This window comes from Capricornis sumatraensis, chromosome 17 (assembly GCF_032405125.1).
Source record: "Capricornis sumatraensis isolate serow.1 chromosome 17, serow.2, whole genome shotgun sequence".
NCBI lineage: Eukaryota > Metazoa > Chordata > Mammalia > Artiodactyla > Bovidae > Capricornis > Capricornis sumatraensis.
This window is the reverse complement of record NC_091085.1, coordinates 76,450,133-76,695,966: the sequence shown is the minus strand read 5'-3', so window position 1 is coordinate 76,695,966 and position 245,834 is coordinate 76,450,133. Positions and strand designations below refer to the sequence as shown.

General features: G+C 52.7%; 8 protein-coding genes across 22 annotated transcripts; 4 read left to right on the top strand and 4 right to left on the bottom strand.

Moving 5' to 3' along the window:
- Positions 1 to 19,033: 19,033 nt before the first annotated feature.
- On the top strand, positions 19,034 to 35,316 carry PATZ1 (POZ/BTB and AT hook containing zinc finger 1). 4 transcript variants are annotated; one of them, XM_068989876.1, is made up of 5 exons: positions 19,034 to 20,304; positions 21,626 to 21,689; positions 27,470 to 27,641; positions 33,315 to 33,452; positions 34,865 to 35,316. In XM_068989876.1, the coding sequence occupies exons 1-5, from the start codon at positions 19,034 to 19,036 to the stop codon at positions 35,281 to 35,283; spliced, it is 2,064 nt and encodes a 687-aa protein (XP_068845977.1). In that variant the 3' UTR covers positions 35,284 to 35,316. The 4 variants fall into 4 exon arrangements, with proteins under 4 accessions (XP_068845977.1, XP_068845980.1, XP_068845978.1 ...); XM_068989879.1 differs by having other exon boundaries at positions 33,380 to 33,452; positions 34,865 to 34,898; XM_068989877.1 differs by lacking the exon at positions 33,315 to 33,452.
- A 21,383-nt stretch (positions 35,317 to 56,699) lies between these two features.
- Positions 56,700 to 67,287, top strand: PIK3IP1 (phosphoinositide-3-kinase interacting protein 1). The gene is made up of 6 exons (XM_068990005.1): positions 56,700 to 56,881; positions 57,810 to 57,926; positions 58,010 to 58,129; positions 58,995 to 59,189; positions 59,285 to 59,363; positions 65,778 to 67,287. The coding sequence occupies exons 1-6, from the start codon at positions 56,797 to 56,799 to the stop codon at positions 65,980 to 65,982; spliced, it is 801 nt and encodes a 266-aa protein (XP_068846106.1). The 5' UTR covers positions 56,700 to 56,796; the 3' UTR covers positions 65,983 to 67,287.
- Positions 67,288 to 68,539: 1,252 nt separating this feature from the next.
- Positions 68,540 to 120,623, bottom strand: LIMK2 (LIM domain kinase 2). 2 transcript variants are annotated; one of them, XM_068989567.1, is made up of 16 exons: positions 120,522 to 120,623; positions 107,609 to 107,708; positions 81,636 to 81,771; positions 80,857 to 80,966; positions 80,138 to 80,326; positions 78,915 to 79,020; positions 78,437 to 78,633; positions 77,198 to 77,384; positions 76,380 to 76,466; positions 75,636 to 75,767; positions 75,336 to 75,392; positions 73,871 to 73,936; positions 72,730 to 72,904; positions 71,993 to 72,048; positions 71,066 to 71,223; positions 68,540 to 69,880 (listed from the first exon to the last, which is right to left on the bottom strand). In XM_068989567.1, exons 1-16 carry the CDS (start codon positions 120,535 to 120,537, stop codon positions 69,736 to 69,738), a joined length of 1,917 nt encoding a protein of 638 aa, XP_068845668.1. In that variant the 5' UTR covers positions 120,538 to 120,623; the 3' UTR covers positions 68,540 to 69,735. The 2 variants fall into 2 exon arrangements, with proteins under 2 accessions (XP_068845668.1, XP_068845669.1); XM_068989568.1 differs by lacking the exons at positions 107,609 to 107,708; positions 120,522 to 120,623 and adding an exon at positions 90,034 to 90,143.
- A 4,057-nt stretch (positions 120,624 to 124,680) lies between these two features.
- Positions 124,681 to 154,755, bottom strand: RNF185 (ring finger protein 185). 3 transcript variants are annotated; one of them, XM_068989767.1, is made up of 7 exons: positions 154,674 to 154,755; positions 139,306 to 139,528; positions 136,588 to 136,606; positions 134,428 to 134,540; positions 132,937 to 132,991; positions 128,879 to 128,996; positions 124,681 to 126,996 (listed from the first exon to the last, which is right to left on the bottom strand). In XM_068989767.1, exons 2-7 carry the CDS (start codon positions 139,479 to 139,481, stop codon positions 126,899 to 126,901), a joined length of 579 nt encoding a protein of 192 aa, XP_068845868.1. In that variant the 5' UTR covers positions 139,482 to 139,528; positions 154,674 to 154,755; the 3' UTR covers positions 124,681 to 126,898. The 3 variants fall into 3 exon arrangements, with proteins under 3 accessions (XP_068845868.1, XP_068845867.1, XP_068845869.1); XM_068989766.1 differs by having other exon boundaries at positions 154,600 to 154,705; XM_068989768.1 differs by lacking the exon at positions 154,674 to 154,755 and adding an exon at positions 139,612 to 139,657.
- A 7,335-nt stretch (positions 154,756 to 162,090) lies between these two features.
- On the top strand, positions 162,091 to 166,547 carry PLA2G3 (phospholipase A2 group III). Its single transcript, XM_068990316.1, has 7 exons — positions 162,091 to 162,604; positions 163,654 to 163,786; positions 164,029 to 164,163; positions 164,464 to 164,759; positions 165,367 to 165,547; positions 165,657 to 165,773; positions 166,334 to 166,547. Exons 1-7 carry the CDS (start codon positions 162,091 to 162,093, stop codon positions 166,545 to 166,547), a joined length of 1,590 nt encoding a protein of 529 aa, XP_068846417.1.
- Positions 166,548 to 167,858: 1,311 nt separating this feature from the next.
- On the bottom strand, positions 167,859 to 177,681 carry INPP5J (inositol polyphosphate-5-phosphatase J). Of its 5 annotated transcripts, none has more exons than XM_068989819.1 (13): positions 177,577 to 177,681; positions 174,537 to 175,702; positions 174,086 to 174,202; positions 173,866 to 173,974; positions 173,538 to 173,654; positions 172,825 to 173,000; positions 171,959 to 172,070; positions 171,709 to 171,818; positions 171,380 to 171,563; positions 169,058 to 169,195; positions 168,823 to 168,900; positions 168,592 to 168,696; positions 167,859 to 168,368 (listed from the first exon to the last, which is right to left on the bottom strand). In XM_068989819.1, exons 1-13 carry the CDS (start codon positions 177,679 to 177,681, stop codon positions 167,859 to 167,861), a joined length of 3,027 nt encoding a protein of 1,008 aa, XP_068845920.1. The 5 variants fall into 5 exon arrangements, with proteins under 5 accessions (XP_068845920.1, XP_068845922.1, XP_068845921.1 ...); XM_068989821.1 differs by having other exon boundaries at positions 175,644 to 175,702; XM_068989820.1 differs by lacking the exon at positions 173,538 to 173,654.
- Positions 177,682 to 185,972: 8,291 nt separating this feature from the next.
- SELENOM (selenoprotein M) lies at positions 185,973 to 188,754 on the top strand. Its single transcript, XM_068990137.1, has 5 exons — positions 185,973 to 186,187; positions 187,665 to 187,700; positions 187,898 to 187,932; positions 188,292 to 188,370; positions 188,448 to 188,754. Exons 1-5 carry the CDS (start codon positions 186,068 to 186,070, stop codon positions 188,604 to 188,606), a joined length of 429 nt encoding a protein of 142 aa, XP_068846238.1. The 5' UTR covers positions 185,973 to 186,067; the 3' UTR covers positions 188,607 to 188,754.
- A 224-nt stretch (positions 188,755 to 188,978) lies between these two features.
- On the bottom strand, positions 188,979 to 211,586 carry SMTN (smoothelin). 5 transcript variants are annotated; one of them, XM_068989596.1, is made up of 21 exons: positions 211,463 to 211,586; positions 209,618 to 209,748; positions 204,848 to 204,996; positions 204,382 to 204,475; positions 204,212 to 204,290; positions 204,022 to 204,119; positions 202,603 to 202,926; positions 202,441 to 202,513; positions 201,799 to 201,870; positions 201,231 to 201,716; positions 200,854 to 201,026; positions 197,654 to 197,806; positions 197,492 to 197,567; positions 196,255 to 196,419; positions 196,095 to 196,157; positions 195,816 to 195,882; positions 194,715 to 194,888; positions 194,439 to 194,556; positions 193,554 to 193,705; positions 192,490 to 192,558; positions 188,979 to 189,275 (listed from the first exon to the last, which is right to left on the bottom strand). In XM_068989596.1, the coding sequence occupies exons 2-21, from the start codon at positions 209,666 to 209,668 to the stop codon at positions 189,125 to 189,127; spliced, it is 2,787 nt and encodes a 928-aa protein (XP_068845697.1). In that variant the 5' UTR covers positions 209,669 to 209,748; positions 211,463 to 211,586; the 3' UTR covers positions 188,979 to 189,124. The 5 variants fall into 5 exon arrangements, with proteins under 5 accessions (XP_068845697.1, XP_068845698.1, XP_068845700.1 ...); XM_068989598.1 differs by having other exon boundaries at positions 189,146 to 189,275; positions 192,395 to 192,558; XM_068989597.1 differs by lacking the exon at positions 192,490 to 192,558.
- Between the last annotated feature and the right edge of the window lie 34,248 nt (positions 211,587 to 245,834).

Below are 245,834 nucleotides of genomic sequence, written 5' to 3'. Positions count from 1 at the left end.
GATTATGATGTCAGCAATGGGAAGCTATCAATGTAGAATCAAAAAGTATAGGAGAGCTTCTGAAATAACAGGAGGGATAAAGAATATGATTAGGCAGCAAAGTAATGAGAAGAGAAAGAGGAAATAATAAAGTAGCTTAAATAATAAACATAAAATAGAATGAAAGGAATTACATCCAATACATCTATTCATACAATAAAAAGACTGAATTCCCCTCTCAAAAACAGAAATTTGGGTTTTTTAAAAAATCTAGCTGGATCTTAGTATTAAAAAACACCTAACAAAGAAAGATTAAAAATAAAAGAATGAAAATAGACAGACATGTAGACAGTTAAAGACGTGCCAGATAAATAAGAAGAAAAGAGCATTATTCATAATAGGTAAAAAGTCTGGAGAAGGAAATGGTAACCCACTCCAGTATTCCTTCCTGAAAAAGTCCATTGACAGAGGAGCCTGTTGGGCTGCAGTACATGGGGTTACATGACTGAGCTTGCATGCATGAAGGTGGAGGGAGATGGGTTGGTAGCAATAAACTGATAGAACTAAAAATAAAAAGTGAACCCACATATCTATCAACTGATGATGGATGAATAAAATGTGGTATATCCATAAAATGGAATATTGAGTGAGTGAGCTAAAGTCACTCAGTTGTGTCCAACTCTTAGCGACCCCATGGACTATATGTAGCCCACCAGGCTTCTCTGCCCATGGAATTCTCCAGGCCAGAATACTGGAGTGGGTAGCCATTCCCTTCTCCAGGGGATCTTCCTGACCTGAGGATTGAACCCAAGTCTCCTGCATTGCAGGTGGATTCTTTACCATCTGAGCCACCAGGGAAGACCAATGGAATATTATTCAGCAATAATAAGGAATGAAGTATTGATTCATGCTACAATAGGCAAAGCCTTAAAAACACTATAGTGAGTGAAAGAAGCCAGTCACAAAAGACAACTTATTGTAGGATTTATTTTATTGGAAATATCCAGAACAGGAAAATCTATGGAGACAGAAAGTAGATTAGTGGAGATTAGTGGCTGCCTAGGACTTGGGGGTGGGATGGGAATGGTGGGTTGATGACTGCTAATGAGTACGGGAGAAAAGTTATGAGCAACCTAGATAGTATATTCAAAACAGAGATATTACTTTGCCGACTAAGGTCCGTCTAGTCAAGGCTATGGTTTTTCCGGTAGTCATGTATGGATGTGAGAGTTGGACTGTGAAGAAAGCTGAGCACCGAAGAATTGATGCTTTTGAACTGTGGTGTTGGAGAAGACTCTTGAGAGTCCCTTGGACTGCAAGGAGATCCAACCAGTCCATTCTGAAGGAGATCAGCCCTGGGATTTCTTTGGAAGGAATGATGCTAAAGCTGAAACTCCAGTACTTTGGCCACCTCATTCGAAGAGTTGGCTCATTGGAAAAGACTCTGATGCTGGGAGGGATTGGGGGCAGGAGGAGAAGGGGACGACCGAGGATGAGATGGCTGGATGGCATCACGGACTCGATGGACGTGAGTCTGAGTGAACTCCGGGAGTTGGTGATGGACAGGGAGGCCTGGCGTGCTGCGATTCCTGGGGTCGCAAAGAGTCCGACACGACTGAGCGACTGAACTGAACTGAACTGAATGAGGAGGGGCTTCTTTTTGAGGCAATGAAAATGTAACAAACTTGACTGTGGACATATCAACACAATATTGTGAATATACTAAAAACCGCTGAATTGTATTTTTTAATCTAAATAACCGAGTAGTAGAGATTACATAGGCTGTGTTCTCTGAACAGAATCTAATTAAACTAAATATCAGCAACAAAGATATGAGGGAAATGCAATCACTTGGAAATTAAGAAACACTTCTAAATAAATTTTGAAAAGTGGAATTTCAGGGACAAGATAGAGGTGGAGGATCAAGAGAGATAAACTACTGTGTATAAAATAAGTATGCAACAAGAATATATTGTACAGCACAGGAAAATAGAGCCATTATTTTGTAATAAATTTAAATAGAGTATTGGGAATTCCCTGGCGGTTCAATGGTCAGGACTCTGAGATTTCACTGCCAGGGGCAGGGTTCAGTCCCAGATAGGGAAACTAAGATTCTGCAAGCCACACTGTGTAACCAAAAATAAAAATTTCAAATAAAATAAAGAAATAGAGTGTATACTCTATTAAAACATTGAATCACTATGTTGTACAGCTGAAACTAATATAGTATTATAAATCAACTATACTTAAATAAATAGTGAAATGTCAAATTATCTATAACCTTATGAATAAAACATGTCATACAAAACCATGGTAATACTACAAAAACTGTACTCAGGAAATTGTGTAGTCTTAAAGGTTGTAATTATTTTTAAAAAGATAAATGAGTTAAATATTCAATTTTAAAAATTAGTACAAGAACCATGTAAAGTAGAAAGAAAATTCTAAAAATAATTTAAATAGAAAATGAACAAAATAACAATTTGTCAAAATAGTTGAAAGGATCTGAAAGGCCCAATAAAAGAGAAAGGAAAAATATCCTGGCAAGTCTGATACATGGATAAAAGATAGAAAAATAATAAATAAACAGTAACTGCGAATCAGAAATGACATATAACCAATAATAAAAGCAATTAAAAATGATTACAAAAAGATATTCTGTATAACTCTACATCAAATAGTTAGAAAATCTATGGGAAATACCATCATTCCTTGCAAAAAATAAAATAAAATAAAATACTACAAGTTTCCCAGAAGAGAAGACTAGACCTAAATAGATTAGTATATTAACTGCTTAGAGTTTGTAAAAGTAAGTATCAATCATTTTTAGGAGGCACCAGATTCAGATGGTTTTAAGCCGCTGCTAAGTCACTTCAGTTGTGTCCAACTCTGTGCGACCCCATAGACGGCAGCCCATGAGGCTCCCCCGTCCCTGGGATTCTCCAGGCAACAACACTGGAGTGGGTTGCCATTTCCTTCTCCAGTGCATGAAAGTGAAAAGTGAAAGTGAAGTCGCTCAGTCGAGTCCGACTCTTAGCGACCCCATCGACTACGGCCCACCAGGCTCCTCCATCCATGGGATTTTCCAGGCAAGAGTGCTGGAGTGGGGTGCCATTGCCTTCTCCGGGTTTTAAGCTGAGATGTCTTCAATTCTAAAGAACAAAAAGAAACTTGGGGGTTATAGATATGTTCATTATCTTTATTTCTTTATTGTGATGATGGTTCCATGGGAATATACATAAATAAAAGCTCATCAGTTGTACATTCTAGGTTCTCCCCTGATGGTCCAGTGGCTAAGAATCCACCTTAAAATTTGGGGGTGCAAATTCGACCCCTGGTCAGTGAACTAAGATCCCACATGCAGCAACTAAGACCCAAGGTAGATGAATAAATAAATATTTTTAAAATCGTACACTTCGCAAAGGTACAACATATTATGTCAATTATACTTCTAAAAAGATGTTTACACAAAGACAGAGAAAGTAGGACTTCCACTTCCAATGATGATGAACTAATCCTTTGATCCTCCACAACAACTGTATAAGACTGGACAAAATCAGAGGCAATCGGTTTCATGCTTTGGAAAACAGGCAAGGCAGACTGTGATCCTTGAGAAAAGGGAAGTAGACAAGATGAGTCCCATGTTTGCTGGTTTTCTCCCTGGTGACAATTTCCCAACTGCAGGGGATCCCAAGCAAAGGAGTGACTTTTCCTGAGCTGAAAAGTCAGAAGGCAGTATTTGGGGCTGCAAGAATTTGCAGGTCAGGGTACAGGAGCTGCACAACAGGGGGTGGAAGGAGGCAGAAGCCTGTGTGGGAATTCCTCTTTGATTCTTCTGCTGAAGAAAGCTGGCCTATATACAGAATGAGACCCTGTGAGGCTCGGCAGAGACAACTGCTTGGGGCTGAGAGTTGAACACATGTAGCAAAGTTTGCTCAATATTGGGACATGGAGTTCAAACCTAATCAGAATATACATCCTCAATATTTGGGTTACTCAGTTGAGACTCCCAAAAGGCCATGCTTTAGGAGTAAGAACTAAGCCCTAGAGTAAAGGTCATGCCCAAGGACTAAAGACAAAACCAAAAAAGACTCTCCCAAACACAATTCAAAACCAAACCTGGTGGGACTTCCATTATGGGTCCAGTGGTTAAGAATCCGCCCTGCAGTACTGGGAACACAGGTTCAACCCCGGGTCAGGGAACACCGGGTATTTAACTGCCTACCAGACCAAAGCTCAACGCCCTCGAATGCGGCAAAATCCAGACTCCCTACAATGTATCACTCATACCTACCACACCATAAAGCCTGCAGGTGCAAGGACAAAGGAGACTGAGATACATACCCTAGAGTGGAAAAAAAAAAAAAACTATGGAAGAGGACCTAGATGTTGGAATGAGCAGGAAAGGATTTAACAAGACTATTAGAAACATATTCAAGGATTTAAAGCAAGAAGCAGACATGTGAGGAAACATTTTAGCAGAGACATAGGAGATGTTTTCAAATGGGATTTATAGAACAAGCAAGTACCACATCTGAAATGAAAATCTCACCTTACGAAGTCAACAAAAGATTTTTAAAGTGCAAAGAAAAGCTAAACCAAACTTGAAAAATCAATAGAAATTATCTAAATTGAAAAACGAAGATAAATAAATTGGGGGTGGGGGGGAATGAACAGAGTCTTAGTGTTCCACAGGACAACATCAGGAGCCCAGAAGGAGCGGTGAGATAATAGGGTAGAAAAACCATGCCAGGAAATAAGGGCCAAAATCTCCCAAGTCTGGCAGAAAACATAACCCCGTGGATCCAAGAAGCTCAACAAACCTCAAGTAGGATAAACACAAACACACACCTAGGAACACCATATCCAAAGTGCTGAAAACCGTGGCTGAAGAGAAAATCAAGCAGCGGCCAGAGGAAAAAAGACATACGGAGGAAAGCAGTACAGATGACAAGTCCCGTCTCATCAGAAACAGACGGAAGAGGACACCAGTGCAAGGCCCTCCACGTGTGTTCTCTGCAATAGAGAACAGAATATATCCAGTAAAAATATTCCAAGGAAGTGAGGGTGTCAGTGCCATGCGGCAGCCTACGCAAGAGCGGGGTTTGGGGGAGAATGGATACGAGTATATGTACCGCTGAGTCCCTTCCCTGTTCACCTGAAAGTACAACATTGTTAATCAGCTGAATCTGATTACAAAACAAAAAGTTTAAAGTTTAGGAAACAAAGAAACTGAGAGTGAAATAAAGACGGGCTCAGATAATTGAAAGTTAGGGCAAGTTCACTGCCAGCCACAAGAAATGCTCAAGGAAATTCTCCAGATGGAACTCTGATGAGCACAAGGACAAAGAGCGCCAGAAATGACAAATATGTAGATAAATTTTTTTAAGTTGTCTTTTAAATTACACATTAACTGTGTCTCAGTAAAACTGGAAAGTTTTGGTTTTCTGTTTTCTTAAAAAGACAACTGTTTGAAGCAAAATCAGTAATATTGTATCGTGAGTTTTGCACAGACACATGGAATATGACTATCAAAGCATAAAGGACAATATGGGGGTGTAAATGGAATTATATTATTGTAAGACTGTCATGTTTTACATGAAATGGCACAATATTAAATCTTTTCAAAATGACCCCAATCAAGAGAACCTGAAGAAAGCATTTATAAAAACTTGGGTGAATGGAGCCTCCTAAAATAAGACAAACCCGGGGGCCCTAAAGGAAATGACTGGCAAGTTTAACTACAAAATAACATATTTTTGGACTGCAGGAGACATCCACAACAAAGTCAAATATAAGTAGCCAACTGACAACACGTACTATATGAAAAAGCTTCTACAAATTGTGAGATAAAAGATGAGTGATCTAACAGGAGTGAGCAAAGGATATGAATAGGCATTTCCAAGAAGAGAAAACCCAAATGGTTCAGTAAATATGTGAAAAACAGCTTACCGGGTCTACTGACCAGGGGAATTCTAACTAAAGAAATGAGATAGCATTTTGTCCCCATTATATTGAGAAAAATAGAGAAAAGACATCCAGTACTAGTAAGAATGTAGAAAAAAGGAGCACTCTCCTTCCTTGTTACTTGAAAGGTGAGTTGTGATAATCCTTTTGGGAGATAAAATACAGTATTTACCAAAATTTAAAACATACATACCTTTTGACCCTGCATTCCACTTTGGGGAATCTATCTTATAATTTCTGAATAGGTACAAGAATGTTTATGGCAGTATTGTTTGCCGTTGCAAAAAAAGAGAAAAAAAGACTGCAACAATCCAATGCCCATCAGCAGAGGAACAGTAGAATCCATCCTGTACGTGAACAACACAGAATTAGGCATAGATACTAAAAGGGAGGGCTTCCCAGGTGACGCTGCCAGTGCAGGAGACATAAGGGACGTGGGTTTGATCCCTGGGTTGGGAAGATCCCCTGGAGGAGGGCATGGAAACTCACTCCAGTATTCTTGCCTGGAGAATCCCATGGACAGAGGAGCCTGGCAGGCTACCGTTCTCAGGGTTGCGGAGTCCGACACGACTGAAGCGACTTAGCGTGTACACACACATGCAGTTTACCCAAATTTTATGAAAAGAAAACAAAAAAAGCAAGTACAAGGTCAAAGGGTTCCTCTGAGGGTAAGTGGGGACAAGCCATGAGCGGCCATGTCTTCCATTTGAATTGAGATTTGCCTGAATGCAGAAAGAAGACACTAACATTTTAAGAAAGATGAATGACCAAAGAGCCCGGCTGTATTCTCTCTCACTCGCGTGCCTTTGTTTCAGCCAAGTACTTACGCTGAATATGACGACGGGAGAAAATTCAAAGACAGAGCAACCCAGAGCTTCCTTTCCTCCCAGTCTGCCCTGACTCATCAGTAAGCTGTTGCTGGAACGTGCGTGTCTTGAGAAGTGAAATAAAAACAGTGGAGTGTGTTTTGCGCAGTGCTTCCACTGCTGTGGCAAGCACAAAACACAAACCTGCGGACAAGTTATAAAATGCAAATTGTGTAACTTGGTAACTCTGGGGGTGAGTTAGACTCTCGTAGATTTCCGCATTTAAACACTGACATTGCACAATATCAAAGGGGAATGGTAAATTTCATACTACTAATTTAAATTTTTATTTTTTCTCTCCTTGGAATTATGTTAAATATGAAATGAAAAACACTGTAAGTTGAGACAGATAGATATTAATAGAAAGAGTGATCACAGAAGACAGGGAAAAGCTATTACATGCTATTACCTTCAACACCACTTTTCTTCCTGTCTTGCGTACAAGGGGGCCCTGAGTTTTCATTTTGCACTGGGCCCCGCAGATTAGCCCAGAGGAAAAAAACCTAGGATCTCTGCTTCCGCGTGAGGCCCACGAGATAAAAGAACAGGGAAAAACCCGGCTGAGACAGCAGCATGGTTTATTTAGCTTTAAAACAAAACGATGTTAGCAGCAACATGTACCTGGATGTGTTAAAAGATGATGCTCAACTTTTTCTTGGTTTTAAACTCGCCTTTGTACCTTCTATTCAGAGTCTTAAAGATGTGTCTTAAATATCGTAAGAGAAACACTAGCTCTGTGCAGTCAGTTCAGGCACTATCTAATGAAGCAGCAGGTGAACATTTCCTTTTGCTGCTCACTGGAATCCCCGGCTCCAAGGATTTAACAGCAGTGAGTCCCTGGCTCTGTGGAATACAACTGAAGAGGCAGCCAGTCCTTTTTTCTGGGGTTCAGAGAGGGGAGATGAACCATCCACGGTGACCCAGCTTGTAGATGGGAGGTTAGGTACTGGTACCTGGAGAATATTCATTGGAACGACTGATGCTGAAGCTCCATCATTTTGGCCACCTGATGCGAAGTGCCAACTCATTGGAAAAGGCTCTGATGCTGGGGAAGATTGAAGGCAGGAGAGGGGGGTTAGAGGACAAGATGGTTAGATAGCATCACAAAGTCAATGGACAGGAATCTGAGCAAATTCTGGGAGACAGTGGAGGAGAGAGGACCCTGGTGTTGCAGTCCATGGGGGGCAAATGGTCAGACACAACTTAGCGACTGGACAGCAGCAAAGCCCAGATGAATCTCTGTCCCGCCCTGAGTGTGCTCCCCTCCTGCTTTCAGCAGAAGCGTTAACAACACGACGAGCCAAGGCAGACGCTGGAGAGTATCACGAGGGTGTCTGGCCCAGATTCCGCTCCGTAATGACAGGGCTCTGCGGCTGCTTGGGAAATCCCAACCGGATATTAATTTCACCACCGTCAATGGCCTTCATAATATTTTTGTTTTAAAAAAAAAAGATGATTCAAAGTAAGGAGATCAAGTACATTATTAGTTCCTGTGATCTCAACTCTCAGATGAATTCATGCAATTTAGCGCCTTCTAATGCAGTCATATGGAAGTTGCAAGGCAGGCTGTGTCGGAAATAACAGATTTCTAAATGAGCTTGACTGATACAGACACAATATTGCGGGCGGGGACAGGATCTCCAGAGCTGAAACGATATCTGATCATCTCTGGATGGTCAGGACCCAGCAGGGAGCCTAGCTCATGGTGCTGGCCAGTTTGATTAGTCTGTGTGCACCAAGGTTTCTAGTCCTGAAGTCCTTAAAAGGGAAAGACTCCTCAGTTTCTCTAGTGTGTCAGTGGAACACAGATAAGCGTGCCCCTCCTTTGAGAAAACGTTTTCAAGCTTAGCACTTTAGCAGCTACGACGTGATGGAGTTGCATCAGGAAGAGCCCTCATCTTGTGAGGTATCTGACCAGTTCATAACAAACCACATTTTATGAGAACTGTCCTCTCCCCACGTGGGAGTCATCTCTTAGGACAGGACTCTTTCCTTTCTCCTGGCCACAGGCATGGTGAATAAGAGACTTGAACTGGATTTTTTTCTTTTCAAGGGACTCAGCATTGGAGTTCAGCAGTTCTAGTTGGTTAGTGTGCCTGGGATAAGGAACATGTCAAAGTTTGGGATCCATAATGTAGCCCTCTTCTGCCATGTGCTTCGGTAGATAGAGAAAGCCAATGTGATGGGGGAAGAAAGAGATGAGGGCTGGCTCCTGGCAGCCAAGTTTGCACCACGTGACCTTGCCTTTGACCACAGCTGACTGGACCCACGTGGCAGTGGATCCAAGTCTGGCCAGTTAGTCCTTCCCCCAGGAATTTCTCCATGGCTGGAACTATATATGCCCTCAGAGGGAATTGCAAGAGGCCTGACAGGGGTTTTGTAAGTGTGGACGGTGGACTGCAAGTTTCTGCAGGTGTCATCTCCCTGCAACCCTTCATCCCAGCCCTGGACTGAGGTGAGTGAATCACTACTAACCAGTCTGGATTGACACCCCAAATTTCTCAGCCAGAGTGGACCTGAGGCTCATTTACAGAAACTCCAGTAATTTACATGATAATTCTTATTTTAAAATCTGTTTTTCACTCTTGTTGTTGTAAGCCCCCTGCCCAAATTCTATTTATCTCTCACCTTCTCTCCCAGTGAAAAAAAAATGCCTTGAGAAAGCACCGCTGGCCCGACAAGCTGTCTTCCTCTATTTTCAGCCCAACGTACCAGATTAGATGATCATTTAGAAACTCACACTATGTGTGATGTGCAAAGATGCTCATCTCAGTGCTGACTCTAACAGCAAAGGAAAATACGAAGAACACAACCTAAAGGGCCAACATAGAAACCGAATAAAAATAAAAATACAACTATCCGTGCAGCAGGAAACTCTGCATCGAGTGAAGATGTTTGCTTATCTTATACTTAATGTTTATATAATGACTTGAAAAGTACTCACGACATTATGGAATCTTCATTGCTTTTCCAATTACAAAAGTAATCCCTTTTCATTACAAAAATAAAATGAAACACTCTAGAAATCCTCAAGGTAAAAGGTGAAGCTGCCACACAAACATACCTACCTCCAGCCCCAGTGGTAACAGGCAGGGTATTCATGACATATCGGTACATTTAAGAAGCAGGATAGTGACTTACCTGGTGGTCCCGTGGCTAAGGCTCCACGCTCCCAATGCAAGGGGCCTGGGTGCAATCCCTGATGAGGGAATTCGATCTCGGGTCACAGCTAAGAGCCTGCACGCCACTACTAAAAGAAGAAAAGGATGAAGAGTGACCATCTCATATGCGCCTCAGTGAGGACCTGCTGCAGCCAAACAAAGAAATTTCAAAAATAGAAGCAGCAGCAAGATTAAATTGTATATACTCACTAGTATCACTGTAACACTTGAAAAAAAAAGCTACAGGTTGGAATAAGGGAAAAAAGGCTATTTATACATCCATGTTCATAGCAGCATCATTTACAATAGCAAAATAAGGGAGTAACCTGTGTATCCATCAATGGATAAGGAAGACACGGTTCATACGTGCAGGGGAATATGAGTCAGCCTCAAAACGGAAGGAAATTCTGACATCATGGATGAACACCGAGGACATTATACTAAGTGAAATAAGACCAAAAAAGACAGATATAGTATGATTCCATTTATCTGAGGTACTTCCAGGAGTCAGAATCATCCAGAAAGCAGATTGGTGGTTGCCAGGGGCAGCAGAGGGGCGGGAATGAGGACTTACTGTTTGAAGAGTACAGAGTTTCAGCTCTGCAAGATGCAAAGAGCTACAGAGATGGATGGTGGTGATGGCTGGACCATTTGTCGTTGTTTTTTAGTTTCTAAGTTGTGCCCAACTCTTGTGACCCCATGGACTGTAGCCCGCCCAGGCTCCTCTGTCCATGGGATTTCCTAGACAAGAATACTGAACTGGGTTGCCATTTCCTTCTCCAGGAGATCTTCCTGACCCAGGGATCAAACCCACATCTCCTGCATTGCAAGCGGGTTCTTTACCGCTGAGCCGCCGAATGTATTCAAAATCACTGAATGGTACATTTAAAAACGGTTAGGATGGTGAATTTTGTGTTAGGTGTATTTTACCATGATTAAAATAAAACTGGGAGAAGAAAGGGCTAGGCAGAAATCGCATTTTAGTGCCCCTGTTTGGGTAATGGGACTGTGGGTCATTTTTTTTTTCCTTCTGCTTCTCATTTCCAAATAATCCATTTTGGAAAAATGAACAATAAAAATAAAAATGACCTAAGCCAGGCTGACCACCACCACAGCAAGCCATGATAACAAGAGCTAACTTTTTTGAGCCAACTTCTTGGTAAGGAAACTGAGGCTCAGAGGAGGGCAGCGGTCTAGGAAGCGCCCGAGATAGAGACCCAGCATGGACACCCATGGCAGGTTACCCTGTGATCTCTCCATTGAGGTCAGTTCACTTCAACAAACATGTTTTGTTTTGAGCTCCAAGGGTGCTCCGGGCTCTGTGTCCTGTGGCAAGGGAGGGGGAACAGGAGCATCCCAGGGACCATTCTGCCATACAGTCTGCCGTATAGTGCTGACGGAGTTTTCAAAGGAAGCTAGTGGTTGGGCCACACTTTACCATGGAATCTTCAGCTAAAAGCTTAAGTCAACCCAAACGCTGTCAGTTGTTTTGGTGCTCACGGCTGAGGGTTTCCAGTTGTCATTATTGGGAGCGGTGCTCCAGTGAACACTCTTGAACCCATATCTTAAGAGCACAGCTGTGCTTATTTCATCAGATTTCATCAAATGAAATTGCTAGGTCAGAGGGTAAATGTATTTCCTAGGCTTTTAGAACATCGCTTTCCGGAAAGTTGCAGAAGGCACCATCTCAGAGCATGAGAACACCAGGTCCTCCTGGGCCCTTGCAGCTACAATGACAGCTAACAGAACACTGGATAATTTGATTGCCCAAAACGGCCTTTTCCATCGGTTCATTCAACAAGTATTTATAAGTCACTGGCACTGTGCTGGGCAATGGAGATACTGTGGGGATGAGATAAGAGCATTCTCTGCATGGAGCCTCTGTCTAGCAGGGAAGAAGACGACCGAAGGGCTACTCATCACCTGAGGAACACTGGTGTCAGAGGTGTTGTGAAAATAAGAAAGGAGCAGCTTTGGGCACCACTGGAAACAGTGACAGTTAACTATTGGGTGGGTCAAAAAGTTTGTTCAGTTTTAAGTAAAACTGTAAGACATGTTAAATTTTCACCAAGGATGTGTCTTTTTCTTAAAACTGAACAAACTTTTTGGCCAACCCAATACTTAGGATGTCTGGGGAAGCCATATTTAAATGGAGGCAAACTAGTACACTGGAAATGGTATTTGGTTTTTATAGGATGTTTGCATTTCCTCTTTTTGTGAGTTGCCTGCTTGTGTCCTTTGCACATTTTTTCCTTTAGGATATTCTTTTTTAAATTAACGTCTTTGCATCAAGAAAGAGAAGAAAAGGAATATAAATTAGATTACTACCAATAAATGCTCTCCCACTTGTAACTGGGTTGTTGCTGGTTGGGATTATGGTTGTTTGTAAAACAATTTTATTTCCATATTTCTGTATTTTGTAGCAATCATTTACCTTTTGTATAATTAGGTCATGAAAAATGTTATGTAAAACTAAACCAACAAAGCCTACTAGATGGATGGAAAGGAAAAACAAAAAAATTTTTAATTGAAGTAAGATTCACATAATGTAAAAGGCAACATTTTACTGTGCATAATTCAGTGGCATTTAGTAAATTCACAATGCTGTGTGGTTCAGAGTTCTTTTTTTAGTTAATTCATTTATTTTGAAAAATTTCAAATTCACAAAATGCCTAAAACACAGTAAAGCAAATATCCTGATTTGAGGGATGTTTTTGTTTTAATTGATCTTGAAGAATTCTTTCTGTATTAAGGATATAGACTTTGTCTGGCATCTGGAGCCAGCTTTCTTCAGGTGGCCCCTTGTCTTTCATATGTGGGTGTGCATGTGTGCGCGCGTGCAAGGATACATACAACAGCTTATCACCTGCTGTGTTTCCTGCACCCGTGTCACCAGTGGCACCATAGCTCTTCTTCCACTAATTAGGAGCAAGAAGAAAAATTCTCATAGATTTGCACAGAGGAAAAAAATAAGATGATTACATAGAAAGCCTTTTTGCTTTTTTTGGTTGTTCCTGATTGACTGAAAGACAGAAAGTCCTGCTGGTGACAAAGCGGCAGGAAATATGGCTGATGATAAACCCCAGCCTGCAGGGTCCCTGTCAGGCCCCGGAGACCACAGCCCAGAGAGGCCGAGATAAGCTGGGTGGGGGTGGAGGCAGAAGCTCTGGGGCCTCTTGCAGGATCCTCTGTGAAGAGGCAAATGATTTGCATGCTCTTCCCAGGCACGAAGAAAACCCAGCTGCCAAGAAAGAAAAGAGGCCTAGGGCTCAGTGCTAAGAGACTGGCTGCTGAAGTCAGGAAGGCCAGCTCTCGACTTGGGCCCCATCCTCCATCAGCGCAGGCTTGGACGAGCCACCGCACTTCCCAGTAACCTCGCCTACAGGAAGAGGGCAATAATCGTTCCCTCAGAGGAGGGCTGGAGGCACTAAACAAAGTTCTGGCAAGCTCGCCCCAAACTGCACTGTCTATCTGGCTCCAGACCCCGTGTTCTGCTCCTGCGTAAGGTGCCGTCGTGGCCCAACGAATGACCCTGTGGACACGGCCCAGCACTGGGGAGCCAGCGGAGGAGGCGCATGGCTGTCACAGGCCTTCTAAGCAAGCCCGGAAAAGGTGTGAAGGGTGCTTTCTGGTTGCCTGGCAGAAGCCAAGGTGCCCCTCTGGCTTGCTCCTCTCCATCACCTCCTCCCGTTGGATCCCTGGCTCACAGCCAATTGCTCGACCAAAGCCTGGCAGTCTGGGTTTGTGGGGAAGGCCCCAGGAGCGGTCGGGGTCCAGGTGCCACCCTGCTTTATGCATACTCGGTGACCCTGGCGCCTTCCTCGTCTGGCCGTTCCCCAGTGCCCTCCTCTGCAAAATGAGAATCCCAGAGCATGCACCTCGTGGGGGAGTTTCGAGAATGACAGACGGTAAACCAAGTTAACGTCCTCAGTGCCATGCCTGGCAGTTACTGTTCAATAAATGTCCGCTGTTATTATCAACACCCTGTTCCCAGACAGGAACGCTGGAACACGCTGGGAGGAAAATACATTGCTATGAGACCAGAGTCTAAAGCAGCATGTAAAATAGAACCCAATTATGTTTACAAAACAGAAACGTTATACATACGCAGGAGAGACAGACCAGAAGGAAACGGCAGCGCTGAATTCTTGGTCATGAGATTATAGAGGATCTTCCTTTTTTTGTTATCTTTTCATGTATTTTCTACATTTTCCTGCAATGCACATATCACTTTTCCAATCCGGGGGGAAAAACGCTCTGTGAGAGATGAGAGGAGTTATTACTTGGATCTGGGCTTGTGGAGAGGATGTCCCAGAGGAAGTGGGATTTGAGCAGGGCCTGGAAGGATGGGAGAATTTGAAGAATGGGGGAGGAGAGACAAGAGAAGTCTTTGATGTTCTTTTTTTTTTTTGTCTGTCTCCTTCCCTAGGCTGTGGGCTCCTTGAGGGCACGGTTTGTGGTCTAACTTGCTCACTGCTGTATCCCTAGCATCTAAAACAATTTTTGAAAAACAAACAGACAAAAAAACTAGTGCTTAGTAGGTGCTCAGTAAATACGGATCTAGTGACCGAACAGCCTGGACAGCTCCTCTCAGCCTGGGAGACGAGGATGCTCTTGGTTAGCTGTCCAGCTGGTGCACTGCCAAGATGGAGGCGCGTGGTCTCCACAGAAACAGAAGGGGGCCCACCTAGCCAGCAGCAGGAGGCAGACACAGGGGTTATGAGCTCCACATCTTTTCAGGCTGTGATCTGGAAACTGGGAACATGGTGGTGGGGTCTTTGGACAGATGTTGAGAAAAGAGAAGGAGCTTCATACTATGGTTGATTTAGCTGTTCACTGGACAGGTCTGTCAAATCAGTCATTGGATGCTCAGGCAAATAGTTCAGGTCTTTGAAGGTGCATAGCAGACTCTTCATGGGTGGAAGGCTAGGGACTCAGGAAAATGTCATTCTAGTCTGAACCTTGCTGTGTGACCTTGGGCAAGTTACTTAACCTCTCTGAGCCCCAGCATGCTTATTCATAAAATGAGAGGTTTTATCAGCCTAAAATTGCTCATAAAAAGACGTGTGGTAGTAATGTATAATGGTGACGCCTCTGTGCAAAACAGTTAAACACAGAATTATCACAGATTATCATATGATACCAATTCTACTGATAGGTATACACCCAAACGAATTGAAAGCAGGTACTTAAGCAAACATTTGTAATTGGATGTTCATAGTGGTACTAATCCGGAGAAGGCAATGGCACCCCACTCCAGTGCTCTTGCCTGGAAAATCCCATGGACAGAGGAGCCTGGAAGGCTGCAGTCCTTGGGGTCGCTGAGGGTTGGACCTGAGCGACTTCACTTTCACTTTTCACGTTCATGCATTGGAGAAGGAAATGGCAACCCACTCCAGTACTCTTGCCTGGAGAATCCCAGGGACAGGGGAGCCTGGTGGGCTGCCGTCTATGGGGTCGCACAGAGTCGGACACGACTGAAGCGACTTAGCAGCAGCAGCAGCAGCAGCAGTGATACTAATCACTGCAGCCAAAAGACCACCAACCCGATGAACAGATGGATAAATATAAGGTAGTTTATCCAAATGGTGGAGCTCGGCCATAAAAAGGAATGATAGTGCTACAAGGTCGAAAACATTATGCTAAGTTTAAAAAGCCAGACTCAAAAGATCAAATATTGTGTGATTCCATTTATATTAAATATTTAGAACAAGGAAATCCATAGAAACAGAATGGAGACTGGTGGTTGCCAGGGCCTGGAGGAAGTGGGGAGTGGAGACAGAATTTTATTTTAGGGTAACAGAAATGTCTTGGAACTTGATAAGAGGTCTTGTTTGCACAACACTATGAAAGTAATAAGTGCTGCTGAATTACACACTTTAAAATGGATAATTTTATGTGAATTTCATCTCAATTATATCAAAAAAGAAAGAACCTAAGAGACAGGCAAGATGAAAAGTTCAGCCATAGATGAAAATGGGAGACCATCACAGGCCAACCACACAATTATTCTGCCCAGAGGATATGCAGAAAAAAGCTCCCAGTAGCTTTCAAGACTGGGATCTAGATCAGTCTCTGGCCACTTCCTCATAGTGGGATCATGGGCCACTCACTCAAGTTCCCTGAGCCTCAGGCTTCCTATCTGCAAAATGGGGCTGATGCATCTGCTGTTTTCCTGAGCACTGTGGAGCAGAGTTCTGAGAGCACTCTGTGAACCCATGTTCTCAAAGTGACCCCTCCAGGATGAATGTCTCAGCACTCTGTTTTTCTAAACACAGCGAACTGAGAACCAGTTCCTAGTTCATGTGGAGACACTGAGGGGGGTTCGGGAGCCACTGGCAAAGAAGGGGCACACCCAGGTAGATTCCTGGCTCCACCACCACCTGTGTGGTCTAGGGCAAGCCATTCGTTTTCTTCAACGGTAGAATGGGAGTAGCTCTATCTTGGAGAGAGGCTGTGTGTTACACCGTAAGCACTCAATAATCAGATCCCTTCCCTCTTTCTTTGTCGCTGCTCTCCAACACAAACATTGCCGGCTCCCAGAAGCCACCAAAAGATCTGCGCTGTGGCTCAGAGAGGTGGGGGCAGCAGCCTGAGGCGGCACAGCTATCTTGGGCTTAGAATACAGACGGCCTGGCTCCGGGTCCAGAGAACTTCCTTCAAGCCTCTAAGCGTCATCGCTTATTTTCTTCAGCAGGTGTTTCACACCTACTCTGCCTAGAAAGGCGGAGGTGTGTAAGTAGAAAGACCCGACCCAGAATTACGTGCTGTGCAGACTTCGAGACAGGTGTTGCTGTCCTCGGTGTACCTATTAGGAAACTGAATGTGTTTAACTAAGGTTCAGAGAGACCGAGTGACCGGCAGTGGGACACACAACCACCAAGGCGAGGTCTCGAATTCGAACTCGAGTCCTCCCGCGGTGCCACGCCCGGAAGCCCCCGGGCACCCGTGGCTCCGCGCAACTAGGGCGCGCGGCGGTGTGAATCCCGAAAGGAGCTGGAAGCCGGGCCCGTTCATTTGCATGCTAATACCCAGAATGCTTTCCACCCCCCCGCCCCCCCCGCACACCGCTTCTCTTAATGGAAGCGCTCAGTTTGGAACCGTGGAAAGTTTGGAACACATACTTCGTTCCCTCTTTACAACTGTGGGAACTTCCCGCCCGCACACGCTGTGCCTGCAGCCCAGGGCTCCAAGTCGGGCTCCCTGGCGGCGGTAGCCGGTTCTTCCCGAGCAGACGAACCTCTGTGTCCAACCCGTGCGCGGCAGCATCTCCCGGACAGCCGGGGACAAAGCGTCCAGGCCCGCCCGCCGGGCTCAGGGCCCGAGCGCTCGGCGACTTGCTGGGCTGCGGGCGCTGGGGATGCTCCCGACCTCAGGAAGGCTCGCTGGAGCCTCCTGTACCCCTATTTTCCTGGGGAACGCGGGGATGCCAGCTCCCGCCCACCGCCCTTGCCTCTGTTGTCGCCTCCCAAAGCTGGTGACTTTCCACTCCCTAGGGCACAAAGCTTGGCGTGTGGAGGTTTTGGGGAGAGGATGGACGATGGCCTCGTATCCCCAGCTTTCTCGGGTTCGAAGCCCCTTCGGCTCAGTCTGTGCGCGGGGTCCAGAAGGAGCTCCGGCGGTTTGGCCTGCCCCCACCGAGGACCCTGGCCCTCTCTGGGTTTGGGAATGGGGGAGGCGGTCGCAGGCGACTTCTGGGGATTTCGCGGATCAAAGGGGGGTGCCGAAGCGTAGCCGACGCCCGCTCGACTTACTGGTGCACACCGCAGGCTGGGGGCCCCGGATCTGCACCCCCTCGGTCTCCCCCCTCCCCTGGCCCTGTCCGCTAGCCGCCACTCTTGGCGGGGAGGGAGGGGCAGTGGGAGCTGGTTTGCTGGCTAGGCGCTTCGTTTGCATTGGTCCGGGGGGGCTGAGACTGCAGCCCCCGGCCCCGTGGGCGGGGTGGGGAGGCGGGGGCCGGACGGGGGCTCAGTCTGCGCTAGCATTGGCGGAGCAGGGGACTGGGGAGGGGGGGCAGGAAGCGGGGGGGAGCGGAGCTGCGAGGGGGGGGGTGTATAAATAGGGAAGGGGGGACGTGCATCCTCGGCTGAGTGAGGGGGGGGCGCTCGGCACAAAGAAAGTGGAAAGTTTGCAGCGCGGGGCGGTCCGGGCCAGGGATCCGGGTGCGCACGTGCGGGGCCGGGGGCACCGGGGGCCCCCCACGCCGAGCTCGCCGTTTCTTTTTTTTTCTGCAAGCGGGGGGGGGGTGTTGTTGGTATCGCCCCCTCCTTCTCCTCCCCCCAGGGGTGAAAGTGCAAGAGGAAGTGCAGCCGCTGCCATCTTTCCTCCGCTCCGAACACACGGAGCCCGGGGCCGCAACGCAGTCGCTCCGCCGCCGTCTTCGCTCAGCCCGGGAAAGGGCCCGCCCTGCCGCCGCCGCTGCCCGCCCGCTCCAGCCTTCGCTGCCGACTCCGCCCGCCAGACTCCGGGATCCGGCCCGCGCTGCCGCCCTGGTGCGCGCCCCGGCGCCGCCGCCGCCTTAGCCTTTTGTTTCCTCCGCTCCGGCGCCCCCGCCCCGGCTCGCGCTTTGCAGGGGACGCAGCGCGCGCCCCCAGCGGGCCCGGGAAAAACCGCGGCGCGCGCGCGCGCGCCTGCGCAACAGACCCCCCTCCTCCTCCCCGCGCGCGCGCGCCCTCTTGGCTGCGCGCCGGCGCCGCCTGGCGGGCGGGAGGGGAGGTGGCAGGCGTGCTTGCGGGAGGGGCGCACCTCTTTGCTCGCGTACCCCCCCGGAGGTAGAAAGAGAAGGGGAGGCGGGCGGGCGGGCGGGCGGAGACGAGAGAAGAGTGCACGATCTGGCAGGGGTGGGGGCAGCTATGTGGGCGGTGGTGCGTCCTGCCGTCTAGACAGTCCGATCCGGGCAGGGGGCGTGTGCGCTCGGCGCACCTGCGAGATTACAGAGCCCCGGGCCGGCACGTGTGGGGAGTATAGACACGTTCGCTGCGCCCCGCTTCTCGCTGCCTAGGGGAAGGGAGTGGGGCGGGTAAGTGCCGCGGCCCGGCTTGTGGGGAGGGGGCGGCGGCCATGGAGCGAGTGAACGACGCTTCCTGCGGCCCGTCGGGCTGCTACACCTACCAGGTGAGCAGACACAGCACGGAGATGCTGCACAACCTGAACCAGCAGCGCAAAAACGGCGGGCGCTTCTGCGACGTGCTCCTGCGGGTAGGCGACGAGAGCTTCCCAGCGCACCGCGCGGTGCTGGCCGCCTGCAGCGAGTACTTTGAGTCGGTGTTCAGCGCCCAGTTGGGCGACGGCGGAGCTGCGGACGGGGGCCCCACTGACGTGGGGGGCGCGGCGGCGGCCCCGGGCGGCGGGGCTGGGGGCAGCCGGGAGCTGGAGATGCACACCATCAGCTCCAAGGTGTTTGGGGACATACTGGACTTCGCCTACACCTCCCGCATCGTGGTTCGCCTGGAGAGCTTCCCTGAGCTTATGACCGCCGCCAAGTTTCTGCTGATGAGGTCGGTCATTGAGATCTGCCAGGAAGTCATCAAACAGTCCAATGTGCAGATCCTGGTGCCCCCTGCCCGGGCCGACATCATGCTCTTTCGTCCCCCCGGGACCTCGGACTTGGGTTTCCCTTTGGACATGACCAACGGGGCAGCCTTATCCGCCAACAGCAATGGCATCGCAGGCAGCATGCAGCCCGAGGAGGAGGCGGCGCGGGCAGCTGGTGCAGCCATTGCGAGCCAGGCCTCCCTGCCTGTGTTACCTGGGGTGGACCGCTTGCCCATGGTGGCCGGACCCCTGTCCCCCCAGCTACTGACCTCACCCTTCCCCAATGTGGCATCCAGTGCTCCTCCCCTGACTGGCAAGCGAGGCCGGGGCCGCCCAAGGAAGGCCAACCTGCTGGACTCAATGTTCGGGTCCCCGGGGGGCCTAAGGGAGGCAGGCATCCTTCCGTGCGGCCTGTGTGGGAAGGTGTTCACTGATGCCAACCGGCTCCGGCAGCACGAGGCCCAGCATGGTGTCACCAGCCTCCAGCTGGGCTACATCGACCTTCCTCCTCCGAGGCTGGGTGAGAACGGGCTGCCCATCTCTGAGGACCCCGACGGCCCTCGAAAGAGGAGCCGGACCAGGAAGCAGGTGGCATGTGAGATCTGCGGCAAGATCTTCCGTGACGTGTACCATCTCAACCGGCACAAGCTTTCCCACTCGGGGGAGAAGCCCTACTCCTGCCCCGTGTGCGGGCTGCGGTTCAAGAGGAAGGACCGCATGTCCTACCACGTGCGCTCCCACGACGGGTCCGTGGGCAAGCCGTACACCTGCCAGAGCTGCGGGAAAGGCTTCTCCAGGTGAGGAGCGGCGCCCCGACCCCGTGACCTGCCCCAGCCCAGCTCCTGGAGCAGCCAGCTCCTCGCCAGCGTCTGGGGAGTCACTCGCCCTTGTGGGGCCGCGTCAGGTTTGGGCAGAGGGTTTTAACGACAATGATTTTTGAGGTGGTGTGGCCACGACCAGCTTTCTCTTGCCTCGGGGGACGTTCGCTGGCTCTAGGCGGGCCCTGCTGCCTCTTCTCGGGGCCTTGTGGGAAGGGGCCGGATTCCTCCGGCTGCAGCCACAGCCACCGGGCCTCACCATTCTTCTCCCTGGGCTCCCTTTGTGTTTCCGGCACCAGGCGAGGGGCCCCCTCTGGGGGCGGGAGGCCGGGCTCCTCCAGCGACTTTCCCCGCTTGAATGGCTGCCGGGGGAGGGACTGAAACAAGTGCCTCTGGGACTGCGTAGGCTCCCACGCCGCTGCCGGGCCCCCGCCCCCACCACTGGCGGTCCTGGGCCAAGAGACCCCAGAATTACCGGGCACGGAGCTGGGCACCCAGAGTCTTCTGAACAACGAGATCTTTGATATGCTCTGACCTCGTGGTTCCAGAGCCTACCTGAACCCACAGATCCCCTTTATGAGGGGGAAGAACGGCAGGACGTCTTTTTAGATCGACTTTTTAGTGAGACTGATGAGGAACTTGCAGACTTGTTTGCCAGCAGAGGGTTGTTTTTCCTCTTAAGAGGATATTCAGAATAAAAGGCTGGTTTCAGCTTGCTTGGGCTCTGAGGGCCTTGTGTGTCTGAACACCGCGATGCAGAGAACTCCCTCAGAGGGGCCCCAGGCAGGAACCAGTCATACCGGTCAGGCAGCCTCTGCCCACCTGCTCTGTCGGGCATCTGGTTTACCAGCCCAGCTGGGGACTTAGGGCTCCATCCCTTGGCCTCTGGGGACTGAATTCCATCCGGGTGGCATTCATTGGCTGCTGTGGCGGGAGAGGCTGGGGGAGGGGAACACAGAGTTTCTAAGGGGCTTTAGTCCGGACAATGAAGCAGACATAGCCCCTCCCGGAAAGGCTGCAGCAAGGCAGCCCGGTCTCATTCTAAAGCCCTCTCCTCGGGACCTAGAAATCACGGAGTGTCTGGGGGAGGGGGCGGGCAGACAAGGTCAGAGACAAACACTCAGCTCATTCCCTTCCCCCTCTAGAGAAAACCGGGCCACAGAGGCCTGGGCCTCAGGAGCCAGGGCTGCGAGCTGACTTTCCTTTGTCGTGCAGGGGTGAGGGGGAGGTCTGGCCAAGCTTGCAGCCCCTGTTCTCTGGAGGTCTTGTTCTGAAGTCTCTCTTGGTCTCTCTTTTCCAGGCCTGATCACTTGAACGGACATATCAAGCAGGTGCACACTTCTGAGCGGCCTCACAAGTGTCAGGTAGGGGCCGGGGCAGAGAGGGAACGCGAGCCCGCTGGCGTCTGAGCGGGCGGCCGGCTGACCGCCGCTGTGCACACCTCCCCCTGCCCCCTCCCCCTCGTCCGCTCTCCTTTGTTCTCCCCCGCCCCCTCCCCCCGCCGCTGATGTCCCCTCCCTTCTGGTTGCTGGGTCCTGGCTCCCACCCGTCTCTGTCTTTGCTCTGCTGCTTGGCTGTCCTCTCCTGGGGTCTGCCAGCTCCTTGGATGGTGGGCCGCAGGCCACACGTGTCGTCCTGGGGTACTGGCAGCCTGCCGCGTCCGACTTTGGTTCCCGGCGGTTCGCAGGGGCCACCATGGGCAGAAGTGGTTTCAGAAGGGCTCCTGCTGGCCCAGCCCGCACCGCTTCCTCTGTGCGCCTGGCAGCCTGACCCGGCTTGGCGCTCCGTCTGGGTCCCCCGGCAGGGGTAGGGGTGAGGAGGCAGGGCGCTGGTGCCCTCATCTCTGTCCCGAGCCACGTGTGCGCGCAGCCAAGGGCTTCTGAGAACTGGAGAGTGAGGTGGCTTCCTGTCCTGGAGAGCTCTTTGTGTAGCAGTAGGTAGGGGAGACTGAGCCAGATTCTCACCCTTGGTGTGTCTGCCTGAATGGTATCTGGGTGCCCAGAAAACCAAGCTTCCTCTCCTGGCCATTGAGCAGTCTGTGTGGGTGGAAACCATGCCTCTCTCTTCTCCTTGGTCATCTTCCCTTTCCTGGGCCGAGTTCTCACCGTCTCAGGCGGGAGACAGTTGTGGGGTGACCCGCTTCTCTTTATCCTGTTGGTGGCAAGGAGGGAGTGCTCCGGGGAGACCGACAGGGAGGGCTGGACATGCTGCAGGAGGGACGGGGAGCCCCCGGGGGCCAGACGTGGCGGCACTCCCGCAGGCCTCCTCTCTCTCTGACTCTCCGCCACGGAGCACGTTCTGACACCCAGGTAGTGTGCTGAGCAGCCCGGCAGAGCAGGAGGCGCCCAACGGGCAGTGGGGGCGTGCCCGGTGGCCTGGGGGGGTAACCTGCACTCTCTGCCCTTTTTCCAGGTGTGGGTTGGGAGCAGCAGCGGCCTGCCGCCCCTGGAATCTCTTCCTAGCGACCTGCCATCATGGGACTTTGCCCAGCCTGCTTTGTGGAGGTCGTCCCATTCGGTTCCTGACACCGCCTTTTCCCTTTCTCTAAAAAAATCCTTCCCAGCCCTCGAAAACCTGGGCCCGGCACCCTCCAGCAACGCTCTCTTCTGCCCAGCCCCCCCGGGATATCTGAGGCAGGGCTGGACGGCCTCTGAGGGTGGCCGGGCCTTTACCCAGTGGCCTGTAGGCTAGCCGGGCCTCCCGAGAGGGTCTTCTGTGGTGGGGGCGGCAGTGGCAGCGGGCCGGACCTTCTGCTCCTGGGAAAGACCTACCTACCGTGCCCAGCTCCTCCTGGGTACTTGGGCTCTTCCCCAGCTCAGGGACCCCCATGTGGGGGCTGCAGGGAGCTCCTTCCTGGGCCCGCCGCGGTCTCCGTGTTTCTTTCAGGGCCCTTGGCCCTTGTTTCCCCCCTTTAGCTGACGGTACCCTGGGTGTCTGCCCCTGCCTGGAGGCTAGTGCCTCCCCTCCCGATAGCACCTCCCTGAAGCCTGCGGTTTCTGAAGAGGGCCTGGCCTCCTCTCTTCCTACCCTGGGAGTGAGTCCTCCTCCGGCTGGCCAGCCCGAGCTCCCTGCTTCCCTTCCACTCACACAGGTCCCGCTTTCCTTTCTGGCTCGTGAACTAGACGGTTGTGGTTTGGAGTGCCATTCAGTAGCAGCTCTGCTCAGGAACTAGACTAACCAGTAGCTTTACTTTGGGTCATCCTGATACATGGCTTTGGGGGGCTGATAAAGCAGTTGTAGACCCTCCCCCTTGGATCCCAGTGGTGTGTCCTGTAGCCCCCTTGGGCTCTGTGGGAATAATAGGAGTGATGATAAAAGTTTTCATTCTAACATTTGAGGCTTTGTGTGTTTTGTCTTTGGTCTGTGTCGTAACGCTGACACCACGGTCTCTTGGTGTACGTGCCTGCCCTGCCCTGCCCTCCGACACACACACGCTCACAGGGCCGTGGTCCCGCCTCCAGCCCTGCAGCCAGAACCCCCCTGATGGTGACCTGGCAGGTGAAGACGTGCTGCCCCTTAGGCTTGGGCTGGCCAGCCAGGTGTGCCGGGGCTGGGTTAAACAGGGCAGGGGAGTCTGTTTTGCATGGTGTGTGTGCTGAAAGCATCGGAGGTGAAGAGACAGCTTGCTGGGAGTTGGTTCCTGGGGCCCCTGGCAGGGCTGGGCACGGCCATACCTCTCGGCCCTCCTGGTGCCAGAGAGGCATTGGTTACCGGGACTGGTGCCTCAGGCTGAGGGCAAAGGCCCTCCGAATGCGGGGACATGGAGGCTCAGCCTGGCTCTCCCTGGGGTTTCGTGATGCCCCGCGCTGCTCATCTGCACGTGCTGTGGGCTGGACCGTCCCGCCGCAGGGAGTTCAGCCTGACCCCGAGAGGCTGGAACGGCTCAGACCTCTCCCGCTGCTCCCTGGGGCCTCACTTCTCTGGGGCCGGTCGGGGGTGGTTTGGGCTGGAGGGATAACTTATTAGGAACTGAGGTGGGAATAAAGGAACCGACACCCTCCAGAAGGGGGCCTGCTGGGCCCCCACGTGTTGCCCTTAAGACTCTTCTACCCTGAGGCTGCCAGACTCAAAGGCCACCGGCGTAGGGTGTGCCCCGGTGTCCCTGCTACCACTTGGGCCCCATTCCTTGGGAGTCTGGGACTTTGGGGAGTCTGGGATGGGGAGAAATTGGCAGGGCGGGGAGGGAGCCTGGTTGGGGCTCCGGGTTGAGTGGTGACGACCAGAGGGGACTCAGCTGGGGGGCCCTACCGGTGTACCACTGGCAACAGCAGGCTGCCTTCACAAGGGGCTGGGGCCAGGCGGCTGCCCCAGCACCACCGGACCGGGGTGCTGATCCTGGCACAGTGCCCCTGCCTCCTGCCCCCAGGATAGGGGCTGCCTCTGTCTTGAGTGGCCCCAGCCTGGAAGTTCTGGGCACCCCTTCTTTGAGATCCGTCTCTCTCAGCCTTTCTGCTTCTTGAGTCAAGTAGCCAGGCCCTTTATGCTCGCTGTTGTCTGAACTTCTGGCAGGCCTGGACTTGGGCACTTTCTCAGTTCCTCCAGAAAACCTCTGGTTCTCCGGTCAGAGGGTCAGTGCTGGCGTAGAGAAGCCAACCGCCATTCCAGTGTGGCTTTGTAACACACGGAAAGCTTTCCTATCTTTTTTCTAAGTAGCAGATTTACATTCCTAATGATGTTTGCTCAGGCTCAAGTTAGCTTTCATTCCTTGAGAGATAATCAGTGGAGGACAGGGTGGGAAACCTCAGCCTGGTCTGCGATTTCAGTTTTGCTTAGCAAATCCCCCAGACGGATAATCCACTTGCGAATAATTGAGGTTTGGTTGTCCATTATCTTTTGTTAGCAAAGTGTGACAGGCAGTGCTTATAAGGACACGTCCCAAAAGAAAGTTGGCAACGAGGTTTCTCTCTCACCTCCCTCTAGCAGCACCCTCTCCAGAGAGCATGGAAGGTGGAATCCTCAGTGTGCGTTTTCTTACACCTGGTCCGTGGTTGCTTCCTTTTTTGAGTTGTGTTGTGTGGTGTAGACTACACTGCCCCTCGTCACGGGATGGGTGGTCCTCGGTCACTTGTCTAGCAAAGCCAGCTCTCGTCTCCTCTCCCTGAGGTGTCCACAGCACCCCTTATCCTGATTTATAGTCTGGTGGGCTGGGTGAGGGAAGAATTCCCTTTTCCCCCCTACTGAGGCCATGAGATCAGACACCCATGATGCTTTCTGAGTCATGTGAGTGCTCAAGTTTCCCTGCACAAATCCTGTCACCGCTATCAGGACAGCCTGGCCCCCAAGGGCGCCTTTCACCAGAAGACACCTCTGCTGAGGCTGGAGGTGGTCGGAGCACCGGCTCGGGCCGGCTCTCAGTCCAGCTGCCCCAGGTCCTCTCGGGACCTCTGCCTGCCTGCCAGTCGGTCGCAGCGGGTGGGAACACCGCAGGGTGGCCGCGGAGGGGAGGGCCCTGGCCCCCCAGCAGCAGGGGGTCTCTTTCTTCAGTAGTTGAGCCCTCAGCTTTGTGCAGGTCACTCTCAGAACTTAGCTCCCTCATTTGTCACATGAATAAACTCACCATATGAAGGAGGTGAAAGCAGTACAGTTGGCCCTGGAACAACGTGAAGGTTAGGAGCACTGACTCTCTGGACGCTCAGATACACACGCACAACTTAACAGTCGGCCTTCTGTTTACGCGAGTCTTTCTCATCCAGGCTCCTCTTCCTTGGGTTTGGCCGATCATAGGTGCTGTACCACCTATCCCAGTATTTACTAGCGAAAAAAACCCGCGTATAAATGGACCCTTGCAGTTCAAACCATTGAAAACTGTTCAAGGGTAAGCTGTATTTTATTAACATAACTTGTTCTATTCGCATCTGTGACATTTGTTCAAGAGATAATGAACGCCCAAGAAGAACAGAGGCGGTCCTGACACACACATCTGGGGCTGGGGTGGCCACCTCGGCGTCTTCTGTCTCCACAGCATCTCGCACGTTTGTTTCTTGCTTTGATTGTACAGTGAAGCAACAGATAGACGCTGTACGCGGAGACAGTGTTCAGATGCTTACCATAAGGCCTTGGGGTCTCAGGATCTGTTTCTGTTCAACGGAGACTGTGGGAGCACCTCCATTCTAGCCAGTTGATGGGGTGGCTGGTCTTCAGTAAGTTAACGTTCCATCTGTGATGACCTTAAAGGTGAATGTTGCTTTCTCTTATGGTTCTAAAACAGTAAACACACACGTATGGAGAAAAGAAATGAAGTCAACCTTGACTCAAAGCTGAGACACGTGCATGGAACCAAAATAGTTTGAAGGTCATCAGGTGGAACCCTCCTCGGGCTTTCCCGATGTTCCGTGACCCCTAGGGCTCTGTGCAGGCCCCCACTTGGGCGGGGCGAGGGCACAGCCAGGCTCGAGGGCCACTGTGAGGTACTGCCTGCCACCAGTACCTATGAAGGCGGAGCCTGGGCCTGCCTGGCACCAGGGGCACTTGGCCGGTGCAGGCGGTGCTGTCCTGGCTGGCACCAGCCCTGGGAATTCTCCAGATGCCCCCAGGAGCCTCTGGCTCTTGGTCTCTGCTAATTTTCATATTCGCGCAGTTGACGCTGTCCTTTCATGGGCTGCTTTTTCAGTGCAAATGCACAAGAATGTTATCAAGAGAAATCTCTGCTCTGTCCTGCCTTTCCTTCCCATTTCCCCGTGGCCACAACTAATGTCACTTTTGAATAAATAGTGAGTAAATGGAATTCTTTGTGTGAGGCAACCAGGGGAAACCCAGGGTGGAGAAGGTGAAGACTGTTCTATTTACATGCCAGCAGCTCTTTTGTAAATTCACTTACAGCCAGTGCAAAGAAAGTCAGTTCTTAAATGTTTAAGAATGAAAAGTGCCTCGCTCTTCATTTTGCAGAACTCAGCCTGCCATGAAATGGGCGTGTTGGGGGCCAGTGGGAACCAGTGATCCCAGCTCAGGGGTCCCGTGGGGAAGACCATGGGGAGCAGGAGCGGCTTGCTCAGCATCTGGGCAGGAAGCTGGGCTGCCTGCCGAATTCTCTTTGTACGGGGAGTTTCTATGTTGGTCGGAAGTGCTTTGTGGCATGGTGTGCTCAACGGGGAGTCAGGTGTGGGTGCCAGCTTCTACCTCACCCCGTTCTCCTCTCTGCCCTCAGACCTGCAATGCTTCTTTCGCCACCCGAGACCGCCTGCGCTCCCACCTGGCCTGTCATGAAGACAAGGTGCCCTGCCAGGTATGCGGGAAGTACTTGCGGGCGGCGTACATGGCAGACCACCTGAAGAAGCACAGCGAGGGGCCCAGCAACTTCTGCAGTATCTGTAACCGAGGTAATCGCTCACTATTTCCTCACGTCGGGGGGCGGGCCTGCGCCCCGCCTCAGGCCCCACTCTGCACGGCCACCCCTCCCGCCCACCCCACTGAGCGGTGAGCACCTCACCCTCAGCTAGCTGTGTGTCGCCCTTTCCTTTCCCATCAACTTGGGGAGCTTGGAGTGGGAGCTCCCAGGAGGTCAGCAGGCAGGGACAGAAGGAGAGAGGTGTTTCCCAGGCTTGGGGCCCATGACGCACCTGCTGCCCCGAGGGCAGGATGGATGCGCTGAACTACTGAAGTCGGTGGGAATCGTGAGACCCCCGAGAGATAGGAGAGAGAGAGACCGACCCGAGAGCCGTGCCGGCTGAGTCACAGGCATACGAGTGAAAGTCAGCAGCCAGGTAAAGAGGTCAAGTCCATAGGTGAACAAGGGCCGGAACTTTCTAGCATATGTGGTCAAAGGAATCCAGACCCGGGTAGACTGTGGCCTTGACGAGGGCAGAACATGGCAGGTGCTCTGAGCAGGGCAGCGTGCTCGCGGCCGAGGTCAGCCTGGCTGGCGTCTGACTGTAGTGTTGGGGGAAGTCGCCTCTGCCTGGCCCCCCGGCTGCCGGAAGGGCTGAGGCTCGTGTTGTCAGAGGAGGAGGCTGTGCCGTGTCTGCTGACGGAGTCAGCGCGGCTGTCTGGCGTGCGTGAGGCGGCTTCTGCATGGTGCGCTTGGCTTGGCTGGGAGCGGGGGACAGGGCTGTGAGTCCTGTCTCCTGGGACGCGCTGGTTCCAGTGCTCCTGGAAGTCCTGTGTGTGGCTTTGCGGACGGACCACTGAGCCAGGAGGCGGGGGACCCTGGGTTTCGCCGGCCCCTCCCACCTCACCTTCCTGTGCGACCTTGAACTCTCCCTTCCCCTGTGTCTAAGGCTCAGTCTCTTCATCTCTACAAGGGGTTGGAAACACCCCTTTGCCCACGTCACAGGGCTCTTGTGAGGATCCCGGGAGACGGGGCGGGTGACTGTCCTCTGGGCCCTGCAAGCCACAGCACACTCGGGAGGCCCTCCTTTGTTGCCATGTTGGGAGAGACACAGCTCGCTGACACTCTGGTCTGGACCAGGCACAGGACCCCTGCAGTCCTTGGCCGGGGTCTCTGAATCCTGTGGAGGGTGCCTGCAGAGTAGCCAGGTATTCCTGCTGCCCTGGGTTGGGTCCGCCCCCCACCAGGACTGTGCACTCAGGGTTGCCTTGAAGGCTGCCGGATGCCGATGTGTTTACCACCAGAAAGTGCTGTGGAAGCGGGCAGGTCGGGAGGTGGTCAGAAAAGCTGCGGAGGCATCCATCCTATTTTCTGCATGTCCGTAGAGGGCAGTGGGGCTGCCCGGCTCCAGGAGGAGACAGTTCCTTGTCTGACTTCCTCCTCACGCCCCTGACGGCTTCAGGCCCACCGCACCGTGCTGCCAGCAGGCGCTCTGTCAGGGTTTCAGGGTTGACGTTCTCAGCCTGAGTCGGCACCAGAGACCAGAGGTGGGAAACCGGTGTGCGTGGAGGAGGATGCCAGCGAGGAGACTGAGATGAAGCCTGGATTACAGAGGCAGGGAGATGGGGTCCCCATAGCCCCTGGGGACCCTGCTCAGGAGGAAAGAAGAGCTGAGAGCAGCAGGGAGCAGCAGGGAACGCTGACCCAGTCAGGAGACAGCTGGTGTGGCAGAGCCAGCAACTGCTGAAAGTCAGGCTGTGTTTGCCCTGTGCTGGTGAAGAGGACTGGGCAGCTGCCACAGGCCACGTGGCCCTGGTGGGTGGGGGTGCCGGTAGAATAGAACCAGAGCCCCCCTTCCCTCAGAAGAGCTCCTGGATCTGGACTGTAAGCAAAGCAGCTTCGGGTCCCAGTGTCAGAGCAGAAGTCCTATTCCTCCAAGAAGAGAGAAGAGGGCTCTAGTCCAAACCACCCTGGGTCCTCAGAAGGAAGACAGTCTTGGTCTTCGTCAGAAGAGAAGAAGCAGGGTTCTACCTTGGACTCATTCCTTGGGCAGAAATTCCTTTCCCTCCACGAAGAGGAAGACAGTTTTTCCAGGAAGAGGATGGGCCACTGGGACACGAAGACCCTGGAATCAGATCACAGGGAGCTCTGGGCTGACCTATCAAGGCTGTGATGCAGGTGCTGCCACAGGAATTAGGTGGGTGTCCTTCTGTCTGCGAGGGTCCAAGCAGAGGGTCAGCCCGCCGATCAGCAGGTGAGGCTGGATCAGGTCGGTTTCCAGGTGTCTTCTGACAGCCTGCAGTCCCAGCAGTCCTTGAGCAGTCAGCTCAACCACTTACCCGTCTGCCTGCTTGCAGCCACATAGAAGACTCTTGCCCATGAAGAATGGGAGAGAGCAGATCCCACACTGGAGACAGATGATCTTGTCTTTGAGCTGGAGACACATCGGGACATGGGCTGTCCCATCTTAGAGGAGATGAGTCCCAGCAGGGGAGTCGGATGGCTGCAGAAGCCGGCTCCCTCACGTTCGAGTTGAGGCAGTCAGCCGAGCTGAACGGTGGGGATGACCTGGTGTGATAATCGCTTCGGTTTCCCTTCTTCTGAAGTTTCTGTGGCAGGCCGTGTACACGTGCGTGTATCCTGGGATGAGGGAGAGCACGTTGGGAGTCTCCCTTTGACTGAGACAACATTTGCACCCACGCGTCATTGCTCCACGGGTAGAGAACACCGTCTCTCCAGCCAGAGGCGAGCACACACATTGTCACCAACGCCAGTCATGCCGTCTCCTGGGCCGTGCGGACACAGACCTGCTCAGCGCCCCCTCCAGCACGGCTCAGTTGGGCGCGGCCCCACCAAGGTGTGGACCAGGAGAAAGCAGCCTCTGACCCCTGCACAGATGTGGAAGCTGTGTGCAGAGGGTTTGCCTCCAGAATGGGAATTGCACACACCAGCCAAGGACATGCTGCAGAGGCCCAGTGGCCACGTGGCGGTAAACTCTCTGCCTCTGGAGCGCGGGAGGGTAGCCCGTCGGCGACGGGGGTGTCACGGGTGTGCTCGAGCCCCATCACCCCAAACCTTGTATCACGCGGCCTCTTTGGTTCTTGGTTAGTCAGTCATGGACAAGCAGGTGAGTTTAGAATTCCAGCCAAATGTGTCTGGCTTCAAAGATGTGTTTGCGGAAAACTCAGCTTTCAACCCAGAACTTGGCTGCTGAGCTGCCGTGTGTTTAAATTCTGGGCTCTAGGTGGCAGCTGTGGATGCCGCCTACCACCCACCACGTGGCTTTGCTATAGATAGTAAGCAGTCAGCAGCTGGGGCAGCGTCAAGGGGACCCAGCCACGTGGTCCCCAGACTGTTTTCCAGGAAAACGCAGTGAGCTTTCATTGAGCATCTGCTGTGTCCCCAGCACAGCTCTTCCCACGAGGAGTAGATACAATAGCTCCTGTGGCTCCTTCCCACCTCTTATCTCCCTCTTGGCTGCCATGGCCCTGTCCTGGTGTGCCAGGAGAGTGGTTCCCTCCACTTCAGAGGCCCCACAGGGATGAAGAGACAACGACTGCCTGCTGAAGCGGTGTCATCATGTCAGCAGGATAGTCGGGTATTTCTGCTGCCTGCCAGGGTGCAGGGCTGAGGGCCTCCATCCTGTGGGCCTCCCCTGCTCCTTCTGGCCACAGCCTCCCTCGAGGGAGTTTTCCTGTGGGACCCTCGGAAGCCAGTCTGGTCCCATGCTTGGCTGCAGGCAGACCATCCAGTCATAGCGCGGGACGGCGTGCTCCTGCAGGCAGGGTGGGACAGTAGCATCCTGTCCCGGAGGGTTTTCGCCAGGAGAGGAAGCCCAGTTCACCATGTCCCCCATTTCCCTCCAGAACCACAACTGCTACCGTCAGGAGCACGTTTGTTAAATGAGATTCTAAAAAAACCTGCCTGCCAGTGCAGGAGACCTGGGTTTGATCCTTGGGTTGGGAAAATCCCCTGGGGGAGGACATGGCAAGTATTCCAGTATTCTTGCCTGGAGAATCCCACGGACAGAGGAGCCTGGTGGGCTACCAGTCCATGGGGGTCACAGAGTCAGACACAACTGAAGCGAGTTAGCATGCACACGTGGCGGAGAAGTGCAGGAATTTAAGTGGCGGTAACTTGAGCCTGTTGCACAAAGCCCGGGGATGTTTCTGGGTCCAGGACCAAGACGCAGGGACCGTTAGAGAGTCTGCCTAGCGGTGAAGGACTGTGTGATGCATGTGGTCCTTGGACTGGGTCCAGGCTCTGCCATTTAGCAGCCGTACCTGTGGCTGGGAAGCACAGCACGATACACGCAGTATGCAGGGCCTGGCATGCCTCTGTCCCTTGCTGAAGGTGACCTTTACTGAATAATAGTTCCAGCAGCATTTGAAAGCCAGGCCAATCCAAACATTTTAAAAACTAGTCTCAGGGACTTCCCTGGGGCTAGAACTTCATGCTCCCAATGCAGGGGGCGGGCCCTGGGCTGGATCCCTGGTTGGGGAACTAGATCCCATGTGCTGCAACTAAAGATCTCGCAAGCCGCAATGAAGACAGAATAAATAAACATTAAAAAAAAAAACACCAAGTCTTGTGCACACATTCACTGTACTCTCCAGCCACTGGCCCATTGGTTGTGGGCCCACTGCTACCCTGTGGCTGTAATTTAAGGAGAAAATGGAAGCACCCAAGGATGTGTCAGCTGTTTCTGGACTGAAGGGATACCATTGGGGCACAAGGGCTGCACGGGGGCCTTTTGCAACGTTTTGGTTCCTGCTGAGGGCACTTCCGGATCCATGGCTGTAGGGGGACTTGATGTCACAGCTCCTTCACGTGAAACCCCAAGTAGAGTTCCTTTGGTCCAGCTGGTTCCATCTCCCAGGACTCGTCGCTGCTGTGGAAGCTGATCCAAGATCCACTCTTCGCAGCCTGAGGCGTCTCAAGGCCCAAAATGACCTCTGAGCATCTGAGTGGGGCAGCTCCCAGATGGCGGGGTTGCCTCTCCCCCACGATAAAGACAAGGACTGTCCCTCTTCCTTAAGTGAACCTGATGGATCCTCCAAAACCTAACCAAGAAGACCGCTGTGAATGAGAGATGACTGCAACCCTCCTTTTAAGACAACTTCCCATTTTCACTGTTCCTCAGAAGGTCTGAACAGTCACTAAATCCAGTCACTCTGCAGGTGAGAACGTGAGCAGAATAGAGCTGGTCCTGACCATCAGGAGAAGGGGGACTCTGGAGGCGCTTCTCTGGAACTTCATTTTGCCTCCGACCGGTCTCTTGTGCAGACGGTTTGCCTTCGTGGGTGTTAGGCAGCTGGAGTCCCGCGGCTGCCGTGGAGTCCCTTGTGTTTTCCTGACTGTGTTTCTGGTCAGGTCCCCACAGCTGGTGTGGGTCTGTGAACCATCCGCTCAGACCACTGGCCCCCTTGAGGCACCGAGCGGTCTGGAGGCAGCTGGCCTTTGGCCCGGGCAGGAGTGGGATCTCAGGCCCTCCCTCCAGGCGGACTCCACCGCAGCCTTGCGGGGCGGGCTCTGCAGAGACGCCGGCTCAGGACAGTGCCGCCGCCCTCCTGAGCCTGGTGGAGGCTCCAGTGGCTGCAGCATTCTTGAGCCAAGGAGGGCCCCTGTTACCAGTGCTAGCGCACGCGGCCAGAGAGGCGAGGGGGAAGCAGAGAGAGGTGTCTGTGTGCCGGCCGCGGATCTCATCTCCTTTTGTCTTGTTTAGGTTTCTCCTCTGCCTCCTACTTAAAGGTCCATGTTAAAACCCACCACGGTGTTCCCCTTCCCCAGGTCTCCAGGCACCAGGAGCCCATCCCGAATGGGGGAGCAGCGTTCCACTGCGCCAGGACCTATGGCAACAAAGGCAAGCGACCCCTTGCTCTGCACTTTGCTTCTCTGCGCAGACTGTGTTGTGGGGGCGCTGGGCCGGGCGTGGGGAGGCGGGAAGGCGGCCGACTTGCTGGCCGCCTCGAGGAGGCTCGAGATCCGAGTGGCAGTGGCCTCCAGGACAGAAGTCACAGTGGGGGTCTCACTGCAGGGCACTGCCGAGATCCAGCCCCCGCCTCCTCTTCCCCAGCCCTCCCCCCTCGCTCCTGGCCAGTCCCCACACCTAGAGCCCCGAGGGACGCCCTGGGCCCAGGCAGGAAGAGGAGCCCTGCATGATGAGCCTCTGGGCCTGTCCGTTGCCTGTGGCCCTTCCAGGAGGGCGTGGTGCTGCGGCTGAACGCTTTCTTCTCCTTTGAGCCTGTGGGCAGGGGGAGCCAAGGGCTGGCTTCCCCCTCGGCAGGGGCCGTTGGCTGCTGTGGGCAGCCCTTTCCGTAAGCCTCTGGCCGCGTTTGTGAGATGCATGGCGCTGACTCCGACTCGGTTTGCGTAGAGCTCCCTAGGCCCCACCTCCACTGGTTGATTCCGGTTGTTCCGCGGTATTTCAAGTTGTTGTTGCCTCGTGGGTGATGCCCGGGCTTGGCAGATGGCAGAGCTGGCATGCTCCACACTCCCATCACAGAACTCCCTTCCCGGCATGGCGCTCTGAACCCAGGCAGGAAGCTGCTCTTGGTGGAGGATGCCCGTGTGGGCCGGGCAGAGCAGATGAGCGAGGGCTGTCCGAAGGCCCGGCTTGTCCCGGGCCCTGCGTATGGACAGCAGCCGATGGAGTTGTTCAGTTCCTTCTAAGCTGTTGTGCTTTGACCAGTTGGCCCGGAAGGCTTCTGGCAGGCGGAGGCGCGGAGGGCAGGGCGTGTGTTCGCAGCGTCGGGAGAAGGACCGGCTCAGCCTCAGCGGTCGATGGGGTCTGCCTGGGTCGAGGAGCCCACGGCTCTGGTTCTGCCTTGCTAGGGCGCAGCCAGTTTGGTGCCGAGGTGAGGTCACCGACATACCTGTTCAGCATCATTACCACAGCTGTTTTACCCGCAGAGGCACCTGAGAGGGCGCCTAGGAGTTGGGCTCTTGAGTTGTCTGGGTGGAGGCAGTGGAGGCCCCCTCTCCATACCCTTCCTCGAAGCAGGCTAAGATGGCGGTGAGCAGTACCCGGGCGCCTGCGTGGAGAGAGTCCGCGGCGACGGAGGTCAGCGGCCCCAGGCCCTGCTGCCTCACCCCCCCGTAGGCACGCCAGGCTCCCCGACTGACCCGCTGCACTTCCGTGGGTTCTGCAGGGCGGTGGCTGGCCATCAGCTGCCCTCCACGAGTCCGTGAACTGCTGGCCCCTGGCGACCCCCTCCAAGGGGGCATCCCCAGAGCCTGGCCTCACCCGCCCCTCTGTGTTCTGTTTCCTCCTAGAAGGCCAGAAATGCTCGCATCAGGATCCGATTGAGAGCTCCGACTCCTACGGCGACCTCTCCGACGCCAGCGACCTGAAGACGCCCGAGAAGCAGAGCACCAACGGCTCCTTCTCCTGCGACATGGCGGTCCCCAAAAACAAAATGGAGTCTGACGGCGAGAAGAAGTACCCCTGCCCCGAGTGCGGGAGCTTCTTCCGCTCCAAGTCCTACTTGAACAAACACATCCAGAAGGTGCACGTCCGCGCCCTCGGGGGCCCCCTGGGGGACCTGGGCCCCGCCCTCGGCTCGCCTTTCTCTCCCCAGCAGAACATGTCTCTCCTCGAGTCCTTCGGGTTTCAGATCGTTCAGTCTGCGTTCGCCTCGTCTCTGGTCGACCCCGAGGTCGACCCGCAGCCCCTGGGGCCCGAGGGCAAGTGAGGCAGACAGACGCTGCGTCCCTGCGGAGACAGCCGCTGGGGACGGCTGAGAAACGCTGTGAATGCGGAGGGAAGTGGTGTCTTTGAGTTCTGTAGCTGAGAAGATTTTTATTCGTTTTTAACTAGCCCCGCTCCAGCCCTGTCACCCCCACCCCCCACCCCACCCCACAATGGTCTTTAGAAATAGATTCTCATCTGATCCTCGGCAGAAATAACCTATAAGACCCGGAATGGGATGAGGGCAGAAAACACTACACGCGGGCCTCCTGGGCGAGGCCAGGGCTGGTTTCTCCACCGGGCGGAAGCTGGAGCCCGTGGTGCTCGTCAGTTCTCAGTGGCCCCAGTCCCACACCCACACCTGGGACCTCGGGGAGTCCGGTCCCCTGCCCCCTTTCTCATATCCCTCCACAGAAGCCACAGTAGGGACTCTACCCAGTTACACAGGGCTGACGCCCAACTGTTTTTAAGGAAGCTGGAAGCCCACAGCAGCGTCCCGTGGACCGTGGGGGCAGTGCCCTCTGAGAGCCCCCCTGAGCTTGACCTGTGACCTGGAGGGCTCCCACCCTTTCTCTGAGCCCTACCTGAAGGCTAGCATTCTGCTACTAGGACAAGCTTAGCAATTGAGGACACTCCAACCCCAAATTCCAGGTCTTCTGTGATTTTTTTAACCATTCAACTTGCTGTTGGGTTTTAATTCTCTAATTATTATATTATTATTATTATTTTTTAGGACCAGTCGTAGTGAATTGCTACTGAAAGCTATCCCAGGTGATACAGAGCTCTTTGTAAACCGCAGTCACACGTTAGGGTTAGGATTAAAACTTTGTTTAGGTGTACCATAATTAACTTGGCTAGTTGATTGTTTGAAGTCTATGGAAGAAATAGTTTTATGCAAAATTTTAAAAATGCCAGTCTGGTCAGGGCGGGCGGGGCTCTCTGTGCTGTTGGAGGGAGGGGGAACCAGCGAGGGTGGGCATCACACACTGGTTGTATCGCACGGGAGCAAGCCCAGGTCGACCCTGTGACACGAATTGACCTGATCAGACTGTATTAAAAACATTAGTATGTTACTCTGCCTGCTGTCCTGAGTCTGTTTTTTTCAGCTAGGAGGGTCTCTGGGCCCAGGGGATGGGCAGCCTGTGCCCTTGCACCTGTGTGCAGTGCCGGGAGGCCTTTCTTCGTCATCCACTGGGACCTACAGGTGGGTGCTTCCCTGCAGACTGGGCTGCCAGCGTCCACCCACCGCCTCCCCTTTGTCTTCACTGCTCCGTGTCCCAGACCCTGAGGGCACAGTGGTGCCCAGGATACACTCATGGAGCTTGAAGGGAGAGAGTCAGGTAACCAGTAAGCAGACTTAACCACAGAGTCCAGATAAACATCCAAGGTAGTAGTGACAGCAGCGGAGCAGGTGCGCGCTCCAGGCCCATGAGAGGTGGATTCCGCGTGCTGGGGAGCAGCTGAGCCCGCGCGCCGCAGCCATTCATCCTGAGCCATGAGCTGCAGTCACCAAGGCCGTGCCCTAGCGCCGGGCGCCACAGGAGGAGCCACTGCGATGAGAAGCCTGTGCGCTGCAACTAGAGGGCAGCCCCCGCTCCCCACAGCTAGAGAAAGCCTGTGCAGCAACGAAGGCCCAGCGTGGCCAAAAGTAAAGAACGAGTTAAAAAGGCAGAGCACAAAGGGGCAGGTAGACAGATGGAACCCCGGACATCCTAAGGAACCCCAGGGAAGAGGGAAGTCCCTGAACTCACAGAAACAGCATCTCACCTCCAAGCAGGTGGAAAGGAAAAGCGTAACGATGGCAGGGAAATAGACACAGACCAGAAGTAAACGAGGCGCAAAGTGATTTAGACCCACATTAATATCGGTAATTACATTGTTCTGGCTTAAAGGTAAAGACTGATCTGGATTTTTTTTCCTTTTTTTTTTTTAAATGGAAATAAGAGTTGACATGCGTGATGAGAGTTTTGGGTGTACTGCATAGCAATCTGTATATCATGAAATGATCACCAGCATAAGTGCAGTAACCACCTGTCCCCATACAAAGTTGTAATATTATTGACTGTGTTCTTTACGGTGTATATTACATTCTTTGTGGCTTGTTTTACACCTAGAGGTTTGTACCTCTTAATCCCCTTCATCTAGTTTGCCCCCATGTCCCATAGCTGGATTTTCTTTAAAAGCCTGAAGCATCTACATGAAATTTGGGATAAGTTGCTGGGCTCTGTGGAGTGTGTGATGCAGGCTTTGGGCCCTTTGGGGTGAGTGTCAGAGGAAGGACAAAGCTGGGAGGGAGCCTGAGCTGAACCCTGGGCCTAATTCTCAGCACAGCCTGTGAGGTGGGGTCCATTACTCCGCCTCCTGCAGGTGAGCAGATGGGCTGAGAGGTGGAGGCACCGCTGCCCTGCCCCCAGCATGCCCTCGCCCCATCATGTGGGAAGGGGCACCGCCAGGATTCACACTCTGTTCTGTCCTCGGACTCCAGGGCCTCTGGCCCCAGCTCCAGTGGCAGTGCCTCTGCACACGGCCATATCTGGCACAGAGCCGCCTCCCTTCCCCACCAGGCTCCCACAACAAGGGCCTACACCGGAAAAAAGCTGCAGAGGAAGTCAGGGTCAGCCCCAGCAGTGCCCGAGACAGTGAGGGCACTCTTCGTCTTGAGACTGACCCCCCTCAGCTCCTGGCCCCCTTGTTGGTTAGTCACAGGCCATGTCCTGCTCTTTTGGGACCCCATGGACTGCAGCCCGCCAGGCTCCTCTGTCCATGGGGTTTCCCAGGCAAGAATGCTGGAGTAGGTTGCCATTTCCTTCTCCAGGGGATCTTTCCCACTCAGGGATCCAACTTGCGTCTCCTGCTTGGTGGGCAGATTCTTTACGGCTGAGCCACCCGGGAAGCCTGGGTCCCTCTGAATGAAGATGCTCGCGCACCCCCAGCAGTCTGGTGGACTGACTCTGGGCAGACCTGTCACACCAGGGAGCCTGTCCAGCCACTCACTGCCTGGTGGTCTGGGCTAGGACAGGGGCACTGGCCTCGCCTCCCCACGGTGGTGATAACCCACAGGGGGCCCTGTGGCACCAAGGAACCCAGCACATATGGCCACCAAGAAAGGTGACCACCGACAGCTGGGAGTGGGGGTGCCTGAGGCAAGTCTCAGGAGGTGCTTCCGAGATCCTTCCACAGCCGTGGCGATGCTCCACGCCTTGGCCTCTTGACTGTGAAGGGGGGACACAGCACTCACCTGGGAGGTTGTATCGAGGCTGAATCACACACATCGGGCGCATCCCTGGGCGTGAGTGGGCCCCAGGCCTTCCCTGGCCCCCTCTGTTGCTACTCTCTGCCCTTTTCTCTCCAGAGCCTTATGGGGTCTCTAGAACTATTAATAACTTTCCACATCAGCCCGATTCCTCCAGACTCCCCGCTCGAATCCTACACTCTCTACAGGGGCTGCCCGGAGCACAAGCCCCTACTGGTGCGGACCTGCAGTCTCAGCCCAAACTTAACAAGAGTAAGTGTGATACCCGCCACACCGAGTGCCAGGTGCCCTTCTGAACACTTTACACTTATACACCCATTTGCCCTCACAACCTCCCAAAGAGGCAAGGCTGTTCTTACACCTAAACAACGTGCCCGAACACACAGCCTTACGGGGCCTTACGTGGTGTGGGGCGGGGGCTGGGACTGGCCCTGTACTGGGGCGTATCCTGGCTAGCAGGCTCCACGCTCCCCCACCCCTTCTCAGCACCTCCCACCTGGCCCAGCCCTGAGCCTATTCCCTGAAACACCCCCCACCTGGAAGGCTTTTCCTCCACAGCCCTGCGCACCTGAGTCTTAGCGTCTCCGTGGCCGCCTTCACCTCTGCCCTCCCCTGACCTTTCGCGGTGCCGCACCGGCCCACTTCCCTGGACTGTCACCAGGGGCCCTGGCTCTCGGTGGGCTCTGAGACCGCCAACGGGGCAAGGGTCCCAGTACCACCTCTTTCTAACCCGGTGGCCTCTGGCAGGTGCAGCTCTTACTCTCGAGGCCGCTGTGAAGATTACAGAGGCTGGCACCTGTGAAGCGCGTCAGGAGACATTCAGAAGGCTCCCTCCTAGTTCACCTGCATCGTCCCCTCCACCAGGCCATACCCACATAAAAGCACAAGAGCGGGACCAGCAAATGTTTTCTGTGAAGCAGGAGGGCGCACACCTTCAGCTCTGAGAGCCGTGTGGCCGCTGTAAGGAGCAGCCAGGCACAGACACGGCGGGGTTCCCACAAGCCTGCATCGACAGACACTGAGGTTCGAACATCATATGCTTTTCATGCGCCACAAAATATTCTTCTTTGGGTTTTTTTTCCAACCAAATTAAAAATGTAAAGATCATTCTTAGCTCATCCGTCTTACAAAACCTGGTGCATGCTGGCTCCCATATAGCCCGAGTCGGCTAACCGCCACTTGAGGCCAGCCTCTCTTCCTGTTCCTCTGGCCTGCCCTGGCTTCAGAGCTCAGACTTCTCTCAGACTCGGGGCCAGCCAACTGCGGGCTCACAGTTTAAGTGAGTAAAATGGATCGGACACCCAGAGCTTATGATTTCTTGGTCTGCTGATCAATCCATTGATCCCCGCAGAGCGCGATGCCATGTCCCCCAAACAAGGTCATTCAGAGAACTCCAGGCCCCACACAAAGGAGCACCTACTGCGCCCAGAGCCAGACCTGCCTGCCCAGTCCTCTGGCCACCTCGTTTTCATTTACGTCTCCTCCGGGGGAAGGGGAGGGGCAGAGGAGGCAGGTCAGAGGGAAGACGGTGGGTGGGGAGCCCGAGAAGTAGGGAGTGAGGCCAGCTCTGGGCCCATCTGCCCCAGCTTTCTCCCTGGCTTCCCCAGAGGCTTGTGCTCACCGGCACCAGGGATGAAGGGCCAGGTCTGGCCGCAAGCTCAGTTTCAGTGCTCTCCAGTATCCCTGCAGGAGGAAATTCCACAGTCCCGCCTCCTCTTGTGCTGGGTGCCCACGTCAGACTCACCCTAACGCTATCCCCAGGGCCCCGCCAATTCCCGCCAGTTTTCACATCCGAGCCCGGCCACCCAGCACCTGTCAGCAGGCCTCCAGAACTGCCGTCTTCACACACCCTGCCTCTGCCCCGCTCTCCGTGGCCAGGGCCTGACTCTCCCGGGCCCCGCCTCGAGGTGCCTGCTGGACCCTGGGAGGTGGTCCTCACTGGAGCGGTTCACGGGACAGGATGTCTGTCTGGATCTGCATCTCCCACTAAACGGTGTGAAAGGAAACGCCAAACATTCACCTAAGAGACGAATCTGTCCTGACCAAACAGGCTCCTGGAGGATAAGGCCACTGAAGGGAGCCACCACAGGAGGACCACACACCCCTGCTGCAGGGAAAGCCTGCTGCTTGCATTCTGTCCAGCGCCCCACACGGGGCCAGGCCACACGGGCAGGGGCCAGGCCTGCAGCGCTGAGGGCAGGCCTGCGGGACCGTCCACACCTCCGTCCTGCTAGCGCGTTCCTTCTCCTCTGCCTCTCTCCTCTCCCAGGTCAGAACCCATGCCCTGAGCCTGCCCCCATCCCATGACGCTGCTCCAGGCACGCTTCAGCCAGAATGGATGCCGCCTGGTTCTTCCAGAGGATTCTGGCCTCCATCACTCTCGGTAGTCTTCACGTGGCATTCTCCATTCTTGGAAGCCTTTGCTTCCGTTCACATCCATTTGAGTGAGTAATCTTTCAGATTGCAGCTAAAAAACTGCCCGGTGTCCACGCTGAGGACCACAGATTCCACGCGCGGCAGGGCCTGTTTACTTCTTTTTGAGCTTTTCTTTGGATGATGATAAACTAGTTGCCTTTTCGTGTCATTTCCATCTCCTGTCTCCCTGAGGAGCTCCATTTTTTTAAAGAAAATAATTCTATTTATTTATCCGGCTGTGCTGCCTCTTCACTGCTGCCCGGGCTTTTCTCTAATTTCTGCGAGCGGGGGCTTCTCAGTGCAGCCACTTCTCTTGCGGAGCACAGGCTCCAGTAGCCGCAGCACGTGGGCTCAGCAGGTGCGGCTCCTGGGCCCTAGGGCACAGGTTCGGTAGCGGTGGTGCACGGGCTGAGTTGCTCCACAGCACGTGGGATCACCCCAGACCAGGAATTGAACCTGCATTAGCAGGTGGGGTCTTTATCACTTGAGCCCCCAGAGAAGGCCATGAGGAATGCTTACTTACCTTATTCAGCTCAGGTGGCCCCTTGCCTGTACAGCTTCCCCCGCCCTCTCCAGGAGGGAGGCGGCTTCGTCCTCACATCACTGTTCTGCGCCACACACCGTGCCAGGGGCCTCAGGTACCTCCACAGCCCCGTGGGGTAGGTTCTGTTTAATCTCACAGAGGCCGAGAGAGGTCAAGCAATTGCCAATGTTCACACAGCTGCGCAGGGGCAGAGTCAAGGCCTGAATCCTGAACTGTCTGACCGCGGATCCCAGGGCCCCATCCCTGAGTGCCATCTCCCTGTTCTGCATAATTTCTACTTTTACATCATCCTTTTCTGGATCCATCTCCCCACATGGGGCCAGGCTTCATTGCAGATGGGGTTCGTGCAAAGATAATTCATCTCTGTGTTCCCAACACCTAGAATAGTGCTTGGCACTCAGCGACGGCTGATTCGTTTGACAGATGTCCTGAGAAGGTGACATGCCAGGAAGGGCTGAACTGCTCTCACGGCGCTCGGCTGCACAGAATAGGACAGGACGTGGGACACATCCGAACCTCTGGAGAGGACGTGACAGCAGAGGGGAAGGGGAGATGAAGGCTCTGCTGGTTTGGAGGAGGTCTGAGAAGGTGGCGGCCCTGCAGCAGGAGCCTGAAGCAGGCTTCAGACTCAGAGACATAGGGGTGGGGTGGTGGGGAACGGGGCCGGGGCTCAGAAAAGGGAGGACCTGGGCAAACACATGCTTGATGTCCAAATATCAGCTGACAATCACAGTGACAAATGCTTTCCTATCACTGAGGGAGAAAAGGGCCATTTCTGACTGTGTAGGGGCTGCTGGGGAAAGTCAGCCAGCAATCAGACAGTGAAGAACTGGCTGCGGCAGACCATGCTCTGTTGTCTGAACAAAGACATTTTCCTAAGAGGAATTCAGCTACGTTTAAATAGCAAGTCTTCCCTCCCTAAAATAATAACTCCCTCATTCATTAAGCACACGGTTCTTCTGAGTCTCATGACTGTGACTTGTGCAGTCTCACCCAGTACTCATTTCACAGATGAGAAAATCGAGGCTCGGGACTTCTCTGGAGGTCCTACAGCCAAGAGTCCGCCTTGCAATGCAGGGAATTGGGTTTGGTCCCAGGTCGGGAACTAAAATCCCACATGCCACGGGGCAGCTGAGCCCAAGCACCACTACTACTGAACCCTCTCATTCTAGAGCCCATGTGCCTCAACTAGAGAGTCCACATGATGCAACAAAGATCCCACGTGCCACAGTGAAGACCTGATGCAGCCACCGAATTAATTAGGGCTTCCCAGGTGGCTCAGTGGGTAAAGAATCGGCCTGCAATGCAGGAGATGCCAGAGACCTGGGTTCGATCCCTCAGTCGGGAAGATCCCCTGGAGGAGGGATGGCAATCCACTCCAGTATTCTTGCCTGGAGAATCCCATGGACAGAGGACCCTGGCAGGCTACGGTCCATGGGGCCGCAAAGATTCAGACATGAATGAAGCAACTGAGTACACACACAGCACCTGGGAAGCCCTAAATGTCATTCAGTTCAGTTCAGTCGCTCAGTCGTGTCCGACTCTTTGCGACCCCAGGAATCGCAGCACGCCAGGCCTCCCTGTCCATCACCAACTCCCGGAGTTCACTCAGACTCATGTCCATTGAGTCCGTGATGGCATCCGGCCATCTCATCCTCAGTCGTCCCCTTCTCCTCCTGCCCCCAATCTCTCCCAGCATCAAAGTCTTTTCTAATGAGTCAACTCTTCGCATGAGGTGGCAAAAGTATTGGAGTTTCAGCTTTAGCATCAGTCCTTCCAAAGAAATCCCAGGTCTGATCTCCTTTAGAATGGACTGGTTGGATCTCCTTGCAGTCCAAAGGACTCTCAAGAGTCTTCTCCAACACCACAGTTCAAAAGCGTCAGTTCTTTGGTGCTCAGCTTTCTTCACAGTCCAACTCTCACATCCATACATGACCACTGGAAAAACCAAAGCCTTGACTAGACGGACCTTTGTTGGCAAAGTAATGTCTCTGCTTTTCAATATGCCATCTAGGTTGGTCATAACTTTCCTTTCAAGGAGTAAGCGTCTTAATTTCATGACTGCAGTCACCATCTGCAGTGATTTTGGAGCCCCCAAAAATGAAGTCTGACACTGTTTCCACTGTTTCCCCATCTATTTCCCAAGAAGTAATGGGACCAGATGCCATGATCTTAGTTTTCTGAATGTTGAGCTTTAAGCCAACTTTTTCGCTCTCCTCTTTCACTTTCATCAAGAGGCTTTTTAGTTCCTCTTCACTTTCTGCCATAAGGGTGGTGTCATCTGCATATCTGAGGTTATTGATATTTCTCCCAGCAATCTTGATTCCAGCTTGTGCTTCTTCCAGCCCAGCGTTTCTCATGATGAAATGTCATTAGCCATCATTATTATTCCTTTGAGGAGCCAATTCTCTGAAATGTCTACTGTCACTTGAAGAGGACCCCTTCACTTGCAGAACTGTTGAATCTTTCCTCAGACCTGCTGTTCTACAGCCCCCGCCCCATCTCAGTGAAGGGCGGCCTGTTCTTCCAGGCCAGGCCCTGGAGGCAGCCCGAGCTTCTCCTCTCACACCAGCGTTCACTCTGCCCGCACGCCCTGCTGGCTGTACCTGCAGCCCCATCTGCAAGCGGAGCGCTCCTTGGCTCCTGCTGCTGCCCGGCCTGGCCACCTTGTCTCTCCACCCCGTCATCGGGCTGGTCCCCCTGCCCACACTGCCCTCCCTACCATCAGTCTCTGCAGCCAGGGTGAGTCTTTTTAAACGTCAGTGGGCTCATGTTAGTGGGGGTTCCAAACACTCTGATGGGCTTTTCGTCTCACTCAAAGCAAAGCCGAATCCCTCCACGAGGTGTACAAGGCCCCTCAGGACCTGGTCTCCTGTTCCCTCTCTGACCCTCCCGCCCTCACCCGGCTCTGGCCACACGGGTCTCCATGATGTTCCTCTCACAAGCTAGCATGCTCCTACACTCCTACCTCGGGGCCTTCGCACACGCTGTGCCCTGTTTGGAACATGTTTTTCTTAAGTTGTTCATTTACACTTTATCTATTTATTTCGGCCTAGTGGCATGCAGGATCTTAATTCCCCAGGGAGCGAACCTTCACACCCCCCCCCACCCCCCGCAGTGGAAGCTCAGAGTCTTAAATCATTGGACCGCCCGGGGAGCCCTGGGAATATTCTTTCTCCAGGCACTCATAGGGCAGAGCCGTTCTCTCTAAGCACCTAATGTAAAGCAACACACCCTCCCCTCTCTGTTTCCCCAGATTCTTCTTAAACCTTAGCACACAGCACACCTGATGTGTTAATATTATATACTTATACTTTGTAAGTATCTCCTTTCTCCCATCAGACAGCAGGTCACGGGCCACTGTTCCTTCCCCACCACCCTGCACAGAAATTAACTCCTTCCAGACATTTCATTGTAGGGACTGTCTCACAGTTACACCTGCCCAAGTCCAATGGCAACGTTCATGCCCTGGGGCTCTTCTGGATTGGGTTCCCTTCCTTACGTATTGGGGAAACTCTACACCCTGAAAGAGAACAAAAGCCCATTTTCCATGTTCAGCTCAGGGTGGAATTACCCTGGCGCTTGGCCTTAGGGGTTGGAGGGAAGAAGAGGGGCCCTGCTCTCAGGCTTGGACCACCTCCCACCCTCTTTCTGACGCCTGCGGCTGGCTGGAGTCTGATGAGATGTGTCCTGCCACAGCCCATTTCCAGGGAAGTCGTGCTGTGGAAAAGAAAAATGTGTGCAGATAACCAAGAAATGTGATCAAAGGGGTGGGGAGGTGTGGAAAGTTTACCGAAATTATGGAGGGTGGAGGGAGGGCCCCCCCATGCAGAAACATGCGCCCAGAGCTCTGCAGAGTTGCCACTCGTCCAAAGAGCTGGGAACTGGGGGGATGCTCCCACCTACATTCACCACCCTCCTGGCCTCGACCTCCATGGAGGCCAAGGTAGAAGAACTCTGCAGCCCCCTGCCTGCCCAGTGACTGTGTCTGACCCCGGGCTGCTGTCTTAAGGGCAGAAGAAGCCCAACTCTATTATCAGTACTGGCCTGATCCCCACACAATGATCCACTCATTCACGGGCCCACGTGGTGTTCTGGGGCTGAGGCCCCAGCTCCGCCCTCCTGACCGAGGTGGGCAGTGGGCCACCTTCCCTGTCCCTTCCCCGGAAAGCTGCCCGGGAAAGCAGCCCTTCCCAGAGCTGTTTTCCATGAGCTGCTCTCCTATTCCTCAGACCTGCCTGGACTGGCCCGGCCCCCTCAGGACAGTGTTTGACTTTCCCTTTGGCAGAGCTGGGCTCTGGCATCAACCTGTACGCAGCTGTGTGGGAGTGGCCAGCAGGGGGAGCCAGGAAAAGCTGGACTCTGCAGCTGGACAGAAGGGGTCGTGAGGCTCAGGTGACTTCCTCCCCATTTAAGACACACAGAACCAGGTGCACAGCTGAGGGTGAGGTTGGGGTGAGGGGAAGGCCAAATGGAATTCATCCAGTCGGGCAACAACAACTTGGTATTAAGCCCCTTCTCTGAGCCAGCCTAGATCCTTGTGAGGAGTAACCCCCAGCCCCTACCGTCAGAAGAGATGAGCCGGGAGAGCTCATGAGTGGAGGTCTAGCGCCGGGATCACAGGGAAGACACATGACAGGCTCCCGGGACACTGACTGTTGAGGCCAGAAAATTCGTGTGCTTCTGCCAATACCAAAAACTGCCAGAGAGAGAATGCCGGGCACAATAAAGCTGCTAAGAGCAACCTAAATGACAGCTAACATTCCCGCACCTGAGGGAGACAGCTTCAAGAACAAGTAGAAACTGAAAACTTGATCAATATACTAATTTTCTTTCAAATAACGTGGTGGGGAGAGGGAGTGATGCGGGGAGGGGTGGAACAGGGTTGGCCTTGTGTTGACAGCGCCATAAGCTGGGTGACAGGTACCTGCTAACTCCTGAGTCTACTTTTGCGTCTGTCTGAAAATTCCCACAGGGGAAGTTTACGTACCTCAACCAGCTGGTTGATGACTGCTACAGCCAAGTTTCACAGGAGACACGCTGTTTGTTATGGGAGAAAACTGGGTGTCTCTGCTGACCCCAAATCTGCATGAGCTCAGGACAGACACCCGGAAGCTGTGGACTTGGTCGGCTATCCCTCCTTCCTCCGGTCTGCTCTGGGAGCCATGAGCCTGACACTTTAAAGAGCTGCAGAGCACGTGCGTGTCCTTTCTCTGGGGCCCCTCGCCTGGTTATTCACTAGAGCGGGGAAGAAGGAACTTGACTTCTCTCGGGGGGACGACTGAGATGTAAATTCTGTCTTTGGTGGCCCAGTAGGAAAGCTGAGTTTGGTGAGGATGATGGCGGGCGTGAGGGGTGAATTCTGCTCCCAGGACACGTGCAGGCACTGTACAAGCTGAAAAAGCCCCGTCATCGGGGAGCACCTCCTGGCTAAGGATGGGGACACGTTACATACACAGACAGCGCCTGTAGGGGCTTGTTTTGGCAATACGGGAGAAGTTCAAAAGATAAGTTTTTTTTTTCCCCATGTGTTTCCTCATATGGCTTCTCCAGGACAGTAATTTACAAAAAAGCATACAGCAGATTGTGAGGCTGTAACTCCTGATCTCTGGAGAGCTCTGGTTCCACTAAGAGGTTTCTGGACTTCCCTGATGGTATGGTGGATAAGAATCCACCCGCTGGGTGCAGGGGGCATGGGTCCGATCCCTAGACAGGGAAGGTTCCGCGTGCTGCAGAGCACCTAAGCCGTGCACTGCAACTACCATGCCTACGTGCTCTAGAGCCCGTGCTCCGCAATAAGAGAGGCCACTGCAACGAGAAGCCTGCGGACCGCAGGGAAGCGCAGCCTTCCATCTGTGCAACTAGAGAAAGCCCATGTGCAGCAACGCAGACCCAGTACAACCAAAAACAAACACAAAATTTAAACAGTTAAAAAAGAAAGAAAGAGGCTTTCTTAGCAGTCCTTTACCCCAGACATTCAATTCACAACTGGCAGGTCTGGGCTGAGGCAGGTGGGAGTGGTCCGAGTTTCTGGGAGGATGAACTGAAAAATACAGCCAGCATTCTCTGATGTCTGAGGGTGGGACCTGAGAGCTAGAGAGTCTGGCTCCAGAAGAGGCAGTGCAAACAAGGCTGTCTAAACAGTAAATACTAACTCAGAAAGCAGGATGACAAAAGAGCTTGATAAACCCAAGCACAGCACGGTAGGACAAAAAAAAAAAAGGACACTGCATAATTATTTTAATGAGAAGGGTGTGTGTGTGTGCTCAGTTGCTCAGATATGTCTGACTCTGTGAGCCTATGGACTGTAGTCCACCAGGCTCCTCTGTCCATGGGATTTTCCAAGCTAGAATACTGGAGTGGGTTGCCATTTCTTACTCCAGGGCATCTTCCCGACCCAGGGATCGAACCAGAGTCTCCAGCATCTCTTGCATTGGCAGGCGGAATCTTTACCATTGAGCCAATGGGTAAATGGTGCTGGAACGGCTAAACAAACACATGTAAAATATAACACCCAAAGCACAACCAACCAAAGAAAAAAACAGACCAATTAGACTTCCTCAAAATTAAAAAAACTTTTGTGCATCAAAGGACTCGCAAGGGACTTCCTTGGTGGCCACAAAATGGAGAGGAAACTGAGTATTCTCTACCCCGTTTCTAGATCATGTGGATTTTCATAACCATCAGCATAACAAGGGCAAAATCGGAGGCTCAGCTGGGCTTCAGCTGCTCATCTGGGATGGTGGCAGTAACAACAATCATATCAATGGTGATAGCTCTCCATGCATGTGAGCCGCTCTTTTAAAGCTTTACGCGTGTTAGCACTGCCGTGTTCACTGGGACAGGTTTTACTCTCTCACGGCCAAGAGAGCACAAGCAGCAAGCAGTGAGACGGCTGACAGCAGAGCCACCCGAGGGGCGGGGAGCCTCTCCACGAATCTGACTGACTCATGAAGGCGACAAAAGGCCCCTCGGCACTGGGAGGGACAAGGTCCTGGAAGGTGGAAGTGCCTCTCCACCACCTGGGCAGCGACCGCCTGGCTGCGACTGGGCGGAATTTCTATTTCTAATATCAGGACAATAAGGAAGCGGCTGCCAATACTGCATAAAGCTCGAGAACACTAGGCGGCGATGGCTGCGTTCCAGCTGAGCCATTAAGGTAGACGTAGAAGAAAGTTCCAGGTAGAAATGCCACTGGGAACTCACAGGACACACTGAGAGTCTGAAGCTGATACCTAACCTCCTATCACTGAAGGCAGGGTCTTGCCAGGCTGGGGCCAAACTGCGTCCACTTACGACTCCCCTGTGACACGCTCAGTTCTCTTATCCGGGCTTCGCAGTAATGAGACGTTCATTTCCCTCATCCTTGCACCTCCTCCAGCCATAGTCACTCTATGATCCTGTTTGGAATTTATTTTTTTCTTCTCTCTTCATTTTACTGTAACAGAGTCTGGAGATTATATATTACAATGCTTATTAATATTTTCTTAAACTATATATATATATATTTTTTTTTTGCGGGGAGGGCCGCTCTGGGTCTTACCCGAGGCACATGGGGTCTTAACTGTAACCAGGTGGGATCTTTAGCTGTGGCATAAGAACTCTTAGTTGTGGCATGCAGGATCTAGTTCCCTGACCAGGGATTGAACCCAGGCCCCCTGCATTGGGAGTGTGGGGTCTTTGAGCCACTGGACCACCAGGGAAGTCCCTAAAGGATGTCTCTGAAGAGGAGATGGGATGAAGCTAAGTGTGGGAAAAGGTGGGTGACGAGAACGATGCATGTGACAGTGCAGAGCAGGAGCGGGAGAAGAGGAGAGCGACATGGGAACGGAGATTCAGCCCAGACACAGCTGCTACTGAGAGCATCACCAGGATTCAGCGGAGGAGGATTTCAGGATTCAAAAGGTGGTACAGAGATATTTCCCCAGCTACATGCTAATTCCTGCATCCAGGACAGATTTAACAGATAAACACCCAATTTACATACTGTTCATGTAAATATAGTGAAGTGAAGTCGCTCAGTCGTGTCCAACTCTTTGCGACCCCTCGGACAGTAGCCAACCAGGCTCCTCCATCCATGGGATTTTCCAGGCAAGAGTAGTGGAGTGGATTGCCGTTTCCCTCTCATGTAAATATAAATGCTATTAATAACTACAGCCATGTAGGACAAATTAAAATAATTCACGGCAAACACCACGATCATGCTAGGCACACCTGAAATAACGCGGATGAGCGTTTTTACATTTTGAAGACACAGAAAACGTTACGGCAGAAGTGCTGCCTCCCTAAAGTCAGCCTGCAGAGTCCATCACGTCATGTGACTGCCCACACCAGACCTAGCAACTGGCCAAGGGCAATGAGTCCAGCTCCAGATCCAAGCTGCTCCTTTCCTGCTTCCTCTCCCTGACTGTCTACAGCTCCTAGACCCCACACTCCTGACCTCCCCAGTTTATGGCAAAAAAATTTTTTTTTTTTTTACTTTATTTGGCCGCCCCGGGGGTCCTAGTTGCAGCCTGTGAACTCTTAGGTGCAGTAGGAGGAATCTAGTTCCCTGACCCAGGGGTCAAACTTGGAGCCCCCTGCATCAGAAGCATGCGGGCTTAGCCTCTGGACTGCCAGGGAAGTCAGCTTTTCCTTGACGCTCCTGGCAGCATTTGGCAATGCTGACCCCTCCCTCCCTCCCGAGACAGCTTCTCTAACTTTAGACACTCTCCTGGCTGCCAGCCACACACCTTTGGCCACATTTTCTCAGCCTTTCCGCAGTCTGCTCTTCGTCTGGCTCCTGCTTTCAGCGAGTGGCTCTGTGGGTCCCCCGGCTTGCTCCGAACACCCCCTCAGCCAGAGTCCTGTTCATTCTTCCTCTCACACGCTGCATCTCCTCAGCCGCACTGCCTATGTCTGTGAGACTGAGTCGGACAGGTGTGTTCCGGGTGCTTTAATCCTCCCAACAAGCCTCTGAGGTAAATTTTATTACCATTTTCAATTTCCAGATTAGGAAACAGAGACACAGGAGCGTTAAGTAACTTGCCTGAGGTCACACAGCTATTAGGTGGTAGCTCAGCTCAGTCGCTCAATCGTGTCTGACTCTTTGCAACCCCAGGAACTGGAGCACGCCAGTCTTCCCTGTCCATCACTGACTCCCAGAACTTCCTCAAACTCCTGTCCATCGTGGGAGAGCTGCATTCACACCCAGGGGGCCTCAGCCCCAGGACAGGCCCACTATTCTCTCACCTAGGCCACTGCAGCGGCCTCCTCTAGGCCTTCCGACTCTGCCTCGGCTTCCTCTAATTCTGCACGCTGCAGCCCGAGTCAGCTCACTACAACACAAGCTCTATACTGGATCAGCCTCGTCTTCAGGATAACGCCCACACTCGGGAACCTCCATAACCTGGTCAGTGTTTCCCTCTTCGACTTCACTTGTTGGCTTCTCAGCCTCACTTTAATCACCTCCGTGAAGGCTCCACCAGCCACGGCAACAGCCCCCAGCCACGGCGACAGCCCCCTGCCAGGCTTCTGTACGTCCTCCGACCTGCCGAGAATATGGATCTTTCCCTTTCAGATTTTACTTTTTCTGATAAGCCTTTTCTGACCTCTTAAAACTAGACCACTCACCTCTCCTTTGAGTCCCAGTAGCAGAAATCTTTAGAGTACTGGTGACATGTCTGCATTTTTTTTAAAAAAACATTCACTTGGCTTTGCTGGGTCTTAGCTGCAGTACACTGGATCTTCAATCTTCTTTGTAGCGTGAGGGATCTTCAGTTGTGGCATGCAGACTCTTTGGCTGAGGCATGTGGGATCTAGTTCCCTGACCAGGGATCACACCCAGGCCCCCTGCATTGGACGCATGGACTCTCTCTCACTGGAGCATCAGGGGAGTCCCTCTCTGCACTGCTCTGCCTGTCCACTGACGCCTGACCTCTCACAAGGTTGAGAACTTCTCTAGAATAAGGACCTGGTGGGGTCCCTGTTGCAACTTCAGCGCTCAGCTTAGTGCCCGCCTATGAACAGCATTTGATAAATAATCACTGAGCTGATAAACCTTTATCGTCTGTGTCAGACTTTGTGGTTGCTGCTGTTAGTCTCAAAGACGTGTCTCATTCTTTGCAACTCCATGGACTGCAGCACGCCAGGCTCCTCTGTCCTCCACTATCTCCTGGAGTTTGCTCAAGCTCATGTCCGCTGAGTCGGTGATGCCATCCAACCATCTCATCCTCGGTTGCCTCCTTTTCCTCCTGTCACGCTCTTCAACACCTACTTATGAATGCCCCTACATTTCTTTTATTTTCAAACGTTGTTAGTCTGATCTTTATAACCAGATTGTAGTTTTCTGAAAAACAGCAAATGTACTCAGTACTTCTAAGTCGAGGTTAGCGACACAAAAAGGACACGTTTATTAAAAACTGACAATTATTCAAGGCGTCATGAATGTCAACAACTCAGTGATGCTGCTGCTGCTGCTGCTGCTAAGTCACTTCAGTCGTGTCCGACTCTGTGTGACCCCACAGACGGTAGCCCACCAGGCTCCCCGGTCCCTGGGATTCTCCAGGCAAGAACACTGGAGTGGGTGGCCATTTCCTTCTCCAATGCATGAAAGTGAAAAGTGAAAGTGAAGTCGCTCAGTCATGTCCGACTCTTCGCAACCCCATGGACTGCAGCCCACCAGGCTCCTCCGCCCATGGGATTCCCAGGCAGGAGTCCTGGAGTGGGGTGCCATTGCCTTCTCCTACTCAGTGATGCAGGCACTGTTTTTTTCTCTCTCTCCCATATAAGGAAACTGAGTCAGGGAGTTTAGTAGCTTCCCTACTAGCAGCTAGTGATAGAGCTGGGACTTGAATCCTGACATTTGTGTTTGTATTCTCTACTCTACAGTGAGAGGCTAAGGATACGTGGGATTACATATGCTAAGTAATTTGTTTTTTAGTCGCTCGGTTGTGTCCGACTCTTTGCAACCCAATAGTCCTTGAGGCTCCTCCGTCCATGGGGTTTTCCAGGCAAGAATACTGGAGTGAGTTGCCATTTCCTACTGGAGGGGATCTTCCCAACCCAAGGACTGAACCCACATCTCCTGCATTGGCCAGGTGAGTTCTTTACCAAGGGAAGGCCTTGGATGTTTTATTGCTTACCCTTAAAAAATTACTACTCTCTGTGGGCTTATTAGACTCTTTCCTTCACATATTTTGCTTTTCCCCTTTGTATCAAATGTTTGTTGAACACTTCATCATGTACCAAAATGTACATAACCTAACTCACTGAAGGCCAAACTTTAGAAACGCCCTTGGAGTTTAGCTCTTTTGACTGGACTATTATTTCCTAACAAGCTTCATAAAATCACCCCCCTGCTCAGTTTGTGATTGTACACCCAAACACCTCTCAGCAAAATCTCAGTGGTCACTTTTTCCCTTTCTGGCCGTGCTGCAAGGCATACAGGATCTTAGTTCCCCAACCAGGGATCAATATCAAACCCGTGTCCCCTGTAGCAGAATCCTGGAGTCGTAACCACTGGGTCTCCAGGGAAGTACTTACGGCCCCTTTGATAGCACATCATATGGAGAGAATATCTGCAGTCAACTCATTAGATCTCATCACAGATTTTTTTAAACCAACACCTTGGCCCTTTCACTGACAAAAAGGATTCTCAAGCCTTTTGACAGATTGAAGGCTTTCTTAGAGCTAAGTTCAAAGCAAACTGCCCATCCTTCTTGGGAAATGCTCTAGAGGCTTCTTTCTGAAGTAATTCGATAGCCTTGTCTCTCTGGATTCAGTTCAGTTCAGTTCAGTCACTCAGTCGTGTCCCACTCTTTGCGACCCCATGAATCGAAGCATGACAGGCATCCCTGTCCATCACCAAGTCCCAGAGTCCACCCAAACCCATGTCCATCGAGTCGGTGATGCCATCCAGCCATCTCACCCTCTGTCGTCCCCTTCTCCTGCCCTCAATCCTTCCCAGCATTAGGGTCTTTTCCAATGAGTCAACTCTTCTCATCAAGTGGCCAAAGTATTGGAGTTTCAGCTTCAACATCAATCCTTCCAATGAGGACCAGGGACTGATCTCCTTTAGGATGGACTGGTTGGATCTCCTTGCAGTCCAAGGGACTCTCAAGAGTCTTCTCCAACACCACAGTTCAAACGCATCAGTTCTTCTGCGCTCAGCCTTCTACACAGTCCAACTCTCACATCCATACACGACTACTGGAAAAACCATACCCTTGACTAGACGGACCTTTGTTGGCAAAGTAATGTCTCTGCTTTTGAATATGCTATCTAGGTTGGTCATAACTTTTCTTCCAAGCAGTAAGCGTCTTGTAATTTCATGGCTGCAATCACCATCTGCAGTGATTTTGGAGCCCCCCAAAATAAAGTCTGACACTGTTTCCACTGTTTCCCCATCTATTTCCCATGAAGTGATGGGACCAGATGCCATGATCTTCGTTTTCTGAATGTTGAGCTTTAAGCCAACTTTTTCACTCTTCTCTTTCACTTTCATCAAGAGGCTTTTTAGTTCTTCTCTGGATTAGCAATGATTTAACATGAAACCAATAGTTAAACATCCCTGGAATAGTTAGTAAAATAGGAATATTATATTTCACGTTATCTTCAGGAAATAAACAATCCAAAGGGACTATTTTGGGTAGCACTGTATCACATTATTATTGTAGTAATATTTCCAGAAGAAATCTGAAGTTTCGAATAACTATAGGTCACAAAAAATGACCAATATTGCGCCAATACATGAAGCAAAATTCAAATTTGGATCCTAAGGGAAAAAACAAGACATCATCAGTGATGATGACAGGCACATCTCTGAACTCAATCTGATTTCCCTGAAGAAGGGAGGCACTGAGCCTATTATAATAGAGTATGCCTTTGAAGGACTGAGACACGAGTCCCTCAGTCTCAAAAAAAAGCAAACCACTCTGATACACGTCTTAGTTACAAGGGAGAAAAAGCAGAGATGACTAAGCTGAAAGAAATCTCTTCTGGCCTGTTTTTTATCTCTTTCAGGCAGTACTTTTCCAGATAAGTTGCACAGCACAGAACATGGTTTTGCTGTATATCAAAGTGTGTAAGTTAGGGTAGACAACAGTTCTTTAAAAGGAGAAATTAGATGATAAGAGCAACAGGTAAAGCAGCTTTGGGCTCCTGAGGAGAAAGTCCTGGCACTCCTATATGGGCACAGTGGATAATCTGAAAATGGTTCAAGTGCCGGCCTGAGCACAGCTGTCTCTGCTGTAATCAGGAGGAAAAGTATTATGATCCAGCAGAAGCAGCCCTTCAGAGTCTAAGGAGGAGCATCTCATCAGATAATAACTGAGTGCTCACTGCTTACAAAAGCAACAGATTAGATGCTGAGGGATCGATCCAAAAGAATCTCCTGCTACTCTGAAATCAGAACTGCATCCTCATTTTCCCAAGCTGATATAGTTTATGTAATGAAATAAAATGTGTATTATACATCTCTTGCAGTGGTGTAAGAGTACTTAGGACTCACAAGGAAAACTGCGCAAAGAACTTCCCCTTCAGTCTTTTCCCTGTAAAAATATCCTCCTTGAAAACAGTGTAAGCTTTCTTTAGCAAGTGAGGTACCACCTCCTTACTCTCCCCCTCTTATCCAGTTTCACTTTTTTTCATAACACTTGAGACCACCTGACATTTTTACAGATTTGTCATTTCTCTTTTTAATCTAGAATATAAGCTCCATGAAGGTAGATATTTCAAATATTTTGTTCACAGATATCTTCTCAGTATTTCAGTATACAGAACTTTATCTAACATGTACTTATAGGAGGTTCTTAAAATTTTTGTAAAATTAAAAGTGTTTAAAAAAGACCCCTGAATATGTTAGAATTATTAAAGTATAAAAATTTGGCATATCTGTGTATTTATGTCTGTTATTCCCAGTGGACACCAAGTCAGGAGTCAGAGGACCAGAAGCTTGTGTAGAGATGGGAGAGCAATTGCAAAAACAAAGCAATGTGTCTTATTTGATGGATGGACGGAACCCACTGTCACCAAACTTCTACAAACAGTCAATTCATTTCATCTCTCTTTCAATTCAACTCATCTCTCTGCCCTTTCCGCTTCTGAATCTGAGTGTAGTGAATTCAAATTCACTTCACATTAGTTGGCTTAGCATTAGCTTCTTTCCCTGAGAAAACTTTTGAAGCTTATGTAGTGAAGTTTTTTGTTCCCCTCCTCCCTAAATTACTGCCTGCAAGATGCAAGCCCTCAGATGGCAACCGTCTCCCATTTCTATTTTGAGACTCGCCTGAGTCACAAGGTAGTCTTGGCGAATCCCTCTGCTCCATCCCTCAGTTTATTGAGGCTGCCTGGGAACAGGCGCTGCCAGCCAGACAGGAAGAGGGCCATGTTGCCTAACTCCAAAAGGTCTCAGGCGTATGGATGTGGTGAGGTTTAATAATGCATATAAATCGCTGCAGATGGATTTCCCACAGGGTGGGGGTGGGGAAAGGGCAACCACTTTCCTTAACTTCCTCTATATGAATTCATGGCTGGTAGAAAGGCCAGGCTACTAAACACAGCTGAGCAAATGTCCCAATGTCTTCAGGACATGTGTTTCCAACTAAAGAGACCCCTAGTGGGCTCCTGCTATATATGTCGCTCCCAAGCCCCAAAGAGAAGCAAAGGAATGTGACTGATATGACTGGCAAAGTTACATTGTTTTTTAAAAAAGAGAGAATCAGTGTTTATAAACATGTATAAACCACAAGGCCCTTTTCTTTTTTTCAAGAATGGGTTTAAAGAGCTGCTCCCACCTGGATTCTCTTATCTGTGTCCCATCCAGTCTCGAGTTCCTCCAAGCTGTGTAGCTAACATGTTCTCCCTAAGTGGTTCTGCCTTACTTACTGACTGTAATTCCAAACTCCCTGAGCCCCCAACCCCCAGAGATGCCTCTTGACAAAATTATTCTTTATGTACTCACACAAATGTAAACAGAAGAGATGAAAGGCCCCGGGATGCAGGCGGTGCGCGTCTCAAGCTGAACCACTGCTAAGCACAGCCTGAACTTTTCTGCCTCTCTCCGCTTGGCTGAGTTCCTCTCTTGACTCAGGGCAGAGTGATGAGCATGGCATAGGAGGCTTAGGACCCAGGGGGCGCCTTTCAGCCGGAAAAATAAAAAAAACCACCTCGCTGCAGCAAGCTTGCTGGAAGCTCCCAGTTCTAAAGAGAGGCTGTTTACCAGAAGCACATAACAAGAGCAGTCTGACTGCAAGGCTGGGAACGGGAGGCAGAGCCGCCGCCTAGGGGGACCCCGGCTGGACTCCGGTTGGTCAGTCACCTGCAGGATGAAGGAGGTGAGGATGCTGTTGGCCTGGGTGCGAACAATCCTCGTCAGCAACATGCTCCTGGCAGAAGCCTATGGATCTGGAGGTGAGATTACAATCTTTCCTTTCTGCAGCGACTTAATGAAGCAGAAAGGGTGATGCTTCCTATCTTCCAAGCAGGACGAAGACAGGAAACGGAGCTTGAGGCAGCTTCCTGTTGTCCCGTGAAAGCTTTGTTGGTTTTGTTTTTTTCTTTCTCCTTTCCCTGCCTGGAGCTTGCAGCTCCATCTTTGCCATTAAGAACAAAGGCAAATAACCGCTTTCTCTTTTCTTTTTCTTGCCGGTGGCTCATGAGTGGATGGAACTTGGGAGTTCACCTCCCCCACTCCTAAGTCCTGTTCTTTTCGGGGGGCTTTATCGGGTGTCTCTAGAGCTCTTGCTCTCCTTACCCAGCCCCTTCCTGAGGCCCTCCTGCTGACGGGAGTGGGAATTTGGAGTCATATCCAGGCAGCAGTTAGGCAGGTTCCCTCCATTTGAGGCTCTCTTTTGCCTGACTGGACATAAAGGCCTTTGTAGGATTCTCTTGGGAGGGAATGCTGCCTGTGAAAGTTCCACATCCACGGAGACAAGAACCCCAGAGTTTACATAACACAGAATGACAACACAGGGATGGATTTGGGGTCCTGCCACCCCCTGATCCAAAATTCCCACCGTCTCCACAGATGGTCCTGAACCCAGGGCTCCCCTGCACCTTCCTCCAAAGTGGTCACAAGCTCCCGAGCAACAACCCCTTGCACTTGTGCAGTGCTTTCCGGCTTAAAAAAAGAAAAGAAAAAAGCCAACACTGAGCAGAGGGGGCCCGACACTGGCTGGGGGCTCTTCACTCGCCCGCCCTCCCTTCTCTTTCCGGCCTCACAACAGCCCAGCGAGGCAGGCGGGGTTTTCCACCTGAGGGCAGGGTCTCCCAGCAGGGGTGGGCCCGGGCTCCCCTGCCAGCCACTCAGTGTCCTGTCGGGGGCTCCTCTTCCTCATAGGCTGTTTCTGGGATAACGGCCACCTGTACCGGGCGGATCAGCCCTCCCCCGCGCCGGGCCACCGCTGCCTCAACTGGCTGGACGCGCAGAGCGGCCTGGCATTTGCCCCAGAGTCGGGTGAGTGCCCGTCCCGGGCGGCGGGAGAGCGGGCGGAGGCAGTGTCCCAACCCCGGCCTATGGTGCCTTCTCTCCCGTCTCAGGCGCCGGCAACCACAGCTACTGCCGGAACCCGGACCAGGACCCGCGCGGGCCCTGGTGCTACGTCAGCGGCGAGGCTGGAGCTCCCGAGAAGCGACCTTGCGAGGACCTGCGCTGCCCAGGTACCCGCCCCAGACCCCGCGCCCAGGGCTTCCCAGGAGCTGTCGCAGCACCCGCCGCGCACGTGCGGCCGCGCGACGCCGGCCGGCCCCTCCCCGCCCCGCGCTGTCCGATTGGCCAGGGCTGTCTCCAGGCCGCGAAACCCGAAGCTCATTGGCCGGCGCCGCCGCCCGGAATGAGCTCATTCTCCGCGAGCGCCTAGTAAACAACCGTGGGCAGCTAGGCCCCGCCCCTCGGCCGAGCTCGGCGCCAGGAATGCCGCTGGGGGAGCCCCGGAAAAGTGTGTCGTTGGTCCACGCCCTTAGCTAGCCCCTCGGTTTAGGAGCCGGTTTGTGTCGTGTCTGCTGTGTGCTAGGCACTCTTTCACAGCCCCCCTCCACCCAGTTTGCGGGATCTAAGATTAAAGAGAAGTTCAGCGACTTACCAAAGGCAGTGGCAGGGTCCAGATTTGAATCCAAGTTTCTTAGACACCAGAGTGGCTCCCAGGGCAGCCAGGACGATTCTCTAGGTTTAAATGGGATATGTAAGCATGTAACATAGGGATTGGCATAAAGTGTGGGCTCAGCAATTGCGAGCTGTTTAGAGGAGTCACGCATTGCCTCTTGGCATAGAGGTTACCCCTGGAGGGGAGCTGAGCTGGGCCCTGGAAGACGGCAAGAATTTGAGAATATGAAGACATGGGAGGCAGGTGAGACCCTTTCTCACAGCCTTCTTTGTCTTGTTCCAGCTGTGGTGCAGCCTTTAGGCCAGATCTTGCCCCTGGGTCTTGATTTCAGTGTGTACAGTGCATTCTAAGATGGGCCCACTCAGCTTCCCCCAAACTCAGGCCACTCTCTGATGAGAGCTGTTTTCCCACTTCACCTCCAGATACCACTTCCCAGGGCCTGCCAACCTCCATGACAGAAACTGAGGCAGCTGCTGAAGTGCCAGGAGGAGATGAGGTGTTTGCTCCTGCCAACGCCCTGCCTGCCCGGAGCGAGGCTGCAGCTGTGCAGCCAGTGATTGGGATCAGTCAACGGGTGCGGGTGAACTCCAAGGAGAAGAAGGACCTGGGAACCCTGGGTATGACTGCCTGCCTCTGTCCTTGTGGAATTCAAGGAGAAATATCTGATTATCTGGGGTGGAGCTAATGGGACCTTGTGTCCTGTCCTTGGCAGGCTACGTGCTGGGCATCACCATGATGGTGATCATCATCATCATTGGAGCTGGAATCGTCCTTGGCTACACCTACAAGAGGTCAGTAGCTTCTTTTCTGGGCTCGGTGAGAGAGGAGAGAAAGGTATACAAAGTCAAACCAGACTCCTTTGTGGCATTCTTACCTATAAAGGAAGTGAGGTCTTGGATGCAGAGACTTGGTTCTAGTTTTCACCAGGTGGCCTTGGACAAACCCTCTTCTTTGGTGCCTTTACTCATCACCCAGAAAGCCTGATGAGGTAGGGATTCTTATTCCCCGTTGTACAGGTGAGGAGGCCTTCATCAGAAGGGTGAAGTAACCCGCTCAAGGTTATACTGTCCGGGAGTGGCTGAAGTCACATCCAGCTCTCTTGACACTGACATTCCCTGCTGTCTGGTGTGGAAGCATGTCTGCTGTGGAAGCGGGTGGCCTTTCAGAAATGAGGCTGGGCTCTCATCGTGGGGACAGGGAGATTGAATTCTTTCTGTGAGTTATAAAATTCTGCTCCTAGAAAAGGTTCCCAGCCACTGCTCTTGCAGTTGGGGCTTGAATATCCTGAGCTGTGAGCAGTGGGATCTCTTCTAGGACAGGAGGAAAGAAGCGAGTTGAAGTGCGTGATGATAATCGAGTTGTGCCCATTTTTCCAGCACTGGTTGACTCTGGGAAGATTATTTGCAAAATGCTGGGCAAAAATCAGGGGATTTGACTTCCATTCCTGAGTATCTGCGATGTTTCTTTTCTGTGGTCTGGGAAGGCTTCCTATAAGGGAAGTGATGTGGTGGCCTGCATTTTCCAGTGGTGAGGACCACAGCCCCAGCGGGTTATCCAGTATTAAATAAAATCGAGTTGTCTCTAGAGTGATGCAGTCAGCCTTGTTTTACAGATGGAAAAGGGGACATATTGGTAAGAATAATAACAGTAATAGTAGCAGTATTTCTGAAGGCCAGGTACTGCTTCAAATGATACGTGTACTTTAACTCAGTCCTCACAATCACCCCCGATAAAGCCAATGATATTTACAGATAAGGAAACTGAGACTTCTTTGAGGTCACACACCTAGCCTTCGGTGGAGCTAAGGCTCAGTCCTGCCACTGACTAGCAATCTGCGTGACTTTGGGCAGGGTGGTTCTGTTTTCTACCCCAGGGCACGGCTGTTGCTGAGACACTTGACTGCCTGGCCCAAAGAAAGCGGTCAGTAAACCATAGCTGTTTCTCTTTTCTGTAAAATGTAGGCACACTGCACTTGTGCTCTCCAGGCTCCATCGCTTCTCTGATCTTCTGTGATTCAGGAAGCACAGGTTCAGAGGGGGGAAGTGCTGACCTGAGAGGGTCTCCTGTCCCCTAGCATAAGGTCGCTGCCCTCAGCACGACAGTGGATGGGGCAGGTTCAGGAGCACCTGTTTGTCATTTCAGAGAGTTAGGGGGAATGCTGGGGAGGCCCTGGTTACAGTTCGCAGCTCAGACCCAAACCGTGTTGGCTGAGTCTAGATGTTGAAATATTTCCTCCTCAGCCACTGGATAGCACTGGGCTTGCCTTCAGCCTTGTGACAGTGTCCAGGCCTCCAGGTGCTTGAACTGACTGCTAAAGGTCCTTAACCGCGAGCTCAGTTCTCAGGCCGGAGGAGGAAGCCACGCCTTTTGCCTCTAGATCTGCTCCTCTAGGCTGTCAAGGGAGCGCCCCAGAGCCTATATTTACTTTCCTGTAATCTCAGGGCGAGGCACCGAGTCACCAGACTCCTAACCACCGGACCACCCCTTTCCTCAGCAAAAACGCCCCGAGCACAGCCTGCGCAACAGGAAACGGCTTGTGGGCTGGAGGCAAGCGCTCAGCCCCACTCTCTCCCCAGAGTCACAGGACAGTGTCCTGGAAGTGCCGTGGAGCGCAGGTCCTTCCACTTCTCTGCACCTCCTGTCTTACCTGTTCCATAGAGCTGTGTCCCCTCTCCATGCACACCCATGTCCACCCCAGGTTACCCTGGACTAACACCAGTCAGGTTAAATAACCACCACAGCCACCTAGACTTTCTTAATAAGACCCACTTGAGTGTCCTTCCCTGACGATAGCACCAAAGCCACAGGACCACACTAGAAGGACCACTTTTACACCATTTCACAGTGAGGAGCTGAGACCGAGAGGAGTTCAGCGGTGTGTCCAAGCTACACGGCCAGTAAGGATTGCCAGTGTCTCCCTAAAGTCCAGCAAGGCTCAGGAGCTTCGTGCCAATTTGCTTTGGATTGCATAAGACAGTACGGGCTTCCCCGGTGGCTCAGTGGTAAAGAATCCTCCTGCCAATGCAAGAGATCCAAGTTCAATCTCTGGGTTGGGAAGATCCCCTGGAGGAGGAAATGGCAAAGTATTCTTGCCTGGGAAATCCCATGGACTGAGGAGCCTGGCAGGCTGTAGTCTATGGGACTGCAATAGAGTTAGTCCCGACTGAGTGAACATGCCCAGAACCTTTCAAAATAAAACAGAAACTTTCAAAGTATAACAGCTGGGCTTAGAAGTCAAAAGAGCCAGGTTCTGGAACTGTGAGCAGTTCTGAGTGTGGCATTGGACAAGTCATTTGCCTTCTCTACTTCCCTCAGGTGTAAAATAGCATGGGGGCAGGTCAGCGATGATCCGCCCAGCTCTAATGCTTCCTAAAGACAGGCAGTACTAGGTTCAGATCCCAAATCCACCCTCTGCGTGAATAAATGATGGAGCCTCTCCACTTCTGCTGTCCTGTCCCTGAAACAGAGATCCTAGTAGATGCTGCATAGGTTTGCTGTGACGATCAAATGAGTGTGGTCTGGGCAGACAGCTGGCGTTCCTGACCTTGGCTGCCGTGAGGAACTTGTCCTGAGCAGCAGTGTGGCACAGTGCCACTTCTGACGGGGACGAGAGCAGTGCTCAGAGTTACGTAATAATTTGAGGCAGCCTGTGTTGCCTGAAGGAGGTCCTGGGTGCCTCTATCACCCAGCAAGAGGATGTCAGATAGAGACAGCAGCTCCGTGCACTCCTGCTTTCTGGCCGGCCCGGCCACCAGGCCTGACCCTGGAGCAGTCAGGATAGAATTCCTGAAAGCTCCGAATCTGAACCCTTCCAAGGGCCAGGAGGATAACGGGAGGGAGTTTTCCCCTGGCCAGGAGGGGTGGGCAGGCACCAGGCTTCCTCTCGGGAGGAAGGGAGGCAGGTGGGAGCCGGCAAGGGCTCAGCCTGGTGGGCCCCTGTCCTGGTTGTCTGGTTCAGGTGGCCAGCCTGCAGCTCCCTGCCCCGAGCGCAGTGTCTGTGCTCTGGCTCTGATAAAACGGCAAGGGGAAAACTGTCCGTCAACATCGCCTCCGCCCGCCCAGGAGAGGAACTGAGTTAGTGAATGAGTCTTTTGTTCTTTCTTGGCTGTCAGACAACAGCCTGGATGTCCTTATAGGTGGTGAGAAGGGGCTGAGCTGCCTGACGGTCAGTGCAGCCATGCTGGTGGCCTCTCTGAGACCCCAGAAGGAGCTGGGGGCTGCCGTGGCACCTCTCGGACTCACAGGCGCCATTAGCAGGAGGCATGCGGGGCTGAGTGTGTTTTGAGGCTTCTAAATGGAAGAGGCTGCCATCCGGACTTGTCCCGGCACTTGCTCCTTGCATTTACCCTTGGCTGACCTTCAAGCCCAGCTCTGCCCCATTATCCACATTGATTTTTAACCCCCCCTCAAGACTTGTGTGTGACGCAGCCTCACCATTATCAACAGCCTGGCTGACCACAGCCAGATGCTTGGAAAAGGAGGCAGCTGAGGAAAGCCTCAGCTTCTTCGGCTATAAAATGTGGATGACACGCAGTGCTGGGTGGAAATGAGACAAAGATGACGCATGTGTAAAGGGTGTGGCATCCAGCCGGTGCACAGGTGGCCCTTCTCAGGGTGGAAGGTGGGAAGGCCACTTCCTGGCACCTTAGTGGGTCCTTGGGAAGCAGGAGTCCCTGCTTTGCTTCTTCCTTCAGCCCCTTAAGTTTTGAAATTCAGGCCTTGGCTCAAGGCTCTGGGCACGTACTCTGCTGCTTTTGTAGATGGCCTTTGGTTCTCTGCTGGCTTTGTTTGTTCTCTGCTCCCTTTGCTGTTCAGTCGCTTAGTTGTGTGTCTTTGCGACCCCGTGGACTGCAGCACGCCAGGCCTCCCTGTCCTTCACTATCTCCCGGAGCTTGCTCAAACTCATGTCCATTGAGTCAGTGATGCCATCCAACCATCTCATCTTCTGTCGCCCCCTTCTCGTCCTGCCCTCAATCTTTCCCAGCGTTGGGCTTTCCCAACAAGTCGGCTCTTCGCATCAGGTGGCCACAGTATTGGGGCTTCAGCATCAGTCCTTCCAATGAATATTCAGGGTTGATTTCCTTTATGATTGACTGTTTTGATCTCCTTGCAGTCCAAGGGACTCTTCCTTAATAGAATTAAATCCAGGCTTTCCAAGTTTCTCCTGACATGGGCAGACTATAGTTTTCTGTTGTATGCCAGAGGCAGAGGTGTTCTCTTCTAGGTGGCAGTAGCTGTGACCGAGAAGTGACCAGGGGCAGAGCAAATCTTGGGCCGTGAGTGAGGGTGCACTTGCTCCAGGGAGCCGTGTCCCCATGGCCCTCCTCAGCCCTCCGGGGGCTCGGGGAGCTCCTCTGCTGTGGCTCGGGGTGTCCAGTGCAGAGCCCGATGAGGACGGGCAGGAGCTGCAGGCTTACACGCAGAGACTTGGCCAGCCAGGGCGAGTCGGGGGCATGAGTGCACAGGTGTGCCACCTGTGACCCAACAGTGAGGAGCAGGGGTGCGCGGGGCACACGTCATGCTCAGGATCTCACAGGATGTTAGGGGTCCTGAAGGTTCTCAAGTCTGGCTCCCTGTTTTACAGGATGATGAAGCTTAAGGCCTAGAGCGGAGGGCAGGGGTCGGGGTCACATAAACAACACTCACCCTGGCTGTCCAGTAGGAGAGTTCCCGTGGGAACCCAGATTAAGATAACGTTGCCTGGTGAGTCACATCACCTTCAGGGCAAATCGCAACAGCCCTCTGTGAGCTTTATAGCAGTCCCATGGTTTTTGAAATGCTTTCCCATCCAGTAGTCTTGCCTGGAAAATCCAATGGACGGAGGAGTCTGGTAGGCTACAGTCCATGGGGTCGCAAAGATTCAGACAGAACTGAGTGACTCCATTTTCATCATCATATTTGGAGTTCAGGTATCATTCCCATTTCAGAGATGATGAAACCAAGGCTCCCCAAGGCCGAGTGTCACACAGCCCAGGATGGGCTGGTCCGGGGCGGAGAACTGGTTGATTTAAAGGCAATTAGGAGGCACCTGCTCTTTCCTCTCCAGTGCCCGTGTCCTCAGCGTTCGTGACTCTGGAAATCTTTGTCCTTGCACTTCCCTGGGTGATTGCTGTGTCATCTGTCTGCTCTCGGCTGTCTCCCTGGGGACTCTGAGGCAGGCCTGTTTGCCGCACGAGGTCATCCATCAGCTGCTTGCTTCACGGCCTCTTCGGGATGGGCTCCTTCCGGGAAGATTTCCTCTGACGGCTGAGCCATGTCTGATTGCTGTGTTAAGAGGATGCTGACCTGGGTTCTGGCGTGCAGTGTGCCATGCGCACACCACACCCTTTGGCTTGCAGTGGGTGTGGCTGGTCCAGTGGAGCGGACGGGACATGCAGCCGGAAGACTGGGTGGGTGAGGCCCTGCCCTATCCTTTTTGTTGGGGGATGACCCTGATGAGGTTAGAACTTCTCTTGAGCATCAGCCAGAGTCCAACAGACTTGGGCTCGAGCCCACCGTGCCATTTGGAGAGTTCAGCTTCTTTGGACTTACTTCCTCATCTACAAAATGAACGATAACACCTAATTGTTAGGATTCAGAATGAAGTGAGGTGCACGTCAAGCCCTCAGCATGGAGCACTTCATGTCAATAAAATGGGGTAACACCTCAGCTTGATTGGGTCACGGAGTACCAGAAGGCCTGTGAACACTCAGGGGTCCCATGGTTGTTGTGTCCTCGTTTCCCGTCGACCCGAGCAGCCCGCAGAGGCTCCTTGCCCACTGCACTCGGAGGGGATGGTCCCTCTTTGTAGCCAGGGCTCACACCTTCCGGGGCGGGGATGGTCCTCATTTCCAGCCAGAGCTCACACCTTCTGAGACTTTTGGATGAGGCGTCTCAGAACAGGATGGTCAGGTCAGTTTTCTGGACAGCTTTATGGGTGAGGGCTGAGGGTTTTTCTGGGTGGGTCCTGTGGTGCCTCATTTTGCTTTAAGGGTCTCTTTCGTCCCCACCATCCTCAGGGAGCCCCACTGCAGCTGAGGGAGGGTCGTGCTCCTGTCACCCCCATCTCACAGACAAGGTTTAGGAGCTCCTTGCTGAGTTAAGGCAGTCTGGCAGAACAGCCCTGCCTGGCTGTGACTGCGGCCAGCCCCTCCGGGCTTCAGGGTGCTGCCTACGAGCAGGCTGTGCGGGAGGCACAGCCCAACTCTTCCCTCTTCTCCTGCCAGGGGCAAGGACCTGAAAGCCCAGCACAAGCAGAAAGCGTGCGAGCGGGAGCTGCAGCGGGCTACCCTGCCCTTGTCTGCCTTCACCAACCCCACCTGCGAGATCATGGATGAAAAGGCCGTCGTGGTCCACGCCAACCAGACTCCAGTCGACCTTCAGGAGGGCAGTGCCCCCCTCATGGGCCAGGCAGGCACTCCAGGCGCCTGAGCCCCCCCACGATGGGCAGGAGCCCATTGCAGAGACTGGTGCGGGACCACCTACCCCCGCCCCTACAGCTGGGAGGAGCTACACTTTCTATTGTGGTTGAAACCCCCCCCTTTTTCTGTTTGAACCCGAAGACAGGAACAGGTAGCACTGTGGGCTGAGAGCGAGGCTGGGTAGTGTCCTGCAAGGCTCGCTCTCCATACCGTGGAGCAGGGTTTTTCCCACGGATGGGGACAGCAGCAGCCCCCGCAGCAGCGCTGTGACAGGGGCTTCCTGTGCCCCGGAACCAAACCAGGGACGGACAGGGGGCTCCCCCAGCTCCCCCGTGCTTCATTGTCCAAGGTGGCCTCAGCCTCAGCCTCCCCACGTGCTCGCTGTGGGTCTGAGTGGCGCGCGCTGTTATTCACAGTTCTGGTCACGTAGGTCAAGAGGCAGCGTTTAAAAAATGTATTTAGTTTTTCCAGTATGTAGGACGCAGTCCCCTCCTGACCATTCCTGGGAAATGGAAACGAGTCTGTATGAAAGTCAGCACTGTGGGTTGAGCATAGGATCTAGGCAGAGGCTGCTGGCAGTGATGTGCCTTGAGGACTGCGGGCCGGGCCCAGGGCCCCAGGGCCCCTCCTGTTCTGAAAGGAGAGGAAGGGAAGAATGGCACTGAACATTCCACTGAGGAGCAGGGTGAGGGATTCGCAGCTGCCTCAGCCCCCAGGGCCTGAGTGGGCCCGGGGCACCCCCGACGGCCTCCTCTCAGGGTGCACAGTGGCCTCTCTGCATCCCCAGGGCTGAGACAGCAGCCAGCTGACCTACAGGAACAGCGCTGTAGGCGGGGCCTTGTGACCTGCTGCTCAGAGGTTAACCCGGAGACCCACCGGGAGGCAGGTGACGGAAGGCCTCAGGGCCAGCACCTTCCTGTGGTGAAGCAGGGTGAGGGTCACGACCCCTAACTTGTGAAACACTCCCTATTGGAAGGGATCTTAGGGCTCCTGACACCTTTTGGACAGAAGGGGTCCGAAGAGAGTGACGCTCAGGTTCGAAGAGGAAGCTCCCAGCACGGTCAGCCTCGAGGCTCTGATGGCACACTCAGGGGTCTCAGCAGGGCTAACCTGGCCACAGAGCTTCCTTCCCAAAGCCCTGCCACCACCGTTCACAGAGGCTGGGTTTGTGGGGCTGTCTGTCTCCAGCAGGCTATTCCCAGAAGTCACCTGCTGAGGGGACCTAGGCCTTGGGGGGTCTCTTGTTGGTCATGATGCAGAAGACATGACCGGTTTCTACTTTTCTATGAAAGCATTTCTGTGTACATGTTTTTATATACCTCATTCTGACACCTGCGAATAAAAGTGCAGGAAATGGCTCTGCATTTGACTCAACATAAAAAAAAAAAATTCATACTGCCAAGTTCTTGTGGGGTGTCAGGACACTCCTCCTCAAAAGCTGGGAAGTGTTTGATTACCTTGTCAACACATGCAGGGTGAGCTCTGCTGTCTGTCCTTCCCTTTGGTCCACACCAGGAGCAGCGGCCAGGTGGTTGGTAACTGGAGCGTCGTCACCAGGAAAGCCTCTCGGGTCAAAGCTGCAGGAAAGAGGCTGTGCAGCATGGCAGAGGGTAGCCAGTCACTGCAGACCCTCTCCCCCTCAGCATTCTTTAGAGGTTAGGGATGGGCTGGAGACAGGGTTGGGGGAAGGGGCTGCTGCAGCAGCTGGAGCAGGGATGGGTGTGCAGGGGTTGATGGGCTCCCAGGAGCTGCTCTGGGCCGAGGGAGGTCCCCGCAGGGTGACTCCTAGGGCTCCAGCAGAAGCTGCCAATGGCAGTTTTTTGGGGGCTTTTTAGCAAGGATTTCACAACAGGTTCTCAGCCTCTAGGAACACCCAGGGTGACCTCTGCCTGTATCCAGTCACCACTCTATACTGCTGCCAGCAAGGGGCACCCTAGCGTGTGTTTTTCCAGGAACTAGATCTTGGCCCTGACTCCAGCTAGCTTCAGGAGAAACCACCTTTGGGTCTGTGGACGCGTGCTGTGCCCAGGATCCCACGAGCCAGATCGCATCACCTGGCCCAGCCGGCACCCCACAGGCCCTGTGCGCAGACACAAGAAACAGGTCTCCCCTTGAGCTCTTGGAAGGAGACACCAGGGGCAGGGGTGATGAGCACACACTTCCTCCTCCGTTAAGGTGGCACCCAGCCCTGCAGTGAGGACTCCAGGACAGCCGGGCAAGTGGGAGTGCGCGGACATCGGAGGGCGGGCCTGGGTGGCCCTGAGGGGATGGCATGGCTGGGAGGCGGTGGGTCACCTGCCCTGAGGCCTGGCTGCCTCCGGTGGGCTACACACGTCCCCTAGAGCAGGCGGGTGTTCTGTGTAAGAGGTAGGGTCAGAGCACGCGAACCTCTGCTGTGGGGTCACATGGCCGGGGCCTCAAAGTGGCTAGTGCACCCTCCACGTGCGTCTCCCTGAACCAGGCCGCAAGGCGCGTTCTCACTCTCTGCACCATCAGTTACATTAACTGCTTAATTTATTTGGTCTGCTCCACGGCCCGGTTTGGGCCCACCACTCCCACTCCTGCGGGGACCACCGAGGCAGCACCAGCCGCACGATGCCGGCCTCCCTGCTGCCAGGAGCCCAGGGCGAGGGCCCGCACACTCCACACCTGAGCACAGCCGTGACAGCAAGGACTCTGGCCAGAGGCAACACCTAGTCCCACAGCTCATCAGGTCTATGTACAGCGTTTCACGTATCACCCCCACAGGTATAACACCAAGACAGTCTCAACAGCAACCGCCTTCTCCAGCATCACCCAGCCGCCCCCACCCCCAGCACAACCACTCACACCGCAGTAAGGTCCCAAACCCACTCCTCACTTAGCAGATATGGTGCAGGGTCAGCCCACACCCCACATGCTGGGCCTGCCACCAGCCAGTGTCCTCCAGAGCCCGCCCCACACAGGCCCGGGCTCCTGGATGAAGCACACGTGAGCGTGCAAATGACAGCAGCCAGGACACCAGGGCTTTCGAGGGCGGGGCCTCTGCCTTCAGCCTGGGTGACTGCTTGTCGCCGGCAGGAAGGACGCGCCCACGAGTTCCCCGCCAGTCCAGAGCTCAGCGTGAGAACACAAGTGGAGGCTCCCCCTCGAGCCGATGGGGCCCTGGGGCCCAGGAGGCGAACAGAAACCAGCCCTGCTCCTGACTCCTGGCCGGACCCACCACAAACCGACCAGGAGACGCTTTACAGCCCACTCCCTCAATGCTGCCCAGGGGAGGGCGGGATGCGCCAGGGCCAGGGAGCACTGCGGTAGCTTCCCGTCCTCGGACAGCCGCACTCTCTGCCACACTCCACAAGAAGTCCTCCTGCACCGGCCGAACCAGAGGCGTCAGGGTCCGCCAGCGGTGCACCCGGGAGCCTGCCCAGCAGGTCCAGGGTGCGCTGGTTAGTGTTAGCAAGGGCCTCTGGGAATCCACTGCCAAGGCGCTCCCGAGTGGTCACAAGTAACAGACTCCTCCTGGCTCAGGGACCAGGCTTTGTTTTTCTTCACAGCTTCCAGGCGAGTGTTGGATTTACGGACAGTAACCGGGCTCCAGGACCTGTGGGGACATTTCCCTGGTGCTGTGCCCGCTTGCCTCCGGGGACGTAGGAGGATGGCCAGTCCTGCTTCCGAATGAGCTGCCGATCCCCGGGAGGCATGGCCAGCCCTGCCTGCAGCAGGGATGGGCGCGGAGGGGGCAGTGCTGGCTGGGGGAGGCCCTTGGAAGGGGGTTGGGCCAGGGCTAGGGAGGTGAGTCCCGGATCAGGCCGTACTGCACGCTCACGGTGTGGTCCAGCTCCTCCAGCTCTGCAGGCAGTGGGATGCCCAGCTCCCCCAGATACAGGGACAGCGCCTCAAAGCAGTCCTCCAGTTTGGAGAATGCCGGTCTAGAAAGGGAGAAGAAGACAGGTGAGTTATGGGGGTGGGGGTGGGCAGTGAGGTGGCAAGGAAGGCACCCAGGCCTGTGGCTCCACCACTTCCTGGGTGTCTGACCTTGGGCAAGCCCTTAACCTTGGTGTGCCTCAGTGGGAAGCAGGGTCATATGGCTGCACAGGCTGCTGCAAAGATGAGCGGCGATAACACAGGGGGAGGTGGGTCTGGCTCGAAGGGGCGGCTTGAAAATCAAGTCCAGGAGAAGAAAAGCCGCTTCCAGGTCTCAGAGAAAATGCAATCATCACAGGTGGGTTTGGACTAAGTGCCCTTTCAAAGATCCTTTCAGTCTTGAGACTGAAAGTCGTTTCCATATCGATGGGATCTGCCCCGGGTGGGGCTTCCCACAGTCTTGGCAGCTCACCCCAAGGAAAAAGAGAACGCCTGGCTCCTACTGCCCTGGAGACAGCTCAGGTCCATTCCCCCATCTCCTCCTCGATTTTGCTTAAACATCTTGTCACCTTCTTGGCAAGACCTACTCTGACCACCATCTTAAAGATGGTAACTTGCACCCTGAACAACCCTTTTTGGTTGGCTTGAGTCCTTTTTCCATAGTATCTGTCGCTTTCTCACATATTAAATACATGTTCTCATATACTAAAGATAATTTTAAAAATGTTTCTTTAAAGGAAAAAATTGGCTAATGCATAAAGATGCTCATTGTAATGCCTACTGTAAGCAGGAACTGGAAAACCCTGAACATCTGCACATGTATGTTCCTACAGTCTCCTAGTGAATTTCACAGTCAACAGAAATGATCATCTGGAATACTGTGTAGTGACAAAAATGCAAAGCAAAACGTCAGACTTTCCTCTATTTAAGATAACTGTGTAAAAAAATGTGTTTGGACATGGACATAGGAACATGGAAACTTGAAGACAGTGTTAGCATGGTATATAGGTTTGGGTGAATTTCCTGCTGTTAAAGTTTAACACTGTCTCTGGGTCACTTGCTACAACACCCCGGTCTCTCTCCCTGCCTACTGACACGTCAGGGTCGTCAGGTGGCTTCAGTGGTTGATGGCTACATCCATGAGCTCAAAGCTTTGACCACCCTGCACCTGGCAAAAGCTTGGCAATGGCTGAGGACTGGGGCGAGCATCCCAGGACCATGCGGGCTGGGCGAGGGGCGTGGACTCTAACCTGCTTTCAGGCTCCAGTCTGCAGCAGATGGCGGCCAGGGGGAAGAAGGCTGGGGGGCAGTCTGTGGGGACAAACTTCTCCCAGAAGAGTTTCACGTTGAGGCCGAAGTCCAGTGTTCGGGGCAGGCAGTCAGGATCTGCATACACCTGCCCAATTATCTGCAGGTGGAAGGACAGTGGTCAGGGACGGTGCAGCCACGTGGTGGGGGAGGGGGTGCTGGTGCAGGGACAGGACAGGAGGGATGGTCAGAAGTGGGAGGCAGGGGCTTCCCTCGTGCTCCAGTGGTTAAGAATCCGTCTGGCAATGCAGGGACACAGGTTCAATTCTGGTCAGGGAACTAAGATCCCATATGCTGCGGGGCAACCAAGCCTGTGCGCTGCAGCCACTGAGTCCGCGCGCTGCACCTCGAGGGAAGCCTGCGCGCTGTAACTAAGGCCAGACGCAGTCAAATAAACAGAAGAGGAAGGAGGTAAAAACCCAGCTGAGAGGGCTGCCCCATCCCATCTCTCCGTATCTTGCTAATGCAGGCCTGTCTCCTGACTAGAGAATCTGGAGGAGCCTCAGTGCAGAAGCACGACGCCCCTGACCGGCCTCTGGAGGGGCGGCTTCCACAAAGCCCCGCCCTGCCCTGTGCTGGAGTTCGGGCCCTGAGAAGGGAGGCACTGGATCTGATTCATGTCTGAAGCCCTCTGGTGCCAGCCCAGGGCTCTGCATAGAGTAGATGCTCAACTGATTTCTGTTAGACTGAACGATATTTTTAAAGCAGTGAGACTCGAATATGTCCACAGACCCGTGATACCCAACACGGCCCTCTGCTCCTGCTGACTTTGCGGCACTATGTATCCTAGGAGGAGGAGCACCCAGCCCAACTGGGGGGCCGGGCTGCCATGCCTGCTGCCTCAGGCCTGGCCTCCGTGCTGGGCTCACCTCACAGAGGACGATCCCAAAAGAGAAGACATCCACCGTCTCATCGTAGCTCTTTCCTTCGGAAACACAGGAGAGCAGGCGGTCAGGTTTGGTCCCATCTCTGCTCTGCACTGCGTCTGGAGCCAGGTCAGGCCAGAGCCAAGAGCCAGGGCTAGGAGAGGTTCTGTGGGGGTGCCTCTAAGGCTGTGGGGACAGGCCCTGTCTGAAAACCACCGCTCCTCAGTCAGCCTCAGAGAGGTCTCATGAAACAACACTGCCTAGGGTGAAGCCGCACGGGACAGTGAACGAGAACTGGGCCAGGCTGTGCCTGGACTCTGGCACTGCCTCCTGTGCACTCTCTGACTAAAGACCTCAGAAATGGCCTCAGTGGGCCACTTATGCAGTCTCACGGCCCTGTCTGACTCAGGAGGCCCGGCCAGCATCTGCAGCTGGTCTGCGCCTCAGCCACGAGGGGGCAGCACACCTCCGTTCTCAGCACGGAGCGAGAACAGGCAGTAAAGCGCCTGAGCGCTCAGCTACCCCTTGGGGCACAGGAGCCGCGGTCAGACCTCAGCGTGGGCCCAGGACGGGGTGCCAGCCAGCCTGCAGGGCTGATCTCAGGGAGGGAGGCGTCTTCGAGGTCCAGTCTGGCACGGGATGAAAACCATGCACCCCCGGCTCCGGGTACCTGGTCTACACACCCTGGGGCTCTGCTGCGAGACGCGGCCCCGCCTGCCCTCCGGGGTGTCAGGACTGACCGTTGAGCATCTCCGGGGCCATCCAGTAGGGGTTCCCCACCACCGTGTAGCGCTTCTTTCGGTCATTCTTGCGTAAGGTGCGCTTCTTGGTGGTGGCCTTTTCCATGGGGGGCTTCTTTCTCTCCTCGACGATGAGCCGTGACAGCCCAAAGTCAGCCACTACCACGGTCTTGTCCTGAGAGGACAAGGGTCAGGTCAGCCCTGGGGGGCAGGGGACAACGGGACGGAGACCGGACAGTCCCAAGAGAAGGAGAGAAGAGGCGTATGACCAAGGGGTGTCTGGTGTTTGTTTTCTCAGTCTGCGCTTTCTGCATGGCTGCTGCTGCTAAGTCGTTTCAGTCGTGTACGAGGACCCCATGGACTGCAGCCCACCAGGCTCCTCCGTCCATGGGATTTTCCAGGCAAGAGTACTGGAGTAGGGTGCCATTGCCTTCCCCAGACCTAGAGGGTGTTCTTAGCAGAGGCCCTGGGACCTGGAGAGTGGAACTCAGAGGCAGGAAAGAGGATTTCTTTTGTTTTGCTTTTTTTCTCATCCTGCCTTGTTCTCAGAAAGATTTAAAGCTAGAACCAGGATAAGACAGAGAAAGACAAGATACAGGCCTTCCGTGGGGGTGGGGGGCGAAGGGGAGATAAGCTCTTCAAATAGCTACAAGGCAGTCATGTGGAAAAGGGATTAAGACTGTTTGGTGTGAGTCCAGAGGGCATGGCCAGGGCCAATGAGTGGACACCCAGGAAGCCACACTGCAAGTCAACAGGAGTAACACTGTAGCGAGCCGAGCTGACTGGCAGGGGAGAGGGAGGCTGGCCCCAAACCCGTCCCTGTGAATTTAGTAGCTCTGGGGCCTCGGGCTGAGGATTCAGGTGCCACAGCTGCAAAATGGGGTCCTTGGGGAGCTGCTTGCCCCAACAAGGGGCAAAACCAGGAGAAGTGAAAGGCTCTACAAACAGCTGAAGAACTTCAAGTCCCTTCAAACCAGAGGATTTCACAGGCTGCTACTGGGAGGAGGTGGGGTTTGTCTGCATGTGCGGGGATCCCCCAGAAGACAGGAGCCCGAGGCGATACCTCTGATCTAAAGCCAGAGGGGCCAGGCAGTCTCGCTGGCAACAAGGGAGCCAGGAGGGCTGCCCTGGGGGCACGTACCAGCTTGATGAGGCAGTTGTGCGAGTTCAGATCCCGGTGGATGATACACATGGAATGCAAATAGGCCTGGAACCAGAGGTAGGAGCTGAGGCCCACGGCCAGTCGATCGGCTAGACACTGACTCTGAGACTCAGGGGCCCCAAAACCCGTTCTTCCCCCAGAACCCCCCCCCACCCCCCACGCCAGTTTCAGAACCCAACCTGGACTCTAGGGCCCTCCTGCCGTCACTCCTCATCCCGGTGTCAGCAGAAGGCCGAGGGCTTCCCCTCTCCCTGCTGCCGTCTCCTGCCCAGCAGCCTCTGTTCGCCGATCCCAACCCAGGCGCTGCTCTGTCCTGAAGTTCCCAACCCTCCGGGCCCAGTGAGCGCCCCCCAACCTATTTTACTCAGAGTTAGGCTACCCCCACCCAGTCTCTGGGTTTAGCCACCCTGGGTCCTTCCTGCTGTGAGAGGGGAAGTGGCCACCTCCTGGCCCAGCTGATCTGTGCTCCCAACACACACTTCCCTCTCTGTCCACACTTTCCCTGTGGTCTAGTGGTTAGCATTCAGCGCTCTCACTTAGAAAAAAAAAAAACTTATTGGACTGTAGTTGATCTATAATGCTGTGTTAAGTTTCAGGCGCATTGCAGAGTGAATCAGTTACACATATACATATATCCACTCTTTTTCAGATTCTTTTCCCATACAGGTCATTACAAGGTACTGAGAAGACTTCCCTGTCCTATTCAGTACGTTCTTAATAGTGACCCATCTTATATATAGTAGTGTATATATGTCGATTTCAACCTTCCAATCCATCCCTCCCCACTGGACAGCCATGAGTTTGTTTTCTACACCTGTGACTCTACTTCCCTTTTGTGAATAGGCTCATTTGTACCGTTGTTTTAGATTCCACACATAAGCGGTATCGTGATATTTGTCTCTCTGTGTCTGACTGACTTCGCTCAGTGTGACAATCTCTAGGTCCGTCCATAGCGGAGAATGGCCTCATTTAATCCTTTTCGTGGCTGAGTCACATGCCACTGTGTGGATGTACCACTTCTTATCTCAGCGCTCTGACTTTAACCTTTCCCTCTTCCTACCCTCATGTGTCCAGACTAGTCTATATTTGCTATTTCCCATTCCAGGCCTCCGCCTCTGGCTCTTGAGCCACCCTCCCACGCAGAACCACCCCCCGGCCCCTGCCACAACACCGGTTCCCTCCCTTGGGCTCCTGGAGCTGCTCACACGCCCATGGAACTCTTTCCAACCTGCCTGCCGCCCCTCCTCAGGGGGTGCCCACCCCTCTCCTGTACCACCTGCCCCCATGACGGTGCGTGCCTGCCTTTTCCTTCTGGCCTCCTCGATGTCAGCCCTTCTCTCATCACTGCTAACCCCTACTAAGCACCCACACGCCAGCCTCAGCAGATGCCTGTCCAAGCTCCTCCCAGACCCACTCTGCTGGCAGGGATGTCGGCAGGACTCACCATTCCAGAGGCGATGCCTTTGGCAAACCTGACCTTCTGCTGCCAGGGGAACGGGTCCTGCAGGATGGAGGAAGGCCCGTCAGAGGCCACTGGGCCTTGTTCTACTGGTGGTCCAGGCCCCGTGGGTCAATGTGATCCGCAGTAAACCCTCCCTGCCTGTGCCCAGTCCCACCCACCATGGCCCTTTGCAGGTAAGGCAGAGGGTCTCTCTGATCATTGTGGTTCCAGAGCAGTGGTGACATAGGGGCCCCACTGATGACCCCTCAAGGCTCTCAGGGACTCTGGGGGTACTGTGCTCACCACGCTGCGCAGGAAGTCCTTCAGCGTGCCCCCCTCGATATACTCCGTCAGCAGGTTAAGCTTCTTGTCCTTGTATAGTACGCCGATGAACTTGAGCACGTTGGGGTGGTCCAGGCTGCGCATCACCTTCACCTGCAGGGCAGGGAGGCCGCAAGGGCGGGGCCCGGTTTGTTCCTCACCCCCTCCCTCGGGGAGTCAGCGTGACACACGTGCCCTGCGTCTCCCCCTCCTGTCTCGGGTGCTGGGGAAGAAACCCCCAAGTGGATGGGGACAGCCTCCCAGGCCTCGCACTTGGGACCCTGCCTTTCTAAGAGCTATATCTGGGGAACTGGAGAGGCAGGGCCCCAGAGTGAGGTGGAAAACCAGGAGGGTGGCACCCTGTGGGGCAGCAGGGAAGGACACTAAGGTGCCAGGCTGGCCCGGCGGGGTGTCCAGTGTCGAGCTGCGCCAAAGCGTCTATGCTCACCCCACACTCCACAAGCTCCGTGAAGCACAGCTCACTGTACCAGGTCGTGCTGTCCTCAGTGTTTTTTGTACAAATAATGTGCCGTCATTTACAGGGGGGGCAGGGACATTCCTCTAATGGTCTGTTCTGCCTTAAGAAACCAATGACTCCAAACTAAGCTCCCTCTTCACATCTTTTTTTTTTTTTGGTGCTGAAAGCTGGGATTAAAGTCATTCTTTAGTATCAATTTTCCTCTTTCAACAGTGACACAAACTCCTAGCCCCCACCCCGCTTCTTACCTCAGTTAGGAAAGTCTTCTGTGTCTCCTCATCACACCGGATCAGCTCCTTCATGACCATCACTTTGCCTGTGGCTTTGTGTGTCACCTAAAAGGAGGGTGACTGTCACTGGTGCAGAGAACAGAGGCCCTTCTGGGGAACTACGCGCAAATCTGTCGCTGGCCATCCCATGCCCTGGAGGACACGCTGACGTCATCGGCCGGATCAGACTGACAGTTCAAGTGCGGAACACAGCACGGGCCTTAGAAGGGAGCACACCTTCCTCCCCGGAGAGCTGGGCATGCACGGAGGAGAGGCGAGAACCCACAAAAGGGGCGTGTTGGGGGGAGACGGGGGGAGGGGTGCTGCCAAGCCAAGCGGGGGTTCTGGTCATCTGACCCAGAAGCGTGTCTCTCAGGGAACAGGAGTCTGGGGGGCAAGAGGGTCAGTGCCACAGACATGCACCAGGGAGCTGAGGGGGTTGTGAGGAAGCTCTCCAGCCCCATGGCCCCGAAGGCTGAGACACACGGCTTACCTGACCCCCCCTCCCAGCTCTCAGCAGAGGAGGAGGAGGAGAGAGAGAGAGAGAGGTTAGTCCCTGAGACTGTTCAGCAGGGAGGCAGGAGCCACTCCCACACCGAGGCCTCTGGGCACCTAAGAAACACTCACTGACCAGAGATGGGGGGGCCACAGGCGACCTTGTCCCACCCGGGGCTCCAGGTCCCCCAAGCTCACACCAGCAGCAACGCTGCCTTCAGGTGGCCTGGGAGGGCAAGTGATGAAAATCCCCAGAGGAGGGTGCGAGGGCTCAGGGGCAGAGGGGCGGAGCTGGCGCTCACCTTGATGGCCTGCCCGAAGAAGCCCTTCCCCAGGACCTCGCCATGGATCAGGTCACAGGGCCGGAAGATCTGTTGCGAGCAGCTGCTGGAGCAGCGCAGGGACTCTGAGCGGCTGATGTCACGGCTGAGCAGGAGCGGCTCCTTGGGGGAGCTGGGGCCGGGGGACTTGGAGATGCTGTTACTGCGTCTGCGGAGGAGGAGGAGGGGGACGAGGGATGAGGGTGGGGACAGGGCAGCCCTCAGAGACCCAGCGTGGAAGCCTGGAGGCAGGACCCTCAGGGCCACCCTGGTCTTTCCAACGTCTGCAGGCAGGGTGCTGGGACGGGGGAGGGGGACTCTGACATCGGACAGAGGTGTCGTCTGGGGGCGGCAGACATCCGGAGTCTATGTAAGCATGCGAAAATCACCCATAAGGTGGGAACCCTGAGCACCTCTCACCCGGAGGGACTAGACTCCACCAGCTGGCAGCGGTGTCGACGGATTGATGGGAATCCACCACCTTCCACGTCTGCCTGATTTACGGCTCCGACTGGCTTAGAGCAACAGCCCACTACCACCCAAAACACGAGCAAAGGGGACACCTCTGTAGTACCTGCCTGTATTTCCTGAACTTTAATAAGTGCGTATGATTTTTAGGGCAAAAGAGCCACTATGTTTATGACATTTTTAAAGAGCAGCCAATGGTTGGTGACTGTCACTCTGACTTTCTAAAGAAGGGACTTCTGGTCCCCCCTCGCGCATTCTGGTTTTCAACATCCTTATCTATGCGTATCTGTGCCCCTTGTCCAGTCTCGGCACCCCACGCTTCCCCCCACAGGCCTTGCCACCCTTTGGGATCCAGCACCGCTGCCTCCTGCCCAGCTCAGAGTTCAGTGGACAAAGCCTGACCCTCTGGCTTCTCCTGGAGAAGGAAATGGCCACCTACTTCAGTATTCTTGCCTGGAAAATCCCACGGACAGGGAAGCCTGGCAGGGAATAGTCCATGAGGTCACAAAGAGTCGGACATGACTTAGCAACTACACTCTGGTTTCTAGGGAAAGCTGGCAGACAGCTGGGTCAGATCACACATGGGCCCTGGCTATGAACTGTTATCCTTGGGGGGCGCTGGGTCAGCACAATCCTCCTTGCCTGCCCCTGGCCAGCTGGCTCCCTTCCTAACTCTGCTGGCCTCAGAGAGCCAGCTCCACTTGTCTGAGAGCTGGGCGTGGGGCAGCACAGAGCCAGGGCGGGATGGGGTACCTCAGGGAGCGTCTCCTCAGCGTCCCCTCCAGGTTCTCCTTGGTGTCCAGGGGGCTGAGGGTGTGCGCGTGTCTGTCATTCTGCGTGCAGGGCGAGAGCCGTGCATCCAGCCGCAGCTGGTCCAGGCGCTGGGAGACGGGGTCGTGTTCGATCAGGAGCTGCAGCGTCTGGCTCGTCTGGCTAATGGCGTCCTCCACCTGCGGCCGAGAGCGGTGTGAGGCGGGGCCTGCAGGGCGTCCCATCGTGGGCCACCCACCGTCAGGCCAGAGGACCAGAGCCTGCTGTGGCCTCCGGCGGCCGCTGGCCACACCGTGCCCTCTGCCCACAGCCTGGTACTCCCCAACATGGCCAGCCATCCCTGCTGCCCTGGGAACAAGCCAGGCTGACAGAGGGGGTCACCGGTGCTCACAGGCTCAGTGGCCAGACAAAGAGGGTCTGTTAACGGTCCGCCCCCTCCCCACCACAGGACACCCAGTACCTCCTCCACGCGCAGCGTGCGCACGGGGGCCCCGTTGATCTCCAGGATGCGGTCCCCGGGGTGGATGGCATTGCGGTTGTCAGGACTGATGTGCATCCGGTTGACCCTGGGCCGGACAAGAGAGGAGGCGGGGCAGAGGCCTCTTTAAAGACAGCCTGGCCCATTTCACTCGTGCAGGGAGGGCTCACCAGGCCCTGGGCCTCAACTGGCCCCCAAGGCCCAGGCCACTCAGGGAGAGGTCCCACCCCATCACCCAGAGGCCTAAGCCAGAAAGCTAGACGGCACTCCCTGCTTCGGGAGTTTCCTCGCAGCCCCCCAATCCTCACGTCCTGAAGAAGGCTCCATCATCATGGTTACCAACACCCGTCTCTTGCTCCATGCATCAGCCTCCTAACTGGTCTCTGCACCTCTAGGCCTGCCCCTCTCCCGTCCCACTTCCACAGCAGCGATGCTTCTAAAACGCTGACCTGGTCATGTCACCTTGCTGCTTAAATCCCTCAAGACCCATTGGATCCTCATGATCTAGGCTCTCTGTGACTTAACAGGCCCCTTCTGGCTACTCCCAACCACCCAGTCTATACCAGACACAGCCACAGACCCCCACTTCTGTCCTGAACACAGCTCCAGGCTTAGAGCAGACCTCACCTCCCTCTGACTTCCCAGCCCCAGGATCCCCCTCTGCTGTGAGCACCCAGCACCCGGCACACAGTAAGCACATGATCACCGTCTAAAGGGCTGGGAGCCACAGTGCCTCACGACTGGTATTAGATGGACAGACCCTTTCCCCATCCGGTCGCCGGCCTGGACACAGCATGGAGTCTCTACCTCTTTCTCCTCCTTCCTCCATTCACTCACTCAACCAATGGAACAACAATCCTTGTGCACCCACTGTGTGCCAGGCACTGCTCCAGGCCCTGGGTGTGCAGCAACGAACCGGACTAAGCTCCACAGGGAACCCGTGAGTGGACAGGTGATAAACAGACATAACCAAGCCAGATAATTTCAAAGAGCAAACATGATGTGAAACTCGACCCGTGAAAGGTGAGCGGTTCTGGTGTTAGTATCTGGCGGAAAGCGGCCGCGGTGGCGGGTGAGGGCAGTCAGTGCCAGGGCCCAGGCATGGCGACAGCACACTGAACCCAGGAGAAGAGACGTGATGTGAATGCGGGGGCTCCGAGGCCTGCTGTGTGCTCCGCTCCAGAATCCCCACCCCAGGCACTCACTCTCTCACTTGCACAGTGGTGGCGTAATTGGAGCAGGCACTCTCCACAGACACGGAGAAGCCCCGCCTGCCTTCGGTGGTGGCCGGCATGGAGATGTGTGTGACAGAGTAGGGCAGCTGGTCCTGGACGGATTCCGTGGACAGCCTCTCAAACATGGGTGCCAGTACCACCTCGTTGTGGCACTTCCCACTGCGGGGAGGAGCAGAAAGGGGGCTTAGATCCTGGAGCCCCACCTTGAAGCCCCCAGCAACGAGGAGCCTTCCAGCGGTGGAGCGCATGGCCCCATGTTCACTGCCCTGCCTGATCCCAGCTGGTCGCTCACAATGAGCAGCCTGGGTTCTCTGCCTCTGACTCAAGGTAAGAACTGGGCCTCAGCCTGACTTTTTTTGTCGACCGAGGCAGCTGGGCTGAGTGAGTTCTAAGGGGCCTTTGCCTTTAACATCCTGGGCTCCCCCTCCGAGAGTCCCCTCCCAGCCATCGTCTCCCTCTGGGAGGCCTGCAGGGCAGTATGCTTACTCTCCCAGTAGGTACGGACAGAGGGCAGAGACGTTCATTATCTTGCTCACAGCTTTCAGAGCTGGTCAAGAGCCACCGCTGTGACAGCAATATAATCAGTGCACTGAGACCCCAGCAGTCCTCCTGCCCGATCCACACTGACGCTTCCCCTTCCCGTTCAGCCACCCTTGTCGGGAAGGAGGGACACGGGGCCACCATCTTACCAGTAGAGGGTGGCGTGCTGCACCAGGGCGTATGCATCCCCATCCTCGATGATCACCTTGCAGCTCATACAGGCAAAGCACTCTGGGTGGTACTTGTACTCCCCGGCCACCTGTGGGCAGGTGGCGAGAAGGGTGGGCAGATGCGGGGAGGAAATGAGTTGTTGCTGTTGCCGGAGTGGAGGGTGGCGTGGGTGAGGGGCCTCCCATCAGGGATCTACAGACCATCCCTGCCCAGTCATCGCTGACCTTTGCCCTCCCCGTCCCAGAGCTTCCAGAGAAAGGGCTGGATTGGTGCCTCTCTGTCATTTCTTTTTGTCAACACTGTGTGACCTGCAGAATCTTAGTTCTCCAACTAGGGACAGAATCCAAGCCCTTGGCAGTGAGAGCGATGAGTCCTGACCACTGGACCAGCAGGGAAGTCCCTCCCTGTCATTTCCGAGATTGTAAGAAAAAAACTCTTGGTCTCAGCCATGGGCACAGGCCCCCAGAAGTCATCATCCCCAGGAGGGAGGCTCACGCTCCCCTTTAGGGCCCCATCCCATCTCACCGTCTCCCCTCCTTGCCTGCCCAGCCCTCCCAACACTGGACTGTTAAGTCTCTGAGAGATGGATCATATCTGGCACCTAATAGGTCCTAAAAATTATCTGTTAAGTGACTAAATAAATAAAGGCAGAGGCCTCAGCTGACGGGAAGACAGAAGGTGGATGGCTACAGGGAACTGGAGGCACTGCCAATGAACTCTGACGACGGAGGGGGCAGAGATGGAGCGATGCACTCACCATGACGGGCCCCGTCATCAGCAGAGAGCATCCGTGGCAGAACTCCCCAAACTTCCCCCAGTAGTCCTTGTGGCAGTACAGCTTCCCATCTTTCTCATAGTACCAGTTGGTGAGGGAATCCTGGCATTCAGAACACCTGAAAAGCAAGGCAAGAACAAAAACCTAAACCTTTCTGGGTCTTGAAGTCCTTGGAGAATTTGATAATTTGATAAGAGCCAAGAAACCTCTTGGCTTTTGAATTGTGATGCTGGGGAAGACTCTTCAGAGTCCCTTGGACTGCAGAGAGATCAAACTGGTCAATCCTAAAGGAAATCAACCTTGAATATTCACTAGAAGGACTCATCCTGAAGCTGAAGCTCCAATACTTTGGCCACCTGATGCAAAGAGCCAACTCACTGGAAAAGACTTTCATGCTGGGGAAGATTGAGGGCAGGAGGAGAAGGGGGTGACAGAGAGGATGAGATGGTTGGATGGCATCACATATTCAATGAGCAAACTCTGGGAGATAGTGGAAGGCAGGGAAGCCTGGTGTGCTGCACTCCATGGGGTTGCAAAGAGCTGGACATGACTTAGTGACTGAGTAAGAAGCCTCTCCCCCAAAAATACACATATGAGGAAAATGTGCATATAATTTAGGTACGGGGTACATGTCATAGGACTGAAGCCCATTCATGCACCAGTTAAGAACTTCTAGTCAAGACCGATACCTCAATGAACCAAAGAAGCTCAGTGACCTCCACTCTTCATAACCTACCCATCTCCGACAGCATTACCTATGAGTATCCTTGAGAAAAACAGATCAAGTATATAGAAACAACCAGGCAAATCCAGAAAGCGGAGGTCATTCTATAAGACAACTGGTCTTTTCTCTTTTAAAAAGTTAAGGCACAGGGATTAGAAAAGCCCAGAGACACAGAAACCCCCAAATACCACACCTAAACCTTGGATTTGATTCTGGATTGAAAATGACAACAGACAAGACTGACATTTTTGGAACTGAGGAAATCTGAATTTCGCCTATACATTAGATTATAATGCAAAATTACTGTTAATTTTTTAGATGCGATAATGATGCTTTGCCTATATAGAAGAGTTTATAGAAGAAAAATAGTAAACTAATAAGGAGAGTCAATTCAGTTCAGTCACTCAGTCGTGTCTGACTCTTTGCGACCCCATGAATCGCATCATGCCAGGCCTCCCTGTCCATCACCAACTCCCAGAGTCCACCCAAACTCATGTCCATTGAGTCAGTGATGCCATCCAACTATCTCATCCTCTGTTGTCCCCTTCTCCTCCTGCCCTCAATCCCAGCATCAGGGTCTTTTCAAATAAGTCAGCTCTTCGCATCAGGTGGCCAAAGTATTGGAGTTTCAGCTTCAACATGAGTCCTTCCAATGAACACCCAGGACTGATTTCCTTTTACTTGCAATTTACTTGTAAATAAGTAAAAAATAAAACTCTGTGTATGTGTGTATACAGACATATAAAGTGGCTTAAATGTAACAAGTGACGAATCTTAGGTGAAGGATATATGAGTGTTCTTTCAACTAGTCTTTCAACTCTTCTATAGATCTGAAATTTTTCAAAATAAAATAATGAGGGAAAGAGAACCTCCATCAGCACCGTGTAACATGTGTGTGAGCCCAGAGCTCCTTTCTCCCCCAGTCACTGGGCTGTGAAGCTCCACACTTGCTCAGGCTGGGGGTGTTCTGGGGTCATGCCTACACACGCGATCATCCTCACGTCTGACCCTGGCACTCAGAGCTAAGAGCCCCTCGGCCGGGTGAGCCCGTCCCACCTCCCTCTGCCTAGTTAGCAGACTCTGCTCTTGTCATCGAGGCCTCGCAGCACCCACACTCTCCTTGCTTTCTGAGAGGAAGGGTGGAACTGTTCTTGGTTTAAATCCTGACCTGCCGCTTACTAGTTATGTCATCTTGGGCAAGTTATTTCACTTCTCTGACCCAGCTTCCTTATCTGTAAGATAGACTACTGTGAAAATAAAATAATACGTTTTAAACTAGACAGTTTGGGACCTCCCTGGCAGTGCAGTGGCTGGGGCTCTGTGCTTCCACTGTATGGGGCAAAGGTTCAATCTCTGCTTGGGGAACTAGGGTCCCACAAGCTGTGTGGCAGAGCCAAAAATATTTTTTAAAATAAGACAGCTTATATAAAAGGCTTAGCACGCTAAGAATGCTGTAGTGTCCACTGCTATCGAGTGATGATGATAATGGAAGCTCCTGTTATTGGCCACTTACTGCCATTAGCTGGGTGGTTTTTGGACAACTTCTCTTACTAGCTTTTTCTCACTGACAGAATGTGACCCATAGCATCTACTACAAAGAGCCACTATGAACAAGTTAATAAAGAGCAAAGTCTTCTGTAAACTGTGAAGGGCAAAGCAAGTGTGTTCTTACAGTAACTTGGTAGGTGCTGCAGATAGAAAAGATAGATTATACAGGGTCCCCTCCTCCACTTCCAAGAGCTTATAACGAGTGGAGGAAGAGAAAATCTAAACAAAACTTAATTAACATGGCAGGGGGAGAGGCCGAGATGGAGCGTCCGCCATCAGCCACCCACCCTTAGCATTTCTCATTTGTCCTTTGGCTGTTGAATTTCAGGTAGATGAGTATGGATGTGAAGTACCCAGGACGGCTCAGTGCAGACCACAAGTTACAGGAGGTGGAGGGGAAGACCCCCGTTCTGGGCACGCAACTCCAGCTCCTCTCAGCGTAAAAGGCACACTTTTACATGCGCTCTGAGCTGGGAGGAGACACCAGGTTCAGGTTCTTAGGAACCATATGTCTCTGGACAAGCCCCTCTCCCTCTCTGGGCTCAGTGCCCCCACCTGTAGACTGAGGGGATTAGACTTTCCCCTGGATGCTCCAAGGCTCCAATCTCAGCACCACGCACCTCCCCCCGCCCCGCTCCTGGGTGATCTCAGGCCAGCTGCTCGGCTCCTCATTTCTGCAGTGGCAACATCACCTATTTTCAGGCAGGCAGTGAGGACAGAACTCAGTTCTGGGCGGTGGTGACATGCCCGGTACAGGGGCCGGCACCAGGGGCAGGCCTTCATTCTCCCACCTTCTGATGTAAAGCATCTGGGTACCTGGCTTCTTCCTTCACTGAGGAGAGGAACAGCGTCCCACTCACCCCTGCGAGACTCAGCACTGTGCAAAGGGCCTTCGGAGTAAGCCCTCAGCAAACATTTCCAGAGTGAACACTGTGGGCGTGGCGAGCACCAGCGGTCCAGGTGGGAGCACTAGGGTTCCGTGGCTCCCAGTAGCTGGGCCCCGCCTGCCCCTCTCCTGTCTGAGGTGGAGGAGAGCTGCTGCAGACGAACCTGCACCAACTGCTGGCCGGGGCCCTGTTACACCCCTGCCATGGTATGCGCGCTGCAGGGCATGGGAGCACCAAACACATCCTCCTCTCCACTGCCAATATCTTGCAAGTAGCCCAGGCCAGGCCCGGGAGGGGGCTGGGGAGAGGGGCGAGTGCAGGCATGCAGGAGCCAGACGTGCCGGCCTCCCGGGAAGAAGACCTGGCCGGAGCGTGACACCACCATGCACACATCTGTGTCAAGGAATGCCTCTACAGGGCACAGCCGGCTGCTCAGGCAGGGCCGGCCACCACAGGCGTCTCTGAAGAGCAGGAAGCTGAACGCCTGACAGGAGGCCGGGCTGTGGGCCCCCAGGCTGCTTTACACAGGACACAAGAGGTTCTGGGCCTCCGGGGACATTGCTGGGGCAGACTCGCTTAAATGTTCACAGCAGCCACGGTGACCTGTTTCGAGGAGACACCTAACTTACATGAGCTCTAACCCTGACCGCACCCTGCAGGGTGATAGGATTAGCCCTGTTTCACAGACTAGGAGACTGAAAAGCAGAGTCAAGTCACTTCTGCGAAGTCGCCCGGAACAGACATGATGGAGCCGGAATCTGCACCGACGTGGGCCCGTGCCTCATGGCGCGGCACATCCACTAAGCTGGGCCTTGGGGCTCGCGTCTGTGAAGACACAGAGGCTGGAGCCCTGGTAGCGCGTGTCCCTTTGAGTGTCAACACCTGCTGGTGCTTCTACTGAAGCCCAAGGACCCAACGTTAAGTGGCACAATGAGTCTCCTCCTCCGCTGAGTCCATGGGAGGCTGGCCCCCGGCAGACTCTGCCCCTACTAAGAGGGTCCAAAACGCACTCTGGGAATGTAAGGTGTGACTGAGCAGAATCCCACCTCGGTCCTCAGGGGCCATGGCCACAATACCTTCTCCCCAAAGCCTTTCCCAGCCTTCAGTTTTCTGAAGTTTCAAGTGAAAGTTAGCATGTGCCCTGGCTACAGGCCCAGGGCATTGAGCTTGGAGGTGGTGGGGCTGGCGGTGGAGCCAGACCCCAGGGCCAAGGCATCAGCCAACACACTCTCCAGAGCAGTGAATGGAGCAGAGACTCTCCAGCCACGGGCTTTAACAACCTCCAGAACTTTCCCGGAGCACTATGGAGAGCCTGGGCAGCTAGAGTGGACCAAACCCTGATGGTCGGTTCAGTGGGAGGCTCAGATCCAACCAAAAGCCTTTGGAGTTAGCAAGGAACATACTGGTTAAAAAATAATGATCAAATTAAAGTTTCATAAATAACTTAAGACCTGGGTCCACATTCCGTCTTTGCCAGTCACTATCTGAGTCACCTGAAGCCGGTTACTTCATGACCCTGAGCCTCAGTGTCCTCATTCGCATACTGGTGATGATGAGAGTTAAACCACGTACAGACACCCAGCGTGAGCCTGGCCCAGAAAGTGCTCATCTCCCCGCCTCCCTCTCCAATTGGAGAACACCAGGGTCAAAGGAGACAGAGCCCTCCCTCCCCGGGCCCGAGCAACAGGGACCTTTTTCTTGGCCCACAACCAAACAGATTTCTGGAAACAGGGAAGGTCCCCAAATGAATTATTTATCTAGCCAGTTAGAAATCAATTGATTATAATCAATTCTGACCAATTAGGAAACAGTTACTGTTCATGGAGGGTGTGCAAGATGGAACAAGCAAGGTGCTGAGAGAAGCCAAGTGAGATAAGACAGAGGCCCAGCCCTCAGTCACATGAAAATTCTTCAGACCGAATGTTTACAGGTAAATTTTCCACCTGAGGTGGTGAGAGCGCCAGAACAGCCATTGTTACCGCGGATTTACACAGGTTAAAGAACAAGCCCTCCCACGTCCTGCTTGAGGGCCTGGTCGGCTGCTCGTCCTTAGCCTCTGACTGAGCAGAAAGCAGAGTGGGAGAAGCTTCTTCCAGCCTCTGCCTCTGAGCACTGACTGGGGTGGACGGGGCACTTGGCAGATCTCTCTGCTCTGGCCTGAGTGTCACGACTGGGGCTGCCACACCTCCTCTGGGCCCGAAGGGATTGGGGGCAGATAGAGCAGGGGCCCAGAGACTCTGGTCCGTCAGAGCTCAGACTTCTTCCACCTCAGACCCCTTATCACCCCTCCTTCCTGTAGACTCCGCAGACTGAAACAGGCTGTCAATTAAGCTGTAATTATTATGGAATAAATAGGTTGTTATCCTGTTTGAAAAAATTAACCAAACACATAATAAGCCTCTGATCAGCAAGAAATAAGTGTTGCCAGAGTGTGCTGACTCGGTTCCAACCAGAAGCCAGAAAGCCTGTGGTTTCAAGTAATCTGTGCCGTGCTGCTGCAGCTAATGGAAGAGGGCTTGTGTGTCTGAGGAGCCACGTGGGTTGCAGAGCTGGGAACCATTCACCTGATCTGAGTCCTTCATTTTTCAGAGGAGAGAGAGAGTCCCAGGGGACCTAAGGCAGCTGCCAAATATGACTGTGAAGGTGGGCAGGGTTAAGAAGAGTTTCTCCCTTTGAACAAGGGTTGCATTAGAATACAAAGATGCACTTGTTTTCTTCAAGAGACAATGTGTAAACCAAACTCACTAAATTGATGTCAGGCATTAAGGGGAAAGCTGTAAAAAGAAAAATCCTTTAATGATGTCAGACAAAGTCCCACCTTAATTTTCCTCTTCTGTAAATTCCGACTGGAGGGGTTTTCTTACTCGCGAGGACGCTCATGACTCTGTCTCAGCCCCCAAGCTTGGTGCACGGGCAGAGGGAGACGATGCCTGCCTGCCTGCCTGCCGGGCAAGGGCGCCTGGGGCACAGAAATCGCATTCTTCATCCCCGGCTCCCACTTCCCTCCCCGGCGATCTGTCACGCCTGATCATGTCCCCATGGAATCTGGTTGCGTCACTCTCCTTGAAGCTGCAGACCCAGAACTCTGTGCTCAAGGCCTGGGGTCAAGGACTTAATTTCTTCCACAGAATCTGGCAAGGGTCGTGTTGAGGAGCCCAGGAAATCCAGTCCCTATGCTCCGCGGGGGAGGAAACTGAGCCCCAGGGTGGGGTCAGGCACCTGGTCAGAGGGCAGCCCTTGAGGACATCCTGCAGTAAAGGAGGGGGCGAGGGCAGAAGCAACTTTCTGGCCGGGCAGTGACACTGGTGGCTGACTGGACTGCCACCTGGGAGAGGAGAGGGTCTGGGTGGTCCCTGGGTGGGGAGGCGGGGCACAGAGCCCCATGCTGGCTAGCTTTTCAGAAGTGGCTTCAGGAATGTGGCCTCCCATTTAGGGGGAGGGGAGAGGGTCTGTGGCCGGCCAGTCAGTCCCCCCTGACTCCAGCTGGGCAAACAGAGCTGAGGGGAGGGCTGTCAGGTTGCCCGGAGGGGCTGGAGCAGAGCAAGACAAAGCACGGGCAGACCTGGGTGGCGCGGTGGCCGGGTCCTCACGGGTCCATGCTGACTGTCCATTATCTGCTTGAGCTCCTGAGAGGCTGTCTCATACCCCCAGAGATTAAAACGGGCACACATTCCTGGCTTCTAAGGGAGCCACCCCACCCCCAGGCTGCCGATCCAGGATTAAGAGTAAGAGGGATTAATGAGGCCCTGGCTTAAACTAGTGGCTGGTTCAAACACTTGGCATCTTGATTCCACATGGTACAACTCAAGATCAATCCCCATCCCCAATGGCCCTGCAGAGGAGGTTCTCTGCTGTCCCCGCCATGTGCCAGGAAAATTATGGGGAAGCCTTTCCCTGCTTGCTCGCTCTCTCCTCTGCTAGAGGAAAGCAAACCCGAGAATGGTCCTGGGGGAGATACATGCAGGGGGAGGTGCAGCCTCCTGAGGACGAGAAAACAAACCGATGCAGACAGATGAGGCTGGCCAGAGAGACCCCGCAAGTTAACTCTGCTGAAAGCAACTACCATATCTGTAAAATGGGGACACCAAAGGTCTTGAGGCTGTTAAGAGACTGCAGGATGAAGTGCCAGGCAGGAAGTCTGGAAGAGGCAGCCCTGAGGACCAGTTTTATCCCGCCCCCTCAGACCCTGGAGTTTCCCACCACTCGGCCAGGGTCCGGTGATTCTGAGAAGCCACGTGGTGCTCTGCTTTTCTGCCCAGGGCATGGCCACCCGACTCTGAGACTCTGATCCCCGCAGCGCAGTCTGGGCAAGGGGCCGGGCTGGGGACGCCAGAAGGAGAAGCTGACCAGGACCACTGGTGAGGGGGAGGCAGACCTCAGAACAGGCTGCTCCCAAAGAATGAAAACAAGCTCCACCCCAGCCAGGAATGGCTCCAGCCAGGAGGGACCCAGAGGCCAGAACCCCCTGGGGAGTTTCTGTTGGGAGGTGGGGTGGGGCAGACAGCAGAGAAAGGCAGGTCGGAGGTAGACCGGAAGTTTCCACATCTCCCTCTGAGAAGCCCTGCAGAAGCTCGGGCCTGGGGACCTGGCAGGCATGGGGGCTGGCCCCCCAGCTCCGGACCCTCCAAAGCCAGCTGCCCCAGGTCTCACGTGCCCGGGCCTTTGCCAGGCAACCCTACTCACAGGGAGCGCAGGAGCCCTTAGAGGCCAGAGGCCAAGGCGCCTGCTATTAAGAGAACAAACGTGTGTAATGAGAGAGCTTACTGTGTACCGGGCTGCCCACACCCAGCCTCGCCGGCTTCCACGCTGTTTGGCAAAACCTGCCCATCCTGCTTGTTGGGACAAATTCCCGGGCAGGCGGCACAGCCCACAGGTGAGACGTGGAGAGCCGGAAGAACAGCCCCTCCTGCGCTCCCCTCGGAAGAAGCAGCACGGGGAGCAGGCCAGCTCGGTAGCACCTTGCACCTCTCGGAGGCTCGTCCAGGTGCGTCTGGGAAGCCCCGGGAGGCCGAGCTCCCTGGCGGCTGCGGCCCGACCGCCCCTCCCCTCCCTTCCCAGCACCTGGGGTGGGGGGACCTGGTTCTGTGGGGAAGTGGCTTCCACTGGCTTCTGCCTGACAGACGCACGATGAGGACAAGAAAAACCCGAGAGGCAGAGGAGAGCGGCCTCGGTGCTCCCCTCAGGACCGGGGCCCAAAGAGGAGATGGGAAGAGCGACTCACCGGAAGGGGTCTCTGGAGGTGAAGTAAGCCTGGACGGACAAGTAACTCCCCATCTTCTTCCCACGCCAGACACACAAGACACAAGCTCAGCTGCAAACCCGTCGGGGAGGGCCTCCGGCCTGCGGGCGGCCACCATGACAGGCCTGGGGCTCCGGCAGCACTGGCTGCCCAGCTCACCTCTCCCTCCGGGGCGGCCGGAGGGGCGTGAGCGCGCTGAGCCCCTTGCCCCCCAGCGAAGTCCCGCAGGGGCTCATGGCTGGGACGCTGCTCCCCGGTTCTCCGAGGCTGGGCGGCCCCTCGGGACTCAGGAGAAGCACCTCTCTGCAGAGGCTACACGCACTCAGGCATTCTCAGGCAGGGGCCGGTGACTCGCCAAGAAAGAGGCGCTGCTGTCAAGTTAGCCTTCCGCGGCAGCCCCACCCCTGCCGGGGGAGGGAGGGAGGAAGGGGAGGGGCTCCGCGCGGAACGAGGTGTGTGGTTGGAGCAGCTATTAGGAAACAGACCTTGCAGGCAAGGGGTGGAGCCGAGCGGGAGAGAGGCTGCAGGCTGGCGCCGCAGACAATAACCAGGACTGGCTGGGTGTCCATCCCTGAGCCTCAGGAAGGGCAGCGCAGGAGACGGGGTGGGCACAGCTGCCCCAAGTGTCCCCGGCCTTAAGAGCTGCCCAAAGGATGGGAACTCTGCTCGAAGGTGAAAAGCCCAGGAGACCAGCTCCAGGCCAAGCCACACCCCCTAATGGGGGGGCCCTCGGCCGCAGAGGCCCATCCAGAGACCCAGGGCCTGGGAGCTGCCCTCTGGGCTCTCGGCTCCGGGCTGGCATCTACTCGGTGCTGGCACGAGGATCCCCATTCATTCCTTCCCTCTGCCTGGCCTGGGCACTCCACTTCTGGGCAGAGCTGCACCGCAGATGAGGAAACAAGGCCCAGAGCGTTATGTTGCCTGCCGTGTCTCCTGTGACAAGCGCCGTGTGATACTGTTTTATTTCTCTGACATGGGAGCTATCTCCTCAGTGGAAACAAGGGAAGCGAGGTACAGAGATTAGGTCACTTACCCATGGCCAAATAACTAGTCGGCAGCAGGGCTGGTATTTAAATGCAGGCTCATGTGACTCTAGAGCTGGAGGTCTTAGCCGCCGAGCTTCATTCTGCCTCTTCAAAGTAAAACATCTCCCGCAAAACCCTTCTGCACACAGGAGGAGCACAGGACTGGAGTCCAGGTCACTTGTGCCCTGTCACTCATTCATTCATTCCCGGAATGCCACCCATCGGCCTCAGCAGGCAGTGGTGCTTCTTCCCCGGTGTCCACGGAAACCAGGCTTCTCACACTGAAAACCAGGGCACGATGGAGGGCAAGGCCCAGGGTGCCTGTGGGGACGATGAGCCAGGTGTCTGGAGAGGGGACTGGCTAAACCAGGGCCCACCATCGAGAGTCCCTCACCCTCTGCCTGAGGAAAATGGGGGCACGTCCAGACCCCACTGCTGGACTTGAGGGAGCGACGCCTGCTTTCTCCCACGCTCCTCTCCATGTAAGTCACCCTGTCCCAGCAACAGGAAAGCCCGTGGCGAAGGTGGAGGCTGGGAGCTCGGGGGGCCGCTTCCCATTCCTCTACTGATGGGGCACGGGGATAAGGACACAAGTGATAAGACAGGGTGTCTGCACCCTGTTATAAGCTACCACTTACGGAGCACTTAGGATGTTCCAGGCCCTGCATTATCACTTATCTGTCATACTTAAATGGCCAATACGTGGGGTAGATGTTATCACCCCCATTTAACAGATGATGAAACCGAGGTTCCTAAGCGTTGTGTCACTAGCCTGAAGACAAACAGCTGCTGAGTGAGGGAGCTGGGTTTCAAATGCAGTAAGAGCCGGAGTTGGGACACTTTTCTGTAAAGGGCCAGAGAGCAAACATTTTAAGCTGTGGAGGCCTAAAATGAATGCGGATTTTGTCACTGCAGCACGACAGTGGCCTATATATATAAAACAAACGAAGAGATGTTGCTATGTTCCCATAATGCTTTACTTATGGATACGGAAGTTTGAATTTTGTGCTGTTTTCACATGCCACAAAATACTCTTTTGCTTTCCTCTGTTTAAGAATGTGAAGGGACTGCCCCGGTGGTCCAGTGGTTAAGAATCTGCCTTCCAATGCCAAGGACATGGGTTTGCTCCCTGGCCAGGGGACTAAGAACCCACATGTCGCAGGGCAACCACAACTAGAGAAAGCCCGCATGCTGCAAGAAGACCCGACGCAGTCGAATAAATAAATATATTTTTGGAAAAAAAAAAGATAAAAAATGAAAATCAAAAGGCTGTACAAAAAGAGGCAGTGGGCTCGTCTGCTGGCTTCTGCCCCGCAGGCAGCTCCCTCAACCACACTGTGCCTGTCTCTAATACTGAAGACCACTTCCTGCATTCGTGCAGACAGCAGCCACGCCTGTGTCCTACCACACGGGCCCCACGCTCCAGCCCCCGAGGCGGCCGCGGGCAGTGAGCACTGGACCAGCGCGCACCCTGCCCAAGCCCTGCGCAGCGCCTTACACACATGAATGGACTTAAACCATGCCAGCTGACAGTCCTGTGACTCCCCGCTTTTCATGGTGGAAGGAACCGAGGTACACAGAGTATAGACCCCGTGCCTGAGGTCAACCAGCTGCACGTGTGAGAGGTGCAGGCGGGATTCGAACCTGGGCTGTCGATCCTGGGCTCTACCGTTGCTATGCTGGAGCCTGGCCTGGGACTGCAGCCAGACTGTCTGGGTTTGAATGCGACAAGGCCCTGCACGTAAGCCCTTGGCACAGAGTCTGGAACACATTAAGGGTTGATAAATGTTAGCTGCTAATATCATTAAGACCATTGTTACTACCGCTACAGGCTCGCTCTGTGGCCTTCAGCAAGTTGCTGCCTCTGTCTCGGTCTCGGTGATGTCTGTAAAAAAGGGCCAGCTTCCGTGTTTTTCAGCCCTGTGAAGTTGCAGAGGGCTCCCCGTTTCCCCTGGGTCTCAATTTGAGTTTAGACCTCTTGAGCTGTCCCTGGGAGGATCAGGATTCCAGCCTAGGGGCCACACAAGAGCCAGAGAGGAGGGGGGCGCACAGAACAGAGGGGGGACGGCACGCGGGATACCGAAAGGCCCGCCCAGCTGGAGAGCGGGGAGCTCTCTTTCTTCCAGCCAACCACTTCTCACCAAAAATCTATTATGTTCCCCTGTAATTCGATCAGGCAAGGAGGGGGCCCCAAATTAAGTCTGGAACTAGCAAATTATCTTCTAATTGCACCTTCCGATTTCCATCTGATTAACAGAGTGCGGGTGGCAGAAAATGCGAGCCACAGCGAGACAGGGCCAGGGAGCCCGCGAGCATAACTCCTCTTGACATTTCACACAGCTCTGCTGTTCCAGCGGCGCGGGCGCAGTGAGTCGGTGTCTAGGAATGCGAGCGAGGCTGCAGGCTCTCTCCATCCCCCTGCTCCCTCACAAAGGAGTCGGTGGGTGGGTGGGTGTGCGGGGAACTGATGTGAGGACCTCCCCCAGGAAGAGGTGCAGCCGCCTCCTAGGCCCCTCCCAGGTAGAGTCCGCTTGACACCCATAAATCCAGACCTCCAGAGAAACCACGAAAGATGGGGGACCACCAGATGTGAGGAGCCGCTGGCCGCTCAGACCCAAGTGTGGCTCCTCGGGGCCAACTTCGAAGGGCCCGAACTCCTCAGAACAGGAGGTGAAAGGTCACAGTGGAGGCGGTACTTCCATGCCCTGCCCCTGGATATTGGTTCTGAGTGAGAAGCCACTCTTCTAGGTACCAGAGTGGCTGGCACAAGACACAGATGCTGCCAGAGGCAGTGCCGGGATCCCTGGGCTGGCGTGGCGGCAGGGGAAGGTGGCAGGAGAGGCATTAATCTGCACGTTTCACAAGCTGGAAGCCTGGCAGGGAGCCCAGCCGAGGAGCCGGGCTTCAAGGTGGCTGGTGAGAGGCTGGAGGGGACAGCCCTCCAGGCCGGCGGCCCCAAGTAACACTGTGAATGAATGAATCACCCCAGCCTCTTCTCCAAGGCAGCTCTGGTCAGACAGCCTGACGCCTGAGGACTCTGTCCCTGTGGGGCCCTCTACTGGCCGGGAGGACTCTGACCAGGGACGGGTACTCAGGGACCTTAGCCGGGGAGCGGCGTCACCCCATCTGCTGGCCGTTCTCCCTGCCTCTGCTCCCCTTCTACTCCAGCTCATTTTCCACACTACAGCGGCAGTCAGCTCTCAGGAAGGTGAGTCCCAGCAACTCTACTGCTAGAAGTTTTGCCCAGAGAAATATTCCTACAGATGTGCCGAGACACGTGTTCACAGCATGGTTTAATACTAAAAGATGAGGAACAATCCATGTGTCTGTCAGCAGGACTGGGCTAAATCCAATCGCACATCCATGTGACAGAAGACTATGCAGCCGTTAAAAATAAGGAGGGAGACCTTAGGTCCTGAAACAGAAACTGTCCCGGATGAGGCGTCATATGGAAAATCCAGGCGTCGCAGAGAATGTGCAGAGTGATCCCACTGTTTCAAAAGTCTGCGTGCACAATCCTTAGCGATCGTGCTGGATTCTACCGCATGGCTAATCGGTTTCTCTCTAGGGTAATGGAACAAGCAGCACAGATGAAACAGCGTTCATTCTCTACCTTTTTGATACTGCTTACATTTTTTTCTTACATTTAAGTGCTGCGCATATATGTATATATATATATATATTATTTATTTATTTTTTTTGGTCTGCTCCAGGTCTTACTTGCAGCATGAGGGCTCTAGTTCCCTCACTAGGGATCAAACCCGGGCCCCCTGCATTGGGAGAGAACAGTCTTAGCCACTGGGCCACCAGGGAAATCCCTAAGTGCTGCTTTTTTGGGCTGTGCTGGGTCCTTGCTGCTGTGCACGGGTTTTCTCTAGTTGTCACTAGCAGGACCACCCTCTGGTTGTGGTGCGCCGCCTTCTCTTGTTGCAGAGCATGGGCTCTAGGGCACATGCGCTCAGTAACTGTGGTGCACAGGCTTAGTTGCCATGTGGCATGTACAATCTTCCCAGACCAGGGATGGAAACGGTGTCCCCTGCATTACAAGGCAAATTCTTAACCACTGGACCACCAGGGAAGCTCCTAAGTGCTGGTTTTTAAAATGATAAATGGACAAAAACAAAAAGAAGTCCCACAGTTAAGAGCAAACACTTCACACACTTTTCCTAGCGCTCCTGTCCAAAGCTAAGCCTGCCTGGGCGCCCTGCAAGGGGGATCCCCAGGCTGTCTCTGCAGCTTCGCTCCTGGGGTCACGGCTCTGGCCACCTCCTCCCCTCCACTTTCTGACCCAGCCATGCAGGCTCTCCCTGGGTAGTCCCCAAGCCCTTGTTCCCTTAGCTGTTTCTGCAGCCTCCTCTACCCCCAGCCGGCAGCTGTCTCCTTCCTTTTCCAGGCCCACCTCCCACAAAGCACTCATACCTTCTCGGGAAGGGGATTCCCTGATGCGTCCTCAAGCACATCACATACAAGAGGGATTCGGAGCCTGTATCTACCTACCTCCAGATCGAATATGTGAGGTCCACACCTGATGTTCACAGATACCTAGTAAATGGTTCAGGAACCCTGTTATGAGCAACTTCTAGACTGGTGATGAAAACTAAGGTTTATAAAGTGTTCTCCATTTACAGAGAGCTTTCAAGCTCATCATCCAAGTCAGTCCCTGCAACAACCTCTAAAGGAGTATGTACAGCACAGATAAGGCAAGGGAAACCAACAGATGTTAGCAACCCATCCGAGTTACTGTGGTAAGCTCAGGGCTGAGATTAAAAGCCGGGTCTGCCGACCTCCAGTCCTAAGGCCTTTCCTCAACAGGAGCCCAAGTGAAGTATTCAGGAATCCGGCCTCTGCAACAATACAGGGCCCCAAAGTGCTGGGTACCCTGAACTTCTGCCTCCGATTTCTCCAGGTTTCCTGCCCACATTCGCACTGTTAGGATGTCACAAAAGATTTTATCCAATGCCTTGTAGAATTCAAGAGGACCCAACGAGAACATGAAGTCAGGTCTAACGAGTCACGATGGATCCACAGCTGCTGAAGCCCCTGTCCTAAGTGTTCACTGCCCACCTATTCCATCATCTGCAAAATTCCACGGAACCCCAGTGGAATTTGTCCACAAAATCCCATCAGGCCTCTGTGAAGGAATCAAGTCAAAAAGATTATGAGTACTTTTTCCAGGATCTCTATTTTTCTTCATTTTTGAAAACCAGGCCAGTTAGCCATCTCCATTCTTATTCATGATTAGATCCCCAATGCCTGGAACACAGCAGGTATTAACAATTATACAGTAACAAGCAATCACACCCGGGGGGATTACCCCATTCTGCACAGTTTCTCAAAAGTTACTAACAGCGGTTTTGTTCCTACACCCATAAGGTCCCCCCACCCCTGCCTTTCTTTCTTCAGTGTATTGAGGAATAATTTTTCCATCTAAACACATTTCACGTGACTGGGTACCCTTGTATACCTTGGGCTTTCCATCCTCCCTTCCGAGTTTCAAGGGGCTGGACTCTACATCTAAGGCTCTATTCAGATTTCTGTGCCATCTGATTAAGCTCAGTGCCAAGGACTGTCTTTCACCCTATGTTTGTTAACACGACACCACGTTCCAGAAGTAGCGGACACTTGGCTCCCTTTCTGTAAAACACTGACCGAATTCCATGAGCCCTTTACTGAGGTTGCCTTGCTCACATAACATTTTAATTCTCATAATCCTGTGAGGTTGGGGTGTAACAGCTCCATTTTATAGACAAAATACTGAAATTCAAAGAGAAGGTCATTCAAGGTCACAGGTCTGAGAATAGGGAGAGCTGGGATTTAACCTAAGACTTTGGATTCCAGGAGAAAGAGTATCGTCTCCTTTGTACTTATGAAGAACAAGCTCAAAGAGAAGGTCATTCAAGGTCACGGGTTTAGGAATGGGCAGAGCTGGGATTTAACCCAAGACTTTGGATTCCAGGTCCAAGGCACTAAAGTTGCCTCGAATAACTATTTTATACTTGTTCTTTGATTTATAGCGGTGTTTCTGAAACCGTGGTTAAAAGAACAGCAGCATGAGATGCCCCTGGGCAGCTTGTTAAAAATGAAGCTTCCTGAGCCCACCCCAGGCCGATGTAGTAAGAACTGCTGGGAGCCAGCCCGAGAACTGCATTCTGCGTAAGCCCCAGTGTTTCCGACGCAGACTGAAGGCTGAAAGCACAGCTTTCCTCTCTCCTGTGCGCTCTTCCCTGTGATTCCATCCTATCCTCACACAAAACCCGAGAGGCAGGCAGGACAGATCACTAGCATCCCCTGCTACAAAGGAGGAAACAGCTACAGGCAGTCTGGTCATCCTCTTATTCTGGACAAGTAAAGGAAGGCTTGGAGGCTGACACCCTGCGAAGTCTCGGCTCACTGGGGACGCGCCTCTCCTGGCACTGTTCTTACTCATCTGGAACCCACAGTAGCTGCCTCTCTCTTGTCCTCAGTGACACCGCAGTGTTGCTCAAGGTACAGTGGGGAAAGGTGACTCCAGAATAGAGGGTCATCTCATGAAAAGGCCTCCTCTGGAACTGAAACAAGTTAACAAAGCAAAGCACAAGGGCTGACAAAAACAAAAACAGGGACTTCCCTGGTGGGCCAGCGGCTAAGACTCCATGCTCCCAATGCAGGGGGCCCGGGTTTGATCCCTGGTCAGGGAACTAGATCCCACATGCTGCAATTCAAGAGCCCACATGCCCCAACTAAGACCTGGCTCAGTCAAATAAATAAATATTTAAAAAACCAAAAACAGCCGGTGCTGCTTAAAGAGTCAGTGCTACTGATGGGGGCAGAGTGGGGGCCCCCGATCTAACCAGGATCACTGCTGGGTAAGGCAGGACCAAAAGGTGACTGACATGTAGAAAACCACTCGGATAATCCGGCCTGAGGTACTGGGAGGTTCTTCCTGGTCATGGGGGGGAGGGTGGAGAAAGACAGCCTGTTAGTACTCTTCCAGCATTGCCCAAGGGAGGAGAGGTTCTAGCACCATGGGCTGGGCTGTGCAGAAGGCATGCCATCCCTCAAGGCTGCAGCACTGTTGGCTTCAGACTCTAGAATGGCAGTTACAGATGGAGGTCTTATTCCATGCCCCCATGTCAGAAGAAGTGCTCTCGCCTGGGAGAACACTGCAAAGCGAAGAGACAGTGATGACGTGTACTGGGCGGGCTTTATCCAAGAGTCGAAAGAGAAAGGTGGTCACTGGACAAAAACACGGCTCACCAGACAAACCCCAAGTGCCCGCTGTGTTCTTGGCACTCTGCCGAGCTCTGGGACACAAAGATGACCTACATGCAGCTTCAGACTGAGAGAATTTCATGCTCGGGGAGTGAGGACAGACATGTAACAAATCCTGACGGAGCCACGCCTGAGGCTATGCACGGAGACTAACAGAAGGAGAGTCTCCTCTGATTGGTGCGGAGGAGAGCGGGTGCATTTGGGGAGGCCCCTCCATGAGGGATTGGCTGCATCTAACAGGCTGATCGCCAGGCAGACAAGAGGCATTCCAGCTGAAGGAACAACATGTGCAAAAGCACTGAGGCGGAACAGAGGAAGGCCCATCTGCTGCAGCACCGGGCACATGTGAGCGAGCGAGCAGCGGGAGGCTGGGATGGTGAGGGAGGGCAGGGCAGACCACCATGAGCCAGGTCGCCCACGGGCAAGAGGAGTCATCAGGGGCATTAAGCAAGCAGAGGCTCTCAACCAAGAGAACAGCAAGACTGAAATACAAAGGGAGTGCTGGTCCTGAGCGGCCAGTTCCTCTCCCATTACTGGCATTTGTCTCAAGTCCACGGCTGGCTGCGTGTACATCCACTGAAGCCTGCTGGCCAGCTAGTGTTCACTAACAGCAGAGCACAGCTTCATCCTCAGGCCAGGTCTCCATCGAGGTGGTCCTTTCATTTATTTTTTTTAAAGTCAGTTTAGGGACTCCCCTCATGGTCCCATGGTAAGATACAGCACTTTCACTGCAAGGGTGAGGGTTCGATTCTTGGTCAGGGAACTAGTATTCCACATGCCGTGTGGCCAAAAAAAAGAAAAAAAAAGAAGAACCCAGGAAGCTGAATTAGGCATCAGAAAGCTGCAATGTGAGCATGACCCTAAGATAAAGGGAAATGAAGGGTCATGGAGAGAAATGTCACTCTGGGAGCTGTGAGCTAAGCAAACCAGCCCTGCCTGCAACCAAGAAGGCCCTTCTGGTGACTACACCCAGACTCGGTATCTCTGTGTGGACACACGCCTAGTTTTGCCTGACTTTTCACTTTCTGTGTCACTGCTGGACATTATTCTGCTGACTCTTCTCTTTAAACATCACTTATTCTGGTTGTGCTAGGGCTTTGCTGCTCTGCAGGCTTTCCTCTCGTTACAGAGAGTCGAGGCTACTCTCTAGGGGTGGTGCAAGGCTTCTCATCACGGTGACCTCCCTCGTGGAGCAGCGGCACTGGGGAGTGCAGGCTCCAGCAGTTGCAGCTCACGGGCTCTGAAGCACAGAATCAACAGTTGCGGTGCACGGGCTGAGCTGGTCCATGCCGCGTGGGATCTTCCTGGACCAGGGATCGAATGCATGTCTTCTACATTGGCAGGTGGATTATTTATCACTGAGCCACCACGGAAGACTTCTATTAATTTTTAAACTAATTTTAATTGAAAAAAAATCATTACTTCTTTAGGTATGTTCAGTTCTGTCAGTCACTCAGTCGTGTGCGACATTTGCGACCCCATGGACTGCAGCATGCCAGGCCTCCTTGTCCATCACCAGCTCCTGGAGCCTAGTCAAACTCATGTCCATTGAGCTGCTGATGCCATCCAACCATCTCATTCTCTGTCGTCCCCCTCTCCTCCTGCCTTCAATCTTTCCCAGCATCAGGGTCTTTTCAAATGAGTCAGCTCTTTGCATCAGAGTATTGGAGTTTCAGCTTTAGCATCAGTCCTTCCAATGAACACCCAGGACTGATTTCCTTCAGGATGGACTGGTTGGATTTCCTTGCAATCCAAGGGACTCTCAAGAGTCTTCTCCAACACCACAGTTCAAAAGCATCAATTCTTCAGCGCTCAGCTTTCTTTATAGGCCAACTCTCACATCCATATATGACCGCTGGAAAAACCATAGCCTTGACCAGACGGACCTTTGTTGGCAAAGTCATGTCTCTGCTTTTTAATATGCTGTCTAGATTGGTCATAGCTTTTCTTCCAAGGAGCAAGCGTCACCAATTTATATACTGATTCCAGCCCTGGGAGACATCTGGCTCCCTGGCAGCTACCAACAAGCAGATGACAGTGACAAGCGCTTGCTCTGCCAGCCCTGGTCCCACCAGGGCCACACACAGCTTCACTCACTCACCCCCATAGCCATACCAGGAGGCAGGTGGTAGGCAACTTGCTCCATTTCACAGATGAAGAAACAAAGCACAGAGAGGGTGAGTAACCTGCTCAAGGTGCCCAGCTAGTAGATGGCAGGACCAGGTTTTGCCTCCACGCAATCTGGTTCTAGAGTCTTTCTTAACTACCACACAAGACTGCTCCCTTTCCACATGGACAGCCCAGGTGTCCTTCACCTCCTGTCATCCGCATGTCCAACATGAGCTCAGTGGTGACACACGACAGGTAAAAAGCCCTGTGGTCCCCAACCAAGTTAAGCTAGCAGAGTACAGATCTGAGGATGTCATTGAGGAGATGATCGAGTGAATAAATGCGAGCTTGAACCCACAAAAAAGGCTTCAAAGGGAAAGGCCTGTGAAACAGGGGCCATGACCGATTCTGCAGCAACTTCCCTGAGACATCCATTCTTCATCCAGGTAGAGATCGAAGGAGGAGCAGGTGTTAATTAGACCAAAAGAGGGTGAGGAGGCATTCCAGGCAGAGCGAACAGCAGGAACAAAGTCCGTTCAGTAGAAAGAAGAGCAAGTTTTGGACCTGTGAGCAGCAAGGCTGAAGCAGAGGGAACAGAGGCTGTGGGGCGAGGCCAGGTCACAGGGGGCTCTACAAGCACCCGAAAGGACTGATCTAAGAACGCTAGAAAGTTGCTGAAGTGTATAAGGCAGAGAGATGACAGAATGTGATGTGGTCACACTGGTTTGTTGGCTTTTTTCCCCCCACAGATCACCCACTCTGGCTTCTCTGTGGAGAATGGACTAGGGGTGCAGAATGGCTATGGAAAGTTAGATGTCTGCTGCAGTCATCGGGTGAGGGATGGTGGTAACCCAGAACACAGTGGTGATAGGAGCAATGGAAAGAAGTGGAGGCATTCAAAGCTATTATATTACTCTTCAAAGAGATAATAATAAAACTGGCAGGCTTGGATATGCGGATGACAAGAGGTGAAGGACACCTGGGCTGTCGCTTGGGCAGTGGGCGGATGGCGGCACCATTCAATGGGACAGGTAACAATGGAACAGAAGTCAGTTTGGAGGGGAAGACTGAAGGTCCAGTGGGGTCTGAGATGTCCACGAGACATCCAAGGGGACATGTGAGGTTGACAGAAGGACAGCTAGTCTAGAACTCGGTGGAAAGGTCTGGACTGGTCCTAGTTTCATCAGCGTGTGGAGTATACGGTCACTAGTGAGTGCAGGACAACAGGAGCCGCGGGGGTGGGTGAGGCCCAGGGAGGAAACAGTACCCGGAGGGGCGGCAGCGTTTCAGAGCTGGGTAGAAAGGGGTGAACAAGCCAGAATGACCAGAGAGATCGGGGGAACTCGGGGAAGCCAAGGGGAGGGGCCGCTTTCAGAGTGACTGAGACACCAACAGCCAGCGCTAACACCCGTTGAGTCCTGATGACGGCCAGGCAGTGCTGAGTGCTCTGAGTACATGGCCAGATTCAGTCTGCACAATGAATGACCTTCTGAGATGGAACCAAGTCACTCCTTTATAGAGGAGGAAACTAGCGAAGAAAGATGAAGGCAGCAACTCAAGAGGTGCTGGGATGGAAACTCAAGCAGCCTGACTGCGAACTCTGGTTCACGTTACCACCTCCAGCGCAGCTCAGGAGGCCAGACAAGATGGACTCAAGACTGGCCAGCAGACAGACTGGTGGGGCTGTCCTCTGGACCAACAAGGGAACGTTCCAGGGGAGAGACACAGTGGAAGCCAGACTAGAACCCACTGTTAAGAATGCTCCAAGCTAGGAGACCAGGCCAAGAAGTTAAGTCTGTGTCCCCAGCAGCAGCCAACTGCATGCTTTAATATAGTAGGTGATGCTCCAAGTGAAGTCCGAATGGCTAACTAAGGACCAGAGTTGCCCCTGCAGCCGCTGACCCTGCGTTGCCCCATCCTAACGCTCTCAGAGCTCTCTGATCCGCTACGTCTGTGATGCTCACAGTGACTTCATGAGGTGGCTAACTTTCACCACGTCTTAGAGATAAGATAATGATGCTCCTCTTAGCTAAGGAACTGGGGCCACAGTTACACAGCTGGCCTGGCTCAGTTAAAGCTCAAATCCAGGTCTATTGTTCCTTTGTGGAAATCACAGTGAAAACAAGACCCCCCACCACCACCCCAAGCCAGAGAGACCTGATTTCAAATGTCAGCTCTGTGTGACCCTAAGCAAGTCACCTATCCATTCTGGGCCTTTCTGTTTTAGGACAACATGGGGTTGCAGGATTACTGTAAGACAATCTAAGTGAAACCGATTCAATCAGACAATCTAAGTAAAACTCCCAATATAATGCTTAGTAAATATCAGTTGTCCATCCCTGGCTCCCCACAACCCCTCTCCATCTCTGTCCCAATAGCTACTGCGGGGCTTCTATGGGGTCTTAGTTTTCTCTTTCCAGAGAACAGAGCAGGATTAAGGCGCACAGCTCTGCTGCATACAGTCCCACCTTGTCCACGATGGAGTCCCCTGTGGGGGCAGAAGGCGGCCCAGGTGTTTGCCCTTTCCCTTCCTGGTGTGGCAGGCCGCAGGCCCCTGACCGCCCGCCTTAATGCCCTGCTGCTGACGGTTTCCTTAGAGATAAACTGGACAAACGGGTCTACGGGCATCAAGGGCTTGAGTGGCAGCAGCACCAACAGCAGGGGGCAGAGCTGCTCCACTGACTCCCATGCCCAGAGCCCTCTAACAGCACTTTCTGTTTCCACTAGAGCTCTCGAAGCCTTTGAACAGAGGTCCTTCAATGTTATCTGATACCATCAGCGGTTTCTTTTCACCTTGACTTTACAGAAGAGGAAATCTAGCCTCAGGGAGGTTAAATGACAGCCCCAGTCAGGAATGCAAAGACTCTGGTAAGGAGGAGGCAGGACACCTCGGTTCAGATCCCAGCTATGCCAGCTACTAGCTCTGTGACTGTGGGCAAGTAAGCTCCACTTCCCTATATTTGTAAAACACGTTAAGACCAGCACCATCATTATTAGGGTGCTGTGGAAATTAAATGAGATAATGTACATGAAGTGCTTAGGACAGTGTCTGGTACAGAGTGAGCACTCGATAAATGGTACCTGTTGCTCTAATTATCAAGCTACTGTGCTTCTGTGGATGGGGGTGTGGGTGCTCTCAGCACCGCAGAAAACCCTCTGTCGTCAGCTAGCCCATTACACCACAGTCGGTGGCTACGTCTGTGATTTCTTCACCAGCCTTTCCTGGAGTCACAAATTTAGAGGAAATGGTCTGCAGCTTGACGAAGTGACGACAGCTTTCTATCTGCGGCATCCCTTTTCCAGAGCTCTGCCTTTAGCAAACACTTCTCGAAAGAGAAAGCTCTTCATGGCCCTGAGGAAGAAGGCCCTGAGAGTGAGCAGGAGCCCTATGGGGGGAGGGGGCACGGTGTTTCCCTCTGAAGATGACGTCAGAGTAGGTCAGACAGAAGAGTCCTAGGTCGGGGCCACGAAGACCAGCAGAGGCAGCTTTTCCCTCCTCCTTGGCCAAACGTCTCTGACAAGGGTGAAAAGCGCAACAACCTTCAGAAAACCCGTCACCTGCTTTGCAAACATGCCAAGAGGCCAGGTCACCACTCACAGCTTCTTGTTTTAACCTCAGCTATAATGAGTGCCAAAAAACGGACGCTTTCGAATTGTGCTGGAGAAGACTCTTGAGAGTCCCTTGGACAGCAAGGACATCAAACCAGTCAATCCTGAAAGAAATCAACCCTGAGCATTCATTGGAAGGACTGATACTGAAGCTGAAGCTCCAATACACTGGCCACCTGATGGGAAGAGCTGACTCAGTGGAGAAGACCCTGATGCTGGGAAAGATTGAGGGCGGGAGGAGAAAGGGGCGAGAGAGGGTGAGATGGTTGGATGGCATCACCGACTCAATGGACATGAGTTTGAACAATCCCTGGGAGACAGTGGAGGACAGGAAAACTTGGCTTGCTATAGTCCACGGGGTCACAAAGTCAGACCCAGCATATCGACTAAACGACAACAAACGGTGTGTGGCCCAGCTGCTTTCCTCCCCAGCAAGAGGGGGCCAGTTTTCCAGAGAGCTTCAGAGAGAAGGGCCCAGCTCTAGAACCAACAGCACTACTCATGGAGAAGGAAGGTCGGAGGAGCTTAAGAGTCCAAATGGGCCCACTGCAAAGGCTGAAGAGAGGAAGCGGGAGGGGCGGTCACCAAGCGTCCAGAGACCAGGGGGATCCTGGCCAGGCGCCCGCTGGCACCAGCACAATTCCGGACTTCCAGGAGGTTTGTCACCTGGCCCCCACTGTACAGCCGCGGTTCCCAGCCTTAAGTGATTTCCTGTTGTCCGGGGAACCTGAGAATCTGGCGGAAGGCCCTATCGGAGGCAAGACTGCGGATGTGGCTGCAGACAGGGGATGGGCTGGTGTAAGAAGGCGAGGGGAGGAGTTGGGCCAAACTCCAGCAATTTCTCCTTTCAATATCCAGCCCCACCCTGTGACTAGGAAAACAAAGGTGTGGGGGGAGGGGAGAAGAAAAGTCATTTCCTTTATTGTAACTGGAGCCCAGCTGGGTAAAAGCGGGGCTGGGAGTCACAAAGAATGGATCTGCTTTGGGTAGCTGCTTCTGGCAGACTTGAACCCAGACACTCTGAACCCACACTCTGAAATCAGATGAGCTGGGGTGGAAGAGACCTTTTAAGACCGTTCAGGCTGAGGCCTTGTGCTCCTCGTAACCAAAGTCACTTCTAGAGTCAGAGAGAAAATGCAGTCCTTCTAAGCCCTGAAAATATTCCTCCAATTTGGGGCAACGTCAAATTAGCAAGATCGAAGCAATCAATCCTAAAGGAAATCAACCCTGAATATTCACTGGAAGGACTGATGCTGAAGCTCCAATATTTTGGCCACCTGATGCAAAGAGCCGACTCATTGGAAAAGACCCTGATGCAGGGAAAGATTGGAGGCGGGAGGAGAAGGAGGCGACAGAGGATGAGATGGTTGGATGGCATCACCGACTCAACAGACATGAGTTTGCGCCTACTCCAGAAGCTAGTGGAGGACAGGGAAGGCTGGCGTGCTGCAGTCCGTGGGGTCACAAACAGTCGGACAGGACTGAGGGACTGAACAACTACAACAAATCGGCTCCAGGGCAGCCAGTCTCCCTAGGGCAAACCGCCAGGCTCTGTCCAAGGGTTCCACGCCATCCACTTCATGGGAAAGCTCAGGAGTCAGGAGACGTGCCCCATCAGTAGAGCGAGATCAGAAGGATTCTCTCCTTGAGGCAAAGCTGCAAACAGGAGACTGAACTGAAATACTCTGCTTCCCCCACAGGCATGACAGTGGTTTAATTGCCAGGGTGGTTCAAAGTTAAAATACACATGTGCATATAGGGGAATACAGACACACTCAACATAACACTTAATGACAACTACTGATTATTTATGGTTTTCTATGTGTCAGGTGCTATGCCAGGGACTTTTTACAGGTCACTACATTTAATCCTCTTGAACAACCTTGTGAGACGAGAACTATTCTTTTCCCCATTTTACAGATGAGGTACCTGAAGCTCAGGGAAGTCACTGACGGCCAGTTAATAAACTGCAAAGCCAGGGTTTGAAAACAGTTCTCTTTCATAGCCTGCACTCTTTGCCACCAGGATAACGTACCTCACTTCTTTGTGAGCGTGTACTTGTGTCTGTCTCATACACACACACACAGTGCACTCTAACAAGCTAGCATCTCACCAGACCTACTAGTGACCCAAGACTTCACTTCTAGAGCCAGCTCATTTCATGTAATTTTTGTCTTTCTCGTTTCAGGCCTCGAGTCTGTGACATGAAGGGGCTGCATCATTCAGAAAGCGGTGCTTCTAGTTACAGGAGAATCCAGCGATTCTCCTTAGCTTGTTCTACCCATTCTTGCTTATTTTGGATAGAACATATCCATACAAGTAGGAAAATGGCAGGAACAAACGCGACCGTGTCGGCTGAAGGCCGAGGAGAGTTCCAGCCTGGGAACTCACAGGGCTCTGATGCTGGTTTGGCTCAGCTGTAAAATGGAAGGGCAGCCAGAGGCCCCTGCAGCTCTGACACTCTGCTCCTATCTTACCAAAGAAGCAAAACGGAAGTAGAATCAACTTCCCTGGGGATGAGAGAAGTAACCAAGGCAGTCAGATGCACAGCCAAAACTGGCGAGCTCTGAGTTAGAGCTGAAAGGGCAGGAAAGTGCTCCAACCCCTCCAGAGGCCAGAGCCCTCCAGGCCAAGCCCCCGCGTTGTTCTCCGGGCGGAGGCAAGTGCTCAAAGGTCAATTCAGGAACTTGCTATCAGCCCAGGGGATGCTTTGCTGTGTGTGGGAGCTGGAATTCACAGCACGTGGTGCCTGTCTGCATTCTATCATTCTCCGTCGTGAGCACTGCATTCTATCTCATTCTCCGTCGTGAGCACAGCCCTGCCACTTCAGACCACAAATGCCCACCCAGCCTCCTGGTGAAGAATGACTGCAGGCCAGGCGCTGGGTTACACTCTGTATTATACAAAGACAAGCTCCTACTCTCGAGGATTCTAGCCATTCAGTAGGTACCTACCATATTTGACTTCATTAGATCTCAACAAGTCTGTGAGAGAGATGATTAACATCTGTATTTTCCTGATGAGGAAACTGAGTCTCAGAGAGCAGGAACAGATCTGACATTAAAGGCTGCGCTGTTTTCAAGAAACCAAGCTTTCTCCAAACAATCATCTAAGAGCCACTGATATAACAGAGTTAATAACAAAAAGCAGGAAGCTAGGGAGGCATCTGGAGTGAAGAAGAGCTGGCTGTGCCAACAGCCCTCAAGGCACCCGTGTAATCAGAAGTGCAGGTGTAGGACAGCCACGCGTTCTCATCCTCAGTCTCCTCATCTGGCCAGATGAGGGTGCTGGGACACCCTGAAAAGGGCTCCCCCCATCCCCAAACCTCCCACCTCTAGCCGTACCTGGCCCATGTGCCGTTCTTCCAGTTCCATCTGGCGTCGGGGGGGCCACACCTGACCTCTGCTAACATGCACTTCCTGGGCACCTCCCTCTGCCCCCTGAACACCACCCCTCGAAATGGAATCTCTCAAGTCAGAAGCTTGTTCTGTATCTTCCAGAGGATGAAGGCCAGTGCCTAGCCCGCAGGGCACTGGTGAAGACAGGCACATGGACTCACTTACCGGAAGCAGGAGGTATGCCAGGCTTCGCTGACGGTCCTGTACAACCGCTGGTTGGGAGCAACGTGGTCTCCACAGCCCTGACACCTCCAGGCATCTTCACCTGCACACAGAAGCAAGGGGTTCAGAGGCTGAAGAAGCAGGGAGTGCGGGGGCAGGATCCCCACCTTGTAGAAGATGGCATTAACAGACTCTGGTGCTGGAAGGGCTGAGTAATGCTCTGCTCCACGCACGGTTCCCTCCTCCACAAGATCCCCGCCGAGCAATCATCCAGCTGCTCATCTCCCCAGGGACAGTGACTCCGTGGCCTCACAAGCAGTGGCGTTCCACTTTTTAAAAAATGGTCCTGGCACTTCCTTGGTGGTACAGTGCGTAGGAATGCGCCTGCCAACGCAGGGGGCCTGGGTTCGATCTCTGGTCCAGGAAGTCTCCAACTAAGCCCATGTGCCACAACTACTGCGCCCCCGTGCTCTGACTACTGTGCACCTAGAGCCTGTGCCCGCTCACCGCGACCAGAGGAGGTCTAAGTGCGGCAACAAAAGGCCTGAAGCAGCCAGTAAATTAATAGATGAATATTTTAAAAGCCGGTTCTGGTTGGTCCTATTTTTTTTACTGAAACAAAACCTGCCTTTTCCTTCCTTCCAGCCCATGCTCACAGTCCTGAGTACATGGAATGAACAAGTCTCTTTCTTTTCGGGTCAGCCTTTCCTACAACTGTCCCTAGCCAGCACCCAGAAAGGTCTGTTCTCTAGATTACACAAGGTGCAGCCTTGTCCTTCTCCTCAAAAGCCCTAGTTGTGCTAATTTCCCATCACTTCGTCCAGGAGCTCATTCATTCAATCAGCATCATGGGTCTTTTCACTGGACCCGTTGGTCTAAGCTCTACACTGGAGGCTGTTGGATAAGTCACCTTGCTCCTGAAAGAGGAAATGCACTGGAAAGGAAACAATTCTTCCATATTGGTTTTTTTTGTTTTTTTTTTTTTACTGAGATGTTATTTCACATCAAAGTACTTAGTTCAGAGAAAGAAATTACCAGTACAGTAGGAAAAGAACAAACATTTCATGAACGCCTCCTACTTGCCAAGAACTGTGCAAGGTTCTTTCACAGACCCAATCTCAATTCTCAAAACATACCATGAGACAGATATTATTATATTCATTTAATGGGTGAGGGAACAGAAACTTAGGGCTGGGGGTGAAGCTCAAGCAGCAGCATTAGCACCCCAACTCAGGTCTGGCTCACTTTAAAGCCTGTGCTCTTTCTAGTTCCTGCTCATCCTGCTCAGGGGAGCCAGGAAAGTGTCTGCAGGGGAAGTTGAGCCTTGAAAGATGGGGAAAGTTTACTAAAGCCTGAAAAAGGATGGGGAAGGGCTGTGTGGGCTCAGAGAAGTACGGGCAGTAGCACAGAGCCCGTCCATGTCCCTCTGAAAGGGACAGAACACGATGCTCCTGGTGTGATTCAGGTGCTAACTTCATGAAATAAAGCAGGCTGCTGAGATCAGGTTGTGGTACCTGACTCGGCCCTAGGAAAAGGGACAGGGTTGTTAAAAGACTGTTGTGCGCCCGTGTGTGCAGCTTTGTTCTCTCTGGGTAACTCCAGACTGCCACAGGCACAGTGACAGGCACCGGACCCTGGTCTACAGGCACAGGGGCCATGAATAGACAATGCACGGCTCTGCACACTTTAAGACTGCCTGGCGGCCTTCTGGGGCAGCCAGGGCACAGGCAGCTGTCCTCGCAGCACAGGGAAGTGTTGAACAAGCTGGCAGAAGGTTTTAAAGCCTCAGCTCACCCGCTCTCTCCATGCATCACCTCCTGGATCTAAACTTCTTAGACTTTCAAGGGGGAGAAGCCTTTGTGTTTTGAGGGTGGTACTGCTCACACAGTGCACCAAAAACCTCACAAACTCCGAGGCAGAAAAGTCTGAGACACTCCCTCCAACTGGGTTATAGGTGAAACAGTGGTTTAGTGAGAGGGTTTTTAGTGAACACAGACATCAAAATGAATCTTCCCAGTTCTGGAGGTACTGGCATGAAATGTTTTGGGAACTCTTACATGAAAGGCCTGCTAAGACTGCCACATCTCACCCCCAGCAAGTCTCATTATTTTAAGCCACGCCTGCTTCTTGTTTTTACTTTTTAATCCACAAGGAACAGTCTCTGAACTGACCACCCACTTACTCAACAATTTGTCTTGGCTCTGAGTGACCTCTGGCTGTTTCCAAAATTCAAGAAGAATCAGGATTTCCACTATGAAGATATTCAAGCTAACTTGTTATGTCCATACCCTCCAGAGCCTGCACTCGTCTTGAGAAACTCAAAGCCATTAAACGCACACTTAACACGTGCTCTGCACTAGACACTGCTGCTGCTGCTAAGTCACTTCAGTCGTGTCCGACCCTGTGCGACCCCATAGACGGCAGCCCACTAGGTTCCTCTGTCTCTGGGATTCTCCAGGCAAGAATACTGGAGTGGGTTGCCATTTCCTTTTCCAATGCATGAGAGTGAAAAGTGAAAGTGAAGTCGCTCAGCCGTGCCTGACTCTTCGAGACCCCATTGACTGCAGCCTACCAGGCTCCTCCGTCCATGGTATTTTCCAGGCAAGAGTACTGGAGTGGGTTGCCATTTCCTTCTCCAGTACTAGACACTAGGGCACAAAAATCAAGATCCCTGCCTCAACTTCCTCCTCTCACATCCACCTGGTTCCACCTTTGGAAAGTCTCCGTGTCCTTTGGCACGGCCACCCCCCCAGCCCGAGGCCAGGCCCTTGGCTTTTCCTAGTGTACTGCAGTCTCGGCTGACTCGCCCAGACTCCCCAGTGTCTACAGAACTCAACTGTTGAGCACTGTGCTCTGATCTGGACTCCACCTCATCACACCTTTCAGAAGACAGTCTCCACCACCACTCCCTTTTCCACTGGCTCCTTCCAACTGCCATTTAAATAAGTTCAAGTCTTTCTCATTAAAAACAAATCTGGAGCCCGCTTTCTCCTCTAGCTACCACCCTTGGTTCTCCACTTCGTAGCCACATGTATTAAAAGCTGTCTAACAGAAGATAAACTTATGGGACTTCGCTGGTGGTGCAGTGGGTAAGACTCACCTGCCAACGCAGAGAACGAGAATTCGGTCCCTGGTCCAGGAAGATCCTACCTGCCGTGAAGCAACTAAGCCCATGAGCCACAACTGAAGCCTGAGTGCCTAGAGCGTGAGCTCTGCAGCACAAGAAGCCACTGCAACGAGAAGCCCACGCACCACAGCGGGGAGCAGCCCTCACTCGCCACAGCCAGAGAAAGCCTGCACTACCGTGAATAAATAAGTAGGGGTCAAGAACAAGTTGATGCATCATTAAAAAAAAAAAAAGGGCTTCCCTGGTGGCTCAGCTGGTAAAGAATCCGCCTGCAATGCAAGAGACCTGGGTTCAATCCCGGGCTTGGGAAGATCCCCTGGAGAAGGGAACGGTTACCCACTCCCGTACTCTGGCCTGGAGAATGCCATGGACTGTATCGTCCAAGGGGTCGCAAAGAGTCGGACACAACTGAGCGACTTTCACGTCACCTTCCCTTTCCCTGGTATTCCAGGGGTTAAGACTCTGCCTTCCAGTGCGCAGGGTGTGGGAATGCACCGGGTGTGGGTTTGATCCCCGGTCAGGAGCTATGATCCCACATGCCTCGGGACCGAAAAAACAAAACAGAACACAAGCAATACTGTAACAAATTCAAGAAAGACTTAAAAAAAAGAGAGAAAGAAAACACATTTATAATTACCAAAGGGGAAAGGGCAGGGAGGGATAAATTAGGAGTTTGGGATTAGCAGATATAATCTACTATATACAAAATATATAAACAACAAGGTCCTACTGTCAAACATGGGGAAACATATTCAATATCCGGTAAAACCCAAAAACCAATACAACATTGTAAGTCAACTATATTTCAACTTAAAAAGAAGCTGTCTACACATACTACACTGCCTTCATTTCCACACTTCCTATTTACCACACAATCCACTGCAATTTGACTTCCACCCCCACCATTTCTCTGAAACTGTCTTACCAAGATCAACAGTGACTGTTTATTGCTAAATTCAATGGTCATGCTTCAATCATTCTTTCAGCAAATATTTACTGCATGCCAACTATGTATCTAACTATGCTCGGTTAGAAAAGAGCAGCACACAGGAGACAGATTAAACATAGAGCATATATTAAACAATAACATAATTATTTTCACTATAATTGTGGCAAGTTGTAGGAAGGAGATATCAAGTCCTTATAATGGAGCAAATGGTGTTGGGTAGGGCACACAAGAACATATTCCTTAAGGAAGTAATTTCCAAGTTGAGCTCTAAAGGATGAAGAGAAATTAAGCAGGCAAAGAGGCGGAGCAAAGGATAACTGGGGAAACTGGGATGGCGGGCAGATCTGTGCAAAACTCCTAAGGCAGGAAAACAAGCTCCTCACACACACGAAAGCTGCCTATTGTCAGCTCCCTGGCCTACTACAATCCCTCAACTAACATTTATTGAAAGGAGGGCTTCCCTAGTGGTCCGGTGATTAAGAAACTGCCTGCCAATGCAGGCAACATGGGTTTGATTCCTGGTCTGGGAAGATACCACATCCTGTGGGGCAACTAAGTCCATGCACCACAATTACTGAAGCCTGTGCGCTCTAGAGCCCATATTCCACAACATGAGAAGCCTCCGCAATGAGAAGCCAGAACACTGCAATAAAGAGCAGTCTCTGCTCACAGTAATGAAGATTCAGCCACAGCCAAAAATAAAGAAGAAAAAGGAAGGAATGGCCCTCTACAAGGTGGCCCTAAAGAACCTGTATCTTTTAACACCCCTTACAAAGGAATGTTCTAGTTACATCTTGATCTATTTTTTATTCCTGTCACACACATTCATATTCTTGTATCCTAACGCTCACACCTCGAGCTACTCTGGGTGTTTAGGCTACTGTTTACCCACCTTTTCTGCCCTTCATCAGACGTCCATCTTCCCTTCATGGTCCTCTAAAGGCAGGAAGTGTTTGTTTCACTTTGTCAAATACCTGCTTAATACCATTTGTTCTATAATTACAGTTCGTTATGTTTCTGCCTCCTCAGTGCCTCCCTCTCTGCAACACTGCCCCCAACTCTAGGGGCAAAGAGTGTATCTTGATCATCTTCAGATCTCCAGGGCCTAGCCTAAAGGTGGGTGCCAAATGGATACTCTATGTGGCAAATCGAACTGAAAAACTTTACCCAGCTGCCAGCTACAGAGGTAATTTTCAAAGATAAGCTTCAACAGTCAGCAGCGATGAGTCACCTGGAATATGTCCTTGGGACTACCTCCAGGTAAAGTCACATGAAGATGTCCTGATCTGTCACACTGTACCTGGCCTAGGCAATTCCCTCGGAACCTTCAGCCTCCCAAGCCTGGATTTTCTTCAGAAAAATACTCTTGGCCTTTTCCACATGCTTACAGTCTTAAAAGTCAATGATTCTCTCTTACAACCTTCATTCTAGGAAAAGGAAGAGAAATATAGTAATACAAAGTCTTGGAGATCTTGGTGAGGCCCAGTGGAAGACCAATCTAGAATGCTGTCTGCCTGGGAAAGTCATTCTCTAAGAAAAGACGTCACTGTGCCAGGCTGTTCACCTCTCCCTTGACTGTGGTTACCGATCCTGTCTGCAGACTTAACAGTGACTGCTGATAGTCAAGAGTCTGACAAAGGGAGCCTGACTACATAAATGCCCTCAGCAGCTTTGAACAATACAGAGCCCTTGTTAGGTGTTTAACAGTCAAAAACCTATGCCTTCACAGATTAAGACTGAAGGCAGGAGGAGAAGGGGACGACAGAGGAGGAGATGATTGGATGGTATCACCAACTCAATGGACATGTGTTTGAGCAAGTTCTGGGAGTTGGTGATGGACAGGGAAGCCTGGCATGCTGCAGTCCATGGGGTCGCAGAGTCGGACATGACTGAGCAGCTGAACTGAACTGACTGATGCCTTCATGGTTATTACTGGGATTTGTTGCTTTTAAGAAGTGCTAAGTGTGCGATGCAGACAAGGTGATAATTGCAATAAATGGTTCGCTAGGAAGTTTCTCACTTTCAGGATCTTTGGAAAAACAGTATAAAATATATTCCGCTTATACATGCTTCTCTCTTCCAACTTAATAATTGGTGATGTGACCCTCAAACAACCTGTGACTTTACTGGGGCAGGCACAAGGGTACCAGGATGGTAAGGTTAAAAATCATCTATTCAAACCTAACCCTTTCGTTTTTCTGAAACATAAATGGGATCAGAGGATAACTGAGTTGTCAAATCATGAGAAAGTCTCAAACCTAAGTTCTGAGACCACCAGACCTGTTACATTTTCACAACCCTGCTGCTGATGCTAAGTCACTTCAGTCGTGTCCAACTCTGTGAGACCCCATAGATGGCAGCCCACCTGGCACCCTCGTCCCTGATTCTCCAGGCAAGAACACTGCAATGGGTTGCCATTTCCTTCTCCAATGCATGAAAGTGAAAAGTGAAAGTGAAGTTGCTCAGTTGTGTCCGACTCTTAGCGACCCCATGGACTGCAGCCTACCAGGCTCCTCTGTCCATGGGATTTTCCAGGCAAGAGCACTGGAGTGGGGTGCCATTGCCTTCTCCGTTTCACTACCCCAGGCAGCCTCAAACAAGCTGAGACTTGCTCAAGACTACAGTTACTCTGTGGAAGGCTCAGCCTGCCACCCCAACTCAGAGCCAGTGCATTTCCCATAAGACACTAACATTCACCTTAATCTTGAGCTAAGAGTTGGGTTTCTGCAAACTAGTCCTTTTCTGACTTCAAAGTGGTGAGAAATTCCAAGCGCTGAGAGCTCATGAAACCATAAAGCCTGACCTGAACTAACATGTACAGATTCTATCCTTTAACTTGAGAAAAAAAATCTATGGTGCTTCTCATGTTCCACTAGACAATGAGAACCAGGAACAAAACCCAGCCAATTCAGTGCAGCACAAAACAAGTATGGTGACTGCTGTGCCCCCTGGGAGTTGACAGGTCAGGTATAGAAATCTGATTTTTTCAGGGATAAAGCAGGAAGCCAATGGGCAGGGCAGCAACTGGTAGGAAACAGCCAAGAGAAAAAATATCACATTTTAATGAAGTGACTACCAACAAGACTAACAATAATGATTTATGTTCCAGCAGATACTCTTCTCTGCATACCAAAGGATTTTCCTCCTCACTAGCTTCCCAAATATACCAAAGGGAGTGTCTATAAGGAAGAAAGACTAGATGATTTTTAAAGATGCTTATGGACTTTTCTGGACCTTAGATTCTTCATAAAGGGAGGGGTCAGATTATTCTTACTAATTCTGAGAGTCTATAACATCAAACCAGGGGCCTCTCATTTTTCAGGTCAAGGCACAGACACAGGAATCTCAGAAGGTTTTGTTCTTGCTGTTGTTCCCTTCTGCCCTTCTTTAGTTTATTGGGAAACATTTGTAAGGGTTAAGCAGAAGAACTGGAATTAGACCTGGGTTTGAAACTTGACTCTGTGTCCTTGTGCAAATTATTTAACCTCTCAGATCCTGTGTCTTAAACTTTTTTTCTTAAGAAAGTAAACAAGTAACTTTCTCCCCCAGTTCCTATCAGTTAAGATTTTAAATTGAAATATAGTTCACATACATTATGTTAGTTTCGGGTGTACTGTATAGTGATTTGATGTCTGTGTACATTATGAAATGATCACCACACTAACACTAACTTCAGTAACCACCTGTTTCTGTACAAAGTTACTACAATGTTATTGACCATATTCCTTATTCTGTATATTACATCCCTATGGCTTATTTTATAACTAGAGGTTTGTACCTCTTAATTCTCTTCACCTATTTCACCTCCCCTGTCTCTTAATCTTTAAAAAGACGATAATGTCATCCACCTTACAGCATTACCAAGAGAATTAAGAGAAATACATTACATGAAAATACCTCCCACAGTGCCTGGCACTTAGTTGGCAACTGAATTGTGAGTAGCTTTCCTTCTTTCTTTCCTGTATACCTAGGGAGTTGGCTGGGGGAAAAGTTGAACTATTAGATACACTAGCCTCAGGATTTCCCTGGCGGTCCAGTGGTTAAGACTCCGCATTTCCACTGCAGGGGACACAGGTTCAATTCCTGGTGGGAGAACTAAGATCCTGTATGCCATGCAGTCAAAAAAAAAAAAACCAAACATACAGAAAAACCCACTGGCCTCTAAAATCTGAAGGGGAGGTTTCCAAAACAAATCCAGCAAATGTTTTCTATGTGCCCATATGCAAGACACAAAGTACGCCACCAATTTCTGGGGCCCTTCATGAGTATAAGGGGCGAGGATATGTACAAAAATAACATACCTCAAAGAGCGACAAACCAGGTGCTGGGGGCAGGGCAAGCTTGGTAGAGGAGTAAGATATTTGGTAGAGACACAAACAAGACAGGTGGTTCTTGTAGCTTTGAGGCACTCAGGTTCTTACTTCCAACAAGTTTACTTAGCTGTGAATGAGTGGGCATTTTCTTATCTGGGGGAAGGGCTACAAACTGGTGAACCTGGTTAACCAAATCGTACACTCTTGGATGGACATTCTCAACCCACTGTCAACGGCAGGGAAGAACTACTTCGAGTCCTTATTATGCGTCAGGCAGTGTCCTAGCATTATGCAAGCATGAACTCAATGAACATGGTTGGAAAAATCCCCCGGAGGAAGAAATGGCAGCCCACGCCAGTATTCTTGCCTGGAGAATTCCATGGACAGAGCAGTCTGGCGGGATACAGTCCATGGGGTCTCAAAGAGTTGGACAGGACTTGAGTGACTAAAAACTAAAAATCAAAAATAAGGATTCCATTAAATAAGGACTAGTATTGTTTCCATTTTACTGAAAATGAAATGGACATGGTCCATTAGTAAGTGTTAGAGCTGGAATTAGACCACAGGGTCTGCTAACTCCAAAGTCTATGTCTTTAACTACATTCTAGACTTTCTTTCCTGGAAAAATAAATCATGGCCAGAAAGATCTAACCAAACAGAATCCCAGGATGGATGTTCAAGGTTTACTTTAATGGAATCAAGCAATGGTTTCATGTTTAGCTACTGCTGGATGTGAATGAAACGGTAAGAGAGTCTAATTCTTGTTACTGTATAAAGCAAGGCCAAAAGTGGGAAAGAACAGACTTGTAAGAGACTTGTACAGTTCCCTGTCCTCTCACTGAAACGCCCAAGTGATATCTGGGGGTGGACCCCACCCCTCCCTAGTATGCCTGATCCTGAGCTCCCTACCTCAGTTTGCACTGATCAGAAGCCAGCCCTGGGCTAAAACCAGCCTAGCGTCCAGAAAAGGCAGACAACACACCAGGAATGTGGAAAGTCTAACAGTTGGGTTCCTATTCTACGATGGGTTTCTATTCAGCTTTAAAACCTTGTGGTCTTCTTGGACCCTACCTTGCTCCCTCCATCCCATATCCAGGGCCATTCGTGTCACCCTGCCCTGACCACAACAAAAGGCATTTCCTCTGGCTGGTGCCTTCTTCCCCATTCCTATCACTAACAAGCTCAGCTCTGGGCCCAAAGTACCCTACTCCAGACTGGTGCTCTTCCTCACCCTTGTCCAATTCATTGTGCCCACCAAAAATAGACTGATAGTCTAAACATAAAATACACACATCGTGCCACTCAACCTATGGTCTCTACTGCATACCACAAAATTCTACAAGCCTGGCATTAAATCCTCCACAGTCCGGCTTCGCGCACCTTCTCAGCCTTATATTCCACTTCCTACGACTCCCACACCTTCCAATCTTTGTCTCCACCGTACATATCAAGTCACCACCCCTTGTGAAGATCTTGAAACTCACCAGCCTTTGCAATTGTACCCTCAGTTTCTCCCTTACCAGGATATCAACCTGCTAAATCCCATCCCCCTTTCTTTAACCTACCTAAGATTTCTCAAATCTTACCCTCAAGTATGACTCGAACAAATGTGATAGCCACTCTGGACACCATGCTGTTCTTCAAACATGCCAAGCACACTCCTGGCTCAGGGTCTTTGCTCATTTTCTTGTATTCCTTGTCCAAAATCTTCTTCCCCCAGATACGTTTCATTTCTCTGCTTAGATGGCATTAACCACAGAGGTTCCCATGATATCCCACTGCACCCACGCCCTTATCATACTTCATTTCTCTTCCGAGCAGTTACCCCTGACATATGATATTCATATATTTACTTACTCTCTATCTCTCACCACCAGAACATACACTTCATGAGGGAAAGGATTTGATCTATCTTGCCCTGTGCTGAATCCCCCAGGCCTAGACGTGTTGGTATACAGTAGGAACTTAATATATATTTGTGGGATGAATGTATGAATAAAGTTCTCCTTCACCTTTGAAATTCCCTAGTGTTATCACCTGAAAGCTTCCCTGGTGGCTCAGATAATAAAAGAATCTGCCTCCAATGTAGGAGATGCAGGTTCCATCTCTGGATCAGAAAGATCCCTTGGAGAAAGGAATGGCTACTCATTCCAGTAATCTTGCTGGTAAATCCCATGGACAGAGGTGCCTAACAGGCTACAGTCCATGGGGTCACAGAGTTGGACATGATTGAGCGACTAATACACACACATAAAATGTTGTCACCTACAGGACTCATAATAGCTTGTTTATTTTTTCCTTAATTACTCTAAATAGTGACTATGTCAAAGGCACAAACCACATATTATTCATTTCCACAAATATTTACTAACGGCCTACTGTGTGCCAGATCCTGTACACCTCAAGGACTTTGGACTACTGGAAAGAGCACTGGACAGGTCAAAGGTTAGTCCTGGCTCTACCACTAGTTGAGTGACCCTAGACAAATCCATCTTCCTCCCTGGGCCTCAGTTTCTTTACATGTAAAATGAGGAGAGTTACATTATCTCTAGCATTTGTAACACTTGGACCCAGCCCAGTGCCTTAGACACCACAGGTACTCAGCAAATATTTGATTTCTTTGTTGTTGATACTCCTGTTACACAGGAACCTGAGTTGTCTTGGAACACAGTTCAGACATAACAAGTAAAAGTTTAAGTCCCACTTCCTTCTCTGACTCCATGGGCAACTTCATTCTAGTGTTTATGATATAGAGAGGATGATGCACCAAATTTGAAACTGGAAAATATTAATTCTGACCACCGCCATTTACTTGGCTTTGGAACCTTGAACAAGCAATTTCTGAACCTTAGTCTCCTCTCCCATAAAACAGCCATAGTGACCTTCTCCTAGCTCTTCAAAGGCACCACATACCTTCCTGCCTCGGGACCTTTTTATGTTCCCTCTGCCTGGAAAGTTCTTTGCCCTTTCTTAGCTGGACTAACTTCTACTTATTTTCAGGGCTTAGTATAAACTTGCTTTTTAAAGGAATGTATTCCCTATCCACTCCACTTGCCCCTGATGCAATCTTATTGTAATTATCTCATTTGCTCACCTCATTTATTTACCGTTCATCTCTAGGAGTGTAAGCACCATAAAGGTAAGAACTGTGTCTGTTTTGTTTATATTTCTCAGCGCTTGGCTAAGCGCATGGTCCAGAAGTATCCAATAAATATTTTTATGGAAGAATGTACAAACTAATGCATCCAGAGGCACTAATACCTCCAGACAGCTTTTCGGTTCCTTCAGAGCAAGAGCCAATAAACATTACTGCACTCTAAGATCTTTCACAAGTTTCTGAGAATCAAAGTTCAAGACAGGGAACCGACATTACCTAGAGGTTAGGGAAAAAAAAAAATTAGAAATCATTTGAGATTAAAAAAAACTCTGGAAGCTAAAAAAAAAACAACCAGTAAAACAGGAAGAGACAGGCAGTATGTCTACCCCTAGCCCTCTTTCTCCAGAAGCCTATTATCAAGAATAAGGAGAAAATGCCATGCTCCCATGGTGAGGAAGTGACCCACTGGTGGCCTGCTCCTTGTATTCAGGATGGAGGAAGTGACTGTCCACAGGCTGAAAGCCAGGAAGCAGGGGCAGATATCCCGGACAGCCTCCCTCTTCCACTATTCCCTCCTGCCAGCTCTAGAAAGCTTCTGGATGCTGACCCTGGTGGACCTAAAGGCTGGGCCACCCACACAGGTGGCTGGGAAACAGTAAGGTCCTGGTGCTGCGGGACAGACAAGGAGGGCAGGAAGCTGCAGGGTGGTGTGAGGTGATGGGGAGGGGACTGCAGGCCCAGCCAACCTAACCCTGAAGCTACCCTCCTCCCTTAGACACTTCCTTTTAGGAGGTGTTGGCCCACCTTCCTCTCTGCTCTCAGAGGGGCCCTCAGGGGGCGGGGGCCTACTTGCCCCAGAAAGATGCACTCTCTCCCTACGCTCCGTCGCTTCCTAAACCCCCAAGGAGCCCACACTGCTTACTTCCTGCAAAGAATCCCAACGCCCAGGAGACCGACCGCAACATACCCGCCAGAAGCCTTGGATCCCATGGGGAAAGCCATACTCTCCGCAGTTTTCCACAGAAAACCCATTACCCGGGGTAACTGCATTCCCTCAGAACTGCCCCAAACTGAGGTTCCCGTACTCTCCATGTGCCCTCAAACCCCTCACTCCAAGGAAACCCGGGCTCCTCAGCTTCCAGTTTTAATTTGAGGACCTGCAGCCGCCAGGGCCACAGAAAAAGATGCTCCCCGGCATTCCTCCCCTCAGGGACCTCAGCTCGCGGGAAACCGACCCACTCCGCTAGCCGCCCCCTCTCGCGAGCCCTCTTCCCCGCCCCCACCGCCTCCGCGTCTCCGGGGAGCGCTGCGCTCCTTCGCCCAGTTATCCCTCTGAGGAGCGGGGACCACACAGACAGACACTCCCGAGAGGTCGCCAGCTCCCCTCAGGCGCCCCGGGCCCAGGACAGGGCGGCGCGGCCCTTTCTTACCCGCCTGCGCCGCCATGGTCCCGGAGGCGCGGAAATGAGGAGGAAGAGACCGCTGCCACACCACCTCCGCGAAGCTCCCGCCGCCGCCTCAGGCGCGGGAGGACCTCAGCCCCGGGCGCGAGCGGGTTGCACCGCCTACGGCGCCCGGGGAGGACCAAACCCGCACCTGGCACGGGGGCCCGCCCGCCGACGCCCCGCCCAGCCGAGGCCAGGCCCCGCCCCCTTGACGCGGGCTCTGTGGCGGCCCTAGCGCCCCCTAGCGCTGGAGGCGCCCGCCTTGGGTGCCCGAACTGGTGAGGGCGATTCAGAGCAGGCCTGAGATCTAACTCAGAGGCCTCTCTACCCATAAGGATTAAGAAAACAGAAGCTAGCGGGTCAGGTTTGACTGCCTCAAAATGAGCTGAGCTGGAATGGGAACACAGGCTCTTAATCTCCAGTTCAGAGCTCTTTTCAGCAGAGTATTTGGAATCAAGAGTATGAAGCTGGAGAAACCAGGTTTACCCCCCAAACAGCTTTGGGGAGGGTGGTGGGGGGTGAGCTTTTCTCAGAAGCTTCTGGCTCAGAGAAGCCACTTGTCTAGAAGCAAGCTCACACTCGGTGGCAGATCCTTAACAGGCCAAGTACGTACATAAATGACTCCAGAACACCAGATCTTCCAGTGGAAATATACCTGTGGTCTGGATTCACCCTTTTCGGACTCCTCTTTGTAGAGAAGAGCCCTGGACCAGGATTTAGGACAGCAGACTGGTTTCTGGCAGCCACTACCTGGCTGATGGCCTTGAGAACCACTTCCCTCACTGGATTTGGTTCCCTGTGTGATGAAGGTTGACCACATCAGCTGGTCCCTGAGGTCTTGTGCTGGGTCTTTCCTTAGATCAGATTTAGGTCATGAGAAAGTGTACAAATGACCAGGAAGGGGGCCCAAGGAAATGAATCAGGACACTCCCACCAAGGATGAAATTCCACCCAGCCGACTCCAGTCCAAGCAAAGGTGAGCACAGTTCTCTTCCCTTGTGCCCTGACCATGTAGTCCAAACCAGATGCAGGTCAGATGGGCCGCTGATGTCCTGACTGTGAAGAAAGTGCTGTGGGGCAGTGGGGGAGATGTGCCTGACTTCTGTTAGTTCCTGGGAACCCTCTTCTGCAGCTGGCTTTAGTGTCTGAAGAAATCTCTCCTCTGATAAAGTAAAGACGAAACTGTGTGTTGAGTTAAAGTGATGGGGATCCAGGGAACTCTCCTGACAAGCCACCTCAGGGCTAGACAAGGGGCGCGGGACTTTTATTTGTCCCGCACATGGAAGAGGTTACACTGTATCTTCCCAGACGCTGGCAGCCTTGGAATCAAGACCCCCGGGAGGCTTTCCCTCTCCCTCTGCCCCACAGCAAGGTACCCAGGTCTGTTTCATCTCCTTCTTCACTCTCTCTCCTTTCTTTCCCATCTCCAGCCTCATGGTCTTCACCCACTGGGAGTGAGGGGATAACTCCCTGAAGTTGCCCCCTGGGAAGCTGAGGGAACTCTGAGAAATGCAAGTTAAAATGTAAAGGAAGAGAACAGCAGTCTATAGAAATGATATAACCCAGAAAAAGCTTTTCAACATGGACACAAAGAACATTTCAAAAGCACTGATGAACTCAAAGGGAGTTCTGGAGGGCAGAAAAGACCTGTGTGTGCAGGGAGAAGGCCCGCTGCATTTCTGGCACCAAGTCAACTGTCCAGTTTGACTACATGACCATGGCTTGGTCAGTCCTTGAGGCCAGGCTGACTGACTCAGTCAACTCTCTGGGCCGACAGAAATGGAAACCTGGGCCCTAACACCAGCTTAAGGTTCAAGCTCTGCTATCCTGAGGGAACTGGTCTACTGGTCAACAGCCAGACACTCCCAGTGTCGCTTCCATGTGCTTCAAACCAAATCAGTCTAGGGTCTCTAATCTCCTCTCCCTGAATCGTCCTGCCTAACATGGACTGAGGAATCATCCAAAGTTATGCTTCTGTCACCTCTCTGCTCAAAAACCTGTAATAGCTCTCCACTGCCGACAAAATAACAGCCAAACCAGGCCCTCACGAGCTAACCACATCTCACCCTATAGCCTTCTCTTCCTACTCCCGTCACTCCAGGACTCTGCTTCTTCCTGAATGCATTCTGCCCGAGTACCATTCTGCCATGCCTACAGCCACCAGCTGTGCCCACTGACCCCCCTGCTCCCCAAGTTCTCTGTAGTTTTGTTGGCCCGTTCTGCCAGAAGTGCAGTCATTTCTAAACTCTTAACACATTATTTTCAATTGTATCATTTTGCAACCCCTGTGAACTAATCTGAATCTGCACTGTCCAGTGAGGTAGCCACTAGCCATATGTGACTATTTAAATTGAGATTGAAAAATTCAGTTCTTCAGGCCACTAGCCACACTTCAGGAGCCTGACAGCCACTTGTGGCTAGCGATTAGTGTTGCACAGCACAGACAGAGAACATCTCCACAACTGTCAAAATTTTATTCCATGGTGCTGTTCTAGACAGTGATCAGGAAAGGCTGCTAACATCACAGAGAGAGACTACCAGACATTATGTGTCTCCTGATATGATGCAGCGGGTATATACTACCACTTATGACACAGTCTTACAAAACAAACAAAAAATAAAACCTGAATCTGGCCAAGTCTCCAGACTTAACAACCAACTTACAGGAAATGCAAGCGTAAGTAGACTTGATTAATACCAAGTGAAGCTACAGCAAAAGTGAAGCTACAGCAAAAGTGAAGCTACAGCAAACTCAACAGGACAAATGAACTGGTTTCCTTAACAGATAAACCCCAAGGGAAAGAAGAGATGGAAAAGGACCATATAGATATAACAGAAACTTAGACATCCAATACCAATGTATGGGTCTATTTTGGATCTCAACACAGACTGTACGAAAAGTTATGAGACAACTAGGAAGATCTGAACAATGATGGGACACATGATATTAAGGAAGTAGCATTAATTTTTAAAGGTACATGCAAAGTATTTTGGCTAGTTTTAAGAATCATTATTGAGATGCACACTGAAATACTTAAGATGGGCTATGACTAGAATTTGCTTCCAAACAGTGTTCCAGCAGGACAAATGAATTGGAGAGGAGCAGTGCGAGAGTGGGGATAAGTTACGACTGGACCTGTGTTGGCAGCTACTGGGGCTGGGAAACTGGCCCGCAGAGGCTTTCCTGCCCCGCTCTCCTGTGCCTGGTTTCCTCTTCTTACTGGGTTTATCAACTCCTAGAGCTCCCTTCAGCACTCTTGCCTGGAGAATCCCAGCGACGGAGAAGCCTGGTGGGCTGTAGTCAGACACGACCCGCTGAGGGTCGGACCCCACTGAGCAACTTCACTTTCACTTTTCACTTTCATGCACTGGAGAAGGAAATGGCAGCCCACTCCAGCGTTCTTGCCTGGAGAATCCCAGGGACGGGGGAGCCTGGTGGGCTGCCGTCTATGGGGTCGCACAGAGTCGGACACGACTGAAGCGACTTAGCAGCAGCAGAGCTCCCTTATCTTTGCATTTTCTACTACATCTTGACACTATTCAACTTGATAACTCTGAGGTCAAAGTTTAAGGTGGAGAGCTCCTCTCAGAGGGATGACCTGTAGCTCTGATGTGCTGGGGAGCCTGAGGCTGGGCCAAGTTTGTAATCCCACCATCTCCCAAGGAGCTTTACCGGGCAGCACGGCCCCTGCTCAAGGTGGAGGGCGCAGCTGGAGGACTAGACAGCCTGCCTTGTCAAGGAACACGGAGAGACATGCTGACGCTCAACAACCCGATTTCCTCAAGGCTCTTTCGGGCCACAAGCTAGGCTCCATGGTGGCAGCCTGCAAGCTTCAGATTTCCATACACTTATCAGAACTGGGTCTGCCTGCCAGACAGGTCACAACTTGGGTGGGGCTGTCTCTGAAACCAGGCCTCCAACCTAAGCTTCTCATTTCTAAGTATCCACGGGTGTTTGAAGACTTTCATCCTCAGTTTAACATTCCTGAGGACACAAAGGTGCTTTGAAGAGGCCAGACCAGTGTGACGAGTCCCCAACCCATACCCCCACTCCTCTGACACAGAAACTCCACAGCTCAGTTATGTAAAACCGTTTGTTTAATTCTAAATCAAATCGCTTTCACAACAGTGAAAATTAGTGACTGGGCAAGGTGTGCCACTGTACACGGTGTTGTTTCCTGACAGGTGGCAGGAGGGGCTGGGGCCCAGAACACAGAAACACATACACAAGAGAGGAAAACTGCCTCGGCAGAGAGGCTATGTGGTGAGCCTGCAGGGGGCTCAGAAGGGGGCTCCCTGTCGGGGCTGGGCCAGCAGTCCCAAGTCGGCTCTTCTGCCCCAGCTCCTGGCAGAGGGCGAGTGGGGACCTGCAAGGTTCAAGATCAGCACTGGGCCAACCTGGCTGTTCTAACAGTTTCCTGGGATGCCTTTGCTGGTGGAGCTCGCCTGGGCCCACTCCACTTCGTTGAAGGGTCCAAATTATTTGTCTTCCTACCTGCAACCCTTCCTTCTTTAACCTTTCTTCTGCAGAGCCATTTCTGTTGGATCCATCCAACTGAAGTCCTCTTGCCCATCACTAGGTGGGGCCATCGCACTGAGAAACTTCAGGGGCCCTCACCAGAGGTGAGAAAAAGAGCACTTTTCTCCTGTGGGCGCCCAGGGAATGTTTAAAATCCATCAGGCACACTGTAAAGGAGGTGGCTTATTCCTACCAAATGGGTTCGGTAAACGAACCACCTATTCAATACTTGTGTTTTGTCGGTTTGAACACTGAGCTCTGGCACTGAAAGCTACGGGGCTGGGGAAGGGGGCTGCAGTGGGGGGGGCAGAGGGCCTCCCTCATCTTCCTCCAGGTCTCTGTCTCCACAGGCTGTGCAGAGCTGTATCTGGAACACACACTAGGGGGGCTCTCTACTGGGGTAAGCCCAGGAGCAGTGTGGACCGGTGACGGGACAGCACCCCAGAGTAAACCCGCCTCCCCCGACCCTGAGGATCTCTCTGGTAAGAGACTCGATTTCTAGGAAGAGGCCAGACTGTCAGAGCGAGAACCTTCCCACCCGGTGAGCTGGCCTGCTGCCGGCACCACACTTCTTCAACCAGATTCAGAGGAAGAAGCTTTTGAGATTGAAAATCAGATCAAGGGCTGGGGAGGAATGGCTTCCCTGGACGTTTCCAGAGGAAGGTTTCCACGGGAAGACCGCATCCTCTTATCATGCTGAGGCTCCTGGTCTCTGTGCCCGGCTCTACAAAACACCAGGGGCTGCCGGCTCTGGAGGCGCATGCTCCCCTGGTTTTAGCACACACATAGAAGGTCTTGGAGCCACACCAAAATCAGAGTCACACGCTGGTCTCCCCGTCCCTGCCTCTTCATTAAGGACAATCTGGCTTCTGAGGAGAGTGGTCTTCAACATGCTGCTGGGATGACTCAATACAGCCCCCCAGTTTCCTCTGGGGGGTCTGGGAGAGGATGCACCCAGAGCTTCTGCGGCCTTGGGATAGCTGCTCATTCAGTCCTTTCTGCATCCGAGCTCGGAACTCCACCTGAGTCCCACAGCAGGTCTCTCCTAAGATGCAGTTGGTCCCGGGCTCGGCAATCACCTGGGATGGTGCCCCTGGGCAGGAGGCAGATATGCACAGTTCTGGAGGGTGAGGTGATGGGCAACCACATGTCTCTGTGGGTAATATACGTCAGGAAATCGAGGTCATTCAGGCCACTCTGGAGCCAAAGACACTGAACAAGGCCCAGAGGCAATCAATCTTTGGGTCTCTGGTGAGTTCATGAATCAACCCCAGCTCCAGCTGCTGCAATAAGGATCTTAACAGAACAGCCATTTCATGCACGTCTGCTGAGGAGGAAGAGGAGGAAACAGGACAGAACAGCACTGGGATGCGACAGGGGAACCTCTCTGCTCGAGGAGTCCCACTGACCTCAGAGGCCACTCACCAAGGGGTATTTTTATAAAGAGATGGAATAAAGTTTCCATACTGGGTTCATCCCTTTGTCTTTGTAATGTTAACTTCGGGTGAAACTGGACAGTTCCTCTTCTCCTGCTTCTCCCCTGTGTGGAGTCAGGACCTGCTGAGCTGGCTGGACAGGATTTCATGGTGTAACCAGTGAGAGACTGACTCGATGCCAAGGCCTGAGGTTACAGCAGGGTGTTTACAGCAGTGGCCAGACTCCAGGGTCCTCAACGGCTGGTCTTGAGTTCCAAAGCTCTGATGGAGAAGCAAGACTCCTTGATGTGTCGCTAACCCCACCGATTCCAGGGGTCAGGATTAGCCAGGAAGTCAAACATCAAGAGTGGGGGTGGCGTATCACTGGTCCAGCGGCCCTGCCGTGGATGTGGGCCGGGAGCCCAGCATTAGGCAATCAATAGCCAGAACATGATCACCAGGGCCACAAACAGGAAGAGGCGTGAGAGGAACTGTTCGTCCACGTATTGGGGCGTTCCCGGGACAGCTGGAGGGACACAAGGGAGGGGAGAGGCTGTGAGAATGCAGCAGCCGTGCTCATTGGCCGCTGGGTCAGAAGTCCAGAGCATCAAGCTTCGTCTCTTTACAACAGAATCCTGCTACACTGAAAATATTTCCAACCCCAAATAATATCAGACAAAACAAAATCAGAATTATTTTAAAAATGTGGAATCATGTAACAACAAGGATAAAAGTCTCCAGTTTATCCTAAGAGGGTTTTTGCCTGCAGATGCACATAAAACAGGAAAGTCTTGGAGGAAAAGAAGAAAAGCTACTCTCTGTTAAGTGTCTTATGTGTGCTGTTTAGTATACACATTACGGCCTGGTAGGTATTTTTATCCCATTTTGTGTAACAAGGACTGAAGCACAGGTATGAGGGAACCTTCCCAACATCTCGAGGTCCATGAGCTGGTGGAGACCCCGCAGCTGTGCTCTCAGCCTCTGCACACCGTCTCTGGGTTCCGGCACTGGTGAGTCAGGAGGGGTTTCAGGGAGCCCCATGTGGGGTGTCTTCCTTTTTCAGAGGCAAGAACGAGCGCCCAGACAGACAAGAAGACCTGTCTCCCTTAGTGCATAGCAGGCTCGGGGCAGAAGTAGGCTGAGAGCCTGGGTCTCCACTCCTCTCTGCTCTGAGAAAAGCTACTGTGCAGAGCAACTCCTCCTGCCTGTGGGGCAAGGAGTTAGGAGAACCTCCATCCCAGATGGGCAAACTGTACCCATCACGACAGGGAAAACCGCCTGTGACTGGGGCAGGGGGGTGCAGTGGCCCGCGGTCAGCCTGGCTGTGAACTCCATGCGCCTGGGAAGCCCCAGGCGAGGCGGGGCCAGGATGGATGGAACCGTGCTGCCAGGCAGGCGCCTGCTCCTCCCAGCGCCCTGAGTGGCTGCTTCGGAGCAGAGCACACCCGGCACTGGGGGACCTCTCTCCTCTGGTGAAACAGCAGATGGGCAGGGGAGAGACTTCTGGGGCAGAGGAAGGCAGGAAGGCCAGTCCCCAGATTGCATGGGGCTGTGTTCCTCCCCAGTGAGGCGCTCTGGTGGAGCCAGGGAGGCTGGCAGGCAACAAAGACTCATGGATTGTCTGCCATGTGCCAAGCGCCAGGGTGGAGGCACGAGAAGAATGGACAGCTCAGGAGAGGCTCCTGTCCTGAGAGCATGAGCTCCTGCTCCGGAACCATGCACCATGCCCTGCACACCAGAGGCGCCAGTGAGCACAGGCAGCGCTCAGTGGCCTCGGCAGCTCCAGGGTCAGGATCCAGGCCCGGGCATCAGACTGTAACAGAGCCCAGGGCATCTACCTTGCCACCCTGCCCTACACTGAATGAGCTGGCACTCAAGCTGGCTGAAGGGAGAAAGGCAGAAGCAGGTGGCAGACCCAGGCAGAGTTCCCAGAGGGCTGGGACTTAGGACCAGCCCCATGTGCATCCTGGGGGAAACTGGCCAGAGATGCTAGAGAACCGAGAGGTCCTGACTCCACGCAGTCTCCCTGCCCTCCTCACCTGCAATGGTCAAAGGTGAGGGGTACGTGCCCAGGATGATGCTTCTACTCAGCTGGTATAGTTTATCCCTTTTCATTTTAGGGGCATGGGAAATATCTTGGGAACCACTACTGAGCGTTTTCTGATTTGTAAAATGGAGCTGACTGCACCCCCATCCCACGGGCTCATTGTGAGGACCCCGAGTTTATGATGGAAAGCACTCTGAACATGCCTAATGCTTGGTAAGTGTGCAGTGTTATGACCAGAACTACCAGTAATCTGGAAAGAGTTCAGCGCATTTTGAAAAGCCTGATTATCCATGTAGTAACATACATACTGTGCAATTCCAAGGAGTCCGCAAGCAAAATTACCGAGAGAACAGGGTCTTACCTGGAGGAGGCCGCCCATCATTTATGTTAAATGCTGTGGCAAATATACCAAAGGGAAAGGCCCCAATTCCAAAAGACATCTGGAAGCCACCATCTCCGAATCCAAACCCTTGGAATCCCTGTGTGGAAGAGACTCACTTCAGAACCAGCAGGTTTCTCCCGTACCTGTCACATGTCACCTTACATACGTGTGGCACCTCCCACCCTCTTTTCCTCCCATCTCAACCCCAAGGCAGAGGAGCTCTGCTCTTCTGCCCTTCCAGGCGGCCCAGCTAAGGAGCTGTGAATGCCAGAAAGGGCTGGCTCTGGCCCAAAGTAGAACTCTCTGCTGATGCATGTGAGGGTTCTCAGAGCCCCAGGGGTTCTTTCCCAGAGTCCCACACTAGCCAGAACACTTTTCATGCTTTGTAACAGCCGGAGTGGCAATAACCCCTATGCCCAATTACAAAGGAACACAGAGCAAGCTACACACTACCTGTAACAGCAATAGAAAGTGGAACCATAATTAGCCAACAATGGAGACCGTGATCAAAATTTCCATACATCCTCCCAAAGAACACTATGCTGACTATTCAGGAACATAGAAAGACTCTTGTGACAAGTTATCAGATAAAACTGTTTGAACACCATGATCACAAGTACAAGACAATATGCACACAGGTGGAAAAGATATGGGTAAGTATTCTCCCTCAAGTTTTTCTTTTAATATTGTCACAGAGAATTTTAAAACTTCAAAACACTTTTTTCTCCTGATTATAAAAGTAATATATGCTTGCTATGAGAAATTCACATATTATAAGAATAAATGACATAGAAAGTCAGAGGTCTCCTGTTCACCCTCCACTTCTAGCTCCTGCCTGCAGTGGTCACTGTCAGCAGTCTGGTATCGGTCCTCAGCTTTTTTCTCTATAGTGTGTTCTACACGGCATCATCTTTCACATGGAAAGATTCAGCAAGAACTGCAATACTGTAAATAGGTTAACTCCTATTTTCTAAGGGCCAGCTTTGTGCTGGGCACCAAGTGAAGTACTGGGACACTCAAATCACATTTAATTCTTACATCAGCATCACCCACATTCACAGATAACCAAACCAAGGCTCAGAAGTGAAATAACTTGACCAAGGTCACACAGCTGGTAAGGGGTAGAGTTTAGATCTGAAACTAGATCAATACGGTCTGAAAATCCATGCTTTTTTCTAATATTTATGTGGCTACACCAGGTCTGCGCTAGTTGTGGCACGTGGGATCCAGTTCCCTGACTAGGGATGGAACCTGGGCCCCCCGCCTTGGGAGCTCAGAGTTTTAGCCACTGAACCACCAGCGAAGTCCCAAAGCATACTGTTTTTATTTTTTTGGCAGCACTGAGCAGCATTCAGGATCTTAGTTTCCTGACCAGGGATAGATCCTGAGCCCCCTGTAATGGAAGTGCAGAGTCTTAACCACATGGACCCCCCCTTCCCCCGCCATGTTCTTAATTATTGTGCACATGTTAAAAAAACTCTCCTCCTCTGCATCCGTGGGAAGATCCTTAGAAAAAATGATTTTAAAATAATTTTAATAAGAAAAATTGTTGGGCTAACTGCTCTCCACAAAGAGCTGACCGGCTGCACTTGTGAGTCTTTCGAAGATCATGGAGGTGGCCGCCCCCATCCCTACTGAGTGCAGCCTGGCACCAGCCCTGAACTTCCTGCTGGGCCGCACTACCTATAAAGCCTAACAGCCGATTTTGATAAGATGAACAGGGAAGGAAAACAACTGGTTTCCATCTCCTTGGTACAGAAAAGCCTCCAACTCAAAACCAGCCTGGTGGAGTCTAACGGGTCCTGGGATCAGGGTTGCCTTACCTAGAAAGGTGCAACTGTTTCATCAGGAACCACCACCTCATTCAGGGCCAGCCCAAGGACTGACCCTCCAGCCCCACTTCCAGCAACACCTGTGTAACCCCACAAGGCCTCACATGTGGTGGGCTTCTGCTCCTGGGGCAGAGCAAGCAAAGCCTGCCTGGCGGTTGCGAGTGGGCGCTGGTCGACGTCAATGGTGCATCGCAGTTTTCACAGCCAGGGCCTCTGCCTTCCTGGGGCCTCGGATTACTGTGTTAGGAGCAATGCTCTGCTGGGAACCAAAGCCTGGGATGGTTAACGTGAGGTGATCTGGTAGTCAAGAGGCAGGACTTCAATACAAGCCTGGTCTAGGTTTCAGCTTTGTTTGTGTGGCCCTGGACAAGTCACTATACAAACCTCAGTCTCCTCTTTTGTTCAGTGGGTTGATGTAAGGTTTAAATAAGATCATATGTATAAAGCCTTAACATATAGTTCTGTGCATATAATAATCATTCATCAAGCATTCATTGCTGTTATTAAGATCCTCAATCTGAAAGCAACTAAAAGGTCCTTCAATGAAAAAAAAATTATAATGCATCAAAATTCAATGAAATAAGTATTTATTATTATTATTAAAACTAATAAAGAGGACACAAAGAACCTCATGGAAAATATTGTCAAAATTAAATTTTAGCATTGATCAGCTATACCCCAATACAAAATAAAAAATTTAAAATAAAATAAAATTTCCTTGAAAAAGAAAGCAGAATGCTAATGGCTACATAAAAATATACATACACAAGCACACAGACAAAGAGAAGATGGAGAAATGAAATATACTTGTTTTGTGCAAATTTAAATGTGCAAATTTTTAATCCAGTTAACTCTACTTCTAAGAATTTATCCCAGTAATCGTGAACCTGCAAAAAATTTATAAATTCATCAGAGGGGGAATTCTCTGGTGGCCCAGTAGTTCGGACTCAGGGCTTTCACTGCCGAGGGACTGGGTTCAATCCCTGATTGGGGAACTAAGATCCTGTAAGCTGGCTGTGCAGTGTGGCCAAAAAAAGAAATTCATCAGAGTATTTTTTAAATATAAAGAAGAAAAGGAAGCAGTTAGATATCCATTCAATCCAAAGGATTAAATAAATTAAATAAATTACATTAAGTCCATCTGAACACTTAAATGGCCATTAAGTAAAATAGTACTGATGCAAAATCTCAAGATACATCATTACAAACCCCTCCCTCTCTGAGGATATTTCTCATTGTACTGTGCTTCACAGACGCTGTGTTTTTTACAAATGGAAGGTTATGGCAACCCTGCATTAAGAAAGTCTACAGGCATCATTTTTCTAACATCATTTGTTTGATTTATCATATTTTGCTAATTGCAGTATTCCAGACTTGTTCATTATTATGTTTGTTACAGTGATCTATGATCAGTGATCTCTGGTGTTACTACTAAGACTTGCTGAAGGTTCAGATGATAGCATTTTTTAGCAATAAAGTATTTCTTAATTGAAGTATATACTTTTTTTGGCCATAATTTAATTTACTGTCTAAAAATTATGTCTACCTATTACACGTTTAATAGACTACAGTGTAAACATAACTTTTATACGCACTGGGAACACCAAAACAATTGTGTGGCTTGCTCTACTGTGATACTCACTTTACTGTGGCAGTCTGGACCTGAGCCTGAAATATCTCCTGGGGCTGCCTATGAGCGCCACAGATGCAGAGATCTTTAGAATGTTCACTATGTACATCATCAGTGCCTGGACTGATGCCCAGCATACAGAAGGCATTAAATAAAATTTTAAATAGAAATATTTGTTAAAATAAACTTTTTAATTTAAAAAGAAAGAATAAAAATTTAAAAGGTGGTTACAAAACAGGGGCCAAATGCCGTAAAAATAAAAATATATCAAACAGATACAAACAGATGTATCTATACAAACAGATCTATCTGTAAAAGATAAACACACAAATAAATCTGTAAAGTCTGTGTACACAGATAATTATAGAAAAATAGAAAAGTAAACAGACCAAAATGTTTCCAGTGGTTATCTCCGAATGGTGTGATTATAAGTTATTTTCTCCCCTCTTTTCCTTTCTGTATTTTGCGAATTTTCCTTTACTTTTGTAATCAAGGAGAAAAAGTGTAGGGCCAAGAGGGAAACTTCTAAAGCCAGGGGCTCATTTCAAGAAGGTTTGTTCTAGAATTTTCCTTACCCCTCTGTTCTCTGGCTCTGGCCTCTGTCCTTGAGGACGGGGAGGGGTCTTCTCTCTGAAACAGAAATGGTGTAAAGTCAGTCCATTAGGAAATGCTTTGATCTGTTTCCTGAGTGGGAGAGCCCTTCACCAAAAAGGTCAAGGCCAGGGCCCCTTTTCGTGCCCGGCACATGAACCAATGCCCAGCCAGATCAACTACCAACTCTGTGCTACCTGCAGTTGCCTTTCCCTAGTGTGTAGAAAACCCACTTGCTACAAGATGCTCATCAGATTGCTCTTGGCTTACTCCTCTAATAGAGAGCTGGACCCAGACTGGTTATGACTGCCAGTGGGGCACTGTGTCAAAAAACCCAAAACCCAAACTGAAACAGAAGACGGCCTGTCAGCAGAGAGGGCTGAGATTCAGGGTCTCTCTGTCCCGCCCCATCACCTTCAGCTTTACCTCCCACCACCCTTGGGCAAGTACTTTGCACTATTCTTTTGCCTCTGGACTGAGGGCTCGTTACCCACCAGGCAGCAAGCTATGACAGATGCCGCTTCTGAAGTGCTTGTGGATGAAAGGGGGCTGCAGCCTATCACACTACCGTGCAGAAGGCACTTCTTTAATGGAGGTGCCAACTGAATGGAGCAGGGTGCAAGCGACTAACGTGGGGAGGAAAGGGGGCTTCAAGGAGGAGGTGACTTTAGGTTGCTCATTAAAGACGGAGAATTTAGAGGAGGAGCAGGGAGTTGAGCAGGACCAACAGGGTAGAAAGGGCAAAGGGACAATAAATACAAAGGCTCATGAAGGTAAAAGGGTAAGTGTGTCCCTTAAGGGAAGGCCAATGTGTCTGGGTACAGGGTATGCTGGAGTGGGGCAGAAGGGTAAGAGACGCTGCAGGAGTTTGGGGAGGCAGAGAGAGAGAGTCTGTGTGTGTGTGCCTCTGTGTGTGTCTACGTGTGTGCCTCTGAGTGTGTGTGTGATGCAGGAAGAGAGTGTGTGTGGGGGGGGGAGGAGCTGCAGGCAGAGTGTGTTTGTGTGTGTGCACACGTGCATGCACACCATGCAGGCTCTCAGTACTTGTGTCTACAGAATGTCAGACCTGCTCATGCCTCCATCTCCAGAAATCTCAGGCCCCAGGAAGTCTCCCAATCCCGTCTCCTGCTCCGACTCTACATCACAACTACGGCCACTGCCCTCCCTGCAGAGCCCCCCACTGGACACCCTGCTTCCCAGGCTCCCTCACAGCATGCTGCACACCTGCGGTGGTGGAGTCCAGCATGCTGCCCAGCACATGACCTGCTCGCGAGCAGGTGCTCAGAGAACGTATGTGTTACAGCCCAGCAAGTGGCAACCTGGCTCCGCTCCCCTCCTGGCTGACTCCCACCTGGATCCCAAGCCTCTGGAGACTGAGGGTCTCTAAGCACCTACTAAAGGGTGGGGGTGAGGGGTACTGAATGGGAATGAGTCTGTGTCCACGGGGAGCAGTAAGAGGGGCCCCATGGACTCACCTGGGGTCCTGCTGCCCAGTGCTGCCCCTGCCATAGAGTGGGATGACCTTGTCGCGGCTGATGCCAGCTTTGCAAACTGGACACACCTGTCTGTTAGGTCTCGTCTCCAACCACTGCAAGCAGGAGAGAAAAGTGCATGAAGGGTGCAAGCCCACCAGGGTGGGCCATCAGAGCCAGCAGGGGACCAGAGGCCTCACACTGGAAACATGAGCACCAGCAAGGAACATCTCAAGGAACCCAAGTCTCTCATCCTGCACCTGGCACTTGATAAATATTTACTAGTGGTGCAATCAAAATTGCCTTTAAATGCCATCATAATTAAACAGGCTTTTTAATGCTTCGTTCTCTCACAGGGCTTCCCAGCAGGAAGAAACTGCAGGCCTGGAGCTGTGTCAAGAGGTCGGACAGACCCAGTCTCAGGTTAGGCTGCAGATGTAACAAGGGCTTCCCAGGTGTCATAGTGGTAAAGAATCCACCTGCCAAGCAGGAGATGTAGGTTTGATCCCTGGGTGGGGAAGATCCTCCAAGAAGAAAATGGCAACCCACGCCAGTATTCTTGCCTGGAAAATTCCACAGACAGAGGAGCCTGGCGGGCTACAGTCCATGGAGTTGCGAAGAATCAGACACAACTGAGCACGCACACTTAAGTATAACAAACTTTATTTTTCTTTTTTTCGTGTGTTATGCAGGATCTCAGTGTCCCAACCAGGGGTTGAATCCCCACCCCCTGCATTGGGCGCACAGAGTTTTAACCATCGGACTCCAGGGAAGTCCCAATATAACACACTTTAAATCTCCACCTCCCCTAACAGATCAATTGTATGATCCTGACAGTCATATTTTTCTGTTTCTTGTTTTTACAGCATTTCCTCAACAACTATGTACCTTAGTCATCAGTATCTAGACATAAATTGACCATTTTCTGGTTATTTACTATGTGCTAAGAATAGGTTTTTATTATCTAAATTTCCTTAGTGTTTTTTTTATGCACTTTCATTAATTTTTGCATTCAACTACTTCTTTCAAAATTAAAAACAATCCCGTTTTGAGTTTTCTAGGTCCTTTCCCTGGTTGTATTAAAATAATTTTAATTTTCTCAAAAACAAAATTAAAATAAAAATACATTACGTTAGTGTCTTTGCAGACATTAGATATTAATTTATAATCTCTCTCTCTATATATATATATATACACACACACACATACACACACACTCAATGTTTATCTTAAAGCATAAATTGTACCTTTAGACACAGTGACATGTCGTTTATCACACAAATGTGAATCTAGAACTTCAGGGCAAGGAGAACGCAGCATCTGACAATTTTATATCCTACTGCCTTTATTTTACTGTCAAAAGAGTGAAAATGTGCTACGTGCTCTCTATTGATTTAGAACAGATGTGCTCTACCAGGATCCACTGGGGTCGGAATGCACAGCCCGGAAACACAGTGGAAAGCCCTCTAGCCTCCTCTGCTTCTCCCATTCAGATTCTGAGGCTCCAGCGGTCTGGAACTTCTAACCTCCCCCTACATTCCCAAGCCACCTACGAGTACAGGGCTTGACTGCCAACAACCGTGGAGACTGTCAGCCAGCAGCGATTATTCACAGCCAGCTGTCAGTGCCAGGCCCCGCTCTGTCCCACCAAGCAGGCGCCTGGGTCTTGGAGAAGACTTACTAACTGGTTCTCATAATAATCAAATGCTGGGAAAACAGACTTTTTCCCTCTCATAAAAGCTCTCCATTGAGACCAAAAGAGTTCTCCTCTTCCTAGTATTTTCAAGGCCTCTAAGGCTACAAAGATTGCTGATATGATAGGAGGTACTTTTTATAGAAGCACAATCTCAACAATAAAATCTAACACGCTATCACATCCAACCTGATTCACACATGAGGGCATGAGGCCCAGAGAGGAGCAGCTCGCCGAAGCCACAACGGCCCCTGGCAGCAGTCAGGAGCGTCCCACCTGAGGCGCCACTGACCTCTTGTTTCATCAAGTGGCTGTCAGCAGGCAGGTGAATACACAGGGTTGGGGGGAACGCAGGCAAATAAGCCCACAGGCAGGGGAGACTGCAGCTGCTGACAGCAGTCTCCGGAGACCAGGGGTGTCTTGTGCAACCACAGCTGATGAAAGAAAAAGTAAAATGAAATGCATCTTACCTGATGTAAACACGGCCAACTGCAGGAGTCCCCAGGGCAACCATTCATCAAGGAGAAAGAGAAAGGTAAAGAAAATGATTTCATTAACAGAAACACTGGGTAAGGTGGGAGCAGAAAAAGGGGCAACAGGATTGAACTGTGGAGCACTGCAACCCGCTGAGAGCCTGTGGGGATTGCTGGTATCAGAAACTGGGAAAGACTAAACTAAAGCCACAGAGAAAGGGAAGCAATGGAGACAAGACCCGAGTCTCTACCCTTGGAGTCCCACTATTTATGAAGATCCCCAGGCTCCAGACCATACCCAAACCAGCTTCTCGCAAATCGACCTTTGGGGGGGTTACGACCTCTGAAGGAAACCAACAAAAGCTAAGGATCGTCTGGGCAGGGAAATTCACGGGGGCATCCTCACATGAACATGCACACATGGCCTACTTCAGACTCAGTTTCACTGGGTTCACAGCCTCCTCAGGCTCACGAGGAAGGTGGGATCTAGACCCAGTTTTACAAAATCTTCAGGCTGTTCTCAGCCCTGAGAGCTCTTCAGTCAGGAAGCAGCTTAAAAGTTCAAGGGCACTATAAAGACATCGTGAAATAATGGAAAGAAGGGGACGCTGCTTGGCAGAAAGGTCTACCTTCAGCTTAGGGAGAGGCTGCTGCCTGAATTCTCATTTTACAAACGAAGAAACCAAACTCTGAAACATGAAACCACTTGCCTGTGGCACCAGGACTAAAACAGAAGTCCGGGCTTCCCTGGCACAGTGGTGAAGAATCCTCCTGCCAATGCAGGAGACACGGGCTCAATCCCTGATCCGGGAAGATCCCACGTGCCACGGAGCAGCTAAGCTCATGCACCACAACTCCTGAAGCCTGAGCAGCCTGCAGCCTGCCCTCCACAACAAGAGAAGCCACTGCAACGAGAGGCCCACAGCTGCAACGAGAGAAAAACCTGCTCAGCAGCGGAGGCTCGGCACAGTCAAAAACAAACAAAACACAAGTCTTCTGGCTTCCAGTTTCCTGTCCCTCTGCTGCCCGGCACTGGTGCAAAAGACATTTACAGAATCGAAGGAACAGCTACTCTGCCTCCAGATTTACTCTTTCTCTCTTCATTCACTCGTCCACTCAGCTAGCAAATACTTACTGCAAGCCTGCCAAGTGCCAGGACAGGGGAAAACGCAGGCTCAGACGCTAATTCCTTTCCCAAATACTGACCAACACTTTACCCTCAGAACCCACAACACACACCCTCCCTGGACCTAACAGACACCGGACTCCAACATTAACCCTGCAACCCCATTCCCAACAGAGCAGAGGGCACCCCAAATTGTGGCAGCTCTCCAGTGGCAACTTCCCTCACAGGCTGCAGGGGAGAAGACAGGGTGCCTCTCCAGGAAAAATTCTGGATTCTAACGATGATGGTCACTCCCAGGCATTAAACCACCACTGTGTGCCGGGCTGTGGCTGAATGACTCTTCCTGTATCAGTGTCACTCAAGTCGTCACACTAACCTTCAAGGCACTGCAACCGTCTCCATTTCACATACAAGGAAGCTGGGGTTCAGACCAAGGACAGCAGATCAGCAGATGTGCTTGGGGACAAACCACTTGGGTTGGAAGCATCTGTTTCATTTTTGAATCTGTTCTTTCCAACAGTACCCTGACTGATTTCTTAATGTTTTCAAATCTTGGTTTTATGATACCTCAGTTACGAAACTAGAGTATCTTCAATTTCTAAGAGACGGCTGATGACAAACAGTTTTGCATAAAACTTAATAATCAGAGCAAGAACTGCCAAAAAAAAAAATCACTAATAAATTTATCCTTTTCCCTGTTGCCAATTTAAACTTACTGACACATTATTTAAATGACCCTTTCTTCACACCACTCCTGTGCTCAAAAATATTCAAAAGCTCCATGTTCTGCTCAATCAAATCTAGGTGTGACAATCTGGCCCAATCCTCCTCTAACCATCTTGCTTCTAATACTTCCCTGCCCATACAGCAGCTTCAGGTCTCGCATGAACCCGACCATGCAAACTGCCTGCCTCAGGCGGCACGCTCTGCACCTTACTTGGGTGGCACTCTCATCCCTCTAGTTCCCCCAATGTGCCCCTCAGGGTCCAGCTCAAAGCAAGGGGAAAAAAATAAATCAATAAAATCTTGACATCCACCCAGATTCTCAGAGCCAGGAGGGGCTTCTGTAAGCACCAAGGCTGAAATGGACACTGACTCTGGGACTTCATTTTGATAGACGTAAAATATGGTAGCAAACATCAGGATCACGGCTAGAACGTAACATTTACTACATGCTCTTCCAAGCCACCGAATGCTCCCAACAACCCTACAGAATGAAGCGCTGTGTGCGGACGCACCTTGCCCACGGCCACACGGGAGGAAAGTGGCGGAGCCAGGACTCGGGGCAAGGTCCTTGCTCAGGGCCACTGTGCTGCAACTGCCTCTCGGCTCAGGGCAGCGAGTGGGCACGGAGCAGTGCTCACTAAATGGTGGGCACCGTCACTTCAGCGATGGGGACAGGGAGCCCAGGGTGAGGACGGGACCTGTCCAAGGTCACTCAGTTTAACAGCAGCACAGCGGGGATGAGGACCCAGGTCTCCTGCCTTAGGGCCTGAGTGTATCAGGACCCAAATGCTCCAGAACTGTCCAGGGCCACAAGCTTTTTAAACTGGGCACGTGTCCCCCAGAAGAATGGAAGGGGTACTGACCAGAAGAGGTGGCCGCACAGGCTGATGACGGCGTCCTTGGCTGTGTCCAGGCAGATGTTGCACTCAAACGTGCTGTCCTGGCCCCCGCTCTCACCGGCACCGTTGCTGCTGCCGCTGGGCCCCCCTGCACTGGAGTTGTCAGGGGACGCAGAGGCTGAGGGCCCCTTGCTTGCCATCCTTGGCTGCCAGCAAGCTCGGGATGAAGATTCTCCCCAGGGAAATCCTGAAAGGCAGAGACATGATTGCCCATTTCTGCAGCCCACTCCCTGTGCCCCCCTCCACACCAACACCCCCATCTTCTCTCACGTCTGGAAATTCAGATTATGACTGAACCCCTGAGACTTCCTAGAAGCGGCAGAGGGTGGCAGTCGTGGGGTGTTAGCCAGAGAAAAATGACTCAGAAACTTTCCGTGAATGTAGCCCAGAATGGACCACGTAAATAACACAGGGCGCAAATAGAAGACAGCCTCCACTGGAACCAGGACCCCGTCTCAGTGTATTTCCATTCTCCTGGGTTACTGCCCAAGTGATAAATACATGCTCAATCAGACTGAAAGTTCACAGGCAGTCCTCTTAACTCTGGACGGCCTCTATGTTGGCGGTGAGTCTGCTCAAGCCAGAGGATTGTGACCAGCACACACCAGAATACAAAGAAAACCCTGGAACCGTGAAAGGTCAGGAAGCTGGCAAGGACCAAAAGAGTCATCTGGTCCAACATTTTCCACACTGCCATCTTTTGCATTTTCCCTTCTGCTAGGCTGGAATCCTATCTACCTTATTTTGTCTAAATCTACCAACTTTAAATAAAGAGAAGGCTCTACCCATGCTGAAAACAGAAAATCAGTATCACCTACCGTAAGTAAAAAATAAATATAAACCTAATGAAGGAAAAGCTTTTATCCCTCAGGAAACTGCAGCATGAGACCCCTTGGCTGACTAATGGATGCGGAGCTGAGGCTGGGACTCCTGACACAGTCTGTATTCACACCACCTCTGCACCACCACAGACCAAGCCAGGCACCACCCGCCGGGAGAAACAGACCACCGTTCACGACCACCTCCAGTTCAAAGATCCACCAGGAGCTGAACAAGAACAAGCACAAGACCACCAGCAAAGGACACCCAGAAATTCTAGGTGCAGAGGAAGAATCGGTCACCTCAGAAATTCCAAGGGGGAAATGCTAGCTGGCTACCAGTCAGAGAATCAGAGGCTTGGATGCTGGTCACAGTTGAGCCTCCAACTTGCTTACAGTGGTTCCAAGACCACTTGCTAGGTGGTCTTGAAACCCTCCCCTTTCCTCTCTGGGCCACGGTTTCCTCATCTGTAAACTGAGGCACTGGACTCCATGGTCTCCAAGTGCCCCCTCCTGCTCTGAGGCTGCTGCAGCAGGCCATCCCACTCACTCTCTCCAGCGCAGGTAGGCCCACCACAAGTCTGGGACTCACCCCTCGAGCGACAGAAGACTTCCCTGATTTCAGCTTCCAGGGTACCAGGAGATGAGGACCAAAAGGCCACAGTCCTTTCAGGCCTAGGGCCGCCCTACACACCACGGACTTGGAACTCGTCGTCCACGAGCACCCCTCACCACGACAGCAGCTCAGCAACTTCAGCAGGGAGAGGCAGCCGGCTCAGAACCACTTTTTCACTCAGTTACATCATTTTACATAATGTCCCAGAAGAGCAGCTGGCTGCCAGCAGCACAGCGCCGTGCTGGCCTCCGCTCCAGGGCCTTCCCCGCAGTCCCGGGCTTCCTCCTTTCCACAAGTCTGCTCTCTTCTTCACAGCATGGAGCTTGTCTGCGAGGGCCCCATTATGGCCTTTCTTTGTCATTCCAACTCAAGCACCCCGACACGTGCTTCTTTTAAAAATGTATATATTTATAAAGACTATGTGTACAGATGTGGAAAGACAACCGTCAGTCAGGTCCACCGATGGATCTTAATGACAGTCGCCTGACGTGATGCAACAGGAAGCACACAGCACCACCAGCAAAGTGCCCTCACCCTCACCCTCAGCCTCACCCTAAACCAGGCTCTCATCGAGGAAGCACACAGCACCAGCAGCGAGTGCCCTCACCCTAGACCCTCACTCTCACCCTAAGCCTCACCCTAAACCAGGCTCTCATCGAGGAAGCACACAGCACCAGCAGCGAGTGCCCTCACCCTAGACCCTCACCCTCACCCCAGACCCTCACCTTAACCCTCACGCTAACCCTAACCCTAACCCCAGACCCTCACCCTAACCCTAACCCTCACCCTAGACCTCACCCTAGACCCTCACCCTAACCCTCACCTTAACCCTCACCCTAAGCCTCACCCTAACCCTCACCCTAGACCCTCACCCCAGACCCTCACCCCAGACCCTCACCCCAGACCCTCACCTTAACCCTCACCCTAAGCCCTCACCCTAAACCAGGCTCTCATCGAGGAAGCACACAGCACCAGCAGCGAGTGCCCTCACCCTAGACCCTCACCCTAAACCCTCACCCTAGAACAGACACTCATCAGGTCTGTAAAACAAACGACCATTTTCAGAAAACATGGGGCACAGATGCACGTGTCAAACAACTCCAGGGAGCTGCAATCAGCAAATTCAGAATGTGGGAGTTTCTACAGGACAAGTAACCAAAGTTCTCCAGAAAATACACAGCGCGGAGTTATAAACTGAGACTTGAGACACACCAGCCACTGGCAGCACGCGGGTCTCGCTGGAACCAAATTCACACCAACCACCTGCACAAAGACGTTTGTGAGACGGGTGACAAAAACCGACTCAGCCTGGGCATTAGTTTATACTAAAGAATTATTGTTACTTTTATTGGTTGTGATAATGGCATATTTAAAATTTTTTCACCTGCTAGATATGTACAATTAAGTCTTTATGAAGAAATGATAAAATGTTTGGGACCTGCTTTAAAGTACTCGAGAGGGAAAAGTGAAAGTGGAGAAAAAAGATGAAACAAGAACGAGGAAGTTGATGATGTTGGAGCTGGATGATGAATGCATATTTATCGCATTATTTATGTGTGCTTGAAAATTTTCCATAATGAAAGGTACTTTCCAAAGAGGTCAGGCTGCAAAGAGTATGTGTTTGAGTTTATTTAGATGAGAAGAAATAAATTATGTAGCTGAGCGTACATCCACACATTCACAAAGGAAACGTCTACGCGGCACACACTATGAACTGCCAGCAGCCGTCTCCGGGATTAGGGGGGCTGGGGGACTTTGCAGGTGGGGGTCAGAGAGCCTCCCTGTTTAAAATACTGACATTTTCACCTGTATTCGAAAGTCAGACAATAACAATGCCCTTAAAAAACTTTTTCCCTGATGTTTCACTTCCCAAACCTGAGAGTTCTGAGATGAAGTCCTGGCTCCACACTGACCAGCCGTGTAGCTCTGAGTAAAGGCCTTGATGGCTTGAATGTCTTATCTCACCAGAAAAATGAAAACGTCACACCTCCTACAGGCTGCTAAGGTGGCGTGTGAGATAACACAGTGACCTGGAGGAGCCACCAACGGAGAAGGGGGCTGCTGCTATGGCGAGATGCACATGCATCCACTGACCCCAGCTCACTGCCCTCTCCACTCGCTGGCCCCACAAGGCTCCACACAGCACATTTCCTACAGAGGCCTACAAGGGACAGTCGGGGTCATGGCAGGTGGCAGGGTAGGAATGGCCAGGGGACAGTGACAGGTCACCTCAGAGTTTGCAGGGAAAAGCAGTCCTGCAGCAGGCCAGGCACTGGGACAGGCCGGCATGTCCCAAATCTAGGTAGACTAAATCACTCTCATTCTAATTCTTGGCAGACTGATTACGTGGTCCCTACCTAAGCTATAGAGCTTCATCCCAGTAGGCACTCAAATATTTGCTGAGTGAGTGGGTGCAGACACGCATGACTGGTTCCAGTCAACTCCCAGGCCGGCCACACACATAAGCTCTCTCCGCAATGTACCCTGGGCCCCATCCCCAGAGCCTCCTCTCTCCACCTCTGCCTTCCCTCAGGCACAGGAGCCTCACCACACCAGGCCCTTCGCCGGGGCCGTTCACTGAGCACCTGCAGAACACGATGTGGACAGAGCCTCTGGGACACTGGTCTAGAGAACAGAGGGCCCTGCTGGCTCAGGAACCAGAGAGAGTGGAGAGGAAGGAGACCCCGGGTGTATGTGCGCTGCCATCCTGCTGAAAGCTGGCCTGGTCCCTGGAGGGCCTCGATCTGGACCTGACCACAGATGAGCCCTGCAGTAGTCGGTTGTGTGCCCTTGTCCCTGCCCCTACCGTTCACTCCTGATCTGAATGCGCTTTCCAGTTTTCAAAGCACATTCATATCTACTACCACTTCTGACTCTCACTCCACTTTACAGAGGACATCAGGCCAGAGACGTCAGAGGACCTGCCCAATGTCAGGCCACTGCACATGTAATAATTCTGTGCCCAATTCAGACTTGCCAACACATCAGCACTCTTTCCACTCTTACCTGTTGCCCCTTTAACATGCAGCAATACAAAATTAAACATCTGGTCTTTGCTTTTCCTCCAATGGATTCCTCTAACTTTTTTGTTCTTTGCAGTGATTGCAAAGCAAACTCACCCTTCATCCATCTATGCCTGAGACCAAAGGATCTCTCCTCCAACTACGACGGAGGCCCGGTGCTACCACCTGGGGTGACGGAGTCATAAAGAAGAGCAAGACCATGCTGAGCCCCTGCAGTCTAGAAAAGGAGCTAATTGTAAGAATCCTTAACAAGGAGCTCCATCAAACTTGCCTGTTTTTCCTAAACAAGGCACCCTCCCAGAGATCTGGTTCTTAGACTCCCTTGATTTAAACAAGACCTAGAACTGGATGGTGGGATCTTTGATCTTCATTGTAGGATCTTTAGTTGCAGCATGTGGGATCTAATTCCCTGACCAGGGACTGAACCTGGGTCCCCTGCATTGGGAGCAAGAAGTCTTAGCCACTAGACAACAGGTAAGTCCTAAGAACGTGTATTTTAAATAAGTGTCCCCACAGTCCACTCCAGATGATTCTGATGAAGAATTTTGGAAAATCAGCTCTCAAATAGGAGAACTCTACCAGAATGCAGTTTGGAAAGACAATAACCTCAAGGCTTGTCCTTCAGAATGCCCAACCCTAGCTACAGCCCACAGGGGCCACGGAGAGATCAGGTCAACTCAGGGGGTTGGGGGAGGCGGGGACAAGTCTGCTTCAGACCAGGCAGCACCTGGACCATCCGTGACAAAGCTGATCATTTAAAGAACAAGTTCACACCTTGCTCTGAAAAAGAGCTCTAAGTCTGAGATGTCCAAGGCACCACACATAGTGCTGGGACTAAGGCAGGTTTGTAATACTCCATGATCCCTTAGGAACGCCAAGCCTGGCAGCTGGAGTGGACACATTGGGCATCCTCACTCCTACGACCTTCCCAGAGCTGGCCTGGCTTACCTCACAGGAACGAAGCAGAAGAGAGAAAGCGAGAGTTGCATATCCCCGAAGGAACCACCAGGGAACGTGAGCTCGTGAAGAAATCTCTTTGCAGTACTCTTGCGTTCAGCTCTCAGGTCCTAGAGAAAACTGCAGGAATGCATAATCTTCCTTCTCTGCCCCTTTAACTCTAAGAAGTCCTTGACCAGAGTGTACAGAGGCATCTGGAAAGGTCGGTTCTAACTATGAAGGTTACAGATTTGGATGATAAATAACTAGCATGATGTGAGAGGTGATCCAGCAGAGGTCTTGTTTCTATGGGCAGACACGTGTTCACACAGAAGTCTTCTGTCAGGAACAGTGGCGAGCCCCAGCCTGTCTTCACGGCTCATCAGGCTGCTGCTGGACACACAGGCAGAGAGGGGACCCACATTCTAAGAACGCCAACATCACACTCACAGAAGGTTAGAGTGGGAGGAAATCTGAGTAAGATGATTGAACTCGGAACACACAGAAACCAGGCCCTAAAATTTTGGCATCTAAGTAAAGTTTTGGTCACAGTTAGCTCACAAAGGCCCAGCCCTCAAATACAGGACCAAGGGCGTGAGTGGACTTTCAGGTCCAGAAGGACAGAGGAGGCTAAGCAATTGGCCTCTTTTCCTTAGGGCTGCACTGGTCCTTCTCTTGGGTATCTCTAATCTATCTGTCCACCCAATTCCAAAGCAACCATCAGAGATTTATTAATGATTCTATTTGCCAGGCATTCAAGGCATAAATAAAAAAGGGTTTCAGCCTAAAGGGAGATACAGGCAAGTGAACCAACAGGCACGCAGTGTGCTGACAGTGGTGTGTACAGAGTGCCCGAGGGGACACAGGACAAATGGACAACTCAATCTGCCAAGTTCAGCGTGGCTGGAGCCCAGAGCTCATACAGGGGTAGCAGGGTAGCAAGGTCTGCAACCAAAGCAGGAAGTAAAGCCTGGACATCCTTGTCCCCTTCAGTCCTCACCTGTCAGGCTGACATGCCCAGCTGAGCCACCTAATCCAGACCCACCTCACCTTCCAAAGGCTTCCATGATCCCAATGTCTCTTCCTTTCTCCACCCAGCTCCCATCCCCTGGCTAAACTAAACTGGTACATTCACAAGACAAATTATAAGACCACTAAAAATTACACTTCTATGAGGATTTTGGTTGTGTGGGAATTTTTCTATATAACATAACGTTAAGGAAAAAAAAGGAAAATAGAAAATTATATACCAAACTGAACATACTGTATAATATTAACAGGTTAAAAGATACAGAAAAAAATTGGAAGGGGCCCAAATATTATCTGTAGTGGTCTCTGGATAATGGAACCATGGGCAAATTTTTAAAGCTGCTTTTACACTTAACTGTACTTCCCACTTTTTCCATAGTAAGTACTACATTATTAAGACGCAGAAAAATACGGGAAAATGTTAAATGTCCCAGAATTTCAGATCTTAGTACAGGACAAAAAGGAAAGCAATCTGATTAAAGAAATCTATACTAACATGTAATGATCCTTAGCATCATAATTATTTCAGACATTTCACATTTTAAAATTTTATTGATTTATATTTTTAATGAGTAACATTCATGTGGCTGAATTCAAAAGGCGCAAAAGGATCAGACTGAAAAGTCTCTCTCATCCATGCAACCTAGTCACTCTGTTCTTGGCCTTGGAGAGCAATGGTTCTAGACTACATCTTTCGGACATATTCCAGCGCAGAACTGCTAGGTCAAAGGGTATCTAAAATTTCTAATTTTGTACCAATGCCTTTGAAAAAGCATGTGCCAATTTTTACTCCCATGAAAAATACAGAAGAGTGCTTGTTACTCCCATCTTTGCCAACAGTATACATGTTTTCAAAAGAGAACGCATCCTAAGTCTCGTGGGGAAAATAGGGTAATTTTGGCAGTTTGGGAAGATATTTTAAATTCACTAATTCATCTGCTACTTAACTATTAAAACCCATTATATCCCATGCACTGGACTAGGCCTTACAGATGACAATTTCCAAACATAACACATATTTCAGTGGAAATTCTAGGCTCAGCTGTTTCAACTTTCTTACACTGTCTTCAATTATTTGTTTTTCGGTGGGGTTTTCTTTTTTTCCAGTTATTGTTATTGGGTTTTTCTTTCTTTTTCCTTTTTGTGTTTGTGGCTGTGCTGCGTGGCATGCAAGACTTTAGTTTCTCGACCAGGGATCACACCAACGCTTCCTGCAGTGGAAGCACAGAATCTCAGCCAGGGGACTACCAGGAAAGTCCTATCTTCCATCATTTCTAAATCAAAAGTGTTTTAACTTGTTTGGCATCAAGCGTCAATGATTTTTCTTAAAGCTTACCAGGTTTCATAGGCAAGGATAACCCAGCACAAACTTTCAAGGACCAAAAGGCTGCCTTCTGTCATTCCTTATACCACTGTCTTAAAATGTTAACTTTTTATGGGCTTTTGTCCTTAAAAAAAGGATAACCCAGCACAAACTTTCAAGGACCAAAAGGCTGCCTTCTGTCATTCCTTATACCACTGTCTTAAAATGTTAACTTTTTATGGGCTTTTGTCCTTAAAAATCATCATGGCACAGAATATGATGGCTCTGGGTTCAGATCTCAGCTCCACCACTTTATGACCTCAGTGATTTTCTTCTCAGGCCTTTTTTACCCATCTGTTAAAATGGGGCAATTACCTTCCTCACAGGGTAGTTGGAGGGATTAAAGAGAGAAAACAATGAGGGCTGGCACAGAGTTAATCCCCCTCCACCGTGAGGTTTCACAGAGCACACTGAAGGTGTAACTGCTTCTTCACACTCCCCACGGAGCTATGCAGTCAGCAGGTATTTATTTGATTAATTTGCTGAATGAATGAGTCAAAACTTCCCTTCCTGAATGAGCATCATTCTTTGAAGGCATTGTAGGTGAGACAGCAGAACTGTGTATGAACAAATCCAGAATAGGACACGATTTTTGGCCTGGGCAAACTCAGATTTCCCCCAACAGTGTTACAACCAGGAGGGAACTGTTGTATCTATTATCACTACGAGTAACATCGGCTGACACTGTGCTCAGCCCTTTACACGAACTGTCTCATTTAATCTTCACAACCTGCCTTCTAGGTAAACACTCCCTGCCATATATAGCACCCCCTGCGATGTTAGATTGAGGTACAGAGTAGTTAGGTCATTTGCCCACAGTCACAGCACCAGTCACAGGCAAAGCTTTCAACTCCCAAGCCACTGTGCTCAATTAAGTACCTCAGTGATTCATTTGTGTGTCCTCTCAAGTCCAGACCCAGACTCTAAGTCCCTTACTCAGCACAGGGCTAGACACCTCAAGAGCACCTCATAACTGTGTGTGGGTTGATGGATCTGATGCCCAGGAGTACTTTGAACTGTACAACTCAAGATGAGTCACTGTAGCCAACTAAAGCTGTAGAAAATCAGTGTCCTAAAAGCACAAGACATTCTTCAGGGATGTTTTTCAGAACTGGAAATGTTACATAACTATTTTAGAGTAATTTTTTTCTTAAGCATTGTCCAAAACTCAACAAATGAAAGAAAAAAAAAGATTACAGATATGGGACCATAAGAAGTTCAGGTTTCCCTAGATTAGTGCCGATCTGTGTTAGAGACAAGACTACTCACACAAAGGATCAATTATTCACTGAACTGCCTTGCTTACTCCAGTCAAAACACCTCCTAGAGTCACATGCACAGTACCTGACACACAGTATATATTCAATAAATATATGTCAATAAACAAAGGGCATTTGACAATTTCAGTTCAAACCAACATAACTGGATAAAACATTGTATCAAAAAAAGATCTTCAGAGTGGACAGGTCCTAGTCAAGCATGGGCAATTTCTAGGATAATACAGTGAGAGGAACAATCTAGAGCTGGAGGGCCTAGTCTGATGCTGTCAGCTGGACCTCTCAACTAGGCCAGGGTCCTCACCTGCAAATGGGGTGATTGTGTTTGTCCTTGCTTTGTCATCCAAAAACTTTTCAAAGTGAGAGTTCTGCTTTTGTTTTCACGTGGCCAGTGAATTCTTATTCAATTCAGATTCTGCAAAATCTCATTAATTCAAATTTTATCTGAAGCTGAGGACCTCTGAAAAACTCTAAAGATAGAATATCAAGAAAATGAATAAGGTCGACAAGATTTAATTAGTTAACAACAAACCTAAGAGTTTTAATAACATCAGCATATACTTGACAAAAACAATGATCCCACTTCTCCTAAGGAGGACCATCAGAAGAGCATGTATAAGACAGATCAGGGGAGTTCCCTGTCTAGCAGTTAGCACTTTCACTGCTGTGGCCTGGGTTCAATCTCTGGCCAAGGAACTGAGATCCCACAAGCCACAGGCCAAAGAGGGGGAAAAAAAAGACGCTATCAACAGAGTAAGAAAGCAACTTACAGAGTGGGAGAAAATATCTGCCAGTCATGTATCTGAGGGATCAATACACTGAATATACAGAGAACTCCTAAAACTCAACAGCAAAAAAACAAACAATCTAATCCAAAAATGGGCAGAGGACTTCAAAAGACACCTCCCCAAAGAACATATACGAATGGCCGATAACAACATGAAAAGATGCTCAACATCACTAATTATGTGGGAAATGCAAATCAAAACTGTGACATGCTATCTCATACCCATTAGGATGGCTACTATCAAAAAAAAAAACAAAAAACCGGAAGATCACAAGAGCTGGTGTGAGGAGGTGGAAAAATTGGAACCCTTGTACACTTTTGTTGGAATGTAAAATGGTTCAGCTGCTGCAGAAAACTGTCTGGCAGTTTCTGTATTCTGCAAAACGTTTAGTATGAGCACAAATTACTTTCACAATTAGAATTACTGGTGTGGGGACTTCCCTGGTGGTCCAGACATTAGACTAAGACTCCACCTTCCAATGCAGGGGGTGCAGGCTTGATCCCTGGTTGGGGAGCTAAGATACCACATGCCTTTGACCAAAAAATTTAAAAGACGCAAAACATAAAAACAGAAGCAATACTGTAACAAATTTTCAGTACAGACTTAAAAAATGGACATTAAAAAAATTTTTTTAATTAAAAAAAAAAAGAAGAATTACTGGGGTGTGTGTGTTTTCCAGACTGTCTAGTGAGAGCCGAATGCTCTGGAGTCAAGAGATCTATGAGGGCACTGGTAGCTCTGCCAACTTAGGCAGCGGCCCAAGGCCACCACCAGTCCCGACTTTGCCAACTACCTCTGACTCCTCGAGTCCTGCCTGTGATCAGACAAACACAAGAGTAGCTCCCGAATGACAGCATCTCCTAGTGTTCTTATCACGTCTGGGGTGAGGCTGCAGTACCCCTTTCACTAGACGCGGCCATCCCAGCTCTGCACAGTCAGCAGTGGTTGGGGCTGAACCAAGCTCTGAGTGGTCAGCAGTTTCAAACGGCAACTTACTCTGAACTTCATGCTCACTCAGTTGTGTCCAGCTCTTTGGTGACCCCATGAACTGTCGCCCATCAGGCTACTCTGTCCATGGGATTTTTCAGGCAAGAATACTGAAGTGGGTTGTCATTTTCTCCTCCAGGAGATCTTCCCAACCCAGGGATGGAACCCGTGTCTGCTGCACTGGCAGGAGAATTCTTCACCGCTAAGCCATTGGGAAGCCCCTTCAACATGTCCAAATCCAACTGCATTCAGATCAGGGAGTTACTGGCATTGCCTCAGACTGTGCAGTTCCGCTCACACTGAATTACTTCAAGGGGATTCAAGGGATCTGCAAACTCTGAATATTTACATGCAAAATTGTACACAACAAGTAACTCAATTACAAAAGGGCTAAGGGTCTGAATAGACATTTCTCCAAAGAAGATACAAGGATGTCCAATATGCATGTGAAAAGTTATTCAACATCGTCAAGTCTCAGGGAAATGGGAAATGCAAATACTACTACAATGAGATGCCACATCACACCCACTAGGGTGGAAAAAATAATAAAGGACAGTAACAAGTGTTGAACAGGGCGTGGACAAAATGGAATTCTCATATATTGCTAATGAAAATATAAAATGGTGAGGTGCTGTGGAAAGCAGTTAGGCAGGTCCTCAAAAAGTTAAAAAACAGAGCTGCCATATGACCTAGCAATTCCACTCCTAGTTATACACATCTAAAATAATTCAAAATATGTTCAAACAAAACTTTGCAAATGAATGTTCAGAGCAGCACATCATAACAACTAAAAGGCAGAAACAACTTAAATGTCAATCAACTGACAACTAACAAAACACAGTACATCCACGCAGTGTAAAATTACTCAGCCGTGCAAAGGGATGCAGCACTGACACACGCTATGACACAGATGAAGCCTAAAACATTACGCTTAATCAAAGAAGCCAGAAACAAAAGGCCACAGACTATGGGATTCCAGATTAGTGGCTGTCAGGGGGTGGGAAGAGGGAAGAACAGGGAGAAACTGCTAACATGTACAGGGATTCTTCTTGGGATGATGAAAATACTCTGGAATTCAAACAGTGGTGAAGGCTGCATAACTTTGTGAACATTCACACATTAAAATGATGAATTTAATAATATGTGAATTTTATCCCACCCCCCACCCCCACCAAAAAAATTGAGCGACATCTACAAAATAATTCGCCAGTTCTCTTCAAAAATTTACAGTCGGGCTTCCCTGGTGCCTCAGTGGTAAAGAATGTACTTGCCAATGCAGGAGGCACCGCACTGATCCAGGAAGAGCACAAATGCCAAGAAGTGCTTACACCTGTGCACCACAGCTATTGAGCCTGTGCTCTAGAGTCTGCAAGCTGCAACTACTGAACCCACTTGCCCCAACTACTCCAGCCCGAATGCCTAGAGCCAGTGCTTTGCAACAAGAGAAGCCACCACAGTGAGAAGCCCGAACACCACAACTGGAGAGTAGCCCCCACTCTCGGCAACTAGAAAAAAGTCCACATGGCAATGACCCAGAACAGCCAAAAATAAATGAATAAATAAATAAAGTTATCTTTTTAAAAAAAGTTTACATTCATGAAAGCCAAAAAAGACTGAGTAACTGTCTCAGATTGAAGAGACTAAGAAGGCTTAATACTAAATGCAATGTGGGAAACTAACTGGACTGGATCCTGGTACAGAGAAAGGATATTTGTGAAACAAATGCCAAAACTTGAATAAAGCCTATAGATTAGTTAGTAGTACTGTATTTATGCTAAATTTATTAGATAATTTTATTATGGTTATGTAAATGTTAACTTAGGGACAGTTGGGTTAAGAGTACGCTTGAAGTTTATGTATTATTTTTGGAAGTCTAAAATCATTTCAAAATAAAAAGAAAAACAAGTATATGGAGCAGGTCAGCGATTGGCAAATTTTTTTCTGAAAAGCACTGTATAGTAAATACTTTAGATTTAGCAGATCAATGGTTTTTGTGGCAATTAACTCAACTTTGCTGCCAAAAACAGTATGTAAATTAACAGATGTGGCTGTGTTCCAATAAAGCTTTATTTATAGAAACAGATTCGATTTTCTTATGATTTTCACATATCACAAAATATTCTTCCTCTTTGGATGTAATCTACACCATTAAAAAATGTAAAAACCATCCCCAGCTCACAGGCCACACAAAAACAGGTAGTGGGGTCAGATTTGGGCCACAGGCCAAAGACTGCAGACTCCTGCTCTAGGTCAGAATTTGCCAGTGTGCTTCAATTACTCAAAAAAAAAGTGCTTCACATCAATTTTGGCAACACTAGATTAAACAAGGTTAGGCACATTTCTTATCAACGTCTCAGTGCCTTTGACAAGATACTACACACTGAGAAGCTCTAAGAAGGGATACTCATACATAGCTTTTTCCAAACTTACTTTAACCACAGAATACTTTTTTCAGAGGCTTCTCTTCAGACTATCTGCCTGAAGAACACACTATGGAAATGCTGATTAAGGTACTTTTTTAAAAGGAAAACTTCAGATTGAAAAGTTTTAAAGATACCACCAAATTAAAACCATTTTACTCAGCACCTAGATAACATCTGAATAAGCACTTCACAACTTAAAAATTCTAGCAAACACAAAAACGGGAGGAAGAATAAACACAAGCAGGAAGTCTTGGCTCAAATCCAACCTTTTTTTGGCAAAGGCATGTCAGCAGGATTGGGTCATAACATGGAACCTCTGTTCCACTGGGCAACCAAAGCATTCTAACTGGTTTTTAAAAAGGGATCTGCTTGAAGTTTTGAAAATCACAAAATAAGGAGCTCTGACGTTTAATTAGAAAACTAAAGACATGCTAGAAGCATTATCTGCAGATCACTGGTGAGGATGAACTGGCAAGTCAAGTCCATCAAAGGATTGGTTTTAATGCTGAAGTTAGCCAACAGATTGCAAAAATTCTCTCAGTAGACACATCATCTATAACAACACACTGCTAGAGAGAGGAAGAGGAATTTATGTCCTAGGGCTGGGGGGAGGCTGGCCTGAACAACCTCAAGGGGGTCATTCAGACACAGGCTCCTCAACTCTGAGTCCAAAGAGTTTACTGGCTTTTCCTCATCAATCACAAAGTCTTCAGATTCATTTCCAAGTTGTTCTAGGAAAATAAGCTCCAAATCGAGGGGGTGGGGACCCTGCTTAGTTATTCATTCAACAAACATTAATGGCCCTGATCAGATGGGCCATTCCAAAGTCCTTGAAAAGGATGGTACATAGAACAAGGAAGAGATTACATAAATTCAAACCCACTAGCCTCACTTTTAGGAGATGTAGGCTGGGGGGAGGTAGATGTTAAGAAAAGAGGGCAGAAAAAAAGAAGTCAGCACCAGAGAAGACACAAAATAACGACTTAGAATTAGCCACTTTAAAGTTGAAAAGGACTTTCATCTGAAAACTTCTTCGACAGGAAGTACACCACCTCTGGAGGCAATCCATTCCATTGCTGGTCGCCTGTGACCAGCCTTAAGTTCTTTTATTAAAATCTTGTCTTCCTGTAGAATCCACCTATTGGTCCTAGTTTCTGCCTCTTTCAACAGCAAAGATGAAGTGGAAGCTCTCTTCACCATAACAATGTTTTTGATGACAGTTCCCTTCCATTGCTCTTTTCTGAGCTAAACACCACCCCACCCTCTTCCAAAGATACAGAAGGAGTTCCAGCTGCTTAAAGCAAAGAATGGATTTCTAGAACCCACAGCAAGCACTTACCATCAGTGGGCTTCAAACATGGGTATGCAGAGGACCCCCGAGGAGTATATTCAAAACGCAGTTTCCCCGGTTCCGACCCAGATTCTAAATTAGAGCTCTTATTTGAGTCCTGAACTGTGAAGTATGCACCCCATGGCATTTCAAAGCACAGGCTGTGAGAACCGTATTTAGAGAAACACTGCCCTGTTTTACAAGTGAGGAAACTGAGGCCTGGTACGGGGAAAGGACTTGGCACGGAAAGCACGACTGGCTGTTGGCGGCGAAGTTTCCAACTCTGGTCTCTCACTCCCAAGCCCAACTCTATTCAGCCCGCTTCCCGGCCTCGGCCTCTCCACTGGGGGCAAACTCATTAAAAGCACCCCCTACGTGAGAAGCGGCCTCGACTGGGAGTCTGAGTGAGTTCCTGACTGGAGGGGAGAGTTAGTGGGAGCCTTCTCTCTACTTAGCCCTCAGTTTCCCCAAACTGTAATCACTGGAAAAAAGACCACAACATAATCCTGAACTCCCTCCTGGGACAGAGGGCCTGCGCCAGAGTCGGGCTTGAAGTCTCTGCGCTCCTGGGCTCAAGTGTCGAAGTCCGTAGGCCCGGTGAGGGCGGAAACTGGTCCCCGTCCCTCAACCTGGGCGGCCCCGAGCTGACCCCCCAACCCCTTATGTACCTGCCTCTGCTCAGTTAACGCCGCCAAGGCCGCTCCAGCCTGTCAGCCCGTCGGTCGCTCAGCCAGTCTCTTACCTGGGTCAGTCTCTCCGGCCGGACCTCACAGCCCCCCCTACGCGGACTCTGGTCAGCTGACGCAAAGCCGCCGCTTTCCGAGGAACTTCCGGCCCAAACCGGAAGAGGTTGGTCAACTGCGCTGTGCTCCGGGCCAGATCCTGGGCTCTAAGGTTCCGCCTGCCGGGAGGAAGGAAAAAAACACAAGGACTGTCTGGAAGCCTTTGAGAAAGCCGAGGTGTGACCATGGAAAGCGTCAGACAAGCTTGGAACATTTTGGAACGGAATGTGTAACGATGATGGGAATCAGCCTGACGAGAATATGTCAAAGGATACATGAGCTAACTTGAAGATCCCACTGGCCAAATTGGGGGAATTTGAGCAAAATCCATGATAACAGTAACAGAGTATAACTGATTGACTAAAATGGTAACCCAATGAGTCTTTACTGATATAAATAAAGAAGTGATTAAATAAACGGGGGAGGAGGAAAACTTCTTCCTTTTAGTAGACTGTGTGTGTGTGTGTAAGAGAGAGAGAGAGAGAGACCCGTGTTGGACTTTGTGACCCCATGAACCAGGCTCCTCTGTCCCTGGAATTTTTCAAGGCATGAATACTGGAGCGGGCTTGCTATTTCCTACTCCTCAGGATCTTCCCGACCCCAGGGATGGAACCTATGTCTCTTGCCTCTCCTGCATTGGCAGGTGGATTCTTTACCACTGCGCCACCTGGGAAACCCTTTAGCAGAATGCTGACTAACAAATATGATGGAGTTAGAAAACCAGTAATGGATGGTAAACCTGGAGGAACAGGATGGTTACACAGTAAAGGGTCTCCCATAAATTACTTATTGACTACAAAGGGAAAATAGGAATTTTACAGAGGTTAGCCTTGCAGGCAACTCACTCCAGTACTCTTGCCTGGAAATTCCCATGGGTGGAGGGGCCTGGTAGGCTGCAGTCCATGGGGTCTCCAAGAGTCGGACACGACTGAGCGACTTCACTTTCACTTTTCACTTTCATGCATTGGAGAAGGAAATGGCAACCCACTCCAGTGTTCTTGCCTGGAGAATCCCAGGGACTGAGGAGCCTGGTGGGCTGCGCTCTCTGGGGTCGCACAGAGTCGGACACAACTAAAGCGACTTAGCAGCAGCAGCAGCCTTGCAAGACAAGTGAATCAAAATGATCAGAGTTAACATCACCAGTTATAGGTCAAGTAAAGATCATGTGTCTCCTGGAAGAGATCAAATTTGAATATGGACATGGTTTTGCTGTTATTACAAATTGTATCAGTGTTAAAATTTCTACATTTGATCATTGTATTTCTGTTATATGTTAAGAGAACTCCCCTTTTCTTAGGAAATACTCACTGACTTATTAGGGGTAAAGGGCACAATGTCTCCAACTTAATTTCAAATGATTCAGAAAAAATGTATAAAATTGAGAGAATAAGCAAATGAGGCAAAATGTAAACAAGTGGTGAATCTAGGTGAAGGATATGTGGAAGTTCCTTACATATTTTTTGCAACTTTTCTTTTAGTTTTAAATATCAACTGAAGAAACTCTCTTGACACCTGGTTCTACGAGGATTGAGCCATTAGCCACCGTAGTCTCTGACCTCCGACACACAAAGAAAGGAGTTTGGGGGTGGAGATCAGAAACGAGGCACTCTGCGCTGGGAAAACTGGCAGAACAGGCCTTCAGATGGTTAGGTATTTTCAGGAGAGAATTGTAGGAGCCTGACTTCTTGCATAGTATTATAGCTAGGAAAATATTTGTCATTAACTGACTTACGTGTTTCTCGTGACTTTCAGCAAATTTCTATTAAGATGTGTACTTGATTGCACCTAAGTTGTGTCCGACTCTTTGTGACTCTATGGACTGTAGCCCACCAGGCTTCTCTGTCCATGAGATTTCCCAGGCAAGAATACTGGAGTAAGTTGCCATTTCCTTCTCCAGGGAAGCTTCCTGACCCAGGGATTGAACCTGCATGTCCCGTATCAGCAGGAAGATTCTTTACCACTGAACCACCAGGGAACTCCTGACTGCACACACAATTTTAGATTTATACAATTTTACAATTTATATATATGTGATTTTAGATATAAAAATCACATATATACCAACCTCCACTATCATTTGGGAGCAGTTCCTCTAAGAGGCTATCTCCTCCTGGGCTATAGTCCTTAGTAAGTCCTCAATAAAATTGGAACTGACCACTGTCATACTGTGTGTTTTTATTTCACTTGACAGAAATTATATAAAAATTAAAATTTACCCTCAAAATGAGGGGCGAGCCTGGGTCCTAGCCAATTTACTTATTTACGTATCAAACATTTGTGTGCTTGGCATGGTGAAGCAGTAGAAAAGAAGACAAGATCTTTGCTTTCATGCCTAGCAGGCAAAATATTAAACATACAATAACAAAACTAATGGGCTACTTAGCTTGAAAATATTAATAGCAAACATTTACTGAGCTTGCCTAAGCACACTGTGCACAATGATTCATTTGATCCTTACAGCAGTCTTGTGAATGGTTTTGGTCATTACCTCTGCTTTACAAATGGTAAAGAAAAGCTTTTAAAAGCTTATGCAATTTTATCATTTAATTAACAGTCTCTAGATGACATACTGAAAGATGACAGAGCTGCAGCTCGCACCCAGACATTGCTCTCTGGAGTTCTTAACACTCATCTTCATTGTTCCATTAATTCAACAAGTATTTTTTTATTAAGTGCCTACCATTATCCCAGGGACTGTCTGAGGGGCTGAGTCTGACTAGGAGATGAAGGCAGTAGATGAAATAAATTCATAAAGGAAATTCCTTATCTGCCATCCTTCTCTTCAGGTTCCTGCAGACACAGGAGATGTTTCTAGTCACATGAACCTGGATTTGAGTTCAGGCTCTGAGAAACAGAAAAGTAGTCCCTGATATTCAGGAGCTAGGCTGACACTCACAGGGAGCCCTTGGTGTTCTGTTCAGCATAAAAGCAAAGCACAGAACATCAACATCAGGCAAGGCCACTCCATGACTCTGATGGATCAAGACATGAACAAGGCCTTTCCATAATCATGTCTGAATCAGACAAAACGAAGAACATCGTCCAAAGCACAAGAATGACCAAGTATTCCCCTACCATGGCTTATGTAGAGATTGCTATTTTTTCGTCAATTACAGCTTTAGTCCCTGTCTAGTCCCTTGTTCTAGATAAGATTTACCAAGATACCCAGTCATACACAGCATCTGATCCAAATTAGAACCCTGCTTCCTTGTTTAACTATAGTGGATTTACAATATTGTGTTAGTTTCAAATGTACAGATTCTTTTCCATTATAGGTTATTACAAAGTACTGAATATACTTCCATGTGCTAAACAGTACATCCTTGTTGTTTATTTTAATTTTAAAAATTTATTTATTTTTTAGCCAGACCAAGCAGCTTGTGGGATTTTAGCTTCCCCCCAGGAATCAAGCCTGATCCCTTGGCAGTGAGAGCACAGATCCCTTATCTATGTTATATATAGTTGCATCTCTGTTAATCCCATCCTCCTGATTTATCCCTCTTCCTCCCCTTTCCCCTTTGATAAACATAAGTTTGTTTTCTTCATTTGTAAGTCTGTTTCCATTTTGTTGTTAAGTGAATCTGTATTATTTGTTTGGATGCTACATATAAGTGATATCATATAATATTTGTCTTTCTTTCCCTGACTTACTTCATTTAGTATCACAACCTCTAGGTCCATCCATGTTGCTGCAAATGGCAATATTTCATTCTTTTTAAGGTCTGAGAGTCCCTTGGACTGCAGGGAGATCCAACCAGTCACTCCTAAAGGAAATCAGTCCTGAATATTCCTTGGAAGGACTGAAGCTGAAGCTGAAACTCCAAATACTTTGGCCACCTAATGCAAAGAACTGACTCATTGGAAAAGACCCTGATACTAGGAAAGATTGAAGGCAGGAGGAGAAGGGGATGACAGAGGATGAGATGTTTGGATGGCATCACCAACTTGATGGACATGAGTTTGAGCAAGCTCCAGGAGTTGATAATGGACAGTGAGGCCTGGTGTGCTGCAGTCCATGGAGCTGCAAAGAGTCAGACACAACTGAACAGCTGAACTGAACTGAGCTGAAAGTCTGAATAATATTCCATTTTGTATATGTATGTATATGTGTATATATGCATGTCTTTATCTATTCATCTGTTGATGGACATTTAGACTGCTTCCATGTCTTGGCTATTGTAAATAGAGCTGCACTGGGGTGCATGTATCTTTTCAAATTAGACTTTATATCTTTTTCAGATACATGTCCAGGAGTGGGATTGATGGATTATGTGGTAATTCCATTTTTAGTTTTTTGAGGAATCTCCAAATGGCTTTAAACAGTGGCTGCACCAACTTAGATTCCCACCAACAGTGTAAGAGGGTTCCCTTTGCTTCACACCCTCCCCAACATGTATTATTTGTCATCATTTTTACGATGGCCATTCTGAGTGAGATGATGTAATAATTTACTGTAGTTTTTATTGACATCTCTCTAATAATTGGCGATGTGAAGCAGCTTTCCGTGTGTCCATTGGCCATCTGTATGTCTTCTTTGGAGAAATGTCTGTTCAGGTCTCCTATTGATTCCGTGATTGGAAGCCCTACTTCTTAAAGCCTATCCTCAAGTTACTGTCACAAGCTCAAATCCTAAACGACCTTCCTAAGACTGTGTTACTGAGATGCCCTAGTGTTTCTCAGAGTTCACATCCTCCGCTTTGCTGTAACAAATAAGAAACCCAACTTGTTCAGCCACGGGCGTGTTTCTGCTGATCTCTGATTGGAGAGTGTCCAAAGGTCCGATGCTTACTAGCTGTGTGACTTCAGACAGAAGTGTCACCTACAGAAGCCTCCATTTCCTCCCCTTTTTAAATGGAAAGATTTAGTCCTATCTCAGAATGTTGTAAGGAAACGGAACAGGCTTAGCACTGAGTGAGCTCTCAGTGTACTTAAAAAAAATTCCTGTTTGAGATGCAAACTATTACATATACAATGGATAAACAAAGAAGTCCTATTGTTTTGCACAGGGAACTGTATTCAATATCCTGTTCTAAACTAAAATGGAAAAGAATATGAAAAATAATGCATGTGTGTAATTGAATCACTTTGCTGTACTACAGAAACTAACACAACACTGTAAATCAACTACACAAGAATCAAAATTCACCCTCAGCTCCGAGGCCGCTGAGGGGTGCCCCCGGGGGAAGCACGGCCCCAGAGCCTGTCCAGCTGACGTGGCTGCCGGTTAATCTAAAGGGAAAATCCAGTGACCCCTCCCTCAAGGCCCCGGGCAGGCCCCAGCCTGCCTCCCTTTGGGGCCCAGGCAGGAAGAGACCTCAAAGGTCAGCTCCACTGCACCCCGCACTGAACAGAGCAGGAAGCTGAGACCCGAGAGAGGCAGGGGCCAACCTGCAGTCACATCGCCAGGCAGGGGCCTAACCAGGACTCCCTGCCAGAGATGCTGTGGCCCTGAAACCTCGTGGATGCGCCTTCTTCTGGGTAAGCTGCTTCCTGCCCAGGGGTGTCCTGAGCCTTCAGTGACAGCGTTTCAGATACTAGGCACTGTGCCCAGGGTCCTGTGAAGTGGCCACTGTGAGTATGCCCATCACATAGATAAGAAGATGGAGGCTCAGAGAAGCTGAGACTTCCAAGCCTGAAGTCACACTGTGCCAGGACCCAAGCTTGGTCTGTCCCACCTTGAAAGTCTGGTTCCTGCCCGGGCACCTCCCAGACTCCCTGGGTTGTAACCAGCACGAAAAGGTTCTGTAATATAAAAAAGGAGGGCAAGGTGTGTGACAGGGTCTTACGCTGGGAAAGTTCCCAGAACGGTGGGAACATCAGACTTCTTCCCAGAGGGACCCCCTCTGTGTTCAGTCCCTGCCTTTGGGAACCCCAGGCATCCCTATCCTTCCAGCCACCACTTGTTCTACCCTACACTCCCTTTCCCAGCGTCTGGAGAGAAGGAGTTTGGATGCTGGGCTCCCCTCCCCCTCTCCCCCTCCTCTTCACTGTCCCCACCTATGACCTTTTGAGCTACAGACCCAGACTGGTGCTGAAGCCAGAGATGTGTTTGCATAGCCTGTAGCTTCCTTCTCCCTCCTCTGCCCCGGGGAGCTCCCCTTCCCCACCTCTGCCCCCACTGGGGCCCTTCTTCCTGGAAGAGACCCAGGTGGAGATTGAGGGGATGTTACGGGATCAGTAGGCTGACGGGCAGAACAGAAGAGACACTGTCCCAGCCAGCTCTGACCTCCCAGCAGAGCCCCCAGGAGCTGCACTCCCAGCCTCTAACCCGCGGGAGCTGGGCTCTGACTGTCAGCTGAGGTTTCCTCACCCTCATTGATTCTCAGTTTCTTCATCTGCACGTGGGTTGTAAGTACCCAGCTTTCCCAGTTGGTTGGAAGCTGAATCACACATCAGCTTTGAGATACAGGAACATCCGCTGGGTGTAGCCCCTCCCTGATGGAGGGTCCACCCGGGTCTCTTGCAGGACACAGACACAGGATGGCCTGCCGTGTCCCCAGGTGAGTGCAGTGCGAGCATGGACGTGCTTGCAGACCCAGCCCCCTGGTCCACCTCTGGGACCTCCGTCTCCTCAAGCCCAAGTATCGGCCCAGCCCAGAGTTGCTTTCAAAGTCTTCGGTGGCTGTGTCTACACCGTCAATCAGACCAGGAGGGCTGCTACTGGCCCACGCTTTTGCTTGGAGTCCAGGAAGGGGGAGGCCTGGGACTCTGTTCCCTGAGTGTGCTGAGTGCCTTTCCTAGAACCAGGACTGGGAAGGGGGAGCACCCCAACCGGCCGGAGGATGGATGCTCCCTTTCCCGGAAGCCTCAGAGCTCCCGGGCGAGGGGGTGCCACAGAGCCCCAGCCCTGCCCTCGTCTCCTTTACCCAGCTTTGGCAGAGCCACGTGGCCTTCCGCCAGCTTCGCGGAGGTGGGCGTGGCAGCCATCCCTGAGGCGGGGTGATGAGGCGAGTTCAGGAGCCTCCTCTGAGCCCCTGGACACTCCTCCCGCACCCAGGGAGACGCAGACATCCCTCCTGTCCCCCTCCCCCAGGTCCCAGGGCTTTGGCTCCTACCGTCCCCATCCAGGAGGGCTGGGCCGGCAGCGGCAGGTGACTGAAAGGCGTGGAGGAGAAACCCCGGCTGCGTGGGGGCGTGGGCCCCGGCAAGTGTACTCCTCAGCCAATCAGCGGCCTGCCTAGCCGGCGGATTCGGTTACAAGCCCCGGATCACCTCATACTCCAGCCTCCTTCCTACTCTTCCCAAAGCTCCATTCTTTGGTGCCGCAGCACCGGCTCGGCTGGGCCCCCGCTTCCGCTCCGCGGCTGCAGAGTTGCTGCCTCGTGGGCCCACCAGGGTAGGCTTCCCGAGGGCTTTGTCTGGCTGGGCAAGGGCAGGATGGGGGTTCTGGTGGCACTGTTGAGGGTGCTTAGCTTCCTGGGGGTGGTTCCGGGAGGCTCCCCTGCCCTGCACTTGCGCACCACCTCCTGCCACTTGGTCAGGCCCACCGCCAGCATCCCTTTGGGATCCCTGAGCTTCCTGGGCAAGGATGTCCAGGGACGAGCTCTGTTCCATGCCCGCTGGGATGGGCACGGGAGATTGCAGGTGTGCAGCCGGCAGGATGAGCCAGAGCTCACTGCAGCCTTCCGTGAGCTCTGTGCTGGTGAGCTCACCCGGGGCTCCTTCATCCACACCCCTGGACCTGAGTTGCAGAGAGCCCTGGCCATCCTTCAGAGCCAGTGGGAGGCCTGCCAAGGGCCTGCTGAGAGTCCAGCGGGGACCAGGGAGAAGCGAGCAGCAGGGCAGAGTGGAGAGCCTGGCATTCGGCACCAGCGGGTGAAGAGGGGCTGGACTGTGCCTGGCACGCTGTGGTGTGGAGTCGGGGACTCCGCCAGGAACTCCACGGAGCTGGGTGAGACCTCGGGGTGTGGACTGGGTGGCTGATGGGGGAGGAAGCGCAGGCTTTAGCCCTGGCATCCACTCTCCCAGGCTGCATGTCCTGAAGGAGTGACTTAGCTACTCTGAACCTCAGTTTCCTTATCTGGAAAACGTGCGCACATGCTCAGTTGTGTCCGACTCTGTGCGACCCCATAGACGGCAGTCCACCAGGCTCTGCTGTCCCTGGGATTTTCCAGGCAAGAACACTGGAGTGGGTTGCCATTTCCTTCTCCAATGCATGAAAAGTGAAAAGTGGAAGTGAAGTCGCTCAGTCGTGTCCAACTCTTAGCGACCCCATGGACTGTGCCCATGGGTTGGGCTGAGCCAAAAAGCCATTACCCAAGAGGAGGATTTATGGGCTCAGGATGCCCAGCCAACTGGACGAGGAGACCCAAAGGCTTGGGTTCAAATCCCAGCTTAGTCCTTCCAAGCTGAGTGAGTCATTTCCCCTCTCTGAACCTGTACAGTAAAAGTGATAACTCCCTCCCAGGCCTGCTGTGTGCTGGGGTGGGAAGTGCCAGACGTTTGGAAGATGCTCAGTAAAGGGCGTTATTGCTCGGGTGGTGGAAAGCACGCATGGCTTTTTTGCACTTCTCGGTCCAGCTGTCTGCGCTTACGTGCAGAGGGTTGGGGGAGGACTTGGCGCTTACACTGGAGCAGGTTGGCATCCTGACAATGCCTCATCGCGCCAGTGAGGTTGCACCCTACTGTTTGCCATCCCATCTCACACACATTCGGAACTTTGCAGTTTTACTTGGGATGCGAGCCTGAGAACTCTAGAGGCAGACACCTGTTCACCTGAGAAAGATTTTTCCATGGACAAGGGCTCCTGGGTGGGCTCCCTGGCACTTGACGTTGCCCAGCAGAGGCTGTACCGGGGTGTTCTCTTCAAGTGTTGGAACTGTGAGTCCCATAGAGGGAGACACAGAGGTGTCTCTGCTCCCGACACCATGTGGGCAGAGCTGGCATGTGGTGCCCAGAGTCCTGGGACTGCTGAGCCAGTGCCCCCTTTGCTCCCTGCAGGGGTCTTCGAGGGCCCTGATCTCTGCTGCCAGGAACATGACCACTGCCCCCAGACGGTCTCACCCTTCCAGTACAACTACGGCATCCGGAACTACCGATTCCACACCATCTCCCACTGCAGCTGTGATGCCAGGTTAGTTAGCGGTGGGCAGGGAGGGCTGGGAGCTCAGGGTGGGGTTATCCAGTTACTGGGTGCAGAGTCTGGGCTCCAGAGAGTCCCAAAGGATCAGCCAGCCAGACTCCCCTGTGCAGTGGGAAAGCTGAGGTTTAACAGGACGTGGGATGCTCGGACCTCACGTCACCTGTCTGGTAGTGGTGGCTGGGTGGTCTGGGAGAGGAGCCAGGTCCGGGGACTGAGCGCCGGCTCTGGGGCAGGTTCCAGCAGTGCCTGCAGAACCAGCGGGACTCGGTCTCCGACATCGTGGGCGTGGTCTTCTTCAACGTGCTGGCGACCCCTTGCTTTGTGCTGGAGGAGCAGGAGGCCTGTGTGGAGTGGTACTGGTGGGGCGGGTACGTTGCTTCCCCTTTTGACCCCCTTCCCAGCCAGGGTGGGGGAGCTGGGGCTCCAAGGCTGCCGGTCTGTATGTCCATCCTCCAGGGAACCATGTCTCATCCTGTCCTCCCTGTCCTCTCCTCAGGGAGGGGGTGGGGGCCCAGGACACAGACATTCCCTGGGTGCCCCGCACAACCCAGTGGGCTGTGGGCTGAGGGGATGGGACTGGAAGAGCCCTGATCTCCATGGAGATGAGCCTGGGGCCGTCTGGGAGGGACGATTCTGAGTGACCAATGCCACCGTGTGCTGCCTCCCAGGTGTAGAAGGTACGGCTCTGTGCCCCTCGCTCGTCTCCAGCCCAGGACCCTCTACAATGCCTCTTGGAGCTCCCCTGCCATCCCCTCAACTCCCAGCCCCCAGAACACAGCCCCCAGCCAGCCTCAGCTGATGCAGCATCCTCAGAAGTGGCCAGCACAGCAGAGAGAGTCCAGGCACCCCAGTCAAGCCAAGGCCACAGCCCTCCAGGCCCCTGTGGCCTCCCCTGAGCCTGCCATGCTCCCCAGAGTCCAGCTAGAAGTCACCGATCCAGGCCTCCAGGGGCCTCAGGGTGAGCGCAGAACCTAACCTAACTTTGGGGGCACCTGAGGTAAAGAGGAGCCTCTGTGTGGGGTTGGGGGGACCCTGTGTTATTTCCTTTCTTGCTCTGAACTCCTTCCAGCGACTCCCAACTTCACCTGTCAAATCACACTACAGCCAGAGGGATTTTCATAAGCTGCAGTCTTGACCAGGGGGCTCCCCACTGAGCCCCCACCACGGAGATCCAACACCCAGGGTGTTGGTCCTCCAGCACTTTGGGTGCTGGTCCTGCAAACCCTACTCCCCAGTCAAAATTCCAGCTTCACAGACTGCATTTGTTTCCTCTGAAGCTGCTTGCTCTCTCCTGCCACTGGGCCTTTGCACATGCCGCTCCTGTTCCCAGGGGCATTCTCCCTGAGTCTTCTTCTTTCAACATCAGCTTAGCACCTCTGCCTCCAGGAAACCTCTTCTGAGCACTCTTACCTTTCTGGGCTTCCGCCATGGCAGCACTGCTCCGTGTGTGTGTGTGTGTGTGTGTGTGTGTCTCCTCTACATGTGAAGCACTCTGAGAGAACAGAGGACAGGAGATGAAGGGACGCTGTGTGTGTGGGACTGAGCCTGTGCCAGAGGGCAGCGGGCACCAGTGAGACCTCAATGTGGGACGGGGCTCCCCTCACCACTGCACCTGCCTCCAGGTGTCCACCAGGCCTGCCGCAGCTTCCGCCACCTGGACCGGTGTGAGCATCAGATCGGGCCCCAGGAGACCAAGTTCCAGCTGTTCAACAGCGCCTGGGACCCCCTCTTCCACTGCAACTGCACACGCCAGTGAGGCCTGCTCGCACCTCTGGCGGGTGGGCTGCCTGTTGCCAGGCACCGGGAAGGGACTCCAGGCTGGAAAGGCCCTGCCCCAGTCTGAACCTGCCTCTGCCCTCAGGCTGGCCCGCTTCCTGAGGCTCCACAACCCACCCGTGGGTGCCATCATGCTTCGGGAGCTGCTGGGAATGACCTGCTTCAAATTGGCCCCTCCGCTGGACTGTGCTGAGGTCAAAGAGTAGGTGACGGCAGGGCCAGGAGGGACGTGGGACTTCTCCAAGTGGGTGGGTTGCCTCTCCCCTCTTTATGCACCTGGGCTGAGAGGGTGATGGAGCGGGTCAGGGGCCCACGTCATCTACTTCCTGTGTGACCTTGCCAGCTGAGTCACCTGTCCACACCTCCGTTTCATTACCTGCGAAATGGAGGCAGACACCAGGGCGTGGTGTGTGTGACGTGTGTAGGCAAGGCCTGCAGAACAGGTAGGGAAGCACCTCCTGAACTCTTCCTCCTAAGCCACAGTCTCATTTAAATTCCGATCCTCAAAACCACCTCCTTGTTACTTTTCCTATTTCATATGTAGGGAAACTAAGGCTCAGTGGCCCAGGCTTCTGCAGTCATCTAGGGCAGAACCCAGCCTCTAGGTACCAGATTAGGTTTGTTCTGCCCCCTGCTAAGTGTAACCGCTCCCCACCCCAGCCCCATCCTTGGCTCCTCTCTGGGCCATGGTTGCCCTGTGTGCAGAGCAGGGTGGGTTTCTTGCCAGCTATGACCCCCTGTCCCCCTCTTCTGTCCCCACAGCTGTTCCAGTGACCCCAGGGCCATAAGAGTGTCAGCTTGGCACCTGCGGCAACTTCAGCAGAGGCGACGCCAGCTCCAGGGGTCGAGCACTCACCACAGGCAGGCAAGGCCTTCAGAGCACCCGAAGGCCCCCACGTCATTCTACGACCGGTGCCTGCAGCTGACCCAAGGAGCTGGAAGACCCAAAGGGCAGCGGAAACCCTGGAACCAGTGACCTCACTTCTTGTTCTCCTGGGCACTAGATCGGACCCAGGGCTTTGCTGGGCCCTGCGGTGGGGCGGGTCTCAGCTTCCCCTCCATTGTGAGACTGAAGTGTGGACAGGCTCTTGTGGACAGACAGAGGGCCGCATGGGTAGGGTTGGAGGGGCCAAGGCCCAAATGCTGGACCATGTCTCCTGCTGTGCTGGGTGATCTTGGGCTGGTGACACAACCTCTCTGTGCTTGGATGTGGTATTCAGGAGGCTCCTTCTGCTGCCCCAAGCTTGGGCCTTCCCAGGGAGTTAACAACCAGACGGGAAAGAGGAGAGGGTAACATTGCAGAAGCCCCAGGAGGTACCAGGAGGAGGTACACTTATGTCCATGTTGTGAAATTAACACACATCTCAAAAGAGTTGTCCAGGAAAACCCCAGAGCCTGCCTGCTGAGGTCTAGGGGCAGAGGGTGGTGAAGGAGGGATGTCACAGAAGTGCCTGTGTCTGAGTACAGGATGGGGGAGCTAGAGAGGGGCTTCTTAACTCCCCTCCTCCTCAGGGGACCCCTTCTATTAACAGCTGCTATGCCCTTCCCAGCCCAGTCTTGGCCCATTCTTTCTGCCCTAAACCTAAATTCAGATCTTCCCTATGCCCTTGAGCAAGAGACCTCCTTCACTCTGAGCCTTAGTTTCCTCCTCTGAGAAACGGGGGTGTAGACAGCAGCTACCTCATAGGGTTGTTGAGGATTAAGTGAACCAACTCCCAGACAGCACTCAGCACCCAGTAAATGTTCTCTCCCTCCAACACCCAGCCAAACTGCACTTAGATAACTGATTTGCAAAGGTTCATAGCACCTCTTGGAGGCCTCAGTTTGTTCATCTGTGAAACGGGGCTAAGAACTGCACTGAACTCAGTGCCACAACTCAGGCTTATGGTGCCGATTAAAGGAGCTGGCATGTGTAACATATACAGCTGGTGCCTAGTCACTGTCAGACCTGTCATCCTCTCGCCTCTGTAGTCCTTTCCTCCGACCACCTGCTCCCCACCCCAGACTGCTAGCAAATTAGGAAGGAGTTGGGAGAGAAGCTAGAGAATTTAATTCCTAAACAATGACCTCTGGGTTTGCTCCACCCCCCATTCCAGATGGGGGCCAGGATAGGGCTTTGCTGATTGTCACAGTTGAGGTGCCGGGACCGAGTGTGGGGGCCCACCCCTGGCCAGAACAGAGTGGCAGGTGCAGATGAAGCTGGAGCAGCGGCAGGTGGGAGGCAGGCGGGTTTGCAGAAGACTGGGGCAGAGTGGGGGCCCCCTGGGCCTGCCCGCCCTCCCCACCCTCAGGGCCCCAGGCCCCCCTCCTCCAGCCCCTGCCGACCCTGGGGGCTGGGAGACAGGCTCCCGGAGGAGGCCAGGGCCTCCCGATCAGGTCCCCAGCAGCCACCGCCACCAGGGTCTACAGTCTCTAGGCGCAAGGCGGGCAGCAAGCCCAGGCTTCGAGGCACAGATGGTGGGAAGGCCCAGGCCCCCGGCAGCCCAGGGGGCCCCTCCTCACTGCTGCCCCGGCTGCCACCATCACCGCCCCCATCGGGGGCCGCCCGGGGCAGGCGGCGGCTCTGGGGCGAGGGGCTTCGGCTGGTGCCCCGGCGCTCCCGGGAAGAGGGCCGCAGGGCGAGGCTGGGGAAGCGGGCCAGGCCTGGGCTCCGGCTGCGGTGCCGCTTGGACTTGCCGGGGCTGGGGCTGCGGGACTTGGGTGCCAGCAGCTCCAGGGTGCTGTCATCCTCATCCTCCGAGCTGGTGCCCGAGCTGTCTGTGCTGCTGCTGGTCGGCTCCGAGGTAGGCAGCGAGATCTGGGTGGGGGGAGCGAGGCTGCTCACTGGGGTGCCCCTCTCCCTAACTCCCTAACCGGCTGTGGAGGCCTCTGGGAGCCCCTCCCGCCCTCCCCTGGAAGGCCCAGGAAGGTCAGACCATTGTAGAGCTCACAGAGAACGCAGAGGCTCTAGAGGAAGTGAAGAGTCTTCTGGCGCCACCTCCCCACCCCCAGCCCCAGACCCTGCAGCCAGGAGCACTCACCTGGAAGGGCTCAGTGACACCAATGAGGATGCTGTGGGTGTGGCTGTAATAACCTAGAATGAAGTCTCCATGGCCTTTGGGCAGTGACTCCTCACTGAATGTCACCTGGTGGGTCGGGAGGTTTAGGCCCAGGTTGTGGTGAGGGAGGCAGCCTCAGGACCCCTGAAACTGAATCCTGAGCCCCCAAGGGCAATGAGGGCTTCCTCCCACTCTCCCTCTCCCCTTAAATACCTGGTAGGCGCTCCCGTCCGCATCCTCGTGTTTGGCCCAGACATAAGCCACGTAGTCCTTGCAGTGACGGAAACCCACCTGCGGCGAGAGCAATCAGGACCGTGACCCGTAACGGTGACCCTAGCAGCCTCCCTGGGTGACATAAAACTCTGGAGAAGCCCCGTATGGGTCCCTGGCTGCCCTTTCAGGCCCCAAGTTCCCTCCCCGATCTGCTGACCGCCCCTGCCCTTCTCACCCGGTACAAACCGATCCAGTCCCAGGAGCTGCGGGCGAACACCGTCTCTATGCGGTATCTCACCACGGCCTGCTCTGGCCGGACCCACTCGTCTGCCACCTCCAGCCGTACCAGAGGTACGTCGTCTCTGAAAGCAAACTGCCCAGGGGCAGGGGGCAAGATCAGAGGAGACCCTCTAGCATTCTCTGCACCTAGATCCCTTGGGCCTGAGTCAGCACAAATAGGCTGAGATGAAGGGCCTTTGAGACCGCTACATGAACTGGGAAACAGGAGGAGAAGCAGGCCCAGGATAAATGCCAGGCTTCCTGCCTCCCAGCTCAGGCCTTTTGTCCTTAGCCTCTGTGGGGAGTGAAAGAGAACACAGTTTTGACCCTTGGTAGACTGTGGGTTTGGCCCTGGCTCTGCCACAGGCATGCAGTGTGACCCGAGGTGAGTTTCTTGACCTCTCTGAATCCCTGGGCTCCTGTCTGTAAACTCTGATGGATCACATTCACATTTAACTCTTGGGCTTGCTCTGCAGATTCAGCGAGATACCATATAAAGCACCCTATATACTTCTCCATATACAGTAGGTGCTCAGTGAAGGACTCACTTATACACTAACAAAGGAGACACGATGCCCTGGATATTCTGGGCTAAACTGAACACCCCTGAGCTGGCAAGTAGAGCTCTGGGAAGAAGCCTGAAGACCTTCTAGGCTCTGCTACTAACCTGCTCATGACCTCAGGTAAGTCCCAAGCCACCCTAAGTGAGACTCAGCTTCCCCTCCTGTACTAAGGGACCACTATGAACTTGTTTGTTACCAGTCCATGGAGACAAATGATAACCATGAGTCTCCTCTTCCCAGGGTCACCCGGGTTGATCGGGGGGTCACCATGGGGATGAGGTTGCTGGGGTGGCAGGTGGCCAGGGTGCTGGCTCCAGCTCTGTCCCTTGGGGAAGGACTCAGGGGGTGCCAGCCTCAGGCTTTTGTTGGCTCCCGTTTATCTGGTTTCCACTTTCTTCCCCGCCTCAGCTTCTAAGCCAAGCTGCTTCAGAAGAAACCAGCACCTCCTCTCCCCGCCCCTGGGTTCCCGATAGCAGGAACCAGGCTGGGGTGGCCAGGCTGGGGTCTTGGAAACACCCTCCAGGGCCTTGCGGGGTCAAAACTCCTGCTGAGCCCTGTTCTGTGCTGCTTTGGGTAAGAGACTGAAGTTCCCTGAGGCTCTGTTTCCCTCATCAGTGAAACCAGGAGGAGAATGTGGACCTCCTTGGGGCTTACCAGGACATTCAAAAGGGTGACACGTTGACATATCCTACACAGGCTCAGGCGCAAAGCCAGAGGAGGAGGTGAGGAGGCACACAACAGGTTTCATAAGGGAGAGTTCTAGATAAAGAATGCAGGATAGAGCACCCAAAAAGAGTGGTTCTCAAGGTGAGGTCCCTGACTGGGGATTAAACCTCACATTCAAGGCTTTTACCAAAGGTCATGGGAAGCCAGACATAGGCAGATTTCCACTCCTAGCTGAGGACACTGGCTGCTGTCCAGCCGACTGATCATATGACAAAGTTAGCTGGGAAAATATTCTCTGGCTTTCTGGGCTCCATCTTATCAGATCAAGAGAATTGGAGAGCCCAGAGTTGGGTTTCAGGGCTGGAAAGTGGGCTCCACCCTATTGTGCCACTGAGCCTGTGTGTGACCTGGGGCTCATGCCTACCCCACTAAGAGCCTCCGTTTTCCTGGAAAAAACAAACAAACAAACAAAAAACAGAGTTGGATCACACGATCTCTAAGATCCAGTTCTGACATTCTTGGATTTCCCCTCTTTACTTTCGCAAGTAGGGGCCTCAATCCTAAACGCAAAGCTAAATTTTATAGTAACTATTCAGAGTCTAGCTGTATGTTGTTCTATATCTCTGCTCCTTCTCCCCACCACATACGGTAAGATGGTAAATAAATAATAAGTGAATGTGAATGAACACTACATGGCATTTGAGTATATATTCTGAGTTTGCTCATCTTACTGAATATGTGAATTTCAACACAATTGCCCTAACCATTTCTTGGAAAAGGAGAGCTAGAAATGAATGGAAAAGACATCCTCTTCTAAATCAGCCTAGCCTGGGTTCAAATCCTAACTCTTCCCTTTGTTAACCATGTGACCCCAGGAAACGGATGCTGTGTCTCTGAGCCTCAGGGTTTTTCTCATCTAAAAATGGAGATCACAATCCCACTCCCAGTCTGTTATGATAAGCGGATGGTGGTGAGGGCCTGGGGTTACCCATGGGCAGTGGGATGCTGAGCTGGGTTTGGGGATGTCATGAGGGGAGGCCAGGACTCACGTGCAGGACGAATTGGGCAGCCACAGGTTTGTGGTCACTGACGGTATATTCCATGTGGCTGCGGTAGCTGTGCTGGGTCACCTGGAGCCGGTGGCTCTCCCTTCCTGAGGGGCTGGGACCTCCACCTGGAGCCTTGACCTTCCACAGGATACGGTCTGTCCAGGCTGGCTTCCGCTTCTTCGCACTGCGATGGGCAGGAGTAACCTGAGTATCAGGGGCCATGAGTCGAGCCCCCCTGATCCCATTTCCTCTCCTTTATCCTTATTCCTTTATCCCCTTTATGCTGTCTCAGCCCGCACCCCCACCTCTCATCCTGGGGCTGAGCTCACCTGGTATCATATTTGTTAGTACCCACATCAAACTTGAAGGTGGGTGCAAAGTTGAGGGGCCCCTCCTGGAAGCCCTTCAGGATGGGCCAGGTGTTCTTGGCCATGTTGAGCTGTGAGGGTCCAGAAGCAGAGAATTGGACAAGAGCTTGGGCAGAGCAGGTGAGGGCAAGGACTGTCACCTAGGGTACAGGTGGTCCTAGGGCGTGTTTTGTGTGCTTGTGGTTTGGGGTACAGGTTGCAATTCCCCCACCTGGTCTTTCTCCCAGAGCTGGTGGAGCTGCTCACTATCGATGGCAAGCTTGACAAAGTGCAGGTCATAGCTCTCGATGCGGAAGTTCAGGTCTCCGAACCAGAACACGAGGCTGTTCCGGGAAGGGAGGAGGGGTGGTCAGCGGGGTCCATGGGAAGAAGAGCCCAATTCCATCTTCTCTGCCTCCATCCAACCTGACAGTGGTAGTTGTTCCCAGTGATGACACCGGGGGCTGGGTGAGTTGTCAGGTTCTGACTCCCAGCAAGGTTCTGCCCCTCAGCAAAGATCCATCCTGCAGGATCCATCCACTTCCCGATCAAAGTGAAGGTCACTCAGTCGTGTCCGACTCTTTGTGACCCCATGGACTACACAGTCCATGAAATTCTCCAGGCCAGAATACTGGAGTGGGTAGCCTTTCCCTTCACCAGGGGATCTCCCCAACCTAGGGATCGAACTCAGGTCTCCTACATTGCAGGCGGATTCTTTACCAGCTGAGCCACAAGGGAAGCCCAAGCATACTAGAGTGGGTAGCCTATCCTTTCTCCAGAGGATCTTCCCGACCCAGGAATCAACCCGGGGTCTCCTGCATCTCAGGCGGATGAAGGACGCCCTCCCGCATTCCGGTTCCTAGACGTAGTGTGGGTGGTCTCCGCCCCATAGGCCCCGCCTCTCCCTACAGGGCCTTCCTACCACTTCTCTTCCACTTCAGTCACTTCAGTCGTGTCCGACTCTGCGCGACCCTATGGACAGCAGCCCACCAGGCTCCTCGGTCCACGGGATTCTCTAGGCAAGAATACTGGAGTGGGTTGCCACTTCCTTCTCCAGCCTCTTCCACTAGCCCCACCCAAGCTCTGAGAGGCCCATACTCGTGATCCAGGATGCCTTGAGCGCCAGGCCCCGGGAACTGCTGGAGGCTGAGGATGGTCTGGAAGTTGTCCTTGCGCTGCTCCGCTTTATCCATGTGGGCCGGCAGGTGGCAGTTCAGGAAGCACAGCATGTGCCCAAAGGCAGCCAGACGCACACTCACTCCACCCTTGTTGCCCTGAGGAGACAGGTTGGGCGGGTTGTGGGCGGGGCTTAGGCAGGGAGGTGAGCCCTGGGGCGGGGTTTGGGTGGGCCTGGTCAGCGGGTGTGGCTCAGGACTGGCGCAGGCTTGGAGAGGAGTGGGTTCTAAGGAAAGGAATGGAACACTAGAAAGTGGTGCGAATAGAAACGGGCCACTCTGCAAGTCCACGGACCGCAGCCCGCCAAGCTCCTCTGTCCATGAAAATTTCCAGGCAAGATTACTGGAGTGGGTTGACATGTCCTACTCCAGGGGATCTTCCCGACCCAGGGATCGAACCCTCATCTCCTGTGTCTCCTGCATTGGCAGGCTGATTCTTGACCTCTTTGCCACCTAGGAAAGTTTTATAGACAGGGGCGGGGTCTAGAAAAGGAGAGGGAGCGGTGGGTTGGGAGAGGCAGATCTCAGAGAAAGGGGTGGAGTTTGGGGAGGGGATGTTGCCACTGCTTGGGGGCCGGGGACTAATCTACAGACCCCTTAGGTCCCTGGTCCCTCCCAGGCCCCTTCCACGCTCACCCAGTAGCCTCCCAGGCCAGTGCGCGTGCAGTCAGTCTGCACGTCCCTCAGGAAGGGCAGATGGTAGTACTTGGCGAACAGCAGCAAGATGACGCCCTGCATCCGCACGGTGCTCACCTGCAGCAGAGGCGAGAGGAGGCTGGGCGGCGGGACGCGGCTCCCACGCTGCCCTCGCCTTTTCCGGTCCTTAGGGGTCTGCTCCCCCATCCGCCTATTTCAGAGACCCGGCCACGGAGGCTCAGCGGGCCCCGCAGTGAGTCAAGGCGGAGCTAGCGCTGGGAAGCCAGGGGGCTCCACCTCCCCGGGGGGCGGCTGAGGGAGGCGTTACCAGCACAAAGTTGAAGGGCCCCAGAGCGTCCATGAAGAGCTCGCTCCACTGGTCCGTGAAGAGCGCGTCCTTGAGCCGCTTGTTGATCATGGAGTTCACTTCCTGCAACCTGGGGGGCGGAGGGGGGGCGGATGGGAGGCGGTGTTCGGATTGGGCGCGCCCTAGGAGCCGCTCCCATGGGCAAGGCGCTGGGAGGGAGTCTGCTTGCCCTGCCCCTCACCCTATGGCGATCATATCTGCCCTGTCACTGTCACCGCTGGTGCTGCCCAGGTGGAGAAGGGAGGTGACATCGTCGGGGGGCATGGCGGTGCCCACGTTCCACGTGACCACAGTGATCCTGGGGATGGGGGACGGGAGGGGTTACTACTGGGCGCCACCCCTTACCCTCAAGCTCCCTCCCACAGGGCTCTTAATGGGGAGACAAGCTGCGGGTGAATGCCCTCAGGGGGACCCACCGTGGGCCCAGGACCCCTCCCACCAGACTCTCCAGGGGAGACCAACTGAGGCAGGGGTGGGCAAGTCCCTTCCGAGGGGACTGCTGTCTCCTGAGGGTCCCAGAGTGGGTCTCACACCCCCAGGGACTCTTCCTCAGGGGGGTCAGCTGGAGCAGAGTAGGGCCCAACCTCAGAGCCCAAGCCCTGGCAGCCAGCCTCTCGGGAGAAGGCCCTCACCAGAAGCCAGGGTCGCTCTTGCAGGTGGGCTGGGCTGACCAAGAGGAGGAGGAGGAGGTGGGTGTAGAAGAGGAGGTGGTCGCCGGGACTGCAGTTTCTCTGGGCTGAAGGCTGGGACTCTGCCGCTCACCAGGCCCGGCACCCTGGGTGCTAGGCCTGGGGAGGGCCATCTCAGGAGCTGGGGGGACACCTGGGGAGCGGTTGGGGGACCGGCTGGGGGAGCGGCTGGGAGACCGAGGCGGCTTGGGCAGAGGTGGGGGCACAGTCTGGGCTAAGGCGGCCCCTGGCCGAAATGTGGGGGACAGAAGTCCCGGGGAGCGAGTGCTAGGCTCTGGAGGACCCTGGCCCACATCCAGGGGCAGGGTCTGGGGTGGCCGGGGCAAGACAGAATCCTCAGGGCTGCTGCGGGGGACCTCAGGCCGGGCTCTGAAGGAGGGGGAGACCCGAGGATCTGGGGGGGCTTGGATCAAGGATGGGGAGCCCACAGCACTAGATGCCTGAGCTGGGGCCGGGAGATGCCCCTCAGAATGGGGCGGAGGTCTAGGGGCTGGAGCGTCCCTCTGTTTAGCTGGTGTCCATCCTGTGGAGGCCAGGGCTGGCGTCATGGATGCTGGAGCCAGGACCTGTTCCTGAGATGGCGACAGAACCGGACTGGGCCCTGGGGAAGGGCTGGAGGGGGGCTGTGGGGGCTGTTTCTCAGATGTCACAGCCAGGCTCAGGCCTGAAGCAGCCAGTGCTGGCTTGGGTCCCATGGAGGCAGGTGGCACCTGCTTCTGGTCCCTGGACAATGGAGCCAGCCTGGGGATCGGGGTAGCTGAGGGAGGCCTTGGCCCAGCTGAGGCAGACATCAGGAGCTGCCCCAGGGACGTCGGAGCCAGGACTGAGCCTGAGGTCGCAGGAGGAGGCTTCGGCCCAGCCGAGGCAGACATCACCAACTGGCCCACTGATGTTGGAGCTAGGCCGGAGCAGCGGTGGGCAGGAGCTGTTTTCTGCCCTCCAGGGGTGGCCGCTGGAGCCAAGATGGGTCGGGGAGACGCCAGAGCCAGCCTTGGGCCCTCTGAGGAAGGCGGAATTGCTGCTCGTGGCCCCACAGGCGTCAGAGCCAACCGTGGTTCCAAGGGCACTGGGGCTGACTTCTTCGCTGGGAGCTGAAAACGTGAGTCCATCTTGTACGCGTGCGTGATAAGTCACTCAGTCATGTCTGACTCTTTGCGACCCCATGGACTGTAGCCCGCCAGGCTCCTCTGTCCATGGAATTCTCCAGGCAAGAATACTGGAATGGGTTGCCATGCCCTCCTACAGGGGATCTTCCCGACCCAGGGATCGAACCCGCATCTCAACGTCTCCTGCATTGGCAGGTGGGTTCTTTACCACTAGTACCACCTGGGAAACCCCCATCTTGTATAGGACCGGGCAAAGGCTCAGGATCAACCAACCCTAAGCAGTCCTCCACTTCACAGAGATCCGAGCAGACTCTGTCTAGCTAGAAAAGGCATATCTTTCTGAGGAAGTTCTTCCTAAATTTCTCACCTCAATTGATTCTGCTGTGAATCAGTTTCTCTTTTAAAGGAAACGGGACACGGAAAACTATCCCCTCTCTCACCTGTGATACCTCTTTCATAGAAGCAGAGTTTAAAATCCCCGACTTTCAGGAAGCAGAGTGTAAGCCTGGGCCTGAGGGCTCCCCTTAACCTCCTGGCTGGCATCTGCTCCCTCGCCACCCTGGAATGTTGGGGGGCTGAAGCCAGCTTCCCTGAGCACTGCCCCACCCCCCCTACAGTCCGTGCTGCCCTCCTGGCCAAGGGCTACTGATCTGACCCCCCAGGTCTGCCCACTCTGGACATCCTGGGTCCAGCCTGTTAAACAGCCCCCCTTCCTCCACTGTACCCAGGAACCCTCATGTTCTCCTCTGGCAAACATCCCCAACTCCTCGGTCACAGTCCCCTCTGTCCTCTTCACCTGTTCCCAGATCTCCTGCAGGAGCAAGAGCCCTGCTGGGGCTCGCCATGCTGACCCCAACCCCAGCTCTGTGTGCCCGTAGGCTAGCATTTCCCTGCCTAGGGCCTCTGTCTCCCTGTCTGTAAAGTGAAGGAAGCTGGTGAAGGGTCTGTGGCCACACTGATCCTGGGGAGCCCGGTCTCACCTCTCTGCATTTCTGAGCTCATTTGCTAGGATTGCATTTGAGCTCCAGAGAATTGTCCATCCTCCCAAGTGTGATTTCAAATCCAGAGCAAGTCTAGGGTTCTGTTGATCCTGGTGGCACACGTCTGTGCGCAAGTTGTACCCTCTTACCCTCGTCACTTCACCTGGGAAAGCAGGCCAGCAAGTACCCTCTTCCTGTCTGGCAGTGGAGTTGGGGGCATTGGGCCCAGAAGGGAGGCCCTCTCCCTTTCCCGTCTGTCCTGTTTCTGATGCCCCTGTCTCCAGAAGTCAGGATGAAGTGTCCTTTGCCAGGGAGGGCAGATGAAGGTTTGCACTCACCCTGGGGCGGCCCCATCCCTGCCTCCAGAGATGCAGTTCTGCCTGTATCCCGCGTCCTTCTCGGTTCAGAGAACCTGAAACTGTCTCCACCTCTGTCCCCAAACTCAGCTCTTTGAGGCTTGCATTTTGGGCATCTTCCTTGGTTTCTAGTGTCCCACTCCACACCCCACCTAAACACCACACCGCCTCCAGTACTAACAAGTTAGACATCCCAGATGTCACAGTTTCAGTTTTCACGGACAAGCCTCCTCATTTTGCATTGGCTCAGAGAAGACCAGCAACTTGCCCAAGGTCACACAGCAAAGCTGAAGCACAGCTGGGTCCCCTGATACCCAGTCCAGGGCTCTCCCATAGGGTCCTGGAGATGGCTAACTCCATCTCTCTCTGGGTATCCCATCGCTACCCCTTCAGACCCTAGGGTACCCTGTTTGCCCAGTCCCTGCTTGGTGGGCAGAGGAGAATGCCAGCCCCTCAGTTGGGGGCACCAAGGTGCCTGCAATGTGTGTGGGGTGTGGGACCAAGGATCAGGAATGTGCAAGACTAGCTTTAGGGGTCTTACCTTGGAGGGTGCCCCAGTTTGTGAAATCCCATGGGGCATGGGCAGGGGGCCCAGGCCAGCCCGGGTCCCTGGCCTCCTGCTGCCACCGATGCCCCGGCCCTCCATGTCTGCAGCCCAGGCAGCCCCAGGTTCCCTCCCGGCTCCAGCTCCAGCTCCTCCGCTCCCCGGGAACCAGTGATGTCATCAGTTGGTTCAACCTGCTGAGAATTTAAAGGCACAGGGACCCACTTTCCAACCTAGAGGTGGTCGGGCAAGGTGGCCTACCCCCTGGGGATGGGCTGCTGAACCTGGAATGGTGTTGGTAGGAGAGGAAAGGGTGGGGAGTGGGCCCATGGGCCTGGCACAGGTCCGAGCATAGTGGAAGCTCTCTTTTTGTTTTCACCCTCCTTCCAATGGGCCTGGCCAGCCCTTACTCAAGGGAGGGGCGCTGACATACCTGAGGGTAAGGTAACTCAAAGGATCAGCCCCCTCTCCAGGGCCTTGGAGACACCGGGGTCCTGGCCCTGATCCTGTGACCTTCCTGACTCCCTGCCAACTCAGGGCTTGCCTTGGCCCCCACCTTTGCCCCATTTTCAGGCCCGGGTGCCCGGCCCCCTTCCTGGTTCTATCCGTCCCATCCCAGAGCCAGACGCTCAGGCTCCAGCAACTGGAGCCCTTTTGCCATCTCACCCTCAACACCGGCCCCTCCTCTTCTGTAGACAACGTGCCGCCTGTCCCCACCTCCAGGCCTGGGGGCTCCTCTCAGCTTTCCTTCTCCAGGACTCACTGGGTGTGGCTTGGGAGAGGGACTTTCTCAAGGTCATCTGGTGAGCTGGGGGGGTCCCTTGAGTCTCAGAGAGGACAGAGAGCTGCCTCTGTGACCCAAAAGAGCCAATTGGGGTTTCTGGGGGAAGGGGACTAGGGTGGAGAAAGGCCAAGCGGTGGGAAACAGATGGTGAGAGGGTCAAAAACAGGCCTGGGAACTTCTTTGGCCAGGACCCAGCACAGGGCCTTGTCTCTCCCACACCTAGGGAAGTATTGGTTGAATGGATGGACCAATCAATCAGTGAGAAGTGTGGACGAGTGACAAGGCTCAGATGTGGGCAGATATGGCTGTGGGCTCTGCTTCTGCCTCTTCCCCACTCTCACTCTTGTCTGCTAAGCGGTCCCTGAAATCTCCGTCCCTCCAGAACTGCTAGATTGCTTAGAAAGGAATGCTCTCACTCCGTTTAGGCAGAAAATGCTCGGTTTTGGGCCCAGAGCTCCTTGCTGGCCACCAGTGCCTTCTGTGTCCTCACGGGCCCGTGTGGCGCCCTGCAAAAAGGTCATGTGGACAGATGCTCCCTTCCCCTCTCCTGGATGGGTTTCCCGTCTCCGCTTGGCTATCTCTGGGTCTAGTCTGAGTTTGGGCCCAGTGTCTCCGTGAGGCTGGAATTTGAAAAGGCAGAGACCCAGGCTGCAGTAGGGTCCTGGGGTAGAAAGGTTGTCTTTGGGTGGCGATGGGGCAGGTGATGACAGTGGTGACTGCAGGGGTGGAGAGGAAACCGCCCACAGTTATGATGATGGAAGGGGAGGACCGCCAGTGATGTTGCAGGGGATGAGGTGACGACAGTGATGGGATGGGTAGTGTGATAGAAGGGATAGTGGACGTGATGGTCATGGCAACAGTAGAGGTGATAGCAAAGTTTGGTGATGGTGGAGGGGGCGGAATGAAGAGCCGGTGACGAGGGTTATAGTAAAAGCGGAGGAGAGATGTGGGCAGGAGAGGCGTTGGGGGCTGTTATGTTGACGGAAGACGAGGTGGTGGTGGACTTGGAGGTGAAGATGGGGTGGCAATGAGGGAGGAGGTGAGTGCGGAGATGGTGGTGGTGATGCTCAGCCTGCTAGAAATGGAAAGGAATTTTGAACCTACCCTGCCTAGCCCTCTGACTTCTATTTTACAGATGAGAAAACTGAGGCCCTCAGGAGTAGTTGGCTTCTGTTGCAACCCTGGAAGTGATAGAGGACAGATCCGGGTCCCAGGAACCAGTCCTAAGGCTCAGCCACCAGGGCTGATACAGGGACATCGATACCTTTGAAAAGCCAGGCAAATGTCAGGCAAATAAATAAGCGTGCAGAGAGGTCCTCTGCACGGTCTCCACCATCTCTCAGATTCTGCAGAGGACTCTGTTTCTGGCTCTGCCACTGACTGACCTGGAGAGTCACTCAGATTTTGAGTATAATGCAGACTAAAAACAGGAGCTACCTGCTAAGGTTGCTGTGAGAATTCGACCATGTCATACATATGAAGGGTTTAGCACAGAGCCCGGCACAAGCAGGGCTTGCCAGGTGGCTCAATGGTAAAGAACCCGCCTTCAGTGCAGGAGAAGCAGGTTCAGTCCCTGGGTTGGGAAGATGCCCTGGAGGAGGGAACAGCAACCCACTCCAGTATTCTTGCCTGGAATATCCCATGGAAAGAGGACCCAGGTGGGCTACAGTTCATAGGGTAACAAAGATCAGAAACGACCGAGTGACGAAATAGCAGCAGCAACAGCCGGCATAAGCAAGCTCTCGGTGAAGGTAGCTGCCCTGGAGTTACCATCGCCACCACCACCACCACCATCTCTTCCCACCTGCACATTTGGCGGATGACGAAACAGACCCCACATAGTTGTCCTCCTGGGGAGGGGAAGGAAAAGATTCTCTGAGACCCAGACATGGCCTTGCCACAGGAAGGGGGTGGGGGGCGGACCCCGGCTGAGAAAGGAACGGGGTAAAAGCTATATTTGAGCTCCTGGCGTGATGACTAAGGAGGTTGATAACAGGCTCTGGGGCTCAGGGCGGCAGGCTGGGGGCAGCTGCCAGGGAGAACCGCCCCCCTGGAGACGGCTGTCTCCGGAGGCACCTCCTGGCTCCCAGCTCCCATCCTTCACTCCTGGGGGTAGGGGGCGGTGTTCCAAGGCAGAGAGTACATCTTGTCCTGCCCCCCTGGGAATCTTAGTGTTCCCCTCTAGGCTGTTTGGGTCAGGGACAGGAAGGAGGTGGCTGATGCATTAGCTCAATCACTCCATAGTAACCCTGTGAGACTGGTAATCAGATCCCAATTTGAGAGAGGAAGAAGTCCCCCTAGGGATTACCCAGCCAGGAGGGGACAGGGCATGGGGTTCTCAGGTAGATGGTGGATAATTCTCCCCCACACAGGTTCCCATTGAACCCTTTCATTTTTTAGGAAAAAAAAAAAAAGATTCAGCCACATCAGTTTAAAAAATTTGTTTATAATTTATTTTGGCTGTGCTGAGTCTTTGTTGCTGCGCGGGCCTTTCTGTGGTTGTGGTGGGCTCTAGAGCACACAGGTTTCAGTAGTTGTGGCTACCGGGCTTAGTTCGCCCCTCCCCACCACACCCATCCCCTCATCCTGGCATGCGGGATCTTCTGCAACCAGGGATCGAACTGTGTCTGCTGACCCGGCAGGCGGATCCTTTATCAGTGAGCCACCAGGAAGCTGTGAACCCATTCTTTGGAGGAGAATCTGTGTTGCCAAACTGAAAAGAGAAGAAATGCCCTGGGAAGCAGAGAGAGAAGCAGGTGCAAATATACGGAGTGTGCCAGGCTCTGGCTGGGAAAGGATGGACATGTGCCCACATGGCCCTTTGGCTCAGAGTAAATCCCCCGGAAGCAGGGAAGGGAGGGAGAGACTTTCTTCTTCCTCTTCCTCAATCCACCTCCCAGGGTGCCTGAGGATGGTAATGATACAGAAGGGTCTATCCACCTTTGGTTGGCTCCCTGATCACCTGACCCAGGCCCACTGTAAGGAAGGCCACTAGTTGAGAAATTATTTGAGATGTAGAGGATGCTATGGAGTATTGTGGGAAGGTGGACGAGGTAAGCATCAGGGAGGGCTTCCTGGAGGAGGAAGTATACTGGGCTTGGAGCATTTCTCCTCCCAAGGCTTCACTCCTGAGTTACCTACTGATACCGAGTGCCACATGTTATATTGCGTCCCCTCTGGGGGAGGTGGCATCCTCACGTCCCACCCTGGCCCTCAAAAAGGGGTTCTAGGAGGAAGAGTGACTTTCCCAAGGTCACACAGCTAGGGCCCAGCTCAAGCATCCATCCTCCCTCTCCTCAGTTCCCCCTCCTCCCAGGCAGCCTGGCACTGCTGTCAGCTGCTCTGAAGTGAGCGGCTATTTTTATTCTGGTGCGAGGGGATCTCGGGCAGCAGAGCCATGTAGGTTAGAAGGCTCTAGGAGAACCGGCTTCAGCAAGCAAGAAGAGGTTTAATGCAGCCGCGGAAGATTGCCTGGGGGCCCTCCTTTCTTGCAATGCTGACCTGCCCTCAGCTCCCAGGTCTCTGGAAACATCTTTATCAGAGCTCAGAACAGAGCACAGAGCCAGACTAAATCCTAGCCCTGATCCCAGGTCCAACTTGAGCCCAATCTGGTGTTAACTGAGCCCCGATCCCACACTAAGAATGAGCCTCTACCCCATCTCTAGATTGAGCCCTGACTCTGTCTGGTCAAGTACTGAGGCTGATCCAAGCCTGACTAAGCCTGATCCCAACTTGAGGCCTCTATTCTGGACCCAGATCCACCCCTGATCCTGGCTTAAGACCAAGCCATAGTCACAGACTGAACTCTAACCTTGGTCCAGACTAACTTTTGATTTTAGACTGGGTCCCAAGTCCAAGTGGAGACTGAGGCCCAAGTCTGGTCATTAACTGGCCTGGTGGCAGGCTGAGTCTTGAACCTAGTCACAGGCTGAGCCCTGACCCTTGGTCACACAGCTGTGCACTGAACTGGCCAAAGGCTGACCGCTGGACTTAGTCACTGAGACCAAATCCCAGTCACTGACTGAGCCTGGACTCCAGCCCCAGCCTCAGTTCTGAATGTGGCCGTAGGCTAAGAACTGACCCTGACCTTGTCTGAGCCTGGCATTGTCACAGTCTAAACCCCAGCACCAGCCCCACCTGAGGAAGCCTGCTGGCCTAGATTCCAGACTGCCACACACGGTGTGGATTACGAGCAGAGATCTGTTCTGGGAGAACCTGGGCCTCTTGTGGCTGCCGATGCCAGAATGTTCCCGGCACTGTTGTGCCCAGCGTCTCTACCATTGGTTCCACTAGCTGGCTAGTCAACACGCAGCAGCTCAGGCTCCGGCCCCTCCAGAGACCACAGTGTCCAGGTTAATGCAACGAGAGTGGTTTGGTGGCACCTGTCCAGTGAACAGTGTGGGCCCACGAGGCACCGAGCTTTGGCTCTGTCAGCGGAAAAGCCACAGGCTCCCTGGGGCCTCTGGCTTCAGCCAGTCTGGGGCCCTTGCTGGGGTATGGTGTGGGGTAGTGGGAACCCACTTTGTTTTGTAAACAAAGATTACTGTTTGTGTTCAGGTGATACATACTTACTACAGAAAAAATACTGTAAAGGAGGGAAAAAAATTCACCTATAGATTCAAGTACCAAGAGATGACCGTTTTGATTTCCTGGGCTGTTTCCTTCCAGACTTTGTGTTTTGGTCTAGGATATATATTTATATACACATATTTTATACAATTTTTTGGCTACTTTGCTGCTACCGCAACATCCTTTGCAGCTCATATCCTTGACGGCCTTCAGGAACGGATCCCAAACAGTTAAGTCAGGGAGCATTCCCATTCTCCAGCCACTTGATTGGACCATGGATGGACCTAGTGAACAGGAAACTTTCGCTGGGGGCTTTTGGGAAAGAAAGTTTGTTTTTTCTCCTGAGGAGTTTACAAAAAAAAAAAGATTTCCCCTTGATTAGATGAGTGAAGAAGTCTGTAGTGGTCCTGATTACTGCTGGCAGTCATCTTGACACCAGGCAGATAACTGTGCTAAGGACAACCGATGTTATGGAAAGCAGAATGGAAAGAGATCAGGCCTTGGTGACTTTATCAACCAGATCAAACCTCATCTGAAGCCCTCCCTCCCTGAACTATTTTGTTATTTGAACCAAGAGATTCCATTTATCATTTAAGCCCATTTAACTTGCGGTTTCTGTGACTTGCAACCTGGAGCATCACAATTCCCAACTGATATTACTGTTTTAGAGCTAAAAAAAAAATTAACACCATAACTGTGAACACTCTCCATGTCATTCAACACTATGCCACATCATTTTAAACAACCGCTTGATTCTGCTTTGCGACCCTATGGACTATATAGTCCATGGAATTCTCCAGGCCAGAATAGTGGAGTGGGTAGCCTTACCCTGGAGAAGGAAATGGCAACCCACTCCAGTATTTTTGCCTGGAGAATCCCATGGACGGAGGAGCCTGGTGGGCTACAGTCCACGGGGTCGCAAAGAGTCAGACACGACTGAGCAACTTCACTTCACTAGCCTTACCCTTCTCCAGGGGATCTTCCCAACCCAGGCATCGAACCCAGGTCTTCTGCATTGCAGGAGGATTCTTTACCAGCTGAGCCACCAGGGAAGCCCAAGAATACTGGAGTGGGTAGCATCTCCCTTCTCCAGGGGATCTTCCCTGGATTGAACCAGGGTCTCCTGCATTGCAGGCAGATTCGTTACCAACTGAGCTATCAGGGAAGCCCAACCTAAGCAAGTACCAGCATTTACTTATCTCATCCCCTGCTGTGACATGCTTCTGTCCAAGCTCGTTTTTCACCATTGTAAACAGTGTCTTGATAAACATTTTAACCTAGCCATTGATTCCCTCTCTCAAGATTACTTTGGGTCAAATTCTGAGAAGTGTAATACTGGGTAGGAAAAATATTTTTAGGGTTTTGATTTAATGTGTCAAGTTGCCTTTCAGAAAGCTTGGATGAATTCCCACTTTCACAGCAGTAAACAGTGTTAGACATAGCTTATCATTTCAATAATCTGGATAGAACCAATTATATTTACTGTGTCCTCATGTATTTATGGACAATGAATATTAAATAACAGCCCTAAGCCTATTATATCTTCACAATCAAGTCAGTGAATGGGAGGTAACGATATGAACGAAGGGCTCTAGGCAGACCTGACTTATCCATGAGGTTCAGTGTCTATGGCCCATCATACTTTTCGGGGCCCACAAAAATGTTTTAATTTTAATTTTTTTTAAATCGGAAGAAAAAAATGAATGAATAATAATGAACCTAGCCTGAATTATATTAATTTCTTTTAAGATCAAAGGAGTTGTAAAATTCAATTTAAAAATGTTTATCTAGCTGCATCACGTGGCATCTTCCTCGCAATCACTAGGGAACTTTCCTTGGGGCAGCAGGCTCTCTAGTGGCACATGGGTTTAGTTGTCAGGATTGAACTTGTGCTGTCTTTAATTACGAGGCAGATTCATAACCAATGGACCACCAGGGTAGTCCCTCCAATGTCTAATGTAAGATATTTTAATAAAAGAAGGGGCCCAGGAAGGCAAAACTACCCAGCTTCCGTGAAAGCCATAATGCAGCCTTGGCTGGATGCTGACAATTCTGAGTTCCAGTCCAGATTCGGTGGGAAAAAAGCACTGCAACCAGTGCACAACGTCTGCCTGAGGCTTGAAGAGGGGAAGTGACATCCTGATCTAGTCGTCTTTGTCTTGGTGGCATGAACACGGGAATGTTTTGGGTTCAAATCCAAGACCTACAATTTAATCGTCTTACCTTTCTGAGCCTGTTTCCTAACTTGTAAAAAGGAGATCATTGGGCCTTTTTGAGGTGCTGTGACGGTACTGTTCTAAAGAGCTCTCTCATGTGCTGCTGCTGCTGCTAAGTCGCTTTGGTCATGTCCTATTCTGTGCGACCCCCTAGACGGCAGCCCACCAGGCTCCCCGTCCCTGGGATTCTCCAGGCAGGAACACTGGAGTGGGTTGCCATTTCCTTCTCCAATGCATGAAAGTGAAAAGTGAAAGTGAAGTCGCTCAGTCTTGTCCGACCCTTCGCGACCTCATGGACTGCAGCCCACCAGGCTCCTCCGTCCCTGGGATTTTCCAGGCAAGAGTGCTGGAGTGGGGTGCCATTGCCTTCTCCACTCTCATGTGTATTATCCTCCCTTTATCCTCCCAGCTCCGACGTAATATTCCCATCGCCATAACGTTTGCCCAGGAAATTAAAATCCATTCCGGAATCTCATCTAGAGAAGTAAAAAAAACAAAACAAACAAAAAACAACACACAAACAAGGATTCCCCAGGCCTTAGTTTCCCCATCTTCCAGTCGGGTGTCTGACCCAGAAACTCCGGTGCCCGTGCGCCTGCCGCCTGCGCCCTCTGCCGGCGTACGGGGGCACTGTCTGGATGCATCCAGTCGGAGCATCCATCCTGTCGGTCAGCGGAGGGAGGGTGGACCCTGTTGGGACCCGGAAAGTAACGGTCTGCGGGCCAGAGAGAAGCCCAAACCCCGCCGGGAGCGCGCGGGCGGCCCCCACGCAGGTCCTGGGCGGAGACCGAGAGCAGGAGGCGTGGTCCCTAACGGGGCGGGACCTCCAGCGGGGACCCGGCCAGCTCTCCGGGCCAGACGTGGCGCAGCGGCCGGGCGGTTCACCTCCAGCTTGCGGATCATCTTCGGCCGGGTTTCAATGCACCTCCCGCTGCCTCCGCCGCGCCTGCTGCTCCTCCTCGCGGCAGTCGCGGCCGCCACCACCACCTTCCGGCCCGACTGGAGCCGTCTACAAGGCCTGGCCCGAGCCCGGGTAGAGGTGAGTGCGGCGGCCCCCCAGCCTAAGGACCACCGCCCCTAAGCTCCGTGACTCCTTAACTTTGCAATCACTGCCCGTTCTGGCACAGGACTTTCCCGACTCCCTCGTTCCCCTCGGACCCGGGACTGCCCCTCCCACTTCCCAGACCCAGAACGCCCCAGCACCCACCGTGGAAGCCCCAGACACCCGATCTTGCGGCCTGGAAATCTGAACCCCTCCCTAGCGCCCCATCTGGCCGGACAACGGGCCCCTACACTTTGGCTCTGTCCCTTAACTTCTGGCTAGTGACTCCCAAATCTGCCTTCTGGAGCCCAACTTCCCCCCCTCCACCCCCCCTCCCCCGCCCCACTCCTCTTTTTTCCTGGAATTCCTCCCCACCCCAGTTCCGGTTGGTCTCTCTCTCTTTCCCCGGAGGGGAGGGATGACCTTCTGGGAGCCTCTCTGCCACGCAGGGCAGGGGGCTGGGAACTGCCTCACTGCCTTACCAACACTTGTTCCTCAGGAATCCCTCCACCCTCCCCTGCCAGGGAATGCCCCGCCAAAGTCCCTGTCTGGTTGTGTGACTTGGATCGGCACAGACCCTCTCTGGGCTTTAGGTTTCTCCCTGAAAAAAAAAAAAAAAAAAGTGGGGGGAGGGCAGTGGGGGGGTGGAGGGGGAGGAGAAAGAAGGACTGAAGAGGACAAGAATGGTAGTCCTAGGGTCTGGACTCCCGTTGGGAGCTAGCTCCCCTTCAGGGAGTATGGGAGGGGCCTCTCGGGGAAGCAACCAGATGGTCTGTAGGGCTAGGCCGCAGGTGGCAGGGAGGGCTGGCTTGGCTCTGCGTGGGCTGAGGCAGGGACCAGATGGTAGGCATCTCTAATGGGGCCTCCCAGGGAAGATCTGAGATGTTTCCTTCTGGTCGGCCTCCACCCTGAGGTTCTTGGGGCCACAAGCCAGGCCTAGGTCTCTACTGCCTGAGGGGAGTAGGGTGATCATTTCTCTTGGGTCAACCTGGTGCCAGTGGTAAAGAATCCACCTGCCAATGCGGGAGATACCAAGAGATGAGGGTTCGATCCCTGGGTTGGGAGGATCCCCTGGAGAAGAGAATGGTAACCCTCTCCAGTATTCTTGCCTGGAGAATCCTATGGACAGAGGAGCCTGGTGGGCTAGAGTCCACAGGGTTGCAAAGAGTTGGACATGGCTGAAGTGACTTTAGCACACAGGCACAACCATCAGTAAGATGTGCGGGCAAGAGCTCCCAGGCTGGTAAGTGCCCTTCAGGCCTCTGGCTTTGCTCCTCTTGTCCTCTGGTGTGGGTAGGCCTCAGCTTCCCTATCCGCACAGAGTTCCCTTTCTGTCTCCATCTCCACATCTTGCGAACCTCTGTTCCAGGGCGTAATCCACAGCCCGCCCCAGCCTAGCTGGGGGATGAGGGTAAAATGGGGGTGAGGGTAGATGTGAAAGGCTCCTGACCTATCCCATTTTGTCCCCCTCCAGACATGTGGAGGATGACAGCTTAATCGCCTGAAGGAGGTGAGTTTGAAGGAAGGAGTCCTCAGCTCTGTCCTCCCTGAGTCTTCTGAGGGGTGGGCAGCATGGTCCCAGTGACTGGATGGGGGAGGGTCCCTGGGCTGGGAGTTAAGAGCCTGTGCCTGACTTGCTCTGTGACACTGGGCTTCCGAGTTGGTACCTGGAGGACGTTGGGGCCTGATGCTCTGGTTCCTCTGCAGGTGAAGGCCTTCGTCACCCAGGACATCCCACTCTAGTATCCTCCTTCTGTTCTAGGGGAGGGAGGAGAGGGAGGGGATCTTCCAGAATCTCCTTCCACTTAACTTCACTGAGACAGATGATGAATGGTTTTCATCTGACAAGTGGGGCTGATTGAGAGTGAGCTGCCCCGCGAATTCCGAGGTGGTCTTGGGTTGGCAAGAGAAAATGACTAGGTATGACTGGCACAGACCCGAGAACAGAGAGGAGGCCTTCTTCTTTGAACCCTAATTTCCTCATGTGTAAATGAGGATCCTTGCCCTACCTGGGCAGAGCAAGTAGTGTCCACATCGACAAGGCCCCCGGGAGACCCCACCCGCCTCTGCCCATCACTATCCGCCTTAACATGGTCTGCAGCCACAACCTGGTGATGAAACACCTGCCGGGGGCCGACCCAGAGCTCGTGTTGCTGGGCCACCGCTTTGAGGAACTGGAGGTGAGGCCTGGGGAGGCGGGAGGGGGTCGGGGGGAGGCGGGGCCCGGCGCCCTGACTCCGCCCGTCTCCGGCTTCAGCGAATTCCACTCAGCGACATGACCCGCGAGGAGATCAACGCGCTGGTGCAGGAGCTCGGCTTCTACCGCAAGGCGTCGCCCGACGAGCCTGTGCCCCCGGAGTACCTTCGGGCGCCCGCTAGGCCCGCCGGAGGCACTCCTGACCACGCAGACCTGTAGGTCTGGGGGCGCCACTCCCCCACCCCCCGCCTGAGCCCTGGGGACAGAATGAAGCGCTCAGCGGCCCGGGAGCACCTCCCTCGTTGAGGGCCGACGCCCCGTCCCCGAGCCGGCAGGGATGGAATTGGGGGGGGGTCCCTCCTAACCCCTCTCTCTTCCCCCCCCCCCCCCAGCTCCACTAAATCCCCTTCCGCCTTAACTGAGACTCGATTCTTTCTTTGCTGCGGCGGGGGAGGAATAAGAGCTCCCCGAATACCCTCCGGGAGACCCCGCATTCCCAGCTGCCTGAGTAGGGACGTGGGCACACCTTACCCGGCCGCCCTCCAACCTCCATCCCCAAGGGAGGTAGAGAGAAATCCGGGTCGTTGAAAACCAATAATTTATCAAAACGCTGCGTGTTTGTGTGGGAAGGTGCCGCGACAGACAGGGCAGCGGTGGGCAGGCGCACAGGGAGGGGACGGTGCCTGGATGGTGGGCGCTGCTTGCCGCGGGCGGCCGTGCGGGCGGCGGCGGGGAAGCTAGACATTCTTGCCGCGCAGGCGCAGCTCGTGGCGCCGCAGGTGGTTGTAGAGCGATTGCACGTAGGTGAAAACGCACTTGGGGTCGGGCTTCTTGCCCATGGTCATCATGTCCTCCACCTCCACCAGGGGTACGCAGTCCACCAGCATCCTGCCGGGAGGGGGCACAGGAGTGGCTGTCAGCGCCGGCCCCACCTCCTGCGGCGACCCTTCTACTCGAAGGTCTTTCCAGTGCCGCAGCCTGCGGGTCTTCCATAAACTCGACTCCTCATCGGTTGAATGGGGGAAAAGCCTTCCAGGAAGGCGGAAACCCCAGGCCCCACCCACCCACGCCTGGAGGCACCCTGGTGGGGAGCAAGGCCAGGCAAACGGAGGCGAAAGAGGAGATCCCTGCCCCATCCCTTGGGTCCAGGCCCACGGACCTACTGCAGGGTCGAGGTCTCAACCCCTAATCCTGGGGAGGTCCTGACTTCAGACCCGGTCCACTTATCTCTGGAGGGCCGCCTCCTTCTCACTCCCAAAGGTACATTCTAGCTGGCAAAGGCTTTCATTTGGACCGTGGTACCCAAGGGGCGTCAAATCCTTCTCTGCATCCAGGACCACTCCAGTGACCTTCTGAACCCTGGATTATCTGCCAGCTCCCTGGCCTGGGACCTGCTGTAGAGCAGCTTGGGAACCCCCATCTACCTCAAGGGACATCCCTGCTGTGTGAGATGGAGGCCAGGGAGGTGTATGTATATGTGGGAGGCAGTTCTTTAACAGGGAGGCGCAGATGAGTGTCCCAGTCAGTACACAGTGGACCATTAGCATCACACTCAGGGCCAGGGCACCCTGCTGACCATCCTCCAGGGGATCTTCCCAACCCAGGTCTCCCGAATTGCAGGCAGATTCTTTACCAGCTGAACCACCAGGGAAGCCCAAGAATAATGGAGTGGGTAGCCTATCCCTTCTCCAGTGGATCTTCCTGACCCAGGAATTGAACCAGGGTCTCCTGCACTAGCAGGGGGATTCTTTACCAGCTGAGCTACCAGGGAAGCTCACAGAGCCGAGGAGACATTGCAGCTCCACCGCTTAGTAGGTGCAGGGCGGGCCTGACGCGATCCAGGCCCCCGGCCCTGGATGTTGGCACCTGCCTGGGACCCCCTTCCTTCCATATTGCAGGAGCCCTCGCCCCACTCTGAGGGGGGTGGGCTGCAGCTACTAAATAACTGACAGCCCCAGGGCTCAGAGACAGAGCGTGCTCCCTGGCTCCATCTCCCCTCCCTTCCTGGAGCCAGACCTCTCCTGCCTCCCATGTGCCACGCCTGGCATACAGTTAACACTGTCACTGTTAAGTGAGTTTCCTTTGGCAGGGAGGGCATGAGGAAAGGAATTGTTCTTGTTCCCAAGACACCCAAGGGCCCAGGACTATCTGCCATCTTGCGCCTTCAAGGTCAGACCCTCAAGGTCAAACTGTGTAAGGGCCAAGGCCCACTCTCCTTTCTCCAGGACTCCTTCAGGAAAGAAGCCAGGAAAGTGGGGGACCTGTTTCAGTGTAGGCTCTACTACCGGCCAGCTGTGGAAGCTAGAGCAAACCCTGCCCTGTGACTCAGTTTCCCCATCTTTACAACAGCATAGTCATTCTTTGCCTCATTTGAGTCCTTGGAAGCACCGAGAATGAGAGGTTCCTGACTGTTGCTGCCGTGCTGTGTGCCCTGGGGGTCATCTCTGCCCCAGACTGGGCCTGTTCCAGCCGTACTGTGGTGAAGAGGCAGCCTCTCTCTGTAGCTTCTTCCAGCTCTGGCTATCTCCCCGGGTATCCTGGCCTTTCCCATCGTGGAGCTCCCTCCCACCTCTGGTGTCTTCCCTGGAGACCTTATAAAGCCATTGTTTACACCGGGGCTCACGGCACAGGGCTCTGGCTGCCCCAGTGACAGGCCAAACACCAGGCACTCCGAACAACAGCACGGCTGAGTCACACTTTCCAACTGGAACGGGGCCGCACTGGGCCCCTCTCCCTCCAGGCCGGCCTGCTGGGCAGCAGCTCCTAAGTCCATATATGACCTGGAGACAGCGCCATGCCCATCCTCCCCTCACCTGCACGGCTTCTCTGAATCTATGTGTGCCTGTGGGGGTGGCCCCTCACAATGGCTCCAGGCCCTGAGGGGCATCTGGGTGCATTGCAAGCTCTGTCCCTGATTCACTTTGCTTCAGGCAATCCCTTTTCTCCTGCTGGGCCTTTTGTCTTTTCTTCTCTCTATGAAATGGATGGGAAGAGGGATGGGGCCAGGAAAAGAGCCACAAGGTGGGGAGTTTGGAGTTCCTGTTTCCAGTCCCAGCCCTGACCTACCACCCCCTGGCACACGCTGAGTCCACCACTGTCTTCTCTCGTCTGAACTCCTGGTCTGCAATGGGCAGTAAGCTCAAGACATGAATTCTCTACTGTGGCCCTGATGTGAGGTGACCAGACAGGAAATGCCACAGCTGGTTTGGGGATCCAGGACCTCCACCAGAAACATCTTCCTGTTAAACTAGCCTTGCTCCGAGCCTCTCACCTTGGAGCATGGCACTGCCAACCCCTCAGTGCACCAGCTGGAGGCCTGGGACCCTCCTCCCTCCCCAGTGGATCTGTCAGAACTCCTCTCTCTCTAGTTAAGGTTCTCTAGCTGGCTAGTCCATCCCCTCCCTCCCGGTCCTTCATCCAGGCCTCACCCAAGGATTGTTCTAAAATGCTACCTACATCCCTTCTCTGTTTGGAAAACTTTTATGACTCTTGTCTTCAGAAGGAAGTTCGGACTCCTGAATATGACCCCTTCCTCCCCCTCACACCCAGACTAAACAAACATCCTCTCCTGCCTGGGTGTGCCATGCCCTCCACATCCCTCAGCCCCACCCCGGTGCACTTGGCTGATCCCTCTGCCCGGGGTTTCCTCTCCCTCCTTTAGCCTGAACTTGGTATTCAGATGCCAGCTTAGTGTGCACTTTTTTCAGTGAGCTGTCCTAGACCCGCTGGCTAGGTCGGGTGCCTTCCCCCACCCAGGATCCCATGGCCTCCTGGGCTTCCTCCAGCTCCGACCTGCCCATCTTGGTCATCACTGCCCATTGAGGAGAATGGTCCCATCTGCAAGGTACCGAGCAGCCAGAAGATCAGGTTGTGTCTGGCTCCTTCCGGCTCTTCTCAGGGGGTCCCTCTGCTTTCCCGCCCCCGCCCCGATCTCCCCGGCTTCTCTCTGAGCCCCCATTGAGCAGATCCAGCGCAACAGGGCAGGCGAGCAAGGCGGCGTTCCTCACCGTGGGCCCCGAGTGGGGGTTAGGACTTTTTGGTTTTTACCAGCCCCTTCTGGACCAGACAGCGGTAGAACTCCTGGATGTACGTGTACACGCACTTCCAGTCAGGCTCTCGAAGCCGGACCATGTCCTCTGTGTCCAGGAGCTGCGGGCAGTCCGCATGGGTCCTGGGGAGGGGAGGGGGCCGGGGAGGGGCGGAGCGGGCCGGGCCCGAGCCGGGCAGTGGGGTGGGGATAAGAGGCAGAGAAGAGAGAGGGGAGGAGAACAGAGAAAGAGAGAGAGACACACAGACACACACACAGAGACATGAGTTCAGTTACGTTCCCGGTGCCGCAGTCTGCCAGCCTCCCGCATGCCCCCGCCCCACCGTGGACGTGCCGCTCAACTACCCGTCACTAATGGTGTGCGATGCAGACAGGGGTGGGGGCCAGATCAGTCACAGGTGCAGAGAACTCTCGGGGTAAGCGGGAGGGAACGAGGGGTGGGGGGCGATGGCATCGGCGCTGGGGGTTGGAGAGGAGGGCTGTGCCCCAGGGAGCGGGGGTGAGGAAGGCGTGAGAGGAGGTGGGGGGGGGGGAGAAGGAAGAAGAAATCCGGGGGGAACCAGAAAGAGAGAGGGAGAGGAGAGACAGGTGGAGGAGGGTGCTGAGGGTGAGGTGCGCAGACGGGGCAATGATTCCAAAGTGGAGGGCTTGCGGAAGTCCTATATAAGCCTCTGGCAACACCTATATAGGCTGGACGGGCACGGTGCCCGGGCCAGGAGCCTCCTTTTGGAATCTCCAGCCGGGATCCCGTGGGAGCAGGAAGCTCTGGTGATAGTGGGAGGAAAGCAGGACAGAGAAAGGGCAGAGAGAGAGGGAGAAGGGGGCAGACGGAGGATGGAGGGGATACGGACAGGGCCACCTGGTGGGCCTTGGCCCGGGCTGGTAGGTGGGCCTCCGGCTCCTTCATTCCGGCGGGCACCTGGCACGCTCAGCAGCAGGTGGGTGGGGTGGAAGAGGACGGGGGCTTTCTGGGGAAGGTGGAGGGGGGGGGGTCTCAGCTGCTGAATGACAGTGGGGCTGGCCGGCTCCACGGAGCCTCGAAGCGGCTGGACCTGGCGCAGATCGCCCAGCCCCAGACGCCCGGCCGACACCAGCAAGGTGCCGACAACCACACTTACTCGGCGGATGAGAAGGCCACCTCGAAGTTCTGACGGCGGTTCTGTGGGCTGAGCTGCCCATAGTCGAAGGCCTCGGGGAAGAAGTTGTGCACCAGGGCACAGAAGGCCATCCCGTCACTCCAACTCGAGGAGAAGTTCTGGATGTCCACATGCTGTGGGCAGTGGGAGGACCCTCTGTGTTTTGGCATTCCAGATCTAGGGCAGCCGAGCTCAGAGAGGCCCTGCAGCTTGCTCAAGGTCGCACGGTAGGTGGGCAGTGCCTCCTCCCACTCTTTGTTAACGCCTGTATCTGCTACTTAACGGGCCAGACTGACCAAGAGGCCCAGCACCACCCAGCTAAGGCCATGGTCACGCCCTCATCACTCTTTCCCTCACGTATAGACATTTACCCAGTGCACTGAGAGAGCAAAGACGGGGAAGACTCCAAGAGTGGGGTCTGGTCCTGAACCCTGCCCACCATCCAAGGGCCCTCTCTAGGCCCTGCCACTTAATCACTTATTCGGGAATCTAGGGCATGTTACAAGGCTTGTCTGGTGGCTCAGATGGTAAAGAATTTGCCTGCAATACAGGAGACGCGGGTTCAATCCCTGGGTCAGAAAGAGCCCCTGGAGAAGGGAATGGCCACCCACTCCAGTGTCCATGGCAAACCCCATGGACAGAGGAGCCTGGAGGGCTATAGTCCTTGGGATCCCAAAGGGTCAGATGTGACTGAACAACACACACACACACAGACACACACATGCACACGCGGCCTGTTACGTGTCACAGAAGAGGAATTCCCATCGTCCCTGCCAGACACGGTGGCTGTGAAGGGTACAGCTGCAGCTGGGGGACGTATGGGGGTGGGGAGGCCCTCACTGGGCCACCTGGCCTCCTAGGGCTCACCTCGTAGCCACGTGTCTTGGCTCGGCACCAGTCTAGCAACATCTGCTTGATGCTGTTGGCGTTGGGGACCCCGAAGCTGGTGGAGCGCTGCACAGCCATGCGGGGTCCGCCCGGGCTGCTGCAGGAGCCAAGTAGAGAGCCGGGTTACAATGGGCACTTTCTCCACCGGCCCACCCAGTAGGCCGGATCTCCGCCACCTTTATTTTCACGCCCCGCCCTCCAGAGCCCAGACCCCGCCCCGTGTAGTCACTAGGCCCCGCCCCGCCCACTGCTCACCCTGCCGCGCCCTCTTTCTCCAACTTCTCAATCATAGCCTTGCGCGCCTGGGACGCTGAGGTTTTGGGCAGGCTCTGCGCCTTCATCAGCTCTTTCTTCTTCTCCGCCTGGCGTTTTTCCAGTGCCGCTAGGCTGCCAGACCGTGGGCTGGCCTCATCCTCCCGGTCGAAGATACTGAGGGGTAGTAAGTGACTGTTAGGGCCCAGGGAGCCGCTCCTGTGCCTCAACCCTGACTCGCCAAGGACTAGTCACGCTCCAGACCTTACACTCTTGCCGTATCTCCACCACCCGCAATGCCGGCCAGCAACGGAGGGGCTCCCATCACACGCATTTTGTAGAGTAGACTGAGGCTCAAAGGAATAGAAAGTAGGAGCCAAGCTTTTTTCAACAGACTTGGCCCCTGGGGAGTTCTCTTCCAAGGCTCATTATATCCCCAGGTTACAGGTGTATTCCCATTCTGGGCACTATCAACTAACAATGACCACCGATGTGCTAACAATAATGGTGACAATAATAACAGCTCGTGTCTCTTGAGTCTTTTCTATGTGCCATTTTAAATTGCACAAGGGTCAGGGTGAGCTTACCACTTCCACTGAAGATGAGGAAATGGAGGCCTGTGGCCTCAGATGTCAGAGGGCACGGGGAGGGGGACCAGCGCAAGGACTTGAACACAAGTCTCTGATGCAGAGTCTCTGGACCCCTGCAGTACCCAGCCTGAATTCTTGACCCTACCTACCCCGACATCCTCTAACACAGGCGTACCCCTCCTCCACGGGGTTAAGATGTAGAGACGCTCTCTGTGACATGGGACGTGGTCTGCACACTCTGGAAAGTGGCAGTGCCCTCAGCTAGCTCAGTGTGGTGGGGAGGCCTCGCTAAGACCCCAACAAATCGTTGGCCTCCCCCAACGATTTGGCATGGTTGAGAATTACGTGAAATGGCAAGGCAAGCAGGAGTGTTCTGACTCCCACTCTACCTTTCTCTGGCTGTGTGCCCAACATCTCCCAACACCTTGCTCTACCCATCTGTAGAATGGGCGTGCAACTAGGTCCTCTGCGGCACTGACTCCTCCGTGGTCTGGGAGCAGGTACCTGTGCTCACCTGCCCATCTTCTTGGATGATGAAGAGGAGAAGGTCTTAGTTTGCATCATGGTGCTGCCACCACCATCTGCAAGAGAGGGAAAGGGGAGCACGGTGAGGTCCCGGGCTGGGAGACGGGGCGGGAGGGCTGGCGGAGGGATGGAGGGAGCCACAGGCAGAGAAGAGAAAGTGACGGCTGGACAGAGAGACACACAGACGAAAGTTTGGTGTGAGAGTTCGAGGAAGAGCCTGAGGAGGTGGGCTGGCAGGCAGGTGCGCAGAGGTGCCCGGTGGCCTTACTCTCTGAGCGCCTCACGAAACTTGACTCCACTGTGGTGGTGCGGGCCGTCCGTGTGCCGTCATCTGCATGGGCAGGGGTGAGAGGAAGGGTGTGAGTGGCAGGATGGAGGGGCCGTGAGGGGAACGTGGTCCCGTCCTGAGCCCGGGGTTGGCCCCTTACTGGACTGGACGAGCCGCTCGGTCTTGGTGACCGTGCTGACGGCTGAGCCGTCGGCCGTCTGTTGGCTGTGCCGTGTGCTGGTCTTGGTTGTCGTGTTGCCGCGGCCCTCCCCTGGACGGGCCCGGGCCTCTTGCAGCCGCCGTTCTCGTTCCTTGTCCCGCTGGTCTGGGTGGGGGATGGTCCCACGCATGCCCAGAAAGGTCACCATCGCCCACACAGCACATATGCCCGGGCACACGGGGCACACAGATGGGGTGGAGGGCAACTCGTTAGCAACACTGAAGACACGTGGGAGTAGCTGGGGGGAGGGGGGAGCTATAACCTGGGAGGGAATGGGGGCGTGTGGTGCACTCGGAAATGAGGAACAGCTGAACTTGAGGGGAGAGAGTATGTGGGTCCAGGAAGGGAGTGTCTGCGCGAATGAGTGGCTGAGTCCGGGAGGGAGTATCTCCAGTGAGGCAGGGAGTAGCAGGGTCCAGGGAGGAGAAGCTGAGAGGGCAGCAGCTGCAGGGGCCTTCAGAGGTCTTAGCGGGGAGAAGAGCAGCTGGAAGTCCATGGACAGAGCCCTTGGAGGTAGCTGAGAAGCCATTTGATCCAGGCACAGGGTAGTTGGGAGAGAAGCTGGCAAAGGGGGCAACTGCCCCAACATCCTCTGTAACACAGGCGCACCCCTGCCTAGAGAAGCAGCAGGTGGGTGGGCATAGAGGCTGGCCAGCCATCCGTGGGCCCTGCAGGAAGCAGCTAGATCCAGAGAGGGAGTAATTGAGAGAATCTAGAGAAGCAAACGGGACTAGTAGCTGGAAGAAAGAATAGCTGGGTCCGGGAGTGGGGAGTAGCTGTGCCCGGGGAAGGAGGCAGAACCCAAGGTGGTCATCGGTGGACCCTGAGGAGAGAGAAGCAGCTGGGAGGAGGAGTATCTGGATTCAGGGAAGGAGCAGTTGACGGAACTTGGAGAAGCAACCGGATCGAAGCAGGAGTTGCTGGGGGAGAGGGTAACCGGGGTCTAGGAGGGAGAAGAGAAGCTGGTTCTGAGTCTGGGAAGCAGGAGAGAAGCATCTAAAGAATGGAAGCACTGGATCCAGAGGGAGGCCAGGCAAGAGCCGGGTCCCGAAAAGGCGAAGCTGAGTCTAGAGAATACACTGGGGCGGGTGTTACTGAGCTGGGGTGTCCATCAATAGACCTCAGTGAGGGGGGGCAGCTGGACCTGGCGCCGCGGTGGGGGCATTGGGCTCTCTACCTCTCTTCCTTTGTCGGAGCTCGCGCAGTGCAGCCCGGATGAGCTTCCGCTCCTCAAAGTCCGTAGTCTGATCCAGCTGCAGACAGAGCCCCCGTCATTGCCCACCTGGTGCCTGCCCGCCCCAGCCCTCGCCCACCCCAAGTCCACCAGATGCGGCCATACCATCTTGTCCAGGACGCTCTCATCCTCTATGGCCATCAGCTCCTCGGCACTCAGCGGGCTCCGGCTCCCTGGTGCTTTGTCCACTCGGGTCTGCTCAGCGCCATTGGCCACCTTCACTGTGGCAGAGGGGGGCTCTGCGGGCTCTGGCTCCATCTGCAGAGAAAGGAAAAGGGCATGGGTTATAAGCAGGGCTGTAGATGAAACCAACCGTGCCTCCAAAGGACAGGAGACCAGGCCCTGGGGCTACTGGCACAGCCTTTGAGATACCACTAGCCAGCTGGACCGCCTGCCCAAGCATGGCCACGCTGGTGTGAGGCTCAGGGAAGAGGCACTGAGAGCTTTGTTGCTGGGCTTCCCGTGTACCCAGAACTGTCTCGATGCAACTAAGGGTGGCGATAATGGTGATTTCCATTCAGTAGTGAGCACTGTGTGAACACTGGGTATTTTAACAGAAGGGAAAGCTGAGGTTCAGGGCAGCTGTGGGACTTGTCCCCAGTCCTTCTAGAAGTGTGACGCGGCCCGGGGTCTGAGCTGAAGCCTCTAACCCCTGAACCCGAGTTCCTTCTGCCGCTTCGTTCCCAGCCCCCTCCCAGGCAGGCTGTGCCCTGTTCTGACCGTTCCCAAAGCCTGGGTCCTCCTGGGCCAGTGCCCAGGCAGCACGTGTCCCCCCTCCACACGGTGAGAGAGCTGGGCCAAGGCCCACAGGCTCCTGACCAGGTGTCTGACCAGGGCTGCCCAGAGCCAAGTCCTCTCTGGAGTTTGCCCCTGCTCCCCACTCCCAGCACGTCACCCCCTAAGGGGCCCCTCCAGCCTCAACCTAGCCTCCTACCCGTCCCAGGGCATATCCCCAGACCCCATGCAGACAAGCCCCCAGCCCAGCTATCACAGCCCCATCCCCTCCTGGCAGGGCCCCTTGGTCTGCTGTAAGGGTAAGGAGAGACGAGGTGGCAGCTGCTTCGGGGAGGCTCGGCCTGGCTGGGGCAGGGAGTGGGGGTGGGGCTGGGGGCTGGGCCCTGGCCAGGGGCTGCCAGGGCAGCCGCCACGCGTGCCTCAGGGCCAGGGGCATGGCACCATCTCACCTTAGCCTTGGAGCACTGGCGCCCCAGTCCCCTGTACAGACAGGGAAACTGAGGCTCAGAGCGGGTGGTGGCACCCCTAAGGTCCTCTGGCAGAGGCCAAGCCTGGCTCCAAACCACCCCCCACCAGCAGCCCACGGGGACTTACGAGACTGGCGCTGCGGGCAGGGCCGGCAGAGGAGCGGCGGCGGGTGCTGAAGGCAGGCGGGTGGGCCACAGGGGTCCCGGCATCCTCGGCCGCCTGGAACAGGGCCTCGGGGTCTGCGGCGGCCAGGAGCAGCTCACTGGGCTCCAGCTCGGGCTCAAGGTCGGGCACAAGCGGGACCCCCAGCCGCAGGCTCAGCACCTCCACCTGCCTGCCTAGCGCATCCAGCCGCCGGCTCAGCGCGGCCGTCTCCGCCCGCAGCTCTTCGGCTGCCCGGGCCACCGGCTCCACGGCCAAGGCTGCTGCTTCAGCGGCCTGGGTCACTGCCACCCGGCCCGCCTCAGCCACCGCCCGCAGCTCCTCCAAGGCCTGGCCCAGTCGCTCCTCGAGGGCTGCGGCCAGCTCCGAGCCCGGCCCTGGGACCCCCGGCATGGTGCTGGTGGGGGGCTGTGCGGGATGACGCCGGGGACCGTGTTGGGGACTGCTGCTCCTGGCTGGCCGACTCAGGCTTTGCAGCTGGTCCTGAGGGCGCAGGCAAGGGCAGCGAGCCTGCCCCGCCCCTGCTGGCCTCCCGGCCCGCCGCCCGCCAGCTGGGGCTGTAGCCCAAATAGAAACCTATTCTGGGCTCCCTCTGGAAGGGGCCGTGGGGGGAGGGGAGGCCTGCCCAAGCAGGCGGACCGCCAGGGATGGCCCTGGCCCTGCAGAGACCGCAGACCGGTGGCACAGCGAGGCTGCCCAGGTGCTGAAGGACTGCCTATGCCCCGTGGGTGGGGAGACTGAGGGAGGGGGCAAGGAACAGGCCTGTCAGGGCCCCCATGTGCACGAGTAGAGAAGACCCAGCCCACCAGGCTCCAGATGCCTGTACCCTCTGCTCTGCCCTCATGCCACACCACGCTGTTTCAGAAAGCCTCGAGCAGGTGGGGGGCAGGACTTCGCGCAGCCTGCTGTGGCGAGTGCCTGGTCCCTGAGATAAACGTCCTCCGCCCGCCTCTGTGCTCAGATCCAACCACGGCTTTGAGCAGGTGCATCCCAGGTGCACCATCTGCCTCCCTTTGCTTCTGGAGGGGGACGCTGAGGCCAATTGGTGGTCTCAGATCCCCAGGCCCCCGGTGGTGTCTTCCATCACCCCCAGGGCCTCAGCCACCCTGTCCTCACCTCCTTGGCAGAGAGCGGTTTAAGTGCCAACCTGGGAGGGGAAGGGTGCTTCCTTCCCCCGCCCTCTCCCTGTCACCCCTAAAGCTGGCTCTATTCTCTCTCACTTCGAAGTCCCACTCAGTCCTGGAGCACCACTGAGGCCATTACCTGGGCAGCCGGGTGGCTCGCTGGGGATTCCCTCCCCTGCAGAGCGTCCAGCCAGCTGATGCTGGGCTCCAGGATGAATAATGGAAGGCTGCAGCGGATTCAGTTCCCGCGGCACCTGCTGAGCTGCTGCCTCACCTGACTGGCACCCCCCTGCCTGTGCCCCCATCGGTGCTTTGGCCAAGTCTCCCCTCCCCCGAGATGCTGACGCAGATGGCAATCGCTAATCTCCAGTCTCCCAACGGGCCAGGCTGATCTTGGACGAGCAGATGAGCAGCTCTGCACCTCAGCTCCAGCACAGGGTCGGAGCAGGGCCCCTGCGGCTGCTACAGGATGGGGGGTGGGGGTGGAGGGCCAAGCCCTCACCACCCTCCCTGACCTCAGTTTTCCCATCCGTTCACGAGGAATACACTGGCCAAGTCTGGAGTAGGGACTGGAGATCATCAAGTGGGAAGCTTAAGGCCGGTATGCAGTGAGCTTCCGACACGTCTAGTGGCTGATTGGTGAGGGTCTGGCCTTAGCTCTGCCACCAACTGGTTGTGGGCTGGGGGCACCTCCTCTGTCTGGGTCTGTTTCCCGTGTGTGTAGTAGGAGAGGATCCTGGCGAGCCCTAACACCCTGAAGCCGTCCACGTGAGGCCGATGATGGGGAGGCTGGCGGGGTGAGGAGGAAGGGCTCACCTTTATGCTGCAGCCTCCTCGGCTACCCAGGGAGGCAGGGCTGAAGCTGGTGACGTGAGTGACACTGCCCAGCCGGGCTAGGTTCCCAGGGCTGCTGATATGGGTGACGGTGCTCTTGCCCCCACTGCTGGTGCTAAGGAGGGTGGGGGGCGCCCGCAGCCCCAGTGTCAGTTCTGGAGGGGGAGAAGGACGACCGTCAGGATCAGAGGCAGGACAGGGGTGAGGGCAATTGCCAGTCCAGGCTGATGGCGCCCCTCGTTCCCAGCGCACCCTCTGGAGACACCCTGAACCCTGGCCACGGCACATGTCCTGTGTGCGGAGCTGGGCGGCCACAGGCAAGCAACCCCCAGCAGCAGGGAGGCAGAGGGGAGGCCTACCTGCCCTCTGGTTGCCCGTGGGCAGCAGCACCCGGCCTGTGGAGGCCTGGCCCCGGCCATCCTTGATCTCAATGGTGAATGTGGTCTTCATACTGGCCCCTGGCTCGGCGGTGCCCACGGCCACGGGCAGCGGGGCGCTGGGCTCCTCTGAGCGGGCCACGGGCCCCCCTGCTCTGTTTTCAAGGGACCTGACGGCCAAGCCCCGCCCCCTGGGGCCCTCCTCCCGGGGGCAGCTCTGAAGCTGGGCCAGGGGCCGGGCTGTTCCCCGCGAGGAGGGGCCCCTGGAGGAGGAGGCGGCGGCCGGGGTGGTGCTGGTGTGGGAGGGGCCTGGGAGCCTGGCAGGGGTCGAGGGGCTGAGGGCCACACGGGGTGGGCCTTCCTGGAGCCCAGCAGCCGTAGGAGAATCGGATGTGAACTTGCGCACGCGGTCCCGGACGGAGCCCGCCCGCTGGAACGGGGAAGGTTCACTGGCGATGGGGGTGGGCTCTAGACGAGACGGGCAGGCCGTCAGCGGTTGGCTGGGACAGGCACTGCCCAGAGCCCAGGGTTGGGGAAAACAGGCAAGTACCTCGGTTCTGGGCTGGCTGGCGGGGGCTGAGCACAGACAGGGAGCGTTGGCAGGGGCGAGGGTCAGCCAGGTCTGGCAGCGTGGGGAGGCGGTAGCGGCCACGTGGGGCGGGGCAGAGAAAGGAGAGTGGACGGTGGGGACCACCTCTTGCAGTCCTCTCTTTCACACCCCTCTAGCCTACCAGCCCCTCCTGCAACTCCCCGACCCAGCTGCGTCCCTCTCTCTCTCTCACAGGCCCCGCCTCCCGCTCGGGGACTGACCCCAGGATGACATGGACACTGCCAGGAGCTGGGGCTAGGCTTGGGCCAGAGGAAGGGTGCCCAGATCCTCCCTGCCGATGGGGAAGGGGAACGCTCCCCTGGCCAGCACTGCCCACGGCTCCAGCTGGGAGATGGGTGCACTCCCTTATTGGGGAAAAGAATGTGCCTGAGGCCCGTTGCCTTTCAAGGCTGCAGGAGAGCCTCTGGCCATGGGTGGGGGGGAGTGGGCCGGGTGGGGGGCGGGGACACCTCGGGGGCAGTGGGAGGAGGCAGTGTCAGAGAGGGCCTGGACCCGAGGGTGCTGGAGCCGACCAGGCACCACAACCCATTTTGCAGGCAGGGAAGGGGAGGCCCGCGCTGTCTCTGCTGCCAGAACCCTCACCTGCTCTCTTTGTGTCGGAGCGACCTTTGGTGGGGCCTTGGGGGGCAGGGGGATCCGTGGGGCTGGGCGGGAGCTGCAGGGGAGACACGGTGTGGGCAGGGGCCTGACTCCCAGACCTGGGAGCTCACCTGCTTGGCAACCCCGCCCCTCATCCCGACTCACCTTGTCGACCACCTGCCTGTCTGTGCTGGGGGTGGCTGGAGGCTCCTGGGGCTCAGGGCTGGAGGCCCTGGGTGGGCTGGGGGGAGGCTCGGGACTGCCCAGAGCCTCGGGGGCAGGGCACGGGGCCTCCTCGGCAGGCTCCAGCGGAGGCTCAGGAGAGGTAGTGGTGGGTGAACCGTCGGCTGAGGCAGGTGGGCTGCGTGTGTCCCCGGGAGGGGCCCGCAGCAGGAGTGTCACCGTGGTCACATCCCGGCTGGTGCTGCTGGGGGCTGGGGTTGGCTCTGGGACCTCCAGCTGCTGCTTCTGTTCCTCTGGCTTCGGCACCTGCGGGAGGCCCGCAGGATGAGGCCAAGGCTCCCTAGGCTGGCAGCGCCCCGGGCAGGGCATGCAAAGCAGAAGGGCTGGGCACAGCTTCCCGCAGGTGCGCCTGCTCAAGCATGGTCGCTGGCACACCATGGGCGGTCTCGGATCCCCACTTCCCAACCTCTTGGCACTGCCTGGTCACAGGAAGTTCAGAGAGGACCAGGTCCCGATGCCAGGGGCTGGGGACAACAGGAGAGCTACCAGGGACTCCCAGACTTAACAGATTCCTGGAGTGGAGACCCCTGACCCTGGCCTCAGCCTGGTTAACCCGTGGGGTAGGGAGCTTCCCAGGTGGCACAGTGGTGAAGAATCTGCCTGCAACGAAGGAGACGCTGCTTTGATTCCTGGGTTGGGAAGATCCCTTGGAGGAGAGAATGGCTACCCACTCCGGTATTCTTGCCTGGAGAATCCCATGGACAGAGGAGACTGGCGGGCCACAGTCCACAGGTTCGCAAAGAGTCGGACACGACTGAGCGACTAACGCTAGGGGGCAGCCCTGCCAGGTTGAGGGGCGTGGCTCTGCTGGCCACTTAGGGAACCTGCAGGGCCCGACCTCTCACCCACGCGCCCTGGAGAACAGACCCTGCGAACAGCTGGGGCCTGAAGGCAGGACCCGATGAGCCAAGGTAAGGATGTGGGCTGTCTGGAGCAGGAGGGGCAGCCACGGACGGTCTAAGCTGGGCCGGAGCCAGGGTCTGATTTGCATTTCAGGGAGATCCCCAGTGTGCTGAGTGGAGGCTGGATGGCTAGTGTTGGGGTGGGAGGTAGGCCTGGGAGCAGGGAGGCCAGCAGGGTGGTAATGGGAGACAGATAAGAGCCTGGGAGCGGGGCAGATAAGCTGGCTTTGCTCAGCAGGCCTGGGTAGAGATGAACTCTGGCGTGGGGACATGTCCCCAGAGCTTGCCTGGGAGAGTGGGGAAGAAGCCTGGGATTAGAGCCCCAGTATTCCCCAAACACAAGCTGGGTGCCACCACCCCCCTCTCAATCAGTGAGAGACACACAGGCGCTCTGTGGTGTTGGCATTGGTGGGCCCAGGACCTCACCCACGCCCCTTACCTCACACAGTTCCAGCCGCCGTGCTGCCTGCCCCTTGCCGTCCTCTCTTGAGCCACTGTTGGGACGCCCACTGTACAGCCTTCCAGCCAAGGTGGCGGCTGGAAGGGAAGGGAGAAGTGTCAGGTGAGAGGCCAGGGGGGTTGGTGGAGAGGTCACTGAGGGTAGCGTGCAGCGGGGCCGGGGTGCGTACCCTCGATCTCCTGGGCCCGCACGCGGCGGATGGCAGCTCGGATCAGCTTTCGCTCCTCGTACTCCGCGGCGCCCCGAAGCTGTGGGTGAGGGGTGGGCCTCGGGCGTTGGGCTGCGAGTCCAGGTCTTCACAGGCCCGGCCCCCTCCCTTGCCCCTGGCCCAGGCCTCACCAGTGCGGTCAGCTCCTCCACATCGTTCATTGACTCCAGCCGTCCTGCCAGCCGTGCCAGAGCAGCCCGCTGCTCAGCCTCCCGCTGCTGGAAGCTGCGGGGACACCGTGACCGGTCACCTCCGTGGCCACGGCCGAGTCCTGGAGGATGTGGACTGAGGGTGGAGGCCAGGATGGGGTACCCGGAACCTCGGCAGAGAGGCAGGTAGCTGTGCACACCCTCTGGCAACACGCTGGCACATGCACGCCCAGGGACCTGAGTGCTAATACCACACGGGCGTGGCCAGGCACGTGGTCCACGCCTGCAACCACCCCTGCGGACTACTCCAAATGTGTGCCCACGTGGCCGTGTACGCACCCAGATGGGCAGCAGACACCTGGCTCAGGCCTGCCCGCACAACACGCGCTGAGCCCTGGCACATTCGGTCCCACCTGTGTGTGTCCCACCCCCTGCCACCGACACTCACTGCAGCCAGTTCTCCTTGTTGTCCTGCCGCTCAGCACGGAAGCGCTTGGATGCCAGGGCCTCCTCCTCGCGTTCCAGCTCCTGCCGCTGCAGCTCCCGGATGGCCGAGCGGATGCGCCGCCGCTCTGCCAGATCCGCCGTGACCTCCAACTGCGGACAGGCGGAGGCGGCGGTTGGGGGGTGGGCAAGTCATTTTGGCTGCCAGGGGCGGAGGGCGGGCAACCAGCCACCCACAGCTCGGCCTGGGGCACAATGAGTGGTCTGTCTTGAATCCCTCTGCCCCAAGCCCATCACATGCCTGCCCGCCCACACAAACCTGGTCCCAGGGGGAGACCCAGATCATAGCCAGGGCTTCTGGACGGCCCACCATGCACGGTGATCCACAGACCGGGCAGCTAGCATCCCACCCACCTGCGCCAGATGCCAAGTCAGGCACGCCTTCCTGTGACTCGACTCCTGCCTCTCAGAGCCCTTCGTTGAACCCCGAGAGCCAGAGAGTCATTTGTGGAGGAGGAGAGAGGCCATCCTAAGGGCCCCTAACAGCGTCCCTGGGCAGGGAAAGGTGATTCGGGCTGCTGGGGTCCAGCTGTGAGCCAGGGAGATTGCCACGGTCCGGGAGCACCACAGCCTTGCTGATGGGTGGCAGCCTCGTCCATAGTGGACAGATGGGGAAACTGAGGCAGAGGTAGGCTCTCAGGAGTCAGAGCTCCCTACCTGGTCGCAGGCTCTTTTTCTCCCTATGCTGGTCCAGCTCCAGCCACCATTAAAGAGGCAAAGGGGCTGGTGCCTGTAATGTGAGGGCCAGCCCCCCAGACAGATAAGGCAGCTGCACTAGGGTCTACCCAGGGCCCTAGAGAGGGCATCCATGGGGACAGGTGCTCCCACTAGCTTCTCGGCCCGCCCTTCCCTGGCAAATTGAAGGTGACTGGTCTAACCAGGTCCGGGAAAGGGTACCTTCTCTGGGCGGTCAGCCAGCCCTACTGCCCCCACCCTCATCCCCTCCACGGAGCCTCTGTGGGAGAGGGGAGAGTGGACTGGCCCCCGGGACGATGTTGGCAGAGATAAGCCTCCAGGGTGGGGTCTGTGCCAGGTGGGGGCAAGTATACACACGGTGATTTCCTCTGTCCATACCGGCTCCCCCCACCCCCATCGCCAAGAGACAGGCAGGCCTGGGAACACCCTACTGCCATTCTTTTTCCACCTCCTCTGCCATCATTCCTTCTTGCTCCCTGAGGGGGTCAGGTGGGAGCGGGGTAGGTTTCAGCGGGGAGTGTGGCTGGCCCAGCTTAGCCATGAGCTCACTTGTGCCAGTCTGAAGGGAGCAGAGACAAGTGATAGAGCCCCCCAGGGAACCTTCAGTCTTCACATTCCCTAGGAGCCATGGGAGGGTCCCTGGAGGCTCAAGACAGGACCCCCCCCGGCCAGCTGGCTCCAGCCCCAGTCGATCTCGGCTGGGTGGTCAGAATCATATCCCCAACTTTTCTGGTCTTGGCTTTCTCACTTGTCAAATGGAACAATGGCCCCGCTTCGGGGCAGTGGGTGGGGATAGGGGAGGTGACTTGGGGTCCCCCACCTTGCAGAGCTGTGTATGGTTGATTCCAGAGTCAGACAAGAGGGAAGAGAGAAAAGTGAGGGAAGTGAGGACAGGATCCCCAGAGGCATCTATAATGTTTACTGAGAATCTGTGTGCCAGATCTGTGCTGAGTTCGATACCTGTCCCAACTTCACAGAAGCCCTAGGCACGCTATTACTCCCATTTGACAGATGACACTGAGGCTCAGGGAGAAGCGATCTGAGCCAGGGTTTGAACCCAGGTTACCATGACTCTGGGGCCTTCCCTGGGCTGAGGATAGTTCTGTGACTGCTGTCTGTCTGCTATGGGGAATATCTTGAGGACCCTTGTACTATACTGGGGACCACCTGCAGCGTGGACTAGAGATGCCCTGGGGTTTAAGGGAGCCTATTATGTGGGAGGGGGTGGAGAATGAGGCTCAGCTCTCTACCCCAAGTCCTGACCTTGACTCAGGCCCCAAGCCCTCTGTGATAAGCTAGGAGATTGTGGGCCTGGGGGACCAGCTGATGCAGCCCCTCCTGTGCAGAGGGTAAAGAGGCTCAGAGATGCAATGAGCCCTAGCCCTTTGTCTCCTGGGTTCCCCTTCGCAACCCCCTGGAATCCTGAGATAGGGTTCTCATCCTTGAAGAAAGGCTGATGTGGGAACTTCTGCCCACCCCTGGAGCCTCAGTGTCCCCATCTGGAAAATGGGAGCCTCTGTCTGATTCCCTGCCGTGGGTGGGGCAGGGCTGGGGAATGGACAGCCCCGCCCCACCGGTCACCCTCGCGCATGACCCTTCCCTTTGGGCTTGGAGACAAAGGTCCACCCACTGTGTCCCTGCTGTGTGTCCCGCGTTCCCCGCCCTCTCCGGCCCCACTGCCCTGAGTGGAGGGGGCTGTTGTTGGGAGGGAAGGAAGTACAAAGCGCCATTGTCCGCCGGGGGAAAAGGGAAGGAGATGGGGCGGTTTCCGAAACTGCCCGGTGAAATTCTCCTGGGAGGAAAGAGGGTGCTTCCTCCTCCCAGGGGGCTGGGCCTCCGGGTACTTTGTACTCTAGCTGCCGGGGGCGACTGAGCCCCGGCGTCTTCCTGTCCCCACCAGCACCACGGGGGAGACTTTGCAGGCATTCGCTCAGTGCCGGCTCCTCCAGGTACGGAAGGGGGACCGGCCGGCAGCGAAGCCAGGCCTCGCCAGAGGGCGCTGAAGGCACGCGGGCCGCTCCACCACGGCCGCCCACACCGCCCACGCCTCTCCCAAACAGCCGGGCCCGAGGCGCCCGGCCCGGAGCCAGCCAGACCGGAAGCCCCCCGCCACCGCCTGCTTTAACATCCCCGGCTACGGAGAGGAAACCCAGGTTCGCGGACTTAAGCAGCTTCCGCAGGTCACCCAGCTAGTGTCAGTGCCCGATCTCCAGCCCGGGACCGAGGCGGAGGGCGTCCCGGTGTGTGGCGGAGGCGCACGTGGTGTTCGTGGCCCCAGGTGCCCCCTTCCCGCACAGCCTCTGTCCGAGTTCGCAGGCGTATGCGAGCGCCGACGTCCGGAGGGCATCTCGGGTTCCCCAAATCGGCCCGACGCTCGGGCGTGGGACAACTTTTCCCTTATAAGGCCCGGCCCCGCGGGGAGGAGCCCGGCTCGGGACGCCCCCCGTTCCTGCCACGAGGCCGGCGCGCGCGGGGCGGGACCCTCGGCGGCGCTGGGGCGCAGTAATGGCGGGCCCCTGGCCGCTGAGAGCCCGGTCCCAGAATGGGAAGGATTTGGGGAAAGGGAAGGCGGGGTTCGGGGTCCGAGACTAGGGGCGAGGTCTTGCTAGTCCTCCCCCAGGGAGGGGGTCGGGGATGGGCGGCCTACAGCCAACGCTCCAGCTTCTCCGAAACCCTTTTTCCAGTGCCCAAGCCTGCATGAAGCGGGGGTGGCGGCTGAGAGCCGTGAGCCTGGGCGGACCCCTAGAGATGGGGATGCGCGGAGACCTGGCTTTCTCTCCACTACCCACGTTAGGATTCTGACTTCCTGCCGGGAAGTCGAGCGGACAGGGTGGGAGCCTTTGGAAACCCACCTCCTTCGGGTTGCACACAGCCGCCTGCGGCCGTGGCAGACACCCAGAGTCTGAGGTGCTGTCCAAGGCCGAGTGCCTTGGGTAGACGATGGCAGTGACTGGGCACTGCCCAGTGACTGGGCTGAACTGGCTGGCTCCAGCCCCTGCCTCCAAAGGAATGGAATGGGGGTGGGGAGGGTCATTTGCCTTCTCCCAGGGAAAGTAAATCTTTAATTTACCCGCTGGACATGGGTCAGGGGCTGAGGGGGTGCGGCTCTGGCCCCTTCTCCGGTTCCACTGCTCTCTGCCCCTGCTGGTGGGCACATACTTGCCCTGCTCGATTGCCCCACTGCCTCTCTGTGCATGGTATGGATGTTGGGGGAGGGGCTTCAAGAAGAAGCTAGGGAAAGGGGATACAGGGGCCCCATCTTTTTCCACACCAAGATCTGGGCCCAGGCCTCATTCCATCCTCATGCCAGCTGAAGGACCTAGATATTACGTCCACACACATTGCCCCCACCTGCCATTTTACAGATAGATTAGAAGTCACAGAGCTCCTAAGGGTCCCCAAGTCCTGTCTTGATGAGCTCTTCTGGCCTTGACTTATCCAGGTCTCTTGTTCTCCCATGATCCTCATTGGGGGTTTCTTTGGATCCTGGCTAATCCTTTTCCTAGCTGAGTGTCCCTGGACAGGTGACTTCACCTCTCCAAGCCACAGTATTCTCCTCCTGGCTCTTGGAGCTGCTGTGACCATTCTGTGAGACGGTGTGCTTAGCCGCCCAGCCTGCTCCCTGCTGTGCCCTGGCGTATTATTAATCATTGCTGCTACTGTTATCATTGGGCTGGCCTCCAGGGGTGGATACTGCCCAGGCTGTTGCTTGGGAGAGGCAAATCCAGCCTCCCCACACCTGTGGCTGCACATGGGCAAGTCCTCACCAGTTACTGTTTAAACAGGTGGTGGCACTGGGGGGCTGGGAGGAACAACCTCAGCACCTGGCATGGATGGGCACATGCCACCAGAACCTCTGCATTGACCACGCAGAACAGGCCTAGCCCTGTTTCCCTGAGCCCTCCCTCTGGCCCCTCCCCCATCACCTCCTCTCATCAGCTGAGAGGTATCCTGGACAGACTCTGCCTCTCCGGCCTGGCGTGTCTGTTCTCATAGTAGAGATGATGGGACCACTTACCAACTTCCGTAGGGCTCCCTCATCCAGCCCAGCTAAGGTTTCGTCCGCCATCTAGCTGGCCCTGAGCTCTGTCCGTCCCTTCCTGGTGAGTTCCCCAGTGCCTGTGGCACCTGACGCCAGCTCAGGAAATTCTGCAGGGGATAGACGTGAGTCAGGCCTTCGGAGGCCTCCAGAAACCACAGGCACTTGGGCTCTTGTGCCTCAGTTTCCCTCTCTAACCCATGATCATGCATTGCTGTCCCATCCTTCTTATCTGTGATGTCACTCCTAGCTGGGAGGTGCCTTCTTCCCTCAGGTAGTGCGTGCTGGAAAACCCAACGAACCAAGAGGAGAAGCTCCTAGTTCCAGTCACCTGGACTGCTAGCTTGCTGTGTGGCCTCAGCTGGGCCCTTGCCATATCTAAGCATCAAACAGGGAGGGTAGGGATCTGGATTGTGAAGCCAGGGCCCCAACAAGGCCCACCCAAGCTGTGCTCACCACCAGGGGGTGCCCGCCACACTCCATGGCTTCCTGCCCCACCCACCCATCCCCAGGGCCTGCCCAGCCCCCAGTCATCCCAAAAGCTCAGCCTCTGGCTATGGACTAAGCCCAAGCCCAAATCCTTGCTGCTCTCGCCACTCGCACTTCCCCAGGTAACCTAAGCCATTGGAGGTAACATCCTGTCTTCCAATTCTTGAGGACAGCCCTCTGCACACACCCCTCTCCACCCCTCCCCTTCCCGCCCTCCCCTGATGCCTACTGCCCTGACTTCATGAAGCCAAGCGTCCGACACCCAGCTCCTCCTGCCAATTCCCACACTTAGAATTCAGTTCCCTAGCTGGAAGAGCCTTCAGAAACTGATCCGCCCAGCTTCTGGACTTTGAAAAACAGGATTGGAAAGGGCCAGAGGATTGTCGTGGGGGAAGGAGGATCCCAAAGACCCAGAGGGCAGGGAAAGGATTTAATCTTGGCCACCTCTGGCTTCTGAAGTCCCCTTCCAAAGTGCCCTCAGGGGCTCAGGACACTCCCTCTTGCCCTATCACTGTCTCTCAAAATGGCCCCCTAAATCCTGGCCCAGCTTCCCAGTGTAACTCTTTTCTTCCTCTTGCAGCCCTAACCTTTCTGGAATTTCCAGGGCCCATGGCCTGACACACCAGAGGTGCTCAGTTACTGTACGGAGACTGAAATGGCCTCAGGATTGCCCCTGCTCCCGCTGATTCATCCCGCAGTCATCCCTTCCCCCTCCCCAGAACAGTCACTTTTCGAGTCACCTCATCCGGTGAATGGGTCTGGGGGTGTCCTAGTCCACACACTTGGGGTTCGCGGGACTCTGCCTGTTCAAGTCGCTGCTTGCTTCCCCATCCCTGTAGTCTCGGACAGGTGGCAACCGCCCAAACTCCCTCTGGTGCGGTCCTTCATGAGCAGTCACCAGACTTAGGTTCTGTGGACACTCTGAGTTCCCCCATGTCTTCTGAGGGGCAGGGGTCCCTAATGCTGAATCTGGAACTCCCAGGGAAGTCTCTTTCTCCTTAGGAATTCCCGCCGCTTCTCCAGGCCACTCCCGTGGCTCTCCGTCACACAGTGTAGGGGCCCGAAAGTTTGTGATGGGCCTCAGAGGAACGGAGGAGCTTCCTCGGGGTTTCTGTCCCCATAGACTTACACCCCTGGAGGTCGTGGAGCCTCCTGGAGATTCGTGAGTGTCTTTACCCCGGGTTTCAGAACTTTTACCCCATGGCTTAGCGCCCCCGTGGATGGGTGGGAGCTCCCAGATCTGAGGGTCCCAGAACCCTGGGAGTCCACATATCCGGGTGCCACCCTCGGACCCGTCGGGGGTCCTGCTGCCGCCCGGAGGCCCCGCACACCCACCTCTCCGTCTGGTCCGCCCGTCCCGCGCGGGCTCAGGCTAGGTCGTTCGGGATCCAACAGATGGATGACTACGAGCGGTCAGGCGTAAGGCGCCGCGACCGGGATCCCAGGCCGCTCAGCAACCGTCCCCGGGATTCTGCTAGCACCGCCTGTCCAGCCGCGCCAGCAGCCCCTAGGACCCCGCCCCGAGACCCCGCGCCAGCCAATTCCGGGGAGGGTCCCGCCCACACTCCCGCCCTATTGGGGAAATTCAATTTGACGGCCACGCCCCTAGTGGAGGCCCCGCCCTTCGCGGGCCTTGGAAGTACAGGATTGCAGTCTTGGGGCCACTGCTCTTGCAACCTTGGCTGGTCGAGTGGGCGTCGCTAGGAGGACGCAACTTTGCGCCAAAGTCGGGGAGGGCGCGCGAAGCCGGGGTAAGTGGCCCGGGATCGTACTATTCGCGGAGCCTTCGGCACAGCCTCTCTCCGCCCTCCTCTTTGTTCGCGAGACCCTGTCCCCTCCCTCAGCTCCGCCCCCTCCTAGCTTCAGTGCCCGGGCTTGGCCGCTGCCCCCAGGCTGCTTTCAGGACACCTGGTCCAGGCCACCTCAGAGCAGGGACTAAGTGACCGGCAACATATTGACCCTACGTGGGAGCACCTCAGGGACCGCCTCAGATGGAGTAGGTCAATCACACACCACTTCCCCAGCCCACACACCTTTGCACACACATTCACCTTATCTGTCACTTCTCCCTGCCAAGCTCCTCAGGGTCGCCCTCTTGCAGCGCTGGGATTTTAAGCTGGGAACACCAAGTCCAGAATCTCATTCAGTAAATGGAGGAAATTGAGGCCCTGAGAGAGCCGACATGCCCAAGACAACATAAGAAATAAATAAGGGGAACCCAGAGCTCAGACCCCCCTGGGAAATACCACTCAGTCCCTTCTGCTAGAGATCAGGGTCCCTTCCGCAGGTCTCCCTGGAGACCAAAGGGAGTTGGAGCCTGGGAGGTGGCGTCTGGAGTCCTTTCTGTCAAATAATAACAATAATAATATAAACTCATTTATTTTGTACTTGCCATGTACCAGGCATATAATTCCTATGATGACTGTTTGAACCCAAGATTACCGTCTCATTTTACAGCTGAGGACAACAAGTGATAGGCAGTGGAACTGTGATTCATACCGGAACGTTTTGAGTATAGAACCTGTGCTGTTAACCATTGCGATATGGGGTTGTGGGGAAGTGGCTTCAGCCTGTTGCATCAGGAGACTCAGCCCCACTGTCTAGAGCCTCTGTGACCATCCGCCACCACACCTCACCCCCATCTAGACAGAGGGGCAGTATCCACTCTGAGACTCTGTTAAAGACGTCAACTTATTTCACCCCCATATTCTTGAGAGGTGGTCCCATTTTACACATGGGAAAACCCCAGCGCTGAGAGGGAAGAGACTCCTTAAGGTCACATGGGAGGAGGAGCAAACAGAGCCCAATTTGGGCGCTTTAATTCGAGCAAGCCGCATCTACTCTCTCTCTAGTCAAACTAGATGTAATTTTTAAAAATAAACTTTATTTTATTGCTACTATTATTATTTTTTTGGCTACGTGGGTTATGGGATCTTAGTTCCCTTGCTACGAATTAAACCCGGGCACTCTGGCAGTGAGAGCTCAGAATCCCAATCACTGGACCGCCAGGGAATTCCCAACCTAGATGCCCTTTTAATTTTCCAGGACGAGGGTCAGCACCCTCCAAGGTCAACTAGGTCCTATTCAAACCTCGCGCGCCGATTGGAACAGCCCCCTGGGGCGGGGCACAGATAGGCCACCTGAGTGGCGGCCGTCTGCTCCAATGAATGGCCTTGTTCGTCCTAGCTCCGTTCCCCACCCCCAGCAGGGAGAAACGGCACGGGTGAGTCTCTGTGTGGACTTTATATGACACTCACGAGCTCACTAGTTCCTGGTAATACTGAAGATAAGCACGGGTCCCGTCCCCCGCACCCCCCGTCAAGCCCTCAGAGCTGGGGTCCTCCTCCATTCTTACTTGCCTTCCGTTCCCATCTGAAAGGGGCGGGGCGAGATGGCGGTGAAATAAAGGTCAAAGGGCGGCCCGTGAGGTCCTGGAGCAGCTTGCAGACACAGCACAGGAAGGAGCAAAACGTCCCAAGAGGAGGACCCTGATGTTTCCTGAGCACCTGTTGCATGCCTGACAGGGGATTTAGCCGGTTGCAAATTGACCACGGAGCTAGATATGTATTAACCCAACTTCTACAGAGGAGGAAACTAAAGTTCACGGAAGTGAACTGAACGAACTTCCATTCAGTTCAGCTGAATGGCATTCAGCTGGTAATGCTATTCAGACTTGAGTGGAATTCTGTCCCATGCCAAAGCCTCTTTCGTTTCCCTTGCTGCCTCTAGGATTGAGGAAATCCTGGAAGACTTCTTAGAGGAGGTGATGTTGCAAACTGATCCATGAGGAAGGGTGCAAAGAAATCCATCCCAAGGAGAAAAGGGAGAAAGACGTGAAAGGGTATTAGTGGCTAGGGAACAGAATAAGGCCAGTGTGAATAAGGCCAGAGGTTTGTAAGTGAGAAAAGGAGGCGAGAAAGGCTGTGGATAGAGCAGGAAATGGGGATGGAAGACCTTCCATTTGTGAAGGGCCCTGAATGCCAGGTGAGTAGGGTGAACACTGGGAGGCCTGGGCTTCAGTTGGTCCATCTATAAAATAAGGGTCTTGGACCAGCTCACTTGTGGCCCTCCCAGAAAGGGTTCAGATTCCTCTAGGTCCAACTCTAGACCAGCAGAGTGGGGAGTGGCTGGAACAGCTCGTGGGCCAAGGGTAATATTTGGCTCCAGTCTCTGAGTCTGAAAATAAATATTTTTTACCAAGCTGGCAGTGCCAGATCCCTGCATCTCCCCGGCTTCCCCTCCCCCAATTTGGGGTCCTGCAGAGAAAGTCCAGTCCTGGGGTCAAGAAGCAAGAGGAGTGATGGGTTTTAGACCCGGCTGCAGCCCAGGTAAAATTTTCTTTCCCTTGGAGCCTCAGTTTCCTCATTTGCACAACGGGGTAGTTGTGGCCTGAGCTTTCTAAGCCCTCTCCCTATTGGCTAGATAACATGCAATTCCAAGACTTCCAGGGAGACCCCACCTTGGGAATGTGTGCACAAAGGGCTCTAAGTCCAGTCAAGGCCGAGACTGTGGGCCTATTGGAGATCCAGAGGCTGTGAAGGGGTTAGAGCTGGGTCAGAGTTGGGCCTGCTCTTGAGGTCTCACTGCCTCCTGAGAGTAGGGGGAGAGATGGTATTTGGACTCTAAAAGTGGTAGAAGCACTTCCTTTGTGGTCCAGCAGCCTTCCAATGCAAGGGGGTGTGGGTTTTGATCCCTGGTCTGGAAGCTAGGATCCCACATGCCTCGAGGCCAGAAAAGCAAAACATAAACCAGAAGCAATATTAAAAAATTTAAAAAAGTTGTAGACAAAGAACCTCACCTGCTGCTTGGCATGTGGAAGAGGTGCTAAGAGGGTACGGCATGAGAGAACAGGAAGGCAGATGGGACTCTGAGGATTCTGCTGGGGAAAGGTCATATAGGAGAGGCTGAAGCATGGGGGGGGCCTGGAGAAGAAGAACTGGTTCTTGCTGGGGTTGGCTGGACCCAAGGGCTGTGACCGTCTTCCTCCTGAGCAGAACTGGAGGCCGCCAAGGCCATGGCCTGCAGCCCCAGGAGTGGGGCTGGGGATCTGTTTGGCAAACCAGTTTGGCAAGGCTGTCTCCTCCATGATGTCATCCAGCCGTGGTGTTCTCTGTGCGACAGGGTCAGATAAACGTCTGGGCTTGGAGGAAAAGGGGCCCTGGGCCCAGGTGCTGAGGGGCGGGGAAGGAGTGACCCTTCAGTGTAGGAAACTGGAAGACAAGTGAGCCCTGAAGAAGAGAAGCGGGCCTGAGACACCCACTGGGCTGTGATGAACCCCAGGAACAGCCTCCCCAACAAAGGAGAGGGTTCTGGATGGGCCAGCCTGGACTTCCTGTGACTTCCGGGAGTTCCCTGATGCCTGGTGTCATCTAGGCTTATCGCAGGGGCCCTGTATAACTGCTGGCCAGTGGATTGGAACCATGAAAATACATGAGTGTCAGTTTTATTTTTACTACGAGCCTCATGGCTTGAACCCCTTGAGGTAGAGCTCCATCATATACAGAAGAGGAGACAGGCTCGGCGAGGCCAAGCCACAGCAGCACCTCACACAGGATTAGAACCCAGAACCCTTGATCTTAACCACGGTACCCTGCCACCTACCACTTGGGATCTCTGCCCACATGGTGCCTTACATATTTTTTAACTGCTTGTGAGCACAGCAGCTGAATCACGGCGTCATAGAATCCTAGATGCCCACCTCGTGGTCTAGGTAGGTAATCAGTCCTAGAGAGGTCAAGGAACAGGCTTCAGGTCACACAACAATTTGGAGGTGGAACTACTCTGTACCCCAGATCCCCACCCTCCCCAAATCCTTGTTTCTCCCTCAAGGCCTGGCACACCCATGCACGAAATAGTAGTTACTAGCACATATTGAGTCCCTATATGTGCCATTCAGTCATTTATCATCACCACAGCCATGAGAGGTATATGCTAAGATTATATCCATTTTACAGATAAAGAAGCTGAGGTTCAGGGACTTCCTTGGTGGTCCAGAGGTTAAGAATCTTCCTTGCAATGCAGGGGACATGTGTTTGATCCCTAGTCAGGAAACTAAGATTCCACCTGTTGTGGAGCAACTAAGCCCGTGCGCCCTAACTCTAGAGAGTCCGTGTGCTACATCGAAGGATTCCACATGACCCAACGAAGACCCTGCATGTTGCAATTAAGACCTGACACAGCCAAATAAAAGAAATGAATATTAAATAAAAGAAAGAAACTGAGGCTCAGAGAGGGGAAGTCATTTGCCCAAGTTGACACAGCATGTTGGTGGTAGGGCTGGAATTTGAACCAATCCCTTGGTGGACCCAAGAAGCCTCACTGGAGGCACGAAGACCTCTGGACAGGAGGGTGGACGGCCCCTTCGCAGGCTCCCGAGGTAAGCGGTGTCCAATTTATAGTTTCCACACAGGCCTGGCCTCCCCGGGGCGGGCAGAAAAGTGCTGAGGCTGTAGAAATGCTCTGAACCTTCCCAGAGGAGGCGGCCACGGTGGGAGGGAGTGTTTGGTGCAAACCTCAGAGCCAAGTGTAGACGTGGCGGCTGGGGCCGCTGCAGGCGAGGGAAGGCAGGCAGGGTGGGGCCCCAAATCGAACCGGCCTCTCAGCAGCGTTCCAGCCATCCGCCAGCCAGGTCTGGCCCTGCCCGCCCTTCTAGCTCCTCATCTGGATTTGAGATGAGGACGCTGGGCCTAATAAAAGCAGAATGGTAGCAAAGGCAGGGCCTGGAACCACAGCCAACGGGATGCTGGGATCCCCCATCATCTCATACTGGCCTGGAACAGGTTTCTGAATATTTAAAATAATAACAACTGCTTATGAAGTGGACACATGTACCAGGCATTGTGCTAAGGTCAGCCCACAGTAACTCATTTATTCCTCATGATCACCCCAATGAGACAAGACTCTTATTAGCTCTATTTGGTGATAGAGAAACTGAGGCACAGAGAGTTAAGCAACTTGCCCCTGTTGGTTATAACAGCGTCTTACTGTTAAGCACACCCATGTCCATCCCGGGCTCCATGCTAAGCACTTTCCATGTGTTTTCCCATTTCAGGAAAAGGCATGAAGCATCCTAGGCAGATCAGCAGTTATTTAGATGATGAAAAGAAATGAGATCCAGAGAGAAAAGGGACTTGCCTGAGGTCACATGGCTGCAAGGGGCCACTCAGACCCAGGACGCTAATACTAGAGAGAGTAAGACCCTGGCTTCTGGAATCAAGCCAGACCTAAGGACGCTGGTGACATCACGGATCCTTAGCTGTGTGGCCTCGGCAAGTCACATCACCTGCCTGAACTTCTGTTTTCTCCTCTGTAAAATGGGGGTTTGGTTGACATGATACTAACACCACCCGCCAGCTATTAACCCCAGCTTGGGAACAGTAGGTCATTTACGTCATGTGTTTAGTTTGTGCATTGCTGGGCTGTGCTTAGTCGCTCAGCTGTGTCCTACTCTTTGTGACCCCAAGGACTCTAGCCTGTCAGGCTCCTCTGTCCATGGGGAGTCTCCAGGCAAGAATACTGGAGTGGGTTGCCATGCCCCCCTCCAGGGGATCTTCCCAACCCAGGGATCGAACCCAGGTCTCCCGCATTGCAGGGTGATTCTTTACCATCTGAGCCAGTAGGGAAGCCCAAGAATACTGGAGTGGGTAGCCTATCCCTTCTCCAGGGGAACTTCCCAACCCAGGGATCAAAGCAGGGTCTCCTGCATTGCAGGTGGGTTCTTTACCAGCTGAACTACCAAAGAAGCCACTAGTTTGTGCATACCCTCATTCAGTTCTCACAACAGCGCCCTGTGGTTTGTAGCTTTTCCTTCGAAGCGTGGTCAGCAACTTTGGCATCTCCTAGGAGCTTGTTGGAAATGCAGAATCTCAGGCCTCGCCCCAGACCACTGAATCAGGATCTGTATTTTAACATGACTCTCAGGGGGGTTCATGACCACAGGAATCAACTGGGTGATGAGGGTGGGGAGGTGTCCCTTACACCTGAATGTCCCTAGAAGAGCGGCTGCCTCCGTGATCTCCAGGAGAAAGATGTTCCCCAGGGTCCACTGAGAAGAGGTCAGTGAAATCAGCAGTCTTGGACTGCTTTTACCGATTCTTGCTTAGGTGCTGGCTGGGGAGGGGTCAGCCCACAGCAGACTGCTCCTCACGTAGCCAATGGGCTTGGGAAATCTGGCTTGTGACCTGCCAGGGAGGAAACTACTCAGGACTCTGGAGGGAATCTACTATACGCTGCTGGATTCCTACTTAAGGGACATTTTAAAAAAATTTTCTTCTAAGGTTTTTTTTTTTAATGTGGACCACTTTTACAATCTTTATTGAATTTGTTACGATATTGCTTGTTTTATGTTTTGGTTTTTTGGCCTCAAGGCAACTGTGATCCTAGATCCCTGATCAGGGATTGAACTCGAACCCCCTGCATTGGAAGGCAAAGTCTTAACCACTGGATGACCATGGAAGTCTAGGGGACTCTATTTTGAAAGTCTCATCTGCTTGGCTGAAGGAAGGCAGAGGGTGGCCTGGGCGGATGTTGGAGCTGGGACCTTCACTCCGCCTGCTCTGATCCAGGCAAGCAGTTCCTAAAAAGCTGCCCTCAGGGCCTGAACTGGGATCAGCCATATTCACTCGGCCCTGCAGGAGTTCCAAAGCACTTTCACCCTTTATCGTTTTTGATCTTCATAACAATCTTATACAAATATGTAAACAAACAAAAAGAACAAAACCACCACTCAAGCATGGAAGTTTTTTGCCTTTAAAGAAGGGTGAAGTGCAATCCCAGGAGTGTTGCTGCTTGTACCTCCTTCTTAGTTTGTTAAAATCCTGTTCTCAAATTAAAGGTGCTTGTTGGATCAAGAGGCTGTGTCAGGGGTGAGTCCATTCTTTCACATTATAAAGCTGTTCATTTAAAACATGCCTGTGTAGATTTCTCAGTAAGACACAAGTATCCACGCAGGCTTATTCAGTACTCTCTGGAGCTCAAGAGTTTCCCTTTAAGGGCCGGAACACTATTGGAGGAAGCCAATTCGTCCATCTCCCATTGCTGCCATTGGAGAAGGGGTCTCCTGCCTGCCACCCGCAGGTCCCAAGCATTACTCAGTACCACGAGGCAGCTCCCCAGATTGCAGACAGACGCTCTAGGAAGAAACTGTCAGTCTCTGCAAGGCTTGCCTTGTGTCTCCAAAACTTATTAAGTGACATCATAAGGCCTGGCAAATAGGATGAGGGAGTCTGACCAGTGAGGACAGACAGAAGCCTGCAGGCACGGATGCAAAAGGGTGTTGAAAGAGTTTGTCGCTCAGTCGTGTCCAGCTTTTTGCGACCCCATGGACTGTAGCCCAGCAGGCTTTTCCATCCCTGGAATTCTCCAGGCAAGAAATACTGGAGTCAGTATCCATTTCCTTCTCCAGGGGATCTTTCCTACCCAAAGACTGAACCCAGGTCTCTTGCATTTTGGGCAGACTGTTTATCACCTGAGTCACCAGGGAAACCTCCAAGCAGAACAGAAATGGAGACTGCCAGGAGGCAGAGATGAGGACAGTGCTGAGTGCTTTGAAGAGAGAATGAAAAACCCTAGTTAGCTTTACAGAACACGTTCATAAGCAGGTTCCTCCTCCAGCCTCAGCAGCCTTGAGTGGCAAAATGTAATCACACCCAATTCACAAATGAGGATCCTAAGGTCTTGCAAGGTCACTGAGCTACACTTAACTGAGCCATGTATCTTAGAGCTGTGCTTGTACATGAGTGAATGAAGAGTTGGTGTTTGTTGAATAAAAGTAGAAAGTGTGCATTACATAGCACCTCTAAAAAGAACTGTAGGGATTCCCTTGGCAGTCTAGTGACCACTGCAGGGGGCACAAAGATTCCACATGCTATGCACTGCAGCCAAAAAATAAATAAAAAGAATTGTAAATGATGAGAACTTTACATTTTTAGATAGTCTTAAGTATCTTCGCACCAGATACTAATTACAAAGATACCCTTTACCATAGAGAAACTTTCTTAAAACAAGTGATATATATATATCAGTTGTAAAAAGGAACAAAATTTTCTCATTTTCAGGAACATGGATGGACTTGGAAGTCAATACACTAAGTGAAATAAGTCCAGCAAAGTTTAATACTGTATGATGTTACGTGTATGTGGAATGTAAAAAATATAATGGGGCTTCCCTGGTGGCTCAGACAGTAAAGAGTCTGCCTGCACTGCAGGAGATCCGGGTTTGATCCCCAGGTTGGGAAATCCCCTGGAGAAAGAAATGGCAACACACTCCAGTATCCTTGGCTGGAAAATTGAACGGACTGAGGAACCTGGTGGGCTACAATCCATGAGGTCACAAAAAATAAAGAAGCAGACTCACAGATACAGAGAACAAACTAGGGGGTACTAGTTGGGGGACAACGTAGGGATGGGGGAATGGGCGGTATTGGGCGTAAGACAGGCTTTTGAGGATGTTTTGTAGAAGACACAGAGAATACAGCTAAAGTTTTGTAATAATTATAAATGCAACATTTACAATTGTATAAAACATTTTTTTAAATTAGATAAACTATAAAAATCTTGACAAAGTGACACATTAATAGACAGCTCCTTTGGATGACACCTTCTCTACCAGTGCTCATTTTTCTCTTCTAATTTGAGAGAATATTTCAAATCTCTGTATATTCCAGATTATTCTCACCTCAAAAGTCACCTCTCCCAAGAAGCTCTATATAATCTCTACCGCTAGAAGTTCCGTCTTCCTCCCTTGATATCCCACGACCCTTACTGGCACCTCTCTTAAGGCACTTACCACCTCGTGGTGGACATTTATGGTATGGTCCGCCCAGCCCCGCTGTCCAGCTCTTTATCCTCTCTCCCTGACTCCAACCATGACATTCTTACTGGGAGCCACCATGTTGTTACAGATCACACTCCAAGCGATAGTTGATTGGTCTAGGGGGTAGACGTCTGACTCTGCTGGGCCAATCGGACACTTAGTTCCAGAGGGGGACTGGCACTGAGTCCCTCCCCCACTGGAACTGAGAAGTTCATTGGTCTGTTCCTGGCTCCTAGAGCCTTGAGATAGGAAATATGGAAGCCATTAGCCATTGTGTTCTCTGACATATGGAGGAACTCTGTCTGCAACTAGAGAGAGAAGATGGCTAACACAGCAAAAGAAGGAGGGAGAGAGAGCTGGTTCCATCTGGCTTTTTTTGCTTGGATTTGTGTGTTTTTGTTTGTTTAAGTAGCAGATTAATTTCTCACAATTTTGGAGACTGGGAAGCCTGAGATCAGGCTGCTAGCATGGCTGAGTTTTGATGAAGGCCTATTTCTTGGATTGAGACAGCAGCGTTCTGACTGTATTCTTACTTGGTAAGACCAAAGAGAGGACTCTGATTCTATCTGCTCTTGAAGTTTTCCATCGTTTCCAGGAATAGTTGATTGGTTGGTTGGCCCTGCTGTCTACTAGGTAACTCTCAGAATCCAATCTTCTGATAAAATCCCCTTCCAATAAATCTTTAGTAAGGTAGCCAGCATAGTTTCCCGTGGCTTTCAATTGAAAGATACTCAGAGTATAACTACTCTGAGTTATTTACATAAATGTTTGATCTCTCCCACTCATCTGGGGATTGCCAAATGTCCATCTTAGATACAGTGCTGCCTGGCCTGCAGCTGGTGAGAAAACTAGGCCAGTTAGGTACAAAGATAATCTTCAAAAATTACTACATTCTGAGATTAGTCCTTTTTAAATTTTATGGTGACAGAAAGTAATGCTTTATTTTACCTTTTCTTTAATGTTCTTTGACAAATAACAAACTGTTGGCAACTGTGTGCCTCTTTCAGGGATGTGAAATCCCAAAGTCTGGGGAACGCCGTCCAGGTATTGATTCCTTTGGCAGGGCCCTTGCCTGGCTCCTCCCGAAGCTCCTGGCATAGCACAGGGTCGGGATGCCTCCAAAAATGAGTGAGATGAGCTAATGGGTTTAGAGAGCAGTTCTGGTCTCCTGCCTGTGACGAGATGATCTGATTTAAAACTATTACAGGTTGTTCATTCATTCTTTTATGATTTTTCAAAGGAAGCTTCATTTTTTAAAATTTATGGATTCATTTCATTTCGGGCTGTGCTGAGTCTTCTTGGCTGTGCGGGCTTTTCCCGTTGCAGCAGGCAGGGGCTACTCCCTAGCTGCAGTGCACGGGTGTCTCACTGCAGTGGTTTCTTGCGGAGCTTGGGCTCTAGGCGCCTGGCCTGCAGTACTCGCAGCACGTGGGCTCAGCAGTTGTGGCACACCGGCTTAGTTACTCCAAGGCACGAGGGATTTTCTTGGACCAGGGATCGAACCTGTGTCTTCTGCATTGTCAGGCAGATTCTTTACCGCTGAGCCACCAGGGAAGCCCCCCTCCCCGCCCCAATTTCTTTATATATTTGCATAATGCCTCACTAGACTTGCCTGACTTTTCCTTTTAAGTGGACATCAGATCATTTTCCCCGTTATCCTAATTGTCAAGGAGTGGCGTGGCTAGGAGGAAAGCTCACAACGAGCTCACTGTGGTGGGAGAGAACACTGGAATGGAATTCAGACGGCACTGTAGTCCAACCCTGGGTTCCTCTCCGGCTGGTTGCAAGGTCTTAGGCAACCTGCTTCATTTCTGTGAGCCTCGGCGTCCCCATCTGTGAAACGGGAATGATGTCTAGCCTACCTTCTGTACAGGACTGATAGGGGCTGAGTAAGGCCCTGGCAGCAATTTGGGAATTGGATGTGGAGGAAACAGGTACCGAGCATTGTTTTACAGGAGCTGTGGGGGCATTGGGTAGGGAAATGATGAAGAAATAGAAATGGAATTCAGGGGCGTGCAGGGGAGTGGCAAAGGGCTTCTAGCTAGTCCTGGCTCTGTCTGTTAGTTGCATGTGACCTCAGCTCTCTGTGCCTCAGTTTCTTTATCTGGAAACCCAGGTCCCACTGTCAGGAAGTTACTCTTCCTGATCCTTCACACAGGGCATCAAAGTATGCGGACAGCTAGTTGGAGAGAGAGGAGCACTCCGAGGGGCGGAGTCTGCATGAGGAAGGCTTGCAGTTAGGAATTACTGGATAAGAAATACTGGTCTCACGTGTTTTGTTTCATGGGGACAATCATAAGATTGGTTTGGCCAAAAGCTTGGTTATGGAAAACTCGAACGAACTTTTGTGGCCAGCCTGATACTTCTCTATCGTGATGAGAATCAAACAAGATAATGCAGGCAGAGCACTTAGCACTGGCTGGCACATCGCAGGCTCGGTGATGATGCTTGTCCTTGCTGCGCTTGTTTTCTTTCACAGGTGAGGAAAATGGAGCCTCCGAGAAGGCGTTGCGGCCAGCCCAGGCACACAGCCATCCGTGCTTGAGCAGGATTTGAATCCACGTCTTCCTGACTCTGAGGCCAGGCTCTGAACCACTGTGTTCCAGTCACCCCATTGTGGGGCCTCTACTCCAGACCCCAGCTGCCGGCCTGACTCAGCAACTGTGGGTGGCCTCGCTCCAGTGCGTGGGCAGCAGAGCCAGTGAGAAGCCTCCCGGTTCCTTGAAAACCAAATATGGCCAGAGCAGGCCCTCGGAGGTCCGACCCGCAGGCTGGGCCTGCTCCCGCCTGCTCCTCTGTGCTGTGGGGCCCTGCTCGCTGCGCAGCCTCCTGGCTCTGCCCCAGAGGACTCTGGGAGAGTAGAGGCCCATCCAGATCCCCCTCTTTATAGGCTCTTGTTGAGCAGGTTACTGAAGGAGAACACGCGAGACCGTGTCTCTTCTGTGCTGTGGTGCTTCCCAGCTCCAAGCCTTTGCTCACACAGTCCTCTCCGCCCAGGCTTCCTCTCCCTCTCTAGCCAGCTCTGATGCTTTCTTTGGTGCCCAGTGTGAGCTGTCAGGACCTGTGTGACCTGGAGTAAATCTCTCATCCTCTCCATCCATCCGTCAATCCATTCACCCATCCTTCCATCCAGTGGGCACTTACCAGGTGCCAAGCATTTTGACATATCGCTCCTTCCAGACTAGAAGCTCCTTGAGAACTGCAGACCAGAGGTAGAAGATAATTGTTTAGCTCATATCCATGGGCCAAGTCTTGTCCGTACCATAGTCCTGGTGAGGCTCTTATCACGATCACCCCCTTTTCACAGCTGGAAAGACTATACTCAGACAGTTTAGTTCAGTCGCTCAGTCATGTCCAACATTTGCGACCCCGTGGACTGCAGCACGCCAGGCCTCCCTGTCCATCACCAACTCCTGGAGCGTACTCAAACTCATGTCCATTGGGTCAGTGATGCCATCCAGCCATCTCATCCTCTGTCGTCCCCTTCTCCTCTTGCCTTCAATCTTTCCCAGCGTCAAGGTCTTTTCCAATGAGTCAGTTCTTCCCATAAGGTGGCCAAAGTATCAGAGCTCCAGCTTCAGCATCAGTCCTTTCAATGACTATTCAGAACTGATTCCTTTAAGAATGACAGGACTCCTTGCAGTCCAAGGGACTCTCAAGAGTCTTCTCTGACACTGTACTCAGACAGTGGGTGTCCAAAGGACTCAGCAGAGGGGACTTGCCTGGTGGTCCAGTGGTTAAGAATCTGCCTTGCAATGCAGGGGACGAGGGTTCAATCCCTGATTGGGGAACTAAGATCCCACATGCTGAGGAGCCAAAAGCCCACAGGCTACAACTAAAGAGTCTGTACGCTGCCATGGAAGATCCCATGTGCCAAAACTAAGACTCAACACAGCCGCGTAAATAAATAAATAGGTATTTAAAACAAATACACCCCCCACCCCAGACTCAACAGAGATGAGTAGAGGTGAGGCTCGAACCCTGACCTGTTGGACTCTGGAGGGCAGATTTGTGGCCACTAGGCAGTGCTGCACACTCCCCGTGGAGGGCTGGAGGCGGTGAGAGCTGGGTTCTGGGGAAGGGCTGGGACCACTTCTCTCTCAGCTCCTGGCTCTCGAGTAGTCTCCTTAATCCAGCGCCTTTCCAGTGTGGAGGCAGCTGTTCCTCACTTGCCTTCCCTGCTCAGCCCCTGTGACCAGAGGTGGTCCGACGCTTGCCAGGGTGGCTGGGGGAGGATTAATTTTTTTCCCTTGCCTCCCCCTGACTGAGACGTTGAGAATGCCTATCCCATCTCAGCTTTCCAGTTGGTGCTAGTGGTAAAGAACCCGCCTGCCAATGAAGGAGTCATAAGATGCTGGTTCGATCCCTGGGTTGGGAAGGTCCCCTGGAGGAGGGCATGGCAACCCACTCCAGTATTCTTGCCTGGAGAATCCCATGAACAGAGGAGTCTGGCAGGCTACAGTCCATAGGGTCACAAAGAGTTGGTCAAGACTGAAGTGACTTAGCATGCATAGCGTGCACGCCCCATCTCAGAGCCTACAAAGTCCTTTTCAAGATCACCAGTGTTTCACCTCAGCCCTGCAGGGGAGGCAGGGCAGGGAGGCCCTTGCTCATAGTTCCGCTGGGGGAACTATGGCCCGGGCACATCAGGAGGTGGCCCGGCTGTGCCTGCAATCTTTTGCTTCAAGGAATGGAGTGTGGAATTGTCTGCTCGATCTTTCCTGAAGCCCTGGTCTGAGGTACTTAAGAGTCTGACAGAGATTCCAGCTCTGCCACCCACTAGCTGTGCAGCCTTGTGGGAGTCGCTTCACCTCTCTGAGCTTCAGTCTCCTCCTCTGAAACACGGGAGCAGTGGATCTTGGCATCCACGCATGCTCGTGCCCACTGGAGAGAGGCCGGGAGGCTGAAGTGAACTGATGCTCCGAAGCACGTAGCCTGGAACATAGTGGGTGCTCAGACAATGAGGTTATTATTGTTCTAAGCGCATAACATGGAATATCAGATCAGGAGGCTCATCCAGGCCAAGGGTAATAGTCCCTAACATTCCTTTATCATTGCTGTGTACCAGACTCGTTCATCAGAACAACATCCCTATAATTCAGTGCTTCAAGGAACGGAGTGTGAATTGTCTGCTGGATCTTTCCTGAGGCCATGATATGAAATACTTAAGAGTCTGACAGATCCCAGCTCTGCTACCCAACCAGCTCTGCAGCCTTGTGGGAGTCACTTCACTCTCTGAACCTCAGTCTCTTCCTCTGAAATATGGGGGCAGTGCTAGCAGCCATCTGAAAGAGGTTGGGAAGATGAACTAATGAACTAATTTTACAGATGGGGTAACTGAGGCTCAGAGAGGGAAAGTGACTCGCCCTAACTCCCTGCCCAGTGAGGGGAAGAGCCTGGGCGTGGACTCAAGTCCGTGTCGACAACATCAGCTGGGATCCACTGTGCTGGATTCCTCATCTCCCTCACGCTAAGGCCCAGAAAGGGAAAGAGAGTTACTCAGGGCCCCACAGCAGTTGAGGGTGGGTCAGACCACATTACAGAGGACTTTTCCATTCTGGCAGCTCCACATGGATCTGGATAATTCTCCAGCCCTAGGGCTAAAAATAATACATTCACAGTCCTCAGAACTCAGGTCTGGGGGTCTCATCCACAATCTCAGGTTGCCCCCCAGATCCCATCTTCCCCAGACACCCCATCATCATCCCTTCCCCACCGCAAGCTTTCCACATGGACCCCCCCTTTGAAAAAAAAAATCAGCTGCAACTTTGGCCAAAGAAAACTCATTGATGCCCACAAACCAGCCAGCCAGGGAGGAGGCTGCCCTGGAATGTTGGAGGGGGGTCATCAAGCTGTTTGTGAGCTGGCCAGCTGAGAAATAAGAGCAGCTACCATTTTTGGGGAAAGCCATAACTCCGACTATGGGAAAGGATCCAGGGCAGGCCAGTTCAGAGGGTCTGGCCTCAGTTTCCCCTTCATCACTACCATGGCATTTATGGGGTCTGAATAACTTCAGCTATTGATTCAACAAATATCGGCTGGGTGCCTCCTGTGTGCCAGGCACTGAGCTGGCTGCTTGGGGGCACAGTGGGGTGAGAGCTAAGCCCTGTCCTCCAGGACTGACTTTCCAGCAGAAGGCAATCTCTCGGTAAGTTTCTCAAAGAACCAGAGCCTGGTGGTCCAGGCCCACAATGCTAGATCAATACTCTTGGGTCTGGATGGGTTTCAGAATTCAGAAATTTGAGGGATCTTAAATGGTGATTGGGTGGGCTCTGGGCCCACTCATTCCAATCAAACATACAGATATTGCTGTAGTGAGAAGTGTGAGCATTGATAAATAAAAGTTCTACCCAGCTTCAGTCCATTTGGGTCAGATTTTGCCTCCAAATGAGTTTTCTTGGAGTCTACAGAAAAGCTCTTGGTTGTCTAGGTGCTCTGGACTATGGTGTGGAAGATAGGTGTTAAGGACCTGATTCCTCTCCCCATTATACAGATGAGAAAACTGAGACACGGGGCAGAGGAATCACAGGCCCAAGTTCCTGGAACAAGCGAATGGTAGGTGGGAGTGCCGGTCTCAGTGACTCTAAATTTAGAGCTTGCCACCACCAGGGACCCTGCCTGGGAGAGAAGCAGGGACGGAGGAGAGAAGGTTCCTTGGCTCAGCCTCCATGGCCCAGCAGCCAGTTCTGCCAGGAAGGAGTTAAGCCCCACCTGGGCCTCAGCCAGGCCTCTGCACCACGTCTCCTCGCAGGGCCTGCCTGTCTGGGGCCTGTTTACCAGGCCGCGCTTGCATCACCGGCTTCGACGTGCAGTGCAAACACACTCACATTCTTGGGTCATGAGAAATGCACAGTTGCGGTGACATCATGCCCAGAGAGGAGGTTTTTGCCAGCCTCCTGCTGCCCACAGTCAGAGCTGTTTAATTAGCACTCTTAACTGGAACTCTTGTCTTCCTATAAAAACCAACTGGAGGAACTCTCATGGGTGGAGATGATGGGGGTTGGAGTGTGTGTGTGTTTTAAGGGATAAAAATAGCCCATCTGGGACTCCTTTTGGGGTATTTGTAAGTATTAACGCGTCACTGTTTATATTAAATCTATGTCACTCGGACATTTTCGTCTGAATCTGGCTTGGAGATGGGACCAGAGAAACCACCCATGTCCTTTTGTTCCCCCTAGTTTTTCCTTTTGGGGGAGACACGTAGGCCAAGTGAAAGGGCCTTGGAGACCATTCAGACCAACCTTTCATTATGCAGCCAAGGAAAGGGAGGCCCAGAGAAGGCAGGCCTTCCCTGAGGTCACACGGCAAGTTTCCATGTTCCCACCCTGTGCACACATTTTGCAGCATTGCCCTCACCTCCCCAACTTTGGTTTTGTGAGTTGGCTTTTCAGGGTGTTGAGAAGAGAGGTGCTTCTGGCTAGAAACTTCTAGGTGTGTTTGAGATTAGAGTGGAGGTGATGGTGGTGGTGGTGGGAACAGAGAAGAGTGATTGGGACACAGGAGACCTCAACCTCACCCACCTGCCTCCCCAACAAAACCTCATCCAGGCTTGGAAATGTCTGTTCCTCTCCCTAGACGGTCCCAGTCTCCTTTTGCCCAAGAAATACTCTCATTGGCCTCCTTTTCCTGACTATTGAAGACTTATTTCCCACAGAGGGGGTGCTAGAGTTTTAGCAAATGAAAATAGAAGACACTCAGTTAAGTCTGACGTTCAGACATACAAAAAGTAGTGTTTTCATACAAAGACGTCTCGTGCGGTTTTTGTTTTTGTTTTTTTGCTATACTGCATGACTTGTGGAAACTTAGTTCCCTAACTAGGGATTGAACTTGTACCCTTGGCAGTGACAGCAGGGAGTCCTATTCCAGGGAATTCCCTGTCTCATGCATACTGAGACAGAGAGTTATCTGGCAGCCCTATTCTCTTTCATCCTTGTCATCATGACTGTGGCTGACACTCTCAACCATCTTCCCATCAGCCTTCCTTCTCCTTCCTCATTAACTGAGCCCTGATTTTGTCTGGAGCCGCACTGTGTCCCAGGCGATGAATCATATGTGTATAAGCTAGTCCTGACAACTCTGGTCTCCTTTGCTTTCCCAAATTCCCCTGCAGTCAAGGGTGATCTGGTGACTGCAAGTTTCTTGACTCCTTCCTTTTCAAAAAGAAGAAGCTCACTCCCTCTCCTTGAATATAGGCTGGACTTCCTGACTCATTTCAGAGTGACTTCCAAGGCTAGGTCACAAAAACCATTGTTGCCCTGCTCTCTTGGATGACTCAGTCTGGGAGAAGTTAGCTGCCATGTTGTGAGAACACTCAACAGCCCTGAGGAGAGGTCCATGTGGGAAGAACTAAGTCCTCCCACCAACAGCCAGCACCAACATGCCAGGCTCATGGGTGAGTGGCTCCAGCCCCAGTCAAGCCTTCACGTGATTACAGTATGGGCCAATATTCTGACTGCATCATGAGGCAGGGAGATACTTGTATCAATCATAGTTTTAATTTTCTATGTTTGATGATGTTTTAATATCTTTGGGGACTTTGGTGTCTGGGAAGAGACTGCCCCTCCCAAGCCCAGCTCATTCCTAGACACAGGAAACAGCTTGTCCATGAGCCTGCTCTTCATGTACAAACCAACCAACTCTGAGTCCATACCCCCAACTACCTCCTTATCTAACCGTCACATACCAAACCAATATTTCCTGAGCTGTAAGTCAACCCAGGGAGGGCCAGGCACTGGACAGCAAGGGGCAGTCCCTACACCCCCAAAGCCCACTGGAATTTTTCCAGCTAGCCAGTCCTAAGCTGTTTACTCTGCTCTGGTTTGCCCTTTCCGCAGAAACCCCAGTAAAGGCTGTGCTCTTGAGCTTCTCTTCCCTCTCTGCCTCCTGACTGACACTGGTACTTTCACCTGTAGCCCTTCACGGCACACTACATCTTCTGTTCCTAGGGGCACTGTTCAGTTCAGTTCAGCCACTCAGTCGTGTCCGACTCCTTGCGACCCCATGAATCGCAGCACACCAGGCCTCCTAACCATCACCAACTCCCGGAGTTCACTCGGACTCGCGTCCATCGAGTCGGTGATGCCATCCAGCCATCTCATCCTCTATCGTCCCCTTCTCCTCCTGCCCCTAATTCCTCCCCGCATCAGTCTTTTCCAATGTAACATTAAACTTTTCTTTCCATGGTGTTGACTTCTCCATGCTGGCACACAGTTACCTTTACAAACTGAGTCAGGCACAGATCACTCCTGAGAGATCCTTATCTAGAACCACCCCCACTAAGCCATTCCTGGATACTTGACTCACAGAAACTTCTAGAGATGGTAGATGTTTACTGCAGCAGCTAGGTTTTGGGTAATTTGTTTTACAGCAGTGGAGTACTAATGCAGATGGTCATGTGACCTAGTTCTGGCTAATGAGACGTAAGAGAAAACATACTGAGATGCTTCTAGGAAGCTTCCCTGATAAAAGAATCAGAAGGAAGAGAAGAACTCAGGGGAATGGTTACGAGGATGATGGTTAGAGAAGTGATAGCCATCCTGGGACCATGAGGTTCTCAAATATAACGATGAAGGGGTGAAAAAGTAGGAAGAATCCATGTCTTTCATGACATCATTAAGCTGCTGGAACAACTCTGTGGTCTCCTGCGTCCAGATTTGTAGACAAGCAAACAATAAATATTAGAGTAGGAAATGGCAACCCACTCCAGTATTCTTGCCTGGAACAAACTATGGGCAGAGGAGCCTGGTGGGCTACAGTCCTTGGAGTCCCAAAGAGTTGGATAGGATTTAGTGACTGAACACAGACAATAAATACTTTTGTAGTTTGAGCCACTGTGTCTACAACTTGCAGCTTAATGCCTCTCTAACTGATAGAATGTGCACGCCCAATAGCATCTCACTTAATGAGAGTAACTTTGTTCAATGATTTCATTATCTAGACTCTGAAATGGAGAGAAAAGGACATCTGAGCACCAACACCAGCATCACAGTGTCCACCTTACTCTTGGGTAAGCTTTCTGAGCCTTCACTCGTAGCCTTTCTACTTTACTTTTCAAACAGTAATAACGAGCTTTTTTCCCCTTATTTTTTGGCTGCATCGCATGCATACGGGATCTTTTCTTAGTTCCCCGACCAGAGACCAAACCCGTGGCCCCTGTGGTGGAAGGATAGACTCTCAACCATCGGACCACCAGGGAAATCCCCCTTACAAGACTTTCCAGGGCATCTTCCCAGGCCATAGCTAGGAAATCAATCAATCCCATAATTAATCATCCGCTACATGCAAAGCACTGCAGGAGCCACCATGTACACACAGATGAGTTTCAAGCTGGAAAGCAACATGGTTCAAACTTGAGCTGCAATGTTGAGATTGCAGCAAGCCTGGAAAAAAGAGAAGAGAACATTTTCTAGTGGAGCGTCAATTTATTAAGGAAGCATATATTCAAAATTATTTCCCATGGAAAATTCCATCTACAGGGCAAATCACTCTAACTTTTCTTATGTGTTGCTAATACTGGTTTCCAAAATACTTGTCTGTTTTGACTTTCTGAACCCCGTAAAAGTTTTTAGAAATGAAATAATGTGCCAGGGCTGAGTTCTGAGGAAATGCAGCAGCTCTAAGCTATGCCAGAGCACGCTTATTCTGCCTCTAGACCGCATAGAGTCTAAGGCCCCGGGGGAGGAAAAGGAACAGCTCGGTAAAGCAGAGGCAAAGTGAGGGCCAGAACCCAGGGCTGTGTGCTTTCCCTTTCTCCAGGCAGTGAGGAAGGCAACGCTGATTCCCTCAAACCATTCAAACATTTCCTCGCAGGAGGAGCAGAGCCTTGACCCAGTGCTGTGAGCTCCCCCGGGGTCAGGAAGCTTGGCCTCCCCAGGATTTCCTGTGTGTGGGAAAGAAACAGGATGAGCAGATAAATCCTCTGAGGCTTATTTGCAAGTGTGTGAAAGCTTCTCCTTGGTGAATCTGCAGCAGCCCTGGCCAAAGTGGGTGTGTTTTGTGTGTTTCTAAAAGTAATAATAATAAAAAAAGGATGACCTGCACCCACGAAGCAGAAGGCTGGACCTGGTAGGGAGAAGAAAATGGGTCATTGTCCCTGTCCTTGAGAACAGCCTTGGTGTGCGTTCTCCCTGAAATGGACTCTAAGACAAGCATTTAAGAGCAAGTAACCTATCTTGGAGTTAATTCCAGGGCATCCTTATAGGGGAAGGAAGAGGGGGTAGCCAGTAGCGGGAACATTATCCCGGCAGTTGCTGTGATGGGAAACCAGAGCTCAGGAACTCTCAGAGACAGGGTAGAGGAGCCTTACTTAGCCCAACGCAGGGGCGAGTGAGCTGGGATACCCACCCTTTGCTGACTGAGTTCTGAGGTGTGGGGGTGGAGGGTGGGGTGAGTGAGAGGGGTAGGAGCCACCTTTAGGGCACTTCCGGCTTGTCTGCGTGCAGACCTCCAAAACGCTCCTGGGTCCAGAACAATGCCCTTCCCCAAAAGCAGCCTTTGTTGAATCCTGCAACTGTCAGGGGGGGATATGGGTGGTGTCTGCTCCGGGGTCTGAACAGTAATTGGTTTTACACTCACAGGAAAAGACAGACACAGGCCCAGGAGACCTGCCTCCCCCTCCCTGTGTGAGGATGTGATAGTGGGGGCTTTTGCCTGTCCAGGCCCCCGTCACCACTTACTTCTCATGCTGGGGAACCACGTTGCCCACTGCCACACAGGCACCTGTCTGCCAAACATCTGTGTCTTCCTCGTCTACACTCACTGAGACCACATCTCCAAGCCTCCCTTGCGGTTAGGAGGGGTCATGTGACTAATTACAGCCAATGAAATGTGAGCAGAAGGGACACGCATCTCTTACAGACTTAGGCCACTGAAACCTTCTAGGTACCCTTCTGTTTCTCCCTCCCTCTCAAGGCGACCTGGAAGGCCATGTGACGTGGGTGGTGGGCTGTCTTCCGTGGTCCTGGGAGGAAGACGGCATCACACAAATCACTGCACAAATCACTATTGCGAGTTAGCTCTAAGAAGGAGAGAGTTTAGGTGCCTTGGGCACTCTGGTGATGCAGGCTGAGGACACTGCATGGGTAGAGGCCCTGAAGCAGGAGGAAGGAAGCCAAAGCGAGCCTGTGTGACTAGAGGTAATGAGCAAGGGAGAGTGGCTTAAGAGGAAGGTGGTTTAAGATACAAGAGTGGCTGGTGTCATGATCCTTATACGAGATTCACGGGTTTTGGGGAACAGTTTTATGGGCATGGCCCAGACACCTCCTCGGCAGCCTCCTCACTCTCCCTGGGCTCAGAGCACCAGTTTAAGAAACCAGGTTGTCAGACACTTCCCTGGTGGTCCAGTGGCTGAGACTCTGTGCTCCCAACACAGAGTGCTGGGATTCCATCCCTCCTCAGGGAACTAGAGCCCACAAACCACAAGTAAGAATCTGCATATCACAGCTAAAGATCCCACACGCCGCATTTTCAATGAGGACTGAAGATCTCGGATGTGGCGACTAAGACCCAGTGTGGCCAAATAAACAAAAGAATTAAAAAGATGTTTTATAAAAAGGAAACCAGATTATTCAAGCGGGGTCGAACCTAGAAACTCAGAATCTAGGTGTATGTGTGGTTTGGGTGGTCATGGGGTTCACAGAGCCCCGTGTCTGGAGTCCTCTGTCCCAGAGCCAGTGCCCCCTGCTTGGTCTGCGGGGGGGAGGGGCTTTCCTGTCACCTCAGAAGATTGTCTGTGGGTCACAGGGCCTGAATTTGGTGAGTCTTGAGATCAGCTGGCCCAGGCCCTCTGGTGAGCCGGGTCTCTTATCGTATCTAGAGAGATGACTCCAATATCGACGATTTAGGCTTTTTTTATGGGCCGGCCTGGGAACCGCACCACATTGTTTGGTTCAACCTCGAGTAAGGACGGACGTAATAATGAACTGTTGGGCCAGTGCAACTTGCTTGACCTCCAGAGCTGTCTTTTGCCTGCCGCTCCCTCCCCTCCAGAGCAGTGTCCTCTCGGGAAACGCAGCTGACCGGGCTGCATCCGTGGGAAGGCCTGGCCCTGCTGAGGCTGCAGGAAATGACCCTCTTAGCAGCCACGAGCTGTGATCCAGAGGACAATGACAGGGGGACGGAAGCCTGTTTGTCCCAGCCAGCTTGTCCCTTTGGGTGTGTGCCAGCTGCTGGAAACACAGCCCTGAAGATTCAGTGGGGGGAAAAAAAAAGAAACATTTTTAAGAGAATTAACAGACCCTCCTATGGACTTTAGCCAACTTCAGAGGTGCTGAGGGATTTTGTTTTCTTTATTGGTGTGTGAATGGGCGTGTGCTTTTAAAACATAAACAAGACATAATCAGAGAATCTAAGGTTTGGAAGGTCAGCTGTCCCACCCAAGCAGGAGGCCCCCGGTGGCATCCGTCTTCGTGTGGCTGGGCCCCGCCTCTCCCACCGCTGTTAATCTCGTCACTTGGCTCTGGCCACTGTCTCCACCCCATCTCCACTTACCACCTAGAATCCAGAGAGTTCTTCTCAAACCCAAATCAGGTCAATGCCTCTTGGGCTCCGCAGGCTGGCCCTGTCTCTCCACTTATCACCTGCAATGCCACCTCTTCCAAGGGGCTTCCTGGCCACTGTCTATGAAGCGGCATCTCTCAACGATGCTCTCTCATAGCACCCATCCCACTGAACCCCATTCAGAATGCTCCGGCCTGTTTACACGTGCCAGGCACACAGTAGGCACTCAATTAATGTGTGCTAATTGACTGAATGTTTTTCAGTGGTTGTTGCATTCACATCAGAGGTGGCTGAGAGAAGCCAGATTTTACTGTATTTCAACTAACATTCAGTTCAGTTCAGTTCATTTCAGTCGCTCAGTCGTGTCCGACTCTGCGACCCCATGAATCGCAGCACGCCAGGCCTCGCTGTCCATCACCATCTCCCGGAGTTCACTCAGACTCACGTCCATCGAGTCAGTGATGCCATCCAGCCATCTCATCCTCGGTCGTCCCCTTCTCCTCCTGCCCCCAATCCCACTGAGTACAAATTGTGTTCCAGGACTGCGAGGCATATCAATCAGGAATTCTGCTCATTCATTCATTTGTTCAGGAGCTTCCCTGGTGGCTCAGCGATAAAAGAATCTGCCTGCTAAGCAGGAGGCATCCGTTCCATCTCCAGATTGGGAAGATCCCCTGGAGAAGGAAGTACCTATTCCAGTATTCTTGCCTGGGAAATCCCACGGACAGAGGAGCCTGGTGGGCTACAATCCACGGGGTCGCAAAGAGGTGGACGTGACTGAGGGGCTAAACAATAACAACAAATGCGTTTGTCCACTTGGAGGGGAGAGCCCTGAGTGAACAGTGACTCGGCCGAGGGGTGCAGAAAACTTCACAGAAGAGGGCGTGTGAGGTGGGCTTTCCATCAAAAGGAAGCCAGGTGGGGTGGAGGAGGTTGCCTACCTGGAAGCAAGTGCAGAGGTTTGGAAGCTGATAGCGAATGTGTTTGGAAAAGGAAGAGAATTGTGGAGTGTGGAATTTAATTTATTCCCGCTTTGGACACCCAGGAAAGGCTGGGACCTGGCAGCAGGGGAGGACATTCCACCTTGTTTAAACAGTGAGATGGATGTGCGTGGCTGAGGTCAGAGACAAAGCTGTTCTGTGGCCGTGGAGGTCTTGAATGCCGTGCTAAGTAGTCTGACTTTTCATCCATAGGCAACAGAATCTAATAAAAATAATCTGTTTTTTTCTTGGTGCATGGCTCTTGGGATCTTAGTTCCCTGACCAGGGATTGAATTGGAACCCTCAGCCGTGAGAGTGTGGAGTCCTAACCACTGTACCACCAGGGAATACCTCTAAAAATAATCACTTTGGGAAGTCTGTTTTAAGAGCCTAGATGTCATCAGCTCCTGCACTGCAGTTCTCTATCAATGCAGACAACCTCAGGATACTTCTAGAAAATATAGTGGCCCCATCCTGGAAGAGTCTGACTCTCTGTAAGTCAGAGTTGGGGCCTGGTCCCTCTGATTTTCACTTTTTCTCTGTGTTCTCATCATTCACGGGGTGTGGTGGACTAGTGAGGCTCAGAGAGGTAAAGGCATTTGCCTAAGGTCACCCAGCCAGACAGGGGCAAAAGGGGCATTTTGAACCAGGTCCTCCACTTTGTATCGGCAGCCTCCTCCGGACAAGCTCCTTTCTCCAGTTTTATTTTCCCCTGAATGCAAGAATCTGGGCCATGGCTAGGTCCGCCCGCCCCTGTGCTCCCTGTCTCTCCCGGCTCCCAGCCTCAAAGGTCAGGTATCTCCCAGCTTCCCGCGGGCATGTCCATTTATGGCTCTGTTGTTCCAAAATGTGGCCAAATTTATAAACTCCCCTTTCCCGGAGCCATGAAGCAATTTGTACGCAGAGTGCAGTGCGGGGGCAGAGCTGGGAGCTCCGTTCGAAGCCTGGACTTCAGCCCGGGGCCCCGGGCCCAGTGAGCTCTGGCGTTGGAAGGGACCCAGACCCTCCCTGGGCCTCAGTTTCTCCACCGACAGAGCAAAGGAACTGGCCTAGACCACTCCAGAAACCCTGAGTCTAGACACTTCCAACTTTCGGCTCACAGATGCCAATTCCTAAATCCCTGGGCCCGATAATTGTAAAAGGAGGTGTTGGAGGATAGAGCGCATGCAGCTTCTGGCCTCTCTCCTTTGCTTTGCTTTCTTTTCCCTGCTTGATTTTTTTTTATTTTTTCTTTTTTTGGGGCCGCACGTGGGATCTTTAGTTCTCCCACCAGGGATCGAACCCGAGACCCTGCGTTGGAAGCGCAGTGTCCTAACCGCTGGACTACCAGGGAAGTCCCTATAACACATTGTCTTTTGCATCTGACTTCTTCTTCTTAGCATAACTGTTTGGACATTCACCCATCCTGGAGAGTATATGGTCTTTTTTTTGGCTACTCTTCCAGTGTATAGATATTTTGCTTTCTAAAGACATTGTATAGATATTTTGCATTGTACAGACATTTTGTTTATCCATTTACCAGCTGATGGACAGTTGGAATGTTTCCAATTTGGGGCTATTGGGAATAACATTGCTATAAATGTTTGCACCCAAGTCTTTGTGTGGGCGTGTGTTCTCATGTCTCTTGGGTGGACACGATATTCCCAGCCTTTTAAAGCGCTGTGCTGTCCTCCATTGGTGGGACACATTCTGATGTTATCACCAGTCCCTTATCTGTGGACACTTAGGATGTTTCCAAGCTCACAAACCTTTGCACCCATCTTTGGGCACGTGTGCGAGGAGAGAGCTGAGTCAGAGGGTATGTACAGTTTACATTTTTACAAATTGCTCCCCCCAACCCCGGGATTATCTTGCCTTCTTTTCAAACAAACAGGAAATGATGAAAGAGAGAGAGAATCTACTGTAAAGATATCACCCTCCCCACCCCACCCACTGAGCTTGAGGGACAGGACAAGGAGAAAAAAGGCTGCTTCGGGGGAAAAGTCCCCAGGACAGGGCAGTCCCAGGATGGCCGAGGCCAGGAAGGAGGAGGCGGAGGCTTGTATAGGGACTAGAACGCTTCCCCCTAAGCTTCTCCTTTGCAGGGCAGGTAGGTAAAGAGCTCTCAGTTGCCGAGGGTATGCAGAAACTGGCCAGCCATGTGGCAGGGGCTGTAAAGAAAATTTCAAACTCTGATGGGGGTGGGGGAGGGTGGCTCAGTGGGTAAGAATCCACTTTCCGATGCAGGGGACATGGTTCAGTCCCTGGTTGGGGAACTAAGACCCCACATACCGTGGGACAGCTAAGCCCATGCGCTTCACCCAGATAAGCCAGCCAGCTACGGCGACTAAGACCACATTCTTTAGAGCTCGCGCTCCACAAGGAAAGCTCGCTAACCACAACGAGAAGCCCTAGCGTCACAATTAGAGAAAGTCCACACGCCGCAAGGAAGACCCAGTGCAGCCAAAAAAAAACTGATAAGGAACTGGGCTGCACAGCTTCTAAGACAGCCATGCGGCTGCGGGGCTAAGAATGTGGTGGATTTTTGCTAGTAAGGACCCTTGGTTAAAACCCCAGCTCTGCTGTTTCCTAGCTCTGATGCTGAGTGCCTCCAGCCTAAATTCAGTGCCTCCAGCCTCAGTTCTCTTAGATGTAAAATGGGGATATGATTCCATCTCCCATAGTCAGTGGGGAGATGACAGTGATGTCATGTGGGTGGGGCTCAATTTTGGGACCTAAGGTTTTGACTGTCTTGATCCTGTGATCATGGGTTAATTTGCCTCAGGAACTGGGCGTTGGAGGACAGTGGCATGTGCCCAGTAGCCTCCAGGGAAGAAATGCCCTCAACAGCCCTCACTTGCTCAGTCATGTCCGACTCTTTGTGACCCCATGGACACCAGGCTCCTCCATCTGTGGGATTTTCTAGGCAAGAGTACTAGAGTGGGTTGCCATTTCCTTCTCCAGAGAATCTTCCCAACCCAGGGGTCGAACCCCGGTCTCCCGCATTGTAGACAGACGCTTTACCATCTGAGCCACCAGGGAAGTCCATGTTTATGTCTAGGTCCTCCCTAGTCCAGCCATGTGACCTTGGGCAAGGATGACATCTACAGCTCAATGTCTTCATCTGTACAACAGTAACAATACCAACCTCACAGGGCTGTTGGGCAGGGAGAATAGGTGAAAACTTCATGTGACAGAAAATCCCAAAATAACAGTGGCATACCCACCCAAGAATTGTTTCTGTCATCTCTAGAGATAAGCAGGCGAGAAATCCAGGGCCGGTGTGACAGCTCTGCGGAGTAGTTAGGGATCTGGTTACCAGCTCTTCCATCCTTAGTATATGGCTCTAATCCTCACAGTCCCACAGAGCAGCCAGGGACCCAGCTGTCACATCTATATTCAAAAAGGGACGTGGAGGAAGAGGGGGCAAAAGGGCGAAGAATATGAACCAGTCCTGGAAGGCTTCCCCCTCTGTCTCCAGACAGTTCCACTTACATCTTATTGACCAGAAGTTTGTCAAGTAGCTACTCTAGTGGTAAGGGAGAGGGGAACAGGTATAGGATAGACAGGGAACAGCTTTGTTTCCTCCAGCACCCAGGGAGCCATTATTCCAGCCCCTGTCACCATAGATTTATCTTGCCTGGTCTAGAACTGCATACAAATGTCATCACACAGAACATTCTCTTGTATCTGGCTTATTTCATTCCACATTATGTTATGAACTCCTGAATTTTTTTTTTTTAATCTCCCTCCATCCAGAAGGAGGCATTCATTAACACTTGGTCTTTCATTAATTTCTTCCATCACTTGACCCCTTACTATCTGGGGAGGGCTGGCCAAACACAATCATTCACGGCAAAGACTGATGAGCTCTGAGTCTCCCAGGATGTTCTCTGACCCCAGACTCTTTTGGCTCCAAATTATGATGGAGACAGCTCTCCTCTGAACTTCTCCAGTATTGAGGAGAATCCTCAGGAGGCAGAGGCCCCGTAGGCTATGTGGCTAGGAGCTGGAACTCTGGCACCCCGAGATGGGCACTTAGTAGGTGCTTAATAAAGAGCAGCTGCAACTGTTTTCTTGGCACTGGCACAGGAGCCTCGTAAGGAGCAGGGCCCTCCTCTTTTCTAATCCTTCACTGGCCTTGTAAGGTAGGTACCGTTACGTTTTACCAATGAGAAAATGCTCAGAGAGGTGAAGAAACTCCCCCGAGGTGGCATAGCTGGTGAGTGGCTGGGCCGGGATTCAGACCCAGGTCTGCTGAGTGTGGAGGCCTGAGCTTCTCTGCTCGGGGCAACCAGCTCATGTCTCCCTGCGCTTCCTCTGAGCCTTGCTTGCCTCGAGGGAGAGCCCAGCGCTGTCATGGACAAAGGCTGCACGCATTTTGCTTTGCCATTCTTCTTGTCTTTCTCCCACTTGGGGGTCAACCCAGGGTGTGCTCTTGGCTCCAAAGCCAGGCGTGTCTGTTTCTGCTTAAAATCATGTTGGAGGGGGTAGGGAGGGCATAACTTGCCAGCAGTTCCTGCCTGTGTCCAACACCTGATCCTGGGTGCTAACCTAGATGGTTTCACAGCCATTTTCCCCACCCTCCATCCATCTTGCTTCCTGGCGACTGTCCACCTCGGGGCTGTACGGAGCTCTGCTTCTAAGCTTCTACGGAGAGGCCCCAAATGGCTGCATTTTCCTAAGTGACATTTTCTAAGTGATGGGCATGAGATTACACATCTTGGTCGGTTGTTCCCAGTGTCCTGACTCACCCAGCCCATTCCTGTGAGTGAATGAGCCTTTCATTCTAACGGCTGGCTTTTAAAGGGCCCCTGCATCTGTTTTTCCAACCACAGAAAACCTATTAGAGAGGGGGAAAAAATGTCAAACAAACAGTTAAGTTTTCTCCATGGGAGCAAATTTTCCAGGGAAGAAAATATGTCAATCTTGTGATATAATTGAGTGGCTCTCAAAAAATATGTTTTCAGCACGAACCCTTTTGCAGAGGCCGCTTAAGCTGAAGTTCAATGTCTAAACAATAGAGGTGGAGCTTCTGGGATAGGAGGAGTGGGGTGACAGCGGAATGGCTTCCTTCTAACTCCCTAGACACCCACATTTCTCTAAACTTGCCTCTGCGTGTGGAACCCAGTTTGAGAACCTCTGCGGCTCAGAAGTTTGGGAACCTTGGGCCCGAGCCCTGGGGTCCTCACATGTGATTCATGTGAGGGAGTAGGCTTCCCTGGACTCAGTTTTCCCATCTGGGAAATGGCACAGTTGTAGTAAATATTTCCTAATCTTTCCAGTTCCCAAATCCTGTGTGACTGGGGAAAATTTAGTCTGAAGTGCTGAACTGCTGGAATATAGACTTTTTGAAAAAAGAAACAGAGTTCTCTTGTTTGAGGACCTCGAGTAACAAACCAACTGCTATAAAAGTGTTTTCCAAGTAGAGGTGCTGTGGGCCTCCTTTCAAGAACTGATAGAAAGATGACCATTTACTTCATTATTTGAAAGTAGGAGGACTTCCCTGGTGCTCCAAATGCACGATCCCTGGCCAGGGAACTAGACCCCAGGGCCTCAACTAAAAAATCCCACATGCAGCAACAAGGATGGAAGACCCTTCAGACTGCAACTAAGACCCAGCAGAGCCAAAAAGTAAAATAAATAAATATATATATATGGATACATTTAAAAAGACCATCTGAAAGAGAGGCTATTACATTTTTAAAAAAAGAAAGTAAAGTTGAATCATTATGTACCTTAAAATTATATGGTGCTGAATGTCAGCATATCTCAATAAAACTAAGGGGGAAATGGGAATAATATTAAAATGCAAAAAAATACTACTCAAGAAATACCACTCCCATAAATCAATCCAAAAAAAAAAGTCCCTAATGTATTATCTTACCCAACATGTGGAACACTCTAAGAAAAAAAAAAAAAAAGTAGGCTAAAGATGTCCCCTGCTCTCCCATCTGTGTAAATAATTTGTCAGTAACCCTTCCCTCATGCTCGGTATATGTAACGGACTAAGTAGGAAAAGTATTTAGCAGTGAAAAGTCAAAGCGAATGTTAATATAGACAGTCACTGAACATTAACGCTAGTGGTAAAGAACCTGCCTGCCCATGCAGGAGGCATAAGAGATGCAGGTTCGATCCCTGGGTTGGGAAGATGCCCTGGAGGAGGGCATGGCAGCCCACTCCAGTGTTCTCACCTGGAGAATCCCGTGGACAGAGGAGCCTGGTGGGCTAGAGTCCATGGGCTCACAAAGAGTCAGACATAGCTGAAGAGAACTTAGCATGCACAAACATTAATGCACACAATGAAAAAAGTCAAGCATACACATACAACTGAAATAAATAACTATTCCACTTTGCTCAGACTGAGGGGTTTCTTGAAACACAGGATTTTCAGTGGCTAAAACCAAGAACATCCCAGGTAAACCAAGATGAGTTGGTCACCAACCCTGCATAGCAGTTACTATGTGCCAGACACTGTTCTAAACATTTTTCACATTTTAACTCTTTCAGTTTGCATTACAACCCTATAAAGTAAATACTATTAATATCTCCGTGTTTACAGATCCTCAGGGAAAACTCAAGCTCAGAGAGGTTAAGTGGCTTTTCTAAGGTCACACAGCTGACTGGAAGCAGAGCCAGGATGAAAACCCACCCAATATGACTCTAGTGTTCCTAATTGTTACATCATATCATCGTTGCTCCTGAATCATATCTTTGGCACATGACAGAGCTGTGGCCAGTCTGTGCCCAAGGCCAGCTGGGCATCAGGAGACTCAAGCTTGGCTCTCTGTGGAATAATATTGAGCAGCCCTCAGCTTCTCTGAGTCCTGGCTTGCAGCTCGGTGAAATGAAGAAGCTGGTCTGGAATAGTGGTTTTCTCCCTTTTTTTTTTAAGCAGGAGAGCTTGTCAGACAATTGGGACCCCAATACATAAAACAGACCATAGTCAGGAAATTTATGTCTTCAGGGTTGAGCTGAAAATTCTTTAGAGTATATAGAATTCTCGAAACTCTGCCCCATAGCCTGAGGCTTCCAGAAGCTGGGTATGAAAACTCATGATTTAATTGCTCTCTAAGGACCTTAGGCTTTAAAATTAAATCCAACATTTAATTTAAACATTTTTTTCATTCACACTGCAAAAATGTTTGAGCAGGATAAGATTTGCCAGGTGCTGGTCCAGGCGCTGAGGCTTCAGAGATAAGGTAGAAAGGGTTTCTCTGCCGTCTTTTGGGGCCGCATAGTTCTTTGTTCTGTCCTGCGCATTGTTGAACGCTCAGCAGCGTTCTCAACACTGGCTCGCAAGGCGCTGGGAGCACCTGCCCAGCCGTGACAGCACAAGACGTCTTCAGCTGATGCCAAATATCCCCTGGGGATAAAAATCGCCCCTGGTTATGAAGTACTGAGCTTAACTAATGAAGACCTCTTATCTCATGAGCTTGTGTCCGTTCCCTGGGAAAGAGAAAGACAACAAACATATTTTTTTGGAAAAAAGAAATGAATGGGAATTCCCTGGCAGTCTAGTGATTAAGACTGAGCTTCCACCGCAAGAGCACAAGGTTCAATCCCTGGTCAGAGAACTAAAAATTCCACCAACCACGTGGCACGGCTGAGAAAAAAAAAAAGAAATTCTCATAGAATGATCAATGTATGATGAAACTAACATGAGAAGATAGGTGTTACTGAAGCACTTCTTCAGGTTGGGTTGGGTGGGCCGAGAAGATGTCTCTGAGAAGGTGGTATTTCATCTGAATGTTCAGCAGGAAGGAGCCAGTCATGCAAAGACCTGAAGGAAGAATGTTTTGGTCAGAGGAAGAGTGAGAGCAAAGGATAAGAGGATGGATGGAACTGGGCTTGTTTAAAGAACAGAACAAAGGCAAAGGCAAATATGGCAGCAGCATTGAGGATAAGGGGCAGAGGAGGGAGAGGTGAGCTGAGCTGGGTGTGGAAGGCAGGTAGAGATGGGGAGCATCAGATCATTGAGGGCCTCTTAGGTGGCTCAGAGGTTAAAGCGTCTACCTCCAATGCGGGAAACCTGGGTTCGATCCCTGGGTGGGGCAGATCCCCTGGAGAAGAAAATGGCAAATCACTCCAGTATTCTTGCCTGGAGAATCCCATGGACAGAGGAGCTTGGTAGGCTACAGTCCACGGGGTCACTAAGAGTCAGACACGACTGAGTGACTTCACTTTCACTTAGGCCAGGGGAGGGAGGTTTGATTTTATTTAAAATATAAGCATCCTCTATGTGCTCCTGGGCTGGTGCTGGGGGACACAAAGGTGAATAAGATAGTTTCTTTGTGAGCCCACAGAGGATGAGGCAATTAATTTTATCTGGCGTGAGTCTAGGAAGGCTTCATGGTGGAGGTGACATCAGCGCTCACTTGAAGGATGAATAAAAACCTGTTATACGTAGATAAAGGAAAGTTGTTTAGTACACCTTATGCAAGTGATTCTTTCTACACAAGTTGTTAAATAAATTCTAACTCCTGGGTCCTATCCCTAGAGGTGCCAGGGCCCAGGAATCTGTATTGAACCAGTACTGTAATGATTCTGCTGCAGGTGGGGGGGAACCCCACTTTGATAATGGTGCTCCGTGGCTTTTGTGCCACTCATCTAGGGCTCAGTGGAGTATGAATGACGTCTTCTTCCAAGTGGAAAACATTCACTGGTCTGTCCTGTACCAGGATCAGGGATAGAAGACAAAGGAGAAGTACCCAGTTTCTGCCTTTCTAAAACCCTCAGTTACTCACTTCTCTTCTATAAGGAAACAGAGATGTAGAGAGGAGGGGACTTCCCCAGTGGTCCAGTGGTTAAGACTTTGCCTTTCAATGCAGGGGTTGCAGGTTCAATCCCTGGTAAAGGAGCTAAGATCCTACATGCCTCATGGCCAACAAACCAAAACATAAAACAGAAGCAATACTGTAACAAATTCAATAAAGACTTTAAAAAATGGTCCACATTAAAAAAAAAGTGTGTGTATACATATATATATATATATATATATATATATATATATATATATATGGAAGAAAGAAACTTAGGGAGCGTTAAGTGTATACCCCCAGGGCCTCATGCGTGTTCCCAGGTGGTACTAGTGGTAAAGAATCTGCCTGCCAATTCTGGAGATGCAAGAGACTCAGGTTCAGTCCCTGGGTTGGGAAGATCCCCTGAAGAAAGAAATGGCAACCCACTCCAGTATTCTTGCCTGATGAATCCCATGGACACAGGAGCCTGGTGGGTTATATCATCCATGGGGTTGTAAAGAGTGGGACATGACTGAGCGGCTGAGCACAGGGCCATGCAGCTCAGAAGAGGCCCATCTGGACACTGAATTCAGGCCTGTGGACTTCTGGTCCAGCGCTCTTCCCCTTCCACCAGCCACACACAGGCCGCTCTTCCCTGGAGGAGATCCCTTACAAGCCACCTGTGAAGCCAGCGTCCATTGGTTGCAAATCAGCCCTGACTCACCCCAGACTGCCCTGGGTTAAGCCCCCAGGCCAGGAACAAAGGAGCCGAGGAGAGCATGTACACACGGCACTACGTGCAAGGCCGGGAACGTGCAAGTGCCCTGAGTGTGGCTTGCTTTCCTTCCAACTCGACACGCACTTAAATGTTCAGACCAGAGGAAATGTGTTGGCAGCTATCAGACGTGTAGACAGGGGCTCTTGGGAGAACTGGCTGGTAGGAGGCAGGAGCCAGGGACGAGAGCGGGCCTGGCTGCTGGGAACGTGACTAAGAGCCTTCCTTCCCTGCAATCCAACTCTCTTTCCTTGTTAACAGGGTGTCTTTGCAGCTGGGCCTCCACTGGGTCTGGGTCTGGACATATGTAAGTGGGTCATAACGTGTAATTGGGTCAGAGTGTGTAATTGGGTAAGTGGCTACACAGGCAAGAGGGAGAGTGAGCAGATGAGCAGGTGAGTATGTGACTGTGTTAGTACCTGAGAGGGTAAGCATGTACAAGACATGTGCGCAAGAAGGAACACGTGGAGCATATAAGGAGGCAAACACACAAGCTGGTAAGACTATAAGCGTGTAATTGAGTAACTAGGTCAGGGAGTAAGTGTGGAGCTGTAGAGAGTCAGTGAACAAAAAAGTGACGGTGCAGATTCGTCAGTGTGTAAGTGGGCACGTGCACAAACATGGGCGCATTTGTGTGTGCTCAACGAGAGACACACAGCATCCAGACACGGCACTGGTGTGTGCCACGGTTGCTTTCAGAACTTCAGTCTGCTTGCGGTTCTGGCCTGTCATCAGGTGAAGTGACAACATCTAAGACCCACTCTGGAGTATTCTGAGCACAAAATAGCCTCAGGCTGTTTGGGAGATTAAGCCTACTAACCACCCTCCGGCAGGGCACACCAAGCCTCAGTGAGTCAGTGTGCTGGAGGGGTGATGCCCCAAAGTGGCCTCCCATGTCCACGAAATGATTTCAGGTGCAACAA

Bases quoted from the DNA above. Each gene is read 5' to 3' on its own strand.
- PATZ1 (XM_068989876.1), top strand. From the start codon at position 19,034: ATGGAGCGAGTGAACGACGCTTCCTGCGGCCCGTCGGGCTGCTACACC. The intron at 20,305-21,625 runs GTGAGGAGCGGC...TCTCTTTTCCAG, and splicing joins TGCGGGAAAGGCTTCTCCAG to GCCTGATCACTTGAACGGAC. The intron at 21,690-27,469 runs GTAGGGGCCGGG...CTCTGCCCTCAG, and splicing joins AGCGGCCTCACAAGTGTCAG to ACCTGCAATGCTTCTTTCGC.
- PIK3IP1 (XM_068990005.1), top strand. From the start codon at position 56,797: ATGAAGGAGGTGAGGATGCTGTTGGCCTGGGTGCGAACAATCCTCGTC. The intron at 58,130-58,994 runs GTACCCGCCCCA...CTTCACCTCCAG, and splicing joins CGAGGACCTGCGCTGCCCAG to ATACCACTTCCCAGGGCCTG. The intron at 59,364-65,777 runs GTCAGTAGCTTC...TTCTCCTGCCAG, and splicing joins CTTGGCTACACCTACAAGAG to GGGCAAGGACCTGAAAGCCC.
- LIMK2 (XM_068989567.1), bottom strand. The intron at 77,385-78,436 runs GTACCCCATCCC...CCTCCTCCGCAG, and splicing joins CTGAGGAGACGCTCCCTGAG to ACGCAGTAACAGCATCTCCA. The intron at 72,905-73,870 runs GTACGTGCCCCC...TTGTCCTCTCAG, and splicing joins ACAACTGCCTCATCAAGCTG to GACAAGACCGTGGTAGTGGC.
- RNF185 (XM_068989767.1), bottom strand. From the start codon at position 139,481: ATGGCAAGCAAGGGGCCCTCAGCCTCTGCGTCCCCTGACAACTCCAGT. The intron at 132,992-134,427 runs GTGAGTCCATGG...TTTCTGTTTCAG, and splicing joins ACTGGGCAGCAGGACCCCAG to AGAGAAGACCCCTCCCCGTC. The intron at 128,997-132,936 runs GTAAGGAAAATT...TCTTCCACACAG, and splicing joins CAGAGCCAGAGAACAGAGGG to GGATTCCAAGGGTTTGGATT.
- PLA2G3 (XM_068990316.1), top strand. From the start codon at position 162,091: ATGGGGGTTCTGGTGGCACTGTTGAGGGTGCTTAGCTTCCTGGGGGTG. The intron at 163,787-164,028 runs GTTAGTTAGCGG...GCTCTGGGGCAG, and splicing joins CACTGCAGCTGTGATGCCAG to GTTCCAGCAGTGCCTGCAGA. The intron at 165,548-165,656 runs GTGAGGCCTGCT...CTCTGCCCTCAG, and splicing joins CACTGCAACTGCACACGCCA to GCTGGCCCGCTTCCTGAGGC.
- INPP5J (XM_068989819.1), bottom strand. From the start codon at position 177,681: ATGGAGGGCCGGGGCATCGGTGGCAGCAGGAGGCCAGGGACCCGGGCT. The intron at 173,975-174,085 runs GTGAGGGGCAGG...TCCGCCCCCCAG, and splicing joins GCAGATATGATCGCCATAGG to GTTGCAGGAAGTGAACTCCA. The intron at 171,819-171,958 runs GTGGGGGAATTG...GGACCCTCACAG, and splicing joins AGCTCTGGGAGAAAGACCAG to CTCAACATGGCCAAGAACAC.
- SMTN (XM_068989596.1), bottom strand. From the start codon at position 209,668: ATGGCGGACGAAACCTTAGCTGGGCTGGATGAGGGAGCCCTACGGAAG. The intron at 201,717-201,798 runs GTACTTGCCTGT...CGTCTCGTCTAG, and splicing joins CCAGCCAGCCCAGAACCGAG to AGCCCACCCCCATCGCCAGT. The intron at 193,706-194,438 runs GTGAGCCCTAGG...CACTGCCCACAG, and splicing joins CCAAGACACGTGGCTACGAG to CATGTGGACATCCAGAACTT.